This window comes from Calypte anna, chromosome Z (genome assembly GCF_003957555.1).
Source record: "Calypte anna isolate BGI_N300 chromosome Z, bCalAnn1_v1.p, whole genome shotgun sequence".
NCBI classification, from domain to species: domain Eukaryota; kingdom Metazoa; phylum Chordata; class Aves; order Apodiformes; family Trochilidae; genus Calypte; species Calypte anna.
This window is the reverse complement of record NC_044274.1, coordinates 34545052-34833409: the sequence shown is the minus strand read 5'-3', so window position 1 is coordinate 34833409 and position 288358 is coordinate 34545052. Positions and strand designations below refer to the sequence as shown.

At 39.0% G+C, this 288358-nt stretch overlaps 1 protein-coding gene across 4 annotated transcripts; it reads left to right on the top strand.

Moving 5' to 3' along the window:
* The first annotated feature begins 51858 nt into the window (after positions 1–51858).
* NTRK2 (neurotrophic receptor tyrosine kinase 2) lies at positions 51859–258604 on the top strand. Of its 4 annotated transcripts, XM_030466981.1 has the most exons (18): positions 51859–52291; positions 69256–69330; positions 69572–69643; positions 77672–77740; positions 81324–81478; positions 95136–95272; positions 98511–98643; positions 100182–100481; positions 105276–105308; positions 110021–110121; positions 111466–111565; positions 132103–132174; positions 171412–171600; positions 205955–206085; positions 213927–214099; positions 217671–217905; positions 257289–257447; positions 258301–258486. In XM_030466981.1, the coding sequence occupies exons 1-18, from the start codon at positions 52083–52085 to the stop codon at positions 258484–258486; spliced, it is 2529 nt and encodes an 842-aa protein (XP_030322841.1). In that variant the 5' UTR covers positions 51859–52082. The 4 variants fall into 4 exon arrangements, with proteins under 4 accessions (XP_030322841.1, XP_030322842.1, XP_030322845.1 ...); XM_030466982.1 differs by lacking the exon at positions 132103–132174 and having other exon boundaries at positions 258301–258604; XM_030466984.1 differs by lacking the exons at positions 105276–105308; positions 132103–132174 and having other exon boundaries at positions 52083–52291.
* Positions 258605–288358: the final 29754 nt, after the last annotated feature.

Genomic DNA, 288358 nt, shown 5'->3' with positions numbered 1-288358 from the left:
ATAATACTGAAAACAGACATTGACTTCCCTCACAGAGTCATCAATTTGCCATAAAATCAGTATAGCATGTAATACAAGGAGGTTATTTTAAAATGTAGTCTCACATGCTATAAAATTGTTTGTGAATTGCATAGGCTTTAGCTTCAGCTCTCAATTTCTTGAGCATGGGAACAGCATGGCCCCAATGCAGTCAATAGCAAAACAAATATGAATTTCACTGGCTTGCAAGTTTACCATTTAGAAAACAGAAAATACAATAGTTTGACTCTCAAAGAGAGTATATTGATGCAGCTCCTCTAGAGCTGTCAGGTGGGTGTGATTTGCAGCAGCTGCATGTCTGATCTGTACAATTCTGTAACAAGAGCGTTAGGTTGCAAGTGAGGAGAGCCTGTCAGTCAATAAAGAGAAGAGATTGAACTGTTCTTGCCTAGTGTCTGCTAATTGTCTTCTTCTAGCGCTTGAGGTCTGGAAATTGGAAGAGAAAGGCTTCTTTCTTACAGCTGAAGGAAAAACTAATACTTACCTAGAGTAAATCTTGTCTTTATAACTGACTGTACATTAAATGACTGCTTCCAATTAAGGGCTCCTCTGTGTTTTCTTTAAAAATTTCTAACAGTGAAAATTACAGGACAGCAATTTCCTCACAGAGTAAAGCTCTTTAAAAATAAAATCCACTCTTTTATAGCCAGAGGGAAACTAAGGCAGAAGGTTTGTTACTGTTCCTAACTAGCAAAAACAGTGGTACAACAATAATTTCAGTAGGAAATTGTTTTTGGGGTAAATACAGAGATGAATCAGCCAAAGAATTAATGAGCTTTCTGCAATGCATTTTTTTAACATATGGAAATAATATGTTGAAACGGCTGAAGCCAGCCAATTTCATTCTTGTATTTACAGTGATCACTCAGTCCCAGAACTCTCTTCCTTTAATACTGGTGTCTTTTTTTGTAGTCTTGTTGTTCATTTGGTTCTGGTGTGTGTAGAAGTGTGTGCACTGCCTACCCTGGGTGTAAGATATCCTCAGATTTTGAGTTCCATAGATTTTTCATTTAAAAGAAAAAATAGCCTGTTATCCTCAGGCTGCCTTCTCAGACATTTCCAATGGCATACATCAGCTGGTTCTATAACCAGTCCAACATAGGTCAGTGTGTAACATAATTAAAAATAAGCCCTCATTTGCATGTTTTACAGTAAGAACATTTTTCTGTCATTTTAGCAGGTGCACAACACAGTGACAGGTATGCAGCAGAACAAAATGAATATATATGCTGGTTAATCATAGCATGTATGGAGTGTATCAATCAGACGCACTAGGAAAAAGGAAGAAGGATTTGATTTAGTGTTGCTCTAGGAAGAATCACCATTAATATGCAAGTGGTAGGCTGAACCACTTCTTGACATGGACTGAACTTTGATTTTCTTCATGCTGATTAACAATTTTGGAGTATGACAAATGGAAACTAAACCTTTGAAAGCAGTCTGTGCACACAGTAGTCACACTCAGTTCTCTGACTGAGGGAAAACATGACAAAAATGTGGCATCTACAATCTGGCAACACACTAGAAAGCTAAAAATATATACACTGTACCTGGTAGACCTCTACACCAGTTGCTGTGTTGGGCTGTACAGGTTGAACTTGGCTTGGGAATGCCTCTGTGTTAGGTGTCACACTTTCATTTCCAGTACAAAATCAGAATCACAGAATGGTTTGGATTGGAAGGGACCTGAAAAATCGTCTAGATTCACACTCTCTGCCATGTGCTGGGACACTTCCCACTAGACCAAGATGCTCAAAGGCCCATCCAACCTGGCCTTGAACACTTCCAGGGAAGGAGCAGATGCAGCATCCCTGGGCAACCTGTTCCAATGTCTTACCACTCTCACACTGAAGAAATTCTACCTAATATCTCATCTAAATCAACCTTCTGTCAGCTTGAAACCTTTGCCCCTCATCCTATCACTACATGCCTTTGTAAAAAGTCCCTCCCCAGCTTTCCTGTAGGCCCTCTTCAGGTTCTAGAAGGTTTCTATAACATCTTCCTGGAGCCTCCTTTACTGTAGGCTGACCAATGCCAACTCAGCCTGGCTTCATAGGAGGGGTGCTTCCATCTTCTGATCAGCCTCATGGCCCTTCTCTGGACTTTCTCCAAGAGGTCCATGTGTTTCTTGTGTTGGAGACTACAGAACTGGACCCAGTTCTCCACAGTACTGCTGCCTCACCAGAGTGGAGGAGAGCAGGATAATCACCTCCCTTGACCTGATGGCCACATTTCTTTCAATGCAGCCCAGGATATGGTTGGCTTTCTGGGCTGTGAGCACACACTGGCTGGCTAATGTCCAGTTTTTCATCCACCAGTGCCCCCAAGTCCTTCTCCACAAGGGACATACCCCATACAGATGTATGTCCCATATAGCCATCTCCCATATAATACTCATGATCTAGCCAGATGTAACTGCACAGAAAATATTTGCCAGAGACCATTTGTGGTGCTTCCTCTTTTGCTTGCTTTTGGTTTTATTTTTCTTTTCAATGTGAGACTTGATGACCTTTGCGCCAAACAGCTTTTTTTTTTGATTCGGGATCAGAATGCTCTACACTGTCTTCTTGAGCCATCAGAAACTCCTTGCTAGACACCTTCTTTGCTGAAGCTGGCCTGAGTTGGGAATTTTCTCTGCTGCCACTTAGAGAGTGGAAACCTGTGGACAGCCTCACACCACATCACTTTCAATGGTCTGCACACAGTGCTTCAGTGTTAGGCAAAAAGATACTGCATTAATAAAGGATTAGGCAAACTAACACTGCACACAATGCTGCCTTCCACAGAGAATAAGGAGTCAGGGAATCAAGCTCAGTAGTTAGTCTGTTGCTCAACTATCACTTTTCTAAAGCACGAAGGCTTTTTATATGTGGTTTTTACAGTGCTTACTGCATCTGTTAGAATTATTCATATGATGAGGTATGAAGATACTGTCTTTACCAGCTGAAAACACTTGCCCAGCTTTTCACAGATGGAAATGAATTTTTATTTCAGAGCACTGTTACTTATCTTTGTTATTTGCACAGCCTTCCCGTTAGTCTTTCAGAATGTTCATGAATACTTTTGCTGACTCTGTAGCATCTTCTGGTAAGCACATAGCAATCAGAGACCATTTCATGCATATTGGTCAACTGTCTTTCTTTTTCAGACATGACGGGAATAGTATCTCCTTGCATGCTAGCCTTTGACTGGATGTCAGTGACCTCCACACACAAAACCTGCTCTTGGGGTGTTCCTGTCTTTATTCAAGTGCAACAAATCAATTCTCTTGCCCTACAAGGCCAGTTAAATTACCACAGACAACCTTGCTGAATCTGCAAGTTTCAGATTTGTATTGAATTAATGAAAGCCAAGGGGGATTCCTATATTACAGCATCTCTGTGGTAAGGGATATTAGCTAAGAGAGTGTGGAATAACATCTGATTTTACTAGTTGCTAATGCATAAGAGATGAAATAAACACATCACTATATAACACACTACAGTCTATACACAATGTATTAAGTGTAAAACTATTGCTTTCAGACTCCAGAGGAGAATCTGAAAGGGAACAAGTAGGATTTAGGAGGCCTGTTACCCTTAGATTTTTGATAGAAATAAAACTTCTGAGGTATGGAAGCTTGTTCAAAATTTAATTCCCACTGAAGATAGACGACAGCTACGTTTCTAAATACCATGTGGTGTGCAAATCTTTTTCTTTGACTGCAGAAGAAGTAGATAGGGTAGGGATAGGACCCCTTGTTTGATCACTGGTTTATCACGCTGATGAGAAGCAAGTCCCACATTGTGACCTCCTGCCTGAAAACTGAATGCAAACTGTGCTTTTTAAGTGGGGAAAGATTAAAAGTATCAAAGTTTATGGTTATTTGCAGTACATTTTTAGAATTACTGACTGCTGAGCCACCTGTAATTTGTATTGTTTGTTTAAAAATTAGCCACAAAATATAAGGACTGATTATCTTTCATCACTGACTTGTTTCATCCATGTCAGTTCTGCTTCTAGAGCATGTCTGAGTTATATTTGTACAGGGAAAAGCTCACATCACCTCATTAGTAGGTAAATACAAGTTCAGTTCCTAGTGCCAGCCATCCACTTTAATTCATATCCATGAAGTTTAACACAATGTTAATGCTGATCAAAATAGTGTGCTAAATAAACAGCAAAAGCTTTCACAGAATTTTCTCATTGATCATCTGTATTTCCAGCTTTCTTTCAATTTTATACTTTTCTGTCATCCTGAGGTACCTGGTGTGACTTCTCTTACACTATTTTATTTGTATTTTTTGCCTGACAAGATTTTTTTGTTTTGTTTTATTTTAATCTTTTCCTATGTGTTCTCCTTCTTTTTCTGTTCTCCTTCTTTTTCCGTTTCCATTTGTTTTGTAGCATTTGTAGCAACCACTATCTATAATAGAGGTCTCAGATTTCTCAAGGCTATTACTCTCTTATAGACAGGACACTTCATTGATTGTTCTGAACATAACATGTTTCAGTGGTAAGATTGATGGACATGAAATCCCAAGAAGACAAATTGACAAGGCTTTTAAACTAAGGGGCTGTACAGCTTTGTAATTTCCTTTTTTTTAAACAGAAAAAGACATGAGGATCAGTGGGGTGGGGTTGTATTTTTCTGTAGAAGAGACATCGTACCATAGAAACAAGGTAAATAAGAGGTTCTGTTCTAATCACATGATCAGTGGTGTAAATTAGATCAGGGCTTAAAATTATATCCTTTCTCTAGAAAAACTAGAGCTATTCAATTTTATGAGATAGTATAAGATTCCTAAATGATAAGTATTATTTTTTCAGGGGTGTATTTTATTTGGTCTATGAAATTCATAGTTACAGCATGTAATCAAGGACAATAGTTTAGCCAGTTTAAAAATAATACTAGATGGTTACAATCTCAAAATTTGGAGTTGTCATAATTATAGGTACATAGAAAGGGACTTGTTTGTTAAACAGAGGCTCTAGAATTTAAGATGAATTTTAACTATTAGAGTTTTAGGTGAGATATAACACGGAAATTCTTTCCTGTGAGGGTGGTAAAACTCTGGAACAGGCTGCCCAGTAAGTTGTGGCTGTGCCCTTCCTGGAAGTGTTCAAGGCCAGGTTGGATGGGGCTTTGAGCAACTTGATCTAGCGGGAGGTGTCCCCTCACATGGAAGTGGAACTAGATTATCTTTAATGTCCCTTACAACCCAAATCATTCTGTAATTCTATCATTCCATGGCTTCTTCTCTATTGTCACTCTTGCAGCATTCTTATATGTTCCTCTGAAGCATTCAGTGCTCTTCAGACTGAGAAATGGAAAGATAGATTGCAGTGACTAAAGATCTGTGTTAAACAATGCTTACGTTTCATGATTATATTCCAATTCTTCTCCCCCTTATAAATAGCCTAGTCTGTTATAACACAGCAATAATTTAGATTGTCTCCCTCTCACACTCTCTCTACCAGGTTTTTAGATTTAGAAGTGACTTTGTGTGCTGCTTGGTGAAATAAAAATGATTTAATTCTGAGTGAAGGTAGTTATTGCCTAGGAAACAAACTTCATATTATATTGTCCAATATATGGTGGATTGTGATTTGTCATACAACTACTACAAATGGAATTTTATGTTTTTGATGCCTGCAATAGAGTAACAGAAAGCAGACATTAAAAATGCTAAACAAGCCAGAGAGTTTGTTGTACCACAAAGGCAGTAGGTTTATCACTATGGTTTTGCATTTGCACTTACTTACTACATTACTTATTTGTAATGAGGAGACATGGGATAGAAAAATCTATTTTTTGGCCTATCATTGGCTACAAGTCAGAGAAAAGCTATTTAATAACATGAAACAAGAAAATGTATGTAAGCACGTGTCTGTACCTTGCTGGTCTCTGGAGCTTATGAGTTCATGCACAACAAAGCATTTACCATCTTTCAAGCTGGGCTGGGTTCAGCTGAATACACAGCTCTCCATGAGCATCAGCTAATATCCAAAATGGCAAAATTTTCCCTAAGCAGAACATGTAACAGCTAAAGGAAAGACACTGAAGCTATCGGAGCTAAAAATCTATCATAATAGTTTTTTCCTTCATGGCACCTACTATGTATCAGAGCTCTGTTATGTTTCAATGCATAATACAAAAGCATTTGAGCTTCCCTGGAGTTCACATGTTAAGAGGGGATGCTGTTGACTGAGGAGAAAGAGAGAGCTCTGTGTTGTTATGCAACCCTTATATGATCTGCTTGTGTGAATTATGGTTGCCTTCTGTCTAAGAACCCAGAAGTCCTTTTCTTCAGCACACATCCCTGTGTCAATATTTATACTTGGGGCCATACTAGATACTATGTGGAGGTTTCCGTTTAGTATGCTACCATGCATTAAAGGGGAGGTTTTTGTTTTAAAAGTGAAAAACAACACAGTGAGACTAAAGTGCCAGCTCTGTGAGATTAAGCTGGCAGATCTAAAATGCCTGAACCACATGCTGCACAAGATGTAAACTGACATTTTTATTTTTCTGGGGAGTCTTGAAAACTAAATGCTTAACAGCTGCAAAGTATCAAGGTGCCTGAACAACATATTCAGGTCACAGTCAAAGAGGTTTAAAGCTCTGCATTTCAGTGCATAGAAAGCCCATATTTGTGCCCATGTAAGGGGCTGGAACTAGGTTATCTTTAAAGTCCCTTCCAACCTTAACTTTTCTATGATTCTGTCATTTCTACAAGCAGTAAGGAGTTACTTAACATATAAGCATAGTCTTGCTTCTAACATAATGTTCCTTGTAATATGATTTCTTGTCTTCATTGAGAACATACTGAATGGGGCTCTGGAGATCAGGTGTATCTTCTCATAGCAGACAGAGCCTATGTCCTGCATACCACGTCTTACAGTAACCTATGAACTCTGGGTCAATGCAGACCCAAGTGCTGAAGTTTCATGATAGTCTTGATGACATACACTGTGTGTGAAGACACACATTCTTTTTATTCAGAACAGTCAAGATCAAGATCTGCACTCAAGATTCGTATGTGTGCTCTTTAGGTCTGGCTTTTGTACTTTCTTATTACAGGCTTTGTTTGTGGTCTCATGTGACCATGAGAATTTGGGCCTGATCCTCTCATGACTTCACTGATTTAATCATGGCTTAAGTGCAATGAAGCCAAAGGGAGGAATTTCTATTCCAGTATCTTTGCAATGGACAAGACATTATAAGAAAAGTTTGCTTCTGAGAGCTTGAAGTGTGAGGAGAGAATTCTTTGTTCTCTTTTCTGCTTATTACAGTTCTGAGAAAAGATTAAAAGAAAGGGAAGGAGGCTAGGGATTCAAAAGCATGTATTTTTTTTCTTGGAACTTTTCAAAATTACCAAGATTCTAAAAAATGAGATTAAAAATTTGTTTTCTTTTTGGTTTTGCATCTTAGACAAAACCAAAGCATGGTCTGGTTAGTATCTAAATCTAAAAAGACATTTCCAAGAAGTGTAGAGTCTGATTTTTAATGTCATGAAAATTAGAATCAGGAGGTGAGAACACAGGATAATTTTTGAAAGAGAAATGGATTTCTAGAAGATAGATGAACTGAGGATTGGGTTCCACTGGGTGTTCTGCTGGTGTTCGGTTGGTGTTCTATTCCTTTGGGTGTTCTCTTTCTGGTGTTCAGTGTAAAGATTGGGCTCATGGGCTTTCCGTGTTCTATACTGAATGCATATCATCTCTCTTGAGGAATTTTGGCCACCAAAATTCATGTGTTCAAGAGCAGCTCATAGGACAGTTGTACCTCCCTAATGCTGTGGGAAGAGGCTCCCAGATGCACTGTTGGGGGTGGTGGTCAAAACCCACCCCTGTCCTCTGGGACCTGATTTGAAGCTGATGACGGGTTTGAAGCTGCCCTTCTGCTCCTTGGCTGCTCTCCTGCTCCTTGGTTGGGATTGTGGGACCATCCCAGCTGCTTGCCCTGAGCTTCACCCCCAGGAAACCCTCATGGCCTCTGAACCCCAAGGAGCAGCCAGCAAGTGTCACTTCAAATGCCAGTGTTGTTGTGCTGCCTTTGCCCACCAAATCCCATAAAGGTACCAGCTAGAAGGGGCAAGCTTCCCTGCCAGCAGCAGTGCATGCGTCAGGCAGACCTCACCAGTGACCTGAATGATAAAGACCAATCCACTTCAGCAGCTTTCAACTTTACAGGCTGGAAGAAGGGCATCTTCCAGGCTAGCTGCAGTGAGAGGTCAGTTCATGAGGACAAAGACTCCCATTTGCAATTCTACAGGATGAAGCAAAACAAAATTAATACTCCAAGTTAACTCTCCAGTCTTAGATCACCTACTTCACAATGGGATTACTTTAACAACCTCCACATGGACTTAAGCTTGAAGATCCTATGAAAATTACAACTGGTGCAGAACACATCAACATACAAGGAAAAATGCTGTACAGAATCAAGTAGGAGTAAAATTCTAAACCAGCCCACAGGGTGATTTGTCTTGTTTAGATAAATGCTGTGGCTTTATGAAGAAGGAGGAAATGCAGAGTACCCTTGTGATACACTTGTGCTGCCAGCAATCCATAAAGGCCTGAAACCAAGCATTGCCAGGTGCTCAGGGGTTCACTAATCCGCTAGGTATTACTTTTGCATTCTGGGATTTTCGTAAGAGATGCTTCAGCTGAACCCTTTAAATGTCTCTTGAAGAGATGACATACTTCACAGATTGTCTCTCTCTCCAGACCAGGAGGAAATAACCCCCATGAGATGTCCTTACTCTAAATGTGTATAGGCTCAGGCTTAAACCCTTAGAATTTCTTAGGGATGGTGGAAGTGTCTGTGGCATTAGATGTTTTATTCCTCGTTGCTCTCAGGCCCTCCACACATGTACCTTTAGCTTAGATTTTATAAACAATGTCATAAGAAATTTATTCTCAGGTTTGCTTGCTGATATTCTGAGCAAACATTTATTTGGATGCTCCCAGATACCTGGAAAGTGTGATTTCCTGCCTGAGGTCCAGATATGAACTGGATAGGTAGTGAGAGAATCATAAATCCCTCTGGTAATCTAATGGCAAAAACTGTACTGCTCAAGCTTTTCCCCCTCAGATTTCAGGAGTAAATTCAGTCATGACATAATTTTTTCATAATTTTCCATGTAAACAGTATAGCTGCAGTTTCTTCTGCATCTTCTGGAGTATGTAAAGGTGGTATTATTTTGAACTGAGAAATTTCATTGTGATCTCATTCCCTCATGCATTGTAGACTATGCATTTGATGTCTGAACTGGAATAATCATCTGCTATTATCAGTCTGCCATAAGTCATTCCTGACTAATGAAAGTTTGTTTTGTCCTGAACTGTACTTCTGTAGTTGAAAGGCGAAGGCATTAGTAATCAGGAGTACTTTGTCCTGCATAAAACATCCCATCCTGCAAAATGATTACTCTGATTGATTGCCTAAATTGCAATACACTATTTCTCTTTTCTCTGTGGATGTTAACTAGGAAAGGACCTGAGGCATCTGAGTACATCCTGGTTCTATTAATGAGAGGCTATAGGGAGGCTATATTTTTTTTTTCTGTAAAAATCAGCAGAGAAATTGAGTAATTATGGCTGATAAATAAGCTTAGGAAAATGAGAAGACTTTACAGTAGTTCCTACTACTGTAGAAGGAAGAATATTTTTTGAATGTGAGATACTTTCCATGTCTGTATCTAGAGAAACTTCAAGTACTCTTCTTGAGGGACAAAGGAAGCTGTGATTTGGATAAAATATATGTTCTCTTTTGCAAGGAATTAACTGAATTTTGTTAATTAAGCTGAGAGTTAAGGTAAGTTCTTGCCCCTTCTGCCCAGGTGTTGACTGTGGGTTCCAGGGGAACATGGACTGGTGCATTTAGAAAGTACTATAGTGGAGAATAACAACAAAACAAGGTGATAATATGCCACCATTTTACCAGACCAAGATGCCTGTTTGTGCATAAACCACTGGAGTTTTTCTGTCAGGAAAACGAATGTACTCAAACCCTTTCAGTGTGAGAAGCTAATTAGGTGACAGCACTATGACAAGGTCAGCTTTCCAAGGTGACAATTTTAAGGTCTCCATACTCAAATATTAGGGAGATATTTTAATAAAAATTGAACATGATATAAAATGGAGACATCATGAACCACCAAGAAGCTGAAATAAAGTCACTCAGAAGTAGATGCAACTTCAGTTATTTATTCATAAGTTAAAATCCCTATAAGCAACACTGGAGTAATGACATTTTGGTCTTAAAAATGGGATTCAATATTTACTTTTGGCACAATTGTATTTACAGACTTTTTTTGTTTTTGGAAGAGCAAGGAACTTCAGCAGAATGTCCTGAGTAAGGTCAACTCCTTAGACCAGTTCTGAATTTAGTACTTTTGCCTTAAAGTCTTACCCACTGAAACAAAAAATATTTGAGTTGTTGAACACCAATATTTGGAAGTCATAGATATCTGTTATTCTACTACACATTACAGATCACTCCAAAATACACTAGGATACCACTATTCCCTTTCCAAAAAGTATTTACTTTATTAGCATTTATTATTAGCATCACTCAATGTGACACTGAAAAGAACATAGCCTGACTGAGAAAATAAGTGTGAAACCCTTAAACTAGTCTTTCTCTTATTGAATCTTTTGCTTTGGTTACTTATAAATTTTCCTACATGTAAACAAAACATGATTTATACATCTAACTTTACATCATTTCTGTATAGCTTCATTGTAATTATTTAGTACATAATTAAGTAAAAGAGCCAGTGCTCAATTCCATCAGTTTCCATGGGAGCGGACAAAAACACCCAAGTGTATATCTTCCTGATAAGGCACATGAAACTCTAAGCTTGCTTCAGAACATAAAACAGAGACTTGAAAAATGTATTATCTAAAGCCATATTAAAATATAGGAGGTAATTTTAAGCTTATAAAATAAGAATTTACTGAAAATCCACTTTGCGCTCTGAGTGGTAGGATGTGAAAATTCATGAATAAATTATAAGGAAGGTACACCCTCTGTTCAATATATTTTCCTCTATGTGCTTCAAAACTTACTACAGTAAAGTAAATCTTTTGGATCTGCAAGAGCAGCTGTATCCCTTTTCAAAGTTAGAAGCAGATCATGTGTCTCCTTCAAGTGATATGACTTCACAGCTAAATATTTCCATAACTTCTTGTTGATAAGAAAATGTTTTCCATTTAGGGAACACTGAGAACTTTAACAGACTTAGGAACTACTGAGGGCACAGGAGCTGTTTTCTCACTGGTTCTTGTTGACTTTGCCAGTTTATGACACTTTGAGAGACGTTAACTTCCTCAGAATGTCTTTGTTCATCTTGTTATCGCAGCATTTGCTTATTGTCCTAAACATCCAGATTACTCTGTTTTTAAGTGGTGAAACATCCACATTTTTCCTAGAAAATCTAGATGGAGAGTGTTTTTGTACAGGATTGGAGGGGGAATGAAATAAAAACTGTTATCAGTAAAAGTAACTGATAACATTAACTGCACTGAGAGGCTTGGAACTGCTTGATCTATCAAGTCTATCAAGTTGCTCATATGCCTGGTTGAAGGGGATGTAGTTGGCTCTGCTTGAATCTGTGGTAGAGCTGCTTGCTGTCCCTTGAGGTTTCCGAAAATAGCAGTCAAAGTGGTACAGTTTTGTGTTCACTGTTGGATGCAGAATCTTTAGCAAGGAGTCCAGTGTATATTTAGAAACTAGTTATCATTCTTGAATACAAACATTTCACTTGTCTAATTGTTTTAAAAGCTATATCTTTCCCCAGGGATTTCATCTCACAGATTTATTCACACATCATCACTGTATAGGACAGCAACACAGAAAAAAAATGTATAAGTGTATAGGAATTAGTTTAGAAGACAAAACCAGGGTTCATCCTGTCATAGCAGAGAATACTATATAACCATTATACTAAGCATAATACTTGCTTTTCATTTTGTCAAGGGAGCTGTGAAAAATCAAGGTAAGTAGAATAGAAATTCCATGTTATCAAATTTGGTATGATACTATTTCTCTCAGCAAGAATAAAGTAGCATTTTAAAGGCAGGTAATAGATGATACCATAGTTAAGTGTGTAACAACTAACACAAAAAGTAATATTAATAATTCCACTCACTTTTACTACCCTAAAACACCCATGGCTCTTGGTACACCTCAGAAAAAAATGAGTGGACAGCTCTCATTGTACTAATTTTTCAGTGTTTGTATTTTTTTCGCTTCCTTTGAACGGTTTTCCTCCTAGAGTGCATTGTTATCAGTAACTATGAAAAAATAATAATAAAGAAAAGATATGTTTTTCCATTAGATTACCTTACTTTTATATTTTGAGGCATTTTCAAATTCTGGGAAACACAGAACTGTAGACTTAGTTCTGCAAGTTTGTGTTCGCAGTGAAACTGTTTCCATTCCAAAGAATTTTTCAGGGATTAGATGAAATTCCCGAAACATGTCTGAGGAGCACTTGCATGCATGCAATGGAAATGCCACTGACAAATGATGAAAATGAAAGGAATGTGTTTTAGCAATGTTTATGATGTTATCAGCAAACAACAGATAACTGGGTGGAGTTTTTTTAGAAGGCTGTGGTTTTGATGTCAAAACCAGCTGGATAAAACAAGACACATTCTTGGCAGTTCTAGTTTTTAAAAAAACTATGGATACACCCATTAAGTTCTCCAGGCTTTGATGTATTTTTCTACACTAACCATTAACAAGGTAGATTTTCTTGAAAGCTTTTTTTTTAAATAAAGACCATTGGTGATGCAGTCTTGAGAAAGGTGAAATCTGAATTTGATTTTATTTGAAGACATTTAGATTAATTAATAAGTTCTGCTAGCACATTCAAGCAAGACTGATAAGAAGCAACAATACAATTTGGTGGCAGACACCTTATTAGACTATTCCTCAAAAATCATCCTGAGATCATATGGGGCTCTAAGGCTCTATTAATCAGAAGGCTCTTCATTTGAAGTGTAAAAAGCAAAATAAAAGATACTGATTATTAACTGCAGAATACAGAAGAAGATATTTCAGTCTAGTATAAATAGAATGTAAACTGAAACAGGAGTGTTCTTTAACAATTTTTCTTGGACACAGTATGGAAAGATAGTTTTGGCTTCAAACTAAAAATCAGTCACTAAGAATATTAAACAAGTTTTGTTTCAGTTGAACATTATAAGTATCTCATTCAACTCACAGGCATCAAGCTCTCATGTAGGTTTGGTGAGTTGTTTTATTTTTTTTAACTAAAAGGTTCAGGCTAATTGAGATTTTAATTCATGCGACTTCTGTAACATCAATGTGTTGACAAGAGATTCAATGTATAAACAGTTTATTCTTGAAACACCACAAAACCTAAATATTTCATTGAAAAGTCATGGAGGCATTACTAGGAAAGGTGGAGATAACTGTTGTGTGGATGTCATCTGCTTAAGCTGGAAATCTATGTAAGTGAATGAATGATAGCTACCTAAAACCCCTTTGACACTGAAGGCATGCCAAGAAATACCAATGTATCAACAATAAGACACTTGATTTTATGTTTAAATGCATTTAAGAGGCACTTAAAAGACACTGGCCTCTTTGTAAATTCACATACAGGAATTCACATTTCTGCTCTACATAGTTTTTAGTCACCTTAAGTAAGTGATGCCCTATGTTATTGTTATTATATCTGTCACATGCAGGAAAGCTATCGAGGCTGAAGTGGATGACTCTGCTAAAAGGCTGCTCCCCTGTCCTTAAGGAAGCATCTGCTGTCAGAGATGGTCAATTGTTTTTATTAAGAGCCAAGTATAGATCTTAAACTGCATGAAAGTGAATGTCTTGGCACCACTGCTATAATCAAATATCCTGGGGGTTCTTGCTTCTATAGCATAATATAAATAACAAACAACAAAAAAACCCAAACCCAAAACAAAAAACAAGCAAATGAAAAAACCCAAAACCCAAACAAAAAATTGAAAGAAAAACCAAACCAAACAAAAAACAACCAAAAAAACCCCAAAAAACCCAACCAACTCCCCCAAAACACAAAAAACCTTTGCAAATATTTCAAGCCAGGATGTCCACTAAGATGCTGTTAACTAGCAGTGCCAGGGAGGAGACATCTGGATCCCAGGGGGAATCAAGTTTCCAAGTCATGTTTTAGGAGGCATTTTTTTAAAACAACCACCAGTCTAGCTGGAACTGAGGCAAATGCTAGCCAGGATCCAGACCTTTGTGCAAACTGGCACAAGCTGAATTCATTTTCATTACCTGTCACATAAGGGACAAACTAAGACCTTTTTAACCTGTTATACTTCCTCCCAAGTTGTAGCTTCACTCCTTGTCCTGCTTCTGGATGCACGTCACCATTCACAACAGTAAGTCAATTCCCATCCTACTGTGCTGCCACCACCAGCCTCCCACCAGCAATGGTCCCTTACATGAAAAGCTGGATGTGTTCTGTATGTTCTTGACTGTTACAAGGATTCAGAAAACAGGAGTCTGCCCTTTCCCAGTATCTTTTTTCTAATTGAATAGTCAGATGTTAGACCAGTTCTCTGTTCCAGTTAGACACTGGGTTAATGTCAGCTGCTATTCCTCACTTCACCCTTGCAAGGCAATCAGGTAAATTATTTTGGTTGGCTTATGATACACCCGAACTGCAGAGGTGCCTTGTTAGTCTTTCAACTGCTAGCCAAGGAGGGCTACAATAAGGTCAGATATCTAGGAAAGCGTGTGTGAGTCTGAAAATACAATCTCAAATATCTAGGTGGGGGAAGTTTGGCAGCTTATTTTTACAGAGGGTGCATTACTGTTGTGATTCTTCTGGTATCAGAATTGCTAAAGAAATTATAAAAGCTCAGTATCAGGTCTTCACAAAAAGCTGTTGTTCTTGCTGCTGTTCTCAATCATGACCAGAAGAGTCTACCTCAGTCTGTGTGGAAGGAGGATTTCTGACACTACCCAATCAGCCACTTAATTTCTGATTAATATCTTTCTGCATTTTGAAGCAATTTGTTTCCTTCATTTGAAGGCTTATGATCAAATATATGTATGATTATGATAAATTACTTGATGTTAATATCTAATTAAAAGCTACATTTCCTATTTTCACAAAGCTGTCTCATTCTTAAATAGTACCAGTATGCCCTATAATGCTGGAAAAGCCTTTTTTTTTTTTTTAATAAATTGGGCAGTTCATATCACCAACAGCTGATTACATAAATTCATACTTTTGCTTACAACTGTGACTCTTTTTTGGAAATCTTTCATGAAGTTTAGATGAACACAGATAAATCTGTTCATTTTCTGGACTGTGCATAGTTTGCTATAGATGGGTTAATTCTTTAGGTTATCTACTTACAGAATTTGAACAGTTTCAATATACAATGAAGATTATTTCTTTCAGTTCTGAAAAAACATCAACCCTTCAGTTATCTTATCTGTTTTTTTATTTGTTTGTTTTGTTTTTGTTTTTGTTTTGTTTTGTTTTTTCGTCCTTTGAATTTTTCCTCAAGAAAATAAAAGTTAAGCATTAACATAAGTTTTGTGGCATGACATTAAAGAGAATGAGTTTAATTTGTTTGGAATTGCTTTAATGCTTGCCATTAGAACTTTTGCAGATACTTTCTGGACTCTGTGAGAATGTTTACGTTTCAGTTTGAACTTCTAAAATGCAGGAGTATTTGTAAAAATACTATCAGAAACATAAATTTAATGACTGCAAAGCCAGTTGCATACTTCAAAACCCAAAGGAATCCAGAAAGGATTATGTTGCTTTAAGGCCCTGAACTGCTCCTCATATAGAAGGAATTTTTCCATGGGGGATGCTGGCACCATGAGAGCCATCAGGGTGAAGGATGTTTCAACAGCCATCTCACAAACTGCTGTGGGAGTCTGGGCTAGTCTGTGGGACTACTTTTTATCAAAGTGAAAAAGAAAGGGCTGCTACGAGATAGAACACTTACCTTATCTTCCTTGTTCTCATCACATATCGTTTTACACTGCAGTTAAAACCTAATTCTAACTTTTGTAAATGCCTTATGAATTCTTCTACCTATCTTTCTGTCTTACCCTTTAGCTTTTTATTTTACTTTTAGATACAACTGCCAAAAAGTGTACCCATGTACCTTGCTAAATGCATAGGTTTTCCATATATAGGTCCTTGCATTAAACAGAAACATTTAAAGTAAGCACATTCTCAACTAGTAGTTTATACCTTCACAGTTGGCAAAATATGACATTGTCCCCTCTGCAATAAAGCTATCCAAAAGCAGAAAGTTAAAAAAAGGCCACAGAATAAAAGTAGCATGTGAGGATTTACAGTATAAGCACTATGCTTATATCAGCAGTGCTGCTGGAACAACAGAGCAATTAAATTAAAGCTGATCTCTGGGATGACTTTTTTCCTGCTGTAAGTTCAGTCCTATTTTACATTTGGATAGCCTCCTATAACGATTAACTGGGGGCAACTATAGGGCAAATGCTCTATTTCTGTGAAGTATGTGAAGTTATGTACACCCCAAGGTTGCATCTGCTCCATTCTTCCCACTATCATCTTAAAGTGTACTTTGATTTTCATTCATATTCTGTCCCACACTGGTGTTTTGGTAGAGGAAAAGCATCTGCTTCATCTTTGCTGTCACCTCAGTCAATCCCACAGCCTCTGAAGACTGATGTAAAGGTTGGTATTTATGCTTTGAAAACTGTTGTTCATTATGCAGTTTGTGTTACCTTGCTTAAGTTGGATAATGCATTTGCATATTGACAGATTTTATTGGGACAACAATTAGTACAGTTGGTATTACTAAACAGATTATATGCTTGTCCCATTGTACTAGTAAGGCTTTTGAAAATGCTTCTGGGACTCCCTTTCTGCAACGTAAGTAGAAATATTAGAAGCTGGTATAATTTGTAGACTCTCGAAGTAAATAGACATAATCCCTGAGACCATCTGGATCATCTGGATAATCACAGTCTAAGTAGATTGCAGCTGGATATTTAACTATGTAGCTGCAAATGTCTCATGTTCCTGTTCCTGAAAATCTTGAATCTTTTGTATTTATACTTTGAAACATCAGTTTTCATTTAATATTTTAGTATTATGGAATTTTCTTTTCTGGTCACAGTTTATCTCTGCACCTTGTGGCCTTCTTTCATCTAGAGTCTCAAATGACCAAAAGAAATAGCCAGAACGCTTTATAATAATAAGCTGACATAAATTGATCTAAACTAATATATTTTGCTACAAATAATATTTTCTCATCCTTCAGCACTGAAAATATGCAGCATCATTTGACATTAGGTTTTCACAAGCTCCCTAAATCCAACATATGTAGCTCTTGGAAAATAAATCTCCTATTCTTCCCAGACAGGGGTTTGGTTATTTGGAAATAGCATAAGCTAGCAAGAATGAATATATTTGTCAGCTGAATCTAAAGCAGTAAGTGATACCTGCTGCTCATCTTAAAAAAATTTTTATGTGTGGAAACCAAGAAGTGGTACCTTTTTTCATTTGTCATCCTGTTGAATTCAGTGACATGATACATGCTAAAAGAATCTCTATTCATTATAATTAAGAATGATACAATGCAAGCAAAAAAAATTTAGTCACATAAAACATCATGTTGAATTACTGAGCTCACTATTAAAAAAAAGGACATTGCTTTGAGAAGGCATTTCTTTTCTTACTTGTTCCTTTATCAGCAGTGTCTGCAGACTTTTTTCCAATTTATCTGTTTTGACACTCAATTACTTGCTATGCTACTCAGAAACTGGATTTTCTTCTGACTCCTTCCCTGACAAGGGACAACAAGGAAATATCACAATAAAAAGCAGTGTCAAGGCTCTCAAGGTCAAGGTTGCCTTTAATGGAGACCTTAAATGCGAAATGGTTTGCCAATTATCCAGAAGGTCACAGATAAAAAGAAATATTTATAAAGTGAGTTATTCACTAGTACAGGTTTCAAGGGGGATACATGGTTGTCTTAATAGACATTACCCTTATTTTCTTAATTTCATTCTGTAGTTAGATCACACCCTGGCCTGTAATGAGAGCAGTTTTGGACTAAGGTGACTTCTTTTGTGGTTCTTCCATACCATTTGGTATGGATAGATGGTGAAGATAAAAAAATCTTGATCCTTCCTCTGAAGGCTGAACATAACCTGGCCTGCTGTGCACTTCCAGACAGAACACAACCTGCTATGGACCCTCAGGTTTTAATGCAACTCGACTGTTCACTGGTCTCAGCATTAATTTCTGCATTTTATTTTGTCAGAAGGGAGGTGTTCAACTAGAGATGTGTTGCCTAGCTTTGCCATTCCTTATGGTTTAAGAGAGCAGAAAGGGAGAGAAGGTTTCTTAGTCTCCATGATGGCAAACTAAGATCTGAGAAAAACTGGAAGACCTTCTAAAAGCTCCTTTTTCAGATCAAAGGGCCAAAATTAAGAGCAAAGAAGGGAGAGTTGATTTAAATGTACTGCTGTTTTTTAGCTATCTCTTGCAGTAAATTTTCTTAGCTAGCAATGCCTGTCTTTGCTGAGGCTCACACATAGATCTTAAGAAATCAAGTTCATATTTTTTAAAACATATTTCAATATTCAGAAATATTGAATTCAAATATTTAAAAACCCTTTTCAGATTGTTGAACACAAGTTCTCTCTTTTGTGATGTTCTTTTATGGCCCATGCCTGTGACAACTAGTTTTGGTGACTTTTTTTTTTTGGGTTTTGTGACTTTAAGTTCTGAAATCAGGATAATTTTCTTCCTTTAATAAATGTTTCTGTATTTCCTTGAAACAGGAAGCAGAAATTGCATAAATGCTATTTATTAATTACAAATTTAATTTTAACTCACTTCCTCACTATTCATGTGCTTAACATTCTTATAGAGAAAAAGTAATTCATTAGAATAACTTTATTTAACAAATTAAGTTGTTTTTTTCTTAAAGAGGTCAGGGATCCCTTCTCCCTCCATCCTTTTTTGGGCTCACTTATGCACCTCTGAGATGTGAGGCTTATCTCAGCCTCAGGGAAAATGTTTTCCTTTGTCATCATATCACTGGCACTCTTGAAAAAGAGGGAGAATCTGAAGGGTAAAACTTCCCAGAATTCAGTAGGAAAGTTTTTCCTTCCATCCACCATCCACACTTGCACTGCTCGTGAGGTCTGTGGGGATTAAACACAGAGGTTATCCAGAATCTCTTCCAGCAGCATGAAGCCACTGGGAAAGTTCCATCCTGTTCTAAAGGAAAAAGAAGGGATAATCTCTGAAGTCACTCATCACTTTAGGACACACTTCAGAGGAACAGAGCTGTAGAATTTCTAATGAAAACCCTGGAATGCAAATGTAATAGCTGATGGATTAGTGAACTTCTGAGCATCTGGTTTTGATGGGGTTAGACTTTTTTGATTGCTGGGAGCACAACTGTGCAGTAAGAAATAACTGTGAATTTCCTCACTGCTCAAAATATGATGTCTCCAATACTTGCTGAAGAAAAGGTGCTTCATTTTACTGGTAGGCTGAAATGTGGAAGGATTTCAAAACCCTAAAGAACATACAAAGAGCACCACAAAGCAGTCTGATGGCTTTGCAATATGTTTCTGAAGCTTAAATACCTTATGGATTACCTCCTTCTGAGGTATACTGGTATATTATAATCTCCAAGTAGGAGATTGTGTCCCAAGACACAATGACACCAATCATTGGTGGAACATTCTCTTGTGTGGTGCAATGAGAAAAGAAAACTGGGTGAAGCCCTGACTGCTTTGCTTTAGCCACAGAATAAATCTCTCATATTCCAATGCTGTTGATTTCCTTCTCTTCCTAATTCTTACCTACTGTAAGAAACCCATGTTGTACCAAGCAGATGAGACAACAGGGGACTTAGCTGAAGCACAATGAGAGAGTGGCAACTTAGGTATATTATGAATAAGTGGAAGTTAAGTATGTATGTTCATGGAATTCTAGATGCATGTGAATATGGGGATGTAAACTCATATTGTGCATAAATTTGTAAATCATGAAAGCCTTGTATTTTGAGTACTTTAGGGTTTTACAGGGTATATTAGAATATTTCACAGTAAGTGATTTCTCAGTCAGAAGTGTTATAGGCCTTCTCTAAGGGAAGATCCAGCCTTGCTTTTTTGAATTAAATTAAATATACTAATGGAGAACTCCTTACAGTCACTTGTATAATACAGGCTTTCCATCAGTTTGATTATGATGTGTTACATAGTTTTGTGCTGTGATGAATGTGAGGTCGATTAAAAAAAAAATAGAAATAGCTAAACATCTGTTATGCATTTGCATTTCAGGTGTGAGTGTGAAAGCAAAGCTTCATTTCACCCTGTGTAGTGGGCGATGTATTCTCATACTCTTCTAAATAACATATTCTAGAACTGTAACTCCACTGTTTCTGCATACTTCAGGCATGATTCTAATCTCATGGTGCTCTAAATTAGGTGTTACTCTCATTAAAATGGAAGAACAAGATTCTGATATCACCGTGTGTCATCTGAAGGAAGTCTTTGTGGTTCAACATAGTTACTTTGTGTTTTCATAAGGTAACTGTAAACAGACACAACTCCAACTGCTTGTTTATTTAAAAAGTCATTATGAAGGAGATCAGAATCAAGACTGTGTTGTATGTTCTTTCTCTGGGAAATAAATGATAAATTTCTGTTTGCTTTTAAATATGATCAGTAATATTCTAATCACAGTCAGTCGTCCTGAGCAATTAGCTGAATGCTAAAGAATAATCATTGCTTGAAGTACTTCCCAGATTATATTTATATTTAATCCCTTCTTTTTCTTAGTTCAGATACCTTGTACTTCTTGTTTCCCTGGAGAAGTTCTGATGTGTGCTGGAACAGACATCAGTAAAATATTTAGGGGCCCTTAGGACAATCCTTCCATTTTAAGAGAAAATTAAGTCAGAATTTATGTGGCAATTAATGACAAATAAATAAATAAAATAATAGAATCATAGAATAGCCCAAGCTGGAAGGGACCTTGAGAGATCATCTGGTCTATGATTTGTGGGAACGGGAGCCTAGATGAGATTATCTAGCATCCTATTTTGTTTTATTTTGTTTTGTTTTTAACAGGCAGCAATTCATTGATCACTGGATTAGGTAGGAGTATGTCTCCTCAGCTGTGATTTATTTGGGCTCATATGTATTTTCATTTACTCAGAGGAACTACAAATGTTAAAACTTTATGGTTATGGTAACTACACAGTGAATTATAAATGACTGTTCATTGAGTAGTGTAATATAAAAGATTCCAGCAGTGTGACAATCAGAATACCACAGGCTCCATAGATGCTTTATATGATCTGCAGTCACAATTGTAATGGTTGGTTAAATTAAAACATTTCAATGTATGAAAAAGCAAACACCACATCAAGTTATTAATTGAGAATATGTGTTTAAAGGCAGATTTGAAAGTCTACAGTTGCAATGGTAATTGTAAGGGAGGAAAATGCAACAATCAAAAAGTTACCAAATACATCTTATATCTAAGATGGATGTCTCTATTAAAGTGAAAAAACAACAACCCTAAACCAAACAACACTCCAAGTTAATTTATGGGAAAAAATATTTTTCTGTAAATTACTACACAACATTTGTTTGTTAAATATATCTAACTAAAACATGATAAGTGTATTTCCCCCTTCATAACTAAAATTAACTGGAACTACTTTGAACTTTCACTCGGAAAATATTCAAGATACTTAAAATAAATTCCATTATCTTATCACTTTGCTGATGCTGGCAGTCATGTATCAAGGACACATAGCAAAACGATGAAAGGATAACATCATCCTTGAATGCATAAAGCAATGTTATTCAATTATCATTCATGTTTCTCTTAAAGGCTGGAGTAGGATTTTTATCTTCTAAATTTAACTATATAAACTAATGTATATGACTTACCTGGACTTGATAAAAACATTACTTGAGATACTATGTTACTTGGGACGAAGTCCCAGAATGCCGCTTCAGAGGTATTTCTCAGAGGTGTATTCACAGTTTGAAAAGACATTGTCATGACATGTCATAATTCCATTTGAAGAAGAAAAGGAATTTATAAGGCAAATCTAAAAAATCTGTCACAATGAAAATGGTATGTGCTTGAATTTTTTGTTTAGAGGGTGTGTGGAATACCTTTCCTTCACTGAGTTTTGCTGGGCTGTAGTTCATAAAATCCCTCAGTGAAATAAGAAAAGGACAGTGTGAAGAGCTGTCTTTCAAAATGCAGTATTTTTCTCAAACTCCAATGAGGTTACTAACAGCAATGTAGTAACGCAGGATTAATAACTACGAGAGTACTATCAGATCACAGAAAACCCATCTGCTGTTCAAGGCAGTGGCAGGACAAGAACTTTCATACTTTATGCTCATTCTGTTCCCAGCTATGAAATTTTCTTTGGTTTTTTGTTTGTTTTTTATTTGTTTTGTTTTTAAATGAGATATATATAGTAAATATGGAATGTGTTATGCATTTCCCTGGATTTCTTTATGTTCCAAAGGAGCTGAATTTTTTCAAACTTCATCTAAAGAAAAAGAAATATATCCCTGGAAAATTTCAGCCAGAAAATGTATGTCTGAGTAACAGAAAACATCCTTTATGTCTGGATTCCTGTGGGTTTGTCTTAGGCTTGATAGACTTTCCTTTCCTAGGAAGAGGAAGCCATTTTTCTGAACATATGCAATGTGTAATGTGGGTTTTGGGGCATGTATTAACATTTGAATGTATGTTAATCTCTTTTCCTCACTTGAAATGATAAAAAATTGTACCAGCTGTGGTTAAAAGCCACTTACTTAGTCTGACCATGAAATAATTTGTTTTTCCAGAACTTGAAAGAATGGTGACCCCACCATCAGTTTGACTGGAACTAGCTATCAGGTTCAAAAATGAAGGTTTATGGAAAAGAGTTCAGCAGATTGCTCATCACATTACCCATCAGATCAAAAGGGCATCACTGTATAACCCACATTTTTGCAGGAAAGTAGGAAACATGAAAGATAACAAGCAGTCTAAAATGATGGTGGTACTGCTTCTATGGTGGCTAGATTCTGTCCATCTTTTACAGTGGGTATAAGAAGACAGCTCCATTAACTTGGTGAAATTACTTGCATCTAATGCTACTGTAGGTGAGAGCAAAATCTAGAGCATAAGGTAGACCACAGTATTTATCTCTTACTATGAATGGAAGTGCATAAAAGAAATCCCTCTGCAGATTTTTATTACTTTTGTGTCATTTCAAAGATTGCTAATTCAGCAAAGTTGTCCATGATGACTTACTGAAAACACAGAATGAGAATACTGGTCAAATTTCAGTTATGTAAAGGTGAATGTACCTATACAAAAAGATGCAGTCATTTGAACATCGCTGAACTGTTGTGTAACACTATAATGCAAAAATAGCCAATATGTACTAATCATGGGGAAAGAGACAACCTATGGCATTAGGACTGTCTGTGGAATATTACCATTGAAAGTAGTAAATAAAATTCTTCTAATTTTCAGCCCTATGCTACGATTGGCTTAGATGTGTTATAAAAGTAGTAGTTAGAAGTTAGAACTGCATGAGAAGATTCTGGCAGAACCATGTACCAATGGATCTAAGTGATCTGTAAAAATTGTATTTTTTCCTGCTTTTGCTGAGGTTTCAGGGAGGATCTTCTGGAGGAATAGTGCAAACTGCTTGGACTTTTGGGGTAAAGATGTTTGAGGATTTCTTTTTATTTTATTTTATTTTATTTATTTTAAATATCTTTTCATATAAGCAATGTTACGGTGCAGTTAAAGAATTCCTCTGGCTGCTCACTTGTGAGGCTGTTGGTTCAAAATCTCACTGTGCTGAGTGTTTTTCTTTGACTTGCTTTTAATTAGGTACCTATTTGACTTTTAAAATTGGATTTTCCAGTTCACTAGCAGAATGATTTAGAGTTCTTGATGCTCATCTCAGTGGCAGAAGCTTTGATATATATATGTTCATCTATTGCAATTTACTATCAGCAATCAATGACATAGTATGTAAATGTATTATCAATCAATAGTGTAGCAGCAATCAATTGTACAGCAACAATCGATAACAACAACTAATTAGGTATATACTATTACTATTACAAGTTACTGTGATCTTTAAATTAGTAAAGTAACTTACCAACAAAATATCAGATATGACACATCATTCAGATGGATTTATAATACTAGTATCAAGCAAATTAGGCAGATTTCAGAAGGGGACAGAACTTCCCTTGGTTTTGTTCCCTTGTTTTTGTACTTACTTATGGTACCTCAAGATGTCTTCACTTTCTAAATACTCCAACTGTACTCCCAAGAGACCCACCTTTCCAAGGATATTTCTGGTTCACAGAGCTGGTTTCCAGGATCACAGCTCCCAGGCTAGCAGACATTTTCTGACAGTATTTTTCAGCAGAAATTTCTTCAGTTCAGTAATTTTCCTCTCTAAGTTGCCTTCCTGTCTGCTTATGTTAATGGGCTACCTAAGCACAAGTCTAGTTGCCAGTCTGATAGCAAATCTTAGAACTTCTCAGAGTTCTTTCTTTTTGGTCAGACATTTAGAATCATAAAATTGTTTGCTTTGCAAGGTACCTTTAAAGGTCTCCTAGTCTAACCTCACTGAAATGAGCAGGAATGAGCATCTTCAACTAGATCAGGGTTGCCAAGAGCTTCATCCAACCTGAATGTTTCTAGGGATGGGGCCTTTAGAGGTCTTTGGTTCTGATCTCTTTTAAATACAAACGAAAAATACCAGCTGTACTTCAGAGAAAAACTAGATTTTGTAAGACCAAGTTCATTAAAGTGTAATAAAGAAGTAAAAAAGAAGTTACATTGTTCTTGTAGGAAGAGGAATGACAATATCTGACTCTAAAGTTACTGTTAATTTATATGACATCAGAATGGCTGGAGCAGTTATGAACTCTTGGCCCTATGGAATTAATGACTGAACTCTTGTTTGCATTTAAGGAACTGGTTTTCAGCCCTGACAGATTCACTAGGAGAACCTAATATATTGTTCTCTTTTATATCCTTTAAGTAGTTTAAAGAGAGACTAATTATAGTTGTGTATCTCAGAATTCCTTAAGCTTGTACATATGAGGCTCATTGAAAGAAATTATGGGACAGATACTATAGGGCTGTCATTCCTTTAGGGCTGGTAGGAAACTGGAGAATTTAAAATACTGATATTTTTAAGCTGGTGAATATCAGAACCCGAAGAAACAATTTCTGTGTCTCTGAGTCACAACATTTAGATGGGAAACTTAGGTTGTAATTTTTCCAAATTTATGTATTTATTTAACTTGGGGTTAAGAAATTAAGTAGTGTAAGAGGAAATAGAAAAGTAGGACATTGGAGGGCTGTGTTTTTAAAGAGTAGGATTTTTCATGTTTAATGATTGATGATACTACTTTCACAGAATCATCAGAATTGGAAGAGACCTCTAGAGATCATCTGGTCCAATCCCTCTGCTAAAGCAAGATCACATTACACAGGATAGCACCCAGATGGGTTTTTAATGTCTCCAGAGCAGGAAATTCCACAACCTCTCTGGGCAGCCTGTTCCATCGCCTTGTCACCCTCACAGAAAGGAAATTATTCCTCATTTTTAGATGGAACCAGTTTCCCCTTGTCCCACTGCTGGGTGCTACTGAATAGAGTTTGGCTCCATCCTCGTTATGCTCACCTGTTAAATATTTATAGACATTGATCAGGTCTTCTCTCAGTCTTCTCATCTCCAGAGTGGTCAAGCATTATTTACTCATGGTGAATCCATGTTGAACACTCCCAACAACTTTCTCTTCTTCCACATGTTTAGAAATGACATTCAGAATTATTTGCTCCGTCATCCTTCCATTAACCTGTCTGTAGCTTCCTGGGTCATCCTTCTTGCCATTTCTGAAGTCTGGAGTGATATTTGCCTCCCTGCAGTCCTCAAGTACTTCTGCATTTCATGACCAGATAACGTAAAGTGGCCCAGCAATAATGTCCGCCAGTTCTCTTAGCATTTGTGGTTGCATCCCATCAGGGCCCATAGACTTACAGATGTCCAGTTTGGTCAGGTGTGCTCTAATGTGGTCCTCCTCTACCAAGGGAAAGTCACCCTAGCTACAGACCTTTTCCCTGACTTCCAGGGTCTTGGATTCACAAGGGCTGGCTGTATCATTGCAGACCAAAGCAAACAAGCCATTCAGTAACTTCACCTTCTCTGTGTCTCACACCACTAGGGCCCCCACCTCATCCATCAACAGACCTACATTTTTCCTGGTCTTCCTTTTTCTATTGATATACTGAAAAAAACATCTTCCTGTTTTCTTTAACCACAGTGGCCAAGTTGAGTTGTACTTGCTTTGTGGCCCTTCAGATTTCCCCCCTGCATAGCTTCACTACCTCAGAAGTTGCCAAGCCCTTTTTCCAAAGACCTTAAACTTTCTTTTTATTTCTGAGTTCCAGGCAAAACTCTCAAAGCTGGCCTTCCATGTCAACTGGTCATTCGGGACAGTAATATTAAATACAGGGATAATTGTGAAAAGCAAAAGATTTACATAGCACTTTTGTGTTCCTTTGAGAGTAACAAGATGATACAGAAGTTTCTGGTTTGGAGACACAAAAGGTCGCTCCTTTCTCTCCTTCCCTAGTCTCGAATTAAAAAAAACAGACTTGGTCCCCTTCTTTTCTCTACTATTACTCATTCAGCAGTTGTGCTCCATGTTTGTAAGTCTGATATGGCAGTAATCAGCAGACATCACACTCAATACATCACCAAAATATAGGTAATTTCCTTTGGTTCTGGAATTGGGACACTTGAAGTGCCTGTAGATGTTACTTTAGCAGCATGCAGGCATTCCCAGGGAGCAGCTCATGACTTGAGTTGGCTTGGCAGTCAGTAAGTTGATGTTTAGAAGCACAATTCACAGGTCATTGTCACTATACTGTCAAATCATTCAGCAATTTAAATATTATGTGGTACAGACATGAGCATATGACCATCTTTATTATACTTCTTTCATTTCACATTTTACAATTTTTGACACCATTTATAAAAAACCAAATCAGTCATGGAGAAATTCAAGATCACACATAGGATTAGGTTATATTTTAGTGCAAAGATTTTGATGGTGAAGCAGATAATAAGGAGAGAAACTCAGCCAGTGAGATTTAAACCTGAATATATTTGAGTGTTTTGGTAGGTAGGAGTCAATCAGATCTGTTGCTGTGAAGTCAAAGAACTTGTAAGAGAGTCATAGGGTTGACTGTGATGTGTAGAATCAGGAAGAGAGGAGCTGAGGCTGAGGAACGTTTGTGATTGGTTTTGTTGGCTCACAAAAAAGGTCACTTGATAGCATCAAAGAGCAGTGTCATCCTGTACTTTCAACATATCCAAATTATTTAATTGATTATCTAATTAGCCAATTTTGGGGTCAATATTCCATACCAGTCATATTAGAGAGAACATGCTTCTCTGGGATTCCTGGTGAGACTTTTTGCTCAGCATATCATGGACCAAGTGATTACAGAGCAGTCTGATAAGATTAGACCAATTTAAGAAAATATACTGAGATAACAAACAGAATTACTGGTGTACTTTAGCAGTGTGGAAGATGTTTGGAAAAGCCTTAAAAAGCACATGGTGGTGCTGACCTTTTAAGAAGATGATCCCAGTCATTTTGCTAGATCAGCAAACTGCCCACTGATGCCCACTCTAGGCAGAGAATAGTTATAGAGCTGCAAGAGACAGACTCTGAGAACTGAAAATGTGTTAGAAATGCACATATCTGTGCTTTAGTTTCTGGTCTTTGTGAAATGAAAGTGTTGCTGAACAGCCAGCATTGCCTCACTAGGCACATTACTACATGGCAAGAGTTTTGTGCATGGATGGAAGTGGCTGAAGCAAGACAAGGCATGCTGGCCTGTGGCACTTTAGAAGGGCAGATGTTCATAGAGAAAGCCCAAGGGCTGGGCTAGTTGTGTAAATTGCCCAAATAACACCACTGACATCTCTATGTCTATATCCAGCCATCCTTTTGCAACACTTTTCATTGAATCACACTCATGCATTTCAGACTTTTAAGACTTTCTAGGAACAAAATTACCACAAATATCCTGTCCTGTGGGAAGTGGAACAAAGTCCCCATAGTGATACTTGTATTAATGGCAATTGTTCAGCATCATATTTTCAATGAAATTCTGCTCTTTCAGGGAAGGAAATAAGGAATATATTGGTTTTGGAAGATAAAACAAAAAACAGAAACCCAGAAAATGAATGAGATACATGGGGTTGATTCATTAGTGGTTTATTGCTAATTTTTTGCTAAAATTGTTAAATTATAAAGTAGTCTACATACATTAGGAGCTATTTTAGTGAAATGGCAAAATAATTCTAATGTTAAGTCAAGCTTTATTATGGCAATGTGATTTTTTTTCTTCCCGTGATTCCAGATTACTTTCCAAGTCAATGATCCATATATACATTGATATGTGCTCTGTTATAGCTAGACAACCTCATTGCTGCAATGTTGTTTGGGTTTTGTTTTTTCTTTAAAGCTGTTAAAATTTCATAATGTTTCTTATCAATTTAGTGTTAATAAAAACTAAAAAGTGTGTAATAGCTTCTTATTATATTATACAGTTTTCAGTATTGTGTTCTAAAGTCTATCGATCATTACAAACATTACATTGTTGATGTGACTATAATAAAATCACAGTTACTGTGAACTTGTGGTCCTGAAATGTTAAACAGAATAATTTGTAATAAATTGTATAATATCTTGCTGACCTACATGATTAAATAACTGTTAATTTCCCTGCTGCCTCCAATCTGGAAAATTAATCTCTTTATTAACTTTCTAAAATTAACTTTCTATTACAGAAAGCTAGGTACTTTATTAGAAACATACCTTCTTGCACATACAATATTTAACTTTTCAGATTTCGTCTTAAGACTTTGACTTAATCAGTGTGTAACGTAACAAGATATGAAGGGTTCTCAATCTGAAAACTGGTGGATCGCATCACAAATGTTCAGGGAATGGGAAGAAGGGAAGTCCTATGAGTGAACCAGTGATCCTAGCATGCCAGAGCTGTAGTTTTGATGTGTTTTGTTTGTGAGAAAATGGGGACTAGCATGTATGGGACTTCATTTCCTTATATAGTGCCTCGTAGTCCCATTTGGAAAGATTTTTGAGGAAAAAAAGCATATTTCTATCATCACCTTATCTTCTTGTGGTAGCTGGAGGGCACAATCTAAATCAGGACCCAGCTGTGCTGAGCTGTGGAAATGTAGCAATGAAGTAATCTCATCTTTGATGTGCTGCAGCCCAAAAGAACTGAGAAATATATAAATGAGATGCAGCATGGAGAGGCAAGGAACAAAGAAATGTAAAGGGGTAAAGCCAATCTACTGGAAAGGTGAAGTTTTTTCATTATTTTACAACTTAGTAATTTCACTGACTTCCGGAAAAGATTTGTGCAGGGGAAGATGGCAAGTTCATTAACTTCCAGGGTTGTCTTGTGTATCTTCAGCCTTCTGTCATAATTTTTTTTCAACTGCAAGGTATTTGGTTGGGTTTTTTTAATGCAAAAAAATAGAAAGGCACCTAGAATCTATACAGAAACTATGTTTCAGTGCAAGTGTTTCCTGCAGTAAAGTTCAACCTACATCTTTTAGCTGCTGTAGTTTGTCCTGGATTTACTTGCAAAATTAAGAATAGAGAGAATGAGAAGAAAATAGCTCTTCAGGATTCTTGTATATACATAAAATACCAATTAAATAACTTTCTATGAAAACAATTTGGAATGTGCTATAATTAGGTGTAATTAATAAATGAGTACAGAGTAAAGATCACACTAGTTGTTCCTTTTTATATAATTATAAATGAAAGACATTACCAAGAAACATCAAAGGCTGTCTTATTCATTGAGTTCATGCTCTTTGAACCTTGTATATACATGTGCTTTGTGCTTAAAAAGATAGCTTCAGCCATATACTCTGCCGAAGAAAACACACTTTTCCTTACGTTTGTTTACATGCTTGTTATATAACTGTTACTGCATTGCTATCACATGCTTACAAATATTCTTCCCATGCCATTTTCAGTGTGTTTTCTGCCCAAACCCAAAAGCTCTACTCTTCTCCAATTTCAGCAATTAGGTTTAAATATAGCTTGTTTTATTTAGTAACTTTTTCTTTTTTTTCTCTCCTATTGCATTCTTGTGTTCTAAAATCTCTCCTGGAAATTCATATAGATGTAAGCTACAGATAAAGTCTCCAGTCTTTATGTAAATATGAAGACGTGCAACGCAGTACAAGAAATAATCAGCCTCTTATTTTTGCTTTTCATTTCACCGGAATAGTTCTATACATAAATGCCTCTTTTATCCCCTTCCCCTCCATAAATCTGACTTCTGAAAAGTGACAACACTGTGTACTATGTCCTGAAGTTCTCATCCTTAAATAGCAGCAGCTCTGGTTTAATCTCCAAGAGGTTTCACCTTCCTCCCTTTAAGACTAACAAACCCAATCTCAGGTATGAAAGCCCCCTCTAGAGAATTCTGCACCTGTCTCATCACAGGCTGTAAGTGTTTGACATTGAAAGTGAAAGGAAAGGATGACCCAGAAGAAGAGGTCCCTTTAACACCACCTTATACTTTTCAGATTTCCTTGGTTATCAGGAATGGTAAAAATACACACATAAACTATGTTTAACCCTACACAACCTAAAAAAAATAATAAAATATTTCTGTGATGTTGTACTAGTGTATTATTCCATGTTTCTGTTTTGTTCAAAGGGTGCTTGTTTTTCCTAAGTGTGTTGTGTAATTATCTGAACAGCCAAAATATTTCTGTATCTCTCAACAGCTATTTTCTCTGTCCTTGGATCCAGAAATAATGTGAGTTCTTCCATTTGATCCATTAAATTGCCTGGGACTGGCTCCCAGAGCTGACACTACCTGTCAGCGTCAGACTGTAAATCAAACTTGTCTGACATATGTGCAGGAGATCTGGAATACTTGCCAGACCCTGCCATTCCCTACTGAGTGAAGAAAGTGAAGGATCTGAGAGCACACAGAGACTGAGAAAACCCAAATGATCCCCAAAGAGAAGCTGAGGACAGAGATGTTCTGGAGACAAACCGCATTTGGAACCAACACAGAACTGAGGTTCCTTCTCTGGGAAGTTCGGTATACATTGCTGTAATCCCTTCACTGGTTTATAATGCCTCTCAGGGGTTTTGTCTCAGGCTTGGTTTCAAATTTAACTTACTTCCTAACAGAATCATGGAATCATAGAGTCATAGAAGGGTGGAAGCTGGAAGGGACCTATGGAGATCACGTAGTCCAACCCCCTGCCAAAGTAGGATGACCTAGGGCAGGTCACATAGAAATGTGACCATACAAATGGGTTTTGAAAGTCTCTAGGGAAGGAGACTCCACAGCCTTTCTCAGTGCTCTATTACCCTTATAGTAAAAATATTTTTCCTCATGTTGAGGTGGAACTTCCTGTGTTCCAGCTTGTGTCAATTCCCCCTCATCCTATGATAGGGCACCTCTGAAAAGAGACTGCCCACTTCTTCTCGACATCTACCCTTCAGATATTTATAAACAGTAATAAGATCTGCTCTCAGTCTTCTCTGGACTAAATATAAGAAATATAAGGATTGCAAGGCACAGCCTTTTACTCTCTTTTTTTCTTTTCTTTTCTTTTCTTTTTTTTTTTTTTTTGTGCAATTATAATAATAAGAGGTTATGTACAGCTAAGTATTTAGCAATTCTTGAGACAGCAGGAAGTAAAGCATCTGCCATTTAATCCATCAAAACTTGCTTTTAGTGTCTTACTGCCAGTGCTATCTGGCTGTAGAATTAGCAACTTTCAGTGCTATTTCAGTGAGGCAGTGGAGAAAGAAATCACAAATTGCTGTATATCATCTGAAGTGTCACTATTAGCAAACGTCATATATTGCTGTTCAGCATTTTATTTTCATAAACAGGATTTGTTAGGACCCTGCTTCTCCTTTCTATCTTCTTACCCACTGATCTGAAGAAAGCCTAGGATCTCTTTTCCTGTTCTCAGAAAATGTGCAAGTGTGAAACAAGGTATATGTGTTTTCTACAGTACTACTATTAAATGTGAATATGGTAGGCAGTGGGGTACTTAAGGTACTTAAGTGGTGGCCTTGCCTGTAAGGGCCCAGTCTTGTGTCCTGTGCCTAAACCCAGGTGCAGTACCAGGGGTTGTGGCAATGCAAAGTAATGCGAAGGGTGATTTCATTAGTATGATCTTTGCTTCCTCATGTTCAGTCCAGTGTTTAGACCATGGACTGTGCAACTAAGATGCAGATTGTGATGAAGCAGAAGGTAAGGTTGCTATAGAAAGTTCACTGGAGATAAAGAGCCTCTCTCCCCATCTAGGAAGGATGGAGAGGTCCTAAACATACTTGAGAAGAGGATTTTTTTTTCTGTATGTCGAGTGAGGTGCTTGGCTGATACCTGAGTTTTTTATCTTCCTTCAGATCATTAATTTGTAGTTAATGTTATTAGTCAAGAAAGTAGAGGAGGGAACAATTTCAAACTGTCCCTAATCTCAATATTTTTACTGTAAAACACAGCCCACTCTGGGTCAGCTGGGCACTGTCCAATAGTTTTATAAAAATGTGCTTAATTTTTATTGCTCTTTAGGATTTTTACAAGAGATGCAGATTATAAACGTGTGTTTATTAAATTGGTAACTATATGTATTCCACTTTGATGGGCCTGAGTCAGTTTGTTATTAAAAAGTAAGTAATTTCAACAGACGTCGGGAAAAAAATGTTGATTGTAAGAACTGCCTGAAGAGCATTCAGCCCAAAACTTGTTTAGCACTACTTGCATCTATAACTTGAGAAGTAAGAACTTCTGTAACTTAAGAAGTAATTTGGATCTCTGTTACTGAGATCCAGCTTCTTGTAGAAAGGGAAGTACTGATAGTTAAGCTTTATTTCCTGTAATTGCTAAAGCTAAATTTTGGTATTTGTAATAAGTTGCCTAGGTATTTGAGCATAACTGTCCTGTGAGTGTGCCTGAAAAACCTATGTTAGTGGCAAGAGAAGACAGGTCAAAGAGATCTGTACAAATCTGGACAAAGCAGAAACAATTATAGATGTAAAGATAGCTATCATCAACTCCTACATGCTTTAAAGTAATAGGTTTTAAAAGCTAGATGCCATTTTCAGCTATACAGAACTAAGTGCTATCAATAAAACAATTTTTCTTTAGAATGGATGTGAAGTTTCTAATTGTGTATCTGTGCAACTGCATACATATTCTTGAAGTAAGAATGTGTGGTATTGGCAAGGCTGGATGTCACAAAATGAGTAGTACAGGCAGTGGAAATACAGAAATAGTCACTGTATTCTATCCAAAACTAGTGTAGAATTTTCAGAAAGTTTTAGTATTTCATAATAGAGCACCTTTACCATAGCTAAGGAAGCTGGTGAGAGGGGGGGATACAGTATGTATTTCTAATACAACTGGCTCTAAAGTTATCTTTAAAAATTTTCACTTATGTCTTGACAGGAGTAAATTCAGCTCTATGGCCGTGCCTGAGGATGATACTGCTTGGGATGGGCTATATCAGGAAGGTGTAGTCCCTGCTGCACATTCTTGGACTAGCACAAGTCAAGCCTTGCTTCTGAAAACAGTCCTGCTTATGAAACTGACAAGGATTAACAAACACATCTTCTTTTTCCTCTACCATAATTCTCTGATAGAAAAAATATCTGCACATTTTAGATGCTATGGTTTGATCGTACACATTTAGCTGTTTCATCCTCATGTCTCAGTGTGAATTATGGCGACAATGACTGATTTTGGGAGTAAATCAAAGACCAAAGTGGCTTCTCCTTTAAAAAAACACACCAAACCAAAACCAAAGTCAAAACAACACAAAACCCCCTGTTACATAAACAAGATACTCAAGCTTCTTTTTTTTTTTAAGGGAAAAGTTAGAATCTTACATCAAAACTCCACTCCCCAGCTTGGCAGAAGAACCATCATAGTGGGCTGAGGTTGCTGTGATACTAAGCCTTCTTTAAAGCATCTGTTTTATTATTAATATACTTTTAATAGCATCTCTCTGACTGTTTTACAGACTGACTACAACTTAAGTTAATGCTGAGACATTGAAAGCTTTCCTTTTAAATTTTTAACAAGAATAAAAATGTTCACAGAGTATGGACTTTGTTGAACTATCTGAATCCAATGTGAAAACAAGCTAATAGTATTTCACACTTTGGTTTAAATATTTTATTGAGAGCCACAGATTTATATTTTTGTGGTCACTGTTCCCTAAGTACTCTAAATGGTAGGTAAGTAGTCTTTTGGAGATTTCAAAAAAGCTGAGACCAAATTTTAACCTAGGTTAAAATATATATTGAGAAAATGAAAGGTGGAAATGGATTTATTTATATTATTGTAAATTTCCACCTACCCACCCAACAACAAATCCCACTAAATGACATGGATGCAGAAGACAGAAAAATACAGAAAGTTGTCTCTGTAGCTTGAAATACTCTTTCCACTTTTGTCACACAGAAAGCTGTAATGAACTGGTAGACTAAAATCTGCAAGAAATTCTGGTTGGATTTTTGCAGTTTGAGATCTCTAGGCTTTTTTACCTGAACTCATCACTTATCTGCAACTTAAGTTAGGATTGGAAAGCAGATTACCTGATAATGTGAGTCTGACTTCTAGCTGTTGTATACTATGTTACAGTTGTGAAAAAAAAAATATTCTGTAGGGAATAAAACATTCTGCTTGTGTATTTATTCACAGTTTTATTTTTTTCAACTCTTCAACAATCCCATTAGTACAAGGAATTTGGCATGGCAGAACAGTAACTTCGACTCAATCATGGGAAACACAAGTCAAAGCCTCTTTTGAAATTGTAAAACTCTTAAAATATTGTACATACCAGCTGTACATTGTAATTTATGAAACATTCCTTTCCTGGTTTTTGTTCAAAAAGTGGTAATGATTTTATATAATTTTCTGTGTGCTTTATGCAACTTCTCTTTTTGTTTTTTTGACCACCAGTAGAAATCTAGAACTAGTTAAGAATATGATATCACATTGGTAATTTCTAATCTTGTCCTCCTTCCTTTTCAGTTCATTCTCCTCCTGAATTTTGGACCTCAGGAGAGAGATCTAACATCAGAGGCTGAAGGACTGTACCACGTCTGTCAAGATTTGACGGAAAAGGTTGACTGTCACTCCAGAACTCATGGATGAATCTGAAAGACCCCACCTGTTCAAATTTGGGAACTTCTGGGGCGAGCTGTGCCTTGGATTTCCATTGAAGATACCAGAGCTGCAAGGTGGGGAGGACACAGCTTGTGCTCTCCAGTACCTAGAGTGACAACAGAATAACTGGGAAGTGTGCCTTCAGCTCCTGACCAAGATATGGCTCAAGGGGTCTGGTGGGATGCACCAAAAGGCAGTGTGTGAGTCCTAACCTGTCAATCTGTACTGCAGATGTAGCAGTTATCCTTTACTAACATGCTGAAAAAAACCCTGCAAATTTATGCACTTATGACTTGCTCCTATGCACCTGTGGCTTTCTCCTATGATTACAGATACAAGACTATGGCATATCTTATATGCTAACAGAATTATTGGCTAGAGAGCAAAAGCTGTGCTTTAGCAATTAGATTTTTCTCTGCATGTTAGATAGAACATCCAGGTAGATCCAGGAAACCAACACAGCTCATTTAATGGGCTGCTTTACTAAAACTATGCCCTAACAACAACTAAAGAAATAGGTCTATTCCATTCAGAAATGAGATTCTCTATCCAGTGAGGAACACTGGATGATTTTTGAAAAAAAAGACACCTAAGTCTGGCAGAAAAGTAGCGCTGCTGACTACTGCAGGGAAAATACAATTATGAACAGAAGTGATCTTGCTTTCCTTTTCCTGCATCTTTGCAATTTTGCAGTAATGATCACTGTTCAGAGATCATGGATTGTTTTAGACTCCTGATGAGTCAAGCCAGAAGAAAATGAGAGCTTCTGAGATGGAACCTGCGGCAGCTTCCAGGAGTGAGTCATAATCATTGAGGTGTCTGCCTCTTCTGGGAATCAGAGAGTTGAGAAGGATGCTCACAGACATCAGCCCTACAAGAACGTCCTGATCTAAACCAAGAAATAACAGAGATCAGAGGCTGGTCAATGAACAGACAGATGAAGAATTAAGACTTTGGGCAGTAAACACTTGGCTAAGAAGAGATAGTATTTTTCACCCTATGCTATCACAGTTAAACAAAATGCCTAGAAATACAAAATAAATGAATGATTAAAAAACATGTCAGCTGTGCTCAGCCCCATCTTAGGAAATAAATGAATGAATATATTTTGCTTTTTTTAAAACATAAAATAATTTCTCAGGGAGGTGGTGGAGTTGCTGTTCCTGGGGGTAATTAAAAAATGGGTATATTTAGCTCATTGGGAGAAATGGTTAAGATGGTATAGAACTGATAATTGGACTTGATGATCTTGGAGGTCCTTTCCAACCATGATGATTCCACGATATGATATTACAGAAGAGTGGTGATGTGGCAGTAGCGCAAGTACTTAAGGGAACACAAGAAAAGCCTTCCTGTTTCTGGTGAGGGATTAGTGGCAGCTACTATCTCTTAGCACAGTCTGGTGCACTGGTGCAATCTGATGCAGTTCATATCTTGCCAACAGTAAGTTTATATCTTGCCACTATCAGGGCATTCTTGAAGGGATGAAAACATTGGAGTTTGGGTTTTGTTTTATTCTGTTTTGGTATTGCTTGTTTGTTTGTTTGTTTGTTTGTTTTTCCACTAGGCCAGGAATCCAGATAGCATTCTTTCACTTACCCTTAGTGAAGCGAGCTTGTATCTGTGCCAAGCAATTTGTGATACAATTTGTAGGAGTGGATGGTATCCAGAATGTTCTACAGCAATGCCACATCTCAACAATGCCAGTAGTACAGTGACTTCCTTTTAATTAATTATGATGTTAGCTTTGAGTAGGAGGCCAGCTTGCAGCATGTGAGCTGAATCTCCACTTTTCTGATCACTTCATGCAAGGGTAAGTAGAATCTGATATAGTTATGAAAAATTGCAAATGTTTGCTTTCTCAAGATAGAAACATGATCAACACTTACAGGAACTTTAATTTCTTAGCTTACAAGGTCTCATCTCCACAGGATAATAGGAATACTGTGCACACAAAACATGGCAATTTGTCATTAGAAAATGTATTCTGCTGAAGGAAATTTAAAGTGCTCCAAATGATTTCAAAGCATTGAAGGTAAATGGGGTGCAGGGATGGAGAAAAAATTTCACAGTTTTGGAGGTGATGTTCATTTCCTGTAGTTCAGATGCATCCTATAAGAAAGAAAAAAAATCATAAGTAGTGTCCATCTGTCACCCTGAAATTTGTGAGAGAATGTCACTGACTTTGCAGTAGTCCTATGTGACTGAAATTCAACTCTGATCCTAAAAAACTTGATGAAAAAGTATCATTTGTTCCAAAGCAGTCAGAATTTCCTTGACAGAGCACACTTAGTAATGTTGATTCTGTGGCTCTGTATGTTGCAACCCACAACACTCTTCAGTCTGCTGGACAGATTGAAGGATTGTAGGAATGTTTTCAGAGATAAATGCTTCATTCAAGGGACAAAATGATACTTTTAGAAAATACTTCTATTTGCAAAAAGGGGTAAAAATCAATAAAAAGCCCCAACCAAACCAACCAATGGAAAAAAAAAACAACAACAAAAACCCCAACAAAAAAACCCCCAAACCAGCTCATGCATCTGAGTACGGTGACCACAGGTTTCTGGGTTTATTACCTGCTTCTAAACTATGCTTTCCTGGGAAGTTATCTGTTAGTGCATTTGGATGCCTTGATGACTGCTCTGAATTTGGGAACTGGGACCTCTGAGCATCTGGGTTCAACTACAGAATGCTTATTATCTTGGCAACTCCTTCTTCTGACAGGAGCCATCCCATAGGCCCCACTGTTTTTGCTCTGGTCACCAACCATTAAGCACCATAACTGAAGGATACACAGGTGGAACCCTCAGGAATGCCTAAAACTCAATGCCTCAAATAATTGTCTTTCATTACAGGGACATCCCCATGTTGTCCAAAATTGGGTACATTTGGCCAGTGTACAGCCAATTCTGCAGCACAGAACCAAGGTATTAGCAATTTATTAGCAATTCTGTGTAAAAAGGATTGATAGGGGTATTTCCTCAAAGCCAGCACAAACAACATTGGAACAAAATTGGAACATCATTTATACACTGTAAATCAACATATTTAGCATGTTTTTGTTCACTAGAGTTTTACTGGTGCTTACAATTCCTTATCTTAAAGCTGATAGGTGTAAGGTATCCTCATCTTCATCTAGACGTGAAGTGCTTTTTAATTTTACTGCATAAGCTCAGTGAGTGAGAGTCTTTAAGTTGAAGTGGTTATCAACTTCTGGAAGTGTGGTTTTATCCTAGAATTAGTCAAGTTCACCTAGAGGGCACATTTTTATCTGATTCATGTGGCAGGGCCAAGCTGCTTGGGCAAACAGCCCACTTAAGTTTCTAGTAACTGGTTTTAGATCTGTTTGTTACTTCTATTGTCTTTTCAAGAGGTGATTTTCTCCATTTACTTCTTTTTGATTCTTAAGTTAACTAAGAATTACATTCATAACGATTATGACATCACCTACATTATTTTTTCAGCCTCACAAAAATATCATTAAATGGCTAACACTTTTGCCCAGTTTTATATCTGTCTTGGAACTCTCCCCGGTATGAAGTAACACACACTCAAGGTCTTTCAGGTGATGAAATGAATGATTACAAAGTCTAGGATTATTCCAAGGCATATATTGTACATTGATGCTTATCCTTGCCTATAGGCCCTTAAATGACATATAGCTTTCTTCTTCCAGCAATCCAGCAACAATACTTCTTTCTATTTTCAGATATAAGTTTTCTTCTGAAATTGCTTCTGAGACAGGAGCAAAAACTCTCCTGTCAAAATAATTTGCCTTCATACAGAATATATCTTCTTTTGCTTGTATGCTAAGAAAATATTTTGAAGATTATGTGCATTGGTAGTTCCTGATGACAACTGCCATAAAAACAATATTAAGATGGTAGGATATAATTCCTGTAGTCTGGTATGATGTTTATAATACAGTGTAGTTTAGAAAATACAATATGGAATATTGTCTGGTGCTCTGTTTCAGTAAAGTAACATGTTTTTTTTACAAAACTGAAATCTTTGCCTTGAGATGAGCTAGATGGGTACCTCTGTTTCCCCAGTTACTGCTAATTTCCTCTGATTGTTTTTAGAGGACATACCATGACAAAAAAGTAGGGTAATTTGTTGTTGAGTCAGGCACTTTGTCTTACTGTATCTATTGTGAAGAGCACAGTTTTCAGTGCTATTATTGCTAAACAGAGTGATAGAGACACTGTTGATAAAGATAGCTGTGAGGGTTCAGCACAGCCTGACTTACTCCAGTGCCCCAGGCCTCTATTAAGAACACTCCAGTGTTACTCTTGTGTTTGCAGCTGGCATACTACTATTATTATTTTCTTTGTTTTCCTTTAAGCAGGGATCAAAACACTGCTGTGTTTCCTTATTACTTTGCATTTCTCAATGCTGTCACACTTCATAGTCCAAAAGCACGCAAAACCTCAAAAGAATCCACCTCTTTGAACTGAGTTTGAGCTTAAAAATCAAATGGTCAATTAGGTTCCTACAACAGCCCATTGGGCAATTTTCTAGTTAGGTTCGTTCACTTTTGCAGTGTCTGAAAACCAGCAGGACCAAGGCATACCTCATAAGTAAAGAGCTAAGGGATGCTCTTGGAGATAAGAAATTGTTCTCTAGAGAGGGAAGACACCCAAGAAATGGCACAAAAAAAGGGAGTGGACTTTTCTCAGATATGACTTGCTCCTTCATTTTCTACCCCACTACTCCAGTAAGTCAGTAATTTTTTGTTTAAATACAGAAAAATTCTGAATATTTCTAGCTTAGCAAGATGGCAAACAACCCTAGACCCAACCATACATTAAAATAAACATGGAAATGGCTTGAAAAAGAAGTGTTAGGTCACACATTGAGAAATTAGAATGTTAGATATTATGAATTTGGGCATCAGTAGGGTAGAAGATCAGAATATTAGCATGAGAGTGAAAACCTGCTTCTTATGGTAGAGTTTCTAATGCTTTATTTAATGTGATTTTAGATTTGCTAAGTCCTCTTGTTTCCAGAAATTTTCTCTTGGGAAATGGTTCTACAGCCTAACAATCATCAAGGCAAATGCTCTCTTTGCTCTTCCTGGCCCTTGCCAACAGCATGCTATCTAGTAACACACTTGAGCCAGCTCTGTGTTCAGGTCTATTGATAGGCCCTCAGATATTCTTGATTTTGCAAACTCCCATTGTGCTTAGGCTCAAGTAGGAGGCATTTCCATTATTTTTCTCTTTCCCCATAAAATGCTCTACTCACAGTTTTCCAAGTTTTCAAGTGGCCATGGAACAGTATTCTCCATTTAAATGAGTCAACAGCACAGCTAATGATAAAGATGTGCAAATGATTGTATTAATGCATGTGGTGGCTTCACAAAACCATTGTATCTCAGCAAGCAGAAGAAATCCCATCTATTTTAATAAGGAACAGCCTGATTTTTACGCTTCTGTGAAAGTTTTTGATCAAGACATTTTTCTTCCTATGCCTCTGAGAATTCTCAGGAATCATCCCAGATATTCAAGAAAGGTAGCTTAATTCAAAAGCAAAAGCAATCAAAATACATTTTCATAGATACTGTTTTGCTTGCAAAAGCATGTGACTTCTGTTTTGTCAGCTTTCAAGTGTTTGCATTCTTGTGCTTATTGTCTGCATTTATATAACACACTCGGTGTTAGTGAGTTGATGTTAGATAATTTTTATAAAATACTAGGTAGACCAATGTCGTCTGTTACAGTGCTGCCACACTGATTCTCTTAATGTTATAAATATACCACATATGCTTCTTAGACTATCAAGTTTTATATGATTAGGAAGAATAATCTAATCGGTATATCGTATGGTAAACAAATGTGGTTTACATATTTATCATAACAATAACCTATCCACGATTGAATCAGAAACTCATTTTGTTATGTGACTGTTTATATATATCTGTGGTAACATGGTTTACATTTACTTCTTATGTATCTGACCTTTAAAATTAAATACAAACTTCAGAAATCCTAGTACAATTGAGGAAACAAGGCAAACAACTTCTTTTAGTTGTTTAAGTAAAACAAGAACAGCAAACATCAGCAGTCCTACAATATTTTAAGCCCTCATGCAATTTGCATATCATCTCAATGATGATATAAGCTTTGCCTGTCATCTTACTGATCATACTCTTAATATTTTCTTTCTTGCTTTTCAGAATGGTACTGCATTTTCCACATAGGGATAAATCTTCGAAGACAACTTCACTCCTGAAGCAGTATCTGAAGGTCAGAGGTTTAACAATAATGAAGAGTTTTCTTCACAATCAGCTATAACAAATGTGTTGTGCAAACTTATCCTTAGATTTTTGTTAGTTCTTTCACTGTATAGATGGTAACAGTGAAACTGCAGTGAACTTTCACATACCCAGATTTATCAAACCACAGTAACTGCCACCCATGTACTTCAGTTCTTTGATCCACAGTCTGTGGTCAATTAATAAATTGACAATCTGTTAAACTGTTTCACACTGAGATTGAGTAAGGATGACAAGGAGAGGGCCCTACATCAGTGGTTTCCCTTCAAAGTACACTTAAATACCATCAAAATCCACAATCAATGGAAACGCACACACATGTTTAACAAAGCTCTTAACCTTTTAACCATTAGGCCACCTACTTTTCAAGAAATACTGCTCCTCATTCAAACAGTAAAGAATGGAATTGTATACATCCTACAGGCTATTGTGACTGGAATGGGTAGGTCAGTGAATGCCTGAGAATCTTTTCAACTACCACACCCCCTCTCAGGTAAAAAAAAATAAATGTAGGGACTCCTATGCAACAACCATCCCATGAAACAGGCCCAGTCACGACATAGTCTAATAAATAATGATGGGAAGGAAGACTAAACAAAATGCAAGTAACTCCTTCTGAGCCTTCCTAGCAGAGCTTATATGGGCATATATGCAACATGAAGTAGGGCAAGAGACCCTTTCTTTAAAAGGGTTAGAAAAAAGCTTCTGCTGCTTTTGAACATAAGCACCCTAGCTTCCAAGCCTAGTCACACAAAGAGCAGCAGTAAAGCTACAGACACAATGTCCCAGGTTTGATACAAGCCTGTAGCTGCAGCTGGATCTAGGCTGGCCTAGCAACTGGGAATGCCAGAAGTGAAAGAGAGTACATCCAAGTGTGAGTAACCTGCATCTGCATTAAAGGGCAAAACCAGGACATTAATTGCATTTGGCCATCTGTGACCATGACTATAAAAAGTTATTCTTAGCTACAAAATACCTGGGGAATACCTGGCTGACATGACTGCACAAAACTGTGATGAGGCACTGTCATGTGCCAGGAAGAAAAATGCTGCATAGGAGGTGTCTCGTTCTGACTCAGGAGCTGTATGAAAATACTACTCTATAAAAATTATGGGATTTTGTACACCGGTGAGCACAGTAGAGGGGAAGAAAGGGTTACTGAAGTAGGTAAATGAATCAAACAGGAGTAGACTACAAGAATATGAGCTTTAGGACTAGATGGTGGACATGGATATAAAAATTGGCTTTGCTTCCTTATCAATGTCCCAGCCACTGATCAGGAGAGCGTGAAGGATTTCAGTAGCTGGGATTCAGCAGGAAAAATCCAAGCAATTAATGTCCCAAGTGCAGATAACAAAGGCAAAAACTGAGCTGGATTCAAGAGGGGTGTGCATCTTGAGCAACATCGTTGTTGTTGAACAGATTGGCAAAGTAGCTCCACTACATACAGGTGTATTGAAGAAAAAAATAATCTACTTGAATCAAGATGAAAACTAAGTGCTACTGGCCAACTAGTCAAGGTAATTAATATTGTAGATGTACAGATGTATTGGAATATGATACATTTGGAATTGCAGGGGATTTTGCTATTTTTTTTGGAAAAATGCTTTTCCAAGCTTTTTGTACTTCATTGGTGGAAATAAAAGATGGCCAGGGCCTGTGATTATGAAATTTCTTTTTGAGGGATAGAGTAATCAAGAAGTTAAGATAGCAAGGTAATTTTATCTATGGTGTTTGTAGCCTCTTAATATTTAAATGAATATCAACACATTTCTCCAGTGGACCATTTAAAGGCATAAATCTATCCAGATTCAGTATCCACTGAAATATACATAACTGGGATACAAAGTTTCAGATTTAGATAGTCACTTTGCAGTCAGCAGAGAAATGGGCACTTTCAGGACATGATGTTTCCCGCCTACTCAGTCATCACTGTAAGATGAGGTAGGTCAATTGTCCATTTCTTTCTATTAAATACAAAAGGAACTAGAGTGATGCTGTAAAAGTCTTAATGTAATCAGAAGATTCCTGTCACTAAAGCATGCCTTTGTTTCTAAGAAAATATATTTCCTTCAGAAGATGATCCTTCTTCAATAAAGGTCTTCAAAACCAGACTAAAGTGGGCATGGTGAAGAAATATTGCTCTTGATTCAAACAGTGAAGTAGGCACAAGGAAAGGCTGTGTTTGCTTGATATCAACAGGTTTAAAACCTCTGGCTTGTTTTCCTCTTCTTTTCTAGGTGCGTGACCAAATTTCTGACAAAATTAGAGAGTTCTTGCTGCAGAGTCAAGGCAAAGAGCAGTACCTAGTGGTACTTTGGAGGACTAAGTTAAGCCTGTGCAATGCTGACTTCACCTCATAGATGTGGGGAGAAATGCATTCATAGTAGGCTTTTCCAGGCCATTGGGTGCACTCATTTCTCTTTACTTAATCTGCTTGTTTCTTCAGATGGAGTGGACTGAAATCCCTGAAATAGCTGGAGAAATAAAAGATCTGAAAAACACCTAAGAGATGTGGATTATATGCTACTGGTATTGGCAGTTACTCCACCCATATATTCATATTTACCTAAATAATTTAGAAGACCTAGGATGTGAGTGAGGTGTGGTACCTGACAGTGGAAACCCAAGAGAAAGAGAAGCCATTAGGAGGTACTTCTCAAAGGAACATATCTCAAAGAGCATTGTCTATATAAATTACAAGTAAAAGCACAGGCATTTGAAGAAAGAAGATCCTCTTCAGGTATGATGAGTAATCAAACTGCACACGATGGAAGAAAAGCAAATTTAAATTCTTTATATTAGCACCCTCAAGAGAAGGTCCTGACTTTCTTCTGCAACTTACCACCAGTAAAAAGGTTACTAAAATCTGCATACTCCATTTGCAGTGACTGAAATAGCCAAAGATGCAGGTATCCAGCCAAAGAGCTGAAGCAGTTGAGTCACTAAGTGGAAAGCAATGCTTGGAAGGGCAATTGGAGCTGGCTTGTGTGAGGTTCTCAGAAATTGAGAGTTAAATCTGCTAGTGGGTAGAAAGCATCACTCTTGGCTATGTGAAATTACAGTCTGACTCAAAGACCAATGGACTGAGGGAGATATTGATGCTGGACAGATAGATATTTTGATCATTCCCTGAAAAAAAAGGAACACTGTTAACTGGAATGCATATTTTGAGTACAGTCTTTGAAACTGTGAGTCTAAAGTAGGGCAAAAGAAAGCAAACCTAAATCTTCAATTTATGTTGACAGAGATGAGTAAGGAAGACCATCCCTTTCCTTCCCTCTTTTTTGGCTCTCTAACTCTTGGATAAAATTTTCAAATGCAGATTATGTTCAGTGAATGTTCAGGCATCAATTTGTAATGTAAATTAAAAAAAAAAAAAAAAAAAAAGGATGATACAGGAAGAGAGCATAATCAAGTATTTTGGGCATGAACAGAGTATATGAATGAGAATTTTCATACCTCTAAAAAGATAATACCTTCAAAAACCCCAAGAAAATTGCACTGAAAGTAGGTATAAACTTTTGCTACATTATCAGTTCAGGCTAGCAGATGGAACATAAGGGCAAGGTAAAAAAGTACAACTTGAACAGAATTAAACTGCTGAGGACTAGGCTGTGCAGGATAGATAAGCTTCAGCTAAGGCAATAGGAATCTGACTTGAGATTTGGAAAGTAAGCTGAAAGGTGAATTCACCTGAAATGAATGTGAATACTGTTAATAGACACTGCTTCTTGCACTGCATCGTGTCATGTGCTTCATGCAATTAAGTGTGGTGCTTGGGTGTGATATTATCTAGATATATTGAAAAGATACAAAAAATACTAAGATTAGTTTATGCTAACACTTTCAAAACCCAAATGTTCTCAGATTGTAAACTTTTATGGTATTCTCTCTAAACAGGTTAACTATCAACTCTTTCTTTGATCCAGATGTTGTGAAGCCACAAGGCAATGTGAACTTCAGACATCAAATGGTGCTTCTGTCTTAGCTGGACATGTCAGTGTAAAGAACCAGTGTTATATGAATCTTCTAAATAGGATTAAGAACTGAGAGTGATGGTACAGCTTAAATTGTCTCTTGTTCCATGTGGTTGCTGTGGGAAACCAAGTGGAAGTACCATAGAAACCCACAGAATATCATGTAAGAGAATCCCTCATGCCTTGTGCCAAAATCTGGATGCTGACGGGAGGAAAAGAGTTTGGAGGAGATAGAAAAAGGATCATAGCAATTTGTTGACCAGGGAAGGCTGTGGGAGCCACAGAAAACAATGAGTGAGGGAGAGTGAGGGACAGTAGGAGACAGAAGGGGAAAAGAATGGAAAAAGTATTAGTCAAAGTGATCTGCATAACTTCCAGTCTAGGCTAGAGTCTGAAATTATACTTGTACAGGAAAGCCTCCAGATGACAGCACAGTGGTTAATCAGTAAACTTGTCAATATGTTTTCTCAAGTCAGGACAAAGGATGGCAAAGAATTTTGTCAGCATCAAGAGATGATTTCATAACCAAGGGACAAGACATATTTTCTGAGAGTGCTTTACTGTTCTGTAAAGAAGCAAGCAGGCCTTTTATAAAAATTCTCTTGTTTTCCTCTTGCTCAATCTTAAAAAGATATCTTTTATTGCATAAAAGCTTTCCAAGTGCTTGTAGAAAACATCAGTGGATACAGGCAGAAAAGGAAACAGGAACTGCTAACACATACTACATTTACATGGTATCATCTCTAGTATCAATATTTTTAACTCAACAAAAGGAAAAGGAAAAGAACACTCCCATATACATGATTTTCAGACGTAAGGAGATCAGATTTACCAAGTCATTCACAATGTATTAACCATAATACAAGTGGAAGAATTACGTCCACTTACAGCTGTTGTACCTACCACTAGAGCCTCTCAGTTCTAAGTCTATCAGTCAGAAACAATTTATTTCTGATCTTCTAGCTCTCTACTCATTTAGCTCCTTATCTCTGCTACCGGCTGTTAGCTATGCCATTGTGAGAAGAGGCATGCTTAGACATCATCAGTATGTTTTAAATAGAATTCCTGTGTCCCGCCTGTGCCATCAACAATGAATATAACTGTACAAGCAACATTTTTCTTTGGAGAATCAGACCATATAATGAAATTTGACCTCACTTAATATGGCTATGACAAGTATGTCTGCATCATAAAGTCCTTGATTTCACTCTTGGGCAATAAACCACAGAGCTTTCTATAAGGTCAGTGTATTGCACTGTACTGGCCTATTAGGATAAGGAGTCAAAGATCATGCTCACCTATCTGTTGAAATTATCTCAACACCACGATTATGAACAATGCACATTCATGGTACCTGGTCTGTGTGAATGGGGAACAATAAATGATTAGATAATGATGATCAGTAGATAATAAATGATCAGTAACTCACTAACTTCTGATGCCAACTGAAGTTGGCTTGCAATGTTCCAATAGCTAAGTTTTCAGATTATTTCTGTTTCTTTTTATTACTATAGTGCTTTTTTCCCACTTCTTTTCACTGTTTACTATAAAGGAGGATTCAGAATATGTTTGGTTCATCATGGCCAAAAAATCCTTACAGTTTGTACTTTTTTTAAATTGGGAGAAAACTGTCAACTGTCTACCAATTTTTATTATGTTGGCATTTTCCATTTGTTGTACACTTTCTATCAGGAAGATGAGCATGTCTTCCACAAAAAAAAAAAAAAATCTGTGTGCAAACAGGCATACAGTCATTTGTATTTTATGTAATATAAGATATTTCTATGAATTGAGCAATTCCATTTGCTACGAACTTAACTTGAACAAATACTATTTGATACAACCAGCTAAACAGAACAGAGCCGATCAGCTTCTGTGGAATTCCTTTTGCTGATGTCTTACTGGCAAACATACCATTTATTGCTGTCAAAAGGTGTCTGAAACGTGTTAAATAAGTGGCCATAAAATCAACAATCTGTCCTGTTTGACTGCTGAGAAATTCAGAAGAGTGGTGGATAAAATAGGCAGAAGTAAGTGCAGGAGTTTGCAGTGATACAGAGACAAGGTAATCAAGCAAGGGGTGGAGGAATTAATCCTTTTCAAGTCTTTGTTCTAGTTTTACCACCCTCAAGATGATGTTTGCTCTCACAGAAGACCTACTTGTGGAATTCTATCAGGCAGAAAAAAAGAGTGCTGCCTTAGACTCCAGCAGGAAAGGAAGATCCATGCTCCTCTGAGTCATTACTTCTTCTGACCACTCAAAGACCAGCTTTTTTTTATATGTACGAGGGGTCCTTCCCTCTATTCCACTATGTGATTGCTTACTGGTGAAAAGAAAATAGCACTCTTCTTGCTAGCAAACAAATGTGACAAAGGACAACCAGAGACTGTGATTAATACCTTGAGCCATCAGACAGACACAGGCTATGGGCCAAGAGGCTGGGTTAAGTGCCTTGCCATCATTAGGTCAAGGGGGAGGCCACAGCCTTGAAATTCTGTGGGGATATGATAAGTTACACTGTGGTGTGAAGAGTGTCCCCAGAAGAGCGATTGCACTTGTGAGGAGCTCCAAGGTAAACAATTTAGGCAATGGCAAAATGGATCAAACTATTAGACCCTCGATCCCTCACTTGCTTCCTTGCATATTAGAAACAACGTAGTTACATTTAAGTTTTCCTGCCCACAGTCCTCTTTCTTTCCTCCTTCCCAAAATAAAGAGGTGTGCTAATTTTTTTGAGCACAAGGTGGCAGGATTCAGCTTCGCTTTAATGTAAGCAAGAGCTCATCAGCGCACGAAACATTAAAAAAAATTCAGGAGTGCAATTTCAGCTATGATCAAGTAACTAGATAAATCTGCAAACAGGTGAAACAGTGGTAATACAAAACCAGCTAACTAGGCTAAGACACTCAGAGAGAGCCTTTTGTTTGGAAGAAATTTGGAAAAGGGCTGTGTGGAAGATGATTTTTGTCACTGGGGAAGATGTTGGAGCTCAAAGAAGAGAAGCAAGTACATGTCTGAATAGTTATTAGCCCAGCAGATGCTAGTGATTTGAGTTCATATGGTTGCTCTGGGTCACTGGGCAGCCATGTGTATTTGACCACAGTTCTAGTTTGAATGCAAGACAATCTTCATGTGGAAAATTTTGTGAAAATCAAGATAGTTCTCCAACAGACAAAAGGTTTCTGATAAAATCAGGAGTCCCCATGAGCTCTCCAAGCTCTCCCTCCTGTAACAGCTAAAAGTCCCTAAACAGTCAGCAAAAGGTAAGGAGTTTATCTCTATGCAGTTTTGCTAACACTGGTCTTTCTGTTTGCATCACATTGAACAGGATAGGAGACATCAGTACACACACAACTCACGCGACCCTTAACCTTTCACAGACTGTGGTATAATTTCTTATTCCTCCATGTAAATAACAGTACTCTCACAGTTGAGAGTTGTGAACAGTCACTCTCTTTGACTTTTCAACTCCTGACTCTTTTTCCAGAGACATGTGCACTTTTTCAGGTACTTACTATAACTCCTATGTTACGGTACAAAGAAACTTCCAAGCAGAAGTTTCAGGGTGATCAAATTGAATTTCAGGACAATAATATCTAGGAAACACTGAGTATTTCAGCTGCTACAGGTTTTGCTTCTGATCCATTAGATGAATGTGTTCTTATAACTTTAGCTATGGCAGTACAAAAAATTATGAAATACACATTTCTTTCTGTATTGCAAGAGAGAAGTATCTCTAGAAGGTTCTTAATTTGTTTTCACCTACTTAAGAAAAATCTGACTCTGTTTTAACTGCTCTAGAGAGATACTCACCTGCTCTAAGGCTCTATTGCTCAAGATTCCAGCATTCTCCAAGGTGATCTATTTGTTGTGCTTAAGTATTCTTTCCATTCAAGGTTTTCATAATGTCAAACATGAATCTTTCTCACTGTAAATTAAGTGCATTATTCCTTGTCCTATCCCACAGACAAGAAAAAAAAAGTTACCTGTCCTTTTCCATACCCTTTTACATATTCCAGGGGTGTTACTGCACTACCCTCCAGTCTTTCCTGCACTGAAGGAAGCCAGTTCTTTCCATCTTGACTCACATTTCCTATTTGCTATCCCTCTGATCACACTCCACAGCTTTGCTATATTTTCAAATCTTTGTTCTAGTTTTATGACATTCAGGGTGATGTTTGCTGCCAGAGCATTACCAGAAAGCTACTTTTCTCTAGGGGTTTAGTTGTAGTTCTCCTTTTAATAATGGTTCATAGGAAATTTTTTGAGCAGTTCTTTTCTACTTTCTTTAATACATGAGAAAAAACATAGAAGAATGATATTAGCTTTATAAATAAAACTAGTCTATGGTAGAAACAAAGTCACATCTTATCCAAGAAATTCCTTGTACAGGTAACCTTTTGTAAATCTAAAATTAAAAGACTAGAAGCACATAACTGTGCCTGTTTCCTCCAGCAGCCCAGCAATTTACTGTCTCGGTGAACCTCTTCCTAGCTGGCAATTTTGGTGGCCCTAGATACTACACTTTCAGATTACTATCCTTCTGCATTCTCCCCACAATATATTTTGATAAAATATTCACTTCTTAGCAAGAATACTTTCTTAGCAAGTGTTCTTGGAACGCATAAGCAGCCTGCCTGTCACTATGTCAGGCCTGCAAATGCACTCAGTATGAACTGCATTTTTCTGTATCCTGAGCAAAGGCAAAAAGAATTGATTGTGCTTTCAACTAACAAGTGCCACGTCACACTGATTTCTGAGTCCTTTCCAACAGTGTACTGACTACTTTATCTGTACCTCTGTAACTCTTCTTTCTTTAATTCCCCCTGATTTACTCATTTCAAAATACTCAGCTTGGGTAATTAGATAAGACTGTCATGTCACCATCTTTGTATATAGTGGTACAGAGGTAAGTGAACAGCTTGCCAAGGCAAAGCAAGGACTGCTTGTCATTTACCAGGACAGAAGGAACACAGCTTCAGACATGGCAAAGGAAGAACATCATTCTTAGTCCCAATTTCCCAGGCCAGCGGCTCATTGCACCTGCGAGTACGTGATATATATACATCCTGCCTAAGACAGACCTGCCTCGACAGTGATGCACGGAAATGGTGACGCTCCGTCTCTCGCCCGCCGCATGAAGCTGGCACTGTATCGGGCCTCAGGCCGGCCGGGGTCACTTAGCTCCCCACGTTAATTGCCGTGGCTTCCCACCGGGACGGTGGCGGACGGAGCGGAGCGGGGCGCGTTGCACGGCGGTGGCTGGACGCGCGGTGGCGCCGGCGGAGCGGGCAGCGGCCGGCACTGCGGCGGTCTGCCGCGCACCGGCACCGCTGAGGAAAATCCGCGCCCGCGGGGGCGGGGACGGAAGCGTGAAACATCTCCGACCGCCGAGCTGTTAATGGAACAAGGCGTTTTGGGGAAAAGAAAGAGGATTTTAGGGCGGCTCATCGGTCGCCTGCCGGGTCTCTTAGAACATCCCCATTTATGCCCCGATGGCGAGGTCCCTCCCTACTGGGAATGCCCGGTGTCTCTCGGCCAGTCCTCGCCGGCTGCGCCCGGCGGGGCGGACAGTCCGCACAGGCGGCGGGGCGCTCCCCTTTTCGCAGGGTGCGTGCCTGTGTGAATATGTGAGTGCATGTATGTGCCTCTGAAGGCTCAGGCGCAGACTGCCTATTGGTATCTCCTCTTCGGCACCCTCCACCCTCCTCTCTTTCCCCCTCCCCCCTCCTCCCTCTCTTGTTGCTTTTGTCTTTCTTTCTTTCTTTTTTTTTTTTTTTTTTTTTTTTTTTTTTTTTTTTTTTTTTTTTTTTTTTTTTCCCTCTGGATTTCAGGCTCATTTTGTGGAGTTTCTGCCCCTCTCTGCGTCAGCCCCACGTCACTTTGCCGGCAGCTTCCCGGCTTGGGCTGGAGCAGGAGCCGGGGCTGCTTTATTATCAGCTGGAGGGAGGAGGAGACGGTGCGTAAAGCGGAGAGAGCGGCGCCCCGAGCCCCGCCAGCACTGCCGCGGGCTGCGCCTCCCTCACCGTCCGCCCGCCTGCCCTCCGGCGGGCAGCGGCCGCCCGAGCCCCCTCAGGTAGGGGCGCAGCCTCCGCCACCTGCCCCCGCCGCTCCCCGCGTTTTGCAGCATCATCGGGAGCCGCCGCGGGGGCAGGCGGCGTTGCTGTCCGCCCGTCCGCGGGTCCGGGGTCAGGTGCCGCGTCGAGGCGGCGGGGCCGTTTGACTCTCTCAGCCCCAGTCCCGCCGCAGAGTCCACCTTGGGCTCCCGCCGCTCCGCCGAGTCCCCGGGCGGGCAGCGCCAAGGGTCTGCTGCTGCTGCGGCGCGCCCATGTGAGCCCCGGTCGCGGAGTGCCCGCCCGCGGCGCGGAAGACTGCAGACCCTCCGGGCTCGTGCCGCGGAAGCGGCGACAACGAGAAAGGGAGGAAGCCGTCGGGGCAGCGCTGGAGTGACCAGGGGCAGCATGGTGACCTGGCGGCGGAGGCCGGGGCCCAGCCTGGCTCGGCTGTGGGGCTTGTGCTGTCTGGTGCTGGGCTGCTGGCGGGGCGCGCTGGGCTGTCCGGCGTCCTGCCGCTGCAGTTCCTGGCGTATCTGGTGCGCGGAGCCGGCGCCGGGCATTGCCTCCTTCCCCGTGCCGCAGCGGAGCTCCGAGGGCGACAATGTCACCGAGATGTAAGTATGGCCCGGGCCCGGCTTGGCCCCAGTTCGGGCGGGGGCGGCGGGACGGAGCAGCCAGGGGACGGTGCGGGAGGGGGCGGCGGGCAACTTACCCGCGCCGCAAGGCACGTGCTCCGCAGGCAGATGCGGTGGCTGGAAGCCCAAAAGCCCGGTCTGATTTGTATGCAACTGCCCAGAGATATCGCTGCGAGCCCAGTTAGATGATGAATTCTAATTGCCCGCGATGCAGTTCCCGGGAAGCGGGGAGGGCGGCGCGGGGGACGCCGCCAGCTGCCGCAGGTCCACGGGGCAACCGGCGAGCGAGAGGACGGGCTGGGGTGCCGATCTGGACATGACCCCGGTTCCGGCCCCGTCCGGGGGGCGCGCGCCCCTGAGACCTCATCTCTGCGGCGGCAACGGATCTGGAAGAGGAGAATTACCGTATAATTTTTTTTTTTTTTTTTTTTTTTTTTTTACTTTCTCTCCCTCCGTTTATTACTATGAACCGAGAGTTTTGGTCGATCTTGTGTCATGTGTGTCCGTCCCTTCTCCCCCCCCCGCCAATCTCTCCTATACCATTTTTCCACTAGTCTCCCCTCCCCCCCCCCCCCCCAGCTCCCAAAACAATAAATAATAAAGAAAAACAAAACGAAACAATACAAAATCAAAAGTAAGGGATGCGGCAGGTTCTGTTGGAACGGTCAGCAAACTATTTTCCCTGCCCTGGCCATAGGCATGCGAGCCTTCTCAGTAAGGTGGCCGGAAGGAGAATATAGAAAATACTGAGCCTGCACAGGAATGAACATTGTGAGGTCCCTGAGTGACTGCTGGACAGTTAGGAAACCGTCATGACTAGTGAGAAAGGTGCAAGAAGTTTTTTTTTTCCTCTCTTAATCGTCCATTGCTTCCATACTCAATTGCTCACAGCTGGTATTCAGTGAGGGAGTTCTATAGCTTTTCGCATTCAATCCTGCATCGTTTCACAGCTCTGTCTCTGTGGTGTCCACATAGGTAGCATAAGAAAAGATGCAAAAGATGAGCAAAAAAAAATTGGGTACTTGAACTGTAGATGACAGATCTCGGGGGGAAAAAAACCTTCTAAAGGTGTTTTACCTTAATGTAAGGTTTTACCCTAGAGGTGTTTAAACACAATCTTCATATTTCACAATCCTTGTAATTTTTGGATTGTTTCCTATGGCATTTTTAATGTAAAGATACCAGAGTATTTTCTTCAAGACCTCTACAGATTTCTCTCTGTTTCCATTCTCCATCTTATTTTTTTTTTTTCTATTTCATTTAGAAATAATATAAAGATACTGTGAAATATTGAGCAACTTTAGATTAAATTCCTGCCTTTGGGCTACATTTCTACAGTTTGCTGAAGTCAACTGCATTTCCCTGCATGTGTTCAGGGAAAAAACTGGAGATGTTAATTTCTACTACTCATATGTGGCCTACCTTTTATTCATTTTTAGGACAATGGTAAAGAAACAGTCTTTCTGCCTTATAAGAACATTTATTGTTTCAAATGTTTGTTTAATATTCTGTGGATTGCTTCATTAAAGAAATAGCTTTGAGCTGTGCATCTCTGCTCATTTTCATAGCCCTCACTAGCCTTATTGTCCAATACTTCCAATTTGGAGGTAACAGAGCAATTTCCCCTTAGAATTTAAATTCCTTTTAAAAGGTCACAGGAGAAAATACATATGTAAATATATATTCTGGCCATGATCAGTTTAAAACATATCTAAAATGTCATTTTGCATTGGTGCTTTTTGTTGTAATTACCTTGTGTTTCTTGGCTATCACTGCTTTACAGTTCTTTTCAGTTTTTACTGTATCATTCTGTGACATTGCATGTTGTTGTGTTTGGTGATCTAAAAATAATCTTGAGTCATGGATTTCTCAGGAGATACTGCTGCACATATTTAAGATGGTCTTTTCATGCGTACTTTTAACATAAAACACAGAGGCCCTTTAATTAGCTTATAAGCATAAATTAAAAATTGGACTGCAGTAGCTGTCATGTTACTTCATTGTGGGAGCTCAGTAAACTGTAGATATGTAGAGAAGCGGTTCTCATATGGCAGATACAGATTGTGGAAGCATTTTTTAAGACCGCACATCTTGGCTTATTCTAGCTAAGAAGAAGGTTTGAGAGACTGGGGCATTGCATGTTACTTGGGAAGTTTCAGGTGTGATTTTTCTCTTATGTGCTCTGTAGATACAGAGGCACAATTCTCTTTGTTTCTGGTGGAATAACTCTTGGTCTAAATAAGAAAAAGTGCAAGGCAATTAATTTCTAGTAATACATTCCCATGCATTTTCTGAGCGTCTGTTAAAACCAGCCTTTCAGGTGTTGCTTATGCTCAGTCTTGATGGGAGTGGATCCTGCAGTCCTAGGCAAAAACTCCACAGGGACCCAAAGCTAGTCAAGATCCTCACCTGAGCCATGTGTGCTGGGTGTGTCAGAATACCTCCATGGTTAGGGTGGGAATCTGAAACCCGTGGTGGTAAAGAGAGCTTACTGGGGGCCAGGTGAATGGCACTGAGCAGGAAGGTCTCAGTGGGCAGTGAGGGTTTTCCCTTGGCTTGGAGCAACAGGAGGGAAAGCTTGGGTGGTGATGGCAGGAATAACAGAGCTGCTGTCCCATGCATCAGGCAGCCTCCACGATGTCATACATGGGTGCTTCAGCTCTGTTTTAGCCTTTTTACATTGCAGTTTAGAACTTAATAATGTCTCTTCTCCCACACCAGCTCTTTTGGTTCCTGCTTGGTTCTCCCCATCCAAATCTACTGAGAGTATCAGAAAGACACCCAGAGCACAGCGTCAGTCTTGTGAAGAGGGCCAGCTGATGAAACTTGGTGTGGGAGGGTGTAAGAATATTTTTGCCTGATGCTTTTCTTAGTCATCTTTCTCACTCTTTCCCTTTCTGTTTAGTTGTTTTTGCATATTTTTCTATTAAGGAGAATCAAAAACAGATTTTGAAAATTCTTTGAAAAGATTTTAGATTTGTCCAATTGGCTGGGGTGATGATGTAGGCTGGGCTTTATTTAGAAAGCATGTGCTAGCTCTAAAACGTTTTATCATAATAGAGGTTAATCATAATAATAATTTTGTGTTGGTTTTTTTATTATTAGAAGTAATTTGAATTCCAGAGTGAGATCCTACTTTAAAAATAATGATATCAGTCATTGAAGCTCACATTAAAAGCCAAGGACCACGAGCAAAATGAGTATGTAAGTATTGTTAAGTCTGTGCATTGTAGGCACAGTACTAAATAAGTAGTCCTTGGCAAGATCACTCAGAAATACTAATACGATGATCAATTTTTAAAGTGTTTGGGATTTCTTGTAAAAGGACTGGTCTAATATTTTCTCATTAAGTAAACTGTGTTGGTGTATTTCAGTATATGTGATATATGACTCTTCAAAGACTTTGATTTCGAAGTGTCATCTTGCAGTGCAAGTATACTCCTGGCCTAGTTTAACAGATCCAGTATAAACTCATTAGTATGTTGGCTTGTTATTCTGGTGAATGGGGGTTGAAATTAATTGCTGTATTTCAGGAAGAACTGCTTGCCAAAAAAATAGTAGGTGAACTTAAAGCTCGTGCCTATTAAGAGAGGTGATTGTGTATTGCGTAGATTTCTAAACCACAAAATAAATTTCTAATGGAGTTACATAAAGCACTCTAGAATTGTTAATAAATAAGACAGGATAAGTAATTTATGGAGTAAATTATTTAACAAGTCATGTGAGCCTGTGCTAAAAAAAGAGCATATTTAAATTCATCTGGAGCTCAGACCTGTTGGTATTTTGGGTCTCTTTCATTTTAGATTTCTAGGCTGTTTTAGATTTAACATAATATAAAAACTGTCCACAAGACTCCTCAGTCCCTAGCCCCTTCCTCCTTAAAACAACCTTTGGCTGTGCAGCATTCCATGGCTTAGCTGGATTGAAAAGTTATTTCTGGTGACTTGGAAGTGTACAAAAAACATATTTCATACAAATTATTAGAGGGGTTTTGGACAGTAGTGTTATAATAACTGCTTTTAGGAATTAATCTTTTTTTTTTTTTTTTTTTTTTTTAAATCTACATTTAAAGAACTGGGTGATTGGTTAAGGTGAATTGAGAGTAAGAATGATGCAAATCACTTTGCTAATTTCTAGGCTCTTAAAATACTCAAGATATCACAATGCATTGGGTTTCGTATATACTGGGATTTTTGTTTTTTTTTCTTCCAGGAAACCTTCTGTATGGCTTATTTTAGTCCTTGTCCTGCCAGTTGATGGGAACTGATGAGGCTCCTGGGGGTCTCCACCAGGACTGCCTGTGGCAGGCTGAGATCAAAGTGGGGCAGCATTCTTTGGGAAGGGCACAGGGTTGAGCAGCATTGGGCCGGCAGAACACAGCCTCTCCCTCTGTCTCTGGTCACTCAAGGGTTTTAAAAGAGGTCTGGCATTTTTATACTGAAGCGAAAGACCTTAGTGTGAATCCAAGGACTTGGTCTTGAATACGTTATTTTCAAGAAACTTCCACTCCTTTCCATACTAATGAGAGAAGAGAGGACCTGGCAGTCCAGCCTGTGATATCTTTAGGATGGCATTTTCCAGATTTCTCAGGTTCTATTTTTTTCTTTTTTATATTTATGCTGAAAGTGTAAGGAAGAAAGTAGCTTAGCAATATTCTAGATCCCAAATCACTGTAAAGAAGAAATTTTACATAACTAAACAAGGGCTTCATTTCTCCATTTTGGATTTCATTTTAAAGAGGAACCCCTCCTCCCCTTTTTTTTTGGATTGCAGTTCTCTCTCTCCCCTATTTGTCATGTCTCTGCAAGAGTGTCTAACAGTATGTCAATGAAGGTAGCCATCCAAGTATCCTTGTCCACACTGGGTAAGTATGGCAGGTAATGAAGAGCAATAAAATATAAAAATGGAGCAGAAAGCTCTAAAACCATCTCAGTGCTTTATTGATGTTAAATGTGTATTTAGCTGAAAACTGTCTGAAAAGCCTCTCTTTGAAAACTGTCTTTAAATAGTGAAGTACCAATTCAATAAATTCATTAATTTACTTGGCATTTCAGCTGAAGAAATAAATTCGTAGATGTCTGAAAGCCACATGCCTCCTAAGATATGAATATGCTCCGTTACTGCTAAGATCTTTTTATCCAAATCCATGTAGACATGTGTCTGTTTTTAAAATAAAATATAATCAGAATGCACCTTAATTCCTGTTTGATTGTGAGCCTCTATTTTCAGGAACTGCATAAAGCAAACCAAACTACTCTGGCTCCTGAAATATGCATATGGAGATCCTGTCTCTTAAATAACTACTATTAACCATAACATTGCACAATCATAATAGACATACAGGAGAGGAGCCACATCATGGAAATTCTGTTGTGAATATGCATTTTTTTATATTTTCCTGGAAGAAAATTACCTGCATTCAGTACTGATCATTGACAGAAATTACAGCTGAGATTTCAATGTATTTAATACCATTTATTTCTTGTTTCTGGCTCGTGTAGGATTGGTAGAATACATTTTCAAAGATCAAATTTCAGGCTGATATTCTTTGGTTCTTAGATGAGGCCTGAAGGAATTGGATTATTTTGCAGAAGAGAAGGTGGAAGAAGACAGGCTCAAGGCATTTTCAGAGGCAGTCTAAGAGATCAAATAGTCTCTGAATGGTGTGACTCGGAACCAGACTTTTGCTAAGCTTGCTAGTCCTGATCCAGCAAGGTACTAGATGTTTTTTAAATCAGGAGAAAGCTGAGGCTGAGATTCTGGCCCTGTTGAAGTCAGTAACAAAATTCGGTGGAGTGATCATTTCACCAGCCTAGAGTAGTTTAGTAGTGAAGGATGAAAATAACTTTGATTCAAATGGTTTTTTTTTGCCTCTTTTAAGTTTGGAAGAGAAGGGGCCTGTTGCTTTGTTATTTGATGTGTTTTTGACTTGCATCTTTTCACAGATCTCAAGCATTTTCCTCCTGTGTGAAGATGAAACGTATTGAGGCAAGAGCAAGTTGAGATTTGGTATTTTAGAAGGATCTTTTACAATGTTGTGGATAATTCTGTATTGAAATGAATGTGCATCTCCATGTGAAAATCAGTAGCAGCTGCAGTCCATACAGGAGCTTGTACTGGATCCATAATGGATATAGTTCACTGTATGCATTTTTCTGATGTATAAATGAAGCTAAACTGTGACAGAAGGGTAATAAATTAATCAAAGTTAGTCCATTGCTGAAACAGAAAAGCAGTAAAATTGGCAACACTTCCAGGTTCCTTATGCAAGAGTTCCAGTTTGGGCTGGGTAAATTACCTATTTTTCCTCTTGGTTTGACTGTTGAGCCAAAAGAAATCATCCAGTTTTAAATTGAATGAAATTATTTTTTGCCATTTTTATTTCTTAGTTATACATGTAAAAATAGTCTGGGCTGTATTCATCAGATATCCTGTGAAGCATGGATATCCTACATTGCACAATCAAATGCTGTATTCCATATGAAGAGAGTATAGGACGTGACTTTTCCCATTCTTTTGCAACAACTGTCTGATTTTCTGAATGCCAGATGGCACTGCAAGCATATGTGGATAAATCATGTGCACATCCTGGGCATGTCAGAGTTACCGGGCATGGACTGGGAGATTTTTCACATCATGTGCTGCGGGTGTCATGTGCTGGACTTGCAAATTGAATCTGGGACTGTCCCAGTCCTCAGCATTTAAAATCTGTCAGCTTCCTGCAAACTATGTAGAGAAGACACTAAACTCAGCTGGCCCCTCTCCTGCCAGCAATGGAGAGCCCACTTCTTTCAGAAACTGATCCAAAAGGCTAAATTAGGTTCCTGCTGCACATTACCCAATGGAAGCATCACCTTCTGCCTCCACTGAATGCAGTAAAACCTTGCAAACTTAGTTTGCTGGGCTGAATGGAGAAAGCAAGACTTTTCTTTCAGAGAGCAGGGTCACACTGTGGAGTAAGATGTTTGTGTGGTCCCCAGCAAACTACTTCATTGGCACATATGGGGAGCTGCACTGCCTGAAGCAAGAGATGAGTCTGAACCAAGGTCTTGCATGTCACCATCTCAACTACTTTCCTGTATGGTGTACAGATGTGGGGTTTCTTCAGTTCTCTCTGTATGAGTTGTCTTACTTGGTTTGGAGTATTTAAATGTGCATATTGGCCAGAGAGTGGGATAGTCTGTTTAGCTAAGCAACTGTGACTCTGATTTGCATAGGGAGACATTTGGGTCCTTCTTCCAGTCCACTCATTGTTCCACTACATCAGAAATTTGAGCAGCAGAAATGGGTAAGGTTGAGACTGCCCTCTTTGAGTTGCTTTAAAGTCTGGCAACACCTGAATCTGGGATCACATTCCATTAGGGAGAGGAAGGAACTGAATCTGATGCTCCTAGATACTACTGGAGAATTATTTCTAGCATTTCTTAAAAATCTGTAATCTACCTCACAAGACATGTCATTTTTCTTTCTTTTTTGTTAAACAAGTGACTTTGTGTGGTGAATGTGGGTCTAGTTCAGGAAGGTGAAACTCCTTTTTTTTAACTTTCCTCCTTCCTTTGTGGATGTGTAGTCTCTTGTGTATTCATCTCATACTCCTGGTCCCTCTCTTGTCTCTTTCTAATTGTTAGGAACAGTTTTTTTAACATGTTATGCATACTGTGATCCTCACCTGGTAAACACATACACTGTGCTCTCCTTCTGGGAGCAGTTCTGTTACCATCATGAAACTATGTAGTGTACGTAAGCATATGCTGAAGTATTTTACAGCTTAGAATGGTTAATGTAAGTATCTATTGAGGACTGTGTAATGCACACTATTTATACAAATGCACAACATTTTAAACTTTTTGTGTTAAATTAAAATTAGATTAAAAATACATTTTGAGTTGTCACGTAATCCACATGTGACATCAAGCTATCTAAATAGAAAAAATATTAATGCTGGATACTACTTCTATACCAGATATCATTCCAGATCCTGGACCATGTTTTTTGTGTGCAGTCAGTGTCTTGTTGCCTAGGGCCTGTATCATCTGGGGGATGTGGACTTTGGTGGTACAGCTGCAGAAATTAGATCTCCCTTGTCCTGGAGGTGGATGTGGGTGAATGAGCAACTCTGTTCATCTTCCCTGCCATTAATCTTTCTCTCAAACCTACGTGGCATTCCTGTCTGCATGGAGACAGGGTAGTTGTTCCTTCTATTTGGTTGGTTGCATACTTCTTGCCTGCTGTAGCATACTTACGCATATTCTTACAACTTTTAATGAACAGTTTATCTGGAAACAGTTTTGATCTCCACAGTGGGGACAGGGCTTCCCAGGGAAGCGGTTGTATCACCATCTCTGGGTGTGTTTAAAAATCATATAAATTGTTGTTCTTAGGACCATTGTTTATCATCAGGCTGATAGAGCTAGCTTATTAGTTAGGTTAAAATTTGGACTGAATGATCTTGCTGGTCCTTTCTAACCTGAAAAATTCTATGACTTTATGATTCTATACCTTTCTGAAATGAAAGGTAGAGATATAGGAGGGTAAAGTCCTAACAGTTGGAGTTAACGTGAAAATGCCTGCTCAGTCATGGATAATTGCAACTGACCACTTCATCAGGCATATCCGGGCAATGATGAAAAGGCAGGTTGGTTTGAGGAGTGCTGGCAGATGTGTGAAGGCATGTGGTGTGAGAGGCAGAAACAGGCTAGTGGGTTAGAGGTATACTACTCTACTCATAAGCAGTGGTAGGGGCAAAAGCTGGAAGGGTAAGTGAATAATGCAATGAAAGGAGCAGTGGGTAAGAACAAGGCAGTTTTGCAGAAATAGTGAAGATGTTTGAAGACAACTATAAGATGTTACCTTTTGAAAGAAATACATGCAGGGTGAGAGCTTAGTTTGAAGGGTAGATGTTAGAGAAGATGAACTGAAACTTGAAATTACACTAAAATGGAAAATGTGTGCTTCCAAAGAGTGTATTTTCCTGAAGAGTAGCAAGACATCCCTGAGTGGGTTTTTAGTAAAGTTGATTTCACTTTAAACAGGAAATACATACATGTCATGCAGCAGAACGAACAGAAATAAGAAGAGAAACCTGAAAGACATTTACAGAACATTTCTTTGTGTACCATTGCAAGGGAGAATTTCCCAAAAATCAAACTGGCGAAGTACAGGAACATGAAAAGTTAAGGAAACAGTGGCTGCAATGTGGTGGTCAGAACAAGTATGTGGAATACTTTGGATACTGTCAAATGCGCATAAAGTGTAATAAACATATTATTATGTTAATATATGCAGTGCAAATAGGAAACTGCTTATATTAGGTGAAGAACAGGATTCCTCAAGTGAAGAAAAAATGCTTTTTTTTTTTTTTAAGGAATGCTAATGGAAGAAGCTATAAATTCAAAAGATTAGCCAATTAAAATGAGGATAAATGGGCTGCACAAGACAGAGAACATAATGGAAATAAATGTGATAAAAGAAAGTGAAATAGTGGACTGTGAAGGTCACATAAATGTGGAATAATGAAGAGTGCTTCTGAAGGGCTTTAGCAAAGAAGCAAGTTGAATGCTGTTGAAATGCATTCTGAAAAATGTATTGCTTATATATATAAGTAGTAAGATTGGTGTTGACATACAGAAGGCGGCAACCAGTTCTGGGTCAGGAGAGTCAATATCATGGAAAGTAAAAAAGACAACCCATAACCCTTTTGGAATGCTTTGGTAACATAACGTGAAGCTTCCAGATAAGGCTTCAAGAAGACACAGATCTGTGTTCAGGGCATATACAAGAGGTTCCAAAGGACGAGAGAAAGAGACTAGGCAACCAGTTGTGAATCATGGCACCAGATGGTATCATTTGAAGAATGAAAAAACATCTACCAATTGGGTTCCCCATGTAATAATTGCAGTGAAAAAGAGTAGAGATTATAACCATATGTAGACTCAAGACTAAAACAAAAAGAAAGAAAGAAAATTTTGCTGGTGTACAGAATTATGAATATTGCTTGAGATGTCAGGAGTCAAATTATTGACCAAATTTAATACCTTAACAGAATAAAGAAGGATTTTTCTGGATAGATGGTTTCAAGTTTTGAAGTTTCAGTACTGTTGTTTGGTCTGTAATTGATATGAGGAGTATTGCATGCAGTAAATGAGATGGTGGACAGTGTAGCATGTGTGAGCATATGCCTTGATGATCTCCTGAATGTTAGAACAAATTTAACACAGTATTTGACATTACAAGAGCCAGTAATTTTAAAGTGTATAAAACCGAGTATTAATGTCAAACAGTCAAAAAAATATATGTGAAGGGGAAAAACTGACCTCAGAGGGAATTTCAGAGAGAATTCTTATGTTGAATCAGAAAGTCAGGGCGTACTGAAAATATCAAAATCTGGATATAGGAGAAGGACTTAAAATGCTGTGAAGCATATTGGTTTATGTCAACTAGTTCTTATCTAACCCTGAAAATTGTGCAGCTGGCTTAAGACATCCACAAAATCACTGCCTGAGTATGGATGCCTGGAAAGAAGAGGATTCAAATGTTTTGACATCAACTAAGATGCTTTAGGGTATTGATTCACTTGGGGCCCTAAAGAAATAGATGTAAAGAGTGGTTAGGAGCAGTCATACTGTGCTGTTACAGAACTGATGTTTTGCCCCTCTCATTTGCATCAAGATAAGTGACAGCAACAGAGGTGGTGTATACAAGTGCTGAAAAAGAGAGCAGTTGTGTTGCTAGTCTTTGAAGAGTTACTGTACTAGGTCATTTTATGGGAGAAAGGAATGCCACATATATATGTATAACTATTTTAGTTCTTTTAGATGCCCTTTGTTCCTTGTAGGCCAAATAATAATAATAATAAAAAGTCTTATGTCGCTTTCTGTCGGGAAATAATGAAATACCTCACTCACTGCTCTCTTTTTATGTTTTGTTCAATGTGAAATTTTTAGTGTATACATTGTAAAAGGAATGTACAAGAGTTTAAGAATTTTCCTAACAGTCTGCAGAGATTATTTCATACACGGTGGGTGAAATTTAATTTATAAGTAAGTGTAACACCAGTAAATAAGACATAGCTTTCTGAATAAAATCTATTGTCAGGTCAGCTGATACTTTTTTCTAACTATATCATGGAATACTAACATTTCCAAAACTATTTTGCTAAGGAAAAACTAGACTGCAGCTGTCAGACTCTGGAGAAGTGTTAGAAATTCATGTCTTGGTGAAAAACCAAATGTATGAACTTCATGGACCTCAAGGGGGAGGACAGGTCACCAGATGGAGAAAATAGTTAAATAAGCTTTCCATTTTTATTGTGGAAAGTAATTATGAAGGTAGAGCTTATCAAGGTGATGAATCTTAAAATCTGGAAAAATGCAGGAAGTATCTTGAGAGAGTTTTCTTGATTTGGTAGTCTGCTATTTGAAGACAACATAATGGACACCTTGAAGCCACACCAAAAACATAAGTAAGCCCAAGGTGTATTACATTTAATTTTCCCTGCCTCTAAATATAGCAACTGTTTCCTTAAAAATCTGCATTGCAGACATATTAATTTATTTTTACTTTTGCCTTTACATTCTCACACAACATAGAGAGAACTAATGCTGGCTGGCAAACCGTGGGCTTCCCTTTTCTCAGGGAACTGTAGTCATAAGCAAAAGTATGGATCTACTCCTGCAGTGCCAAAACAAGACTGGGATCTCCACTGAATTTCCATTTTCTCCTTCTCTAAGCTGCTGGGTTGACACTAATTGTTCAGGATGATGACCTGGTAGAAGCAATTTGTAATGACAGCTCCGTGCTTCTAGTAGGCTACTACTAATGGTATAGTCATAGGCAGAGAGCAGAGTGCCTGAGCCCCACTCTCCTGGCAGCTGATACAGCCACACATCAACAACAGAGAATGCTTGAAGGTAACTGTGATCTGTGACCTTGGCTGTGAGATGCTGCATTCCATCCCGATCAGCCAGAACAGCATGTTATCTGAACGTGGGATACGTATAGTGAAGGATTTGCTCAAAAAATAGGTGTGCCTGGGGCAATGAAGGAAGATCCCAGGGTTAATTATGTCAGGTTCAGAGCTTCTATGCTGGCACATGGAGAGCTGTCTCCTGCAGTTTTCTGTGACTCGTGGTTAAGTACTCTAAATGGAAGAAAAAAGAAAACCTAAAGGATAACTTAAAGAAACTGTGATGGTGGCAATCAGGTTTTCACTCTTTGTGAAATAGAGGGATTCACAGATTAAAAAAAAAAATTATCTCCACAGCATTTGCTCAGAATTTTTCAGGAGACACCAGACAGCCCAGGGTTTGAGCACCTGTTAAATTGCTGGATGCTATGGAAGGCCAAAGTGGACTAACTCAACTCTATCTCTTTCCCAAGTTATGGCATTCTGTTTTAGATGCGGAAGTTCTGTTCTTGAGGCTGATTTAACAAATTCTGGCACTGATGATATCAAATGTAGACAGTAAAATAGGCTAAAATAATTGGATTAAGCCTGTTTATCTGTCAAGGACTTGTGACTTGCAGTTGTCTATATCATGCTCATTCCTTTCTTTGAAGTTTCCTTCCTAGGAGGAGCTTGTTCCTAGGTTGAAAGATTTCTTGAGCTGAGTTTATATCAGTCCCTGCACCTGTCTGGAACCTGGAATTCCTGATTATGCAGTACAGTATAGCTCAATGCTTCATCCGCAAACTATGTGACTTCACAAACCTCAAGCATTATTTTCAATTTAAGAGGAGCTGCAAGCAAAACACATTTGAATCTGCCAAGTTTCATTAAGTGTTGTGTCAAGCTTATAAATTTTGATGCATAACCATAAATCAGCACAGGTGTGCTTAAAATGTCCCCGAGTTTTACCATAGCGTTTGGTGAACTTGATCTGACACTGGACTTTGTAAGAAAATACCGCACTAGGGAACTTTATAGTGATGATTTGTCAGTGTTACTATACAGCTCCCACAGTAGTGTAGACTAGGGACCAGAGAAGGGCTATGGAAATGATCGGGGGGCCTGGAACACCTCTCCTGTCAAGACAGGCTGAAGGAGCTGGAGTTGTTCAGCCTGGAGAAGAGAGGGTTCTGGGGAGACCTTATAGTTACCTTACAGTATCAGAAAGGGGCCAACAGGAAGGCTGAAGATGGACTGTGTGCAAGAGCCTATAGTGATAGGATGAGGGACAATGGTATTAATTTAGAAAAGACTAGATTTAGACTGGGTGTTAGGATGAAGCTCTTTACCATGAGGCTAGTGGAAAAACAGAACAGGTTGCTCAGAGAGGTGGTTGAGGCCTCATCCCTGGACATACTCAAGTTGAGGCTTGACAAGGCTCTGAGCAACCCTATCTAGTTGAGGATATCCCTACTTACTGCAGGGGGCTGGATTAGATGACCTCTAGAAGTACCTTCCAACCCAAATCATTCTGTGATTCTATAATTCTATGACTTACGTGACCTGTCATTAATTGATCTACTGACAGTTAAATGTCTGGAGAGTGCTTCCTTTTCACTAAAGATTTTGTGAAAAAATAACCCAGAGTAGAAAGTTTTCACAAAGTTCAGAACCATTTCACCAGGTAATGTTGCTTGATTTTAAAAACTTTTTCCCCAAATGTATGAACCAGAGCTAAATGTATAACTTAGTTGTTTTCTGCAGAATTAAGAAAATGTGTTTCCCCTAAAAGGACTTTTTTTGGCAATAGCAATACTCCTGGAGCAGAATTACAGTGTTACTTCCTTGTATCTATCTTGTTAAGACTGGCCTGATGTTGTTTTTCAGGATGTCCTTTAGCTCCAGATGAAGTAGTATAGATTAAGTATAGATTAAAGGACATTAATCCAGAGGAAATAGAGAAAATTAAATAAGGTGGCAAGGCACACTTCTGCTGACCATTTTTTTTCAGGTTATGAAGAATATTTGAATGTTATAGTGAAATTATTTTTTGAGCTATTGAGGCACAAAATAATCTAGACCATTTTATGGAGCAGAAACTGCTGTCTCTTCAGAGGTTTCTTCACTAATGTTTTACAGACTGTGTCCATAGTCTTTCACAAGTCTAATAAGTGGAAATGAAGATCACCCTTTGAAGGGAAAACTTGCTTGGAAGAGTTAAGTCTTTTATGATAGGATTTTAGAATACCGTTTGCAGTATGTTGCGTAAGTGTTGAAGTATGAGTGTGTGACATTCAATAGCTGTTGCAGTGTGCTGAGATGAACATGTCATTGTAGGTTGCAATGTGCAATCAGTAGGTGTTTGATTCTGAATGCCTTTATTATTATTAGTCAGTAGTTTACGAAGGACAGATGAAATTAAAGGTCTGAAAACAAATATTGTTTACTGATGACTCATTGAGAGGCGAATGTTATAGTATAATCAAGCAAATAGTATTGTAGGCAGCTGGCAGTTTGGTTTAGAGGTTGGGTGCTTTCCATCCAGGTTCTGGCGGTGGTACACTTTGCTGCAGAGTGCTTCCAAGCTCCTCACGTGACTGCAGTTAGCCATGAGTCAGGGTGTTTTTCTTCCATGCTACAATAAAAATATTCAGTTAAAGAGCAGGGTGGATATTCTTAAGGGCAGGCAAATTACATTTCTCAGTATCGCCCACTGCAAGTCAGAGCTTTTAGAGTATTAATGTTTGATGATAAGTAACATCAAGGTAGAGTAGTTGTGAAGAAGGTAAAAATAGACTTCAGTTAGGAAGAGGTTTTATTTCAAACCTCCCTCTAAATTAAACAGAAGAACAACTTCCCGTTAAAGTTTATAGCAGCAGTCATCATATTCCTTTCTTTTTCACTGCTATGAAATAGTTGAAAAGGCTTAGCTTAAAACAGCCTTGTTAAGTAAGTAAGGAAGTGTAAGAGGATGTGACCTGCTTATTGTAAACAATACCTGTCCACTCTTTCTTCAAGGATTTCCAGCTGCACGAAATTTACTTTTCTGTCCTATTACATATTGAGAGTGTTTTTACAAATGTATGAAATGTTTTCATGATTAATATTGCAATATAAGATTTGGATGGATGTTAAGTGCATTTAAGTGATGGATCGACATTCTGGCAGTGTAGGAGGTTTTTTGGTTGCTTAATCTTCTGCTAATACAACTGGTTGCTTGGATTCTTTTCTCTAGTCTTCCAAGTCTTCCTCTGTTTTTCCATCCATTTTCCTCAATTCTGTGTTTTCCCTATCTCTGTTGGATCTTGACAGGATTCTTACTGGTTGAACGCTGAGAACAGAATGAGGAATGTATATTCGATACCTCTTGCATAACTGTTTTAGCATTATGTGGTCCTAGCGACAGGGAAGGTGATACTTAATTAAGTAATAAGTACTTCTTCAAGGCAGGTTGGAAAAATTGTTATTTTATAAACTATTTAATTGCTTTCACTTGGTAAAATATGTAAATTTACCAACCAACAACAACAAAAAAAGATTAATAAAGCCCAACAGAGTAAATCCAGATTGCCTTAAAAAATCTACAGAAGGAAACACAAAATATGTAGGACTCTATTATCTTGTAATGGGTACACCATGTGCATCTTATTCTAAGAACTCTATTGGAACAGTCAGTATCAAATGATGCTGTAGTAATGTGTTTTGTCTGGTGTCATGCATTGCCTTTTTACTGCCCTTCCTTTTCTCAGGGTACAATGAATCCCATGAGAGGAAACTTTTTGCTTTTGTTGGCACTTGGCAAGACTGTAGCCAAAGTCAGCTTTGTATCTTTGCAGGAGATCCCAAGCCAACTTCTGAGATGCTTAAGCTTCTGTTGGGATGTGGGCACACTGTTTCTCTGACACACCAGTTGAGGTATATAGGTTGCCTTTGGAAAAGCAATACACCTTCTTACACAGAAATTCCCTTTACATGAAAAATAAGAAATGCTTAAAACAAGGGCAAGTTTTACTCCAGCAAAGAAACACTCCATTTTAGGAAAACCTGCAGCTTTGGTTAGTTCTAGATGCTCATGAAAATACAAAGAAATATCTTAAGTATTTCTGGGACTGGGATTATCTTTTGAAATACATGAACTCTTTAGCAAGGCATCTCTTAGATCAGGCTTACTTTTTTTGCCCATAATGTCAGCTGAATTGCAGTTTCCACTGATTTCTTCTTCCTAGACTGCAAGATTAGCACTGTGAAACTTTATTTTTTGCTGCAGAAGTGGCAACATTATATATCATCCCATGCATTATCTGTAAAACAGTTTAATTTTCAGTCTGTGGGATGTCACTGGTTATTCATAGATCTCACATGATGATAATACAAAAGACTGACTTGCATGCCCACATCCTTCTGGAGTTCAGGCAGATATTCATGGTATGTGAGTGAATACAATGATGTGGTCTACTGTGACAGTTTCTTTTCACTTCTCTTAATTTCCGCTTGTGTATGTAACGTCATGAAATGCAGCCTCTTTTTCCTCAGTTTTCTTATTGCTATACCCTGTAAATAGAATTGAAACTACTATGTGTCAGGAAGAAGATCAGTTTAACAGATGACAAAGTTAAAAAACATGAGAAAAAAGGCTAGAATAGCCTTATCCTCTCTCAGTATAAGTGGGGTAATTCCACTGCCACCATTAAAGTTGTCTCTTTTGCTGTTGTGAAAACCGTGAGTGGGGGAAGTGTGTCCTTGAAAACAGTGACACTGCATTGCAGCTGTATTAATTGTGCCTTTACATTGGCTTGCTTTCTTGATAAACAAGGCTTTATTTCCCCTGTGTAAAACTCAACTCTTTATCCTCCAACCCTGTCCCACAAAGTATCATTTAAATGCTAGGGAAGATGTTAAAGAACACTTTCACTCTGCAGATGCTCTAAATACATCTTAGTCTTAACTGGAATAGGTGAGCAACCACTGCTGACTTCAGTACATCAGTGCTTCATCAACAGTCAAAGCCGTGGAAGGATCCACTTTCATACTTCTTTCTGTCTTGCTTTTTCAACAGTTACATCGCAAACCAGCGAAAATTAGAAAGTATCAATGACAACGAAGTTGGATTTTATGTTGGACTTAGAAATCTGTGAGTATATGGAATGCGTATTTTATAAAGCTATTTTTTCTGTCTTTTTACTATAGAAGCATATAGAGAACTCATCAGATAGTAGACTTAACACACTTCGTGTGTTATAGATGACAGTGGAAGAACTTCTGGTTCAGCCTTATTGAGATTTCATCCACTCTCTTATTTTAAATGGTATTATCATTTTTCTTTCCATTGCTATTTAAACTAAATATTCTGACACTTTTATGTATTTTCTCAGGACTGTGGTGGATTCAGGCTTAAGATTTGTTTCCCGTCAGGCATTTGTGAACAATGTCAACCTACAATACATGTGAGTAAGGATAGCTCTACCTTCTAAGTCAAAACTGTCCAACTCATGCTAGTTTATTTTATATTATTTTATATTTAGTTTAGTTTATTTTATTGTTAATTTATTACTCTCCTTTACCATTTCCTTCTTATAAATGTTTTAACAAGACAGACTTCAAATGGTCTTCTGTCATTAACTGACCCTGATTAAGGTATCTATGGTGAAGAATGAGCAGATCATAAGAATGTAAGATACGATGGTGATAAGACCACCCAGCTCATTATCAGGTTTCTATCAAGAGACTCTGGCTGTATCTTTTGCAGTAAGTAGTGTATCAAAAAGTGGGCCTCTGAACCTAAACAAGCAAGGGCTATTCTTCTCCCTCAGGGTTTACTATCACTCTCCAAAAGTGGTGACTGGCCTGAATCTAAATGGCAAGAAGATATAGCCATAGTAGCACCTGATTTTCACAATCCACTCTCTGATAGAGTTCATGCCTCTGCACCATTTTGACTGAGTTTTTCTAGGTGACTTACCCTTTGTGAAAGAGTGAACTGATCAAAATTCTTTGTAAAAATATGGAGAAAAATAATCACCTAAAATGAAAGCTATTTTGTTACTTTCTGCTGTAACTACATGTCCCCAAAGGACTGTAGAGCTTTTTGGTGGAACAGACATGGAGTATCTTATTTTGCTACTTACATGGAAAACCGTGGATCTCATCCTACAAAATATTGGGATCGTTTGAGGTTGTCAGTTCCTCACAGGTGACCTGTTGTAGCCAAATATTCAAGTGTGTGATGCCATCCATGTATCTTTATTAGACATCTATTGTGTTTAACTTAAACCATTGCTTTTGTTAAGATTCTCATGAGATACGAAGGCATAGGACTTGCCTTGGTCTTGAAAAATACTTCCATGTAATATGGAGGAACCGTTGAACTGAGCAGAGGGCTGACAGCTTTGCCAATGAAATGGAATAATTTTCTGCACCTGTATTTTCCAAAGAATGGCAAAGAAATGGACATGAATGTCTACGTGTGTCTTAGCAGTAACTGCTGTCCTTAATGTGGAACAGTCACTGCAGGAGTGTGAACCAAATACTCTCTGCCTGTTGGGCCTACCTACTACTTAATTTAGCCACTAATTAAGCAAATAAGTTTTACTATGATCAGTTTGTGATACAAGGGAAGTGTCTTGTAGAATGAATTTGTGTGTTCATCTGTGTAACAATTGCTCAGTGAATCATGGCTGTAAAATATGAAATTTCTTAAAAAGCAAGGGGCATATACACTGGCTGTGAAAATGCACAAGAACTTGCTGTCTGAGAGGAACATTTGCAGAGAAAGATCTAGTGCTGTGCTGGGACAGAATCTTAGCTTAATGTGGCAGAACAAAGCAAATGCAGTCTGGGATCAAAAGGAATTTTGTGTTAGATTTTTACATCTTTTCCCTGCTGCTTTAGCTGCTGAGAAGGCATCTATTGGGATACTTTGTATAGATTAGGACACTTAATCTACCCATCTTAAAAGATACTACAGGGAATAGCAAGAGAGTTTTCTGGAGTTTGTATAAATAATAATTTAAGAGGACTCAGAGATTGAGTATGTTAGGTCCAATAAAGAGAAGACTGAAAAAGAACATGCACCTTCTTATCTTTAAAAGAAGAGCAATGATGATGAGGAGGCCAATAAAGTCTCTCCGTGACCATGAGTACAGTGTAAGTAGTAATGTGTTTAATTTAATAATGTGTTTAATGTGTTTTTTCAGTATGCAAAACATAACTGAGATAATTGGTGAGATTCTCTCGATAGGCCTTTTCCCCTTAGGGAAATGGGAGTCATGCAGTTACAAAGTGTCTCTGCTTCAACTTAACCTTGTACAGGTAAACAGGTTTTCTAAAAACTGACCATTGGACAGGACAGGAATACCTTACTAGAGGTCCCACTTACGGAAAAAGTGTCATTGTGCATACATGACCTGCTAGGCACAGAATCCATATAGGTTAGTTGGCTTTAAAATACTTTAGCTGAAGGAAAAGCTTCATCTGGAACTTGCAGTCAAAGGTGGTGAGCAGGCTTTACTAAATCTGTAGTTCATGAAGCTGATTGTAAGAAGCAATTCAGGCTCAGTGACATCTGTTTGGTGGAGGTACCTGAAATCCTGATCCAGAACACATGAAGCAAGAGCTTATCCATACTTTCACTGTGCGTTCTTTTTGTGGTGATTTAGTTTTAATATTTTAGTAATGTTAGCAGACACAGGAAAAGCCCAGATAAGGTGGAAAACATTAAGTGGCACCACTCATACTTGGTGCATGTGACAGAACAGTATGTGTGGAGACATTTTTTCCTGAGGTTGATCCATTTTTCCTTCAACAAGTGCATCTGTTTGTTTTGTCTGGGAATTCTTGATACAGAAACAGTGAAATGTCTCTGAAAGCCTCAGTGAATCTTTGAGAAGTCTCTCATTTTATTGTGAAACAACAATTTGTTACTTTCCAATAAAGAAAGCAAAAACTCACAACACTTTTCTGAGAACTCGTGTAATTGTATAAGCTTGAATTTAGGTAATGATACTATTACAGTTTTCTGTTTCTTCCATGAAAAATCTTTTGATGTAGTTAAGGAGCTTTATTATATGATAGCAATATTTATTCTATGAATTATATGAGAAGATCAGACTGTAAGGAACTTATCAACACACATTTTCATCTGCCCTTTTTTGCCATAACCTTATTTTCTTAGCCAAATTTCTGTAGCCCATGTATCTTGCTAGAGTTATGTACGATGAAATTTGAGTAATAACATAAACAACAGGAAAATAAATGCTGTAGTATGTATTACTTAAAAGTAATTCATAGTCTTACTCATCTAATTCTAGTATTCTCATTGACCTTACACTAAAATTAGTCAACAGTCACATTTAACAAGCTATTAAACAGTTCTAGTTTAGTAATGCTATAATTTACAAGTGTATGGGCTGCTGACACTAATTTTAATGGACCCTCATTGTAGTCATGCATGGTGAACTGCCAGTACCTTTAAACATAAAAATACATTTCACAGAAAGTGTGTATTTCCAAAAACATTAAAAATAGCTATTTTTATGTTTCAGGCTGAGCACAATTGCATCGCTGAATAATAGATTTGTGAGTGTAGTAAATATACAGTGCTAGTTACTAAGATCTGTTTGAATGTCTACACTGCTGGGATTTAGGTAAGGCAGCCAAATTAAACCATGTGAGACCTTGTTGCAGATTTTCACTTGATTGCACACAGCCATAGACAGAACAGACATTTGCCTGTGGAGGGAAACTGGGCATAGTATAGTGGCCATTTCTTCTCATTTTCCCGCCAATTTGTCTTAGGTCTGTTCCCTCCTCTTCCTTCTTGCTTTTCCTTGCACTGTAGACCTTAGAGCTGTGCCTAGCTGAACCTAAACAAGTAAAGGGCTATTCTTCTCTCTCAGGGTTTTACTATAACTCTCCAAAAGTGATGACTGTCCTGAGTCTAAATAGCAAGAAAATATAGCTATAGCAGCACCTAATTTTCACAATCCACTCTCTGATAGAGTTCATGGCTCTGAAGCAGGCTCAGTACCTCACTAAGAGTTGGGATGACTTGGATGATCATGAGTAAGATGAGCAAGGAAATGTGAGTAGCCAGAAGGAAATCTGGAGGATAGGTGGGACTTGAGTTCTGCCTGTGAGGTAGGTAGGCTGTTAAGTCCCTGCTGCCACCCACTCCCAGAGTCAGTCTTTATATTTTTGAGATACTCCTAAAAATTTTATTTCTGTATTTGTTGTTTTCTTAAAAGAACAAAACAGAGAAATACTATCTCAGGGTATGGCTGGGACTCTTACATAAGAGGTTAGTGGCTCATTTTAAGATATGTATTGTTATACTTTAATGTTAGAAGGTGGTGGTGGTAGAAGGCTTAAAAATCCTGGTGTGGTTCCAGAACTTGTGTCTGGCTCTCCCATTAGAGTGTCAGAGAAGACTGCACAAAATGAAGTGGCTTCAGATGAAGAGAGATTTCCCTGAGGAACTCATCATATAATGGTTAGGGATCCTCCTGATAAGAGAAAAACAGGCTCCTCTGTTTCATGGAAACCAGGTATCAAACCTGGTTGTCACGTGACCATCTACTTGTCCATCTACAAAAGGTCTGAAAGGAGGATCTGGGGAACGATAGGCCTGTCAGCCTGACCTTGATGCCTGGAAAAATTGTGGAGCAGTTCATCTTGAATGCACTCAGATGGCAAGTGCAGGACAGGCAAGGGTTAGGCCCAGCCAGCATGGGTTCAGAACAAGCAGATCGTGCTTGACCAGCCTGATCTTCTTCTATCAGATGACCAGCCTAGTGGATGAGGAAAAGGCTGTGAACATTGTCTACCTAGACTTTAATAAAGCCTTTGACACTCTCTTCCACAGCATTCTTCTCAAGAAGCAGGTGGCTCATGGCATAGACACATTTAGTCTTCACTGGGTTAAAAACCAGCTATATGGCTGGGCCCAGAGAGTTAGAGGCAATGGAGTTAAATGCAGTGGACTGTTGGTCACCAATGGTGTTCTCCAGGGCTCAGTTTTGGGGCCAGTCTTGTTCAATATCTTCATTAATGATATAGATGAGGAGATTTGAATTCTTTCTTAGTAAGTTTGAAGGTGACACCAAGTTGGGTGGGAGCACTGATTTTCTTGACAATAGGAGTGCTCTGCAAATGGACCTGGACAGGCTGGACCAGTGGGCCAAGGTCAATTAAAATGAGATTTAACAAAGCCAAGTGCTGGGTCCTGCACTTTGGTCACAACAACCCATGCAATGCTACAGTCTTGGGGCGAAGTGGCTGGAAAAAGTTGCCAGCCAGAAAAGGACCTGGAGGTGCTGGTTGAGAGCCAGCTGAATATGAGCCAGCAGTGTGCCCAGGTGACCAAGAAGGACAACAGCATCCTGGCTTATATCAGGAATAGTGTGGCCATCAGGAGAGGGGAAGTGATCGTGGCGCTGTACTCAGCACTGGTGAGACTGCACCTCAAGTACTGTGTTCAGTTCTGTGCCACTCACTACAAGAAAGACATTGAGGTGATGGAGTTCAGAAAAGGGTAACCAAGCTGGTGAAGGGTCTGGAGAGCAAGTCCTACAAGGATAGGCTGAAGCAACTGTGAGTGTTCAGTCTGGAGAAGAGGAGGCTGAGGGGAGACATTGTTGGCCCTCTCCGGCTACCTAATAGGACGTCGTAGGGAAGTGGGTGGTGGCGTCTTCTCTCAAGTGAACAATCATAGAACTAGAGGACATGGCCTGAAGTTGCACAAAGTGAAGCTTAGACTAGATACTAAGAAGAATTTCTTTACCAAGAGAGTTGTCAGACATTGGAATGGTCTACACAGGAATGTGGTGGAGTCACCATTCCTATGAGTATTGAAAAACTGTGTAGATGAGGCGCTTACTTCAGAACATAGAATCATAGAATCATAGAATTGGCTGGGTTGGAAGGGACCTCAGAGATCATCGAGTCCAACCCTTGAACCACCGTTGCGGTTGCTAGACTATGGCACTGAGTGCCACATCCAGTCTCTTTTTAAATATCTCCAGGGATGGAGAATCCACTACTTCCCTGCGTAGCCCATTCCAATGCTTGATCACTCTCTCCGTGAAGAAATTCTTTCTAATATCTAACCTAAACTTCCCCTGGTACAACTTGAGACCATGCCCTCTTGTCTTGTTGAAAGTCGTCTGTCAAAAGAGACCAACCCCTGCCTGGCTACAACCTCCTTTCAGGGAGTTGTAGAGAGCGATGAGGTCTCCCCTGAGCCGCTTCTTCTTTAGGCTGAACAGCCCCAGCTTCCTCAGCCTCTCCTCATAGGGTCTGTGCTTGAGTCCCTTCACCAGCCTGGTTGCCCTCCTTTGGACCTGCTCCAGGACCTCGATATCCTTCCTGAACTGAGGGGCCCAGAACTGGACACAGGACTCGAGGTGTGGCCTCACCAGCAATGAGTACAGGGGCAGAATCACTTCCTTGGACCTGCTGGTGACGCTGTTCCGGATACAGGCCAGGATGCCATTGACCTTCTTGGCCACCTGGGCACACTGCTGGCTCATGTTCAGCTTCCTGTCAATCCAGACTCCCAGGTCCCTTTCTGCCTGGCTGCTCTCAGCCACTCTGTCCCCAGCCTGTAGTGCTGCATGGGGTTGTTGTGGCCAAAGTGCAGGACCCAGCACTTGGCCGTGTTGAACCTCATCCCACTGAAATCAGCCCAACTCTCCAGTCTGTCCAGGTCCCTCTGCAGAGCTCTCCTGCCTTTCAGCTGATCGACACTCCCCCCCAGCTTAGTGTCGTCTGCTCTAGTGGATGATGCAGCTATTGATACATATATTTTATTCATGATGGAGTGTTGACAGTTCCACGCAGTGATCTTAAGAGGTCTTTTTCAATTGTGTCAGTTCTGTGATTCTGAGATTACGTTGCCTCCCACTAGAGTAGTGGGCATCTGTCTGCAGGTAGAGCCCGCTCACTGTGTATCTGGTTGTCTTTTGCAAAAGGTAGGATTTAGTTACTGTGCAGGTAAGAGAAGCGGGTGCTTGACTTTTTTGGTAATACCACAGGGACTTCTGCATGTGGCAATGTCAGAACTGGAGGGGTTCTAATGCATGGTGAATGAAGAGTTACTCATAGAATAATGGAGCTTTATGTGCTTCATGTTGCCTCAGTGCTAGAGAAAAAAACCAGAACAAGTCAGTATGAGGATTCAACTTCTTTCTTTCAGCTTCCCATCATATGGCCTATACATATTAGGGAAAAAAATCATAGTGGCAATTTTACTTAAACATGACTTATTTTCAACAATGCAAATTGTACTCTAGTTCTGATATATCTGATCAAAATCTGCGAAATGGTTTCACCAGCATCTGCCGTAGGGGCAGACAAGTTCACCTAATGAAATAGTAGCACATCTGTTTTGCTCTTGCACATTAGGACTTGTCAATTTGTAAACTTAGAGCTGTTGTTTGTCAGAAGGAATCAATAAGGAAGAGGAGCAGATAAAATCTCTTAAAGATTCTGTTGTAGAAAATCCAACCTGTAATTTCTCTGAAGATCATATTGTACAAAGTGATAAAGGACGATAAAGTTTGGAAGCAAACACTTTATTCCTTCGTCAGAGGGGGGAAAAAGAAAAGAGGTTTAATCCCTGGTTTTTAAGTGCAACGCAACTTTAATTATGGAGCCCCTATGGCGCCTTTATAATGCCACATAAAACATGTGGCATTTTGGCTTATAACACTGATTTGAACTGTAGTGCTGGCAGTAATACAGTTTACTGCTCTCGCTATATTTAATTGGTGTACTGATAGGACTGTAGAAAAACAGCATTATTTAGCTTCGGGGTGGAGAAAGCAGTTTTGTAAGCCTGGGAGCGGAGGAGTATTTCTGATTCAGATGAATATTATTTTGCACTGCACAATGGGAGAGGACTTTTCACTTAATTACCACTGGAAACCGTAAATGCTTAATTGACATAAAAAAAGCCCAATATAGGCATTTTACAGTTTTCCTTTTGATCTTCTATGTGGGTACATATTGTACATGCAATTTGAAAAGAATAACTAAAAGGCTCCGATGCGGATGTGTGCTAGCATGTGAGAAGGGCTTATGTGAGTACAGAGCTTGGTGCAGCATGAAAGAAAGGGATACACCCATCTCACTTATGAATAAATTGAGCATGTAATTAGCACCTGGACTTTACAAACACTTTTGAAACACAATTAAATGTACTGCTCTTCTGTGATGAACAGAAGTGCTAGAAATGAAAATATTGACCCCTGGTGAGTTTGCATTTGAATGTATTTTACTTAAGATGCATACTGGCTTAAAACTGTTGAAACTCATCAAATCACAAAGCAAGTCTGAGAAGCACTTCTTTACAACTAAGGTCAATAAGGGTTTTTTTTGAGCTGGTTTGAGTTCTAAATTTTTTAAGAGACACACACTGTATTTCCTCCATAAGAAGAAGCAATCCTAATTTATGCACTCTTTCTCTTTTCTCATAGTAATTTATCCAGAAACAAGCTCTCAAGTTTGTCCAAGAAGCCTTTTCGCCATCTGGGTTTGTCTGATCTGTAAGTTATCATTTATTAAAATAAGTTTATTTTTGGCTGAAATGGAAGAGCAAGTCTTGGAAGTTTGTTCAATTGAAGGTAGTGGTCTATCAATGATAAAGAAGAAAATTCTGCTTCAAAGAAAGCACAACACTAAAATAGAGACATTTCCATTCCAGGGCTCCAAGAAGGTCGGTGTATCTTTTAAAATAATGTGGAACTCAAAATAACCTCTTCCCTTCAGCTTTAAAATGTTCTATTGTGAAATTATTTCATGCTGAACTACTGGTGTTTGTATGAAATATTTGAGCTAGTTAAAATACAGCCTTCTACAGACCTTCAAATGAAGTTTCTCTGTCATATTCTTATGCTGTCCCCACAGCTGCTATGCTTATGGTTGGCTATTGAAGAATATTTTTATTTTCTCAAATTCTTGGAGTTGCACTGTGCTTTGTATAATTCTTTGCTAATTAAGCACCAATGAATGCATTGCTGATTGTTTCAGTGTTACATTTTTATCTTCTGTTCCTTGAAGCAGAATTTCTCTATTGGTATGCATTGCAAAATTCGGTCACCTTGTGTGTTCTTCCCTAATATGCGGGATTTCAGAGAGCCTGCAAGAGCTTTGGGAGGGCTGAGCTGCAGAGGATAGGGAGGTCAGTATGCTGGATGTCAGAGTAGTCAGAATTTGTACAAAATGCCAGTCCAGTAACTGCAACATGAGCCTTGCAATCCTAAACCTCTTCTGGTGAAGTTCAGCATGTGAGAAATGAAATAAGCAAATCCCAGTGCCACGAAAAGAGGCTATGCCCCTTAGGTATGTTTTGTTGATAATTAAATTCATATGATTTACACTTTTTTTACAGCCCAAGGAACATTGCTCAGTGGAGCTTTCTTTCATAACTTGGCGATTTCTTAGCACTCTGGTGGAGAGACTAGCTAGCTGCAGAGCACTCCCATTGCTGTGTGTGTTGCATAGGTCTCTTGGTTCTAAGTCTCTGTTTCTTCCTATGCAGTATCTAGTCCCAGCAAAAGAGCCATTGTTAGTCTGTACTTTGCTGAAGCTTCTATGTTTTGTAGTTGTCATGACCTCCAAATATAGATACAGAACTCAGGCACAGTGTGAAGCTTGAGCTTCTCATTTTTTTAAGCAGGGGAGAAATGGGGTCACCTTCGCCCTTCTCCCTTGGTTGCAGAAACATGAGTCGATATGCTGTGTCTTAGGAAGTATGCAAAGAAGGAAGAGACTACAATTTATAAGGCATTCCATGCTTCCAGTTTCTTGGAGTTTCTCTGCTGCCAGTAATAAGTTTATTCCAAAACAAAAATCAGGCCACTCTGGGATCTCAGGTGCACAGCTTCTTTCAGGCTGTGGCTGGATTGAGTGCTAACAAAGATTTTGAAGAACCGCATCAGTGGTGCTGATATTTTTGAAGAAGTTGGTTTGCTCCTGGGTAGAAAGAAGTTAAAAACAAATCTGTGACAGAGAGTGAGAGAATAAAATGCTATGAATATATGATAGGAATCAATGGAAATGAATTTGAATGAGGCAAGAAATAATACTTTGAGATAAAAAACTGGTCAACATGATTAGGAGTGAATATATTTGTGTTGTTAATACCAGGGTTGAACAACGGCCATTCAGTGTCATGATAATAAAAGCAGGGGATGGATACCCTGAGTCAGCCAGACATGGTAAAAATAGATGGTGAAAAGGTTAAAATGGAGTATTACTTGAGGTGTGAAGGCCATGTGTGATGTGGGACCAACTGCAAGAGAGAGAGGATACAAAATTAAGGTAGAGTGTTATAAAAACAGAGATTGTGATGAAGTGATATAAACCAGTCTGGGTAAAGTAAGGAAAAGAAAGTGGGGTCTATGGGGGAAAAGCAAAGCCTGAAGGGAGGGACAACAGCGATGAAATTAGTATCCATTGAACAGTTCTGTTGATAAGTGGCTAACACAGATTTAAAATCGGAAAGAGGAAAGAAAGAAGTGTGTTGGAAGGAGAACTTGAAAGGAGAATAATGCCATAAATAGTGCTCTTGTAAATCAAAACATAAAGGGTTGAAAAGTTCAGGATAAGGTGAAGTAGGAGATATTCATCACATATTGTAGAGAAGGAGATGCTGCTTTGAAAGGCTTCTTTTTTAGAATAAAGTGTAGCTGCAGCTGTAAGATTACAGTAAGATGAAGACACGTAATTTGCTTTTACTAGCTAAAATTCTTTCTTTCACACAAGTGTATGTGGAGGGTCATCATGTCTATCCAGCATTATGCTTGTGATGTGCGTAACTCCCTTTGTGAGTGCATAACTCCCTCCCTTTTATACAAAATAAAACAGTGGAAGAAAAGACTGCTCAGCCACTGGTCAAAGAAATTTCTTATTTACAAGGAGGTTATACAGTGAGAGAGAAGATTTGAACTAAATCTTGAAGGTTTTGAACTAAGGGATCCTGATGTTCAGACTTTGCCTTGCACAAGCAATTTTTGTCTATCCTGTGGTGGTGTTGATGTCCAGTAGATTACTTTCATGAGTATAAATTGTTCCTTCAGAAATTTCAGAGAATGAACCCTGCAGCTGTTATTCCTCTGTGAACCGTAAATGGCTTTTGAGGGAAGAGTTGCAGCTCTGATAAGCTGAGATTTTAATGGTTTGCACACTTCCTTTCCTCAAGAGGTGCTAATGACATAATGAAAACATGAGTTTGGCCGCTGTACATCAAAAATACCCATGAAATTTTGTTCAAACAATTGGTCTCCTTGTAACGAGATACCTTAGAACAGTCACTTGCAAATGCTTTATTGGATCTCCTCTATGCCTGTAGGAGAAAAAATAACACTGGGTCACTTTCTACATAAACAGTGGGATGTTTCTGTTCATATTTTACTTGGATGTTACTGCATTGCATTGTTGTGTAGTGGTATTAAACTTTAAAACTATAATTTGCCAAGTTTGTTAATGTGTAGTTTAAATTTGATGCAGCATACTGCATAGCTAAATTGTACATTTATGTTTCAGGGCTGTTTTTTCAGTTAGTTCAGTTTTCTTCATGACATTACCTAGGGTTTTACTGTCTGATTTTCCAGAGTGTTGTAGTGGATGAATTTTGAAGGCTAGGTAAAATCCTTTTTTATTATAAGACTTTGTTAGAGCTTGCCTATAATCCATACCTGTTTGACTCTGTAAAGAATTTACCACCTCACAGCAGTAAAACATTTCTGGAAATGATCTGAGGTAGCTGAGGAGAGTCAAGTGTAGAAGAGAGAAATCTGATCTCTACTTGACCTTTTATGAAATTAGATGGAACTTGATGGAAAGCCCAGATCTCCATGTACTCCTGATACACACCACTGAAATGGAGATAGTAGTTGAGCCCCTGTGTGATCTCTCCTATCTATGACATTCTGGATTCTCGGTGCTTTATTCTCCACATGCATTGTGCTGAGGTTACTAGGATTTAATTTCTTATCCTTCTTAAACAAAATATTCAGCTGTTTTCTTTCACCTGTCTGAGAGCTTGTAGTCCTCATCCCCCATTTTTACTATAAGTATGATACATTCTGCTTTTCAAAATAAATTGTTGGATTTATTTTTCTGTAGGATATTGGTGGACAATCCATTCAAGTGTTCCTGTGAAATTATGTGGATCAAGAAATTTCAAGAAACCAAGTTTTACACAGAAACTCAGGATCTATATTGTATAGATGACAACAACAAGAGGACAGCCTTGCTGGATATGAAAGTCCCAAACTGCGGTAATACATTTTCGGCGTTAAATTACTGCTAAATTTTTGTGAGAGAGGAAAAACAAACATGCTTTTATACAAGATACCTGTCAGGTTGACAACAATGCTGCTAAAGGAAAAAGTTTCAGATGTGGTGTTAACCACTCAGTGGTCTTTCACTGCACATGGAATAGTTCTGGGAGCTTCATATAAAGCTTTTTGTTCTTTCCTTAGACTGCTAAGAATGCACTGTTATTTAAGTGCAGGAAAACAGAACATTGATTATAGATGACAAACAAGAATTATGTAATATTCATGTGTCTTTGTAAACTAAATAGTAGTGCTTCGAAGCTCAATATACACAAAATTTTACCTCGAGATTTTTTGGTTTTTTTTTAACTATCTATGGGTAATTAATTATTTATTTCTTTAAAAAATGCAAACCCTAGTTCTAGGATCAGAGGAAGAAAATTCAGAACTGCCTGCTAATAGACACAGATTAGCAATATCACTGCTCTTCACAAAGAGAAAACTCTACTTTTACTAGTTTGCTAGTAAAAGCTACACAAACAAGTCACAACAAGCTCAGGTCTATTATTTTTCAGAGCATTGTTTTCAGCACGCTGGATCTGGAGATAGTGGGAAAATGATGTAACAGTAAGGCTTTTATTGTATAAAACTTTGCTGCTTACATGTGGTCCTTGACAGCTGGTGAAATGTTTAACCTGGTAGTTAAAGAGATTTGTCCTGCTCTCTGTGCAAGGGGAAGAGGTCAGGTGTTTCTGACATGAGCCCTTGTGTAGTCTGGAGAGCAGGGAACTGGCAAGCAAGAAGGAAGGGAGCAAGGATATCCTCATGGAGGACTGACTTAGACTGGAAAATCTGTAAGTGAAGGTGAATATCAGGGTAAACAAAAATGGAACCTTTTCTCCTTCCACCATTATCTACTGAGTGTACTTTTCTGCACTGCCTATGTGGAAGGTATGACACCCTCTGACAGCAGCTGACAGAGGGGACCTGCTGCAGACTCAGCATCTGCAACATTTAATGGCAGTAATGCGTTATAGCCATGTATCATTCTGTTGGTATTGTGTCCAACATGTTGCTGTGCCCAGATGTGGTGTTGTGTCCACAACAAAAGTAATTCTAGTGTCTGGTGTGATTAAAAAAAAAAAAAAAAAAAAAAAAGCAACCTATTTATGGTGGTGTTGTGAGCTTCACAGCTGTTCTTGTGGGCTCCAGGATCATCCACTCCATGGCAGGGAGGTTGCAGTAGATGATCTCTAAGGTCTCTTCCAACCTAAGCCATTCTATGATTCTATGATTTTATGATTTGATTTACCTGACATGGGGGATATTACTGACCTGAGCTAAGTAACTGGCAGCTCCATATAGGTGGACTAGAAGGTAGATTAATCTGCTGGGCATACAAAGGTCTCCTGGTGGACTGAGATCAGTTAGTATAAACCAGGAACTCCAGCATAGTATTCTGTAACATTTTTGGCTGACCCATCTAGAAGCTACCAGGAAGCTAGAATTTTCCTTTGAAAACTTTTCCTGACAAATATGCAGAATAAAACTTAGGAGAATTATTTCTTTCTTCTGAGTTCTTGACCATCTGCAGTCACAGCAGAGTTGTTTCTGACTTCTTGATGCTGTGTAGGTGCATCTTTGTGTATATACGTGCACATCCTGAGGGCATGTCTTGTCTAAAATACTTGCCATGACAAGGGAAGGTAGTGCTTCCAACTACAGAAGGAAGAGGAGGAGGAAGGGGTTATGTTCAGATTGGAATTCGCAGTGTGTGGAATTTGCGCATGTGTTTGGTGAAGATTTGTGGGTATTTCAGAGCAAGCCTGCAAATTACTTGTTAGTTTATGGAGTCCAAATATGATGAAACTTTTTATAACTGTGGTTTTTACTTTTTTTTATTTGTTTTAAGGGGTCTTTCCACTAATTTTTCCTTTTTCTGAATGAATCAGTTTAGGATATGGGTTTTTAACAGATGAGAACACAACCTAGGCTCATAGTAGAGAATCTCATATGAAGAGGATTTACTTACCATCTCAGTGTGCATGAGCTATGCTCTGGAACGTATCTGAAAAATTCAGTTTATGTATCTTGTTTTTGGTACCTCTGACAATATTCTTCTGTGTCAAAAATGAAAACTTTTAATTAAAAAAAAACAACATTGATGAAGCTAGTTTGTTTTACTAACAGAACTTTCTGAGAGGCTAGTGGGTAGAACTGAAACGGCAGAAGAATACAGCTTTTGGCATATGTAGATGTTTTTTCCTGTGAACTAGATGACCTTTTTAGCTGCTTTTGATGTCAAGAGAATTTTTTGGGCTTGCAGGTCTTTGAATTGTATTAATAAAACAATTTCTAATTTTCTCTGCTAATGGTTTCATCCCATCTCTGTGGTTTGTTAATTTATTGTTTTTTAAAAACTAAGCAAACATGCTCTCTTCCTTGTGTGCAGGTGTTATTAATTACTTAATAATATTGTAGCAATTGGCCTGTACAATATGTGGTAAATGTCTTGGTAACGGGATGCATCACTGCTGTGTGCTGTTAATAAATCCCTTGCTGGGAAGTTGAAAGAGGTCACTGTGGTTTCTTGATAATAAGGCTTTGGTTTGTAGATAATTGATGTGAAAATTAGCTAAGTTCTGTGGTACTTACTGTTTATATGGTGGAAGTGTTCATTAATATGCTGATTAAAGGGCCATTACAATTTAGATGCCATCATCTATCTGATTTCTTTTTTCAAGGTATAAAGTCAGGTACACTTACTATTTAAAAAGTCCTTTTCAGCTACACTATTAAAAGTGTCACTCACTTGTTACAGTGTTTGCAGAATTATTTTTTCAGCTACATTTGAAATGTATTTATGTATGATGACAAATTGTCAGATTCTTTTAAGTGTTAAATTCACACCGAATTACTGTGTCAAAGGTTTTTACATTGCATCTGCGACAGTAGTGCTAATAGAGCTTTCTGTGTAGAGGAATGGTAGTGTTTAGTTTTGCCTTTTTCACAGCGTTAGCTAGTTGACTATACAACATGGACAGCATCACCACTTAGGCCATCCTCGTTTTCCTTTTTATTTTTTTGTTGTTGTTTGTTGTTTTTTTTTCCCCACCTTATAGAGAGCATTAAAAAGTCTCAAAAGAGAACCTAAGTAAACAAGCACTTTGTACCTATTACTGCTTCTGTGAGGTTTGGCAGCAATTGCCACTAATGTATTTAGTCCTTAGAAGTGAGGCATGTCCTATTCCTGGGGAAAGGTGACTCAAAATCCACCAGTCAGAAGATCACCTGGAGCTCAGTGAATGCCAAGGAGACAAGACCATGTCTTTGGTACTGGTTATTAAGGTGCTGGCTTCCCCCTCTTTCATTCAAATACTCAGGTGCCCTTGTTGAGCTCAGTGGCAGCAAAAGAAGTCTACTATTTTTTGTGTTTTTGGAAGAGGCCTTGCTCTGCAGTCTTGTGTTTATTTTTTGTTGCTCTGGATTTTGTTCTGGTAATACCATTTTGCCTTATCTGGCTGATTTAGATTATCAGATTGTCTTATTTATGCTGGTTTGGTGCTTGATCTGGCTTTCTATTTTGCTTGGTGTCCCAGCTTTGTGTGCTTGTTAATCCTATATTGTTTCTGCAGTTGTTTTTGTTCTTGTCATTGGTGATGCACGCTAGCTATATTCTGCTGAACAAAGTGGGCAAATTAGTCTCATGTACTGATTTGTTGTACATACAACAAATGGATGTTCAGACTGGCTGTTTACACATGCAGTGAGAAAGCAGAAATAATGTCTTATCTGCGAACTATGGGATTTTGCTGCAAGTGTACGGGACTAGATCTGGCTTCATTTCAACCTCTTTCTGGTTATAGTTTCTTGTCCTAGAGGTAAATAAGTAAATGGTAATATCAGACTGAAAGCAGATTGTTATAAATGCTAAAGGGGAGAAAGGAAACAGAAGGATTGATGCACTTATTTCTCTGAATTTGCAGAAAATATTTGTAGTATTAGTGAATCAATAAATAAGCATTAGATCTTAGGTACAGTAATAAGTGCAGTCTAAAACCACAATCAAAGGCATAATCCAGTGGGTGTTGACATTTTTTTTCCATTATCAGCCATACTTCACAGATAAGGCTATCAAAAGGAGAACATTATAGGCAGAATGAAGTGAGATTAAAAAAAGCCTTAACCATTCTCCATGTTTACATTTCAGAATATTCATGGACTCTGTAGCCTGCACTGTTTATTTTGGCTCACAAACTTGGTGTTATGCATGATATATTGTGGCAAACTGTTCTTATTTTCTCTGTAAGAGTTTTAATTCTTATCTGTGATAATGGGTGCATGAAAAATGTTTTTTACAAAAGCTTTGGCAGTAATGGGTTTTCACTGTTGTGCCTGAATTGAGTTAGAAATTTCTAAATTTAATTAAAACAATTTTAATTATTCCAGCTTTTAAGTGAAAATAACTGATAGTGAATGGAGGTTTGAAAGGGCAACAGGAATCTAATTTTCAAAGACATGTACATAACTGTTGTGATCATGCACACTTGTATCTGATCATGAAGGAACCAGTAACTTTCATACAGATGTTTAGACACATGATATGTAAATCAGGGCTTGTAAATGATGAAAGTTAGTGTATGCAATGTAAGTGAATGTCTCATGTTTTAAAAAAATCAGAATTTTGTTTTATAACTGATTAAATTTTTGCTTTAACTTGAATGAAGCAGGCTTTTTAGACTAAGCAGGCTAGAAAAAGAGGTAAGGAACTAGCTAAGGGAAAGAAATGTGTCCTGATCACTCAGGTTGTTCTTGAACTCAGTTCATTGTGGAGGCTTGCAGAGGTACGTCCATGTAAGTGTGGAATACTCGTCAACCAGGGGAGAATAGATATATGACATTTGTCAGGCTCTACTTTTACTTAGCTTTTATTATGTGGCTAGATCAAGATTGACAACTAGATAACGGTATTCTGAAGTCTGAAGAAAGTACTTTTTTCACTTTAAAAGTAGAGACATTTCATGAAGGCATCCCTTCAGCCATATATTTGTTATATAGTATATTTGGTATTGAGTGAACCCCCTAATTTTACTTGTTTGTGTAGTTGTCTGATAATGTTCTTGTTTCAGGATTACATTTATCACATTGTAATATCCCATAGAATCACAGAATTGTGGTGATTGGAAAAGACCTCTAAGATCACTGTCACCTCTTAAGTCAAACCGTCAGCACAGAAAAAACCACCATGCACAGTAAAGCATGTCCTGCAGTGCCATGTCCACATGTTTTTTGAATACCTCCTGGGATGGTAACTCCACCACCTCCCTGGGTAGTCCATTCAAGTGCCTGCCTACTCTTTCAGCAAAGAAATTTTTCCTAATACCCAGTCTATTCCTTCTCTGGTGCAACTCCACACCATTTCCTCTAGTCCTATAATTACTTACTTGAGAGAAAAGGCCAACACCCCCCTCACTACAACCTCCTTTCAGGTAGCTGTAGAGAGCTATAATGTCTCCCCTCAGCCTCCTTTTCTCCAAACTAAACATTCCCAGTTCCCTCAGCCTCTCATCATAGGGCTTGTTCTCCAGACCCTTCACCAGCTTGATTGCCCTTCTCTGGACACACTCCACCCAACTTGGTGTCACCTTCAAACTTGCTGAGGAAGCACTCAAACCCCTCATCTAGACTGTTGATAAAGATATTGAACAAGACTGACCCCAAAACTGAGCCCTGGAGAACACCATTGGTGACCAGTTGTCAACTGTGTTTTACTCCATTGCCTATAACTCTCTGGACCCAGCTATATAGCTGGTTTTTAACCCAGTAAAGACTAAATGTGTCTATGCCATGAGCCACCTGCTTCTTCAGAAGAATGCTGTGGGAGATAGTGTCAAAGGCTTTAATAAAGTCCAGGTAGACAATGTTCACAACCTTTTCCTCATCCACTAGGCTTGTCATCTGATATACCTTTAGTTCCCCTGATCCTCCTTTGAGCCCTTTTTATAGGTGGTCATTGAACTGGCAAACATCCACTCATCTGGGACTTCCTCTGTTAACCAAGACTGTGGATAAATGATGGAGAGAGGCTTGGTGAGCTCCATCTGCCATCTGCCTCAATGCCCTCAAGTGGATCCAAAGCAGCCCCATAGCCTTGCGAGTAGCCAAGTATTGTAGCAGGCTGTGAACTGTTTCCTCCTGGATTATGGGGCTGTTGTGCTGCTCTCCATCCCTGTCTTTCACACTCAGGGGGCTGAATACCTGGAGGGTAGCTTGTCTGACTAATAAAGAGGCAAAGAAGCCATTCAATATCTCAGACCTTTCCTCACCCTTGTCTGAGATTCTGTCTCTCCTTTTACTGGTAGTGTGTTTGTAAATATTTTTTTGTTGTCAGTTACGACAGTGATCAAGTTGAGCTCCAGCTTGTCTTTTGCTTTTTTAATTTTTTCTCCACATGATCTAAGAAGATCCCTGTACTCATCCTGAGACGTTTGACCCTCTTCCAAAGGACATAAACTTTCCTTTTTTTCCCTGAGTCCCAGCAAAATCTCCCTGTTCAGCCCAGCCAGTCATCTTCCCTGCCAATTTTTTTTAAGGTGCATGGGGTAAACTTGCTCCTGCACCATTAGGATTTCCATCTTGAAGACCATCCAGCCTCCCTGGACCCTTTGTCCTTCAGGACTGTTTCCCAGGTGATTCTCTTAACAAGTGTCCTGAACAGGCCTAAGTCTGCTCTGGAAATCCATGGTGGAGGGTTTGCTGACACCCTTAATTTATTAAAGATTGAGCAGGGAGTGATGGAGTAGGGGTAAAGGCAAAGTAGGGGTGTGTTGGCTTTGGGAAAGCAGACTTTAAAGACTCATGATCTTCCAGTTGAGGTTGTACTGGTTTAATTATTTTCTTTAAAGGTTCCCAGGCAACAGTTGGATGGATTTCTTTTAATATTTTAAAAGATTTGAGTGGCTTAGTGAACTGCCACATCACTCATTCTGCTTCCTGATAGAAAGGTGTTCATTTGTAGACCAATGAGGTGGGTGTTGTATCAGATCTGGTGTGGTAAAAAAATGAGAGTTGAACTTCTGAGAAGAAGCAAGCACCCCTAGCAAGAAGAGGTCTGAAATGATCCTGTTCAGTGTGCTTGTGCCTTCCAACTGCTCACTGGGAAATTCTCAAGACACAGGGAAGTCCTAAACTCTAGTCTGAATGACTCTTCTCAGACCCCTGGCAAGAAGCATCTATGTTTGAACTCAGTCTTTCCAAATGGCTGGAATTTGTTCTTTTCCTTTCAAGAAGGCATAGCAGCAGCTGCTCCTTTTTTCTTATTTTTTTTTTTCTTTTTTCTTTGTCTTTCTATTAGATTAAAAAACAAAACAAAAAAAAAAAACAAAAAAAAAAAAAAAACAAAAGGAGAGATCTTTTCATCCTTCTCTGGAACAAGGTTCAGTTCAGGAGTCTTAATTTACAGCTTTGGAGGTAATGTCCTCGCCACCAACCTGTGGATTGTTTGAGACTGTTCTAGCTTAACCCTTTCAGACCTGTGGAAAATACCACGGTCACTGTGGAAAATATGACACATGTTTCTGTTCAGTGATTATTCAGTACTCTGTCCAGTGGCTGTACATTCTCCTAAAGAGTTGAAGAGGTCCTGATCTGGAACAGTTTCTTTAACACTTGGGCTCCAAAAAAAGCGAATATATAAGAGGTGAAAAATTTTTAAATGTTCTATGTTTCTGCTAGATCTGTATTTTTTTTTAATATGGTTGTGGTTGTCATCTTGGAATAACTTCTGTGAGATTTCTGCAATTATATCCATGTACTGAACATTTTGATTTTGTGATTTTGATGCAGGAGGAAATAGAAAAAAGCATTTATGTTTCTTCAGTTCATGTTTTCCATGTAAGCTTTTTGGTATCCTGTTTATAGTGCTCTAAAGATGGAGGCAGGCTGATTTTTGGCCATGTCATTCTGCAGATTTCAGTGGAAACAAGGCTACTTACCCTGTGGCTGAAATTTGGCTCAGGGCTTGTTGGCCACAGACAGTTTCTAAGTGAAGCACAGGAGGTGGATCATATATTCAACACCTCCTAGCTTTGCACCTAGAATTACTAGAAAGGTTTTTCTGTGTTTTTCAAACCTGTGAAAGGTTTGAAAAGCCAATAGGAATTTGTAATAGTCCTTTGGAATTTGTAAACATACGAATATTTTCAAACAAGGCAGAATTTTAATAGAATGATAGAGAAAATTATGTTTTTCTTCTGTCTTACATGGATGTAACCTGTTCAGTACCAGTAAGACCTCTGAAATTCTTAGATCTGTGTACAGTTCTTAACAAGTTATGCTGTCAGAGATTCTATTTTCAGGCTCCAGACAGTGAAAGCAATGGGTGTTACCAAGCTGTACAGTAGTAGTGCTATAATAAATTATATGCTTTCTCCCTAGATAGAAAAATCAAAACCAGTAGGAACCAATAACCTTGGACTGTACTGAAATCTTATGTGAGGCAAACAAACTTGGTTTGGGCCAGTGTAACTTCTGAATTACATAGGATATTTTGTAAAACAATGTTCCTGTAGTCTGCCTGTACATGGTTCAGTTTGATGGAGAGTTGTTAACTCACAGTTAATTTAATCATTTGGTGTCTGATATATTTATTTAAAAAATGATTAAGGATTTTAGGTAAGGATTAAAATGATCTTATTAAAATATAAATTCAGTTGGCTAGCTTTGAGAAATACAATTTCGTTTTTTTCTTAGTAATTTCTTGTTCTATCTCAGAATAGGTTGACTGCAAAAAATGTGCTGGGCAAAAATATGATGGGCCATATTGAAAAGCATTAGTGATACTGCCTCATGGCTAGACTCCTGGGAGTTTTTTCACAGGCCAATAAAAATCAGCGGCTTATTATGCAAAGGATGGCATAAATGAATACTGGATTTATGGTATTGTCATGGCTTAGCAGCTTGGGTGGACCACAAAACTAAGGATGGAATTACTCTCTATTCCCCTCCCACCACACACACACAAAGGGAAGATAAAAGGGGAATAAAGACCAGGGACTTGAAGCTGGAAACTGAAAAACACTACAAATATACACAATAGATATGGGCTCTGATGACCACATGGCGAGCTGGTTGTAAAGAAGCTCAGGGGAACAGCAGCGCAGCCAGGAGTGAGTGGAAAGAAAAGAGGGGGCTCTCCTGGCCTTTCCAATCTTTATAGAGTATGGGCAGGAAATGGGAGGGAATAGACCCCTCCCTTCATGTTTCATCCCTGTCAGAATCTAAAAGCCCTCCTTTAGTTCCCCATGTTCAAACTATGACAGGTATTCTCTCAGGTGCTCATTTCTTCATCGTATCTTAGGTATTAATGAGGTTATATGACCATATTGACATAATTTTTTGTAGAAGGTTTTTGAGCAGCTGAACAAACCCCAGAACTGAAGCTGAAGAAGTCAATATGCAAATAATTTTGTAAAAAAATTTGTAGCTGCAAAGATGGTTAACCAGTAAATCAACATCTTGGGTGTAATGGTGGTTTCCTTTCTCCCTATGTAATATCTTCATCTGCTAAAAGCTGCTGTAGTATACTGGCTTGCGCACTGACATGGTGCTGAATTACAGACTACAGAGTTTGTATTAATCCTCAGTTTTTAAATTATTTTATATCCTTTCTTTGACATATAGTGGCAGTTTGGCTCTACCAAGGACAATTACACTTTCTGTAGACAGTAATAAGCAGCAGCATGAAGACTTTGAAAGTGCTCTAGGAATTTAGTCACCTTTTTAAAAAAAAAAATTTCTGTTGACAGTTGTATAGTCAAATGCTGCAGTAACCTTTGAAAATTTTATCTCTAGCATTTGGTTTTGTGATTACTGATATCCCAGCTTTGCACAGTGAAGCTATGAATCGTTCCCTAGAGATGTTGTACTTTCTGACAGCCTTGGGCCATTGGTTTGCACTAGTGATGATCTGTGAAGGTAAATAGGTCCCTGTACTTTTAGGAGGATTTGTTCTTTCTAAAGAATGAAGTGATACTTGGAGAGACTCAGATGACATAAATGAGTTCCTTCTAATTGTCTCTGTTGTGTCCAGTTGTGCTGGAGTAGAGGGAAGTAACTGTCTATTCCAAATCAGAGCTTCCTGTTGCTGGGAATAAGGTGTTATCAATTTGAATATGAGAACAGATATTCTATATGTGATGAAATAATATATACATAATACAACATAATACATAATACAACACATGGATTTTAGTGTACACTTTCAGTTGTTGAGCTGCTTAATGGTGGACATAAGAGGTTACTGCTATTTTCAGTAGCAGGTTCTGTCTTCCCATTTTTGTAGTGATAGAAAAGCTTTGGATAGACTATTGAGAGGAAAGGGGCCTGGACAGTTTGCCTGTGAAACTCTTTGCTGCAGAAGTCTATTAAGGCTAAGAATGTAGCAAACGTAAAAAAGAAATCATATACTAGCAGGGTTACTCCTGATACCCAGAATTACTATAATTAATGTTATCAAAGTTTGAAGGAGATACTGTGTTTCAAGCTTTGGGACACAGGATAATCTCTGTTCAAAGATACCAAGAAGACACATGTGGACAGATAATATGTCTCACTTGCATGGGCTGTTACGCTGCACTCTAAACTTACTACCTTTGCAGTATACAAAAATATTTGTACCTGTTGTCTGATAGCTTTTATCATTTACTGTAAACAAAGTCATTTAAAATGCACATCTGTATTAACAGAAGTGATAGTAGTCTAAAACACTGTATTTAACCAAATTATGTCAGAAGTAAGTGCAGCACGGTTGGATATCTTCCTAATGGTACAGGTGTCAAAATGCTACTCACTCCTGTAAATGGTCTCATGCCACACTGAGTACACATGCTTAGCATATGTGTCTGCTAGGGTGAACTGTGGCTTTTTAGTGCAGTTATTTTTCAGCACAGGTTTTACTGCTTAGTCTCATAAATTTGTTGGTAAGTCCAGTGCATCACATTTTCTAGATATGAAATTTAACGCTTCTATCTGCTTTTTCCAAGCAGCCACTTTGCAGCTAGTGTATATCCTGCTATGGACCTGTCTGGGTGTCACTGGAAATGAAAGTCACAATGGCCTTTCAGTTAAAGTTCCCTAACTTAAAATACCCAACCAGAATAAATTAATCCCAAAACAATTCTGTTATGTGTTTCCCACACACCTACTTTAGGAATGGGAGTAAAAGAAAACACATACAATAATTTGGTGATTCTATTATTCTATTTTGTTGTGTTCTCTTCTAGTCATTTACACTTATATTTATACTTACACTTTTTGTAGTGATGTTTTCTGCTAGGATTTGCAGCTGATTTTTGTGTAACTTCAGAAATATAAAGAATAATAAGCAGTATTATTTTATAATCTTCTAGCAGAATACAAGCATAATAGAAAAAAGCCATGATGCCTAGAGCAGGAATTGTTTTACGACACTTCTAAAGCACTGGGAGATTTGCCTAATAATTGCCTGGAAAATTATTTGTCTTCACTTTGGTATTACTTCCTCTCATTTAGTTTGTATTGAACTAATTAAACTTAAGGATAGATTTCCAATACTTATAGCTTCTATTGAAGTTCTAGAAGCCTAGTTCACACTAATTTGAGGGATAATTGTTTTTATTGGACTTTTTACATAAGAAAACATTTCTACTCAACTTCTGTCCCTGCAAGGCCATCATCACACTACTGTATTCTTAACTAAAAAGCAAAATAAAGCAAAACAGGTAACTGTTTTTTCAGAAAAGGAAAACAGGGGAGGCACAGAGTGGCTGAGAGCAGCCAGGCAGAAAGGGACCTGGGAGTCTGGATTGACAGGAAGCTGAACATGAGCCAGCAGTGTACCCAGGTGTCCAAGAAGGTCAATGGCATCCTGGCCTGTATCCGGAACAGTGTGGCCAACAGGTCCAGGGAAGGGATTCTGCCCCTGTACTCAGCACTGGTGAGGCCACAGCTTGAGTCAAGTGTCCAGCCCTGGGCCCCTCAATTCAAGAAGGAGATTGAGATGCTGGAGCAGGTCCAGAGAAGAGCAAGGAGGCTGTGAAAGGATGCAGCACAAGTCCTGTGAGGAAGGGCTGAGGGAGCTGGGGGTGTTCAGTCTGGAGAAGAGGAGGCTCAGGGGAGACCTCATCACTCTCTACGACTCCCTGAAAGGAGGTGGGAGCCAGGTGGGGAGGGCAGGCTCTTCTCCTAGGCGACTATCAGTAAGACAAGAGGGCATGGACTTAAGCTCTGCCGGGGGAGGTTTAGGCTGGATATTAGGAAAAAAATTCTTTAAAGAGAGGGTGATCAGGCATTGGAATGGGCTGCCCAGGGGGATGGTGGATTCTCCATGCTTGGAGGTTTTTAAGAAGAGACTGATGTGGCACTCATTGCCATGGGCTGGGAACTGCAGCGGGAGTGGATCAAGGGTTGGACTTGATGATCTCAGAGGTCCTTTCCAACCTGGCTGATTCTGTGATTCTGTGATTCTATTGCGAAAGGTCATGTATACATATCCAGCACAGAGGATAATCTTAATTATATGAGATTATTGAGTTGCAAGTGAAGTTTGCCTGGAACACTTGGTGAGAAGGGACTTATAAATGATGCTAAGATTTTTTTATAGAGTTTAAGAGCTCCATATGATGGCTCCAGATATGATATTTCTGGAATGTTGCATAATTATTTGCTATGTAAATAGGTATGAAATGTGAGCTTCTCTGTGCCTGGAGTGTGTATACACAGAGTGACAATTCAACTGCTGATGTTATTTTTGAAGAGAATCAGCCTACAATTCCTTCTGGTTTTGTAAGCATTCGGCTTACATTTACTCTTCATGAAGCTGCCATTGCTTTGGGTTCAGAAGAATGAAATACAAAGTGATTTGTAGCTCTATGAGATGGTGGGGGAGTCTGGATTCTTGAAAAATCTGTGCTTATTTCTTGATGAGTGGCACCATCTCACTACTTTTCTGCTTTCCTGAGGGCAATAGCAAAATCTGCTGAGATGCCTTGGATAGCAGTTCTGCACAGTTGGCAACTCTTTTGTGTTTTCTCTCTGTTTTTGGTATATTTGGTGCTCTGTTTCCCTCACTTTGTAGTTATGATCTAGGTGTTGCCCTTCTCTCTCACATAGCTGTCTCTGTGTAAGAAGGGCTGCAATCACTTCTGTGATACTGGAGTTAGTAGGATTTACCTGTTAGTGTTGTGGAGAAGAATAACAATACCACAATATCTGTTCATTGAAAAGAAAGGGTGCTTTGCACCTGTTACAAAGAGATTAAATTGACTGTTTTAAAGAATAAGGGTAGAATTTTTTAAATTGAGGTTAAAAACTAAAGTTAGGACTTTGTCCAGTTGAAGCATTTCCTTATGTAACTAGCTTAATATATTTTCACATGCAGTAATGTTTTCTTAAGATGTGGAGGAGGTTCAGAAAACGGTTAAGTAGCTGCTTAGAGACTGTGTCATAAGTTGCCAAACATGCTGTTTGTACTCCCTCACTGAATAGCAGCTGACCACAGTGAATATCTGAGTTAGCAGTGTTTTTGCTTCCATTTATACAGCTTGCTTAGACTTGAGTGGTGTCTATTTCCCTCAAGTACCAATGCGTGTGGCTTTTTTTGTTATTGTTTCTATCATAGACTTGCCCTCAGCAAACTTAAGCAATTACAACATCACCGTGGTGGAAGGAAAGAGCGTCACCCTGTACTGTGATACTACTGGTGGGCCACCTCCCAATGTGTCCTGGGTGCTCACTAACCTTGTTTCAAACCATGAGGTAAGTTGCATATTCAATTACATGACAATTCAGAGACAGGAGATACCTTCTGAAGAATGGAGTGAAGATTCATATCCACCTTTAGCTAACTTTTTATTAAAAAGATTAAGTAGAAAACTAATATTGAGATTACATTTATTTTACTTTCAATCCAGAGTGACTGCTGCAGTGCTTTTGTTGAATTGCACGTGACCCAGATTTGAACTTTGGTTTCTGGATGTTCACATGTAAATGAGAGTACTGTAAATTTTTGTAGTAACATGGTGAATCAGGGCACTGAAACACAGGGGTTTTCTTATTGTCTCTGATAACTGCATACAGAGAATAAATCTAGTTTGCAGTAATAAAAAAAAGCTTTGCATCTGTAACTTTATTACATTTTCATGCCAAAAGCTTGGTGTGTTGAAATTTGGTTGTAAATATTTTGTGACTTGTTTTCATTTTCCTTTAACAAACAAAGCAACATCAGGAAGCCTTGGATATTAAAATGAAGGTTTTACCAAAAAGAATATGTTTGTTTGGGTTTTTTTGTTTTTTTATTTTTTTAAATTAAATATGAAGATGTTTCTTCAATAAAATAATCTAATCACGAGGTATTTTATTTTCTGATATCTTTGTATTCTTTGTCCCTACTTTTTACTGTGTGTACACTGGAAGTAGAATGATTATGTTCTTTTTGGTGGCAGTTTTGGTAAGGAAAGGCATATAAGTAGATCTCCAACATACAGCTGCAGACCTCTTGGACTGCAGTGAGCAAGGTCCTCTATAATTTACAGTTTTATGGTATTGCTTTCCTACATTCATATTGTTGCAGACTGCTTAAAACTTCCAGATCTGTACAAAATTCAGGATGTGTACTGTCCAAACTGTTCCTACAGTACCAAAAAGAGAGGACTTCTGAGGTCTTGTAATCCTTGTGCTTTCTTCCTTGAGGTCATTATATATCGGGCCTGTGTAGAATTTGACTAGCCTATCTTTGAGCTCTCAAGTAAGAAATCTGAAGAGCTCTAGTTTTGTTTCAAAAATTTTCCCCAACTTGTAAAACTACCCAAAGGCATCAGTTGTCATCAAGGACAAAGAAATTAAAACAGTTTGGGAAGCCTATACCAAGTTGTGCTATTTTTCAGTTTCTCTTTTTTTAATTTTTAAAATTTTTTTTCCCCAAGTTATGAGCCAAAACAAATGTGGAATGCTGTTCAAAAAGTGAGATCACCTTATTTTTTAACCCTCCTATCTTTGAAATGCCATGATCAGTTTGCTTCAAGCTTTCCAGAAATATTCTGTCCTGGCATAACTTCATCTTGAGATCTCAGAAGGCCTCATGGTATAGGCTAGCTACAGCCTTAGCTGTGGAGCACAGTAGTCTTTTCAGTAGCAGAAGAACGAGTGCTTTTTAAACCTCATTTGCCATTCACATCTACCCTTCCCTTTTTTGTGAGTGTTGTTTTTGGTTTCCTTTCTCTCACTGCCATATCTCAGTTTCTGCCTCCCTTTTCTTAGGCTTCTATGCTGCTTTTGCCTTTTTTCTCTCTCCTCATTTACAAAGATGTTAACCAAAGTTAAAACTAAACTGCAAAGATAACTGCTCTCAGCTTTTCTGCTGGTATACAATGCAATTGTCATTTGTTAGATTTTTATTGCTCTTTTTTATTTATAACCCTTAGTCTGCTTTCAGCCTAGCTTTGAGCACTGCTCGCTTCTAAGAGTTCCACATACATTTAACTTAAGTGGAGCTAAAGTGCCATCTCAATGCTCAAATACATCAGGACAAATACAGGACCATTGTGTGCAGGAGTGTGCCCGTTGACTGCCACAGAAAGTTACCATGGTTTTACAAATGCAGCATTTTCCTTTGTGTTCTGTGCAGTACTGAAGTGCATGTGTACCCTAGGTACCTCAAAAGCAGGTTTTAAAATTATCCTAATTATTGTCTATTTTTAAATGTGTTTTAGTTCCTTTTTCAGAAAATAGTATCACACTTTATGAAAAATTAAAACATGGAAATTGTAGTTGTCTGGAAACAATATGAAGTATATGATTCCAGGAAAAAAAAAAAGAGTTGGTAACAAATAGCTTTGCTAGGGTTTTTTTTGGTTGGTTGGTTGGTTGGGGTTTTGTAGCAGGAGGAGCCATTCTTGCTCCTGAAGCTCGACGAGCTGCTGGTCTCTTCCAGGACTCCAGCCACCACACAGCACTTCCAGGGTAGAAGTGTAGCGGGAAGAGCCTTTCTTGCTCCAGAGGCTCGACAAGCTGCTGGCCTCTCCATACCTCGCACCAGAGTGAGCTGAGCTTCCTCTGTGGGTGTGTGTCCCACCTTTATTTGCCCCCTGGTAATAGGGGGCCTGCCCTAACTGGGCACAGGTGGACTCACACCCACTCTTTGGTAACTCGAGGAACCTGGTTTATCTTGTTTCTCTACAGGGTTTTTTTGGGTTTTTTTTTGGGTTTTTTTGGGTTTTTTGGTTGTTTTTTTTGTGTATGTGTGTATGTGTGTGTGTAATTCATCCCTGACTGTGTATTCTGTCATTGAGCTTTCTGAGAATTGTAAGAATTCTAAATCTTACTTTAGTTAGAATGTCTTTAAACACATAAACCAATACTTTGGCAGTAGCTTTGTTAGTAGAAGGTGTGTAATTTCTTGTGTAAGGTTTCATGAGAAGAAGCTCTCAAGAGAAATTCAGCTAAGACAGAGGGAGGAGGCTTATTGTTGTCAAGGGTGCAGTAGAACTTGAAAGGCAGCTACGGAAGAGGTGTGAGATGTCAAACATAAATGTAATGGAAAGAGTCAAAGGGAATAATAAAACAAGTATTGAACATAGACAGGAAGAAAAAGTACAGGGGGAGCAGAGAGAGACCATAGAAATCGGTCATGAAATGGAATAAAGCAAGTAAGCAAGGCTGTCTGTAGAGGAAAAACAATTTGTGTAGAGAGGATGTGCTTAAAAAAAACAGTCAGAAACTGAAAGGACAGAGAAATGGAAAAATGGTTTAGTGCAGTGTTTGTAGCTTGACTTCTGGAGTTTTGACTCCACTGCCACTACTGTTACAATTGGTCCTGTAGGTGTTCAGTGCCTGTTTGGATAAGGCACTAAAGTAAGGCTTTGATTAATTGTTCACTTATACAGCTGAAAGAAAGGGAAACTGAAAAATGCTCTTCATCTGTGGCCAATTATTCCTTCCCTCTTGCTTGTTCTTTATGCTGTGGTTGACACATACACGTTTTTCTGATCGCTTGTAGAGTGACACAAGTAAGAACCCTGCCTCACTAACCATAAAGAACGTTTCATCTATGGACAGCGGAATGTGGATTTCTTGTGTAGCAGAGAACATTGTGGGAGAGGACCAAGCCTCTGCTGAGCTCACAGTATTCTGTACGTATGCAGGCCTTCATACAGCTCCTGAGGCCAAACTGCGTTGGCAGCAATTGTTTTGTGCATAAATATTTTTTGGGCATGCAGGCTGTTGAAAAAAAACCCTTAAGGCACGTAGACGTGTGAACTATCTACTGCAGTTAATGCTGGGCTTAGCTTAACCAGTAGTTATTGTATTTATCTTTCCCAGTCCCACACTGTGCCAAAAATGTATTTCTAAGTGCTTTGTTTTCCAATTAGGATGATCTGTAAATAAGGGTCTGAAACCCAGAAGACTCAGTGGCACTGTTTGCCTCTGAAAGGCAAACCACTGGAAAGCTTATAATGGTGTACATGTGTGTTCACACTGTTTTAGGAACTGAGAAGTGTGAACACGTCAAAAGGCTCATAGAATTAATTGCAAGAGACTACAAATGTTTAAATTCTTAATATCAGAAGCAGCAACTGCTTTGGTCAAAAAATAACACAGTTGCAACATTCTTACTGCCAGATACAAGTCTATTTGTCATAACTTTGGATAACATAGATATTTGTCCAGGCCCAGGAAGAGGGAAGGGAAATATAGTATAGAGATGCTGGCTTGTTATATCTAAGCTCCAGTCTGAATTAATTTGATGCAAAGTAGGCAGCATGTTTTCACAAGCTGCAATGCTCTGTTTCATTTAAGGTGGGAATGGAATGCACTGTAGATGGTAAATTTTACTCAGTGTTCTCATGATGGTAAACCTAGATGTAGGTTCATTGGTTGATATTGTATGTATAATAGTTATGGGAAGGGACATAAACTAGAAATACTTGCACAGCGTAAATGAGATTCTGAGGTTGGCACTATTATGAGTGATAAGAGGGAGCATAACTACATGAAATTGGATGCAGTGAAGAATAAATACCATGGAAAATGTCCCAATAGTGAAATAATATGCAAGGTGTTGGAATAATCTCCCGAGGGAAACAGAACAAGTCTGTAAACTGGAGGCATTTAGCAGGTTTGAACAAAGAATGAGAAACTGTACAGTAGAAAATAGTCTTTCTCTGATGTAAGAATCCAGGGCATTCTGGTGCTCTGAAGAAAATGATCTGAAAGTTTAGATTCCTATATGTGTATGTTTCCAGTACTACTTGCTTTTTGGCTAACTTTTAAATATTTTCAGTACTGTTGTGTTCCTTCAGCATTCCTCTGCACCATTTTTTCAGCAGAGTAAAGCTACAATGTCTCTTCCCCTTCTCAGTGATCCAGTAGCTGAAATTCCTATACCTTCCAGAGTTAAAGTGGTTTATCAGGAATTCAGTCTTTGCCTGAAACTAGTTTATTTCTTTCTGAAGGATGGCTTCATTTAAATTGTGAGCATAGTACCCTAGGCAAAGCAGGTGGGTTCCTGTGTGAGTATCCTCCAAGTAGGTATCATTTGTATACTAATAACATACTTTTATACTGATGAATGAGAAATACTTCCCTGATGACATTGTGGAGGGGGGAGGAAGGGAGGAAATGCATGTTCAGAATATTCTGATGTTTTTCACTCTTTTTTCCAATATAGTCGCACCAAATATCACATTTATTGAATCTCCAACCCCGGACCACCACTGGTGTATTCCATTCACTGTGAAAGGGAACCCTAAGCCCACATTACAGTGGTTCTATGAAGGGGCTGTACTGAATGAGTCTGAATACATCTGTACTAAGATACATGTTATCAATCAAAGTGAATACCACGGCTGCCTTCAGCTGGACAATCCTACCCACCTGAATAATGGTGCTTATACCTTACTGGCAAAGAATGAGTATGGAGAGGATGAGAGACGGGTTGATGCTCATTTCATGTCAGTGCCTGGAGATGGTGAGTATAATTACTTTTCTTTTTTTTTTAATGTTAGCAATTGAAAACTGAGTAAGTTGTGGAGACAGTACTCCTGGCCAGTCTAACTCTTTTGAAGAAGCTTTTTATAGGCTTTTTTTTGTTTGTTTTCTTTCTTCTCTGAATGAACGTAAGATTAGTTGTGAAGTAATGTTTCCCTTGAGCATTGTCTTCTTGTTTATTGCTTTTCAAGGAAGGATACTCTAATACTTTGTGTATTTTCCTTTTGAGTAACCATCCTCAGTGCCAGTTAAGGCTAGTAAAAGGTTTCTGTTTGTATTTTCCCAAACCTGTGTTCTGATCCTGGTAAGCTCTAGATGCCAGCTTAGACACTCACTTTATACTAATGGAACTGAGCAGAGTATCCAATGGTACGGGGGATTCCTATGTATCACCAAGTGCCTTGTTGAAAAAGCGTAGTGCAGTCCAGTGAGTTGATAGTATGTTGTTTAAGACACCAGAGGGAGCTGGAGAGAAAACAAGTAACACAGAGGCAGGATGGGCAAAGTTTCAGGTCCTCACAGTCATTTGCATGTCCAGTTCTCTTTCATTTCAATCTGGGCACCTATATGCCTAGAAGTATACATTTTCAACATCCTTGTCGTTAAATATATACATCTTCAGTTGCTCTGAAGGCTCCACCTCAACCCTCCCAAACGTTGAGATAGCAGGCTCAAGGTGGACTAAGTCATTGAACTACAGGGACTGCTGTTAAGTGATTGATGTTTACTGTGGTTTGAGCTTTTCCCATGTCTTCAAAACCATATGTGAAGTAAGAAGGCATACATGTAAGAATATTGATGTATGTGGAAAAAACTCTTGAGTGGACCTTGCAGAGCTGGAATGGAAATAAAGACATGGTTTTGTGCACAGTCATATCTGAAAATATGAGCACATGTGTACCTTTGGCTTTTAGCCATAGGATATAAATAGCCACCTTCTTTTTTGAAGTAGCAATGTTCAGTGCTAATGTTATTTGGCAGAAAAAAATGAATAATTAAATTTGCTCTCTCTTGCATTGCAGGCTACAGACAGTAAAGATATGGTGTGTATTTAGCATTTTTCCCGGTTAGCTCAGACTGATACAGGGAGCGAGATTGCAGGTCTGTTGTGTTCCCACCCTTAGAAGGAAAAAGTGAAGAGCTGATACAACCAAGTTTTATTTACTCCTGCTGTCCTTAGCGCTCCTCTTTTCTCTGGATTCTTTCCTTAAACTCATTACAGAAACATGCCATGGTTTTGGCTACTGTCATCCTGTAATAATGCATTATAGTGGTTTAGTTAAACAGTTCACCTCATAGATGTTCTGCGTAAAGTGGACATTCTCTTACATTCTGATTATTTAGTATGAACCTTTATTCATTTTCTTAACAGAATAACAGTTCCTTTAATACAGTTAGGTGAATGTATAATTTTTTGCTTTGATACAAGTCCCTTTTACTATTCCTTTTTCCTTTATGCTTCTCACTGTACAATGAAAGTTTTCCATTTGTGGCATGTAAAAGCAGTAAATAGAATTGTAGATGTCCCGCAAATTAGAAAGATAGCATTATTTATTTGTTCCATGATTTTGATACTCACAGAGAATATGCATTTCCCAATACTATCTGTGGTGTGTGCTGTAAGTTTCCCAAGCTCTGTGGTGGATTAAGCTTCACAGAAGGAGTATAGAGGTAACTGAACTATGTATAAAAAGGTTGCAACTGCTTTAGAAATCATTTCATGCATGGTGGATGGCACCAAAAATTAACAGCTGGGGAAATTGCTTATTTACCTAGCCTTCCCAATACTGTTTTTTTTTTAGTGGGGCTTTTTCCTATCTGAGCTTTTAGCTTTAGAAAATTTCACAGCATTGTTGTCTTCTCCACTGAAGATGGCAAGAAAGCAAGCATTAAGAAACTGGAATCCTCTGTGGATTGTATTACATTTTTTGTTTTAAACTATTTAAAGCACTATCAGGCTTTTTCAACTCTTAAAAGGCTTTTTCAGTGCTGTCGTTACTGTGTAGTTTCTTCTTTTGGCCCACATATTGTACAATGAAGCATAAAGATTAAGGCCCACGCCCTGGTATTATGTTCATTACCATGCCTTCATGACTGAATTAAATAACAGCTCTGATGTTTCATGGGGTGGGGTATATTCACTGAGCTTTAAACTGATTCTTTGGTTATTGCATCACTTATGGGCAAATGCTCTGAAGGTAAAAACAAAAGAAGATTTAAAAAAATCTCTTCACTTATAATCCACATGTCTATCTAAATTAATTACAAGTAAGTCAGAAGCACGTTCTATCATCAACAGTGTAATGCTTCACTTTCAGAGCTGCATCAAACATGATGAAGGCATGATTTATCTTAAGATGCTTTCAACTTCTAGCATGCTACTGGCAGAATGCTTTCATCGTCTGAGGACTGGGGCATGAAGGAGAGGAAAGTGTGTTCCACAGTGGGATTTGTACTGAGTTAAAGATATTACACAATGAAAGTTGTAAATTAAAACTTTGTTTTAAATACAAAGGCCTGGAAAAATGATTTTCATATTAGCTAGATTTTTAACAAGCTTTAATCTGCTGAAGTTCATGGATTCATGTGAAGCTATTCTCACTGAGGATGATTTGATTGTTTGTGACTATACTGCAGCAAACAGTAAGCAAGAAATGTTTGTGTTTTATTCTAGATGCTGTTCTCATAGTTGATCCAAAACAAATAATGAATTCAGGAGAGATTTTTACCAGTAATAAAAATTTTTAGTTAAGATTATTCATCTCTTCTCTGAAATACAGCTGGAGGGATCCAGGTCATGTAAAAGTAAAAGAATGTGTTAAATATACCTCAGAAGTACATCTGACTTGTGCAACATGGGAATGTTTTGCAGAACTGTTTTTGGATTGAGTCTTTTGCTGCCGCTTTATTTTGAAAATGTCAACTTTACAAAGAAAGAAGCAAACAAACCAAGTGTAGCTGATGCAGTTTATAAAGATGAGTTGCTAACATGTCTTAATAGTTTATTTACACAACAACATGTTCTAAAAGGGACCAAAACAACAATGCTCTTCTGTCTTTACCTTAAACGTTATTATATGTAAATGTACAAAATTACTTTGGTGAAGTATGATGTTAAAATAGCTTTAATAGATGTTCTTAGGATTGAGGAGTGGATATGTTTTAATGTAGGGAATACTAAATAGAAGTCTGGGGTTTGCCCACGGTCTTGATTTTTGCAGCTTTATTTGAAGTGAAGTATTTAGTCATATGAGAGGTATTTAAATAGAGTTGATGGCTTCCTAGCTTATATTCCTGGCAAGAGGTAGTTGTTAAAGTAATCTAATTTCTTTATCTCAGCTCTAGTAAAGAGTAAAAAAAAAACGTTGCCATTTAACTCTTTAATAGAGGACTGGGGTTTGGGTTGTTTGTGGTGTTTTGGGTTTTTTGCCTTCCTCATATTATAGAAGAGAAATTAGGAATACTGTCTTTCAGCAAATCAATGTTTTATACTGGAAAAACTGAATCCATGAATTTTACTGAACCAGAAAACCATGGTCAGAAGTTGCTTGAGGGCAGCTTCCTTCACTTGTTATGTATTTCTAGTGTCTATTAAACTATATGTCAGGATACTATAATATCTTCAAATGTATTTAAATATAAACCTAATTATCTGTTGCCTTTATGCAAATAGGTTGCAACTCTGTTTACTATTTTCAGTGGAGATTCTCACACTGTTGACATAGGTGGAAGCAATGATGGCCTTTATGTCAATGCAATGCTGCTGCTATGGCTTTGTTTTCTGCTCTTATAAAGCGAATGATGCTTTTTTAAAGTTTGGTTCAACTTTAGTTATTTTAACTATCTGTTAGTATTATTTCCAGTTCAACAAAGAGTAAAAATGTGGAAGAGATGATGAGGATCTGCCTACATAAACTGTGCTATAAATACACTATAAACCAGAATGAGCCAGTGTGCTGAAATGCAACACAAATATCTTTCCAAGTGTGAATAGTGTAATAGTACACTAATTTCAGAGGGCATTCTCTACAGTATACTCACATATGTACTCAGGCATACATATGTGAAGTAATTAGAAAAAGCTGGTAACTGGAACTGGTAACATTTAGAGAACATTTAGATATCCATTTGCTTGTGTAGAGGCTGGCTTCCAAGACGTCTGACTCTTGGTAATAGTTCTGTCTGGGTATCAGCTGTGCATCTGGCTTCTTGGAAGCAACCTTTTACAGAGCGTGTGAAATGCTACTGCATAAGTCATTGCTACCTCTAGCCCTTAACTTAGCAGCTCACAGCTAAACCGGTTTGCTTTCACAGCAACTTAATAGAAATGTTTTTGTTTGGGTGTAGGTCCGTGACTGTGGATTCTCATGGAAGTCTGCTACAACTTTGTGTAGGGCGAATTTTACCATTTGTTTTTTGACCAGAACAGTTACTGTTGGGCTTATTCCAGATACACATTACACCAGAAAACAGAATTTTTGAGTTGGGAAATGTGCCTTCCTTGTCAGAGATAGGGATTGCCATGTGCATTAGCTGTTTCACATGAAGCGAAATAGGAACCTTTGAGATAGCTCAAAATTAGTTGCAAAAGTATCCATCCTGCAATACACTGATGCTGCTCTGAATTTGTGTAGGTACTGATCATTGCTATAAAAATTAACGTGCCAAGTCTAAAAACGTTTCCTAAGGTCTTATTCTTTATTCTTCCAGCAACTGCAATATATTTACAAAGGCTTTTTTTTTTTCTCTTCTCTTTTCTCTTCTCCATGTACAGGAAGTGGCCCAATTGTGGATCCAGACGTTTACGGTATATATTACATTTCCTCTTTCTTTTCTTTAACTGATAAAAAGGAAGGAACTGAAACCATCAAAAGATTTAATGTTGGGCTCAGTTAAACTGAAATGGCAGGTATTATACACACAGTTCTTGAACGTACTTTTGGTTCTTCTCCTGCCTTATGTTATTTAAGACAAAAAAGGACAATATGATGTTGTGCTTGCTATGCTGCTTTTAATTCACATTAGCAAAGGCAAAAATCCACTGCTATGAATGGTTGCAGTTGATTCTGTAGGATGACCACTGGTGTAGCGCACAGATGTGAGATTCTATGAACCTTTTCGGGGCATTTTTTGGGGGGAAGAGAATGATTTTTTTCTTTACGTAACTTCATTTATTATTTCAGGAATTATTCCATACCTGTTTTGTCTCCAAAATTGTACCCCTAAGTCTCACCTAAAAATGAGGTTAGTACTAGTTAGTTGACACAGTATTCACATTAGGTTTTTAGTTAGCTGAAATGGTCTGAACCAAGTGAAAGTCGGTGTACGCTAGAATAAAAGCTGAAGATTGAAAAGCAACAGTCTAATTTTATGTGCCACTTTTGGTATACTTCTGGTAAGTAGGAAAGTCCATCCCAACCAAATAAAGATCCTTTAGCAGAAGCTGGATTGTGTTTGGAGCACTTTTTATTTAAATGAAATGGTCCATGACTCAAGTTTCTTTAAACTGATTTAAGTGTTATTGCTTTGATTCCATTCCATGTCATTAAGTAACTGAGTGAGTAACTGAGAGGAATTGAAGCATCAGTCTGGATTCAAGTGGTTAGGTATACTAAAGGATAACTTATCCTCTCTTTCCAAATGATTTTTGGGGAGGGGCTTTGGGAGTGGGAAGGTGTGTTGCACAATTTCTTACATGTGTTGTATTATATAAGCTGTATGCATGAAGATTTTGATTCAGCTGTTTATCAAGGTCTTGATGCCTACTCACACTTTAACCATGTGAGTGCAGTGCTTCGGTAGACCTGATCACGTTTGTGCTAACATGGCCTAGTGGCCATGGATCACAGCCTGCAAAATCTCATCCTGATGAAAACAGACTTCCTTTTTATTCCTGGCTTTTCTTTCTGTTGTTTGAAACTGCTTTCTTAGATCTTCATTTCAGTGACACAGTGCTTTCTTTGGCAAGCACTATGTAGTCCAGAGTGTTTCCCTAATTAGTTCAAATTCACAAGTCTAGTTAGTGAGATGAATTACTAAGTCTGGCTGGAAAATCCAGGATCTAATACACTTTTTTAGAGAAGCACTGCCTGCACGGCTAATGGTGGGAACCCACTACTGTCTTTGGGATTAGTACCCCCCAGAGAATGAGCAATTTAATGACTTTTTTTCAGACTGCTCTTAGGTCTGCAGTAACCTGCTTGCCCAAAACTTAGATTATTTTGAAGAGAAGTTTTAAAGCACACCCCATCCTCTTGCTCTTCCCTTTAAAATGTATTTTATAATGTGCCCAGTGTAACAGGTGGAGACAGCAGCTGAGGATTTCATCCTGCTGGGTGCTGGGACTTGCTGTGTGTCTGTCAGTCTGTTGGCTAAAGGTGAAGTTAACGGGAGCCTCCAGATATTTCTCTTGGGGCCATGCAGGGCTGGGCCTCCCCATGGGGGCCCATCAGGGCTGGGTCTGGCAGCCAGACCCATCCCACTGTCTCAGCCAGGGCAAGGGCTCAGGGACAGCCACAGCCCCAAGCATCAGGCACTGCCTTGGGGCCACGGCTGAGCCACAGCCCCTCAGGTGGGCCTGGTTCTGCAGTACTGATGGCAAGGTCAGTGACAGGCTGTGAGGACATGGGAACAGAGATGACAAGAGCATGAGACCCTGACCTTGAGTACTCCTGTGTGCAGAGATAAGCTGTCTGTAGCTGGGGTTTGGTCTGTCCCTCGGGAACTGACCTTCTCAGTCCTATGCTTCATGAGGTGATGTCCAAACATTTTCCCTTATATATATACACACATATATATATATATGTATGTGTATATATATATATGCATACAACAGGAAACAAAAAAAAAAAAAAAGATGAGAAAAAAGATGAGGTCTCAGCAGGCTGCATAACACTGTTTGTCGGGGGAGCCGACTCTGCTGCCAAGAATGGAGCAGTTGCTAGTGCCTCTGGCTTGCCCCATGGGAAAGGCAGAGAAGAGGGTCTGTACTGGCCCTGTGAGTAACTGAGAGGAATAAAGCCACTCATCAAGGGCTAAGCAGGAAATCCAATGCAAAGCCAGCTTCTTTGTCTCCAAGTTCATGTCTTTGTGCCTTGCTGCCTCTTCTAATGTGGTTGTGAACATGAGAGAAACAACAGTCTCACCCGGCTCTCCAGGGAACTGTGCGGAATAACACCCTGGTGCTGGAGTGACTGTGCTCTTGCCTGTATTCCCGCTGCCATGCACCTTGTTTGTAAAAGGGCTGTAAAACACTGCCCAGCCTCACTTGAGATTCACTGCTGCTGGGGTGGTCACAGGTGGCTGCATGAGGAATGTGGCGCTGAAGAACCTGGCCCTCGAGCAATACGAGTCCCTTGTGGCATGAGTCAAGAGGTGTGACCCTGTACCAGAGTGCTTGATGTCTGTGTCCAGATTTCATAGTGAAATGAACAGGAATTTGTTTAACTCGGAATCACCTGGTTTTGGCTGGATAGCTGTTGAGTTTACTTTCCTTGCCTGGCTCACCCATTTCAAGAGGCTTTGAAGATGTGGCATTAGTTCAGACATGAGTGCCCACTTCACAGTTATACAGCAGGGAATGGCAATGCAAAACCAACATACTGATGTGGCCTATGTTAGCTCTTGCCCATTTTAATATGAAAATGTATATACAGACACTCTGCATCATTCTCATTAGTCCTTCAGGGTGTGATTTCCAGTAGCTTAGTAAAGATGGAAACATAAGCAGAGCTGCAGATACTATCAGGCTTTGCCCACCACTATTTACAGCCAAGTATTTTCCTCTTGAAAGTTTGTATTACAGACACAGAGCAGCAGCCTCGTCTTAAAAAGCTACCATAAATACAGGACTGGGAAAAACTATCTGTGAAGATTTTCCCAGCTAATTGTAAAGGAAACCCAATCTTGTAGGCTGAGATACTTGTTCCAAAGCAGGCTCTGCCTGCCAGTGAAGGAAGCAGAGGTCGCCTTCTTTGCTGTGACAAAGCATGATCACATGCTGTGGCGGATGGTCTTCATGACACCTTATCCAGCTCTGCCCAAGCTGCCTGCTCAGCTCAGCACTTGAGGCAGGGTTTGTGCTGCCTGGAGTGCTGTTCCTTTGCCTGTTCTGACCTTTGTGCATAAGGAAGCTATAGGCATAGAGATGCAGTGCTAAGCTAGAGAATTTAAACACTAAAAGACCAGAAAAATAGATTTTATTTGTCATGAAAGTTCTGTATATTTAACACATATTTTGGCTTGATAGAGTCCTGTACTTCACATGCATGGTGTAGAACCAAAATAGACTACATGAGCTGTTAAGACAACCTGACTGGAATCACTGTAGTATTGATGCCAGAGGTAGCTGGGTAGCTTCATCTAGCAAGAAATCTGCAGCCTGACGAATGCTTTGCAGGAAGCACCTGTATTCATCCATGCATGAAGATCAAAAGCAGCTTGTTCCGAGCATTGACAGCTGAGGTCTCCAAAATGAGACGACAAAGCCAACGAAGATAAACTCTACTGAGGCACAGGCCGTCCCTGCCCTTGCACAGCAGCAGCTCTGCAGTTCCTGCTCTGTAGTTAGTGAAAGCTATGCCTCTACTCTCTGCTTTTTCAGATTCACAGTTAAAATTTCGTCTGTAGACTTATGCCAGTCATTTTAATTAAAATATGTAACGAAATACACAGTTAATCGCACATTGAAATTGCAGTGCTGGAGCTGCATTTAGTAATAGATGCAATTATTGCCCCTGTTTGTTTCTTTCCTCTGCAGACATTACAGTAATAAAATGAAATATTATATGTAATTTCAGATGTAATCATACAATATATGCAAATTTTATTCTGTTATAATGCACAATATCTTTGTTCACATGTGTATTATTTAAACCTTTTTATCTCATTTGAATAGTTTTGACAGGAAATCATGGGCAGTGAATACCTCTATTTCATTTTTTAAATAATTTTAAATAAATTATACCAGGTTTATGCCTTTTGATGTGCCTGGGTTCACCCCTGCAGACCTGTCAGTGGAATTACTTTGATGAGTCAAATTGCTTCTTACCAGCTCCAGCACTCAATTTTTTAAAGGTTTACCTGTATGACACTTTATGATGCTAGACTGTAACCTCTGTGCACAAAACAATATTTTAGTTATTTTTAAAATGAAGAAAACATTCTATTTCACATTAGATAGCAATGAACGAGATAAAAACCTGTCTGCCAAGTCTCTAAGCTAGTGTCTAAGAGTGTCCTATATTTTGCTGAATACAAGGCTGAAGAAGTTCAGTGTAGAGGACAATCTTTAATCTTTAATGGGAAATCAGAAGCACATAAAAATAGCTTTGTGGAGGGAGTTCTTATTGAGCTAGTTTTTCTAGTAGAGCATTATGGGGTTGGTCACTTCTCTTTTCCAATTTATCAGTCACAATGCATTTATCTGATTATCTGTGATAGGGAGAAGAAGTAATAAAGACAACCCTTTCCCTTCTAAGATTATGATATTACAAAAGTCACTTTTTTTTTCCTTCTAAGAGTATGAAACCACACCTAATGATCTTGGGGACACCACCAATAACAGTAATCAAATAACTTCTACAGATGTTTCCAACAAAGAGAATGAAGATAGCATCACTGTAAGTATATACATTGTTTCCCAATCTGTAAATTTAGGGGACTGTCTGGCTATACAACTCACAAAACTGCAGAGATTGTAATAGGACCCCCAGTTGCCAGAACACCAGACATATAAGTGTGTTGTGATTAAAACTCAGGAAACAAACAAAAAAACCCAACAAATCAAACAAAAAAACCCCCAAAACAACAGAAAACAAACAAACAAACCCAACAAAAAAACCTCAAAAAAACCCCAAAAAACCAAAACCAAACCCAGAAAACTAAATGTCCATGCTCCCTGCTCTTGTCCTCCCCTAATTTTTTGAGATAATCAGGTTTTATTCTAAATAAAATTTCTAGTTATTTTGTGTCATGCTTTCTGAATGACTCATTTTTTTTAGCTTTAGCTAGACTTCAGTTTAGAGGAGCAATTCTTTATTCACAAAACAAAGTAATCCAAAGTGACTTGAAGAATGTTTGGATTCCAGTCCTGGAATCAACTCCTTACAGAGAAGATGTGCTGCACTGTGAACTTTGAAATTCTAATTGTATGTTCTTAAATCATTACTTCATATTGTTTTTTATTTTTTTTTAATCTAATAATTTGCAGTAGATTTTAGAATAAATGACTGAATTGGTGGACCCCCTCATTTGCTTCCTTTCCTGTCCTGCTCTCCTGAATTGAATTGTTGGAAACAGGTAGTGAGTTGCCAGCGTCTCTGCAGCCTGTCTGCCTCAGTGACTCCATAAAGCAGCAGGCAGTATAGAGCATGTGTGTTTGTGAAACAGAGAGCAGACTCTGAGCTGGGATGCTGTGCTAAGTTTTGAAAGGATCAGACAGTTTTATCTCATCTGGTTAACAGAATGTTTGAACAACTGAGGTTAGAAGGGACCTCTGGTCCAACCCTCATCGCCTAAACTGGGGCCAGAGTGGTTGCTTGGTATTGTGTCCACTCTGGTCTTGATACCTCCCAGGGATGGATACCCCACTGCCACTCTGGGTAATCTGTACCAGTGTACATCCACCCACACAGTGAACATTTTTTGCCTATGTGCCTTATTTCTTTATTTTCATATGACATGCTGGAAGGGAAAGGGGTGATGTGCACTCACTTCCACCAGCCTTGGATGTGTAGGATGTTGAAAAACATGTTCTCAGAGGTGTCTGAATCTCTCTTCTATGCAGGACAGAGGAAACCTCAACAAGTGGTGGTTTTCTTTACTCTCTCATTAGGGTGCCGATGTTCCCCAGTTGAAGCGAATCAGTTTAACTAATTGGGTTAATCACAATGTATGCTGAATGTCTTTGGAAGGAGTTTATGAGAACAAAACAAGCAGATATTTTTTTGTCCTCTTTTTTTTAGGTGTATGTTGTGGTGGGAATTGCAGCACTGGTGTGCACTGGCTTAGTAATAATGCTCGTTATTCTGAAGTTTGGAAGACACTCTAAGTTTGGGATGAAAGGTAAGTGGGGTAGTTATTTATACTTCCCATAATTCGTGTGGATTGTATGAACTGATACTATCGGCTTCTGCACTGAGAGCAGTCAAAATAACTAATGCCATCACCTTTAGTGTTTCATTTATTCATCAGGTAAGTAAGGGCAGAGGCAGGTATTGACAGAGTGTAGAATTTTGGATCAAACTCTTTTTTTTTCTTACAAGTCATATTTCTCTCCCTTGTGCTGTGAAGCCTCCTGGGACATTTCCTGGAGTAAAGTATTAATTGAGTCAGTATTGGCAGGAGGAAGTTAAGAAGTGAAATTTATTCTGATATGAATTTAATTACAACAACTTGATGAGAATCTATGTTGTATGTAAGAGGTACTTCAGACTGTACTACAAATGTCACATTAAGGTGATAGATTCAAGGAGCAACAAGGGCAAGAGCAGAAGGTGCATTTGCAGCAGATTCCGTCATATTGGTGCTTTCAGACAGAAGCATTTTCTTGAGCTCTGTTTGTATCTTGGGAAGTAGCATCTGGAGAGAGAGGCAAGTGCTCATTTCCCTGTGGAAGGAGGCCATCTCAGGCCCTCCATTTATTAATTTATTTATTTTATAGCCAAATGGAGGTATGTGTAATATGGAAGTACCTACAGTACTTCCATTACTGTGTTATTTTACTGATACCACCAGTCTCTGTCTGCTGGCATGGGTTAAATTTTATAAAAAAAAAAAAAAAAAAAAAGGAAAGCAAAAAACATCTTGTTGGGAGGACTAGAAGGTGCTTTGCTCTGTGCTAAAGGAGATATACTTTTGTTCTTAAGAGATGTAGTTGAGAGTCTATGCAGAAAGTGGTAAGTAATCTTTTGGTAGGCTCCCATTACCTGCATATCCTCCCTCTCATCTGTTCTTACACTGCATGGATATGTATTTTGGTAACTCTTACTTGCTTTTCTTTCAGAAGTATCTACTGTCTATTTTGTGTTTCTGTATTTTGTTTACATAATAGAGAGTTACTGGAACAAATTAAATTTGAGCAGAGCAGAAGTGTAGTCACTGCAGATTATCTTGCTGGGGTGCTAACCTCCTTCTGCTATGACATAGTCTCTGTTCTTTGAGGTAGCATTAGAAAAGGCAGTCATCATGAAATATCTTGAATAGCAACATGGGGGCAGCAGGAAAGAGCTGCAGGCTTTTGGGAAAGACTACAAAAAACCTTTCTGCAGCTAAACTATAGGTCAGTGCAAAATTTATTTATGCCTGAAGCTTTCTGTATTGCATTTAGAGACCTGAAGCAGGTGGAAGCTAAATGGAAGCAACAATGAGGAATATCTGACCTTAGCTCTTTAAAGCTGAATTCTTGCTAGTTGTTTCATAATTTGCATTGAGTATTTCAACATGACATTGTTGGAGGAACAGGAAGTAAACTCTACACTGTAGGAGACTACACAGGGTTGTATTTTGTGTGACAAAATGTTACATGACCTTCTAGGAAGCTCCTTACATTGTGATTGGTTTTTAGTATCTCCAGATACATCTTTTCTCATGAAAATAATGCTCTTGCATAGTCTGTAAGTTTTACCTCAGTAATTTTTTGTTGCAGGATTGTCCATGTCCATTGATCTCATTTTAGTAAAAATGCACTTTGGGGGAAATTACTGTATAAAATTATGAAAAGGCAGCAACCCCATATATGGTGTTTATTTTATTCTTTAAATTTGACCAGTGATGGCTAGGAAGACTGATAAAATGAGTTCATAGTTTAGATACACACCTTCAAAAACTAATCACAGGTATGGTGTATGAGGTAATGGCAAAACATCCCTGTGAGCTACAAAAAACTCTTGAATTTTGCATTAGAAAGGAGCTACCTTCAGTTGTCCATGAAGTGAAACTCAAACTCTCTGAAGTTTACACTCATACTTGAATTATACAGTCTGGTCCAAAGTCCCAGAAACACTATATCCATTTATCATAATCAGTATTATTGAATTTATATTAAAGCAATATTTAAAGAACTGAGATTAGAACATGGTATCAATAAGTAATACATCAATAGTAAAATATTACCTACTCTAGAAAAGCTTGGAGAATTACTCTATACTGAGAATTCATAAATCATGATAAAATGGAGTGTTTGAGCATGAGAAAAATAAGGTAAAGGTTAAGAGAAGTTTCTTGCAGTCAGTATTGATCAGTAAAATACATTTAAAATGTGTACTGTGGAAATTCTGAATTAAGGATAAAGCCGTCTGCCTGTGAGCTCTTTGAGTCATTTGCCATTGAATTTAGTGGCAACAAACCTAATCTCATATGAATATTGTGTTAAAATTTCTGGTTTAATGAACAGTCCAAGTAGGGAAGTGGGAAGGAGTAAACACCATTGAAAATATTTATAAAAGATAACCCAATCTTATTTTCTAGTCTTCCACAAAATACTAATGAACATCATTCATAAGAAGGATCTTCTTAAATTAATGTATCAGGCAGAAATGCACAATAGATTGTGCTTGATTGTACTTGATGCCTTGTGAGAGAACAACACTGTCACCTCAGACACCCTGTCACTAAACATCTCTCCACTTTTCTTCCACAAGCAGTTTGGAAAAAAACAAAACAGTCTCTCAGTAAATGGAGTGGTCAGACTGGCCCTCAGAGGTATTTTTCATGTAACCATGTACTAAGAGAAAAAAACTTTTCCAGTGAAAATCAGGAGAAGTCATGTAAATAGGCAAAAAGCACTGTGTGCCCTGTAGGAAAGGTCTTTATGTAAAGTATGTTTTTTTAACCCCATTTGGGTTCACAGCAAGCATCTGCAGTTTCCTGAAGACATTATTTTATGCCTTATATTTTTAAATGCCATTTTATCCCATCTTTTGCACAAGCATCATCTTCCCACTTTTTATACTGTGTCCTTGCCAAGTCATTCTGTGCTTCAAGTGCTTAAAAATGGTTGTAGTGTGGGATGGACAGTGATGGCATCCCCAGGAAGAAATGTGCAGTGGGTGGTTCTGCCTGAACTTTGCTGCATCAGTGCTGCCCTGCCTGGAAGCACTGCACATGCTGAAGGGCCTCAGAGACTGCCACAGAACTCACAAGGCCCCGTTGTCTTCTTACCATTACTATACTGAGCAAAAATGAGTCCATTTGATGTGACAGGGAGCACCAGGTCCTCTGGAAGCTTTCAGTACTTCAGTAGTACTGATCAGTCTCTTAATAAGATGTGTTGAGGATCTGTATAAAAGCAACTAACCTTATCTTTTGGCTTTTGTCTTCCTTTTTTATATCTAAGGTGAGAGGACAAATTGGGATATATTTGTTTCACTCAGTTATATTTTCAGATTGTTCTGATAGGGTGTTTTGGCAGGTAAGGAGAATGAGCAAAGCACTCCTTCACCACCAGTAACACTTTATTTGTTACATTCTAGATTCTGGTTGAAGTTAGGTTCCACATAGAAGGCAAATGTTGTAATTCTTGCTTTGCTTCCTTTCATTCTGTCATTTCGAGCTAGGGAAAACAGCAGGTTCTAATGATTAACTTTAGGAACAGTGTTAATACAGTGATCTGTTCCAGAAATAGCCTTAGTATAAAAAAAATTGCTGTTCTTTCTGCTCTCTGGATAAACTCTAATGTTGTGCTAGTCTTCCAGACTTCCATAGCAAGATTCATTAGAGTAACTGGAGAATTATAATTCCATCTGTTTCTCTGTGTGTGTACATGTTAAACACCTTCTTATACAGGGTCTGTTGGTAACAGCTTTGTGTGAAAAGCTGCTTCTGGTGGCTTGAATCTGTAGGGGAGATTTTTACACCCTTGCAAGATGCTGCAGGATAAATGATGAAAGCTTCAGTTAATTTTTTTAATGTATTCATTAAAATTTGTGGGTTGCCTGCACAAAACACCTTGGCTTGCTTGCTTGTTTGCTGGAGGATGTGAAAGTGCTTATGGGAATTCACTGAAGGCTGCCAAGACAGCTTTTAAAATTTTGTGTGTATTCCTGACTCTGTCTAACCAGTTTATGAAACTGAAAAATCAGTTCTCTACTGTTCTGTCTGATCATGACCCTTTAATGAGGCTTTTGTATATTCTCTTGAATGCAAGCTTAGTGCCATCAGGAAAAATCTTTTGTCTAAGTGTCTGAGAAAATGGTCATTGTATTTTTAATACATGTTATTTGACTCCACATTGTTGTGGGAGGAGGTGAGATAGCAAAAAACTTCAAAACAAATCCTGCCTTATTCACATTGGTTGTTGAAAAGTTTAGATTTTGGAGAGCTTAAATAATTGTAAGAGAGTGGTTTGGACTATTATCCTATTATCCTATTATCCTGTTATCACATATTGTGCTTAAGCAAATGTGTTCTTTATAGGCTAGAAAAAGTATGAAATGCAGTTAGAATACAAGAGCTTTTACTCCTAATTCTAAATCAAGAGCAAAATATAAGCTTTCCATCACCAGCAAAGACCTGCAGTTTGACAGAGATGATTTAATGTTCAAATTGGCCTACAATAAAATTTGTAGTGAGGGCTTCCTGGACAATTTTACTACCTTTACCAGATAATTAAGATCAGTTTGTATGTAGGAACATGCTTACTGCTTGACCTTCATTAAGTAAGTGAAATCCTGAATTTTTTTAGTTTCCATTTGTGCCTATGGAATTGATTTTGTGCTGTGCTGTACCCCCTCAAATGCTCATTCTGTGGGTGTTGATCCCTTAGTGTCTTTAGACCATTTCATTATTTAGTCAATTAGTAGAATATGGGAGAGGAATTAATTCATGTAAGTCAGTGTCATAAGAAGTAGGAAAAAAATGCAGTATTTTTAGTAGGCAGACATGTAACGACAATTATAATTTTGCTCATCTGAACCATATGCAATAAACTATTTTTATTGTTTAACATTGAGATTCCAATCCCTGCAGTCATGGGCAGATCATACGAATTGTCTGTCTCAGGTGCATTACTGGTATAATGAGGGCAGTAATGTTTACTCACCACATGAACATTTGGAAGATAGAGTTCTTAATGCTTCTAAGAACCTTAATCTGAAAAATCAAATTGCTGTAACTACTTCAAAGAATGAAAGTTCTTATGATCTGTAAAAGTATTTTTGTGAAAAGGATTTTACAAAAATATTAAAATATTTAAGCCACCTTTCTCTTGACTTCCAATAAAGAAAAGAAATGTCTCTTAAAGCATTCTTCTGGGGCCATGCTACCCTATCAAAACATACTGTTAAGTATTTCTATCTTTCCATTATCATTATTTATACAAAATTTGGTCTCTAGGTCTCAGCTTTCTATTTCTGTCTGCTACTAGTTTTCCTGAGTCTGATCTTAAAGTTCAAGATTAAAGAGAGCAATGTAGCTCTGGTTCTGCAGCAGAACCAAGCTAGCAAATTACATGTCCCATATATAAGAAGTGATAAAAGGAGATACCAAATATGAAGCTGGGGAATTTTAATGATGAGCTGGAGCAGTTTAGTATTCTCTCCATTGGTTGCAAAATTCACACTCAGTTGTAATGATGGATACAGAAGAGGAGTTATTAACTTGGTGAGAGCTTCTCATGATTCAGACCTATTCTAGTGATTTTTAATGCAGAAAAATTATCTGCAACCTTGTGTCCATTACTTGTCAAAATTTATGGAAAATTCATGTAAACAAGTACCTGTTGTATTCCACTCCTCATCAAAAAGGGTCATACAAGCAGGTGGTGGGAGGATGAAGGACCACACATGAATGTCGTGTGCATGACGTGAAATGAATTGGAGAGCTAGGGAGGTGCTCACTAGAGGACATCTTAGAGACAAAATGGAAAGAGAAATGAGACTAGTAATGGATGCAGTGGAAATGAAGAGAGCTGAAGACCATAGTTGCCTGGAGCCTACCTTGATATGGGCTGATGCTCACAGGAATACCACAACTCCTAAATCAAAGTGGTGGCAGAGACAGTCTTAAAGGTGCAAGCTACAGAAATCCAACTCTATGTTCTGTGTACATTCATGTTTGCCTCTCATGTTTCTATTTTAGTTTCTTATGTTCAAAGAGTGAACACTAGCCTGCTTTTATACAAACTTTTGCCCATGCAGGTCATGACAATGTGTCAATCTGGACTTCTTTAATGCCTTCAGCATTCACAATGTCCTACTTGCCAAGTTGGAGAGTTACAGGTTTGATGGGTGGACTGTTCAGTGGATAAGGAATTGCATGGATGATGGTACCCAGAGGGTAGTGGTCAGTGGCTTGAAGTCCTGATGGAAACCAGTGACAAGGGGTGTCCCTCAGGGGTCTGTACTGGCTCCTGTACTCTTTCATATTTTTAGAAATGATATAGACAGCAGGATTGAGTGCACCACCAGCATGTTTGCAGATGACACCAAGCTGAGTAGTGCTGCTAATAATCCCAAGAGACAGGATGTCATCCAGAAGGACTTGAACAAACAGGAGAGGTGGGCCCAGGTGAACCACAGGAGGTTCAACAAGACCACGTGCAGGGTCCTGCACCTGGGTCAGAACAATCTGCACTATCAGGACAGGCTGGGACATGAGGTGTTAGAGAGCAGCCCTGCAGAAAAGGACTTGGGGATGCTGGTGGATGAAAAGCTGGATGGGAGCCAACAGTCTGCTCTTGCAAACCGAAGTCACATCCTGGGCTGCATCAGAAGCAGCGTGGCCAGCAGATTGATAGAGGTGATTCTGTCACTGTGCTCTGGTAAGATCTCACCCAGAGTACTACATCCAGGTCTGGAGTCCCCAGCACAGGAAGAACATGGATCTGATGGAGCGGGTCCTACAGAAAATGATCAGTAGGCTGGAACACCTGTCCTGTGAAGACAGGCTGAGGAAGCTGGGGCTGTTCAACCTGGAGAAGAGAAGGCTCCAGTGAGACCTAATAATAACCTTCCAGTACCTGAAAGAGGCCTACATGAATGCTGGAGATGGACATTTAGCAGGGGCCTGTAGTGGTAGGATAAGGGGCAATTGTTTTAAATTAGAGAAGAGTAGATTTAGGCTGGATGTTAGGAAAAAACTCTTTGCTGTGATGGTAGTGGAAAAATGGAACAGGTTGTTCAGAGAGGTGGTTGAGGCCTCATCCCTGGAGATATTCAAGGTGAGGTTGACAAGGTTCTGAGCAGCCTGATGTAGTTGAGGATGTACTGCAGGGGGATTGGACTAGATGACCTTTAGAGGTCTCTTCAAACACAAATTATTCTATGATACTATTCTGTTTTGTGAATACATTAGTTTGTAACAAGCAATTATGGTTAATCTCATATAGAATTTTAGAGACAAATGAGACCGGATGTAGGAGGAAATACAAGGATGAGAGGAATGGGAGAGAGGTGGGTCATAATAATGAAATGTTTTTCTGTACTTGGGGTTGAGATCAGTCCCAGAGGTTGGAAGAAGTATTCAGATGGGGGGAGTGAATGGGAAGAAAGAGCAAAGTATACCAAAGCCAGCCTATGTTATTGAATTTTTTGTTTATTTAATTGGTTATTCATTGTTGGCTCCAGTGCTCCATTTACTTCCAAATAGATACTTGCTTGGTTTTTCTTATCTTTGAAGAGATGTTGATCCTAGAAAATGATGCTAGATGTCAAAAAGCAAGCAAGTTTTGAACAACAGTAATAGATAAATAGATGGCATAGCTGGTAGGGATAAGGTCCTCTGTATGATCTCCAACTAGGAAAAAGGCTACTATGGAAGGGGCTATCAGCAGAGGTGCTGTTAGAGGTTGCTCCTGGAGGGTGATCCAACTTATATTGACTTGCCACAGAACACTGAGGCACTCTAAGAGTGTCTAGCCCAACCCCCCTTCTCAAACCAGGGTAGGTTGCTGAGGGCTGTGGTCAGATTGGATTGGTATCTCTGAGCAATGTGTGCCAGTGTTCTATCACCCTCACAGTATACTTGTTTTCCCTTATATTTAAATTGAATCAGTTTGTGCCCATTGCTGCTTGTTCTGTCACTAGACATGTTGACTCACTCTGCAGAGCAGCGAAAAGGGGTGCATAAAGGTGTCATATCGACAAAGACACTTTCTGAGCTGTCCTGCCTTGAATAATGGCTTAATTGTGAAGACAGAAATAATGAAAGGTTGCAGCAGACCACATGCTATTTACAGTTCATCAGAATCCTTTTCAGGGAAATTATTTGGCTCAAGCCTGTGAGTCCCAGTTGAATAATACCACTAGGGATTGAAAGTATATGTTGCTTAGGAGTTTGCTCCACTCCTTTTACAATACTTGTACAATTTTATGTGAGTTTCCTTCCATTTGCTTTCCTCAGCTTTCAAAGACTGACGGAGGATTCCTCCACTGATTGAGCTGCATTGATTTCTTTTAATGGCTGTGAAGTTTGACTTTTTCTTTCTTTCTTTCTTTCTTTTTTTTTCTTTCTTTTTTTTTTTTTTTTTTTTTTCTGATCTTGGGACAAACTGTGTGCTTGTCCTGAGTAGTAGATAATAAAATTACTCTGCCTCATAAAGTTGTTTTTAAATGCATGCCCATCTTAGCTACTTATCAATTCTGTTAGCAGATGCCAAGATCTCAGTACACTTGCAGTGCCCTTTTTTTGTTGTGTTCCTGTAAAAGCATTCAGTATTGAATTTTGCAAAATGGGGGAAGATTCACTGTGGGCTCAGAGCCTGGCTGGCACATAGCATGCTGCTCTAGCTCTCCTCACAGCTGTTGTAGTTCTGCTTTCTGCAACAGAGCCATGTTTTTTTAAGTAGTGTGGATAGACTAACAAAAAATGAAGATTCACATAAGTATGTATGTTTCAGGCAAATGTGTGTATCTAAAAAAGCACCACAGAGAGAATTTGCTCAGATATATAATATGATTTTAAAGTTTTCTGATACTTATGTGGACATTACCCAGTCAGGCAAACTGCTAGTTCTTTCTTGCACCATTTTGCAAAAACACAGGAGTAGCCTTTTATCAACGGATTTCCTTTAATGCACCTGAAGATGCCTTTGTTTTGTTTGTACAGTCTCATGGCATTACAGTCTTTGCATCTTAATGTTTAACAAAAAGCATCAAGAATAGGTTTGGTTTTTTTTTGCCAGGTTCATGGCATTTTTTCTTTCATAATGAAGAAGAAGTTCTGTAAAGCCACTTTTTTTAGCAATGCTGTTGCTGCTTAGGAAGATACGAGAAAGTACAAATATTCACAGGAATTAAAAAAACCCAAGGAAGCCAAGTGGCTTCAATTTCCAGTGAAAGGAACACTCTAGGTTTTGTTTCAGTTCTTGGCAAATAAGGTTGTTTTATTTGAATGAATGGGTCCTTCTTATATAGCTTTTTCACACACACACCCTGATGCATGTTTATCATCTCCTAGGATATCCACAACCTGGAAGTAGCTTTGCATGTTAGCTGTGGATTCAGTCCCACCACTGCAGCCTGTGAATTCCCCAAGATGTTTTCTTTATGAGTAGCTAGATACAACTTTTCTAAGTGACTCACAGATGGCCTCAGTTGTTCTGTTCCTGGAGCTACTGTACCCTTTGCCCTGTTTTGTTCCATTTAACACTGTTCACTCTGCGAGAACCAAAACCAAGAAGAATTTATGTCACTTCCAGTATGGAAATGAAAAAATCAGATCTAGCAAAATAAGATCAGTTATATTACTTTGAGCTTAAAAAAAATAAATAGACTGAGTTGGAAATCTTTCTCTTTTGTTACGATTTTTTGGAACTTCTTCGAAAAAGTGGAGGGAGGGGAATCATGTAAATGTCCTTTATAGTCAAGTAAAGTGGCCAAATATTTTAGTACTTATTTTTTATTCTAGGTCAGTTTTATTCTTGAGGTTAAAGGTGTTTCTTCAACTGTTCAGGGTAGCTGAATGCCCTGGAACACAAAGTGGAGTAATGCAAACATGCATGGAGTATTTCTAAAAAGGCTGTCATGTGTCCTTGATAGATGTCAAGGTGCTGGTTGTGAAGCTTCACTTATTCCTGGCAGTTTGGGCAGCCATTCTTGCTGTGGTTCTACTCACACTATCAGCCCCTTTCTTTTTTCCTCTCTCTGAGCACTGATGGTGTGATGATACAGAGCTGGCACATCTGAGAACTCAGACCTTTCCTCTCAGGTCCATATTGGGTTTTAAACACATCATTCTCATCGTGTAACAGGAGAGGGGAAGACAGCCTACAGTTGAAGCACTTTACCACAGCAGGGCACGAGCTCTGTGCTGCTACACCTACCCTACAGAGAACATATAGAAGCATAGAAGCATTTGCAGGTGGAGGTGTTGATTCATAACCCTTGTGAGGACTATCCTGTGGATTAGCCTCCACATTGGACAAAGCCACCCCCAGCAAGGAGACATGACCCATATGGCTTTGTAAAATAGAAGAAATTTTAACTTTGATTCTCTGTGAGTGATGTTTTGAGTAACTGAGACTTAGAGATAAACACTTCTTAAATATCAGCAAATTGAGTTACAATAACACTTTGTTTCATCTGGGATTGCTCAAGTGCAGAAGCTGGTAGCCAACAGCTGAGGTGTGTGTTACCCAAATTCTTCCAAGAAAGGTTTGTGGCCTTGTCTCTTTTGCCCCTTAAAAAAAATTGCCTTTTTGTGACGAGGCAGCAGCAGCAATGTGCCTCACTGAAATAATCTTTATTCCACAAGAGCATGTGAACCTGAATGTCTTGACATCCCTTAATTTTTTTGGAGAGGGCCATTGTAGTGTTTCATTCCATGACCTCTAGAGATGCATAGTATTCTGTCCTGTTTCTATAGTAAGTGGGAATATGTACTAAGAGCAGCTCATGTTTTGTTCTTCAGCTGGCTCTGATCCAGTGGCTCATTTGTTGAAGATCTCTCCAACTTGAGCTGCTTGAGGGTCAAATTAAAACCAGCAGTCAAATTCTGTGTTTCTGTAGAACAGTAGTGAAGTATTTATGCTCATTACCATTTTCTTGGAGTTTTTTTTCTGAGCTCTCACAGCCCTGAGTCACTTTGATGGTAGTGGTTAGCCTCTTCTGTTAAATATCTCTTTTTCTGTGCTACAGAGTGCCAGCTTGCCAGCTAGACAGGTTTCTCATGGAGCCTGAAGCTTGTGCTTTGCAGCTGCTCTTGCAAAGACCTCTCCCTGCAGGCTCCAGGCAAACGTTAATGCAGGCTATTCTGCTGCCATCAGAAGAAGTCATGCGACCTGTGAGTGGCACAGTAAACCCCAGGTGCCCTGTGGGTTCAGGTTATGAGCCAGGTGAATAGCACAGGGCCTATTCCTTGCCCAGAGGCTGTAGGTTATAGTGATACAGCTATTAAGCATGAAGGCATCATCTCTAGCACATGAAATCTTTGGGCTGCAAAGGTATTCTGGGTAAGTGTGACTGTTCTCTTCCTCTGTGCTTACATGATTCCTCAGGCAAATACTTTTGGTCCCTGTCAGAGGCAGGGCAATAGATACTGATTTTATTGGACCGACGTTGCTGTTCTTTTATTCTACACCTGCTGCACACTTGGAAGGTTGACAAGAGAGAAAAAGTCTTCTTTGTGGCTCTTGGGCACCCTATTGGTTTGGTAAAGAAGACTATAAAATAAGTACACATGGCGATATTTTGTCAAAGTAATAGTTTTGCATTTCTTATAGTTGATTTAGGCTGAAATCATTAATTCACCAGATAACCTAGCATGAGTGCACATGAACCAGAGCAATCATTCTTTTGCTCCCGTTCAAAGCAGACTGTACCTGAGTCTTGCATGTGACATATGCTACACAAACACAACAGAAGCATGATAACAAACCAACAGAGAAACTGAGGGCCATTTGCAGCATTTACGCTTTCAGGCTATTGGACTGTATTGTCCTGGGGCCACAGGGAAACCTGAATAGCTTGGACCCCTCCTTTTCCCTTTGCTGCACTTGGAGAGCAATGCAGTGCAATCTGGGTATTCCCCGCGGCAGCTATGGGCTGAGAATTGTGATGTCAAAGGCAGAGAAATTCCTACTGTGTGTTTGTAGTCTATGCAAGTGGCTGTGACACATCTGTGTGCTTTGAAAAATGTTCATACAATAGAGATTCACTATTAATCATCACCTAGTATTTCAACTCTTTTTTGCAGCTCATTTGCTGCAGTGATGGCAACTTTTGCAAACTTTATGTTGGTCCCAGCATTCAGGACAACATGTTTGCCAAGTACAAGCTATGCTTCTACAAATAAGTGCTTTCATTGCATACTGTATAAACCTGAGTACTCACTGAGTTCTCACTGACCATTACCTCTACTCACTACTACCTGTACAAAAAGGATCTTCATGTGCACTGTTGCATATACCAGCTGACCTTGGAATACTGATCTTTTTGGCACTTCCATACTCCATGTACAGAGCTCCGCTACTTTGTGTTCATTAAATCAGATCCTGTCATTTACTGCTAGCCTTTTAAGTACAAAGTGTAGAGCTTCTGAGAGTTTCCCAGTGCCTCTTCCAGCTGTCCTAACTTCCAGGTTTACTTACATTTTAATTATATACTTCAGAGTTAACTTGTTAGATACCCTGTCTTTTTTCAACTCGTTCCATTGCAGCTGCCTACTGGTAACATTTCGTCTCAGTTACAATCCTGAAAATGCATTCAGGACAGTAAACAATGTAATGAAAATGTTTCAATTTAAATGTTTTCTTCCATCTTAACAACTTTGTCACCAGTTTGGTTTGCTTCAGGGTGAGGCAGAAAAAAAAAAAGGAGATCTTCAGCTACAGCAGAGACTTCAGAATTCAGTGTTTATTACTTTTACCTAGTCTAACAGTTGTCTTGTTAATTTTTAAGACTGAAGTAGTGTCCTTGCTGAATGAGGAGATTTTGGAAAGGGGAGGAGGAAGTGGGCAGCATACAATGAGTGGATGGAATCTAAACATATTGGTATGCTGGTGGCATCCTTCATTATAAAAAAATGGTCAGGGAGCCTGACTCTTATTAACACAATGTCCCCCTTATACTATTCTGCCGGTAAATGAGTGTGGATCGGAATCGGACTCCTTTGGAGTCCATTTGGATGGATGAGGGTTAGTGTTTCTTTAGGGAGAGAAGTGCAGCAGGCAGAGGTCCTGTGGTTGGCTGTGTCAGCTTCCATGTGCATCTAGGAAATTATCTTTATAGTAACATGGGAAACTAAATCCTCCCAGAGAACAGGTGGAACTTAATCCTGGCCTTTAGCTCCTCAATTAACCTTGGCACTGTAAAACACTGGGCTTTGGATGAGGGAAATGTCTTATAGTGGTTTTTAAATAGGGGATGCAATATCAGTGTTTTAGTAGAGTGCTGCTTCCAGGCAACATTGGCAAGACTTAAAAAAAAAAAAGGTAACAGAAAAGAGCCCCAGCTAATAAGGTCTGAACTTGCTCTAGAGAAGATATTGACCAGGACCAATTCTTCTAGATAGGTGTTAGCTACAAAAAGGTTATTGGAGAAGGAGTGTAAGGAACTGAAATTTCAGAGTGTGCCTTTAGCTTCACTTCATATGTACCTGACTGTGTTGGCTGGTGAGTGTGGAAAGCACAAAAGGTACAACAAAAATATTATGCTGATGCTAGTAAGAAAACTGTCTATGCGTAGTGGTAGTTATGGACATGTGCTTTATGCTGAACTGATGAAACCTTTTCACACAGACTGAGGGAGGGGTTCATGTACATTCATGTTGATGTATGTTCATATGTTCCTGGTTTGGTATATAGCCTGTCAGCTACATGCAGAGAAGTACCTTTCCTAACTGTGAAAACAAAATAGTTTTCTACTTTGTTTAAAAAAAAAAAAAAAAAAAAAAAGATGTTTAATAGATTTTTTCCCAATATAGTCAGAGTTTGGTCACTTACAAAACAAATACATAGATTTAAAAAAAATATTTCATGGCCTCACTGCTTATGAGTCACCTTTTGAATTGTGACTGTAGCTCTGACACATTTCTGTTGTTTAATTTCACTAACAGGGGTGGCTAATAATGCAAAATAGGTCTGCAATCCTAAAGAAGGAAAAACAAGAAAAGTGAATTTTGATTGATTTTTTATGATTCCTGCATCCAGGCTCAGGAGATTTGGTTTTCCTTTCCTGCAAAATGTTTTGTGGTTATTTGTGTAGATTTTTGTCTATTTGAGCAGTACTACAGGTTGTTGGATATTCCTTATACTAGCATCACCTTGACTGTTACTTCATGAAGAAAATTACATTTTCTTCATTTAAAGATGGAATTCAAGGATCATTTTGTAAAGAAGTGAAGTATGTGGCACTTCGGATTGAACAAATTACCTCTCTAAACCATGAGTCATGCAAAACTCTTAGCACAGAAGGTGAATGCTATATTATGGGAAAGTAGTAGGAAATACAGTAATGTGCCAGGTCTGCAGTGATTAAGGTCTTGGGTGTGGATCAGGGAGACTGTAGCCAGAGGCCTGATAGACCAAGTGAACCTCTTGCAACTCATTCAGTGAGCCCAATGAGAAATAAAGGTAATAGTTTGAAATACGGAGGGGATTGCTTTTTATTAAAAAAAGGTAAGGTCAAAGACTGCCTTCATTGTTGGTGAAGGCTGGGCTAAGAGAGAAGTGATAGAGAAGAGCAAGGGAGGGGTGAAAAAAAGGGAAAAGAGAAACCAGGAGGAGAGATTTTCAGGTCCAAGTGAGAAGGCTAGAAGAGGTGAGCACATAGGCAATTTCTTAAAAAGAGATGAGGAAAAAGGAAAAAGTTGTGGTACAGGTAAAGAAAACATTGTCACATAACTGGAGGAAGCAAGCCAAAGAAGGCAAAAATCACACCTTTTTCCAGTTTTGTACTAGAAGGTTTGGTTCTGAGTAGTAAGAGAAAAGCAGGGTGGGACTAAGATAGGAATCCAGAGTTGTGGAGAAGCTGATGGGACTGAAGATGTGATATTTAATTATGATAAAAAAGCTTACTTCCCTCAGTTGGATGAATGGCAGAAACAGGGGTAGTGTGACTTCTTGTTCATCTGGGAGGGTGGGGGAAGCCCTAAGCTGGCTTTGAAAGTGTGTCTGCTGGCTGTGATGGAGGGGAGCAAAAAAGTCAGTGGGAAAATGAAGGAAGAAAAAATGAATTGGTAACTCTATCTGATGAAAGCAAGAGAAAAGATTAGGGGAGGACTGAGAGCTGTGGAGAGCTCTGATGAGCTCTGATGAAATGAGAGAAAGGTCAGATTGTGTGTCCAAGAGCTACAGCGTGAGAGTTTGTTCTATCTCAGTCCAGTATTTGGAATTAATCCTTTACAGGCATCCAAGTATCGTGCAAAGGTTTCCAGGCCTAGTTTAGTCACGATAACTGGGACCAGGAGCTCTCTGAGCTTGGAAAGCTAACTTTTCTCTCCTTTCTAACTGCTACTGACCTACAGTCAAGCTCTTGCAGTCAGTGAAACTTTATGATTGTCAGGCTGGTTTGTTAGTGTGGAATTAGGTATGTATGTTTCAAAATATGTTGTATGTTTCAAAATAATATGGGACTGGATAAAGAAATCTATGCTTCTCTTGCAAGAGATGTCCTGTTCCTTAGCTAAGTAACAATTTTGTGCAGTGACCACTCTTTTAAAGTTCCCCTCACTAAGTCCCCATGCTCTTAACTCCTGTGCACCTTTTTAAGAAAACAAAACAAAACAAAACAAACAATCAAACAAAGAAAATACTTGAACTTGTCATGAGGCAAAGCCAGACCAGTGACACTGAAAACTAAACAGCCAGGGCCAAGAAATGTGTTTCTTGTACATCAACCGCTACAGCATCAAAGGAAGAAAGATGGGAAAGCTACCTTTGCAAAGGTCTGTACAGAGGCACTCAGCTTGACCTCTGGTCAGGACATCTCTGTCCTGGAAAGAATCATAGAATTTTCAGGCTTGGAAGGACCTTTAAGATCACCTCATTCCAACCCCCTTACATGAGCAGGGATACCTCCCACTAGATCAGATTTCTCAGAGCCCTGTCCATCCTGGCCTTAAAAACTTATAGGGATGGGGCTTCCATCACCTCTCTGGGCAACCCGTTCCAGTGAATTTTATTTAATGGGACCTGTGCTCTTTACATGTGGTCACAAAACTGAATGTGAACACATCAAAGCATACAGTAACAAATAGAAGCAGCAGCCAGTCTTTCCCTGCGTATTTTAATTTCAGTGTGTGTGATATTTACAATTAAAATAATTAATTCAAGAGGAGGCCTCTCACACTGATCCTGTGCAAGTAATCAGAAGCAGCTGATCAGAACTGTGGATCATCTCTGTTAAATCAGATAGATGGCTGGTTGTGTCGTGATGATGATTACTGCAGAGTTCAGCCAGCAGTGAGACTAAATGTCTTTGCCCTAGCCTGGCTGCTGTCTCCTATTGTTTTTCAGCACTGACAGTACCCTTGATGGAAATATGAGCTACCAGCCAGTGCAGAATAAGCACTGTGGTAGACTCCACAGATACTTCATTTGTAGTATGCATAGAAGAAGAGAATTTTGCCCTTGGCCTGAAAGTTACAGACTTATGGGTAGGTTTGTATACAGCTCATTTAAAAAAAAAAAGATCACAGATCCTCTCTGATGTTAGGTGGCTTTAATAGTTACAGGCAAGACTGAAGACTTTTACTACAGAGGAACATTCCACTGCATTTTACTTTTCCTTGATTTTCTATAATATCTATGTAAAAGCCATAGGATTTAAGACAAGTTCATAAACAAAACTGGGAAAAATTTTATCTCTTTGAAATGTAAGTGTAATAAGATATTTCATTAGGGTCAGGGTTTTTTTGTTGTTGTTGGGTTTTTTTGTCAGAAAGAATTAATCTGTAGGTCTTTGAGTTCATTACCTGCTCATTACCTGTATCCTATGGAACTGACAGTGGTAGAGTGAAAATGTACCCTGAAAAATAGCATTATGAATGATTCTCCTCTTCCATTATGGTACCATGTAATTCCTGATGTGAAGCTGCCCATCACCAGATTCTTGCTAAACTTACTTTGCAGTAATTTGGCATTTTGGAACTAGCACTGAAGATGTATTGCTTTTTGGCTTATAGTGTAGGTTTGCATGTTGTCCTTCACATCCATTTCTCATCCACAGCTCATCCATTTCTCCCTTAAATAAATGAGTGTCCTTATAATTGCCTTGATTGCATGTTCCTTACCTGGTCTCTTTCAATCTTTTTTGGATGTTTTTTTTGACTGCCATACAAAAAGGTAAATTTCCAGGGTGAGCAAAGTTTAGGGCAAAAGGGATCATCTCATTAATTCAGTAATCATTAAGCACAGAAGCAGCACTGTTAGTCTAATGGGTATTTGTATCCCACTGCTACAGAAGGTATCTGAATTTAATTGCAAGAGTAGTAATTCTCACCTTTGTCAATGTTACTGTTCTTCTTGAAAAGGAGGGTATATCTTAGGAAGATTTCTAATCTCTAGACAGTGGAAAGCATTTAGTAATTAAATAGACAATTAGAGGGAATTTAAATGAATGGATATTTTGAAAATGGACAAATTCCTACATGTATGAATACACTGCCTTTGACAGCACTGACTACTCCTTTATGCATATACAGCCTATAGATTTCTGCCAGGGACAGAATTTGCTGCATTTATTTCTTCCTGTAGTGGAAGGTAAACAGAAAAATCTTTTCATATTTCCACTTTGTTGGTATATGAGTCTTTCTTTAACAGCATCTTTCTGAGAGAAAATGCTTACAGTCAGTGATCATGATGTGTAATCTCTGAGTTGTTGCCTAAATGTACTTCATATTGTCTTGGATGAATTTGCTGTTTCATTGCATGAATAGTTTGTAAATGTGCTGGTTTTGGGGAAGCCTGAAGAAAAATCCACTTTATGTCCAAGGAACTGGAGTCAGGAGCATGCTGTTGGAGCTCATTAATTATTCAGGATAGTTGGTGTCAGTTTCCCCTCTTTCCTTTCACAAGGCAAATCTGATCAATACTTTTGTTTCAAGGTCAGAACTGCTGCTTGGTCTCTGTCCTTCTCACAACCCTGGCCCAACCATAGGAGTGGTTTTAAGGAGTTATTTACTAGCTTAATCAACATTGCCATCAATAACTTTCAGCATAGTCAGACTTTATCAATAAGCTGTTTTATTTCAGGAGAGGGCTCTGCCCTAATTTAATAGAGGGGTGCTGAGCTTGTGAATGGCTTCATGTCAGTCATGAGAGGGCCTTTTTCCCTCCCTTCCTATCTCCAGTAGTTCTGTGGTTGCATTGTGGATTGGAAAGCTGTGGTGTAGCTGGTGTAGCATATCTGAGATATTTGATTTTGCAAGATTTGTAATATAAAGTTGAGTTTGAGAAAATTAAGTTTCTGTATTTGCAAGGGAAAGGATATTTCAACTGCTTGCGCAATGATACTTTTTAATGTGCTTTGGCAATTAGTGAAGTGAAAGGTATATTTTTTAAAAAATATTATTTTATTGTGTACTGTCCTTTATGAGATCTGTTCAGTGTAAGCTAAGTAAACTTGTTACAAACTCAGTAACTACCCTTACTTCCTGAAGTTAAATTTTAAATCCTAAAGGTAGTACCAGATTCAGTATTTTAATTTCAGGAGAGGAAAGTATTTCTTAAATAGGGGTAGGAACCTTTGTCCCCTTAAAATACTTTTCCTATTTTGAAAAATATCATAAGCAGTCACTCACAAATATAGAAGAATATCTTAATATCTTTTGTTTGGATCCTGTTAGAATATTCTTTCAGCCAACCATTTTCTTTCTGAGTAGGGTGCTTAAAATACAGGTTTGATGCTTTGTCGAAAGACAAGCAAGGCTGTCTATCCTTACTTAAGTACTTCAGTTTTCACATAGACATAATATTTTTGAACAGAGTCTATTTTTAAAATTTAAATTCTATAGTTTAAAAGTGATACTTGAGATCTGTTAACTTAAGTAGAATGGGCTGGATTTATTTATAGAAGCTAAAAGAGTTGGTCCAGTATAATTTTTATGTTGGCTGAAAAATAACAAATGAGATTTAGGTCATAATCTCTTACTTCTGCTTCTTAGGAGAATGGCAGGGTAAAGGTCTGAAGTCAGGACAGATTTTGAAGTTATCTTAATGATTTCAGGAGCAAGCTCTTGGATGTCAACTTTTCTTGTAGAACATTTAATCGTTCTTGAACACAATGGATCCTAACATGCTGGGATCTTTATCCCCAGTCAGTCAAACAGTGTCTACAATTAACTTTGTGCATTTTACTGACATCATATTTAGTATTAATCAAATCAGTTTTATATATGTTCTGTTGATTTTATGCTTTCATAAATGCTAGTAATAGAAAATCTATTTCTACTGCTTTTTTTGTGTATGGCACTAGTACTTTAATGTTAATGTAATTTCCAAGGCAAAAGCTTTCAGTCACTTTTGTGAAATATGTTCAAATATGTTGAAGAAAATTTGTAGATATGTGTATATAAATATGCAGCTACACAAAGTAGCCATGTATGTAGTAGTTGTATGCCATTCAAGTGGCATAATTTAAGTAGACAATTTAAATTGAACTGTCCAGATGGCTTCAGTTTTCTTTTACATTTTTTTAATTTTTAGATGCTTGTCCCTACACTGAATTCATAATGTATGTCCACATATCCATTGCCTTCACATGTGGAATAGATTTTTTTATGCTGCAAAGGATGTTTAGTTCTGACACTTGAAGACTCGAGGCAGAGTGGCTTGAACTTGCAAATCTTCTGTTTGTGTTCATTGCGTTGCCTTATGCTGAACTACCTTGGACTGGAACAGAAAGAGATGTGGAAAGTTACTCTGCTACATAGGTATCTCCTGCCTCAGAGGAAGCAGTGAGGAAATACCAGTGCCTTTGGCACAACAGATGGCAATCTGCAGAAGCTTTAGGCAGTGCAAGTTGGTTAGAAGTTAATTTCAGTACTAATAGTAACTAGTAGGACCAGATGCTGATTAACTTGTTTTCATGTTAGGTCTTCTGAGGATTCTTTAATGCAGTGAATTACTCACTAGGTGTTAATGTATTGAGGGTTTGGGGTTTTTTTTATGTGATCCCCAACAAAAGCAGAAGCCCCTGACAAAACCACAAACCACCAGCAAAAAATTGTTCCATGCGGTATGACCAAGTATTGACCCTTTACTTCAGTGGGGGCTATCTGTACACTAAGTTTGTCTTCACAAGACAAAGACATACACAAAGAACTATTTGGCCAGTGACTGTGGAATATGTCCTCACTGCTTATCATAAAGCATAATATTACATTTTTTTCCTAAATATTTTGAAGCCATGTATGTTTTTATAGCTATAAAAGACATGTACAAGCTGCCTCTGGTAGAGTCCAGTCCAAACAATATCAGTTAGTTGTGACAGCTCTCCTTATGGTATAGATTGTTAACTGAAAAATGTGAACTGGGAACAATCTAGAAGTATCCCAATGATGTTCTGTTCCTACAGAGTAGGATGGAAAAATTAAAGCAGTTGGTGAAAAATAAATATATCTTAAAAAAAACAAAACAAAACAAGCCAAACAAATGAAAATGTAGAACTGGCAGTTGCAAACCAAACCTTTGACAATTGCATTAATGGCAATGCATTCCATTCCAGTTCATGGTGAAGTAAAAGGAGCTGGTCTGGTAGATCAAATATGGCTTTCAATGCAAGACTACGACAATGAAGGTGAGATGATAAAGCTATTCAGACTCCTAACATATAAAAAGCAAATACTGTTTTGTTTCTTAATATATCTAGTGAATTTACAGAAATATTTGTTCCTAGAACAGATGTAATTATGAATTACTACATTTGTTTTCAGTTATATATCTAAGATGTATCTATTATGTATAAGCATATGTACTTGTATACCTGCTTTCTGGTCAAAAAATTATGTGTATGCAGTCAAAATTGTCAATAAGTAATGATGCATCATAGGCACTCATATGAATCTGGGAAATTGTTTTTGTAGAAATGTCGAGGCTTTGAACGGGGCTTGAAAAAGGATTTTGTTGTATTGCAATATTTGATAAATTGGGATAGACTGGATAATAATGTGAGAATGTAACTAGCAACCTTGATTTGCTCCTTAAACATTCATTGTGAAGCACTTGGTAAGAACCCATTTGATCTAAGTGAACCTAGCTGTATATCTAGGGAAAAGTCCCAAATATCATGTTTAGACTAGTGTTTTTAGATGAGTGGGTTTTCATTCTCCTTTTTTTATTTTATTTTATTTTATTTTATTTTATTTTATTTTATTTTATTTTTATTTATTTATTTATTTATTTTTAATTTCGCTAACGTGTTTTCAATCATCACCTTATTTTCCAGTCCAGACAAGAGTAAAATCACATGAGCTCTTAAGTACCTGTTAACACATTTTTCAGACAGAATGTCAAAAATTGCTTTCTCTTTCATCAATATTGACTCATGGCACCAAGCCTAAATAGTTAGAACTGGCCAAATACCAGGTTTTTGAGTCCCTCATTAAAAATAATAAAAAATAAAAGTAAAACAAAATATTTTGAAAATTATTTAACCAGTTGCAGTACTAGCATGCATTTTACATAACTGACTCATCTCTTCCATTGTACTTCAGATAATCAGAAATAACCCAGTTCTGTATTACCTGCTAAGCAGTCTCCCTAGAGAGTAAGCACAGTGTGTGGTTTGCATGTACTATACAATTTCCCTTGGTTCTGAGGCAAAACACAGCAGTATTTGAGACTACCACTATGCCATCAAACCAAATGGGTCTAGAGTACATCCTTTGGCCCACAGGGAAAGGCATAGATCATGTCCATAAGTTTTAAACTCTTTTCTCCCTCATCTCTTAAAGTCCTTATACATAAGGTAGCTTTATACATACTGTGTATTGCAAATAATTCCTGACCTATGCTCTCCTTTGAGCTGTACTGTCATATCGTCTGGGAGAGTGCTATTTATCTCCTGTGGATAAAATAATTATGGACAAAAAAAGAAGAAAACCCTTACTCAAGCCTGAGCTGTGGCCTTTTACTAATTTACTGACACAGATGTGTGCTGAGCTTCTTTGTCTTTGAAATCTTTAGTTTAATAGATGGGCCTGGAAGCAACCAGTCTTGCAAGTCAGTTTTCTTTGTGGAAGCAGGGGAGGATGAGATGGGAACCCTGTCTCATGACAGGGAAGTCAGGTGTTAAACTGATTATTTCTGCAGTGTCAACAGCACAAGTGGAGACCATGCTTTGGCTAACGGTGACACCATTGTGGCCAAAACATTGCTGTGTTCCAGGGACTCCTGACCTGCAATTGTTGCAGGCTGGGACCTATTTGGTTACTGGAGCCCAAAGGCAGTAAGTCATTCTGTTTGTCTGATCATGGAAGAGTTGAGCATGTTGGTTTGGCTACTTATTGATTGAAAATGCAAGGAAATTTGGCTGTGAAGACTAAGGACTCTGGACAGGGCCTTTAGGAGAAGTTGATATCAAGAAAAGCATCAATCTCTCTTCTTTCAGAAGACGTATCTCTTATTTCCAGTGCATTTCAAACATTTTGTTAGTGTGGCTACAGGACCATTATTTCTGTGGAAAGAAGGCAATGCTACAGAAGTAACTGTGCAATAACACCCTTCCTTTCCTGATTCTGTCCCTAGAGTGAGAGTGGTTTTCTTCAGGTGAAAAATAGGGGATGGGTTTGTTCCATGTACTCAGCACAGAACATGTACTTTTCTATGGCTTTTCACACAGCTTGGAAAATTATGTTTCTTGTGTATCAGTAGCAGCAGACCACTAAGATACAAATAGGATATTATAGCATGTATATAGCCTACCGGCTGCCAGACATGGATGAGAAACACAGTAGCACAAGTTGTAGGACCACAATTTCAAGTAACAGAACACTTTGTTTCGCTTACTAGCTGCACAGAGTAGTCACAGCAATATGCAACTAAACATTGTATCCATTATAGACTCATGACTAACATTTCATCTTAATTAAGTTTATAAATACATAGTATGGGTTACTAAAATTGTTTACTTTTTCCTGTAAAGTCAATGAATCTTCAGATGGAGCTTTTTGACATTAATTCAGGTGCAGTTTAGCCGAAAAATACAGTATATATTTTGTTCTGTCAAAAAGGTGGTGTAAGAGGTAGTAAAAGCAGATTGTGGAAAATTTCCTTTCTTCAAAAGACCATTTTCCTTCTTGATTCCTTTGTGTGTCTTATAAATAGTTCTCCATTGACTGGAGAACCATTTTGTGTCCATATAAAACTGAGAATAGAGTGAAGAAAATCATAGTCAACGTAGAATAAGCACACGTTTTACTTACTTTAGCTCCAGGCAGCTGTGATTCATAAGATTCAAACTGCTGCATTTAGTACTATGTTTGAAGAAGTTACCAACTAAGTTTGGCTGCCCAGGGAGGTGGTCTAGTCACCATGCCTGAGGTATTTAAGAAATGTTTAGATGTGGTGCTTCAGAATATGGTTTAGGGATTGTGATAGTTGTATTATCATTGGGCTCAATGATCTTGAAGGTCTTTTCCAGCCTTAATGATTCTTTGATTCTGTATTGTTCATTATTTTCCTTTAAAATATTGTCCATCTTCTGTGTTCGAGAGGAATCACAAGGCCATTCACAGCCATGCTGTGTCTTTGGTGTGATCCCAGCTTACAGCAGTATCTGGCGAGAAAGAAAAGCCCCCAGAGCCTTGGAAGAGGTGCGGAGTATGTGTGTATATATATGCATATATATACATACACATATATATATGAAGTATATATATATATACTTCAGGTTGTCTACAAAAGTGTGCCAGACTTTGAATTGGCTTTTCAGGAATGTAAATACAAACCATGAGGTTCATGAAGAAATATCTCTTGCCTTATATTCAAAGCTCATGTGTTACTGTGAAGAAGGACAAATGTAAACAAGATCCAGTGGAAGGCAAGTGTAAGATTGTCTCTTACCTGTGCTGTAACATTAGACCTTGGGGTAAGAGATAACTAGCAAGGCTTTTGGGTTATTTTGGGTTTTTTCTTATGGAGTTATATCTTAATTTTCATATCAGGAGAGAATTTATACAGTGAAATACTTGAGCCAACACTGTATCAAAATGGGGCAGTTATCTTTTGCCCTGACACTTTAGAAGTCTGCGCAGGATGGAGGAAGAACATATGCAGAGAAATGATGAAGTAATGTTCATGGAACAAAACAGTAACTGGGCTTGCTGGAATACGACCCGTGGATGCTTGCTGTGAGTCCATTATTCAGCACACACAGATCATGTTTTTAAGAGACATTGTTAATCACCATGTGGAAGTGTTTGGATAGTAGTGACTGTAAAGGAAGGTAGTTTAATCAAGTAAGAAAAAAGGAATAGTTTTACTAGAGACACTCTGCGTTTAGATTATGCATCTTGTAAGAAGCACTTGGACTACACAGGTAAAATGTCAGAGAAAGGAAGCTGGAGAATTGCTTGCTTAGTGCTAAAATACCTATGATGATCAAAGAGTTAATATTGTTGTAAAGTAATAGTAAGCAATATAATCCCATTATAAATGTACATATATATTATATAGTTCCATAGTTCTTACTGTACAGGAATGAAGAACCTTTTTTCCCTTATTTATATATGAAAACTAGTTTGCCAGTCCTTGTCAAAAGGCCATATACTGAAAATGTGAAATAACTATTGATTCTTGGAATTGTGCAAAGTAATGTGATGACAGAGTTGGCTTCAATATTCAGGTAGAGGCAGAATGGTTTCAAAGTTGAGACTGATTCTCTTTTTCAAAGGGGTAAGACATAATTATGCCGTGTCCTTCATGTGATTTGATCTTCTTTCTTGTGGCTGAAAAGTGACACTTACCAAAGTTTATCTGTATAGTAGCATTTCTCTATTTTACATGCATACCAATGAGTGTATTAAGCTAAAATACTAGGGATGTCATAAGGTAAACAGCCTTCTTTCTTAACAGTTTTGATTTATCAAGTACTTGCAGAAAGCTTTGAGAAAGCATTCCTTGATATATTATTGAATGCTCAGGCATTGTGTTTCCTGCAGATGAGGTGTAGAATAACCTGCAGATGTCACATGTTTTAAAATGTGTTTATAGACTGTAATTGCTACACATTTTCCTATGAATTAGATTTCTATAAATGTGTATTTTCTGTGCTTCTATGGGGAGCTATGGTTACTCTAGAGTTCTGTTTCTGGGTTTGAACTGTTGCTTATTTATGGTCTCTTTTTTTTTTCACTTTAAACTGTCCCTGAATTAGAAGCTGTGCAAAATATATGCACTGACTATCTCCAAGCACTATGCAAAATTTAAACTCTATCTCTGAGCACTAGTGGTTTGAGATTAAGCTTTTAATGTCTTTGAATCTCACTAATCAATAACAAGCAAGACAACTACAGCATCAGCATCAGTATTGTAAAAACAAACATCTGTTGGATGTTGTGCTGAAAGAAATGAGTGTAACAACTGTTCTTAAGAAAGATTCAGTATTTCCTCCTCAAGAGTGCTGAGCAAAAATATTTCATTTTCTGCTTCCAGCTTGGAAAATTAGTACCTCCTCCAATGTATCTTGCTGGGAAATAAAATAAAAGCTCCTTATCAGGCTAAGGAAAAACTGATTAAGATATTAAATGATCCTTGTTAGCAACATAGAGGACTGTTACCCCAAAATATTGTTGTCCTCTAAAAAGCTGAGTAGACAGGGCAAGTTATAGTGTCTCTTGGTTCTAACTTCTTTTACTCTGAGAACAGTTTAATAGGACTCTACACTAAAGTACATATAATTCTATTTGACCCTCTTTCTCATTTTATGAAGTTGTAGATCAATGAAACAAGCTACTAAACAGACTGACTGCTGCCTGCAACACTAATGTTAATGGCTCCAATTTTATTAAGCTCATTTTGAAATCTCATTCAGGTGGCAGCATCCATAAAATGGCAAACTCTTTCCTTATCTGTGGAGTATAAATCTAAACATTAGAGGAAGAGCTAGTGGAAAAGTGGAACTTTCTAAAACATTGCAATATTTTGAGGAATTGTAAAGGAGACCATAATTTTTGAGTTAATAAAACCAGTCTTGAGGTTAATACAATACCATATTGTGATCTGCCTTTCCATTGTTGTAAGCAACTGGAAAACAAAAGTGTCAAGACTCTTGACCCTCTAGATGTAAAACTTCATGGGGTAGCCTGTTGAATCTTTTCAGATATTAGTTTTTCCAATTACTAAGTAAACTAGGTAAACTAAGTTACTGGAAAATCTGATCTGAAAAGAGAGACTAACATGAAATTCAGATACAGAATTTTCTCAGAATTTTGCCAAGTGCCATGTGAGTATATTCATTACAGGAAACTTTTCTTGCCTCTGAAAGAGTTTAGGTCATGTTTGTAATGATCAAGAAAGTTTACCTGCAGACCTCCAATTTATGTACAGATCATCAGAATAAATTATTTAAAATCCTACTGAAGTAAAAATGATTTCACACGTTTTCAGACATGACAATACATTAGCTATTATCATGTCATTAACTGCTCAGTTCCGTGTTGTGCACTAGTTAAAGTAGGGAAAAAGTTGGCTTCTGAAAGATTCTTCTTGACTCTTGGTTACTTGCTTGTTTGGTATGTATAAATACATGAACTTTTTGCTATTATTCTTTCCTTTTTATGCTTTCTCCTCTAATTAATAGAAAATCTAAAAACAGTTGCTCTAAAAGGCATTTTATTCAGCTTCCAAAAAGAATAAACTCTTAGGAAGTTACAGAACATCTAGCAGTACCTGAGATACAGATCTGCAAAACCCATGAGATAGTCACCTTCCAGAAAGCCAGTTGAAGGATTAAAAATATCCTTACTATTGGCTCAGCTGGATCTGTATTGATAACATAATTTAAACTACAGTTTATGCAGCACATTCTCATTGGACAAGAGCCTCTAGACTTGGATTGATGTCCCCAAAATAGTGTATTGCAAAATCACTATAATGTTTTAAGACTAAAAGTGAGCACAGTGCTCAGTTCAAAACTCTGTGAATGAAAAGCTGATATGAGAAATAATGTAACAGCAGGCTTATTATCTTTTGCATCTGAGAGAGCCAGGTACATCATGTTCTCCTAAAGGATGAATGAAGTTCTGTAATTTGTTGTACAGGAAGGATGGATAGCTTTTTGTCTCTCCTCCAGTTTCGAGTATTTTATTTTTATTCTTCAGTGTACTTTTCTTTGCAAGTATGAGCGGCAGCTTACATAACAGCAGTGGATTTTTTTAAGCTAGTATTAAACTCAGAATCCAGTGCCCAGGCAGCAACTCAAGCCAAAATCAGCTTTTGCCTCAGCCTGCCCAGCTGACTCCTTTTGAGCTCTCAGAAGCCAGGTAATAGCTTGGCAGTTAGGACATGACAAATTGTCGTCTAAATACCCACTGTCCGTAATATTTTGCATCTATTAGTTTAATGACTCCAAATAGTCAGAGAGATCATGTACAAGTGAAGTCCATATATCTGCTGCTTAATGGGTTGTTAGTTTTTATACCTTCTCTGTAACTGTTGTGTTTTGTTTTGTTTTGTTTTTTTAAAAAGCACTCTGTTCAGTTTCTGCATCTTTATATTTCAGTCCATTTTTCTTCTTCCATTTTACCTGTGTCCCAGCCCACAACCTCCTGCAATTATCTCCATATTTCTACGTTCTTTTTTTTTTTCTGTGTAGTTTACATGGTTTCCTTCTATGTTTCAGTGACTAAAGTCAATAGACTGTCTTATTTTAAAACATTTTTCTTTCTTCTTTTTAAAATTCCTTTCCATTCATAATTTTTTCCTTTACAAGATGTATTTATAGTGATTAATTCTTGTGACTTCAATAGGACTTGTAGAACTCCTGCAGTTAATAATACATACGCAGATGCAAAAAGGAATATAAACAGATCTGTTGTCTACCTGTGTTTTGTGTAGTACTGTACACTTAATAATTGTTCATCAGTTAACTTCTCAAATGCAAATTCAGAAGTGAGTTTAAACACAACAATATAATCCACTGTGATTGCAGCAGACATGGAAAGGAACAAACTGCACGGTCAGAAATCTTTTGCTTGCAATTATTTGCTTTAGTGTTAAAAATGTGGTGTAGATATGTGTTTGTTGTAAATACATTGTACGTACACGTAAATACATTGACTTTGTGTCCGAGAATGTATGCAATCTCACAATTGTAAGAAAACAAAATCCCACAGAGGAGGTCTGAGTGGCCTAAGAAACTGAAGGGAAGGTAGCAACCATATACTCAACTCTATACTACCAAAACCCTGATAATGCTTCTCTCTTTCTGTCTGACCAGTGACTTCGAAACATCTTTCATGGATATTTGCATCCTCAGGGCGATAATGATTAACTACAGTGACTCAGTAAAAATGCTGCAGAAAGGCCTAGAAAAGCCTGCTACTCTCCTATTTGCAGAAACAGATCCTCAGCCTTCCTAGAACTCTCTTAGACAGAGTTTACAACAGGCACATGGTCATGAAGTTATATTTTACAGCTATGAGTTTTCCTTGACATTACAGTAGACTTTTAGGGCTGTGATGTTGATATGCTATGCAACTGAGCCCATGGTTTTGAATGCTTTCACTGAATATGTCATGGTATGGCAAAAGTGTATTAATTCACTTTAAGATACTTCTTATACGTGAGAGGAGACAGTAGAAGAAGCAAGGGCCTGAAAAATGTAGGCTTCAGTAAAATCACAGATTACAGCTGTAATGTAGTGTTGCTTAGAAGTTCTTGTGATATTCATCACCACAGTAAGAAACTCATCTTCTCAATGTGAGTCTAACCTAGAGCCTTTATCTTCAGGTAAAACAGAAGCCTGGCCAGCCATTCTGAAACTATGCACACTTTGATTGATACTATATTTGTATGTGTGAATTGGTCAGATCCCTGTTTCTATTTGATGCCTTACATGAAAACTTATAAATTGTTTCAGAGAAAAGGAATTTTGCCACACCCTTTTGGAAATGTACCATGGCTCAAAGCTAGAATGTTCATCTTCTTAATGTGCCATTACCTATTTTCAGGGCAGAAGTACTAAGAGTGCCTCAAGGTTATAAAAAGCAAGAAAATGTAATGCAAATGAATTAGTCATTGTTACTTAATTACTAACAGTAAAATTCAGCTTCTCTTGAAACTGATAGTTTAAGTCTGTTCATTTTGGCAGATCAGGATTTGGCTATGAATTATTTAAATTGCTGTGGACTACAGATAAACTTTTACTCTTTATAAACATTGAGAACTTACTAAAGCAAAGTAAAAAGAGCCCACAAAAGCATACAAGCAAAATCTACTAATAAAGTTTACATTTGTAGGATAGTAGTACAACTCTCATATGTTGTTTTTTTTTCAAATGTTATTAGAACAAGTAATGGTGACTGTCAACAATGACGTACATAATAACTCAACTGCATCAGATAACAACAGACTGGGTAAGACAATGCTGATCTAGGGTGTATTTATGCTATGGAGTTAAATAGTTGGATTTCACACAGGGCCAAACATAGGTTTTTTTAAAGTTCTTATCTGTACACATTCAGGTAGCATTTGGAGGATAGATGTTTCTACTTCATCTAAAATCAGAATACAACTGAGGACTTCATACTTGTGTTTCAATGTACTGTAATGTTAATTTTTAAGTTCCTCTTGATCTAGAAACAATTTAAAGATAATTAATTAATACTTCCCCCAGCTCCACTTTTTCCTGCCATTACAAAGTAATTTAATGACATTTAGGCTAGGAGTTTGTTTGGAGAGGAAGAAAGGGTGATGTGCACAGACCTAAGCTGTGAAACAAAGTTTACTGAGGATCCTGGTGTTGTACTTACAGCAGCTCTGCTCTGCTCTATAGTAAGGTTCCCTTCACTTGTACAGGAACAAAGACAGAGCACTTGATTGTACACCGAGGTTTGTTCACCACAGACCTTTGCACAAAGCAGCAAGGATTTTCTGACCCATGCATCATGCAAACCCTGGCTGGAAAAGTCTAGTTTCATCGTATTAGAATTAAATATGGATATTTTGATATACTAAAGACAAATAAGTAACATGCCTTATCCATTCTTAATTAATGAATAAAATCACAGCCCACAGGATAGAGCTTATGTAATTTTTATAAATTCACAAAGTTTTTATTTAAATTTATATGTATGCTTTAAATGTATTTTATCTTTATGTGTTTGATTGTCACCTATTCATTTGTATTTGAACTTTTGTATTAATTTTTGGTTTTTTCTTGGTTTTTTTGTTTTGTTTTTTTTTTTGTTTGTTTTTTTAAAGCATGATTTCTCATATTTAATTTTGTTTCTTTTAGGTTTTGTTTTATTTCATAAGATCCCACGGGATGGGTAAATGAAATAAGGAAAAGATGATAGAGGGGCTGTTGAGCTTATGGAAGCTGTATGCTGCATACTAGGGAGTGGACATTGCTCTTGCCAAGTGAAGTGCCACCTCCCATGGACTTCTCTTTTAGATGCTGGCTGTGTTTGGAGAACTCTAGAAATACATTCAAATCAGTAGCTGTTTTTGAAAGAACAGGGTGAACAAAGCCCTGAGGCAGCTATAAAACTCAAGAAAATCCATAAATAAGCTATCACACTTTTTACAATTGCCTTGTCCTCAGTACGTCTTCCAGAATGACATTGAGATGAAATTGCGCTATAGTGTTTCCTCTGTCAATCTTTTTCTGTTTTATCTTAACTGGAAAGAATGTTTTTATAGATAATATTTATCGAAGGTGAACTGCAAAGTTGCTTATATTTTATTGCAATAGTGGCTCTGCAAAACTTCTGTAAATGCTTGATTTGAGTGTGTGTGTAAACTCATTGATTTCAGTGGGAATGCTCACATCCTGAAGTTAAGTTCATGTATATTTTCAGGAAATGGACTAAAATCCTAAAGCACTAAATTGCAGAGCTGGCCCTACAAATCCTAGTTATGTATGTGGTTCCACTGACTTTGGCAGGAAGATGGGGAATGGGGGCTGTAAACCTAAAGGTGGCAGTACTGATAGTGTGTTTCGGTGTTGAAACAGTGTCATTTCTTACACATTTAGTTAGGTCATGCTTATTCAGGATAGCCCATAAGTTTTTGGGTAAGTGTACAAACCGTTAGTAGGTTGGAATGCTTATTTTGAGCCAAGTGCAAGATTAACAACACTATATGGTTGGTCCATCAGACTGTCCTATTTAACTGTTCATATTTAACTGTGAGGTATGCTTCAGAAGAGATCCTACTCTTTTCTGAGAAGAGTTTGTTATAACAAGTAAAGCTAGGTGAAGGCATCACCATTTTGCAAGAGAAGGGACAGCATTTAGATGTAGGGCTAGATGCTAATTTTCATGCTATTTACCTATCAAATCCTGAGTTCAGAATTTGATTTTTTCAGTCTAGGGAATAGTAAGAAAGATGAAGTTTCAGGGTTTTTAACCATGACTTAGCTACAAAGATTAGCAGCAAAACACTGAGATAGATGCTTACATTTCTATGCATTTTGATTACTTTTCTGAGTTGTTCTTGATTTTAACTCCTTAAAATTACATTTAGTAAAAAAAAAAAAAAAAAAAAAAAGATGTAATTGTTTGGTCTCTCCTGCATTTGCTTTTAATTGATTATGTATTTTAATTTCAGCCATTTTCACCTTACCATTCAAACACTGTTGTCTTTTCATTAGCTGCAGTCTTTTACAGTGTACACCATCCCATTCTGCAATGCTGTCTTGACTCCTTGTTCTATCTCTATCCTTACTCAATGTTTGCCTTTTAAGACTCTTTGTCCTCTGATGTTTTCTTTGTGTTCTCTTCAGTCTCTTGCATCCAAGTTCTTTATTTCTCCTGTGCTCAAGATTTGGAAATATCCTTATTAGACAAGAAATATATCCACAACTTGCATTATTCTAGGCTTATGCAGAGAGCTATTTTCTTTCTTTTGACACTGGCTAGGGAAGGTGAGTTGCAGTTCCTGAAGTGCTTTCTTCACTTCTCAAAAATCTGTCATAAAGATGTGTTCTTTGCTGCACATTAAAGAAGAGGGCAGAGCTGGAAGTCTACTGATGACCTGGGAATCGTGGTATCTTTGTTGCCCTGCACATAGAGTGGTGATCTGGGGAGGGATGGCAGCAATTAAGGGTATCTATCATAGTTCTTGTTTGAAATTAGATGTCAACAAGTGTTCTGCTGCTCCTCAGAAACAATATTAGGAATGTCTGCCTTTTTTCCTCCCTAAGTCTATGTGGACATGATCTTATTTATAGACATACTAACTTCCTTTCTGCTTACTGATTTTTTTAATTTCCTTTTACTTATATTCCTCTCAGACTTACTGCTTATCTATGAATCTCTCCTCATGTTGAAATCGTATCTGATGCTATTGAGCTGATATTAAATGAATGAAGAATCATTTAGGTCAGCAATATTTGAATTAAAGTCAGTGGAGTTACATCAAAATTGGATCATAAGCACAGTGTGATCCAGTAGCCCAGACTCTAGTCTAAATTTTGCTGGGACAAAGTGATCATATTTCTGTTATGTATTCACAATTCATTACCAAATAAATACAGTGAGAATTTAAGCTCTTTTCTTTTGGCAGAGAGAGGGCAAACTTGCAGAGCTGGAATTTGGCAGTTGATTTTCAAAATATTTAATTTTAATGGGTAGTTCTTTCTGATTCATAATATTTATATGCATAAATGTGCACAGTTATTGACTGGGGATCTTACATATTTTTTTTTTTTGTAATATATTTTGTAGCACTTTGCAGTTCATCTTTATAGTACAGGAGTAGGTTTGACCTTCAAATATGTACTGACATGGTATTTTGGATTTTACGTAATCATGGAGGTAACTTTAATAAACCACAACTGATTTATGCACCAGTGAAATATATATATCTATATATATATTAGAATATTCTTCTTATATATTTTGTATTATATCTTTTGTATTAGCTACTCAGTGCACTATTACTTGATGCAGATATTAACAGAACCTTATGGATTACAGCATGTGATTTTTTACTGGTAATCTCTTATTGCAGACGTTTAATGCTTGATGGAAAAAAACCTACATGTTTCTAAAATGTTTTCTTTTCCATGTGCGTATAGAGTCTCTTAAAGTTAAGGAAGCTAAATGGAAATTGTGGTACCCACTAGCTTCTTACTTTCAGGTTGATTCTAAATGATGTTGCTTGTAGAGATTTTGATCTGCCTAAATGGTGCTGGTTTATAACGGGCTCAGCTATTTAGGAATTCGTGACTTCCTTGCAATAAAGCGAGACTCAAACTAAGACTTAATGCAGGAACTATTAACATGGTAGAAGTTGCCGAGGATCCAGGATTTGACATTAAAGAGCTTTAATATTGTTTCATTGAGCAATAAAAAAGGCTATGAAATGTCTAAACGCAGAATTGTTTTTTTTTTTTCACTGTGCTAGACACAAAACTGAAATAAAAGCAAATTTCCAATGTTCTGCTAGAAGGCCTTTATTTATACTGGAATTTACTTCAAATTGACATCTAATGTACTCAGAGAAGTACTGAAATAAGCTATTGAGAATCTTGATGAGCAAATATATTGGGAGACTGGAGAGGAAGCACTGCTGTGATGCTTTGGTGTGAAGCGAGGCACATCACCTGATCTGTTAAATAGACCTGCTCAGGCTGAATGTGGTGGAAGTTTGAGTAGTGGCCAGCTCTGTGTTGCAAATAAGTGCATTGTTCCCTGGAAGAGCCCAGAGTCTCTGTTGTGCTTTCTCCATCTGCTTGTCATGCCAGGTGAGGTGGGCCTCTTGCAAAAGCTGTTCCTGCAGAAATGTATTAGGGGACTGTGTCTTTTTGTTGATGGGTGTGGGGGAACCTCACAGGCAAGAGCAGATGGAGGCTACTGTGACACATTAACATGGCAATATATGTGTGTCAGAGTACCCTAACTTGTGCAGAGTAGTCCCCAACATTTCTACTGGCTTTGACTAGCTGCTGGGTCTCTCCCATGCAGCAATGAAGGAAACCATTTGTTTCAGTGTCAGCAAGATCCTTGCTGGCAGCAGTCAGTGACAAGAAAACCTGTGGACATCTAGATGGAATTTGTTTTATTTCAGATGGTTCTTGCAGTAATGGCTCTTTTTTTAACTCATGGAAAAAGCATTAGTAACCTATGTCTTTCCTAAGGTGTAGCCAATCTGTAAGAACACCCTTTTCAAAAATTACAAAATTATGGAGTTTGCCATGTAGGAATGATCAGTACACTTCTACTGACTCTTTATACAACAGCATTGATACAGATGTCCAGTTTCTCAGTCCCTTTTCCTGGCCATCCATGATAATTTGACAATTAATCATACACAAGAAGTCTAGCACTTAGAAGCTGTCTGAATGCCTAAAACCTTGAAAATGATGTGCATGTTGGAAGCTTTCAGACAGCTAAAAAGGTATCCTTTCTGAGATCTTGATTCTTACTTCAGTGCTCCTTTTCTAGTTGTGTATTGAACATCTGAAATAATTAGAAAGTTATTAATGGATTGGGCAGCCTAAGTATTCTGCTCATACTTATTTAAAAGAAACCCCAGAAGCTTACCTGGAGGTTTTAGTATTTCCTTCTTCTTCTACTTCCTCATCATTCTTTATGGCTTTTTCTCTTCCTTCCAATTTTCAGGGGTTCTTCTGTTTTTCCTTCTTTGCTGTTCTTGTCAGAGGTCAACATCCTCCTTTGAGAGCTATGATATGCACTCTTCTCATTAGGTTAGAAATATCCTTTAATTACTCATGTGAAGAGCTGTGCTGTCATTATGTGATAGTGTGAAGTATTCCAGATTATAGTGCAGGCCCATGTTGTGCCAGATTTTTTCTTCTGCTCTCCACAGCAAGCATTCTTGGATGGCTGGAAGTACTGAGAAATAAAAATACAGCATTGGAGGGAGCACAGACTGTGTTGGTACTGTTTGTTTTGTATGTTTCACAGCCCATTTAGTTATCCTGCTTCCATTAGAATGTGTATTCCCCAAACCTTGGAAGGTGACTTCCACATGTTCTGTTTTTCTTTTGTATGTGCAAATTAAATCTGCTGTGCAAATAGAAAACAATGCATCAATTGGAAATAAATGCAGCTATTTAGTTCCACAAGCATGTAGACTGCATGATCAAACTTGTGGAATACAATACTGCCTTTGAGTCAAATGTTAAGTTTAACTGCTTAGCATACTTCCAGAAAAAAAGTATGCTCCTTCAGACAGACTGAAGGATCTCAGCTTGGATTGTGTATTGATATGGAAGTGCCTTATCTTTACGGTTTTAATAGCATCCTTCCCTGGTTAGATATATTTTTTCAGCTGCAAGGAGTGTGTTGAATAAACAAGTGTTCTGGCCTGGAGCAGGTAGTACAGACCCAAGTTCCTCTCATTTTGAAGAGTGCACTTCGCCCATTGCCCTTAGAGACAGCATCTCACAATGGTGCTGGTAAGCAGGTTACATCTTAACCCAGGAGAAAACTACCCTCATTGCATACACACTTTCACTGTAACTTGTTCCTATTAGCTGGAGAGGCAAGAGCAACCACACAGGATTTCAGGGAGCAGCCTGATGTTCAGGAAAGTAAAGGGTGAAGGCATAGCTTTCTTGTGATGACTTTGATTTTTCCTTGATGAAGCAGTGTAGTGCTTACTTCTCAGGCATGTCCAAAAAATGGGAAAAAATCCAATTCTTTGGCAAATACATTTGAAAAGTATTTCATTCCCATTAAAATCTCTGTATTCTTGTCTTAGATTTCAAGTTCAGCTTAAAAACTGTAAGACAGCCATTCTATTGGTATCAAAGTATAGAGCTAAGTTATTGCTTACTAAAACTTACTTTTCACATCGTGAAAAAAGTAGTACTCAAATGATAGCACAAAAATTTCATCTACTGTATCACATCATAAAAAAAAGTTTGCTATAATCCATCAGCAAGTTATGAATCCCTTCTCCACCCTTTATTTCTTCATGTTGTAACTGTTTTATATTTATTGTAGATAATAAACAATAATAGTTTTTATTTACAATTACAACCATAGAAGTTTGAAAAATCTATACTTAAAAAAGATATGTACTTGAGGAACTTACTTTTAACAGGCCAATAAAGTTTTATAATTCATTATCATTGTGTCTTTCATTCTGTAAATTGTTCACATATAGTATTTCATCAGTAATTGTTCAGTTTATTGGAAAATGTGTGGATCTTGGAGTGATCCTCATGTATTATCTGTTGTTATAAATGTGCTTATTGTTGTTTTTTGTTCTGATAAAAAGTATGACTTAACTCCTTAATTACATTTTTATAGCATCTTGAATGCCTGCCAAAAACCTGTTTGCAACAGTTTTATTTCTACTTAATTTAATTTAAACATATGTGTGTTTACCATACATTCCATCAGGTGGGTGTGTATTCAAATAAAATTTGACTGTGAGCCATAAAGGCCATGAGTTCATTAGTTGAATACTCAAATTGTGCTGGTATTCCAAACTATTTTGAGGAAACATCAGTTCTGTGATTTGAAGGGTATGTTTTGGTTTGGGGCTTTTTTAGCCTGGATCATATGAATTTCTTGATAGAAGGAATGAAATAGAGTCCACAAGAATACTGAAATGGTTATGTCACAGTTTGAGCCCAGTATTTTTCCATTTTTGCTTTTTTCTAGGGTGTATCATTTTCCTATTAATTTGATTGCTGTATTTTAATTAAAGCAGATGTGGGTGTTGCATTACATGTTCATTTTCTTGCTTCTGAAATGTTTGGTCATATTGTACTCTTCTGGGAGCTAAGGGCATCAGTGAGCACTGGTGGCAATTCTGCTTTGTATGCTAGTGGCAAATTTTAAGTTTTTTACCTATTAGAACAACCGTAATTTCTTAGATTCATAGAATCATGTCATGTAGTGTATTTTACATGTATGCCTTTTTTTCATCATCCACATAAGATATGCTTTTGGAAGTAATTTGATTCGAGATCACTGGAAGAGACAGGCTTCATATAAATGTCCACTATTTTCAAAGAGAATCTTTCAATAGGACTGTTATTACAGGTAAATTGTATTATTGATTAAGCTGGTGTAGACAATTATTTTAAAAAAACATTCCAACATTATAAATACTGTGTTAATGAAGATACTTTACCAAGAAGAAAAACATTGAAATTGTGATGCAGTGGATATTTTTTGAGAGGTAGCAAGCTTGCCATTGAAATACTGTATTATAGGTTTTGAAGCATCAACAGTGTAAAATGTTACTGTCTAGGGAGAACAATTAAAAAATGAAGCTAAGTAAAGGCAAAAATGAAAATAAACACTGGTGCTGCCCAGGAAATTACAAAGTCAACTGTATAAGAAGTAACATAAAGTCTTAATGTTCTTGATTACACAAATAGTGTAAAAATGAAAATTAGGGTTCAATTCTTAATGAACATGGACTGTAACTTTGCAGTATTCTTGTATAAGTAAAGTCGTGATGTTATCCATTTGAATGAGAAAAAAATACAAATGACATGTAAGGGATATTTGTTATCTTGAGATATTGTTATCTCTATCTAATTTCTCCATTAATATACTCTAAGAACAAAAAGTTAATTCATTGGTTGGTTATGTTACTATTTTAAAAGTAAAATTAATTTTTAAAATCACCTTTCAGATTGAATTGATATATCTTCTTATGTTTGTAAGCAGGCTATAAAGAAAAATAATAGAACATGTAAGATCTGTAGTCCTAACAATGACTGCAAAATGTGATAAAATCCTGTCTACTGATATTTAGATAATTCTGTTGAAAGACCTTTTTGACAATTTGTTTTACCTATAAAAAGCAAATATAATGTGCAGTTTTCTAAACTAAGTGTTTTCTAGCTAGTTTGTTAAAGGTGACAGATTTAAATGAGTGTTTTATTTGTCTTCTGAGTTGGTATCAATAGCTCTAGAACTTTAATAGGCAGAGCAGAGTTAACAACAAAAGATGTCATTAATGACTATAAACAGGGAATGGAGTTTCAACTAAAATAATCCCTTCAAAACAAAACAAAAAAAAAGCAGTTCATAGTGTCTGATGAAAAGCAAAAGTGGATGAAGAGAATCATAGAATGGTTTGGGTTAGAAAGGACCTTAAAGATCATCCATTTCCAACCCCTCTGCAAGGACAGAGACACCTCCCACTAGACCAGGCTGCTCAGGGCCCCATCCAGCCTGGCCTTGAACATTTCCAGGGAAGGGGCAGCCACAGCTTCCCTGGGCAACCTGTTCCAGAGTCTCATCACCCTCACACTAAAGAATTTCCTCCTGATATCTAACCTAAATCTACTCTCTTTCAGTTCAAAAGAATCATCCCTTCATCCTATCACTACATGCCTGAATAAAAAGACCATCCCCAGCTTTCTTGTAGGCCTCCTGCAGGTACAAGAAGGCTTCCATTAGGTCTCTCCAGAAGTTTCTCTTCTCCAGGCTGGCAAAGCCAGGCTCTCTCAGCCTGTCTTCATAGGAGAGGTGCTCCAGCTCTCTGATCATTTTTGTGATCCTTCTCAGGGCTCCCTCCAACAGCACCATGTCCTTCTTACATTGGGTGCTTCAGACCTGGGACACAGTACTCCAGGTGGGTTCTCACAAGAACAGAGTAGAGGGGGAGAATCAGCTCCCTCAACCTGCTGGCCACGCTTCTTTTGATGCCATGATGTCTTTCTGGGCTGCAAGCCCATATTGACAGCTCATGGTGAGCTTCTTATCAACCAACACACCCAAGTCCTTCTCCTCAAGGCTATTCTGCGACCATTCTCCACCCAAACCTTGCACGTGGACTTACTGAACTTCACGAGGTTGGCATGAGGCCACCTCTCAAGCCTGTCAATGGTGAAATTCCTTCCATGCAGTGCATTGACCACACCAGGCAACTTGGTGTTGTCAGCAAACTTGCTGAGGGTGTGCTCAACCCCACCATCTGTCACTGATAAAGACGTTAAACAACACCAGTTTCAGTACTGGCCACAAGCTCAGGTTTATGTTTCTGTTTCTCCAGTCAGTGGGAACTTCCCTGAACTGCCACAGTTTCTCAGATACGATGGATAGTGTTTAATCTACTAGTTCCCTCAGAACCCGTGGTGTATCTCATCAGTTCCCAGGGACTTGTGCACCATCAGCTTCCTCAGATGGCCTTGAACAGTCTTCTCCTACTGTGGCTGTTTCTTCATTCCCCAATAGGGACTATGTCTTTTGTGAGTTGGGCCATGTGACCTGAGCACTTCTTAGAGAAGAATAAGGCAAAAAAGTTACTGAGTATTTTGGCCTTCTCCATATCCTGGGCAACCTGTTTCCTTTCAAAGAGAGCCACATTTACCCTACTCTTCCTTTTATGACCCTCACAGATATAGATGCTTTTCTTGTTGCCCTTGGTGTCTCTTGCCAGATTTAATTCTGTCAGGGCTTTAATTTTCTAAGCTGATCCCTGGCTGCTTCATCAATTTCTCTGTATTCCTCTCCGGCTTCCTGTCCTTGCTTCCACCCTCTGTAGACTTGCTGTTTGTGCTTGAGTTTTTCCAGGAGCTCCTTATTCATCCAAACAGGCATCCTGGCTTTTTTGCCTGACATCCTCTTTGTTAGGATTCATCACTTCTGAGCTTGGAGGAGGTGATCTTTGAATATTAATCAGATTTCTTGGACTCTTTTTCTCTGCAGGGCCTTATGTGATGGTATTGTCTGCTCTCCTGAAGTCCAGGATAGCACCTCTTCAGTGCCCCAAAAATCTGGAGTCTTCTCTTCTCCAGGCTGAACAACCCCAGCTCCTCAGCCTGTCTTCATAGAACAGGTGTTCCAGCCTACTGATCATTTTTGTAGCCCTCATCTGGACCCACTCCATCAGGTCCATTTTCTTCCTGTGCGGGGACTCCAGACCTGGATGTAGTACTCTGGGTGAGATCTTACCAGAGCACAGTGACAGAATCACCTCTATCAATCTGCTGGCCACGCTGCTTCTGATGCAGCCCAGGATGTGACTTCGGTTTGCAAGAGCAGACTGTTGGCTCCCATCCAGCTTTTCATCCACCAGCATCCCCAAGTCCTTTTCTGCAGGGCTGCTCTCTAACACCTCATGTCCCAGCCTGTCCTGATAGTGCAGATTGTTCTGACCCAGGTGCAGGACCCTGCACGTGGTCTTGTTGAACCTCTTGTGGTTCACCTGGGCCCACCTCTCCTGTTTGTTCAGGTCCTTCTGGATGACATCCTGTCTCTTGGGATTATTAGCAGCACTACTCAGCTTGGTGTCATCTGCAAACATGCTGGTGGTGCACTCAGTCCTGCTGTCTATATCATTTCTAAAAATATGAAAGAGTACAGGAGCCAGTACAGACCCCTGAGGGACACCCCTTGTCACTGGTTTCCATCAGGACTTCGAGCCACTGACCACTACCCTCTGGGTGCCATCATCCATTCAATTTCTAATCCACTGAACAGTCCACCCATCAAACCTGTAACTCTCCAACTTGGCAAGTAGGATATTGTGAGGGACTGTGCTGAAGGCATTAAAGAAGTCCAGGCAGATCACAACTGATGTAGTTACCCTATCATAGAAAGCCACTAGATTTATTAGACAGGGTTTGCCCTTGGTGAAGCCACGGTGGCAGTCTTGGATCTCTTTCCTGTTCTCCACATGCCTTATCTTCTTCTAGAAGAATGTGCTCCATGATCTTCCCAGGCACAGAGGTGAGGCTGAGAGGCTAGTAGTTCGCAGGGTTCTCCTTACTACTCTTTAAAAATGGGTGTAATGTGTTCTTTCTTGTAGTCACCATGGACTTCACCTGACATAGCAAATATCATGGAGAGTGGTTTGGTGACTACATCCACCAATTTTTTCAGGACTCTGAGATGAAAGATATAGAAAAGTACTTTTGAAAGAAAGCTTAAAGTAAATTTGGATTAGACTTCTTGTCAGGTGCACAAGTTGATACAGCATTTAATATGAACAGCATGCTCTGGTAGTTGAAAAAATAATTTAACATTCACTTGTGTGTTTTATTTATGCAATTTGATTTTCTACAGTAGTTTCTAAACTGGTAGTTTATTCCCCTTAGGCCATTCTTATGATGACTGTTATGTTTCTTCATTTTTACACATAGCAAACGCCAGATATAATTCCTTATTGCATTGCACCAGTAATCAGTAAGATCTTGTAATAAGTTGGATTATTAATGTGGCAGTGTCTTTCATACCTTCATTCTCTCTTGCCACCTGTAAGTGCTGTGCTTCTTACACATGCTGAGGATGGAGAGAATTCAACTAGCTGTTTAGCCATGATGTTTTCCCAAGGGAGCTAGTATGCAAAAGGAAAATATAACAGTGTGTGTCTGGAACCACATATCAATTACACCACAGATCATATTTCCTTCATAACTCTCAATAACTAATATTAGTTATGAAAAATCACAGTGTTAGGGGTTGCAAGGGACCTTGAGAGATCATCAAGTCCAACTCCCCTCCCAGAGCAGGACCACCAAGTTAAAGACAAGAAAGTGGTGAAACTCTTTGTGGCCATATGGGTGTATATTATGTGGTTTCTTGATGACTAATGTGGTCCCACAGAATAATCATGACATTTTTCCCTGAAAGCATTTTAACACAAAGTCAGCATGGAATTCAATGATACCTCAGGAATGGATGTATCATCCCTGCCTCAGAGAATACAATCCAAGAAAATGTCTAGTTTTATATAAACCTTTGTTGGAATGCTGGGTAATGTTTCTTTTGGTTTGTTGTCAGTTCATGCCAAGTTTTTGTTACGTCTTTACTCCAGCAGAAGTTGCAGCATAGGCCCTGCCGCCTAAACCAGAGTTGCCCTTTCTTTTTCTTAAGATGCATGGCACGTAGCTGATTTCTATGCTTCTTCGTGAGACCTGGTGTAGTGCTGGGGTCAAAGATTGTAAGTTAGCTCACGCTTTCTTGCCCTCGATCGTTCCAGTGTTAAAGTCAGTAGATGTAACCATGTCAGCGATTCCTGAAGCACTTGCACCTAATAAATGCATGGTCATAAGAAGCTGGTTCACTTCTGTTAAATGACTTAAGACTCCTAGGAAAAAGCCAAGGCCTATGTGTAGCTGCATGGATTAACTATTAGAATTAAAACAGAACTTAAACTCTCAGTATGTCTGTGCTTTGTAGAAGAAAACATTTACATAAGACTGAGTTTTGCTGAGATTCAAAGCAGTGCATTTTGCCTTAAATATGAGAGACAAAAGTTTAAGTATGAAAGGATGCCAGTGCTGTCTTTCTTTTGTGAAGCCCTGCTCAGTTATTTTTTTATTAATGTCAGGTGATTAGATGAAAGACTTTTTGAAAGCTCTCCTATTTTTATCTTTTTTATCTTTTATAAGTAAACTTTTGGCAGTCTGAGGTACTACCTCTGTATTGTAATATAGCTTCAAGTAAAGTCTGTCCTCTGGATACCAAGTAGCCTAGAGATAGTTACTTCAGTTCCTGATGGGTCCGATGAAGGCTTCTGCTACACAAACAATAAAACTGTGTCACCACTAATTGCTCAGATGTCTCATTTTTCAGTACATGTAATAAACTCTGCATTTGTTTTCTTGTGAGAGTAGCAATCAAAACCAGCTAAGCTGGGTGAATTGCCTGAGCATTTCCTTATTCCAGTAACTGCCAGATATTTGAGGTATGACATTGAAGCAGAACATGCAGAGACCGGCTTTCTACTTGATGTGTGGTATAGCAGGTTACCTTTTCCCATACGTCAACACTGGTTTTCCCTTATGAGTTGGCATAAGCTCTTTCCAGGTAAAGAGCCACACTTTATCACTTTTTGTCATTGTGTTAAAAAAAAATCATGAAAGGCTACATGCCTGTTCAAGAGGAAGGCAAAGTTTTATCATAACTGTTTTTCCTTTCTAAAGCAGAGTCCCGAGTTTCCATTTCCTGCTGCTATTTCACATTTTGTTGGAATCCAAATGTGTATATAACCCTTTTGCTTTTGAACTCAACTACCCTGAGTTAAGTAAAGTTATTGCCTGTTGTTTGTTGGCGATGGCATTGCCTATGGGAGCAGTTGTTCCTAACTGGGCTAGGTTCTGGTCTGAACTTTGCCTGTGGTGGGAGCCACTGTAACCACTAGTGATTTGTAGATTGCCCACATGATAGCAATTTGATCAGTGATTGCCAGGGAACAGATAGTTGTGCCAGGAAAGGACATACTTTGAAAGATGAAGCATAGAGGCTGTGGAGAAACTGAATTATCCTGTCATCAGTCTAAGTACAAAGGGTTTATTTGTCTGCAGGAGAGGAGAGGAAATTCTGAAAAACATCTGATGGTCTTTTCCCATTTGGAGACAGGCCAGTCTTGCTATGGGTGCCATAAGTCAGGCTACTGTGAGATTTATTTATTTAAGCAGAATATAAATGTAATCTTAAATCACTTCATTCACTAGGAATCCATCTGCATGTTGCAGGATGCAAAGAGTCTGTGTAGATGCTTGCCGGGTTACACCAGAGCACTGGCTTTGCCATCAGATAGAGAATAACACTGTATTACCTTATAAAATAAATCAGAGGCTCTTATTCATGAGTTTCTTACCATCACTGCAGTTATAGACAGAAGTGATGCATGCATGTGTGGTCCTGGCTGAAGTCACATCCTTCTCTTGCTTAAGTAATTTTATCTGCTTCAGGATTCTAGGGAGACCTGTTAGTACCACATTAAATTGTCCCTGAATAATGTGTTACTGCTTTCTTTAGTATTCTGAAATGTTTTCTTGGTGGTACCTATCCATGGCAATTGCAACAGCTTGTGCAGCCTGATTCTCCTGTGTCGTTCCTTGCACTGTGTTTCTGTTTATACCCTGTGACTGTAAAATGCTAACAAATTGGTCTGTCCAGCCCTGAATATATCTGCATGGGATGCAAAGCTATGAGGAATTTAAAACAGTAGAGATTGAGAAAGGTATGAGTCAGATCTCTTAACCAATTCACATTAGCTAAGAGGCCAACTTAAATATTTGTTATTTGGACGTATTACTACTCCCTACCGTTTGGGAATGGTAAGTTTTAAAGCTTGAAATTCACAGTCTGTGAACAGTTGCAGTAGTAAACATCTCAGGTCTTACCAGACATTTAACATAAAAAGAAAATGTGAAAAAGATGAAGCAATGCAATTTTAATTCCAAATATATTTTTTGGTGATGTTTAATCCATAACAGCCAAATTTTGCATAAGACCTGTATTTATCTGCAGTTTTGGGTTTTGTCTACAAAATGATCTATGAAATTATGTAGATGTGAAATAGATCTGAATATTTCCGTTTTGGTCGTGTGTTACTAACAGAGTGAATAAAACAATCTCATTTTTTGTTCGTAGTATTGCATGAATTTATATATACTTTGAGACTTGCTCTAGAGTTTGTGTCAGTGAGCTTAATTCAACAGGGCTAACTTATTTTAAATTCAGAATCCCAAAGCCCTGTGCTGGTGTATCATAAGGATTACATTGATCTTTAGTTTAAGTTAAGTTTAGGTTTTAGTTTAGTTAAGTGTTAACTTGCAGTTAAGTGTGGTTAGTTAAGTGATGGTGGTCCTTACACAAGGACCATTATTTTTTCATTAGGCATTAGAAGTAGACCTGGGTGTTAATCTTTTAGCAATAACTGCTTGGCAATTTGAAATTAAATTGGTGCCAGATGGCATTGCTAGTGATAAAAAATCTCAGTAATCTGTTGCAATCATACATTTGAAAATGAAGTTCATTTTAAAATTAACATCTGTAGTGAGATCCCACATTATTTGTGCTTTCTCATAAAAATTTTAAGAGTTCATTTTGGTATAATTTTGCATTCTGGTTAGACAACTTAGTTGTTTCAAATTGTCTTATCTTAATTCCATATGTTTTTCTACCTCATCATGAAAACATGAAGAAATTGCATGGTAAAGTAAGGAAATCTGGTACTGTCTTAGAAAACCAAATTGTAATGCTTCTGGGAACTGTACTGTACAACAAAACCATCCCAGCCACTCAGTCAATGAACTGTGTATATTTTTAAAAATTTTCTCGATTGATCTAAGGTAACATGAACAAGTGAAGGGAGCAGCCAGCAAAACCTGAGGACCCCAAGGCAGTGCATCTCCCCCTCCCTGCAGAGCCAGGTAACCCCTAGGGATATCAGTGTCCCACCAGTTATTGGAGCAGTCCAGCCACTCCCAGCAGAAGTCCAATGAAGCTGCTACCTGTGTTTGCTGTTTCCTGCCATCTCTCTTCCCAGGTGCCTTATCTCTGAGGCACAGAGCCCAGTTTAACGCTTCCCAAAGAGGTGTGGACCCAGGCACCCTCTCAGGAAGAGCACTTACACTCCATGTGGCTTCAGTAGGTGTTTGTTATGATGAGTGTGCTCCACTGCGTAAAACTTGTTGCTGTTTGCTGCTTTCCTGCTTCTTGTTGGACCTTAAAGAGACAGAGGGAATAGAGACACTGCAGGAGGGATTAACTTCTGCTGGCTCCCAGCCCAGCATTAAGTGCTCTTCAGCAAACTGGTTTGTCAGCCTTGCATCCATCCCCCCCTCTGCAGGTCCATGAGACTGTATGACTGAGAGGTGAAAGACCAACATCTTGTTATTTTAATAATCCCTGCAGCCCCATAATGAAAACCTAGCTTCATAGCTTTTATTTTCTTGTAGCGTGCAGCAAATCATTGTGTCTTTAATCCTCTCCATGGCAAAACTCCCACTGACTTCAGTTGGATTTGTGTCTGAGCAGGACCAGAGTTGGAATTTCAGGTTTTGCTCTTGTATTGATTTCTCAGCAAGAAAGAGAAACAGATTTTATATTTTTTTATAGATTTTCATTTAAACATTAGAAAGACATGAAACTGTCATCACCATAATGTAATAGTACAAATATAGGCAATTACCTTTCTGGCATTGCCTCTTGGGAATAATACAGAACTATTACTTTAACCCATTTTTATCATAATGGAGCCACATATTATGGATGCATTTCGGAAATAAAACTAAGTGCCACTGTAGTACAAGGCTTCATTTGACAAAAAGGTTGTCATCCTTCTTAATACAAAGACAGCAGTCCTCATTCTGTTGTCATTCATAGGGATTTTGCAGCACTGTAAATTTAATTAGTACTCTTAGTTGATATTAAGATGGAAGGAATTAAACCACTGACGTTACTGTTTCACTTTTTCTGTTCATAGGATATCAAACTTAATATTTGGTTTTGCTCTTTCACCCTATCCTCAAATTAGTTTTTCTCTAAATTTTTGATGGACTAGCTAGTTGGATCTTAGCCTATTATTTTGGTTCTGAGGAAAAAAAAAAAAGGATTCTTTCTAAAGACTGTGGCATTGTTGCATGGAATTCTGCTTCTTGGTTGTTTAATACTGGTGTGCTTGAAGTGAAGGTGTGCATTTTTCATGCACACAGGGAGTTCTCTTGCCTTTCTTTTGCATCCTGGTTCTTCAAGACATCTATGTATGTGACTGTGACCATTGCAGACTCCAGTTTTGAAGCTAGGCCAGTGCAAGAGAGGATCATGGCTGTGCATGATTTGTTTTGTTTTGCAGTTTCTGAAGGCAAGATTGTTTTTGCAGATCAGCTCATAAATATGCTAATTAGGGAAGTATACATGATCGTCTACTTCAGTTGGTGCTAATATTCTACATGTTCTACATTTGGGCCCCTCAGTTTAAGAAGGATGTAGAGGTCCTGGAACAGGTCCAAAGGAGGGCAACCAGGCTGATGAAGGGACTCGAGCACAGGCCCTATGAGGAGAGGATGAGAGAGCTGGGGCTGTTCAGCCTGAAGAAGAGGAGGCTCAGGGGAGACCTCATTGCTGTCTACAACTACCTGAAAGGAGGCTGTAGCGAGGTGGGAAGTGGACTCTTTTCACAGACGACCTTCAACAAGACAAGAGGACACAGTTTTAAGTTGTGCCAGGGGAGGTTTAGGTTAGATATTAGAAAGAATTTCTTCACGGAGAGGGTGATTAGGCTATGGAATGGACTGCCTGGTGAGGTGGTAGATTCTCCGTCCCTGGAGACATTTAAAAAAAGACTGGATGTGGCACTCAGTGCCATGGTCTAGCAACTGCTCCGGTGGGTCAAGGGTTGGACTAGATGATCTCTGAGGTCCCTTCCAACCCGGCTAATTCTATGATTCTATGTGTTCAATAGTTTCATACAGAATTACAAAACCGTTTTATTATAATTTGTATCATTTGTTTCTAATGGTGGTCAGGAATAGGGTTATGTTACCAGCTTTCTCTAGCAGTTCCTTTTTGAGAGCATTTGAGTTCTGTGAAAATCTGTCGTGATAAATTTGTTGCTAAGAAACAGTCATGACTGACTTTTTGTAAAAGAGGAAGTTACACTGAGAATAAGTGAGTGTCACCTAAAATACTTGAGTCTCATCACAGGAGTCCATGTGGAAAATGAGGAACTGAATATTCCAATGTGACGGGAAGCAGCACAGTTAAGAAATCCAAGCAGATGTTAGAAAAAGAGGATAGGTGTGCCATGTGGTCAAGAGAGAACCAGTTAAAAACAGAAATACAGGAAGTAGTGAGCAAATAAGCAGAGGAGGCACATCAGAAAAAAGCTGTGGGAGTTACTTGGTAAAGTACTTGGTAGAAGAAGATTTATGAATAATATTATGTGCAGCACCCTGAGAAGAGAGAAACACTACTTTATTTAGACCCCTATAGAATAGAAACAGTGATGCTTCCAGTATTTTAGCAAAACATGACTGTGGTTTCGTGGACAGTTTTGTGAACAGTTCCTAAGTTAATGCGTCCATTTTCAAATCTGCTGTAGCAAAACTGTCAGAGCTTTTTTTGTAGTGTGGCCACTTCTGGAACAGTGTGGAGCTAGCTGGTATGGCACAAATAACTTTGAATGCGGGGCAGTGTCCTGCTTGCCATAGAAGAAATTTCAAGGCAGACTGGCAGCAGAGAGGTGACAGAAGGACTCTGCAGTTCATGAGACATCATGTGATAGGGAGGAGGAGGTGTCTTTAAAATGGCAATAAAGCATCAACATGTAGAGGCAAGTCTGTCAATTTGTGTACCTTGTCCCATAGTTCTTGTGAGTGATGCTGCTGGGACAGAAATCTGACATATTGCCTTTCTAGCCATGTGTGTTATTTGCTCCACAGATCAGATTTTCAGATGTGCAATTGAAGAGCTTTTTGAGTTTATAAGGCTTCACAGCCTTAGAAATTGTGCTTAGGGAAAGAAGGGCATTATTCAGAGGCTATTTTAGATCTTTGATCTGAAGCTGCACTGGCAGACACATTCGTCCAAGCAGTCTGTCCAACTTCCTCCCATTTCCACAGGTGAACTGTTTTTTAGACAATATGCCAAAAGATCTAGTTGAGCATAATCTACAAGTCAATAACTGTGGTAATTGAAAGTGATTAATGGAAAGTGATTGCTATTATTTTCTTTGTGATTTCTTAGAGATGAACAAAACCACCAGATGCTAGAGTGATTCCGTTGCTAAAGCTATTCCATGATGGAGAATATGTCAGGTGCATCACTCCAGTATCACAAGAATTTCTGGTCACATATTATTGCTGAGCACCAAAAGTCTTCCCAGAAGAAGGTTCTGGCTCTTGCCAGTCAGCAAGAGCTGACTTGCTGAGCAGGGGCTGTGATCTCTGTTTGAAGGCCACACAGGTATTGCTGAGTGCACTAAGGACAAGGGATGTAGAAAAAGCCACTGAAGTGGATGGTGTGCCAGATAGACAAAAGGAATCAGTTTCACTGATCAAGTATAAACTAGACAAAATGTCAGGCATTGGTGCTCAGGAAACATGGTAAACTATCTCTTGCTTTGTGCTCACTGACTGTCAGATCTGGACAGCCTGTCTTCTGTGCTGAAGCCCCCTGCCCTTCCAGCAGTCCCCTTCTACAGGCTGCAGTACTGCCTCCTGAACACATGCAAAATTCAAGCCATCAGGACCCAAAGTCTCTTCACCCAGGGAGTCAGTGAACTACTCTACAAGAAATACATGATGAAGTGTTAGTTCACCATCTTCACATTCTCTGCTCTTCAAGTGCTTGTAGGTCTTTGAATTGTATTTAGAAAACCTATTTTCAAGGACAGAGAATGTTTGGAGATGAAGGGAAGCCAGTCCAAAGCAGTGTAAATCCAAGAAAGCCTTAGTTGGGCTACAAGATCATCTCACTCATGAGATTATATTGTAATAAACATCAATGCTGCAGATGTTATTTACAATAACATGGAGCTTCATGCTTCTGAGCATGACTGAGCTGATTGTGTGTAATCATTTAGTTTTGCTTCTGCAGACTGTCACCTTTATGGTTAGCTAGTGTGGCTGTAACTGAAAGATTAATTGGGAGCCAACATGCTGTAATGCTTTTTGAGAAAAAAATTATATATATATTTCTATGCAGAAAAGTGTTGACATCATAATTCATGCAATTCTGGGGACCTGTAAGAATCTTCCATTCAAAAGAAGTGAGAGATGGTACAAGACCTGCTATAGTGTCATGTAGTTAAAACATCCACTAATGAAAACCATAGACGAACAATTAATAGGGAAAAACCCACTGAAAGAAACTGTATGTAAAGAATGCAATTAAAAAATGTGTGTTTTAGTAGAGTAATACACTGCAGACTGTGCATTTGTGCATAAGTAGTGTGCTTGTTATCTGACTAAACTTATCCTGATTCTGCTGCCTGGAAAAGTAACCTGCTAATCCATTGAAATTTATCTACTTTATTGATATATACTATGTATTTGTTGAGACATAGGCCTCATTCAGTTCTATTCAGAATTCATACATAAATCAACATTTGAAGCACCCAAAGTGTTTTACGTAAGACCAGAAAAAGTCTACCTTTTTGTCATTATGAAAATAAGGGCTGGGAGAGGAACTACGAGATTCTTCCCTATCCTAAGCCTGTATCAACTATACCTGTATCTTTTTCAGCTGATATTTTCTGGCTTCAAGATCTTCAGAAGTGGAGATTTCTGAGTCTTGTATGAGAAATTTCAGAGCCTCAGGATATTTTCCTAACATTTTAATTCAGTCTTTCTTGATGCACTTTTCTCATGCAGCTTTTCATTCCTATCCAGCATAGGCATTAAATAAAGATTGTTTCCTTCCACTGGAAGGCTGTTCTCATGTACATCCTCAGATGTCTGCTTAGGATAAAAGAAGTCCCAAGACTTCAGTTTTTCCTAAGGTCTAAGGACTCCTAAGGAGTATGTTTGTGTTTTTTGATACCATGTTTTCAGCTGATTTCCTTGGATGGGAGTACCCTGCAAACAGTATTTCTGTGCTCCCAAGAAATAAGCAGGGAAGATTTAAAAAAGGGGAAATGTTTCATAAGTAATGCTTTTTTTTCTCTTAAAAAAAAAAAAACAAACCTACAACACAAAAAAATGACAAACAAACAAACAAAAAACCCACAAGCAATTAATACAAGATTAATATCAGGGAGCCTTTCTCCACAATCTAGTGTATCTCCCATATCATCTTATCATGTCTAACTACGGAGAATTGGGAAAATTATTCAAATTGACTGCTGTGAATAGCTTTGCTTTCTGATAAAGACTGACTGCTGCAGCAGCATGAGGAAACTTGTGTTGTTCCTGTGTACATTACATTTATCTTCTACAAAATAGAGCACCTCATTCCCAGATGTAGGAATGGGAATGCCAACACTTAGATTGGTTATGAAAGGTGTGGAGTGAAGCAATTGTTAATTAAATGGTTTTAATGAAATGTAAGGCAACAAATATTCAATTTTGGGTGAATTACTCTTTTTTGCTTGATGCCAAGGACTGCATTCCAGCTGATCTTTTTTCTTATTGCAGTGATTTTTCACTGTAGTATTTTTGAAGGATTGTAATTTTACCCATGTTTCTGAGATATCCAAACCTGCCAGGTTGCTATAATAAATAGACTTGGTGATCTATATTAAAAAAGATAAATCATTTTATCTTTCATTTTTTTTCATATTTTCTGCTGCCTTGTATCCTTACTTCTCTGGCTCACATATTTATATTGATTAATACCCTATCCCAGCTAGGTATCTGTCTCAGATCTGTGTTTCATTTTACTACCAATAATGAGCAGCCATAAATTCCTTATTCTTTATGATAGGGCATATCGTCTGAGCTGCGGATACTGCAAATGTGCCCGCAAAGAAGTGGACAGCCGTATAGTCACCATTTATCCTACAGCTGAAGGGGGCCTATAACTTCTGAAGGGCTCCATGGTTCAACAGTGAGGGCTGGCAGTCCCTCCTGGGTCCTGGTCCTGATTTTGACAAAGATCTCACCTGCAGCTCTGGGCAAATCAACAAGCTCCTATTGCCTCCAAATTGGGAATAATATGTACTTCACTGAGGATGAACTGTGAGGATTTATTGGTTATGGTGCTTAAGAGTTTGAAGATGTATACCAGACTGCAGCTGTGGGGTCTGTAATAGAAATGCCTCCCATTCTGGCTGAAAGGAGAGAGAAATTGGCAATGTTTGTGCTGCAGGCTGAGGCTTTGCTGATGGCATCCCTGGGAAGAGGTGGCCCTGCAATGAGTCCAGGACAGAGGAGGATTGCACATCTTTCATTTTGCACAGACAGTATTAGCAAAACCAGTATGTATTAGAGACCTCATCCTTTTCATGCAGGGTTTATGGAGTGCTGTAAAGGAGGCTTCATGGTTCAACTGCCTTTCCAGTCTGTCCCAGGTCTAGACACTTGTGTATTTTTCCCTGTGTTCTGTAGATCACATGGTTTTCAGGAAGTGACTTGCCTTCTGAGAGGGTACCATAGTTTATGCTACTGTGTTCTTTGTAAACCCCATTGTAGAAACTATGACCTGTGGAATGCTATAGATGCATATGTAAATGAGTGCATACAGGTGAATATAGATGAGGTATAGAAGAAAGGCCGCTGAAAGGAATTGACTGGGGTTCTTTCACAATCAAGTTCCAGAATAAAATTGAAGCAAAAAAATATGCAGATCTGGCTCTTAGATTCAAAGCCACAACAAAAAGGCTTGATGAAATTGTTGAATAGCTAAAATGTGTGTGCAGCCATTTCAGTGGAAATTACCCAGGTTGTATGTTTGTTTCTCTCTAGAGGAGTGAGGCGTTTGGCAATTTTCCAAAAACAAAAATACATGTTTGGCAAACATGTATTTTAGGGAAAAGACACCCAAGTCAGTGTCACTGGCCTTTTGACAGCCAGCAACCCTGAAAATCTGGTTCTTTAAAGCTAAATAACGTACCTATTATTTCATTAGACTCAAAAGTCTGCATTACTTAAAATATTCTATGCAGGAAAAAATTGTAATGTGTTTGGTCTGTACAAAAGCTATACAGTGATAACAGTGCGATTTGGTCTTAGGAAATTGCAACAAATGAGGAAAGACAAAACATTGATTTTTGCATGTGAACAAAAGCAAACCGCTTTGGATTCTTGATCACCGAAGTGAAACATGGCATGAAAATAATGTGGCTTCATCATGATTTTAGAATACATATAGCCCCTTAGTTTTGCAGTGGTTTTAAGAGAACGGATTCCTACGGGCTGCTTCTTGAAATTAAACTTTTCTTTTCAGCCATTTACTCCTGCAGAAGTCTTCAATAGCCCCTTTCCTTCTATTGTAGCCCCTTCTGTTACTCAGAGGTTGCTAGAAGTGCACTCTGACAGGGAGCAGAGGCATTTGCCTGCTGGCTGTGGGCAGGTTCTCCAGCTCTCTGTTTTGGTTCCCCTGACTTCCTGGGAGCATGCTCTTTGGATGGGAACTTAATTTCTTGAGCCACGTCAGAAAGTTTTTCTCCCCTCATATATCAGGAAGCAACAGACTACAAGCTTAAACAAGCACTGCTAGGTGCAAATCAGTTAAACAGATTAATGATACCTGTCAGAAGATGTAAACTTATTTATCCTCTAAATACCCAAGCCTGGCATGTCTCAGCTTTCTGAGGCACAGACTTAATGTCTACAATGTGGTTATTGGCTCAGTGTGCTGTATCAGTGTAGAAGGACATGCGCTGAGTTGCAAAGATCACACTTCAGCTGTATGAATGTGGTTATAATTTTGCTTGTGGTGATTTTATTCATGTGGATTTTTTTCTACCATAAACAAAGAAGGATTGACTCCATAATACTCTTTTCACAACTGAGTGTGACAGTGACTACTGAGATGCATTCCTTGAGGCTAAGGACCAATGGCTGTTCTCTGGCTACCTGTCAGGAATGGGGATGTAAGACAACAATGGTCAGCTAGAAGGTGGGGAGAGACAAGAAATGCTACTACTCTGTACAACTAAGTTGCAGAGAATGCATAGAAACACGTTGCCTTGAGCTTTTTCTCATTATAAGCAGCTTCAAACCAAAGCTTAACCATAATTTTGATAATTCCACTCTAGATTTGCAGAAGAGTCTTAGTTTGAACATCTTCATCAAGCAAAGTGAGACTTAGCTGGTTTCTCTTGGAATCTTATTCAGCTGGCTTTTTTTCTTGTGGTCTATTTATGGCTTTTGATTGAATTCCCTGTATTCAGCATGCAGCATTTTAGGAGACCAATAATATAAAACAAAGTTTCTGTAATTTCATTACTTTCAATTATGCTGTACTCTCTTATCTAGTCTAATAGAATTGCATAAGCAGGATTTGATATCAGTTGTGTAGAGTTGTTGAACTTAGGAATGCAAAGAAATACTCAAGGTAATGCTTATGGCACCTTAGAAAAAGAAGTGTGCAACATTATGATTGATGAGTTGTCTTCCAGACACAGTGAAAGATAAGACAGTGACAGTGTTAAGCTAGAAAGATGACTCTTTTGTTAAAAAAGTTGGATCCTAGCTTGATAACAGAAAAAGTAGAAAATAAGCAATTGATGAAGCATAAAACTTACTTTTTAATCATTCAGAAAAGAAAAGCTTATAATCTACAGCAAATATGGGAGTCTCATGAGAAAAGAAATCTTTTTTAATTGCTTTTTCAGAAGAATGTATTTAATTAGCAAAAAAACCCACCTCTCCCAAAATAAAAAGAAGATTCAGTACGTCCTCAAAATTCAGCAAAGGTGGTGCTGAATGATGTGACATGCACTCACTATTCTGCTATTGACTTGATGATGTGCTATTACTGCATCTTGGCATAGACCAGTCCCTGTTCCCAGGGGAGGTAAGAGGAGACAGTGCTAGTGCAAGGTCAGCTGAGAAATCTTCCTAGCAGTCAGTGTCATTTTTCATGGAAGAAGCCATGGTCATTAAAGCACAAAATCATCTCTGTGAACAAACTCTGTCCTTGAGCTTCTTGGTAACGTGACTGGGCAGATGCATCCTTATAACTATGCAATTCTAACCACTAAGATAAAATTGGCTGGTTTTGAATAATTTTTGTTGTTCTTGTTTTCCTATGTGGCTGAGCCACTAGTAGTGACTTCAGGTATAACTGAAAAGATGTGTGATGCTCAGGAGGATGCAGGATATTGTAGCCTCCAAGAAATCTTATTAGAACTGAGACAACAAACATGCAGAATAGAAGGCTTGTATCATAGAGTCCTAAAATCCTACAATCATAGAATGGTTTGGGTTGGAAGGGACCTTATAGATCACCTAGTTCCAACCCTCCTGCATCGGGCAGAGGCATCTACCACGAGACCAGGTTGCAAGTTTTAAATTATTGCCCCCTGTCTTCTTGCTACACACCCTTGCAAAAAGTCCTACCCCATCTTTCTTGTAGACCCTCTTTAAGTATTGGAAAGCCACTATAAGATCACCTGGGAGCCTCCTCTTCTGAGGAGCTGGGCTGAACAACCCCAGCTTCCTCAGCCTGCCTTCATAGGGGAGGTCCTTCAGCCCTCTTGATCATATTGGTGGCTCTCCTCTGGACGTGTTCCAGGAGCTCTATGTCCTTCTTATGCTGGGAACTCCAGAACTGGACGCAGTACTCCATGTGGGGTCTCACAAGAGCAGAGTAAAGAGGGAGAATCACCTCCTTCAATTGTCTGTCTGTGCTTCTTTTGATGCAGCCCAGGACAAAGTTGGCTTTCTGGGCTGCAAGCACACATCTTTGACATGTTAGGTGCAGTGAGAAGTAGATGAATGCAGTGCTCATTAGTGACTTTCTGAACCAAAGCCTGAATATACATACTTGCAAGGCCGTGCCAGGTGCAAATAAAATCCATATGTTCTTTCTGATTCTGCATTTGAAAGCCTCTCATTTTTATTTTTTACCTAAGCCTGTTTAGCTGAGTCATACTAGTACTGACTTTGGGACTCTTTTTCTTCTTTGATACAGTGGAGAGATGTGTATTATTCCAGTGTCAGCCAGTAGTCAGATGTGTTACTACAGAAATCTACAATACTAGCAGAAGTCTGAAATAAAGCGAGGCCTCAATGTACTGTGTACATTTTTGGGCCCCTCACTTAAAGAAAGATATTGAGGTGCTGGAGTGGGTCCTGAGGGCAGCAATAAGGCTGGTGAAGGGACTAGGGTGAAAGTCTTATGAGGAGAGGCTGAGGAAACTGGGGTTGTTTAGCTTGGAGAAGAGACTTAGGGGAGGGACGTTATCTACACCTCCCTGAAGGGAGGCTGTAGTCAGGTGGGGGTCAGGCTCTTCTCCCAGGCAATGAGTGACAGGACGAGAGGGCAAGGCCTGAATCTGCACCAGGGGATATTTAGGTTGGATATCAGGAAGCAGTTCCTCATGGAGAGGGTGATCAGACGTTGGAATGAACTGCTCAGGGAAGTGGTAGAGTCATCATCCCTAGAGGTGTGTAAGGAAAGGCTGGATGTGGCACCTAGTGCCATGGTCTAGCCGCTGTGATGTTAGGTCATAGGCTGGACTTGATGATCTCAGAGGTCTTTCCAGCCTCAATAACTCTGTGATTCTGTGATTCTATAACCAAACCAATAATAGTTAAGATAGGTCTTGGTAGGGTGCATAGTAAATTGCATTAACTGAGAGCAGTTGTACCAAAGACTGTGTTTTATAATAATGAAACTCCTTCTTCTGGCCAAAAATAGCAGCACACCTTAAAAAAAAAAAGAGATTATTTTTTTTTAACTACATTTTATTTCTAAACCTAAAGGAACTCACATTGGACTTGTGCACAGCATTTGACACTGTCCTGCACAACATTGTGGTCTCTAAATTGGAAAGATATGGATTCAATGGATGGACCACTCAGTGGATAAGGAATTGCCTGGATGGTTGCACTCAGAGTTGTGGTCAACAGCTGAATGTCCAAAACGGAGACTCATGACAAGTAGCTTCCCTCAAGGATCAGTCACAGGATCGGTGCTGTTTAACATCTTTGTCACTAACATAGGTGGTGGGATTGAGATAACCCTCAGCAACTTTGTTGATAACACCAAGTTGCCTGGTGTGGTCATTGCACTGCATGGAAGGAATGCCACCCAGAGGGATGTTGACAGTCTTGAGAGGTGAGCCCATGCCACCCTCATGAAGTTCAGTAGGGCCAAGTGCAAGGTCCTTCACCTCGGCTGGGGCAATGGCAAGCCTAATTACAGGTTAGGTGGAGAATGGTCGCAGAATAGCCTTGAGGACAAGGACTTGGGTGTGTTGGTTGATGAGAAGCTCAACATGAGCTGGCAGTATGGCATCAAAAGAAGTGTGGCCAGCAGGTTGAGGGAGCTGATTCTCCCCCTCTACTCTGTTCTTGTGAGAACCCACCTGGAGTACTGTGTCCTAGGTCTGAAGCACCCAATGTAAGAAGGACATGGTGCTGTTGGAGGGAGCCCTGAGAAGGATCACAAAAATGATCAGAGCTGGAGCACCTCTCCTATGAAGACAGGCTGAGAGAGCCTGGCTTTGCCAGCCTGGAGAAGAGAAACTTCTGGAGAGACCTAATGGAAGCCTTTTAGTACCTGCAGAAGGACTACAAGAAAGCTGGGGATGGTCTTTTTATCCAGGCATGTAGTGATAGGATGAGGGGAAATTGTGTAAAGGTGGTTGATTTAGGTTAAATATTAGGATGAAATTCTTCTGTATGAGGTTGCCTAGGGAAGCTGTGGCTGCCCCCTGCCTGGAAGTGTTCAGTCCAGATTGGATGGGACTGGACCTGGGCTAGTGGGATCACTAAGAGGGAGAGCACAGTTTCCAGAGTTGATTTTTTCTTAAACTGTTTCATACTGCCAGGAATTGCTTCAGAAAACACCTAATTTTCTGGGGTTTCCTCAACTACATTAGAGAACTGAATATACTTGGAGTCTGCTTCATACCAGATGGAAGACTAGTTTTTACCAGTTACCTTAATTGAGTAAATAGATTTACAGAACAATTGCCTACTTTTCACTTGCAGCACTTTGAGGCTTACACCGATTGAAAAAAATATTTCTCTGTACAAAATAGGGTCTTGGAGTAGTGCAGAAATTATTTTATGAGCAGAGTGAATTTCTATTCATTATCCTATTTTAACGTCTAGAAATGTGTGATGATCACTTTTCCTTGCCATCACCGTATGTGTGGTGGCAGTAATGACAAAAGAGCCTCCTTCTATGCAGCGGAGAACAGCAGGGCTGAAAAAGAATTAGAGACATGCCTCTATTAAATTACTGAGCCAAGAGAATTCACCCGTTTGCTATATGAGAAAGAATTTGACCCTCATGCCTAAAGCTATGTTATTATAAAAGGACTTTATTAAAAAAAAAAAAAAAAAAAAAAAGTATTTTTCAGCCTGCTTTTTGGAGCTATTAGCTTGACATTCAGAAATTTTATAGATGTTAGGATGCTGTCTAGAAAATGCAGTTTTAAATGGGTTTGCACTAGTATGCCACTGCACATAACTCTCATGCACCTGAAAAATGTATTATGACTGCATCAAGTATCTTGTGTGCCATCTGAGGGACCCTTTCCCATATTTTGTTATGTTCTGCACTTTATTAGAGTAATCTTCATCAAGAACTCTTAATCCTGGCAGCTTTCCTAGTAGAATAAATCTTTTGAGGGTCTGAGTGATCAGTAATGACAAAACCAGCCTTGGTATTAGTATTTCGCTTGATAAATTGCAGAGATCTAGGCTTCACTTACATTTGTCAACAGTGACTTTCCAGTGAAATGCAAGGTATTTGAAAAATTACATCTAATGTTTCAGGCTAAGGGGGAGGTACTTTTTCAGACTGTGAGAGTGTTTCCCTCATGTACCATTAAACCATCTTGGGAGGAAGAATATCAGGGCAGAGGTGGGAGTAGACTCAAGTCTCTAAAGGGAGAATTGAATAGCCACATGCCAAATTATTTAGGTTTTATTCCTATGAACCATGCCATGCAATGATGAAATGTTTTTGTTAATGATACAGTGAGCCACAGAAGCGTTTCTTTTCTTTAAGGCTGCCCTTTCTCATCTGCCATAACTAGGACTGTCTTTCTCATCTCGTTCCTTAACTGTGTGTGTGCTATGGTGGATCCTGTCCATCTTCTGCCACGTCCTTAATATTTTATCTACAGAACATGCAGCTGGTCTCCATTCTCTCTGTCTCTCTTATGTCCCCATCTCTCCTACAGGCAGAGATGCCATTTATATCACAGGCTGCTCAGCCCTGTCTTGCCTCTGCGATTCTGTCCAACCTAAAACTCAGTCTGGGACTCCAACATATTTTAATGTGTCAACTCATGACTTGAAGTAAATCCAGCTTTTAGACTTCCACAAGGTCCTTTCTGTTGCCCCTTCTTTCAGGGAACATTCACGCCACCTGTCACTGCTGCCTATGGGTTAATCACAGGGGTCATCTGAGGATTCTGTTCCAGGATAGGCACTTCCAGGGAGTGATTTTTTCCACTTGTTTGTAGCATTATCTTTTGATTGTTACAATTAGAAGAATTGTGAATGGTGAACACCAACACAAAAACCTTAGTTAACATGGTTGGAGGATGAGATGATATGTGTCAGTTGTCATCTCTGCTGGCTCTTCAGTAGGGACATTAAGCAAAATGTTCTCACTACTAAATGATGATTCTGGTATTCTCTGCATGCAGGATGTATTGCAAGATGCAATGTGGAATTTAGATGGCAGAGTTAGATGGCAAGAGTTCAGATGTAACCTGCACTGATATCACTATTAGATCAAAGGCCCCTGCAGCTCACAGATGTGGGACACTGTGCTAAGAAGGATTTACTTTTAAACCATTTACAAGGTTTTATCTCTGTGATACTTTTTAAAAAATATAATACGTAGAGGTAAAACCAAACCAAACCTGTCCTTGAATAACTGATCCAAATTAACTTCCTTCTGGAAGGTAACTAGATGCATGTATGGAAAGGGGAGCCAGTGGGATGTTCCCCTGGGCTGGACAAGCCCTTTTTCAGTGATCCCAGATTTTGCAGTAGGGTAAGGTGTGTCTGCTCCACATCTCATCTGACTATGCAAATTGTCCCCCAGATTTTGGCTCTCACCTACATTGTGTTTCAGAAATTACTGCATCAGGATAAGTCCAGCTCCTCTATATCTTTTGTCTTGTTAAAATACCATCTCTAAGGGAGTGCAAGCATTGCCCAGATTTGTGGTAATTATTGCCGTGTGATCCAAGTAGGGTACAATGTAAAAAAGCTAATGTGTGTATTTCATAGATTATTTCTGAGAGTGACAGAATTTCAACAAATTTGGAGATATTTACAAGTGATAAATTATACTGAATCCTGACATATTTAGTCTAGATAACCTACCAGTAAAAAAATTAGCTTAATATTCAATTTCCATTGGAAGAAACCCACTGTTCTTCAGCTACAACCAAACATATAAAGTTCCAGAGGTAAGGTTAAAAAGGCCCACAAAGAGAGCTGTTGACTGGTGAGTGAGGACAAACCGGTCAAAAAAGGAAAGTGGAGTCATCTGAGGGAATGGAACTATGTGCTGAGTTACAGGAAAATCTTTGTTTCCAACTCTAGGTCCTTCTTCAGTTATCAGCAATGATGATGATTCAGCCAGTCCTCTCCACCACATCTCTAATGGCAGTAACACTCCATCTTCTTCTGAGGGGGGTCCTGACGCAGTCATCATTGGGATGACAAAGATTCCTGTCATTGAAAATCCCCAGTATTTTGGAATTACCAACAATCAGCTCAAGACAGACACCTGTAAGTACAAATACAACTCTATGTGTTTCAATCATTCATTTTACCTGTGCAAGTGCTGAGGCTCCTTGACAGAATTAGCAGAACAAAATGCTCTAAATTCCTGGGAATGGATGGGTGGGTTAAAAGGTATGGAATTTGTCAGAGGTATGTGGGATGAACTGCTTTACATCTGTCAAAGCCAAATTCAGCCCTTGTGATGAGTCAATGAAGTCAGCAGTGTTATGCTCAAAGCCTGATCCATATTCCATCAAAGTCACTGGTAGCCTTTCCATTGATTTCAGTGGTCTTTGGCCAGTTCTATGCACTGAATGTGTCCTTGAGAGAAAAGAAATCCTAGAAGCAGAAGTCACTAATGTTAGTATACATGCTGCTTTTAAATCAATCATAGGTTTGATTGGCAATGAACATAACCTAACTTTGAAATCTGAGTATTGTAAAATTATAACAATGATAAGTTTAAAACTTAAAATTTTAAAATTGCATTCTATAGTTCAAGCTCTACAGCCAGAAACGACGTAGAGTATTTAAAAGTAGCACAGAAGATTGCGTGGCTGGCAATAAATGTTACATGCATATTCTTTCATGTTCAGTGAGAAGCAGGTGAATGTGAAAAAATGTGAAGAGTTAAACATAATCAACTCAGTAGTTAAAGAGTACCTCTGACTTCAGGTGCTACTCCTCAAACCTAGTAACAGTTTTAGATTTGGACACATGAAATGTTGATTTTTGAAACAGTGATTAGCATTGCAGGAGGTTACTGAAAAAAATCCTAAAGGATATTATGATTAACAGTAACTGCATTGCTTACAATTTTCCATCAGTACATAAAGGTCTTGAAGTGTTTAAGTGCTTCAGAGAATGTTGCTCCTGCCTCTTTTCATTTCCTCTATTTTGTGTGTGTGTGTGTGTGTGTGTGTACGAATGTACCGGTATTTCTAAAGTGTTACTGGAAGTCAGAATTGTTAATTTTGTTCATCTGGAAAGTCACTTGAGATACCCAGTATAGGGGATGAGCACTGGGCTTGCAACTCAGGGACGCAACATCCTATCAGTATCCTAGCCTCAACTTCATAGCACAAACTCTGGTCCAGGGGCTTACTGCCAAAGAAAATTTTGCCTACAACTTTGCAAAGCTTAAGTGCCATAATAGGAATCTTTCCTGACCTATGCATGAGGGCATGTATGCATATGTGTGTACCTGGCTTCTAAGGATGCAATGACTGATGCTGAACTACCTAAGTCTCTTGTAAATATTAATGTTCATCTATATCTAGATTGTTGCACTAAGCGCAATCCACAGAAGCATGTCCCCGCAGTGCAAGAGAAGGTCTTTTTCTGCCTTTCTATTGTACATCCCTGGTGTTTGCTATTAATCATAGTTTTTTTCTGTGGCACTATTTTGTTATTAGAAATGCCCCAATATCTCTTCTACCAGAAGATATTTGAATAATCCAGCCTAGGATATGCAATGGGATGTGTAAGGTAATAACTGAATTGCTGATACTTGATCAGCACAAGGAAAATTTTATATGGATGCATTCTGATTAGAACATTAATTCCTGTGAAGAACAAGAGGCACTAGGGAATCAGAAATAGGCAGTGTGCCCTCTAGAGCACTCTAATGTTTTAGAAAAGGCCATACTTGTAAATATGAGGCTACATTACCTTTGTTCCCAGATGCCTTAGACAACATTATAATTGTTTAAGTAAACATAAGTGACCACAGAATGATTAACTTGCTGTGTTAATGTTCAAACAACATGCATGATGTTCTGTGGAAAAACCCAAACTCTACCAAAACACAGAATTCTCTCACATCTACTAAACTGCACATTAAGTACAGATACATAAATCACTGCTAACTAGTGCTAAGTAGATCCTAATCCTAAAACTATGTAAGTCTGTGTTTGGTTTGTGTGCTGCAGTGAAAACCAGTTGGTGTCAGGGAAATTAATCACAGTAAGTGAAGTTCCAATTGTTAATAAATTCCTGTAGAATACTGCTCAAGACTTTGCTGCAATGATCTAGAGAGGCTTGTGGGTCTGATGTTCTGTATTCTGCCACATTGCCATGGTGGTTCCAGTCTTTGTGGTTTTATTGCATTAGCAAAGAGAATTAGGTACACTGTGGCAGTGTATAAACCAAAGCAGACTTCTCCTACTACATTGCATTTGTTCAAAAAAACTGTAATTAAAATTGTCATGGACAAAATTGGTCTTTCCATAAGTAATTTCACATATGCTCTCTTTCTGTCTCTCTCACTCACTTATTATTACAGAGTTGCCCTTGCCCTTTCTTAACCTGCCAACCTCCTCCTAATGTGTATATCTGGTACTTATAAACTTTTAAGCTAAGCAGCTCTCATACTTTTTTCCTGATTACAATAATGGCAGCTCCAGATGTCACCTGGTTTCTCATCTCCAGAAGAATAATTAATATTTATATTTATTTCCTGTCTGTTATAATTTCCATCGGCTTCTATCAATAACCACAACAATCAGTGACAGTCATGCCGGAAGATTCTTATGTATTGAGTACATGTTGGTTTGTGGAAGGAGGCTGGATTTTGAGATGCATGAAACTGTACACAGATAGTAATACAGTTTTCACAGAAGCTGAAGTATATCTGATGTGAGTCAAAAGTGGAGTGTTACCTACTTAAGCTGTATTTTGACTGATCTACAGATGATCATTTCTGAACAAAGTGTGCCAAAGCCCATAGAAATGTATGTATTTTAAAGAAAATTGAAAAGTTGATTGCAATCAATTTAGTTTGAAATTCCATCAAGGTATCAGTAAACTGGTACATTCTCTACTGAATAACTAAATCCCAAGGAGCATCTAAGGACTCAATCTCATACCACTTTCCTTGTATTCAGAGACAGCTTTCAACGTGGGAAAAATAAACTAAAGACTAAAGACTCATTAATTTTTAGGGGTCAGTTTCCAGTTATCGCTCAGAAGGACAGATTTCTGTGCCAGGTTTCAGCACAAATGTTCAACTGTATCTTTAACTGACAAAACAGCAGAAAATCACTCTTCATTTTCTGGCTGGGGTTGGCTATTATTTCTGACTCCAGCTGCTTATCACTTTAGTTGCCCATTTTCCTTGCCAGCAAGTCCACTGATGCTTCATTATCACTTGACTGTCTGATACTCTATCCCAATACTTCTGGCTTTTCTTTCCCCTGCCATATACTGCTGGCTGGTGAACTCATCTGCTACTCCAGTATCTTCAGCATTTACATCTTACAAGTCTAGAGTCTGTGGTGCACAAGAATTTTTCATGGATATTTTTCACTAATTTCACTAATTTTTAATACATACCAGACTTCTTGTTCTCTACACAGAAACTAAAGTTGCTAAAGTTGCCAAACAGGCCTGTGGAAACAGGAAAGAAGAAACAAAGCGATTTTCCCCATGAATGGCTATGGACTTTCTTCATTCATAATTTAGTTTGCAGCCCAGGGCTTGGAAGATATCAACTTATTACTTTTACATTTCCATTATTAATGGTGGAAATGCAACCAGTAAGTAATATTGCTGTGTTGGTGTTAATGTGAAAAGCAAAATCTGAGGAAATGGAATGCATAAAACTTCACAGAAGTGCTCAGGTTGAGACTCTCAGGCCAGAACTTGCAGGTGTTTTTGCCAATAGGATTATGCTCTGACTCTCACTGTGGTAATCCACATCCCACAAAATCACCATGGTTGTTTCGGTGCAACTGAAAGGAATGATAGGGCCTTTCATGGAAGGTTTGTAAGCTCCAGGTTTCAGGGCCCCCAGGGCAGATAAATAGCAGCTTCCCTGACATCAATTTGCACTTTCCAGCTAATCAGAAGTAACCACTGACTGGATGTCACTCCTAAAACATATTATCAGTGGTGGAAAATAACCTGCTGGGCAGGCTTTTTGATTATCTGGGGTATGGTTTAGTGGAAAGAAGTTTTCAGTGTCTGGCCGTACTTCCAGTCATTGTGTATCAGATGATGTGGTGTGGATTGTAGCTTTCCGATGGGAAATTTGGGGATATTCATGAGATAATCTTATTATTTCATCTATATTTCTGCAGTTTGGGATTGTGTTCCTCTAAGTACAGAAGTATGGATGACCAGTTTAGGTAGCAATTACTGTGCTTTCAGTTTGCTTGTGTTAGGGAAAGTCTACAGCTGAATACAAGTAAAAATAATCATTGTTCATTAATTTTGATTTTTTTTTGCTGTTCTGAAAAAATGTTTATTTTGTTCTGAAAAAATGAATTTACAGTCCATAGCTTCAGTTCTATAGTGATACTTTTAGCTGCATGTGTGATGCTAATTTTATGGGTAGAAGTTTTTAGAGCAAACCTTTTCTGTCCCATTTTTAACACTGAAATTTTCAGTTAATGCTGAGGATTTTACATTTACATTTTAGGGATTGTCACACCATTTAGTTAAAGGGAATCTCAGCCTTTTTCTGACTTTCCCTGTTCCTTAACTATAGATTTCTTTTTAACAGATACATAGCTAAAACTGTTAGGCAGTTATGTTGAAGAAATGCTCTGCTTTAGTATACCACCTTCCTGAATGACTTCTAAGGAAGAAAAGAAATAGGGGTATTATTCTGGTAGTACAAAAGATGCAGGCAAAGAAGAAAATTCACCGAGAGAGCCTCTGTGCTGCAGAGATCTGCCAGGTGTGTGACAAAGAGCAGTTTTATTCAGTGTTCATCCTGCATACACAGTGTCCTCTAGAAAACAGGAGTGTGCACTGAGCAGACTGCTTGCAGTGGACAATCTCCATTTTACTTTTATTTCCCACAAACACATTATGGCATGTTCCAGGTTGCATCTGTCACCACTCTCCAAGGTTTTCAAGAATAGGGGTGAGTTTTTGACACATGTTACATGGTAAAAAATCAACTGAGTAGGTCCCTGTACACAGAAGTGTCTAGTGAGAGAAATACTCATCAGCTTTTACATGTCTTTTGAAAAGCTTTTGTATCCAGTGACCATAAAAGAATGACTGCTGTAGTGTTTTCTTACCAACTAAACCCTAAGCCTGGGGATTTTCCATCAACTCCTGAAGTTTACAGAGATGAAAAATTCTAATCTCATTTTCCTATAAAAACACCATGATCTCAACATCCGGAGCACAGGGAAGCAAGATTGATCTATCTTAGTGAAATCCATACTGAGAGGAAAAACTTTGGTGTCCAAGCTGCCAGTCTTCATATCCATTGGTAGCTGGGATTCAGAAGCTGAGAGTCTTAATTGAGGCCCTCACTTCAGGATCTTCAGATGCTGAAAACAAAATATCTCTAGATGCTGAAAGTCAAACATGAGTGAGGTTGAGATTACAAGGTGGGATATGTGTGTTATCTTTGGAACAGACTGCCCAAGGAGGTGGTAGAGTCACCATCCCTGAAGGTATTAAAAAAACCCATGTAGATGTGGCACTTCAAGACATGCGGTAGTGGGCATGGTGTTTTTTCTGTGCTGATGGTTGAATTCAGTGGTCTTACAGATCTTTCCCAATTGTGAGCAATCTGTGATTTTGTGAATAGCTGCATTTAACTTCTGTTAAAGGGGTGAGAGATTTCTCTCCTGGACTACAGCATATAGAGTTTCAGATATTTTTTCTGGTAATGTGGTAACATAGTTCCTTTTCCCAATGCTTAAAGTGTATCAGGGAATACATAAATTAATTAGAAATTACGTTTTTAAACTCCTGCTTCTCTTAACTCTGCAACTCAGCAATCAGATGGAAGAAATTCTCCTGAGGTCAGAAGCCTTCAAATTGAAAGTCATGGGTTTCTACCTCCTTAAATATTCAGAACTGGAAAGAAAGGAATAATTTCCATATAGCATAGAGGTGAACCTATAGAATCACTTTTGCCCCTAGAAGTTACTTGTGTTACAAAGTTGATCTGTCTATGAAGTCCATTTGTATCTGATAAAACAGGCAAGAAAATCATGCTCTCAGCAAAATACTTACATTTCATCACACTGAGTATTGTTTTGTGACCTGAATTGTTCATCAAACTATTTGCTTGGAAATAAAACTGCAAGTAAGAAAAGCTAAGACTCTGAATTGTAATTTGAGAATAGCATGAGTCATTTATCTCCTGGAAATAGAGCACTTGAAACATACTTCTGGCTAAATAGTGGATGTTAAAAGAAGAGAGACTACAAGGCAGGACAGAATGAAACATGCATTCTCAGGAAAATGTCCAGTGTCAATATTCAATATTCTTGTACCTTGTGTAAATTTTCCAGGTTACCTTCCAATAAGCGTGCTGGTCAGCAGAACACTGAAATGTACTGTCAACATGAGGTCCAACCATGGGCTTCGTGTGATGTGCCCATTAAGGACTTTATGAATGATAAAGTGAAATTAAACAAATGCACAAGCATTCTTTGTGATTAGGTTATTAGTCAAGATTAAAAAAATAAAAACCAACAAAAACCCATGATGCTTTTATAATAGGTGTAACCTCAGTACATTGCTACATTCAGATTGCCATTTGACAATACATCTATTTTGGAAATACTTACATTATTTCAGCACCAAAATATGTAGCTAAATCACTAATACCTAAATTATAAATAGCACCATTTATCTTGTAATTATTATATTGTGTCTTTCGGAATCTTTGCTGCATGCTGAATTCTATGGATGATGCTCTTATATGCAGTCACCTGCATATTATGTAAAAGCATAATAGGAAAAAAACATGGTGAAGATTAAATGGCTAGTACTTACATTTATGCTGACTGGGGAAAAAAAGAAATCCATCATGAAAACTTCCTTATTGTGATGCTAAGCACAGGAGGACAGGAGGTGGTAGCTGGGTAGGGGTTGGTCTCTTCTCCCAATTAACAAGTGAGAGAACTAGAGGAAATGGCCTCAAGTTGTGCCAGGACAAGTTTTGATTGGATATTAGGAAAGATTTCTTCAGCAAACTGGGTTAAATCACCATCCCTGCAGGTATTTAAAAGACATGTACATGTGGTTGCTTAGGGGCACAGTTTAGCTGTGGGCTTGTCAGTGTGTCCTGGTTTGGGCTAGGGTATAATCAATTTTCTTTCTTGTAATTTTACTTTCAGCTAAATCTTCTAAGTAGCTGCACTTGCTGAAATTAACAGCAAGTTTCTCAGTCAGTGTCTGCTTCTAGGACTGGTAACACTCAATGTTTATAGTTACAGCTAGAGAATGGTATGCAGAACCAAGGCCACTGCTCTGTTCTAAAAAACACCTTATGCTCTGGAATGAGGGGTCACATATTCAACTCTTTTTTAGGGAGGAGGGGAGCTCAAAGGTGACCAAAATTGACCACACAGAGTATTCCGTCCTACAAACGTCTTACTCGGTATAAATTTGAGGGATCTTGAGGGTCAAGTTCTTTTTCTTCGCCCGTGGTTGGCATCCTGAGAGGATCCCACCCATTCATCTGCCTTTGCTCCTGATCCATGCCCTCTTAAACCTGTGTTCCTGCCTCCAGCTCCCAACTGCTGCTGCCTCCAGGAGCCCAGCCTAGGACTTTTCCAGGGCTGCCTTGGTGGTGATGTGAGTGTTACTGGGGGAAGTGGGGGAGGAACATGGTATTGCTTTTGTGTATATTTTTATATGTTTAATAATTTTTTTTCTTCATCAGTACTGTTTCCCTAAAGCTGTGTAATTTAGTTTCCAATCCATCAGTCTTTCTCCCTTTTTCCCTCTCCTTTCTCTATCAGGGAGTGGAGGAGGATTAATAGAGAGCGTCTGTCATTCAGTTAATTACCCAGCGCTAAACTGTGACACAGTGCTAGGTTAACAGTAGGACCTGAAAACCTTAAAGCTCATTTACAACACAAAAAATTCTATGATCCTATGATTCTTATCTCCCAAGCCTTTTTTATTTGTTTTGTAGTTTATGCAGCTTCTGTCTTGAGAAAACGCGTCCAGCAAAAATGCCACTGAGGTTTGTAAGGTCCAAGTATGTTTGGTTTGGTTTTGAGAGGTTTCTGCTGGGGAGCTCCTTGTTTCAGGTTTAGTTGCATATGTGTTTTGGACATAGGACAGGCCAGCAGCCAGTGGAACTTTACAGCAGTTTAAAATATTGTCATAGATAAAAGTAACACTGTTGGCAATATCCTAAAATATTCTGTCATATTCCTAAAATAATTTTTTCAACATTAACTTGTTAATTAAACTTCTCAATAGGCTTCTCATTTTCCACAACAATACTTTTGGAAAAATAAGAAGGCTGTGCTTTTTGTCACTGAAGAGTGTTTAAATAACGTATGCATTTCAATGCTGTATAATGAAAACCTGAGCTTAGCATTTTTTTATCATTTAGAAAATACAATTATGCAGGTAGACAATACCAGGAACATGCTTCTGTTATTAATTAACATAAATAAAACCCCAACTGCCAAAACATATCTTTATGACTGGTTTTTAGAACTGTCCCTTTCTTAGTTGCCATTAAGGTAGTTTTGTTATGGTTTGTCCAACTGAAGCAAAAGTGCCTTTCAGTACCAGCTGCTCACTCTGCCAAAAGTGCCAAAAGGAGTTCAGCTTATTGAGTTTATGATTGTGGGGTGCAAGAGAAGACAGGCAGCCCCTGAGCTCAGCAGTTCCTGGGCTGTGAGGGTTGTTACGAATTTCTCAGCCTGTGGTTGAGCAGGACATTCCACAGAGAATGCGTTATCACTCTTCAAAGGCTAGTATATGGTTTAAGTCATGAGGCATACATCTAGAGATGAGGTGAACATTTTCTTGGTATTAGTTCTAGCCCATCAATACCTGAAAATTGAAGACTATTATTTGCAAATTGCAGGAGAATCACTGTTAGTGAAGTATAAAACCCCTATAAGAGAAAAAAGTGCCACATAACCAAAGTCAGTACCCTGAAATGAAGTCTGAAATTGTTAAAGTTCTGTTGATGAAAAGTTATGCAGTACCTCTGGCTAGCAACTTGCTCAGTAGCTTTTGGGGGCAATTGAACATTGAAATAGAAAACATATTGTATAGGGATATTTGCATTTAGAAAAAATATGTGGTGTATGCATACCAATTTTGCCTGTTTCTTTAAGTTTCAGCATATCTTTGTATAACTAATAATCTCTCCAGGGATATTTTTTTTTTTAATTCCTGTGTTTGAGTAATCTAAATTCCATTCTCAGATGTGAGCTACACACATGAAAGGAGAATCTCAAAAGCATTCATGTGCCAAATCAATGACTAACTGGTTTTCTAAAAAGTCCCTGAACAGCTTGGAAGTGTAAAGTCTGGTCAGTTGAAAACAGAGTGTTAGTCAGTTTAATACTTTGGACAATTCCAGTAAATCATTGCTTCCTCTTTAGCTACCTTTAGCTACCTAGCCTTTAAACACTGTTTGCTGGAAACTGTTGAAAGTCAGTAACTGTGCAGATCATGGGTGCAGAAAAGGGCTTTCAGTCTCCAAGAGAATCCCTTGAACAGTACTGGGTTGTACTGGTGTGTCAAAGTCAGAGTTAAGGACACCAGAAGCAATGCTGTCTTCACAGAGGCATTTCATTCCCCTTTTCTCCCTTCCTACCTTGTGCTTCCCACAGCACTAGAAAGAAAAAAAAAAAAGGAAAACGAGAATGAGGTGGTTGGCTATATCATGTGGTTATTTATTATAAAGATTGGACAGTGAGAAGCCAAATTTAACTTCAGACAATGTCCAATTTACATAGTTATGAAGGAAATACAGATTTCACAGTTTTCAAGTGTCTTTATGACAACTTCTTGAGCTACAGTTTCAGTCAGAAACTTTCTGAACTGAAGCCCACACATTTCCTGTCATTTCTGAGTACTGCTTTGGATTTGTTTAGATTTGGTTTCTTACTAAGGTCTTTCAAGGGCCTACTCTCATTTTTCTTGGTGCCCACAATTTGGAAGGCCTGTGGTTGCCTTAGCAAAAAAGGAAATAGCTGAAAACAATACCCATCAAGGGGAGCATGTCCCACACAAAGCAAGGAGGAATACAAAAGGAAAGAACAAATGGAAAAGAAATAAAAGAACCCCAGTTTTAGCCTTTGGCAGAGAACAATACATGACTAATTTTCTCCAACTACTTGTGCAGGAGAACATGATTTGTCTTGTCCTTGTTTTCTTCTCATCAATAGACAAGCAATTGTTTGCAGTGCTTGAAGTCTCCACTCAAGCGTCTGAGACTGGGATAGCAATGGAATTGCCTCCAGACAGAAGTGCATTGGCCAGCACTGTGTGGGAAAGCTTTAAAAGTTTCTTCTTGGCTGTTAAGGAGCAGGCCAAAGTTTATTCTTCATCCTCTGATTTAGAAATGGAAGTAACCTGTTACACACAATTGTTCTTTGCAGGGCTGTTCCTGTTGTCATGTGCTTGTGATGCTGTGGTTTGTGTAGGCAATTTACGCAACAGAGACTGCACAAAATTTCTGTATCATCAGATGAGAGTAAAGTGAATTGTATTGTCACTATTCATCAATGCTATTGCAGTCACTGATGATGGTAAATTCTCACCTCATTTTGCATACTCTATCTGTTCGGTTTGGGAATGGACAACTTTCTACAGTGGATCACAGTAGTAACTTTTTTGGTACCTAAAAATGGCTGGTACTGTGACTATTAGAAACCCTTCATCAGCTAAGTATCTAATAAACTTTAAGGAGTCTATTTCTTCCAGGTCTTCCAACACATAGAGATTGTTACGTTCTGTGACATAAAGATTTATGTTATTTTAGAAGTACTAGCCCTAGAATTATAGTATCAAAGAATAGTTTGGGTTGGAAGTGATCTTAAAAATCATAGTTCCAACCCTCTTGTCATGGGAAGGGACACCTCCCCGTAGACCAGGTTGTTCAAAACCTCATCCAGTCTGGCCTTGAACACTTCCAGGTTGGGGGCCTCCATAACTTCACTGGGCCTATGTCTTACCCTAATAAACCAGCAGATATTCCCTGTACAGTAGTTAGGAGCTTCCCTGACATAAACATCATCAACATAGTTATATCCTCCTGTGGCTGAAACCCTCAGGACCAAGAGAGCAGAGGAGAAGAAGGATTAGAAGCTGTGAAAAGGTCAAAGATTCAAAGTTCACTGGCACCCTCATCCATCGCACCACAGAACTGGCACTTACCTGTCCTGGCAAGTAATTACATGAAATAGTGTTAGCATCATCAAAGCTACACTAGTGTCCTGTACCCAGTGAAATGACCCAGGTGAGCCTCTGGTACTGCTTTGAGGGCACTGAACTGCTACTGCAGTCACATCATGCCTGGAGAAGGGACTGCTACCGACCTCTCTGTAGCAGGGGGAGGGCAGAGGCAAGTTTACTGTCCCTCAGCTCCTGCAGCCCATCGCTGACTACATGTGTAAACTGCCCTTGACTTCAAGTGTCATCAGTTCTCTGGCTACCACTGAGGAGGCTGGACCTCTTCAGCTGCCACAGCTGTCCTCAGCAGGCATTAGATATGAAGCCCAAAAGCTCTCTACTCAATTCAAACTTCTGGGAAGAGTCCTTTTCAGTCTTGTGCCTAATTTTGAGGGACATCAAGTGCATATTTTCTGTGAGGTTTGGTTTCAGACACAGTAAGTCACGGTTCTCATCCTGAAGATGTGGTATAAGAGCACAGACTAAAGCGTCAAGTTCAAACAGTACTTCTTGGAGAATGTATTTCCTTTTTGACTCAGCTTTTGCTTCTTGAGAGTAAAGCACAAACCTTTTCATAACATCATAAAATGGTTTGGGTTGGAAGGAACACTAAAGATCATCTAGTTCCAACCCCCCTGCATGAGCAGGGACATCTTCCACTAGATTAGGTTGCTCCAGGTCTTGTTCAATGTGGCCTTGAACTGCTCCAGAGTGGGGGAAGCCACAGCTTCCCTGTGCAACCTGGTCCAATGTCTCAGCACCCTCACAGTAAAGAAGTTTTTCCCTAATGTCTAACCTAAATCTCCCCTCTTCAAGTTTTAAACCATTGCCCCATGTCCCCTTGCTACACACCCATGTAAAAAGAACTACCCCAGCTTTCTTGTAGCCCCTCTTCAGATGTTGGAAAGTTGCTATAAGGTCACCTTGGAGCCTCCTTTTCTCCAGGCTGAACAACCCCAACTTCCTCAGCCTGTCTTCATGGGGGAGATCCTCCAGCCCTCTGATCATCTTGGTGTCTCTCCTCTGGACACGCTCAGGAAGCAATATGTCCTTCTTATGTTGGGGCTTCAGAAGTGGACACAGTATTCCATGTGGGGTCTAACCAGAACATAGTATAGGGGGAGAGTAACCTCCCTTGACCAGCTGTATATGCTTCTTTTGATGCAGCCCAGGACATGATTTGCTTTCTGGGCTGCAATCACATATTTACAGCACATGTTAAGCTTCTGGAGTACCACCCCTGAAGTCCTTTTCCTCAGGGCTGCCCTCAATCCCTTCTCCTTCCTACCTGTATTCATGCACATGGGATTGCCTTGACCCAGGTGCAGAACCTTGCACTTGGCCTTGTTGAACTTCATGCAGTTTGAACAAGCCCACTTCTCAAGCCTGTCAGAGTCCCTGGATGACATGCCTTCTCTCTAGAGTGTTGACTTCACCACTCAGTTTGGTGTCATCAGCAAACCTAACAAGGGTGCATTTGATTCTACTGTCCATGTCACCAACAAAGATGTTAAACAGCACTTGTCTGAGTACTGACCCTTGAGGAACATCACTCATAGAATCATAGAATCATAGAATCATAGAATCCTAGGGGTTAGAAGGGACCTCGAAAGATCATCTAGTCCAACCCCCCCATGCCAGAGCAGGGCCACCTAGACTACATCGTGCAGGAACGTGTCCAAGCGGGTTTTGAATGTCTCCAGTGAAGGAGACTCCATGACCCCCCTGGGCAGCCTGTTCCAGGGCTCTGTCACCCTTACAGTAAAAAAATTTTTTCGAATATTCAACTTGAACCTCCTGTGCTCCAATTTACACCCATTACCCCTTGTCCTATCACTGGTCACTACTGAGAAGAGCCTAACTCCATCTCCCTGACACTCACTCCTTACATATTTGAAAACATTGATGAGGTCACCCCTCAGTCTCCTTTTCTCCAAACTAAAGAGACCCAGCTCCCTCAGCCTTTCCTCATAAGGGAGATGTTCCACTCCCTTAATCATCTTAGTAGCTCTGCGCTGGACTCTTTCAAGCACTTCCCTGTCCTTCTTGAACTGAGGGGCCCAGAACTGGACACAATACTCCAGGTGCAGCCTCACCAATGCAGAATAGAGGGGGAGGAGAACCTCTCTTGACCTACTAACCACACCCTTTCTAATGCACCCCAGGATGCCATTGGCCTTCTTGGCCACAAGGGCACATTGCTGGCTCATGGTCATCCTCTTGTCTACCAGGACCCCCAGGTCTCTTTCACCTACACTGCTCTCCAGCAGGTCAGCCCCCAACCTATACTGGGACATTGTGTTGTTCTTCCCCAAATGCAAAACTCTACACTTCCCCTTGTTGAACTTCATCATGTTTCTCTCTGCCCAACTCTCCAGCCTGTCTAAGTCTCTCTGAATGGCAGCACGGCCTTCCGGTGTGTCAGCCACTCCTCCCAGCTTAGTGTCATCAGCAAACTTGCTGAGGGTACACTCTATACCCTCATCCAAGTCGTTGATGAAGATATTGAACAACACCGGTCCCAGTACCGACCCCTGAGGGACTCCACTAGTCACACACCTCCAACCAGATTCAGCCCCATTGACTACAACTCTCTGACTCCTTCCTTTCAACCAGTTCCTGATCCACCTCACTACCTGATCACCAAACCCATACTTGATCAACTTATCTACAAGGATGCTGTGAGAGACGGTGTCAAATGCTTTACTGAAATCAAGATAAACCACATCTACCGCTCTTCCATCATCTATCCACCTAGTAATTTCCTCATAGAAGGCTATGAGGTTAGTCAAACATGATTTACCCTTGATAAAACCATGCTGACTGCTCTTGATGACCCCCATGTCCTTGATATGCCTGGAGATAGTGACAAGAACAAGTTGTTCCATCACCTTTCCAGGGATGGAGGTGAGGCTGACCGGTCTATAGTTACCAGGGTCCTCCTTCTTGCCCTTCTTGTAGACTGGAGTGACATTTGCTATTCTCCAGTCCTCAGGCACCTCTCCTGTTACCCATGACTTACTGAAGATGATGGAGAGTGGCCTAGCAATGACCTCCGCCAGCTCCCTCAGCACCCTTGGATGCATTCCATTTGGACCCATCGACTTATGGATGTCCAGATTACTCAGCTGATCCCTAACCCAATCCTCATCTACTACGTCAAATTCCTTATCTATCTTGACTACTTCTGGGGCTAAATGAATCTGGGGCTCATGTGGAAACCCTGCAGGAGTAAAGACAGAGGCAAAGAAGGCGTTCAGCACCTCTGCCTTCTTTATATCCTCTGTCACCAGGGCTCCCATCTCATCCCTTAGTGGGCCAATATTGCCTCTAGCGTTAGTTTTACTAGCTATGTATTTGAAAAAAGCCCTTTCTATTATCCTTAACCTGACTTGCAAGGTTAAGTTCCAAGGAGGCCTTAGCTTTCCTAATTGCCTCCCTACATCCTCTGACGACAGTCCTGTATTCCTCCCAAGGAATACATATCTCCAGTTGGACACTGAGCCATTGATCACAACTCTTTGGACATGACCATCCAGCCAGCTCCTATCCATATGAGTGATCAATCCATCAAATCAATTTTGTTCCATTTTAGAGATAGGAATGTCATGTGGGACAGTGAATGTTTTGCACAAGTCCTTTTGCTCTCCATGAAAATGCAGTGAATCCTTCTGATAGTTCATCTGAATTCAGCTCTTTGCAGCAAACTTTATTTTACCAGAAAGTGACTATTTCCCAAGTTCTTGAAGGCTTTGCACTATGCATTCTGGTGCAGCACATTTCCTTTCTGGAATTGGTTTCACACATTTATGAAATGTGTGAAATGTATTTCATTTCATTTATGTAGTGCAATGCTGTATTGCTCTACAAGGTTACAAATTTTTGCCTCCTTTAATGGCAACATTTTAGAGAACCCTGAAGTTGTATTGCACTAGGGAATAAAGACAGTGCAAAATAAAGTCTATCTTCAACAAATGAGGAAGAAGAGAGAATTTTCCACTTCTCTTTACAGTAATGGCTTTCCCCTAGAGGCCCAATTCATAATTGATTTCACATCTTAATCAATGTGAGTATTATCAGCCTGTGTATCTTGAACTCAGCCTCAACATCTGGAACAGGACAATGGTAAATGGAAGCATTAAATAAACTGGAAATAGTTTATCTTGGACTGGTAAATTTTCTTGACTGCAGGATAGGATGGTTTCAAGATAGAACAAAATACATAGGTGGTTATTGCTCCCACAGCTTTGCCACATTAACTTTGCAGCTTGCGATTGTTGACAGAATATGTATGCAAAAACATGTAGAGCAATTTCTGTGGGAAAAGCAGAGAAAAGCATCGTATGCTTTTCTTAATAATGGAGAGAAAGCATACAAAGAAATTTTTGAATTGTATTTGTTTTGGTCTAGTCTTGGGGTGGACTCACTGCCTGAATGTGCAGAATTTATTTTTGATTGTATATAAAAAGCTGTGCCCACCCACAGTGAATTCTTGGCCTCACTAGGCTATTCATCCCATTCAAATGTCCATAAAATCTTTTAAGAAATATTTTGTTATGCTTTCTCTGACCTTTCTCTGTGGGTATACTGTGTATAAGTATACAAGTTAAAATCCACTGTATTTGTTAGCTAAAGCATCTCAAGAGCTGTCTTACTGAAACTTTGATTCTTCCACAGCTGCAGTCCAAGGCTGTGCTGTTAGATATCTAAATGGCTGAGAGACAAGTGTCTGCCCTATGATAAAAGAAATACAGCAGCAGACTGCAGAAAAAGTTGTCATAATAGTCCCCTGAATTTCTCTCCTCTTACAGAGGGAGATTTTAGGTATATGCCTCAGAAAGACAAGCAGAATTCATGGAACTGCTAAGAACAAAGCTTCAGCAGAGACATATCTCAATGCCATGAGTTTTGATTACTAAGAAAGAAAAGGGACATTATTTAAATGGAAATCCAGCGTAAAGAAAGACATCCATCCTGAGTTTAAATCTTTCCTTGATGTCCTTCTTATAATAAGAGAAAGAAATACTAATTTGCAGACTCAGGTATAAACTCCCTGTGCTCACAAGCTGCCTATCATTCCTGTGCTCCTTTCTACTGGCAGATCCTTAGAAAATGTGGCAGCACTCAACTTGGAGTATTGCACAGCATGATAACTCTTTGGGTGATCAGGCTAAGGGAGCTATATGTCAAAATCTACTTGAAGATATGCAAGTCAAAACCAGAAAAGGCTGTTCTCTGTGTATCTCAGATTCTGTGATGAAACAGTGTTATCTAGCCTTACCTGTGACAAATCTTGTTGTCACTGATAAGAGTGCATTTGTAATTAGCTTTTGGGTTGTTGCTTTTAAGTAAACTAAGGAGCCATTTAGTACTATGCAAGGTAAGCATTTCTGCATCCTAAGGTGCTTTGGTTACTGAGATTCTTATGTGTTAAGTTGTGGAAGCTGTAGAATGAAATAAAACCTCACTTTTGGGCATTTAACACTTAGTCAAAGCACTAGAAGCACTAAGAAGGTGATATTTTGATTCACAGGAGACAAACCTTCTCCCCTCTTCTTCAGCACAATGAAAGGTGGTGGAGCAAAGCATTAGGGAAAAATTGCATAAAGATTTATGAAATGCACACTGTACCCATGAGTGCAAAAATATGAAGTATCTGAATATATTCAGTCTCTGAGGTTGGGGTTGTCTCATAAAGTCAGTGCAGATTCTCCAACATTTTGTTTTTTAGCTTTAACAGGCATCTGCTCTGCTCTGTGAGGCCATAGTTCACTGTATATCCTCAGGCTTTGCTACAGGAATTACCTAGTGTGTTGCAAACATGGAGAAAACATTCTTACATCTAGGTATTGTTTAAGCCAGCACACGTACTGTTGAAAGTGCCACTGTTCTACACATAGCACCATAAATAAAAACTCAGAGACAAAATTACTAATAAAACTCATTAGAGGAGACAAAACCAAACACCACAAAGATGAAGCAGATGGATCATGCTCAGACAATAGGTACACTGCAGGGAAAACGCAAAAGTCTGGCAATAGCCAGAGAGGTCTCCTGTAAGAAGAGGACCCTGTGAGGCAGTGATCCTACAAACCTCCCTCTCTCAGACAAAGAGAAGGAAGGAGAGGACAGAGGAAAAAGGAAATTGAAGACAAGAAGGTAGACCTGTTGGTCCTTTAATCCAATTAAGGCAATATTTTGCAGCTGCACTGCTCCAAAGTTCAAGCAATTAAAGTCACTACCTAGGTTTTGCCCCCCCTCAGAGCTTAACTTCAGAATTTGGATTCAGAGAGCAAAAGGATTTGGGCAAGTAAATTTTGCTTTTAATACATTAACTGACTTGTTAAAAGCAGCTGTGTCTGATTAAGGATCTTTTTAATTGCTTTCCACTAGGCTTATAGGGTCACTGAGCTGTCTCATTCATTTTACCCTGACACCCAACTAATTGAATATCCAATTTGGGTTGGGAGGGGAATTTTATCCACACTCCTTGAGACCCAGCGAAGAGAACTGGAGGTCGGCATGACATGGCCTTGTTTTGTGGCTTCAACTGTTTTTAAACTTTGCTTTTAAACTGGTGTTTATTGTTTCTCTATATGTCCAGGGGGAAGTGCTTTTGAGTGCTTTTTTGAATTAAAAACATTCTTGTATCTTAGGGATGCGTAGAGTACAAAACAGCTGAAGCACAAAAAGCTCTTCTGGTTCTCCACTTATTTCTGTACCTGTTTATGCTCCACATCTCCAGACCCCAGCTTCTACTTGTGCTGCTGCATGTATGAGGAGAAATTTTATTAGGGTGCTGGGATAAAGGAGATGTAACAGTAGTGCTTATGATTATCAAATGGACAGGATATTTAAGAGTTATTGTGATAACAGTGGTTACTGAAAAGCAGAGGACCCATTCTGTGGATTTTCTTTCTATTAGGAGTATTAATATAACAGCACCAATCTTACTGAAGATGGGATGGCTCATTGTAGTCAAAATGGTTGTAGAACAAAAATACTGCTGAATAGAAAACTTTTGTTCTTCCAAAGGACTAGTACATTGTTGAGTATTTCCAGTAGCATAAGAATTAAATTACAGAATTCTCATTTGATTATTACAATTTTTTTCAATCTGCAAGATTTTCTGGACAACTACTTTTAACTCACAGTATTCAGGTCACACATAAATTTTGTCACATAAATTTTGTCTGAAGTCAGTTGTATTAAAATCCTGGGTTCTCAATAAAACTCTTATAACTTAATAAGAACTTGCTTAAAACTTTGCCATCCTTAAAACTGAGTTTTAACTTCTCTGCATCCTTTGCACTTGCATGTGATTTTTACTGAACAAGTTTCTTTGGAGTCAGATTTGGTATTCTCAGGATCAAAATGAGGATAATGACCAGTGGAGCAGTGTGCTGATGTTTAGGCATTCTGCAAAGGCTTCTGCAGAAGACTGGCATCCTGTTCTTCACCTGGTGATAGCCTTGAAAGAATGGTTCTTAACATAATGCAAAGTGAGAGAGGAAGGCCCTGCTATCTTTAGCATTTTGTGCAACCAGAATAATGCAGCCTTTACTGAATTATTCCATCAGAAGTTCAACTCCTCTCCCTCCAAAATTCCTGGGTAATAGCTGAGATTTTAAATGCACAAAATAAAGATCTTAAAAAATCGTTTTTCTCCTATGGGAGATTTCAGCATTTCAAAATTATTTCTGATTTAAAATCAGAATGTCAGTAAAATCAGAGGGCACTTGATTAAATTCTGTCTCAAATTTCAAATTGGAATGTTGAAATGAAAAAATGTGCATCTTTAGTAAAGTTGAAATAATTTGGTATTTAAAATAATGGGAAAACATTCTGGAGTTATCAATAAAATTATCTTCTATTGTTTTGTGGAAAATAAAAAAAACTTTTTTCCACTTTGGAACATTGAATTTGATTCTTTGTTTCAGGAAAAAGGTAACAGAAAAGCAACATTTTCCTGCTGCTGAATCTTTGAAATTTTATTTTACACCATTAATACTCTTCAGTCAGATTTTTCTACTGACATTATGCAGAAGTCAGTGCTGTTGGAATACCAATTTTTAATGTCTTGACCTGTGTTCAATTAGTAATTGGCACATTGTCTTTCCTTTCTACACCTGTTCCCACTAATATTCTTGTTGAACATATCTGGGAAGGGGAGGGACTCTAAAAGACAAAAGGGGTTGTATTTAACTACAAATGATAGCCAACAATTCTTGGATCCAATTAATTCTTGGATTAGAGGGTGAAACTCCACTGAAGTCAATGGAGCTTTAAATACTGGCACCAACAGGAGTGCAGTTGCATTGTCTCATCTTGGATGCTCTTCATTCTCATGACAGACATTACTAAAGGAGTCCTTATTCAAGCACTTATGCATTTATTATTTTCAAATTCCATTTCCTCAGAGAGGTCAAAAGCTCTTCTCATCACCATAGGGAGCCCATGAGCATTTTGGCATTCTGGAGTATTGCAGGTATCCAGCTGCATTAAAACACTAACAGCTTTTTTTTAACCATTCTTTTGTTTTGTCATAAATCAAAAGTAGCGGAATCTAATTAATTTTTGATTGGAAAGAAAAACATTCCAGCAGGAAAAATGTCACATTAAATTTGGATTACTTCCAACTAATCCATAACGAAATTCCCCTAGTGCAAAGGCATTTTCTCTGATAGCTTTCTATCACTAGTGCAATGCTATACCATTTTTTATACCTTATTTCTGGAAATGTTGTGGTACTATCTATTCAGAAAATAGATTGCAGATCTTCCCTAAAAGCCAAATGCTTTCTCCTGCTTGGCTGTACAGTAAAGCTGGAGTTTTCCCTCCTTGCCTATGTTGATATTTTCACTTAAGAACAGAGCAAAAAGCAATTTTTTTCTTACTATATTTATGCTTTATTTTAGAGCCACAAGGTCCAAACAAGACCTCTCTGTGAAAAGCACTGTGAGACTCCACAGCTGCAATTAACCCCTGCCTGAAGAGCTTTTGGGCTATAGCCCCACTTCTGTAACCTGCAGCTAGTTGATTGGCCAGTGGGTAGGTTATAGACTTGGGGCTTCATGCACAGAGTGAAAAATGGGGGGAGGATGCTTCATTGTCCTGCCTGTCCTACAAACAGGATTAACCCCAGGGATTAAATCCCTTGCCCCTGCTCACACAGGATATCTGTGGCTGACCTTGAGGTGCAAGCCAGATCTCCTGCGTGGCCCCCTCGGTTCCTGATCCATCCATCCTTCCTCCTTGGTGTCATGTTAGCCTCCAGAGCAGAAACTTCTACCCAAGGAATTTTCCATTGAGTTCTGCTGATGATGAGTTTCTTTCTCACCAATAGGTGGAAACTGACAGCCCGGTTTCTCAGGTGACACAAGGAACGGTTCTGCCATCCCAAATGAGGCAGGAAAAAACATCACGCAGAACAAGGAATTTTCCATAAGAAACTCTACCATAGCAACTGTAAAAGACGTTGAAGCACATTACATTTTCTCAGCTTGTTGCAACTTGTGCTTTGATGTAACAGGACATCAGAAAAATGAAGACTTGGGTTTTTTGTTTTTCTTTTCCTCATTTATTTCTTTGGCCAGGAGAGTTGTTGCTTTAACTGGTGCTGCTTGATCATAATGAATTTATTGCAAAATTGTGTAACCTTTCCACATCCATCTCCAAGGTCTGTGCCAGAGCTTGTGTTCTAGCCTGCACTGTCATGCTGTATAGCTGGGGAGGGTGAGAGAACTACATCTACAAACTTCCGTAAGAGATCACAGCTTTTGAAGTTATAGGATAACTAATCAAAATGGGGTGCACAAATATTTCCAGCAGGCTGATAGCTGTGCAATATGTGGCATTGAAATAAACTTGAGTCACTAAGAAGTAGTGATAAATAAGCTAGCAAAAGTTTCTGTCTTTTTTCCTAAGCATACCCCTAATATGCTTGCCTAGTGGAACAGAGAAAAATATCCCTGTGCAGAAGCAAGTGGCTAGAACATTGGTTTGCATATGGACAAAGTCTTGCTGTAGTAGGGATAGCATTTAATTAAGATGTTGTATAAAATATTTAAAGGCAGATGCTTAGCTTGTTCCCGAGCAGCTGTAACTGACTGTTTAGGATGAAGAAATCTAAATTAACAGGACCTAAAATGCCTTTGTGAGAAAACAGGAGAAAATCTGATTAGCACTACCAATCAATTGAGGTCTGGAAATGCCCTGTCTTTTGAACTGGAGCGGTTTAGTCATCTTCTTCTTCTTTTTTTTCAGAGTTCATATTGCAACCTGCCCACACTTAATCTCTACCTTATGTCCCTTGTCAAGCCCATCAGCAGTTCAGTCTTGTGCTTCTCACTGGAGACAATCAACTTCATGGTGTGATTGATCCTCCTCTGCTGTATACCTGCAGATATGATTTACTGGGTGGAAAGCTGCAGCGTATAGCACATTTTCTATGTATGTACTGTCTTTTCATTCAAACTCACAACCTGTCCATTTTACTGAGTTATTTCTGAGACAAGATGTACGTCTTTTCTGTAAGAATGCTTGTTTCAGTGACAAGCCTGTCACTGATTTGGGAAAGTCATATCAGACTCCTGAAGAGCTGGGTTTCAACTAAAAATGCTGTACTGGAGCAGGAGTCATCACTGCTGTCCTTAACTAGGGATTTCAACAACATCTATATGTGAAAGGACAGTACATTTTGTGAAGCAGCAGGGATAACGCAGGTTCTTGAACCACTTTCTCATACCTACTGTAACTAGCTTTCTATTAACTATGGGTTAATTATGGGCAAAAACACCTTTAAAAATAGTCTTGAGAAGAGATTTTTCTTATTGATGTTATTTGAATGCTTAGCTAGAATAGCTCTCATTACGATGCAATTTACCATTTTCCCCAATTTCCACAACAACTGGCATTTTGGTGCCTGCTTCACACACTATGAAAGATAATTATTCTAGTAGCTCCTGTGTAGAGATCTTTGTTTGTTAATATTTATGAAGGTGTGAAAAGAGCATGACATCAAATAGTTCTGAAGTGCTGGTTGGGGTATGTTAATCGCTGAGGGCCTGTTTATTTTAATAGGGGGTGTTACATAAACAATTATAAACTAACATACAGACAGGAGTAAGCAAAGAATCATGGCACTGAGCTAAACAGCAGACTTTACATTTTCTATTGTTTATGTCAAGTCTGTTTCCCTGATTTCCCTCCTCACCCCCCTTAAATTAGGAGGTGCTGTGGGTTTCTTAACTACTTCCTTCAGCAGCTTCTCTTTGTGACTGTTAATCTATAAGGACTCCACTGAGTTTCCCAGTTTACCTTTTGAGAGTAAGACTAGTTTCATGACATGCAAGGTAACACTGAAGGGAGTGCAGGACAGTGTTGTAAATTTTTTTTTCAGAATTTTTTTTCTTTCCAGTTGTGTTTGGTTTTGACTGTGTTATAATGCTCTTAAATTTAAGGAGGCCAGAATCCATAAAAATAAAAGAAAGTATTCATTGCAGCCAAATGCATATCTGAAGAGATTCCACTTAAGATTTTGACAAGAAGAAAGTGATGAAAGCAAGGGTTTAGGCCATTGTTTTCACATATACCAAGTAAGAATTTTGACAAATGCAAAGCTTACACATGATAGCTTTGTGACACTATCCAAATAGAAAATAATTAATATTTTCATAAATCCCACTAAGTTTGAAACAGGTAAGCATTTCTGGCTTTATTTCCTGGGTGGGGAAAACAAAAGGATTCACTCAACAGAGAGCTTCCAGGAGTATTAGTATCATAGCACTGATAAGAAATAGCTTTTCATCTCCATATATGTGTGTGTCTAGGTTTCAGAAGCAAACAATGTTGCTTCTGTAATTTCTCTTCAAGGAAAAATGAAAAGCAGAAATTGTTAGTTTTGCAGTTAGAGCCTGTTACATTCTTGGAACCTGAGGTGTAATTCCCATTCTCATATTGAAGAAAATGTTACAAGGGAAGAAGAAATATGACAAAAGCAATGGTGAAAGCAGCACATTAGTCTATAAGTTTAATGAAAGTATGGAATACACTGGAAAAACTACCTAGTAAATCTTGATACTGGTTTATAAATAGTTAAAATTGCTTCTGATCCTTCAATTTCTGCTTAAAATTCTGACTAGAAGAACAGGCTACAAACAGTCCTGGAAGTTTCTTGATTACAGTTTTGTGGATGGTGGGCTACCAAAAGGCAAAGTGGCCCCCCAACTCCCTAACTGGCTTCAGATCAGTCCCTCCTACAAGCAGGTCTGTACTTGCCCTCCTGCTGGTGGTGTTCTTACAGGAGGCAGCAGTTAGTCAACACTGCTTGTAAAGTGATCTGTTAATCTACCCTAGTGACATCTTGTATGTAGTGTTAACAATAATGCTTTTGTGTACCACAGTTAAGTGCAGACAACACGCATATTAATGCACAAAACCTTGTCTCCTTAGCTGTTCTGAGTGCCAGTTCTGAGCAACTTGAGACAAAAAAACAGTTGTTTCGCTGGTAACAGTAAAGATGATGGTAATTTTTAGTATTTTCTTTATTAATAAGCACATGGGGTATTCTGCCGTTACAGTTCAACAAAAGAATCCTACATTTGTTTTGGTTACTGCTGCTCAAAATGCTTTCAAAGTACAGGAACGTGCAAGCAGCTGGCATTTATTGCTCTGTGAAGGAAGAGGAAGTGGAGAAATAACCCACATTTTGCCTATCTTTGTTCTGTGTAGAGTGCAGTTGCTGTAAATACAGTGGTGTACAGTAGCTGAAACAGCTGAAACAAAATGGTTTTGTTTTTTTAAAAGCAACAGTATTATGGACAATGAAGCGAGAAGAGAATTTTTCTGGTCTGTGCATTTTTTGTTTTTTGCAGAGACTGATAGAATTACAGTTGCATTCACTTCACTCTTCAGAAAGTGTTATAGAAGATTCAACTGTAAGTACTTTCCAAATTGTCCTGGTTTAAAAGGACCAGGAGACAAAAAGAGATAAAAAAGAAGATAAATAAAGAGTACAGGGGAGAAAAGTGACTATAATTTATGGTGACATCTATTAAATTTCTACAGTATATCATACCTGTGTAATAGCTGTGACCATAAAATTAACTGGTACTAATTGGTCAGCACTGCCAACTCAGTCTATTTACAAGTGTAACATTCTTTTCATCATGTTCATCATATGTCAGTTCCTGAATAAAGTTCATTCAGACATTTCTGCTGGTTTTCTTCTTGCTTGCCCTGCTATATGTTTTATGCTATCAGTGAGAGTTCATGTCTTGGCAAAGGTGTGACTGTGTGCTTTGGGAAATACGTGTCATGGGAATCTGCCTAGTGGCTGCTTCTTCAGCGGTAATGGGGCTGTGGGAGGGCATCCTTTGATTCAGTTACACCTAGTAGTTTCCTTGTTCTTGGAAACTGGCTGGAACAAAATGTTCAAAGCTCTTTCTTCCTCTCTTTCCTTTTTTTTTTTTTTTCCTTTTTTTTTTTTTTTCTTCCCCCTCCCTCTTTCTGTCTTTCACTTCCATGCCTCAAAAGGCTGAAACTGGGTTAATTATTGTGTGCTAAATCAGCCAGTAAACTTCTATGCATTTTGCTCCATTTGGGCAGCTTCTGTTCCTTAGTGACAGTTGCTTGGCTCAGCACACTGTAATTATCAGCTCAAAACCAAGATGCTTTTAGGTGCTGAAAATGTATAGGCAAAGGCTAAACTTGTCCTCAATCTTGTCGTGGACCACAGCTTTAGAAGATCCCACTTAGTGGTTCATTATGTTGTCATTGTGGGTACTGGGGCTCTGACCATTATCACAGCAGACCCTGTGGGAAACAATTGTTACCCTAAATGAGGATAGGGCTTTGTTTTTTGTTAGCTGCTGACATATCGTATAGTTAACTTTTTATTAATGTATCTTTGTTAATTCTCTTTAAAAAATAGTTTTATTGATATTTGGGGAGGGGATTAATTCATGTTAATGAAAATTTATGAAGCCCTTATTTAAACAGATCACTGAAGGGAACTTTGCTGGTAAAGAGGCTTGTTTTTTTGCTGTCTGTAGTGAAACAGAGACATTCTTTGGTGTTACTTTAAGCCTATCTCTGTTTGTCATGCTGACTGAGCATCTGGTGCCTAGCTGCTGGCGGCCATCGGGACATACAGAGCATGGCATTGCCTTGTGATCCACTAAAGGGCAAGAGGCCCTGGGCTGTATGCTGTGCAGACCAGTTGTGAGGAGCTGTACGTAGCTGAGACTTTTGTTCCTTCACCAACCTTGTTTCAGCAAGGGAGAAATGCTCCTTATTGGTCTGAAATGGAGAGAAATATAAGTTCACCCGGCAGATAACACAGTCTACAGCTCCAGTGAGTGGAAGATTTTTCATGTCCTCTGGTAGATCTTTTAGCTAGGTGTGTTAGTTTTCATGTTACGTGGAAATAACATGCAGATGCAAGAGTGCAGAAGAGAAAATAGGTGACATCTTTTTCCAGAGAATTTATCTGGGCAAGTCCTGCTGTTCCTGTTGACAAACCACAGCTTTTCTGTTCTCATTGTATGCATGGGGCAGGTCAGGTTTTATATCAGGACAATTAGAACAGGCATGTATCACGCTGCTATTAAAAATGGTTTTGAACTGTTCTCAGATCTTGCTGTGCTGCAGTTTAATGAATTTAAAGAGCAGTTCCAAGTAGGAGCATCTCTGTTTGCTTAAGAAAAGCTCAGTGCAAGGGGCATGACACAGTCTCATTTGCATCCTTCTGTAGGATCTGGGGAGATTGTCAGACCCTGGAGAATAATGAGAAGTCACCCAGGCTGTAGAAATCTTCTGACATTTATGCATGCATAATTTGTATTGTACAACAAACATACACTTTCAGGTGCTTTCAGGTCTTTGGAGGATACAGGACGGAAGAACCAGGTCAGCAGAGAAGGTAATATGTGGTCTAACAGTAAGCAGATCTTTTTAAGCCTTAAATAGAAAGTGTGTGCTACATTCTTACGGAAGATAGGATACACACAGAGGAAGAATTTTTTCGATTGTGTGTGTAACAAGACAAAAGAAAGGTCATCTTTTCTTTGCAGTTGTTCATAATCTGATCACATGACCAGAACACCCTGATAAATCCTCAGCATGTTTGGACTTGCAAACCTTCATTACTTCATTTCCCTGACCTATAAAGTGAGAATCTGAGGGCTTTTGTTGAAGGTAGTACAATGTAATAATCTTTTGACTCTGTTATGACTGCTGTAGAGATTCTGGCACAGCTGAGCAGTAAAGATGAGTTTTCTGGGTGTACCTTGCACTTATACACTGCCAGTTAAAACTTTCTTGTTTCACATAACCACTGAGACTCTGAAACTGTAACAGAGGCTGAGGCAGAAATGCCCTGTGGGAACCTAAGCCTCTGTGGATGGCACATCCTAGCAAAAGAGATGCACCATCTTGTCAGTGAAACAAAAGCAGAGCAACAGATGCCTCACCATAATGACAACACATCTGTAAAAAAGAATAGCCTCTTTTTCAGGTCTGTTAACCTTATGATGGCTTTGCTCATCTCTCCTGTCACATGGTGGTTTGGGGCAGTGTAACAGTACCAATCCTTTCTGTGTCCCTAGAAGACAGAGGGCAGACAGAGGTCCTTTTCTTTTCAGTGTATAGGAAGACTCAAGAATTGTTTTCTGTCATTCATGCTGATTCTCTTTCTCAGTTCATAGTGTAGGGAGATGATCAAAGGGCAAGAAAGTTTTCTTGTCTTGTTTGCTGCAATGCCTGGTGTCTTCATGTGTCTTTTTTGTGACCTTGTCAGAGATAGCCGAACCTTTAACTTTTTCCTGTTTTTAAAGGTGACTCAGGGCAAAACCCAGCAAAGGGGATGGAATTCATAGTATTGTAAGAAAAAGTATCCATGTATCAGCCCAGCCTTCCTTAACTGCAGGAAGCAGGAAGGGACTGAACCTTCCTCTAGCGGAGGGGTTTACCTCCTTTGGCTTAAGAAAGCAAAATGTGGGCATGAATAAAAATCAGCTTTCCTCATGGAAAGCCACACAGTGTGCTGCAGCCTGATAGGACTGTAAGAGGTCCTCTGAAGCAGGACAAAAATTGTTAGGAAAAGCATAAATAATATGTTTAAAAGTAATTTATGTAAGACTGAATTCTGCCGTGCTCCTGTGATGCTTTCTTTATTGTTCCTTTTTCTTTCTGTGCACAATTAGCTTCAACAGAGCAGACCTATCCATCTAACGTGGTAGATCAGATGATAAGTTGTAGTAAAATACTTCAGCAAAAGGTAAGGATTAAGTATGTGCTTAGGTTTTATATAAAAGGATAAAATTTGGGAGCTAAGCATGTAGTTTATTCACAGGCCTGGGAGCTCCATTTACTTTCATACTTCCTTTTGAAAGGTCACCAGTAAAGCCCTTCTATCCTCATACTGAGGTACAAAATTATTTCTTTTTTTCTTTTAAAATGACAAGAGAAAAAGCAAAGCAGAGAAACCTACATCAAAAATAGGGTAATAGCCTTTGAATTTCACCTTTGTACCCACTTAGGCCAAGCGTGAATATGGCTTCAGTCTCTGAATGTATGATGTTTCTTTCAGGTCCTGCTTCTCATACTGGCATCCTGGGATGCTTTTCAGATTATGTCTGTTTCTGAAAAGAGAGATAGAAAAGAGTTATTGCTTTGAAGACAGTATGTTTATTAGCCCTTCTCCCTGCAAGCATCTAGTATATAAGATACCCTGCATGGTATTTCCTCATCCTTTACTGAGTGCTTCTGTTTCTGCAGCACAGAAGATCCCTAAAGATTATTGTCAGGCTGAAGGAAAGGATTTCCTACTCTGAGCTAAGAGAAGGCTGGTGGGGGTGGTCATTGACTCCAGTTAACATAAACATGGAAGATGAACCAAATTTGCCACAATAAAATAATACTAGCAGAGGTTTTGAACAGCAACTCATGCACAGTAGACTTGAAGTTCTACAATCATTAATCTTTTGGAAAAAGTGTACTTGGATTTGCTATTACAGATGAAGTGTATAAATATCTGCAAAGGCAATGTGTGGTCAAAATTCCATCAGTTTCCATTTGAAACTGAAAAGTTGTTAGTAGGCTGGAACCAGCATGGAAAGAGAAACACAGAGCAACTTGCTATTTATCCTGAAGTCAGAGCACCAAATTTAGCTTTCAGATGTTCTGATATGTCCCAATTGTTTTAGCATGTAGAAGATCAAAACCATAGTTAACATATATTTATAATTGAAATTAAAAAACATTTTCAGGTCACTAAGGCCTGAGGGCCTTTTGTACCTTAGTTTTCCTATGTAAGGGCAAATTCATGCTGTAAAACTGTCAACTTCATTATTCTTGTTCTCCTGAAGGATGAATTTAGCCCATAAAGCTCATGCCTTTAGAGCAATGATAAGATTGTTATTATAATTTATTATTAAGTAGTTCTTACTTAATCTTAAGGCTCTAATCAACTATGGCAATGTGCCTATCTATAGCCAAGCTGAAAGGATCTTGGCCAACTAAAACAAATCAATAACCTAACAAAAGAGTAAGATAAAACATCTTACCAGAAACCAAATATTAACCCCAAAAGACAAAAAATACTTGAGTTTCAGCCAGAGAAGGACAATGCCAACTATAGCAAAATGGATTTACAGTGGGCAAGAGTTGTGGTGCCCCTGCCGCTGCAGGCAGGTTAGAGAGGACTGGGCACCTTCCCACGAGCTGCAGCACTATATTGCAATGGGAAGCCTAATTCTCAGCCAACACAATAGAAATTCTGTACTTTAAAGTACTGATCTTGTGAGTATGTAAGCTGTAAACAAAGCAATAAAAGGTTAAGTTGTAGCAATCACAGATTTATTTGATTTATCATTAGGTGTAACACCTGACAGCTAAGAAGTCCTTAGGAGTTGTGCCATTCCTGTGAGTGCACACTGGTTTGCCTTTCATAAATATCACCAGTTCTTTTAGGAAGACCAATGCCTATTCGACTTGGCCACTGAATATCTGCTGAAGGACCACTTGGTGTCTGATCCCTGTGAAAGATCTGGCAAACAACTGATGGCCTCTCAGGCATAACTGTTTCACAACACTTGAATTGAACCATTCTTTTTCAAGAAAGCAAAACAAAATTCAAAATGATTCAGAAGCCATATTTGTGCAGTTAATGTCATAAGGCCCACGTGTCTTTCTGACCTAGGTCTTTGTGGATCCTCCATACTCAAGTTTATTTAGCCTATACCAGCTCCTTTCATTTAGAGGGGTGTACTTGAAGACTGGATTTTCTATTGGCATATTTTCCTTCTGTTAAAAAGGTGTGAATCTCAGGTGTGGACCGTATATATGAAAACATGCTGCTTGTTTGTTTGCACCTACAGCTAGGTGGTGGTCTTGCATGAGACTTTCTTACTACTGTATGGTAAAAATTAAACAACACAAAAATGTATAGAAAATAGTAAGTGATGTATGCCATATGGAATAAATACATTACATAATCAGAAATATACTTTCAGAACTGAACTGGTCTATTTCTGAATCCAGGGAATGCTGACAAGTTAAAAAAAGGAAAAAAGGAAAAGGTGGTTGTTATTGGCTTTTATTGTCCTACTAGACAGTAGGTATCTCAGTGTGCCAAAATTTCTATTCTGGCAATAGTGTGCAGAACTGTGGAGATGCTGGTACTTCAGTGGTACTTCAGAATCCAATGGCCCTCAAGGTAGACTTCCTGTCCATAGTCTGTAGTGATTTTGTATTTTCCTGTGGTGAGTTTCTCTCTGAAATTACACTCCTCCTTAATGACAAATGCTGTACAAATTTGGTATACTGTCTAAACTATCATGCAGCCATCTATTCTAGTTTTGTTTTTTTTTTCTTACAAGGCCTCAGAAATAGTTGAGTCTTCACAGTAGCAGGAAAAATTGTGGGAGGAGAAACTTGCAAAATGTCTTTCTGTGGCACCTCATGTCTCATCACAAGATGAGTCTTTTCTGTGGCTACTTTTTACTTAATGCAGCTGTAAATATGTTTACAGTATCACCTTGCCTGGTTATTTAACATCTTGAAGATCCTCATTCTCTTCTCAGAGTCCTGGCACATTTTATCAGAACTGTTGCACGTGTGTACAGCTAGCAAAATTTTGAACAGTATCCTAGAAAGCAGATTCAGAAGATGATAAAAATGGACATGCAACTCAACAGGATCTTCTAGTGTTGTATTTCAGTAAGCAGTGATGGACAATGGAGCCTGTCTGCTGTGGCCAGCAAGCAGTGAGTCTGTGTTGTAGCCTTTCTGTAAATTTGTCTTCTCTGCTGTTCTCATAAGGTATATGGGAACATATCTGAAACTTACAGGACTTGTGATATCGTAATTGGATGACATAATAAAGATGAGATCCACCCATATGTACCACGTAACTACGTAGTTTTCATGCTTTTTAGGAAACCCAGTCACAAAAGGGTGAGTGTAATCTTTGGACATACAGGGATACAAGGAACTGTTTTTGTGTTTTTATCACAGCCTTGTGGAGAGTAATACAAGAAGAGCTTCCTGTGGCTTCCTGCTGGCATAAACATCTGAAAACAGTCTTTTAAAAGGCTATTGAAAAATTTTACAGGGAAGAGCCATGAAAATTACTGCAGAACTGGAGAAAACATTTTCCTGGGAAGGAAAAATCCATTTAACTTATCAAGAAGAACAAGAGAGTTAATTATGTATGTTTAATACCAGACCTTAAAAGGCCGCTCAAGCTAGCAGCAAAGGTCTCCTAAAACCCAAGGGATGTAGATGTAAGCCAGACAAGCTAAAAATTAAGAGACAAAAAAATAGACATGCATTTTTATTGGCACAGTGCAAGTGAATGGCCCAGACTTTCAAATCAAGACTGGCACAGCTTCTTCTGGAGGCAATCTCCTGCCAAGCACAAGTCATTTAATTCAGTACTATGCTCTGTGTTGTGTAGAAGGTCAGCATAGGCAGTGTAATAGTCACATGTGATAGTAAAATATTCAGACCTCTTTTTGATGAGGGGGAAAACACTTTCAGTCCATCACAGCATTTCATTTTTAAATTACATGCAGAAATATCTTAATAATTTGCACCACTGAGTATCCTGCTGTCTGTAGCTGGAATCAATCACATCCAACCCAGTGAATTCAATAGGGTCAGGTCATTCCAAGTTGCCCATTTTGCTGGGACCCACTCCAGAATATCATATGACCCTGTCTGTTCAGCCTCTCCATACAAGGTAGGTTACATGGGTAGTGTTGTTCCATTCCTGCAGATAGTGTTTTCAACATAGGGCTTTGATTCATCCTTTTCAGTGCAATGTTCCTTGTATTAGTGAGTGAAATACCAAGAAGAAAGTTCAGCTCTGTTAGTGAGATGTTTCTGAAACCCCAAGGAGAGAGCCCTTTTCTGTAGCTGTGCTCCCCATTGCCAGCCAATTCCCTCATCTGTGGGAGCCCCCTACTTCTGTGGGCATGGTTGTGTGGTTATTATTTACACCACAGCCTCTTTTCAGCATTTACCCTTGTTTAGTTTCCTTGATCTTTCTTTCTATTTTGTTTCATTTTTCTCTTAAATCTTTCAACTTGACTTAGCTTTTAGTTTCGTATAATGAATTTTTTACAAAAATCAGACAGCATCTTTTAAACCAGGAGTCCTCTTCTTTTAAAAATACAAATGACATCTCAAAGACAACCACCATTTAGAGTCAAAAGAAGGAAAATACATAGCCAACCTTTTCATGTTTGTGTATCTTCGTATATGACACAAAGTTGAGACCAGTTCTCTGGAAATTCAGTTATGCCATTACTTTGGCCAAATTCTGCTTTGTTTCTTCAATGTAAATCCAGGATAATCTCTTGGACAAGCGGATTTTCATCTAAATTTTCCAGTGTATCTACTGCTGAAATCTCCTCCCATTGAAGACAGTGTCATGGCTGGGTCCTTGTGTGTGCAAAATATATGTTTTCCTTAGCTCTTAGCTTTCCATCATATCAGATGGGTTTGATTTACTTGCATTGTTCTTGTATTGAATCTCTGCCCACTTAATCACATTTACCATCATTTTTTAGAGTTACTCTGTGTGTCTCAGAAAGGTAACAAATAGAGAGAGCATGACAAGTTGCAAATGTGTTTTAACAATCTGGTTTATGAGACGGGTTGTTTATTCAAATGCTTGGTTTATGCACAAGCATTTAGCAGCAGCTGGAAATGTACTAAAGAGAAGTATTTGATATGTTTCTTATTTATTTCTACTCAACTGTGACATCCCCTAGGAACTTCAGAAAAAGTCTTTGTACTGCTAGGGCCAATACTGGGATAGTTGCTGGTTTCAAAAGGGGAGTGGACCACACAGAATTCATAAAATTGACTGTGTCTGTCAACAGGTCTTTTGCAGCTGTGGAGAGACCCAGGTGAAAAACTGCCTCTGCTGTAGTTTTGCTGCTGACACCAGTAGGACAGGATGTCAGCCCTCCTCTCTGTCTTGTGGGCTTTGTGGATGTTTTAGGATAGTGAAATTGGTAACATGAAGCTGAACTTGTCTCTTTAGGAAAGGAAGAGAGCTATCCTCCTGGTGTTACTGGTCAAGTAGAGGGAAAAAGAAGATGCCCTAAGAGAGCATTGAATGCTCTGGCAGGGAGTAAGGGGGAAATACAGATTTATTAGTAAAGGTATTTTAAAGCACAGGTAAGGAGGTGTGCCATACTCCCATGCTCAGGTGGCATGCTAGGTCTTCTCCTCAAATGCACTAACTGCCTGGCATTAGTATGTTGGTGTCTGCCAACATCTCTCGCTCTTCTGATTTGCTCCAGCACCACGCTCACCCCTGCATGCAAACATGGATGGAGACAAAATTCATTTATAGCCGTACACTCAGGCTACATCACCACAGGATCAGAATGTGTGACACATGTATTTTGTGTCTGTATTTTTGTGTAGACTGTGGGCCCTTTCTCCAAATACTGATGGCTCTGCCATTTTTTCCCACTGCTATTACCAGGACCACTCAAATTTTCCATCTTTTAGTAATGGAAGGCAAGATGGTTTCTGTGTAAGTTTTCATCCAGTTTGGAATAGACGTGTGGCTGAGCATGGAGGCAAGGATTGGTCTGCATCTGAATATATGCTAAGTTACTGACAGGGTTCAGTCCTGGTCATTGCATTTAAGCAGACAAGGTGAGATTCATGTCTTTGCAGAAGCTGGCCTGATTTACTTTGCTGTGTTTAAGGTATAAGTTGCAAATAGACTTTTACTAGTCAGAGTTTAATTTTAGTGTTTGCAAAATCAACTAAATGCACTGAGCTTAATTTCATTAGTAGATGCTGACTGTTTTGTACAATTTCAGTGACACAAGCTGTCAACTGTGTTGACCAGATAAACTGCCCTTACAGCTGCTTTATTTAGGTCAAACACTGCAAATAGCTAATGTATTCTGCAAAATTTGGTATGTTTTTTAAATATTAAATATTTTAATGGAAGTGTGTGCTGAAAGAAAAGTGTAAAATGAGTTGGAAAAAAAATGCTCAAGGACTTTAATGTCTGAATCAACTGATTCTAGGCAGCAATTCAACTAAAGCTCTATCCACTATGCTGTCTGAAATGTTTGTCCCTCTTTTATTTCTTTTACTTAAGGGCAATACTGTAAACCATGCTTATGAGGATGAAATTTCTATCTTACTGTACTTGTAGTATAGGATAGAGATGGAAAGTAGTTGAACAGGTAGTGAACAGAGAGTAAGTTGGATTTATTGAAAGAGGGTACATTTTGTTTTCTCGGAATAGTTTAATTTTAAGACTTTTTGGCTTTGGGTCAGAGAGTTGACCTGTAAGAGAGCTGCTGTTAGAGGTACCAAAATAGAAGTGGTATGAGAAAGTTTTGATTTGTTTTCTGATTCTTTGACTTAGTGGTTTAAAAAAAGTAGCACTGGCTGTTATGTATGTTCTGTAGCATTCATCCTAACACAATGATAAATGGCCTTTCCTCAGCTGACTTTTAATTCCATGTCTTCTTATCCAGCAGATCTGCTACTCTCCAGATATAATTATATTAACTCGATCTTTTTGGACAAAGACTAATGCATGACACAAGGGCACTTTGATTCCTTCCACAACATGTTCCCCATTATAAAGGCAGCCCAGTCTTTGTGTGGCTGTAAGCATGGACCCCATCCAGTCCTGGCCTTAAAGCTCACTGCTGACCTCTGTTTTGTCTTCTCTTCACAGTTGTGCAGCACATCAAGCGCCACAATATTGTTCTCAAAAGAGAACTGGGAGAAGGAGCCTTTGGGAAAGTCTTTCTGGCGGAATGCTATAACCTCAGTCCTGAGCAGGACAAGATCTTGGTGGCAGTGAAGGTAAAAGATTCTAGGGTTTCCATTATTAATGCATGGTTACAACTAATGCTATTTTATTTGTAAATGGCCATGTTTGCCTATTCTGTAGCCCAGTGTAACTGCTCTGATATATGTGGAAAGGTTCACAAGGCTAATGGAGTATTAAGAGAATGTGATATTTGATCTTCCTGTGAATTATAAAATAAGAGCTTAGTTTCAGGGGGGAAACAGAGTTGTGTCACAAAGAGTCAAAATATTTTATGATCTATCTAAAATATAATTAGTGAAAAATAATCTCTAGGTCATTAAAAATATATGTGACATATATGCATGTCTAAAAAAAAATCTATTACTACCTCAGTGAATAGGCTATGTATACAATTGCTAGTCAAAGAAGGCCTTTCTTTTTGAGGATTGTGCCATTCTTTTCATCAGCCACAGAAATTATCTGTAGATAATTGTCATTTATATGACTGCCAGGAATGGTATAGCAAACTTGTGAATATAGTGCCTTTAAACACCACTGTGTGGAAATCCAGAAGTCATGATATGTCAGACCTGGAGGAGTGGTTGTACAGTTCTAGTCAACTTTCCCAAAATACAGTCCAGAGGAGGAGGAAACTGCATGAAAACAGCCCTGACATTGAAGATTCAAATATACAGAATAGTTCTCACATTTCTGAAGGGAAAGAAGAAAAAAAAAAAAAACAAAGATAAAGGAAAAAAACCAACAAAAAACCAAAAAAAACCTCAGTTCTTTGAAAGAGCATAGGCTACATGGTTGGGAATGATGTAAACCTACCAAGAAGTAAGAAGATTTCCACCATATCAAGCTTTTTAATCCCTCAAACTGGATGGGGCTGAGGCTGGTTCTTGACATCAGCTATGGATGTACAGTAGAAGACACTGTCAGCGAAACTACACTCTAAGAGTTTGCAAAGTCTCCCTGGCAACAATCTCTCATCTCCATCTGTGTTCTGCGAAAAGCTGAGCAAGATGTTCACCATTTGAAGTATCTCATTAAGTGCAGGGGGAATACACATTTAGAATTTGGGCTGTTCCCAAATTAGAAAATAATTTTATCTGACTAGTCACAATTAGGCAACTACATGTACATTTTCCTCAAGCCATGCAGCAAAAGAAATTGAGTAGACCATCCCTATGGGTTTGGAAACAAGAACCAGATTTTTGGATCTGATTGCACGAGAACATGAAAGATGGATGGATTTTTAGAGTGCTTTCTTGCTCCGTCAAAAATAACACTTAAAAATTATTATTATTTGCCAAGGTTACAAGCTTTTTGATACTTGGGAGCTGTTAGTCATTGCCTGGTGAGAAAAAAATTAAGCCTGGAAAGTATATGTTGTAGAGAGGAGAAAGCAAGATATAGGAGATTACAGAACTAGATCTGAATGAATTTTCTATTATATTTTGGTCAGACTGGAGTGGAAATTGCCTTTCCTTTATCACTTCAGGGAATTGCTTGATAGCAGAATGAAAGTCCTTCCATTCACTTGCTTCCTTTGAAAGCCCTGACCAAATGGAGCCCAGCACTTCTGCAGTTGAATGCTAGGCTGGTCCTTCCTCACTCTCTGTAGCTCTTTCTAACAAGTAAGGGCATTTAACCTTCTAAAGGGAGACTTTTGTGCTTACTTTTATTTATTTTTTCTTTTTTAACCAAATCCATTCTTTTTAGTGTCCTTAGTAAGGACAGCTGTGGGAAGAATTACCTCTGGGTAAAAAATTGTTTGCTGGCAGAATGATTACACAGTATCAATTTGCTCTGTGTATCTTCGGATGGGTGTGGTTGTTTCCATGCTCTGTAGATGAATTTGGGATAGCAAATGTAGAATTTGGGTAGGCAGCCAGAAAAGAGCATCTTTAGCTAAAACAATGCCACTACTTTCGTGTTTCATCTTCCTATGTTCCCAATCTAGGTGTAGTTAAAATCCCGAGGTACAGAGCCCAGATATCAGTGTCTGTGAATAATTATTTTTTAACATTGGTAACCTGTTGTCTTTTTTTTATTATTTATCCCAGAGGTAATGCCCATTTTATGTTTCTTGCATTGCATCTTGAAACTGTGACTCTGGCTACTGTCAGGGAGTGATTTTTTTGTGAACTGTGGCATTAGATTGATCTCCTTATAACTGAGGGGTTCATTGCCTGGTGTTTCTTTCTTTCAGCATGGTCCCAACCATAGCTCACAGGTGTTCTTCAGTCACAGTGGAGGTCAAGGGGTGGAACCACATCAGTGTGCAGGGAGCTATCCAGAGGACTATGTTTGGGACCTGCTGGTAGGCACAGAGTTATGCAGTGAAAACGTGTGACTTTTTTTCAGTCTTAGAATAGCAGACCTGGATGCCAGCAGTGTAGGGTCAGCTCATCCTGGAAAACAGCAAGAAGTTTGGAGACCTTCAACTCCCTGAGCAAAACTACAAAACTTACACCTGTCTCTGTGTAATAGATACAGTGAGCCCAGTGGGAGTATGTACTTGGTGAGGTGTAGGATGGTGCCAGGGGGTTTTCAGCAGTGTGGAGACATGGTCTCACCTGCATAGGGTGGATCAGGATGGATGGTGGATGGATCTCAACAGCTGCCTGTGTTTGCTGGATGCTGGGCTACTGTGTGGTTCACACCTGGCCCTGAGCATCCCTGCCTGACTGAACATGCATCTATCTCCTCCTCTACCAGCTTGTATCCTTAGTACTGATGTTGCTGCAGCTACTTATTTAGAAGCTAAGAAGCCCAGAAAACCATGGGAATATATAAAATCATACCTGGCATAAACAACCCAAAATGTTTGAGGTTTTGCTCCTTGGAAGAGGAAAAAGACATTCTGTTTAAATTTGTTTCAACCACCAGGTTTTTTTTGGAGAGCACTGTGTGTTCAGAAATGCATTCTTTGGGTAAAAACCCTGTAAGCAGAGAGCTTAAGCACAGGTTCAGCTTTTTGCATAGACATTGTACTACCCTTCCACCTGGGTAAATTTTTACATCAGATCAACATACCATTTGCTGTAGGCACTTTTGGAGAACAGCGGGTGAAGGAAGGAAAAGTTGTATTCTCCTTGCAGATCATTTTGCCATGCCACAGTGCTTGTTCAGGCCTGGATCAGTACTGTGTCCTCATAGGTCTCAGGTTTAATCTTACGTTAGTTTAATCTGGCTGGAGTTGGAGGTGAGGATGACTGTCAGGGCACAGGTTAGCAGTTGCATGTGGCTCCCCTGGGAGGCTGCAGAACCTGTTCTGCCCTAGGGCTGTGCTCAGCTAGCAGACTTCTAAGTGCATGAGGTGAAGAACAATTCCAAGGCACCTGCAGAGGCAAACCAAAGCTTTCCCATTCTCTGGTGCTTCAGTTCAGAGAAGGGTGAAATACACCCCTTCATTTCTTGAGAAAATATACCACTCAGCTTTTGTATGGTGATGTGGAGCAATAGTAAGTATTTCACAGGGGAAGGCTGAAACAGTATGAAGGGCAGCTGTCACAAGAGTATCATTACCAAGGCACACTGCTGAGAGCCATACACCCCCGCACTGCTCTTACTCTGATTTGCCCATGAGCTCAGCTCTGTGGTGGATAAAGAGCTGCAGTTTGCAATTGCTTTGGAGCACAGATCAGGTATGCAGATACCTGGGCAAGGACTCTGGGGAGAATAAGCATGAGGTGGAAGTCCAGCTGTCACAAGGATGAATTCAGCAGATGTGGAGCTCCTGTAACAATTGGGGGATGTCTCTGTTGCTCAAGGGAATGTGTCCCTTCTCCTTAGATGCTGGCCTGAGTGGTTGGGAAGTATATGTAGGTATATCTCAGTTCCTATTCGGAAAAAAATCTTATGAGCTGGTGAGGGTGCTTTGTATGCAGAGGTTTGGTGTCCTTGTCAGTAATGACAGAAGTGATTATGTCTTTTTCCCCTTTTTTTCTTTTCTCTTTTTCCTTTTTTCTTTTTTTTTTTTCCTTTTTCCTATTTCCTCCTTTCTTTTTAATTTTTCTTTTTCCTTCTTTCTTTTCTTTTTTCTTTTTTTTCTTTTTCCTTTTTCCTTTTCTCTCTCTCCTTTTTCTTTATTTTTCCTTTTTCCTTTTTCCTTTTCATTTTTCCTTTTTTCCTTTTTCTTTTTCTTTTTGTTTTTTTCCCTTTTCCCTTTTTCCCTTTCCTCCTTTTCCCTTTTCCCTTTCCTCCTTTTTCCTTTTTCCTTTTCCCTTTTCCCTTTTCCTTTTTCCCTTTTCCCTTTTCCCTTTTTCCTTTCCCTTTTTCCTTTTCCTTTTTCCTCTTTCCTTTTTCCTTTTTTCTTTTCCCTTTTCCCTTTCTCCTTTTTCTTTTTTCCTTTCTCTTTTTTCCTTTTTCTTTTTTCTTGCTTCCTTTTTTCTTTTCTCTTTTTTCATTTTTCCTTTTTTCTTTCTTATTCTTTTTTTCTTGCTTTTGTTTTTTTTTTCCCTTAAAGTTTTATTTTGGTTTTGTTTTTTCTCTTACACTGGGAACAAACTAAATTCATTAGTCAATGTAATTTCTATGTAAATTCTATGTACTTACTACTTCTTTCAGTTTCCAGTCTCCTCCTTGCCTGACTATGTCACCTATCTCTCATGCATTGTGTATCTTTTGTGCACTGCATGAAATAATGAAAGTGGGATTTTGCAGTGGTGGGTGACTGAAACTCAAATAGCCCCTTGGTAGTAGAAGCCTGAATTTTACCTTGGTTTTAGACCTTCCTGAATTTTGCTGTTTGACAGAAAACATGTAATTGCCATGGCAACTACTTTGGCATATGATAATTTTGCTGTTTCTGTGAGATAAAATGCATGTTCCGAAATATGCAATATGCCATCTTCACAGAGCCAAGCTGTCAGCATTTTTATTGTCTTTCCAGGGAAAGAACCTACTTGAAAGAGTAACAGTCTATGCTTCTCACCAATTTTTTTCCACATTGGTATTTTTAAAAAGTGTTTAAATGTGATTTTTTTTTCTAATTCTGTGTTGAGAAGAATTTAAGTCCATTTGCTTTATAGATGGTGTATAGAATACACCAGAGGAAAGTCAAGTGACAGTAGAATTGTTCCCAGTGATTTCATTATTCAGCACACATAGACTGGACTGGGGGTTGGTGCCTATATCATGCTAAAGTATCATTTCAGAGCCAGGAAGTGTTGGCAGATATTTTGATTTCAGTGCTTGCGTGGTTCAGATGTGATTATGTGAGGACCACAGTGGGAAGCCAATTTGATATCCAGCTTAGATGATACAGCTGTGTATACTAATATATCATAGCTTGTGAAGCTTAAATGATGCAATGTTCTTGTTGCACCATTATTTGTAAAACCTGTGGAAGAAAAGGACACATGAGATTCATAAGCTGGTACCTCAGAGAAGGGGTATCTGTGGCATGAGTGATTTCTATTGCCTCTAGAATTCATAGAACTTGAAATCCACAGGGAAAAGCCTCTGAACTTGTTAGATGGCCATCTAGTCTGCTTTGCTTCTTGTCCCTCCTTGTCCCTGGACCTTACTATGGTCGCTGTTAATTTTTCAAGATGTGATTGCAGTTTTATGATTACAGCAAGTGTTTTCTCCAGTAATCATCTTTTAGTACTTCCTTTAGACCTTCATAGATATAATAATGGAAAAGTGGACAGAATTGTCTCTGTTAAAGAAAAACCTTGAACAAACCAGGACTATTGCAGCTAAAAAAGCGTTTTGCTGGCAGAATGATTACACATTGATTAGCATTGATTGGATTACACAATGATTGACTTTTCTGTGTATCTTTGGATGGGTTTCCATGCTCTGTAGATGAATTTGGGATAGCAAATGCGGAACTGGGGTTGGTGGCCAGGAAATAGTATCTGTAGTTAAAACAATGCCACTACTTCTGTTTTTCATCTTCCTGTATATTAAATCTAGGTGTAGTTAAAATCCAGAGGTACAGACCCCAGACATCAGTGTCTATGAATAATTATTTTTTAACATTGGTAACCTGCTGTCTTTTTCTCGCTGTTTTAAAAATAGTGTTTGAGTCACTGTAGTGCAAAAACTGCGCATTTTGAAGTCAGAGCCTAGTAGTGATTTATTGTCAATTACAATTATTTCTTGTTTAATTGGTGTCAAAATTTGGTGGGGGGGCTGGTGCTTTTTTTTGCCTTGCTCAGGAAATGTAGTTCTTAAAAAGAGATTCAAAATTGCCTAGTATGGCAGCTAAATTGGCATCATTGAATTATATAACATTTAAGCCTCCTATTTGATCCAGTGTTAATATAATACTTTCAAAATGAAAATACACAAGAGTTTAGAGTTGTTTTGGTTTAGGCCTAGCCTGCAACAAAGAACCATACAGCCACTTGCTCACTTTATCTTCACTGTGGGATGGAGAGGAGAAAATACAATGAAAAGCTCATGGATTGAGTAAAGGACAGGGAGGGCTTACTGGTTTTGGTCTCAGCCAAAAGAAACTAGACGTGGGGAAAAATCAGAGCAAGACAAAGATAAAACAAACCCAATTCTTAAAAAATAGATACCTTACCTCTCCTTTCTTCTTGGGCTCAAATGGGGTTTACTGTCAGTTCACCACACATCTCTACCACTCTCTTCTCATCAGGGAGAGGAGTCCTCACACTCTTCCCCTGTTCTAGCGTGGGGTCTCTCCCACAGGAGACAATCCTTCACAAACTACTACAGTGGGGAGTTACAAGAGGTGCAGTCCTCCAGGAATAGGCTGCTCCAGAATGGGCTTCCTACAGTCATAGCCTTCTTCAGCTCCAGCCACCTCCACTGGTGTAGGGTCCTCCACAGCTGCAGGTCCACATCTGCTCAACTGTGCTTCTCCATGGGCTGCAGGAGGCAGCTACCATCCCACCACAGGCTGGAGAAACCTCTGCTCAAGAATCTCCTCCCCCTTCCTCATTCATCTGGGTATCTGTGCTCAGGTGTCACTTTCATCTCTCCTCTGCCCTGCAGGACTTTTAGCAGGTTTTTTTTTGCCCTTCTTAAACTTGTTATCACAGAGGTAGTACCACTGCCACTGATGGTTGTGGCCTTGGCCAGTGGTAGATCTGGCTTTGGAGCCAGGGGAGCTTCCAGCAGCTTCTCATTAGAGCCACCTCTGTGCCCTCCCATGTAACAAAGCCGTGATACACAGACCCAACACAGCTGTATAAATAAAAGGGGGTGAGAAGAATTAACACCCTAAATAGAATTCTGATCTCTATCATCTTCCTCTCTGACTATAAATTAGGATTGATCCAGTTACTTTATATGTTTGCTTAATCTGATGCATGTAAAGCAGTTTTACTGAATTTCAGAGGAGTTTCTCGATGAAATCTCAGCTTGTAAGTTCTGGTCCAAGGGCATACCCTTGCATAAATCTATCTAATGTATAGCACACCAGAGGCACCAACATCACCACCAACAACATTAGTAATATGTAAGGAATGCATCTACAGTCCCCCTGAATATTTTAAGCAAGCAGAGTTTTATTTTCAAAAACTTACAAGAAGAGGTAAATACCAACAGGATACTAGGGTTTGCCTGAGTTAAATGCTAAGAGTATGAACTACTAGCTGTATACTAGTAATTCTTTTAATAAAATAAATATGTTCATTCTGTGTTTGGAGGACATTTAGCACAGTAAGATCATGAGTATTCCTACATCCTCTTACAATGACATGTGCCAGGAGAATGAAAATTGCACTGCCATTATTTAATTGCACTTAAACACCACGTCTGCATTTGTCAGAGTTATTAAGACAGGACTTCCTCCGTTCTTTATGCAATAAAGGGTCCTAATCATACAACTACAGTGCCCTCCCACATGTTCACTACCTTCTTTGAACTTCTCCCCTTCTTTATGCTTTCGTGTTTCCACCAGACACTGAAGGATGCCAGTGACAATGCTCGCAAGGACTTCCACCGCGAGGCAGAGCTGCTAACAAACCTGCAACACGAGCACATCGTCAAGTTCTATGGTGTCTGTGTTGAGGGTGATCCGCTCATCATGGTCTTTGAGTATATGAAGCACGGAGATCTTAACAAATTCCTCAGGTAAATCCATGAACAGATACTGTGCTGGAGAGCCAGAAGTGGGCAGAGAAGGTAGGTATTACTGGTACGTTGTGTCAAGTTAACTGCTACTGTTGGAAAGCGTCCACACCTGGGAGTGCAATATCTGTGCATCTCTTGTCTTCTGCACTGGGATCTAGGACTCGTTGTTTCATTGCCTATTTGGAAGTACCATTAGGTCAAGTATGCTTGTTTATCCTATTGCTCATGCTTGGTTCCTATTGCACCAAAGCAGTAGGAACAGAAGGCTGTTTTCAATATATTTCAGTGAATTCTGGAATGTTTGGTTATAAATCTTACAGTAGGAATCATTTTCTTGCAGGCATTCTGGTAGCACTTGGAAAGATCCCACTCAACACCTCTAGCTATCTGTAGGCGTCTAAGAACTTTTGAAATCTAACCCCTTTTCTCTCCCCTCCTCTCAGTATTTTGGAAAGACTGCCATTAATTTGAAGCAAGAAAACTGCAAGCCATGGAGACTTTAGTGCAATGGAAAAACGCTACATCTTGGGGTCTTGATTAGGTCTTTATTTCATAAAGATGATCAGGAAATGTGCATTCAAAATTGAAATTTGTCAGTAAAGGAGTCATAAATAAATAGATGATACCTAAGGTTCGCAGTAATAAGTAACTCATAAACCAGGAAGTTAAGAACAGTGGCCTTGTATATGTGACATTTCCACTAGCTTGCACTGGTTGACATTAAAAAAAGCAGTTAGGAGACAGTTTCCACTCTGACGTAAAAATGCCATTTATATTTGGGACTGTTCTTTCAAGGTCTTCTCTGTGGTTTTCATCAAAGAATATCACAAAGGCATTTCAATGTACTGATATGTCACCTGCAGAAGATAACTAGGAGTACCACCATTAGGAAAGATATGTGTGACAAAGCTGTAAAACAATCATAACTTAAGCCCCTTTAAATGGGTTCAGATATTCTGTCCAAATGAGCTGGCTAGTGACTGCTAGCACTGCCATTTATGCATTTTTTAATATTCCGTGTGAAATTATTTTGCTGTCTTTTTAATCTCTATTGAACAAATAACCACACTGCAAAAGCAAATTACATCAACTAGCATCCTCCCTAATGGGCAGGGCTGCCAGGTTTAGTAGCAAAACCAGGGTCTGAACTGGGGATGCAGAGCAAACACCAGTAGTTTTTCCAGTGTGATTGTGTCTCTGGCAGAGGATTTAAGGATATTGTTAGAGCCATGTTGGGGCATTTGTGTTGCCTGCTTGGACTTCTGCCACTGATCAAGAGAGAACTGCATTTTCCTAAGATGCCATTTCAGTACTTTATCAGAACACTGAATTTATGAAGAAGCCAGATTTGCATCTGTTAAGGGATAATTTCTTATTCCGCAAGATTCTTTTTCACTTTTCCCCACCTCCTAAATCTGATATTGAATTACTGTGCAGAAAAGGTAGTTTATCAGACAATATATTTCCTACTTTAGGTCTTTGGTTTTTAAAAATTATTTCTCAGTCCTTGACTTTATAATATGAAATGATTATGCTGGGGCAAGCCGTTAAACCTGAGCTTCGGTTTGTCATTCCTCTCACATTTGCTGCAGATTGTGCTGCGGGGCAGAGGGTATCTGTAAGCAGGCTGTACTCAACCTGTATTTCTTGCCCTGCAGCGCCACCAAAGGCTGTTGCGGAAAAATGAACGTGAAATTTAACCCAAATGAGCCGTGCTGGGTACATACAGACAAAAGCTGTTTAACATCTAGCACTAAAGGCTCAAAGTCATGCTGACCCTGTGCATGTTCTGTCTTGTGGAGGCTGATGTGGATCCGAAGAAATCTCTTTCAGTGTCCCTGGCTGTTGTAGACACTGAGGAGCACCTAACTTAGAGCCTGCACCAAGGGGACAAGAAAGGTGGATGGAGTGTTAAGAATAATCTAAATGTTTCAGTGCCTACCAACCATGTCATCAAAGAAGCTAGCAAAAGATGAAGAGTTCTCTAACTGAGTAACTTAGAGCTTCTTGTTTGAAAGCAGACATTAAAACAGTCCATGCAATGAAAAGATAAAATGCTTTTAAATAGGAATTTGCTTGTGAGACTCGGTGGGAGATTTCATATCCTCCCCTTTATTCTCCCAAAACCCAAACCAGTTGAATTGCTACCTGATTGTACCCTGTGGCAGCAAGCTTCTTTGCCTGGTACCAAATACAGTCTCAGAAATGCTACACACCCTCCTTCATTTTTTTCTCACATCTGTCACTTTACTCATGAAGTTCTTCCCTTGGGGCAATTTTAATATTGTATTTCTAATACAGAGTGTCAGACTTGATCTCACAGATTTTTATCAATTTGCAACTCTTCTCTAAACTCATGTGCCCTTCACCTAGGGAAAAATTAAGGCCTCACCTCTATTGATTACAAAACTGGTTCTTTGAAACTCCTCTTTGTAGGAAGGTAGGACTAGTTTTGAAATATTAAAAAAAAAAAAAAAAAAAAAAAAAAAAAAAAAAAAAAGGGGAAAAAAAACATGAGGAGGGAACATGAGAGGTGGTCTTGTGGAAAGCCTAGTCTGCAGGAAAAGGCTTATAAAGACTCCTGAAAACCCAGAGTAATGGAATGGATGGAAAGGGTTGTTCAGAATATATATCAAATAAGGAATGATTACCAGGTGGTCTCATTCATTGAATAAGGATTAGTTAGTGATGCTTACTGTAAAATTGTTTGTATGGGGATGTTTGTATCTTCAAGATACTAGGATGTTACACATGTATACCAGATCTAACATAGTTAATAAGATGTGCTTGAACTACTTTACTGGGCTTTCCAAATATGTCTCTCCTCCTGCTGGAGTGTATACAGGTTTCTCATCAATCAGTTGATTATTGCATCTTAGGGACTTGCTAGACCTTGAAAGCTGAGGTTGTTTAGTTGTTCCAGATAGTGTGGTTTTTCTGTTTTTTTTGTATTATCAAGAATTTGTACCTCAAGCAGGACTCAGCTTTGGTGATGAAATAAGCAAGAATGGTTCCCTGCTGTGCATTTGGGTAGGAAATTAGAGGTGTAAATCTGAAGCTGCTGCCGTTGTTTCTCAGATAGCATCTCAGAAGGAGGTTAGCTCTTTCTTCTTTAAGAAAAGACAGCTGCCTGCCTCTCTGTCGAAAACAAGGAATACTGGTCATAGGAAGTGATGTTATGCATGACACTTTCTATGGCCTTTTACTCTTACAGTTATCAAATAGCTACATTTGCCAGCCTTTCTCCAGAAAAGATTACTAGAATAGAACAGGAGAAGGGTGGTGGTTTCAGACAGAGGGATATTATTATGAACACATGTGCCTTTTTTCTATAAGTAATATATCACCTGTTGTGTAATGTTCTTCACACCACCTATCGTTCACACAGTGAGGGAAAACAGTAAATGAAAAAAAAGCCAAGATACAAATTTTCCCATAAATCACCAAAAAATCTATGACCCTGTTTGTTATATTTGAGTGAGTCAGTTTTGTGATTTTAGGCTCACTAATGCATTTCACCTCTCTGGCTTACAAATGTCCTATCACTTAATCCACTTGTATTTCGGTGCAGGGCACACGGGCCAGATGCAGTACTGATGGCAGAGGGCAACCGTCCTGCTGATCTGACCCAATCCCAAATGCTCCACATTGCCCAGCAGATTGCATCTGGTATGGTTTATCTGGCATCACAGCACTTCGTTCATCGGGACCTTGCTACACGGAATTGCCTGGTTGGTGAGAACCTACTGGTGAAGATTGGGGATTTTGGGATGTCTAGAGATGTGTACAGCACAGATTACTATAGGGTAAGTGAACTGCTGTATTTGGTAATAACCTACATTTTGTTCAGCCATCTTACTATATTGATGTGGCTGATTCTGCTTTTACATTCAATACCCTATCTGTCAGGTAATTTAGAGGCAGGAGTATGGAAAGCACAGTTTTGAGTTACAATGTTTTTGCAAAATTGGAGAATGTGCCTCCAACTAAGACTGGCACATCTTTTTTATATATGTTAGTGTTATATTCTAATAATCATAGAATTTCTCTGGACAGAAATTTTGTATGTTTCCTTGGCTTTAATGAAGAAGAAGCAGTAGAAGATAAAAAGGAGAAGTGGGTAATATAATTTGATCCAGCAGTTTAAAGTTATAAAATATATTCTTATGTGTTGCTAAGACAAATGGAAATAGTAAATATTGGAAACTGTGTATTGTTTAAGTTTCGTAGAGTGGGTGTATGTACTGGACAGCAGCACTGGACCAGTTATTTCACTTGGGAAGAGACTAGGTGAGAAATGGTTATATTCTCAGCACCTAAAAAGCTGTCAATAAGGCTTCCCTGCATTAAGTTTGGTCTTTACTCCTACTGCTTATGGTCAAAGGGTTGTTTTGTGGTGGGTAGGAGTAGCCCATTAATGGCACTTGTTTGTTATGGCTCAGGCTCTTGTCCTTGACTTGGTTGCTGTGAAATGAACTCCAAAGGCTCCAAAGGGTTTCTAGGATCTCTGGGATAAGCAGGCCTTTGTACATTAATTGCAGTTGCTTACATTGCCTTTGTACTATATGGCAAGTCATGTGGTTGACAGCAGTTGCTGATTGCTACCACATTTGTATTTTCATTATTAGAACTGAATCTACCATGCGTTTTTTGCTTGGGGCAGGAAGACTGTGACCTACCTGTTAGTTTATAAAACCTAGAGTTTATTCTGTTAGCTAAGCCATTAAACACATTTTCTGTATCTGCCCCTCACATGACTTGTTTCCAGTGAATTTCTTGTAGATATTGGCCTCTCTCTTAGCCTCTCAGTTTGTGCTGCTGTGTCCGTAATGGAGAGCATCACCTTAGCATCAGTGTTAATGGATGCCCAGAAAGGAATTGTCTTTGTCAGATGAGGCTGGACAATGCGAATGAAGTTACACACAAGAATTACCGTAGAGTGTTACTTCACTTAAAAGCTGAGAAGTAACAGTCTCTTCTGTTCTTTTTTTTTTTTTTTTTCTTTCAAAAGGCAAACCTAGTGTTTAGTAAATATATGAACCTGGTTCCTCTTAAATGTTATTTTGGAAACTCACTTCAAGTGATTTGGTCAATGTAAAGCAAGCTTGACTGTACTTCAAAACTTGGAGAAATATACAGGATGGTAATGGCTGCCTTTATTGGTGCTTGCAAGGACATCAGTGAAGAGCAAAGGCCAGGTTTTTTTGGTTTTGCATCTGAAGTATAAGCAGTATTTTTGGGACTGCAGGTGTGTCTCTGTTCTGTGCTTCGGTGACACTGAATTTGTTTACCATCTTCGTCGTTACACTGAAGAATGAATGTCTGTGCCTAACAGTGTTTGCAAAGACCTTGACAGTCAGAGGTAGCATTTTTGAGCAATAAGAGCTCTACTTATTTTTGGAAAAGAAAGGATAATTTCACGATATAGAAAAACTACCTGCAAAAAAGAATGGAATCTAACTAATCATGTAGGCTTCCTGGGCATGTCTGAGGCCTGGCACAGGCATGTGGTAGTTTATTGACCCTGGCATCATCTTGCCCACTCTTATCTCTGGCTTTAATCCTTAAGTCTTACACATGGGCACTCAGCAAAGCTTGTAACCAGTGAATCACAACTTTGGAGGAAGACCCATGACCTGGTGAAGCCATAATTCACCAGAGGAAACTCTGTGTAACCTGGATAGTCCTTGGGTGTATCTCAAAGGACCTGATTCAAGGGGTACACTGTATTTCTCACTGCCTTCTTTGAAGAATTACTCCTTTCTTTCTTCTCTGCCTCTTCATCACTTTTTTTGAGGTCAAGGGAGGATCTGTAGCTTCCAGGGTGTAACAAGAGGGAAGAAAGAGGGGCTAGTGTGAAAAGGGTGCAATCGTGAATGTGGATGTGAAGAGCAAATGAGGCAGGAAAGGTGAGTGTAGACATGTCTTTGTAAAAGACACACCTGTGAATTAAGGGAGAAGGAGGTAGACAAGTGTCTGGGGGTATGAATGATGATACAAAGTAGCATGGCTCCATACAAATTGATGGTGTAAGCCTGCAGTATAATGAGTGGGTATGAAACAAAGTTGGGTTGCTGCTTGTTCTGCGGAGAACTAAGGACCATTTTTCTTCCCCCTCATGTTCCATCTGGTTTCTTGATGGTGCAGAGGAGGGACAGAACCACAGCCTTCCATTACCATATTTCAGCGGTGAAACTTGGAAGTTAAAAGTTGAGCCAGTGAGATTTTAGTCTGGCCTGCTTGGGCCAGGTATGAGCTGCTGAGAATCTGGTCATGTGATGACTTTCCAGATGGCTGCCTGTCCATGGCAGGCTTAAGTAATAAAATTCTCAGAGATGACACTAGGGTGGCACTGACCTACCATATCTAATTGTTTATATCAGGCTAAGTCTTTTTAACTACTTAGGCTTCATCACACATGTAGAAACAGTTCTTCTACATCCTTGACACCTTTATCTGATGCTTGTTGGAAAGATATACACAGCTGCAAAAATCTCTGCAAGATATGGTTTAGCATTTTGTGTTTAGCAATGCACTGGAATTAGTTCTTTGGGATCCTTCCATCCTGTCAGGAAGTTGGATTTGCCCAGGACAGTTATTTATAAGTTGCTTTTGTAACATAAGGATGATCCCCAGTCCTTGTTCACTGTTAGATTGTTAATGATATTCTGCATTGAATCATCTCAGTTGTTAAGAGATGCTTCAGGGAAGAAGGCTTGAGAAATAACCCTTGGGCTGGGAATCCATGTGATGCCTGGTCCTGATTGCAAAAGCCTTTCTTTTTCTCCTCTGTTCTTTTCTCCATTTTTTTTCATCCAGTGAGAGTCTTGTGGGTGAGGGAAGCCCTGCTGTACATGCTACCATTCAGCGTAACATCAATAGTTTTCAACAGTCAGAGAAGATGAGCCTGGGGACATGAAGAAACTGCAGTGGCTTTTCTTACCCAGCACTGCTGTCCACCCCAGGCAAAACTAAAACAACTGCCAAATAATTAGTTTGGTCTGTGTGCCAAAATACTTCAGCAATACTCTGTTCCATTACAGTCCTTGTAGCACAGTGGATCATTTCACAAAGTTATTTACTTGCAGAGCTTGGGTCTCAGGTTCATTAGGGGATTTTATTTGCTTTGCTGGTGCCTGTATTTTGTTGTTAGGTCTTCCAACACCCACAGATCAGGGCTTCCCATCTTTCCCACTGGTACCGAATAGTATGACTCAGCAGCAGCTTTCAGTGGCTTAAAGTATTGATACTTGTAGCATGGGAACAACTACTTTGCTAATATTTGTTCTTGTGCTGCAAGAAAGTATATTAGGCCCTCCTTAGGTTTCTAGTTCAGGTTTGCAAGTGGTTGCTTAGTACTTGCTCTTAAATAATTTTTTGAGTTTCTTTATCATAAACAAAAAGCTTAAAAAAAAATAGTATGGTCATCCCAGTAGTTGTAAAAACTTATTAGAGATACGCTGCCTGGTCAGCCAACAGGCATAAGCCAGGATTTTGAATGAATCTGTGATCCCTCAAGAGTAAGCAAGAGCTTTGCCATTAACTTCATTAGGACCAGAATTTCATCCTGCCACATATTTATATTTGTCCAATGCAGGATAGAGCCTCTGTTTCTGGTTTAGATTTATGGAGTTCAGTTGTGTAATCTCTGTTTAGCTGTTGTATAACTTTCTTGCCTTTATATAACTGTGCAAGTAGCAGTGGAGAAAATAAGGACTCCTTTCCTCACTCGTACAAACTGTGTAAGAATCTGTCAAAAGATAGGGACTGTTAGTGAGGTTTCCATTTTCCTTTGGGCCCAACTCACCCCAAAGGTACTGAGAGGTTCCTAAGTGACAAATTACTTTCCTCCACTTCTGGTACAGATGGAGCAGAAGAACCCAACAGGATGTATTCCAGTATAAAGTCCAGTGACCTGGTTTCTTTTAGAATTCTTCTGTGTGTTTTGTACCATGCTTTGCTACTCAAAGAGAGCATAGCCTGTAGGATTGGAAGAAGCAACAGAGGTTACTGGGCCCAGGCCTTCCACTCTTGCAGGAAGCCACACAGTAGGTGTTAAGGGTAGGGGGAGCTACAAAAACTTTAGAAACTCCTCAAGCCACATGGAAACCTTCAACATTCATTATCATTTAGGCCCCTTCTGTATAAGGCAACAGCTTCCAGCCTACCATGAGAAAAATAGGACAATATACCAAGGATATCAGCAGTGTCCATAGGGCCTAAAGAGAAATTCTGTTTGGCAAATATTTTTGAGTGATGTTAGGAAGTCAATCGCACCTGACACAAAACAAGATGTGACAGCAATTTTTGTCAGTCTGTCTTGGTGCGAATTACCTTCTGAGTGGGTAAACTGTGTACTGCTATGAGTGCCTGAGCCAGCTTCAACAGCCTGTGGTATTAGTGGAGTTTGGTGATGCCCCTCAGAGCTCATCTGGACCTGTCGACTCTGCCTAGAGCCTCAGAACAGTGTGTGACCTGAAGCTGACAGAGAGCCAGATCATAAAGCAAGAGGAGAAACAAAAAATGCAGGCAACCAACACAAGTGCCAGAGAAAGTCTTCTGTTAAATAAATTAATATGGAGCAGACTGAAAGATTCTGACAAGCTTATTCTCAAATATCTCTCAAGTATGCCACAAAATTGGGTAACAAGAGTCTTGTGTCTCTGAACCCTGAATTTCTAACTCCTGGGTCTCTCCTGTCCTGTCACACAGCATCTTCCAACAAAATGGATGTGTCAGATAAGTAGTCAGGACTGATAAGACAGGACTGTCCATGCAGTCCTGCTGCATGGACTTTCCCCTGGAGGGTGCTTCACAACATCAGCCTTCTAATTGCAGTTTTTTATTATCAACGTCAATTAACTCATGACCAATGTAAACCTACTTGATGACATCATTGTCCCCCCTTCTTAGCCTTTACATATAAACCTTATTTAGAAAAAAGTACCTTTGTCCCCTCCCTGTTTTGGAGAGTTGAAGTAGGCACACTGGCAGGAAGAAGTGTTCTTCATTTTCCTTCTTCTTATAGTAACCTTCTTGCATGACTTTCAGTGTGTGAAACAGCTGTTTCAGCATCTCTTTCTGGTACAAACATCACTAGAACTGTGAACAGTATTTTACAAATGAGATTTTTGTCTTCCCTCGGATCAGAGTTACTTGCTACCCTCTAAAGAGGACATTCTCCACAGTACATTCTAGACTTGCATAGCCTGGATCATTGGCATTCAGTCTCTGTATTGTCAGACAGTGCCCTTGGCCACTCCCATCTTCCATATGAAGAACATCCCCCCCCCTTTTTTTTTTTTCATTAATGACTTTACAGTTCATGCTGACACATTTTGTACCTCTGCTGGTTGAGAAAGACTGTTGTCTCTCTTTTATTTTTAGCTTCTTTGGGGACTGCTGGTTTGACTGTTTTTATTTCTTTTTAATTAAAATTCATGTCTTTCTAATTTTGTGGTGGGTAAAGAACTAAAGAAACAGAATCATGGTACCAAAAAGTAAACAGCTGAGGGAGCAGGAAGGTTGTGTAGGGAAGTTTCCTACATTTTTGTGGCATTGCTTCTTAATTTGTTTCTTGATCAATTCTACTTAGTGTTAAAGTTACATGACTATTTTGGCAAAGGTTGTCTTTTTAAAACATGTTCCCATGTACTTTCAGTCAAGATGTGAGAAGGTTATTAAACTTCTTAGCGTCCCAGGAAGACTTCCAGAAAAGCTAATCATTACACAACTAGCTATTCCAAGCCAATTTTAAAAATACCCAGCTCTCAGACCTTTTCTCTACATAAAGACGTCAAAAACCCTTTCAAGAAATTATTTTGACACTTGGGAATATTAGTCCTCAGCAGGTGGTCCAGATTCTGATCTCCACTGCTCCTTAGCAAAGCCAAAACAGTGAAGACAGAGGAATAAAGTTCGTATTAAAGTAGTGAAATTGCAAAGAGCATCATGCTGGTTAGTCATAGACCTTTCTTCATGCCTGAGCCTGATATTGTAGAGGGCTGTATTTCTTTTGACTGTAGAATACACTTTTCTGGTGATTCTCTGTATGAAACATTTGCTAAAAGGTAACACTTGTACAATAATCACCAGGGAGTGATCTTGCTTAAGCTATTTCCAGTACCAAATGCCTATTTGCAAAGAGTATTAATACATGACAGCTAGGGGCTAAAAAAAGGAAAAGCTGGTTTATCATTATTTGGGCTGTAACTAGCCAGACAAGCACCATAATACAAATGTTTACAGTGAGGGACAAGTGTCTGTCTACTCCAAAAGGGCAATAGCAGCAAACACCTGCAGGTCTCAGCTGTCACTACAGAGACAAATACCTGTGTGGGGGAGTTTGGAGGAGGCTGCACTAAAGAAAACAAGAAAGAGTTACTGAGAAGTCAAGCAGCTTGTCAAGGCTTCCTCTTAGGTGTGTGTATTGAACTGTCAGAGTTTGAAGGAACAGTTTGAAGGCTTTTTATTAGCTGCTATTTTTGCATCCTTTGCTCAAAAGGAAATTATCTGCTTCTCTACATGGACTTCTCATCTTTCCTCCTCCGTCAGAGGCTCATTGCATCATGTGTGGTGCTGGGGAGGACAGAGGGTTCCAGCAGCCCTGGAGGCCATCCACAGATGATTTCATGCAACTGGAAACAATACAGGAAATAATGGGTCAGTTAAAGAGAGGTAAATCTGAACTAGCTGCCTTGAAGTCAGTGCAGAAGGTCTGAACTTAAAGTAACATAATTGTAAGTAGAATTAAGCCTAATGATTTTAGAGGGCTTTTTTTTAGGAGCTTCCTAAAAGTCATCTCGTGTCAGCCCTTAGAAATCTGCATAGACCAGTATGTGGTATTATCCTGATGCTAAAGGATTAACAACATGGCTTTATGCCTGATACTACCCCATTGCAGAGTATATTATGTTGTGTGCAGGAAGCATCCTCTTTCCCCAGCTCTTCCTTAGCACATCCCTGACTACTGGTGTTTTTTTCTGGAATCACAGTTTTCTAACCTGCTTAGTTCTGCACTGAGAAGCCAAATTTAGCTTTGTCTCGAGCAAGTACAGATCCATCTTTTTGAGCATGTCTATAGATGTAGCCACTTCCCAAGTGAAGTGTTCTCATAATCTTCACACCAGGATCGTTGGTCTTACTTGTAGTTCTGTTTCCATCTGTTTTCACCGACACAAGTCCTAAGAGGGGAGTCGAAGAAACTTTTCTATATTAGTGATAGGAGAATGAACATCGAATGTACAACACATGTAGTGCACTGCATTTAGTCATAGAATATTTTTGGTTGGAAGGGTCCTTAAAGATCAGCTAGTTCCAACTCCTCTGCCTGGGAAGGGACACCCCCCACTAAGCGAGGTTGCTCAGTGTCCTGTACAATCTGGCCTTGACAGTGAGTTCTTACTAAACTCTGTCTTGCACAGTTAATGACAAGATTGAAATATAGAAAATGAGATTATTACCTGGGAGGTTGTGACATACTTTGTTCTGCCAAATTTAACCTCCCTCCCCATGAAATGTGCAAATGGAAAGACAGCTCCCCTGCTTCTGGAGCACATTCTCATTCAGTCTGAGAGATCAAAGAGAGTAGAGAGGGCAGAAACAAAAAAACATGCCAACTAAATTGAAACTTAGAGCTGATTAAAAGACAAACTAGATCAGAGTGACCTTGCTTCTGCAACTTGATTAGCCATCAAATGTGGATATCTAATTATTCCTCTATTAATCCATCCACACCAGATTTGCACCAGCATGGTTCTCATGTGGGATGCCAAGAAATAGGCTCATCATGAGAGATTAAGTTCAACCAGGAAGCAGCACCTGGATGCGTATGCAGACATGCAGGCATGCAGACAGGCAGAAAGCCTGTTTACCACACTATAGCTAAAAGCTCTGAATACGTGTCCATCAAAACTTAATCAAAGTGTTTGGAAATTTTTAAATGGAAATTGCCCCTCTGTTTTCTTCTGCTAAAGACTTTGACAGTTTACTGTTTGGACCCATTTAGGTTACAAAACAAATATTACTGTTTTCAAATGGACGTGGCTTTTGGGTTTCACACCCCATTTTTAAAACATTTTAATGATGTGGTTTTCAGCAGGGTTACTCTGGCTGTATGCTGTTGGTAAGAGCTCTAGGATCCATATGCATGCCTACAGAACAAAAGGAAGTTTACAGAGTCAGCATCACTGGTGGCTGACACAAGCTTTTCTGTTGAGGAGCTCTTAGCACAGATGTTCATTAACTTAAAAAGTCCTTTAAAAATTATATATACAAAACTGAATCATTTGCAAAAATAACCACACATATGGATATAAATTGCAGGAAAGCAATGATTCATACATTGAAATTAGCTTTATGAACTGCAATTTGGAGAGCTTTGCAGAACTCTTTTTGAAATCGGCTCATTCCATTAAGTAGCAGCACAGCCCTACAAAGCCATTTTTGCAGGTGTTGAAATGATCTGACCATAGTTTAGATGTGTAGCAAAGAGAGGGCCATGTCCTCAATCCTGTCCACATACATGGTTTGCTGGATTGTAGTTGGAATATTGGTAGAGTCTTTTTCTGTTGACTTCACTACAGCTAATGTTTTGTCCAGGGCTTTGGAAAGTGGATAGTTTACAAGCAACATTTTCTAGAGACCTGGCATAGAATGGCAAGAGAAATTGTTAGGTGATTTCTGGAATTCTTCTTTCTAATCTCTGCTCAGACTATTAATGGTATTTAGTAATTTTGAGGAGGAATCAAGTGTAAATAACTGGAGAGAGAGCTACTGTACTGTAGTGCTACTGATTGTCACATCTGGCAGAAAATCTGCAAAGCAAAGGTAGAATTCCAAAGGCCAGCAGTTGAAGCTGTTGACTTTGTGATGTGATGTGCACTGTGTGAAGAAAAGATGATGTGGGAAATAAATGAGAAAAATATCCCTGTGAGCACTGTGAGCACAGTGAGAAACTGAAGTGACAGCTCCTGGCTGCTTGCAGAGCACTGGTGCACCTTAATGCGACTGCACCACTGCACCTACTGATGGTGGGGACAGCACAGAAAGGCCACTCAGAAGGAAGAAGACTAAACAGGAGTTCTCCTTTAAGGACTGGTCAGAGAATTAGCTCCCAGAAGAGTCTTTGCAGGCTTCCAGCTGGAAGGTTTACTTATGCAAATGGCCTCCCTCTGTGTTAATAAGGAAAGCAGTTGCTAGGTAGTTTTCCTAAATATGCTTTTTTTTCCTGGGTCCAAAGAACAATGGGTACTCTTTTGGCTTATAGAACTCAGGAAGCATTAGACAACTAGACTATGAAGAGCTACCGCCAATGAGTGGGAATGGGAAACAAGGGAAGTAGTGTGTGACACTGCAGGTCATTTAGATCTTTACTGCTCTCTGGGTCCTCCAGCTCTCTGCTGGGCCACCTGGCTGTGTGCATGTGTCCACTGCTGTACCAAGGGGAAGGGAAGTCCTTAGCAAAGACTTGAGTCATTCCGAGCCTGTTGGCATCCATGACAGATAACATGAACATTCTTTAGGCTACCTGTGTCGTTGTAACAGGTATGCTTTTGTGATGTCTTTTCAACATCAGAGATCAAGAACAGTACAGAAGTTTTTGACAAATTGTCAGGAATAGCTCTCCAAGCTTGACAAAAGGTGAGGACTACCAAAACTGAAGGATTTTGTAACTAGGCTTCAGAGATAGGTTGGCTCTGTGTTAATCTAGTATCACATAAATTGGAGAGAAAACACAAAAAGCTGTGGAGCTTCTAGCTGTGGCCTAGCTTTAGAAAGATATGAAGGCCTGATTTAAAGTGAGTGAGGGAATATGCGTATGTTATCAAGTACAGTATAAAAAAAAGAGAAAATAACAGTGACTTAAATGTGTCTTTCTTCATCAGACAGGTAAACAAATCTTTATGAAAAAAGCCACATAAATCGACAGTAACTTCATTCTTCCCAGTGTACTGAAACACTTTCAAGAAACATACCTAGGATAATAGTCTTGAATTTACTTTTGGAAGTTAGCTATTTGATTGTCCCTTAACAGTATCTTTGCAAAGCAGCTGTCCAGCCCTTGAGGATTTGAAGTACTTGCATTAAATTTGATATACACTCAATTCCTACCTCTGTTCTCCAGTTCACCTTAGCCAAGGCTTGACACTGTGATAGCAATGTCTTACGTCTTTCGTCTGGGAGAAGTCAGAACCATTGAAATGCTCAAGTAGAGGTAGCCACCCCAAAAGATGGTGAAACTGAAGTCTTGAAGCTATTCCCTTATTTAGTCTTATATCTTTGGGTTGTTCTCTTGTGGGACATAAAAGCCATCTTGTCTATTTTCAATCTGTACCCCAATGCATATTTATGTTTGTCAAAAATTTAACATACTGAATAGATGAGCCTCTGGAAGCATAACTTCTCTGAAGTTACATCTTCGTTTTTTGCTGGTCAATGTAGTTAGCTTTGAGATTGTATTTTGACTCTTGCATTGACCTGGAATAATCATGCTTTCTCTTTGCTGTGGCATTTTTTCCCCTTGTGAGAATTATGAGTAAAGGTTGTATGAGTTTCATTTTGTTACCTGAGTGACATTTCTATATGCATTATCTGACTAGGGACTCCTTAAAATTGGTTGAAACTGATACAGATGGGTAGCAAAATATGAAATCAGAATGCTCTTTGAGATTAATTTCACTTCTGAGTTTGCCTAAATCACCTTATTCAGAGTTGAGTCACGAAGAGCAGTGATGTGGTAGGTTTCAGGACAGAGAGACAACTAATGAATGGTTAGCAAGGGTTTTCAAGAATCCATATCCTTGCTTATACAGATGAGATCAAACAATTTGAAGCAGCATTACATAAAAAAACATGTGCTGCCATTTTTTTCATGCCAAGAATGGTGCAACATTGCTAGCTCTTCAATGAATTCAAATAAATTACTAGTTTACTCAGTTCTCTACCCACCAACTCATAACAGCTTAAATTCTTACACTTAAGCAAGCAAACAAATGCTATATTTTATAAAGTATTTTTTCCTTCATGGCCCTTTTGCTAAGGGCAAGAATTGTGAACAAGAAATATAATGGGGCAAGACATATGTAATCAGGAGGCCAAAAAGCTATTCAAGCACAACGTTATTACTATCTCAGAAACAAATGCATATGCACTGTCATGCCTTACAATTTGGTAAGTATAAGAAGTCTGAAAAAGCCCTTTCAATGGCAGCAACACAGGGCAAAAAGAAACCCAACTACTTTCAAAGTAGAGATGAATACAGTTTGGAAGAAGCTTAAATGATAGTCATCTGTAATACTTGGGGCTCATTAAACCCTATTTTAGTCCTCTGTTCCACGTAGCCTTGTTCAAGCTTTTCTTCACAACTGTCAGTCCTGGAATTGAATATTTTAAAATTAATGCCATTTCAATTATGCACACAGTCACATGGTCAGAAGCCAGGACCTTAAGGGAAAGCTATAGTGCAAGATTTTTGACACTGAAGTAAAAGATTGCAAATCTACTTCTACAAAAAATAATGAGCCTTCATAATAAAAGAGCCCATAGTGAAAATAAAATAAAAGCCATTTAGTGATGCAGGAATCGTGAGACTGTAATAATTTAAAGCACAAAATACTGGGTTTTTTCTGTTGCTGTTGAAAATGAGTGTGATCTAAGCAGACTGTTTTGTAGCTTGTATAATTTTTATGGAAGACAGAAGAACACTGGTACATTTTCAAAGAATGAAAACTTGTCTAGCTTCCAAACCAATGACCAAACTGGCATTGACAGCACTGGGGACAGGATTTTTGCCTTTGTTCTTATTAATTGCAAATTTGTAATGGCTTTACATCTGTTTTCACTTCTGTGTTCATTGCTATATCTAACAGTTGAAAAAAATATCAGCCTGTGATCCAGTCCTTGCATACCACACCATGAAGCAAACAAATGTTTTGCTGGAAATGTAAGCCGGGTTTTTTTTCTACTGATATGTAAAATACAGTCTGAGGTTCTCTTAGGAGACTATTTTTTAACATCATTTAGTGCATTCCAAGGTGTCTGTGCAAAGGGAGTCCTTCAAAGATTTTATGATCTGCAAGATATCTCTGTAAGTCTGGTTTTAATGGTGTACACAAAAAGGGAAAAGTCTTAGCAGGGCAAAGAAATCTCTCCTTTTTTCTTTTTTCTTTTGCTTTTCCTTTTCTTTTTCCTTTTCCTTTCCCTTTCTAATTTCCTTTTCGTTTTCCTTATCCCTAAATTTTAAGAATTTTAAGAAGATGAAGAACAGTTCATTAAATATATTTCCAGATATTCTTTCATAATACATCAATATTGCAATTGTTTCACTGCCACCATAAATATGAAGAGGGGAAAAAAAAGAGGCAAAGGACTGGCAGATAAGGTGATTACAAATAATTTGTCCTAATGTCTTTGTCATATACATTCCTCATATTTCCTGAACTCCATCCCACAAATTAAAAATGTGACGCTCTCTGGAGAATATAGATTTTTTTCCAGATTGATTTACCAGATGCCTGTCACCACCAAGACGCTTTGAAAGGCTGACTGATAGGCTGGGCTTTTGCAAGTTACTGTTCTACATGCAGTCCTTTTGCAGCTGATAGTGCTGCCAATGTTATTTTCTGACTGTGAGATTTAGTGCGGTATAGCTGGCTGGCAGTATCCCTGTAGGAGATTTTTCCTTGTTTGTGAGCTAAGTGAAGGGCAGGGTCCTGCATTCTTGGCAGCCTGTCATATGCATGAGCTGTTTGTTTTTTGTATTCAGCAAGCAGCGTTTTAAATCATTTTTAGCAAAACAAGACACAGAGAAAAAAGAGAGATCAAAATAGAGCTGAATATTTCATGTCATAATTTTGGCATCATGTCTTCTCTCGTCTTCTACATTGAAATCACAAATGAAAAGGGGAAATTCGGAGTCTTCAGTCGAGTAACTTTTCAATGCTCCTCACGTAACCTCACATATTCTCAGACTGGTATCTCATGCCCTATCAGCCATTTTTTAGAGAGCTGAAACTACTGCTGAGTGTGGGAAAAGCATAACCGCATTATAAACCTTCATGCCAATACATAGTGAATGGAATGTATCCCTCAGCACAGTCTTTAGATACTTCTTCAATCTATGAAATAAAGCTTGTCTATTGTTTAAGATATACAGGCCCAATATTGCCATTGCTGCAGAGGGGAATTCTGTTGAAAGTGATCAAATGATCCGTCCTACACAACTCCTACCTCTTTGCATAGACACACGCAGTTTTGATTTTTACATCAGCCATTCTTGTAAGAACATACAGTTTTGACCAACAAATGTTTGGAAAGGGACTAAATGGTGGGTTTGAAGCTGAGACAGCTTCTATATTGCTACATATTATGCAATATTAACCCTCTTATTTTTTGTCCTCCTTCAGCTCATAGAATAGAACCCTAAATAGAAAAGGAGGAAACTGAAGCCTATGGTGTACTGCACACAAAAAGAAGCCCTTCGAACACAGCTTTAAGCAGTTTAAAAGGCATAAATTAGGAAATACAAAGGAGTTTCACAGGGTGGTTTATACAGCTTTACTGCACAACGTGAGACTAAAGGTATGCATAGTCTGCAGGCATTGCTAGGTCTAAAACTGTGACATAAGCTTGATGCAGACTGAAAAGCTACTCAGAAGCAAGGTGAATTTTTCTGGGTCATACCCTTCTTTGCCTGTGCTACTCAAAGTCCAAGCTAGCTGCTGAAAAGGTTTATCTTCTTAGTCATGTCATTAGAGATATGGAAAATTGCATCATGTTAATTAATACAAACAGGAAAAAAATGCAAATAAGGCTTCTTTCCTAGTTATTCCTTTTAATTTGCCAGTATTTTGCAATATCTAGATTTCTTTAAGATAAAAGGCAGCAAGAATAGAGAACAAAAAAGGACCAGATCCGGATTTGTTTAGCCTTCAGGTTACATAAAGTAACCTGTACCTGAATAATTTTCTATTGCAAGCTCACAGGGTTAGTGATGGATTTTTAAACTGCCTGAGATTCTCAGAACTGGCTTTGGAATAATAGTGACCTCAAAATTCTGAGTATGCCTGTTTTTTTCCTCTGTACCTACTGCTGCTTCAGACAGTCAACTCTGAGAAATGGAGGAAACTATTTAGTAGGACCATAATAAGTATTGGGGAAGCAAGGATTTTCTTTAAATACAAGTGCAGAAGGTCATTGGAAATTGAGTGCCTAAATCTCAGGAGAAGATGGGGAGCAATAGGTTGCAGAACTACCTGTAATTTCACCTCATAAAGGACAATTGGAGTAAGCAGAAAACATACTAATGCACAATGCACAACGAGGTATACAGTGAAAAGGGACAGAAAGCAGTTGAGATTGACTTTGGAAAGAATATTAAAATAAACAAGATAAGGTTCACAGACTGTTTAAATGTAAAAAGAATGAGCAAGAAAAGGTTTCTGTTACAGACATGATTATGTGGGAAGAAGACTTGGTTTGGTCTGGAAGCAAAATTAATTTTTAACATCAGTTCCTGAAAGGAGAGTGATGAATAAGAAGATATATGTGAAGTGGCTAATGGGAATGAGAACATGTAAACCTGGAACAGGGACAGAAAAGAGATCCTTGAACAAAGTAGGACATCTACAGCCAGCTTTATGATGGGAAACAGATTCCAAAAAAGGCTTTAAGAAGCATAAGCCATCCCTGCAGTTAATTTCTGCATCATCCACTTTTCTGCACCAGCACGGGTTTTTCTGCAGCCACTGAACAAAATGCATTGATGAAACAATCCAGCTGGAAAAACAAGCATTTTTTTTCTAGTTCTAGGAAGGACAGAATACTTCTCCAAACCAAAGCGCAGTTCTAGGGCATTCCTGCTTAAGTTATTTGTTGGAGGGAAGTCTGGGAGAACTGTTCTATATGAGTTCATCAGAAGAGTAAATAAGCATCAGGGAAGGAAAAATACTATTTAAACTAAAGAATGATGTTTGCATAAGAACAAACGAGTACAAGGTGGCCATGGAAAAATTTAAGCAAAAGACTAGGAAATAGTGTCTAATCACTAAAGGAATGAGGTTCTTAGCCTGTGAACTGGGAACTGTCTCATTTTAAGGTGGCACTGTGCAGTTTATAAAGAAGTGATGTCATGTAGGCAAACTATGTGATAGAGTGAAAGAGGACCAGGGGACTCCGTATGCCTCTCACAATTCTTAGCTGGTACCTTGAAGCTCACAAAAACTAAAAATACCAATTGTGTCAGAAGTATTCGGTTCAATGGAATGTCAACATGAACAGCAATTAGAAGCATTCATTTTGTCCGGATCAGTTCACACAATCTTTAGATGCTACAGAATATTCAAAGTAGAATTACTACCATTTGTGAAAGACAGCTTAAAGTGGCTGTTTTTTCATGGCAAGAAAAAAGTTTTGAAAAGCAGTATTTCTTATTTATGAAAAATACCTGCTAGCTCTGGAACTCTTTCTTGCAAATTCTTAGCTTCTCTCATTGCTCGTGAAAGCACACACAGAGCAGAAAATCAGCCCTGACTTTTTATCCTCTCTGTGACTTTGGGAAAACCTATTCTTTAACTCCCCATGCAACCTCCCCTCCCTAGACTTTGATTAGGTTTAATTAGACTTTAACCCTCTGCATGCCAGGTGGGTTGGATTCTAGTTTTACAGATGCTCCTGTTTGACCAAAGGCAGAGCAAATATTGTTTTGACCTTGTTGTTTCCCAGTATTCTCCATTTGTTATCAGGTAAACTCAGAAGAAGATTTTAAAGGATGAAAACAGACAAATAGTTCTGCTCCATCTGTATCTCCCTTCTATGTTCTTCACATTTTTATTTTTTTCAAGAAGGGTGACAGTTTGAACTTTTCAGCCACTGGCCATGTTAAAGCTGAGAATGGTGGACATGGGGTTATGGACAAAGGCTAACTTTCCTGTCAGATATAATAGTGGAAAATGTAATAAAGAAAACTTGTATTATTCTCAAAAGGTGAATGGTATTTATGTCTCGCTTCACCTTTCCCTACAACATCTAGAAAAAAGAGTATTCTGTTAGAAAGAGACCTGTGGATGTTGCCCTTAAGTTCACTTTATAATTCAGCCTTTCTTCTGTTGCTGAGACTGGGACCAGGTTAAATATTATCAAGAGCAGTTGCTTGATTTCTGGCAGGTATTTGGGTGCATTGTTCTGGTCTTGCTCTTCATTGCACTGGGAACCTTGAGTAGCAGGAAACACTCATCAGCAGTGCATCTCGGGGATGCTTTTTGTCCATACTGAAACACCAGAAAGTATCTCTCTGCAGCTGTACTTTTAATTATATAGGATGAACCACCTCCTTTTACAGAGCAGCTACTCATAATTTAAAAGGTACCTCAGAATTCTGGGACAGGCAGGTTAAATTATAGCTATTACCAAGCAGCTATTTCAAGATTACTACCCTCCAAATAGCAAATCTCCCACCCCCATAAAACACAAACAAAACAAAAAGTTTACTTGTCCTTCCATAATTATTCTGGCATTCAACTCATAGCTTGCAATTTCCAGTCCTTCACCTCAACAGTTTCTTCTGCTCTTTATCATTATAGGTTCCAATATGTCAGACCAGGGTCCTGAAACTAAAAGACACAGAAGCTCATTTAGTTTCATTGCATTTTGATATGTATATGCTAAAATTAATTTGTTCTTTAAGTGCATGAAAGAGCAGGTAGCTGTACATACCTATATGTTGCTGCTGTTTTAAGGGTGTGGATTCCTAAACACTTCCAACATAGAAGTTCCTCATAGCCTTCTCCACTGTATTACTTAAGGCTAAGCTTACTCGACTGTCCAAGCAACTCAAGCACACTGGTTGAGAAACTCTTGGATTCCATCTCAGTAGCTGGAGAAACATGGGCTGTGCGTGGCTCCTGCCACAACTCTCCCTTTGTATTCCTATCAAAGCAGTGCATACCACTCCTGGGCATTCTGCAAGTGGGATGAGCATCTGTTTATTCTTCTGCAAAGAGGCAACAAGTTTGCTGTAACCACTGTTCCAAGGCTTGGTCTCAGTGCTGACCCATTCTACATTCTTTTAGGATATCAGTTCAGAGACAAAGTAGATGAGGGACCAGGTCTGTGCTGCAATTTGAACCTTCTGTGGTCAAATCCTATTGCTGACACATTGCAGGGAACTGTTATGTTTGCATAAAGCTAGATGTGGAAAGAGCTAGCCAGATGGTGGTGATGGAATTAAGAGTGATGAAATTAAGAAGAAATAGTTTACAGTTCCCTCATTTACTGAACACAGCCTACAACTGGACAGGATTAAAAACAGAGGTTCTGTGGGAAAACATTACTGGATCCAATGTAATTAAAAATGTTTTCCAGGATGCATATATAGATCGTTAGTGGCACTGGAGTCTTTCACTCTAGAATAAAAAATGCCACCCTTACATGTTTTATGTCTGATAGAAAAAGTCCTTCTGCAGAAATTATACAGGTGCAAACGTGATCAATTGCACTGCTGAAGTACATTCACAAATGTTCCTGCTGTTATTCACTACCCATAAGTATATTTGCCCACTCAGAACCTCAGCTCCCCCAAACTTGTAAAATGCAATAGGTCTTCTAATATTTCATTACATTTTAACATACAAGGGAGACTTTTTATTTCCCCATCAAGTGGAACATTTAACCCTCTCTTCATCATGTGAAATGCAAATGGTACATGACAATAAGCAATAAAGTGAGTTGTAAACTGGGCCCATCTTCAAAATCAGAGATCTCATAGATTCATGAGGCTCTCTGTTCTGGCCTAATTCTCTCTTGCAAGGCAGATGCTGTCCTGACTGTCCTGACCAAGCAAGCTCCACGTGGACATAACTCTCCAGCCTTTCTAAGAAATGACTGAGCCTTTCCTAAGAGTAAATCACATTTGTCTGTAAGCCATCTGCCCTATCTCTGGAGATTTTTTATGGGCGGTTTCTTACACTGTTCCAGAGTCTATAATATGTATGAGGGCTTTAAGTGTACATTCCTGCCAGTTCCCATTCCTAGCTGTTTATGAACCAGTTGTTCGTTAACTTCTCTAATCATAGATTCATAGCATTGTAGAATCACAGAATGGAAGGGGTTGGAGGGGTCCTCTGGAGATCATCGAGCCCATTCCCCTTGCCAAATTAGGATCCTGTAGAACAGGTCCCAGAATCACAGAATTATGAGAGTTGGAAGGGACCTCTAGAGATCTAGCCCAAGTCTTCCACTAATGCAGGATCACCTAGAGCACGCTACACAGGACTGCATCCAGGTGGGTTTTGAGTACCTACAGAGAAGGGAATTCCACTACCTCCCCGGGCAACCTCTTCCAGTGCCTTTGCACCCTCATAGTAAAAAGTTTTTTCTTATGTTTAAATGTAACTTCCTACATACCAGCTTGTGCCCTTTCCCCCTCGTCCTGTCACGGGGAACTGCTGACATGAGTCCAGCTCCATCTTCCTTGCACCCAAGCTTAAGGCACTTGTAGACATTGATAAGGTCTCCCCCCTGCCTCGTCTTTTCCGGGCTATAGAGTCCTGACTCTCTCAGTCTTTCCTCATAAGAGAGATGCTCCAATACCCCAGTCGTCTTTGTTGTCCTCCACTGGGCTCTCTCCAGTAGTTCCCTGTCTCTCTTGAACTGGGGAGCCCAGAACTGGATGCACTACACAAAAACTGGAACTGGATGCAGGCCACACAGAAACACATCCAAATGCATCTTGAAAGTCTCGAGAGAAGTAGACTACACAACCTCTCTGGGCAGCATGTTCCACTGTTCTGTCACCCTGATACTAAAAACATTTTTCCTTATATTAAGATAACTTCCTGTGTCCCAGTTTAGGTCAATTTCCCATGTTCTATCACAGGGTACCACTGAAAAGACACTGGCACCTTCTACTTGAAACCCCCCCTTCAGGTATTTATAAACATTAATAAGATCCCCCCTCAGTCTTCTCTTCTCTAGACTAAACACCCCCAGATCTCTTTCCTCAAATGACAGATGTTACAGTCCCCTGATCATCCTTGTGGCCTTCTGTTGGACTCTCTCTAGTATATCCCTGTCACTCTTGAACTGGGAAGCCCAGAACTGGACACAATATACCATATGTGGTCTCACTAGGGCAGAACCTCCTTCATCCTGCAGGACAAACTCTTCTTAATGCACCCCAAGATACCATTGGCCTTGGCCACAAAGGCACATTGCTGAACCATGGATAACTTATTGTCCACCAGGACTCCAAGGTCCTTCTCCTTGGAGCTGCTTTTGGGAAGGTCATCCCCAGCTGAAGGATTCTAAACTTATTCTTCTTGACTACTACTAGTTACCCCCTTTGCCCAGCTCTCCAGTCTGCCCAGATCTCACTGAATGGCTACACAGCCCTCTGGTGTATCAGCCAATCCCCCAAGTTTTGTATCATCATCCTACTTGCTGAGGATACAGTCTGTATCCTCATCTTCACTGATGAAAGTGTTGAATAAACCTAGACCCAGTACTGGCCCCTGGAGAACACCACTACTCACAGTTCTACAACTGGACTCAGCACTGTTGATCGTGGCCCTCTGAGCTCTATTGTTTAACCAGTTCTCAATCTATCTCACCGTCCACTCTTCTGACCCATACTTTCTGAGTTAGGGCATGAGGATGTTATGGGAGACAGTATCAAAAGACCTGTTAAAGTCCAGGTAGACAACATCCACTGCTCTCCCTGCATCTACCCATTCAGTCACACTGTCATAAAAAGCTATCCGTCAAACATGATTTATCCTTGGCAAATCCATGCTCGATATTTCTGATAACCTTCTTTTCTTCCATGTACTTAGAGACAACCTCCAGAATGAGCTGCTCCGTCACCTTTCCAGGGGTGGAGGTAAGGCTGAGTGGTCTGTAGTTTCCTGGATCTTCTTTCTTGCCCTTTTTGAATATTGGAATGACGTTGGCTTTCCTCCAGTCCTCAGGAATCTCTTCTGCTTTCCATGATCTTTTGGAAGTGACGGAGAGTGGTAGAGCAACAACATCTCTCTGTACTTGTGGGTGCATCCCATTGGGGCCCATGGATTTGTTTATGTTCAATCCTCACTGACCAGTGGAGAGTCTTCCTTTCTCAAGGTTTTTTCTCTTCCTTTCTCAAGGTTTTTTTTCTTCCTTTCAGGCTCTGGGATTTCCAAGACCTGGTCTTAGCAGTAAAGACAGAAGCAAAAAGGCATTCAGAAGCTCTTCCTTCTCTGCATCTTCCATTATCAAGGCAGCCATCTCATTCAGCATGATTCACATGATTCCTATTCTTCCTTTTACTGCTGATGTATTTAAAGAAACCTTTCTTGTTCTCCTTTACATCCTTTGCCAGATTTAATTCCTCCTTGTTGCTTTGCTACATATCCAAACAACATTCCTATAATTATTGCAAGTGACCTTTTTTCACATACTGTGAGCTTCTTTCTTCCATATGACTTCTTTTCAGTAGCTCCTTGCTCATCTATGCAGATCTTCCTACTCTACTCAATTATTTTACTTAATGGAATGCACCCATCTTGAGTTTGGGGGATGTGATGTTTTAACACTAACCAGCTCTTTTGTACCCCCATACCTTGTAGAGTCTTAGCCCATGGAGTTCCTCCAAGTACATCTTTGAAGAGGACAAAGTTAGACCTCCTGAAGTCCAGAGTTGCAATCCTTCTTATTTCCCTGTTTCTTCCTTTTGTGGTACTGCACTCTACCATTTCATGATCATGATCACTCAGGACATTCTCCTCCCAATATGTCTTCAACTAGACCTTTATGGATTATTATAGAGTCCAACAGTGCACCTTTCCTTGTTGGCTCTTCCACCACCTGCATCAGAAAGCTGTTGTCAGTACACTGCAAGAGCCTTCTGGACTGAGTATGCCCAGCTGTGTGGCCCTTCCAAAAATGACAGGGTGATTGAAATCACCTGTAGGCACTAGAACATGTGATCCTGAGGCTACTTCCAGCTCTCTGTAGAAGGCCTTGACGCCGCCTTCTTGGTTTGGTGGTAGACATGTAGTAGATATGCACAACAAATTTACCCATATTTGTGTGCCCTTTAATTCTTACCCGTAAGCTTTCAACACATTCTTCCTCCCACCCTGTATAGAGCTCAATGCATTCCAGTTGCTCTCTCACACAGAGAACAGCTCCACCACCTCAAGTTGCTGCTAAAAAGTACACAGCCATACATGAATATAGTCCTGTCATGTGAACTATCCCACCATGTCTCAGTAATTGCAATGAGATCACAGCCCTGTGAATGAAGCCTGGTTATGTCCCACTACCCCTTCAAATCTAGTTTGAAGCTCTGTCAATCATCCCCACAATCTCTTGCACAAAGACTGAGTCTCTTGCCCTTTTAAAAAGGTGTCTCCCATGAGGTGCCATCAAGCCTGGTGCTGTATAGGCATGCCATAATCCTTGTTTGCATCTTACACTGTTTACCTTCATAACTGTGGCAGCAAGTTGCATGAGACTAATACTCATTATATTTAAAAATACTTACTTTTATCTGTTCTGAACTTACCTCCTACTGATTTCACTGAGTGTCCTTGCTACAGTAATTCAGACTTTGCTTTTAGTAGTTCTTCAGCTGTTGCTGATTGACCTCACTTTATCCAACACATTAATGATTTTGTGAAGCTCTGCTTAAGCATTCAAGTTCTCTTTTCCTGTGCCTCTCCAATTGCATTACATGCTTCCTGAGCTGTGGAGACCAGAACTTCACATAGTACTATAGGCATGAGAGGGGTGAGGGCGAGGGACATGGATGTGTAAAATGATAGAATTATACTCTGTGCTGTTATGTTGTTAGTACTCATGCTGGTAATGCATCATGTCTTGGGTCTGACTTGGCCCTGAAGTAGATTGTCAGCACTCAGCTGGCTGTTCCAGAGGGTGGAACACATAATGAGAGCTGAAACATTTGTTAAGTCCTTTGCATGAGAAGATATGCCTGGGACATAACAAGCTCCATCTAGTCTCCTGTAAAGCGCTGACCCAGTCTAAAGTCTTCTGAATGCTTCACTGAAAGAACAGTGGGGATTTCTTTTCTTCCTTCTTTTGTTTGTTTGTTTGTTTGTTCGTTTATTTTGGGAGCATGCCAGTTTTATTGACCTTCTGAGGGCTCCCTGCATGAATAAATCATCATGGGGAATCATCCATAGAAAAAAACACCGAAGGAGATTCTGCACTGATAGTCTGAAAATTTGCAAAGAGACTGGGTACAAGTGATGGTGTCCTTTGACGGCTGAAATTTGAGTGCTAACTTATCTAACACTCGTCTTAATCCCATTACATGCCCAGAAAAGGGGACAGAAGTGCAATTCTCATTGCCACACAGCTTGAAGCAAGGTTCAGAATGTTTTTGGACACCGAGCTATAGCTGAATTAGATGCCCACCCATCTAAAAGGCATCAGTGAACACAGGCAGTGCCACAAAGGCTGTATTTCCATTCCGCTGCAGTTTTGTGGCTAGTCTGGGAAGGGGAGGCAGGCAGCACTGAATGATGAGGCATGGGATCACAGCCTTATTGCTTAGGCAGGGGCTTGTCCCCTGCCAGCATGTGCTGCGGAGGGCCTGAGGGCCCCTTGAAACTTCTGCTCACTGTAATCAGCACTTTTTCTGGCTACAAACAGTCCTTCGGATCTGTGAATCCTCTTTGGGATTGTCAAAACCCATTCGATGGAAAGCCCTACGGTATTTGATCCAGGCTGTAAGCAGATGCAAGGGAAGGGGCTGAAAGCTATTTAAAATATTTTGCAGAAAAATGTAGGTAATTAGAGGGTTAATCTGTTTTTCCCCCGAATGCCTGATTTCATGCGCCCATCTTGCATAATGCTTTGGCTGAACTGCACAGACCCACTCCTGCCACAGTCAGCACGATCCCATCCCACTCTTCTTCCTTAACACCATCTCAAGCATTCCCTTTTTTCCAGCATCAGCACCGGAATCTTCTCCAAGGAGTGGTACTGAAGGTTCAGGGCGTTTGGAGGTTCGGTTTCCATGGCAGCCAGGCTCCTGCCCCCAGACGGGAGCTCAGGAAGAAACAGGAGGGAGAGCAAGAGAAAGTCATTAAATGTGCCAATTAGTATGCAGCACCAGGGCTGCTGTGGCAGGCAGCATTTGCAAAGACGGGCAGCAGCAGGGGTGCCCTGAAACATGGCAGGCCAGGGGAAGATGGAGTCGCAGGCAGGAGCTGAAGTGCAGCTGCCCGTGGCTGGGGCACCAAGGAGAGTATCACACCAGACAACTACTTGTTCTCTTACTGATGAGCTCTCCAGCACCAGTCACACCCTGCAAACTAAATGCCCCAGAAACAGGGAGGCCTCTGATTTCCTGTTGGTTGTGAAAAGCACAAATATTACACACTCTCACGTTTGTGCAGTTGATAACCATTGATAATGGTAAAGGGGAAATAAGTTCAGTTGAACACATGATATTTTCTGCTACCACTTAGGCTGTAGTGCGTTGCAGAACATGAATTTTAGAAAAGATGCAGCTTAGAGACCAGGGTGCATTTTCATGGGAATGGATGATGGGGTTCTGCTGAATTCCAGTTGTGATGCCAAGCGATGTTGCTGCCCGCTCCCACAGAGCATCCAATTTCTGTTGCATGTAGTCTTTTTCTTAATTTCTTGGCCTAGGTTGTTGGTGGTTTCTTTTAGATTTCTCTGTTATGTTAATGATTGCAATATTTTTTCCTGGACTGACAACATTTCAGTCAGATCTACAAGTATGTTGTGCAACTGTACAGGAGCTATACATGTTTTGCTGTGCTTCTGAAAAAACAGTGCAGTGTGACAGTTGGAGATTGTTAGAGGGATTGATTCTGTTGTGATGTAGCCATGCTAAAATATCGAATATCTAAAAAGGGAGCACTCTAAATATCTTAATAGGACATTGGCTGGTGCTGTTTCAGATTTTGAGTTTCTTTTTAGACACTGCTGATCACTATCTTCCATCGATTCTATGGGAAGAATCTGCCTACGGAAATTTCAAAAGAACTTGCCTATTATCTAGTGATTTTTTTGTTGCTTGTTTTTGTTTAGGCTGTAATATAATACTTCTCAATGTATGTTTATTCACTATAGTATATCTTAGTGCTTCATCTGGGATATAGTTGTTTTAAGGCATAGTTTACTGATCTTGTGTGAAGCTTCATGTGTTCGTTTTTTTCAATAAATCTCTGTAAAATGTGCCATCCCTCAGTGCAGATTTATCTTGATTATCTGAGTTGAACATGAAAAAGTTTTGAGCAGGATAAGAATTCCTCCTGGAATTCCTCTTGGAAGTGATAATGGAAGTAATTTAGAGACTAATGAAATGGCATTGAGATGCTCCTCATCCCACTGCCAACCTCTATCTGTGCCAAACTGTCCAGGGCCTGAAATACACTGGAAATCCCCTGTATGTTGTGCTCTCTCATGTTCAAGGAGGTACCACTGTTTGCAGAAAGCTGCCCTCCAAAAGTATTATGTTCTCCTTCGCCTCCTGGCCCTCTGATAGCAGACATTATTGAGATTTTTCTTAAAACACCTATGTAGGTCTTTGCTTCACTTCAGAACCAATTAAGATGATGCACAATATCAAAAAACACGCATGGCCAGCAGGTCAAGGTAGGTCATTCTCCTATCATGGGACCCCACATGGAGTACCACGTCCAGTTTTGGAGCCCCCAGTATAACGACATGGAACTGTTGGGGCAAGTCCTGAGGAGGGCCACAAAGATGATCAGAAGGCTGGAGCAGCTCTTCTATAAACACAGGCTGAGAGAGCTGGGGTTGTTCAGCCTGAAGAAGGATAGGCTTCAGAGATACCTTCTAGCAGCCTTCCAGTACCTGAAGGGACCCTACAGGAAAGCTCAGGAGGAACTTTTTACAAGAGCATGTAGCAAGAGCACAAGGGACTTAAAAATGGAAGAGGGGGGATTTAGATTAGACATTAGGAAGAAATTCTTCACTGTGAGGCACTGCAAGGTGTTGCCTGGAGAAGATGTTCATGCCCCATCCATGGAAGTATTCAAGAACAGACTGAATGGGGCTTGGAGCAACCTGGTCTAGTGGGAGGTGTCCCTGCCCATGGCAGGGGATTTGGAACTAGATGGTGTTTATGATTTCTCCTAGACTGAACCATTCTAAGATTGTATGATTCTGTACTGTAGAATGTGTTGCGTAAATTGATTATCAGTCACATTTTATTTTTAATTACCTGAGTACATTTTGTGTAAAGTTTCCACTCAAACTGAAATACTGTGGGAGAACGTGTCTGTTTCTCATTTCTGGAAAACACCAACATTTTGAATGTCAAAATTTATTGCTCAAAATTATTTCAAATAGAATCACAGCATTATCTTGTTTGGAAAACCCTTAAAGATCGTCGAGTCCAGCCTTCAACCTAACACTGATAAGACCTTAGCTAAGCCATATCCTTAAGTACCATGTCTATACAACTCAAATACCTGCAGGGATGGTGACTCCACTGCTGCCCTAGGCAGCCTATTCCAATGTGTAGTAACCCTTACAATGAATAAATTCTTCCTAACATCCAATCTAAACCTCCCGTGGCACAACTTGAACCTGTTACCTCTTGTACTATCACATGTAGCTTCATTGAACAGACCAATCCTCACCTCTTTACAACTCCTTTAAGGCATTTATAGAAAGTGATAAGGTCTCCCCTCAGTCTCTTCCAGGTTAAACAACCCAAGCTCCCTTATACACTCCTCCTAAGACCTATGTTCCAAACACTTCATTAGCTTTTTTGCCCTTCTTTGGACACACTACAGCCAAAAGTTATTGTAATTCTTCTATCAGTCAGTCCTTAGACTAAATACAACTATCTCTTCCTTTACTGAGATAATGATTCTCTCTTCATTTTGGCAGCACAGAACAAAGAGGTCTAGGGCTCAGTTCCACATGGCCTGATTCTGATGCATAATATAAAAATATTACACATTTCTTGAACCCTTTTTTTTCTAAAACCTGCATCCTAGCTTATGCTTATATATGTAGCTCTGTCTTTCATATAAGTTAGTGCATCCTTCTCTTTCTTTGCATACGTATTACTTATTATTTCCATAAACAGTAACACCGGTTTTAACTATTCTGTAATATTAACATAAAATCTTAAATTTTAAATGTCTAAAAATATTAACAATGGTAACAAAAGTAAAGATAACAAGATTTTTCCATTATTATATTATGTTAAAATTAATTGTTTGGAAATGAATTTGTGACAAATACATTGTAGTGATTGACATCCATCCCAGTGTTAACATTCAGCAGAAAGTACATAGCAGTTTTTCCTTTGTCCTCCAGCTGATAGCATAATGAGTGGCTTGCATGGCATGGCCTTCACATGGCCCCAGAGAGGTTAATTTCATCCTTCGTGCTAAAGCATGATCACAGAATTTAAGCCTTGGAAAGAAATAATAAAGATATTTACATATGCTGAACTAGAATCTTTAGCCTGGGCTTCTCAGAGAGCAAGGACATTGATCGTAATGATAAAGGTTCTTTGACCGAGTGACATTGCAGAAGAAAATTCTACTGCAAGTGTGAAATAACCTAAAGCTGTACTATGGCTGCAAGACAGAATGCAAATATATTCACTTTGTGAAGGGAACAACTCCCTGTGGTGGCAGGCATAATCCCAAGACCCTTGAAATTTGATGTCAGACTGTGTGCTCTGTTTCTTTATCCAAAACTCTGCCTGAGTTTCACCTAAGGAGAGCCCAGAATCTTGTCCTGAGAGACTGTGCTCCCTGACTCAGGGGAAAACCCTATTTCTGGGTATGACAGCTGAAAAGCGTGATTCCATCAGAACTTTCTGACAGATGCTCAAAACCTGTGAAATTCCCCAGGAGCCAGTGGAAGTTGCCTTATATCCTGCCAGTAAGGGTGTGTGGGGTCCTGCCAGGTAATGGAAAATTGGAAAATGGAAAAATGGAAAGCTGTTTCTGTGTTCTCTTGGAGAAGGCCCCAGTTCTGCCTTATTGTATTTTATTCCCTGCCCCTCTCTTGCAGAGGAAAAACAAATGAGCAAGGTCACTGCAGTTTTTATGTTCTACCTGCTGGAGAGGTGAAATTATATTTATTATCCTCATTCTGAATATTGTATTTGTTTCAGCAGTATTCATTCTGAATATTACATTCCTTTTGCTGAAGTAGAAAAGCATAAAAGCTTCTTGTAACTTGACAGTGTTTTGACTGCAATAGCCTGTTGAATTGCTGCTTCCTTTGGTACTTGCTGCTTTATTAAATTGCTCCTGCTGAGCTTAAAGAGGCCTTGATTTGAGTAAGTGCCCATCAGGGGAAATAACCCATATTAAATTGTTTAACATGGAAAGTTCTCCCCTGCTTTTTCTCTATAGCCAAGACAGTTTTGTAGTCAACTTCCTTCTGTCCTAACTGTGTCAGTCCTGTCAGAGGATTATATGGACACTGGGAAGCTGTCTGATCTTAAAGAGTAAGAAGTGGGGTTCAGAAACTGTCAGACTTCACTCCTGTCAGAGAGAAGCATGGATAGAAGCATTGGCTCACATATGGCACTCATTGTTATCTCTTCAAAACCATCAGAAAAGTGTATGTAGCAATACTTTGGGGTTTCATACACTTCAGTGCAGTGCATTTACTGTCATGCTATAAACAGTGTCCTGTGTAACTAGATGCAAATAATGTGTCAAAATTTAGTGGCATACGTTTTGTGATGGAGTCTTCATGATCTTGCATTAATCCTGTTCCTTCGCTATCTAGCTCATGGATCTTGATAACAAAGGACCCTGTCACTCCTACAGGGATTATTATGCAAAGTGTTCAGAAAAAATTAAAAGCAAAGTCAAATGGATCAAATACACAGTACAGCAACTTGAAGGACATTAATTTAAAATCTCAGTAATGACATGAAATCACCATGCCAGAGGGCTCCCTCCTTTGTCAGAGTTAGCTGGTCAGTGATAAGCCAACTCCTATTTGGCAGAGAGGAAAGTCAAATGAAAAGGAGTTGCAGCCTAAGGACAGAGTCAAGGATAATGGGAACTTGAGAAACACCCCCTTCCTGAAGGCCATATTGAACCATAAAATGAAAATATTGTGATGGATACAAGATCCAGCCATGTTTTCAATGGAAATAGACACAGAGATCAGGATGCAGGGTTAGGTGAAGGTTACAGCCTAATACACAAAAAGAACAATAGATTTGCCTGGCAGGGAAACAAAGAAAACTATACACTAAGGCCTGAAGCACATAACATTTTAATAGGAACATCACTGAGTTTGTTTGATAATACTATGTGTGGATCATCCTAAACACTTCCAAAGAGCATTAAAAATTAGCATGACTTTAAAGGGAAACGAATGCTTTATGAACACTATTTTGTAAGTTTTCACTTGAAGCAAATTAAAAATACTCTAAAGTACAAAGGCTCATAAACAGTGTTAGGGCTATAGTAACCCACTGTCATACAACCAAGCTGAAGTGCAGTTGCTATGGTGAGCTCTCTTGTAATTTTAAATTACAAACGTTTAAAAGTAGCATTTTTTAAAAGTGTTACTATTAGGTATGAGATGTTCTGCAAGAGTGTATTGGAGCTCCATGTAGATCAGGCCTTCATTGAGCTAGGCATTATAAAAGTATAGGTAAAAAATTGCCAGCCTAATTTAAGTATGATATGTTTTAGTACCATATTTTTACAGAGATTGAGTTGGGAAACCTAGCCCAATGTACTGAACTGCCCAAAACACTGTGGTTGTAGGCAATCTCAGAAACCCCCCCCAAAATTGAGATTCATTATCTTAACAATGTGAGACATTAATTTCCTGCTGGGCTTACTTTGAATGTCTTCTTAACCTCCTTGAAATCTAAGAAAATCTGTAGTCTGAAAATGCTGCATTCAAGATATAGAGCTGATATTAATTTTTAAAAATGGAAATCTCAGAAAATTTAATTACTGTGCTAACTACTTGGGTGTAAAATTGCAGCCTGTTTTGTTTTGTTTTGTTTTTTTTAAACAGGGCATCTCACGTTTGAGTTCTCAGTTTTACTGCAGATCCTACTTCTCTTTGAGCAGTAAAAGGAAAATTACATTTATGCATTGATTTTTACTTAATTATGGTATTACATCAGTGCAGCAAGAAGAGAACTCAGTATTTATTAGGATTCTTCTTCATCCAGAGAGAAAGATGAGCAGACATGAGGAAAGAACTACCTCAGTGCTGCATGGTTAAAGGAGCTTGATCCTAGGAGAAGGTATAAGAATTTCCAAAATGTCCCCCTGGGGCTCTGCAAAAAGTGTGAGGGTTTTTTTCCACCTACCACTTCTCCTTTGTCCACATACCACTAGCATTTGGTGGAGGATGTGAGTAGCATGTTGCACAATCTGAGATGTGTGGAAGCCTGTATGTGTTAAATCTTCAGAGTCTTGCCTAAAATGCAATAACGCTGGTGCAGAGCCCTAAATTTTTTCAGAGGTCACTGTGATCTTCTCTGTTCCCTGTGATCACCTGGTAGTGAACTTAACAGGCTTTATGTCAGGAAGCCAAACTTCTACCCTGATGGCATGCTATCAGGGAATGTGTCTACCCGGGGAAATGCTAGGGGGGATTTCTTACTATGCTGACACCCTCTGCAAATATGTGCATGGGAAGAGATTGTCTAACCTTGTTTTAGCAGCAGAAAGATGCTCCAGCATCACAGGAAGAATTTACATCTCAGTGTTGCTTTTAAGCAAACACAGTCATGTGTATTCCAAGAGCTATTGTGTGCACAGTGCAATATAATGTTTCCCGAATGGAAAATGACAGTGCTGAGGATAGAGACAGACACTGAAAAGAGTTAAGAAATAAAAATCCAAAAAGCAAATGCAAAACCAAAACCCAAATCTGTGGCTCCAAGCCTTCTGTTGGTTTAAGTCCTCCCTTAACACCAGGGTAGAAATTTAGCCAAGAGCTATAAAATGATTTCATCACTGCCTGGGCTACACTTTGGCACTTGTGTCCAAGAACAGTATTTTTAGCCTGCCTTGAGGAATAATTCCACATACGAATTTGATAAGGGCAATTTAGAATTTTGCAAGCTCCATAGGAACGAGTGATTTTTTTTTTCCTGGTAATAGCAGTTACTGATATTTTTAGTGATCGTATTGCATGTTATGTGATGGATACCTCATTTCAAAGCAAATGCCTGTTTCAATTCACAGAGTAATGTCATAGTACAAGTGCAGACATAAAAACAAGAATTCATGGAAGGAAAATAAATATTTTTGTTCTGTTTAATGAAACTTTTCTCTTCTGTTTTCCAGTTTATGGAAACAAATTACAACCCAGAGAAAATGAGACGTAGAAAACATAATCAAGACTGCAGAGAAAAGGAAAGTGAACAGATTAGCATCTGGCTGAGGACCAGTGTAATTTAGCCTCTCACAGGTTCCTGCCAGTGTAATTGTCTATCTGGATAGACTTAGATTATCTTGTTGACACTGACAGTGTAGAGTATCACAGTGCAGGCACTGAAGACAGGTTGGGATTGTGGTTATCATTATACTTCTCCCTTGTTATTTTGACAAAAAGAGAGAAGTCTTCACAGAAAAGAGCAATTGCTAATTCTCTGAAATAGGATTATTACTGGTCTTTCAGTTCATAAGACCTTGCCCTGCCTTCTTGATGCTTCTTGCTGGAAAAAATGTATCTCTGAACTGCCTTCAGTAGTTGAAAAATTTGATCTGACGTGACTTGCCCAACATCATACAGGTAGTCTGTAAACAAGGCAAAATATCAGACATGAAATGGTTGACTTGCTTTTTGCATTGATAGTTCAAAACAACCTCTTGTGGGAAAGATGTGGGAGCTCATTAGGTTTGCCCATATTCTTAGGATTTGTGAAACTAAAGACTGCTAATTTTGTTGCCTCACATGTGTGGCAGTTTGTTAATATTGGCATTTGTAACCCATGTGATAAATTAACTATTCAGGAAAAGGACAGGAAACTATCTAATGAAAATGAAAGTACTGGAACATCTGAGACATTTTACTAAAAATTGCAGTTCTCCCATGCTGTTTAAGTTATAGAAGCACTTTGTCACTCACAAGTAAGAACTAAAGCTACAGATGAAACTCTGTTGCTCCTCTTGTCTCCTATAATGTAAGTTGATGTGTTCAATAGATAGGGTCAGGCTTGCTACATTAACCTATAGTAAATTAGGGAAAAAAAAAAAAAAAAGTGGTTTTGAGTAAAATGAATATGCAAATATATTATGATCTTCAGTATTTGAGAAATAGTTTTCAGCTTGACATCAGGCATAGAGATTTCCTAGTGAACACAAAGTGGTTAATGTGTTATGATACTAATTTCCAGTCTGCCCTTGAGTAACTGCTACTTGTTAATGTTGACGGTGCAGTTAAGCTAGCATCTCATCAGTAGTATTTCAACTAGGTAGAGACCATTTTCCCCATACATTATAAAGGTGATTTTTAAAACCTTTTCACCCTGGCTAAGTAGCCCAGATTGCTTGGGATTAATATAAAAATAGGATTTGATACTTCATAAACTGCTTTGGAAATCTGAAGGGCAGTGGCTGTAGTTGATTAAGATTGGTTTGCTGCTGACTTGGACACATTTGATGATCATCCCAGAGCCTGTGAGAATTTCAACATGAGTTGTTCCAGCAGCTTGTCTGCTGATACCTGATAGCTGTCTTCATTCGGTGGTACAACAGGCAGACACTGAGGTGTGGAAATACTTTTAGGATACAAGTGATACAGTGACAGCTTTTCATAAAGCAAAACACAGGGCTTTTCATGAGCTCAATATTTCCAATTTCAAGTTGTGCCACTGGAGTGATCAGTGATTATGTGATATGGCATAACTTGATATGGCAAGTTAGGAGGATACAAGGTGCTTTTGAAAGGAGAGGCTACCTGGTTCAAGGGGTCAAGACATCTCTATTTAGTAGTAATCCCAGTGCCCTGCTTTTAACCACAGTCCTGAATTCCTGTCTTTAGAAACTAATCTAAATGTCTACAGATTTCACTGTTCAAGTTCTCTTTCCTTTCAATTTATCACAGTATACCTCCCTTTCTCTTCACTTAGATTATCACTGATTGTTTAACACTAGAATTTTTCCCCATTTTAAACTAAAGGAAGTTATATTTTAAAGAAATAAAATATTCTTTTCTTTTTTTTTTTCACTCATGCACAGCTCATCCTGGGACACCAGCTGTAATCTGTTACTGTGCAGTGATGCAGATTTCTATTCAGTTAGCTTTCTTTCTGTCCCTCTGATAGGAGAAATTTCTTTTAATCAAGATATGTTAATCATGTTACCTTCTTCACAGTACTTGTCTGGTCTTACTTCCAGGGCACTTCATGTTCCTTAGTACAGAGTATGCGCTCTGTAATGCAGTAACTCCTGCGGTCTATTAATTATTGTGTGTATTTGGCTGACCCAATATGACATTGAATTGTGTAAAACACAGAAATAGGTAAATTTTATATTTCTTTTCAGCTTAGCTTTTAAAAATGTCTTTGGAAGATTCTGAATTGTGATAAACATTAATTCGTTCACATATATTAATTCCATGCAGTATTCCGTGCAGTGTCTTTCCTTCATTCCACCCTCTTGGCAGAATAATTTCTAGCTCTCCGTAAGCCTTACTGAGAAGTTTGGTAAGAACTGTATGTTGCAACATGTGGCCTATCTGCATATGACCACAGGAATAGCTTCTCCAGAGGCTACTCTGGACAAGGATCCTGTCACTATGAGTAACCACCAGTGCCTGCTGAATAGTACAAAAATAGGTTAAGTAAATAGTAACATTTCTTTCATGTACTCCCTTAGCCTCCAGCACTCTGCAGCTCAGACACTTCCTGGGACCAAGGTGGTATCTTTGTGGTTCATAGTCCTTTTCAGATTTGTCCTTCATGAGTGTGTTTAATCACTTTTTGATCTCAAGTAAGACAGTAGGTTTAGCAATATCTTGTGGCAATGTGCTCCACAAGCAATAGTACACTATGTGACAGGATGCCTCTTGTTTGTAACAAACCTGCCAGTTACCAATTTCTTTTGTTGTTTTCTGATTCTTGATTTGGTCTTTCTTACAGAGACTAATGGGAAGAATTTTATCTCCAGTGGCACAAAGTTAACACACAATATTGAACTCACATTGCACAACAAGAGAGAGAATTTACAGTGTTGTTCTAGAATGTTGTTATAGACATTGTTTCAGTTTTTCTGACAAAACTGAAATCAAGAACTTTAGATACAAGTCTCATTTGAATAGAGATGAAATGAAGAAGGGTTAAAAGTGAAAATGAAGATACATCTTCACCTACTGGCTAATAATCCACCTTATTTTATGATTCAGTTACCTAATGTGCTGGAGTAATATTCTTTGTGATTACTGAGAAAATAATACATTGTTTTTCTCCAACTGGACAGAGTAGGACTGATGATATTTTTAAGAGAGACATTAACTTTGTCTGCAAGGCCAGGGCATGGCAGAAATAAAAATAAAAATTATTGATTTTTTTTTTCTTGTACTGAGAGAAACATTTTCCAGCATTTTATGAGGGGGAAAGAGCAAATGTTCAGCAGCAGAAAAGAGGTATTCAGTTTTAGCAGTGACATGATAACTTTTTCTATGCAGTTATATCATCCTAAAATGCAGGAACAAGTCAGAAGACCAAAACATAAATAGCAAAAACTACCCTGAAATGCTATAAGCTCACAAGTATAAAGTATGCTTTCTTAGAAGGGGATGAACAAATTAATCAAAAGGTATAGCTTGGTTCCAATTTTATAAACTAAGATCTAGTTGCATTATGGAGACTTTTCACATGACAGTTAATTTAAGCATCTGCTGAACTGTGTGTTGCTGTTTTCAAGTCTACCACCTGGATCTGCAGACAGCCTGAGATCATCTTCAGGCTGCTCTGGGGAGATGCTGCACTCAAGCCAGACAGGGTATTGGGCAGTATCAGGGCTGTAAACCATGGGTTAGTCATTCGGGTTCATTGAGCTCACAAAGTAAAAAAATTACTTTTATCCTGTTGGCAGAAAAAGCATCACTAGTCTTCAGAGAATATACAGAGCACTGTGACACATTACTGCAATGCTACTCTGTGGGTATCGTGGGAGCCTGGGAACACTGAACGTAAATGAGGAAGCCCGATTTCCATGGCTATGCAATTGGCTGTTGTGCTTTTTACTGCTTGAATTCAGAGTATTCAATGCTTGAAGACAGAAACTGAAAAAAAAAATTAAAAATGGTTATGTAATACAATGCCTGTAGAAGCTGGGGGTTGGATTTAACGTTCTCTGCAGGAGTGCTCTCCAAATATGTCCACCAGCACTTAGTAGGAGGAGAGATTGCTCCCTGTTCTGAGTAGTCCCTGTCCTGGCTTTGGTCAGCCCCTGCAGCACCATACAGCATGGCTCTGGAGCCCCAAAGCCCTCTGTCATACCCTCAGCAGCACAGTCCCTGAGGCTGCTGTGGTGAGACCAGGTTACAAAAGTGTGGCCAGTCCATTCAGCCCTCCCTCTTCATGGTACAAATGACTAAGGCATAAACCTGGTGTGAATTGATAGACTGACTGGTCACCTTATTTCTAGTGCCTTGCCTAGCTCATGGCTCCCATCTGTGCAGCCCCACATAGAGCCCTATTCTTCTGTACCTCTGTGGCCTGGCTTCCCCTGGCTCCACTCACAAATTCCTGTTCCCAGCAGGAGCACAAGGTTTCATTTGTTTATTCTTTGTAAGAGAGCATGCCCGTTTGCTCACAAACCTTGGGCAACAGGACTTTTGGTTTCCATGGCATCTGGGCAGTAGAAGTTGAAACAGTGACAAGGGCAGGATATTGACAAATGCATTTTTGATTGACATAGGGAAGCTGCAGTGATGGCCTGCCTTTAGCTTGATACCTATCAGCTGAGAGCTCTTCTTGTAGCAGTAAAATTAATGTGTGACAAAGTTGGTTTTACATTGGCTGGCTGGCTGGCTGAATGGATGAATGTGTGCAGACCCTTGGGAAAGAAAAATCAGCTTCCAAGAATTTCGTACTACAGGCCTAATTTCCTTCTTAAAACCAAAACTTCGGCATTAGACAAGCCGCACCATTTCCTAGTGCCTATGAAGCAGGATATGGAACATAGGAAGTCAGAAAGAGAAGAAACTTTAGCAAACTCCTGATTAAGAAACCCTTCTTTAAAGGCTAAAACATGATGCTTTTGCAGCAGTCCTTGAAGCTTGATGTTTGCTAGACGAAAATTCTTGTTTGCTGGATGGTTGCTTGATGTTTGACAGATGAAAACAATGTTCAAGGTTAGCGTAATTTTCAAAGTACTAAATTTATTTAAAAGATGAGTGCTGAATGTGGTGACAAGTGGAATGACATTGTGTTGTTAAGAGTGCAAGATTTCATACATGGAATGGTTCAGCAGTTTCACCTTGGAACTGCTTTGGAGACCATCATAGTTCACTGATCTGGCATAGTAGTCTCCTCCCTGTGGATAGTTTGCACATTGCAGAAGGTAATTCAGGCTTTCAGAAGGAAAAGAAGGTCCCTGGAAGGGACTTCTGTAGAAGAACAATTTTAAATAAAAACTAACCAGTATAATGCAGGTGCTTCCAGGTAAGCATCAAGAAAATACACTCTAATTTGTATCAATAAAATGGGCATTTTTGCAGCATTTTTACACCCACAGTATGGAATTTAAAGTGATAGCATACTAAGTTAAAGTTATAATACTTTGAGACCGGTCATAACCTTGGCTAGACAGAATATAAAGGTGTTATTTAACTGCAAATGTAGTCTATTTAGCACATAACCAATTTAAAATTATGTGTGTCGAGCAGCACTGCAATTCTGTTGTGCATAATAGCAGGAACTTTATCCCGCATGTCCTGATGATAGCTGAGAGCTGCTTAATACTTGCATTTCTTATTAAAGCATACACAGAAGGCATCCCTTTGAAGCTCTCAGTACCTTTGAAGTTTGGTCAGTGTAATCATATTTCCTTCATTGATCCTTTTTGGAAAGGATCCTTATCCTTGCTGAGATTAGGCGACAACTGCAAAAAGGCACTCCACCTCTCTTCGCTACTGTTACGGTACAACTGAGTGCCTGCACTCAACAGTCTAGAGAAAATCAGAAAAAGCTCACATCTGACTGGCAATTTGTTTCATGCATCCTGCAAACAGTGGCATCAAATCCCAGGCTCCCACTGAAGAAAGCTCTGAAGCATGTGCTTCATTTTAAGTCTATGCCTAACATAGACCTTAATGCTTTTCTGAGCATAGTGAGTGTTGACTCAGTAACCATTGATCATTAATAGAGGAGGAAATGTGCATTTAGAGAAAGTGCCTTTGAACAGACCCTGACCTATGCTTCTGATGTGGCTGAACTGAAATCTGAGTTGAAAGCGAAGGTGCTCTTGGATCACAAGTAGGTAGATACTCAGTCTGCTACAGATTGTACTTAGTGTTGAAGAGATATTCTGTCTTCATTGCAATGCCATTTGTCATGAAAAGCACCCCTTATAATACATCTATTGATATTTTGCAAGACATCAAATATTATCTTTACAGATACGCTGAGATATTGGAAATAGTTTTGCCTAAAATGATTACTAGCCATGCAAAGATAGGGAGACCTCAGGACTTCTCACACAGCTCCAGGCAAGACAATGTACAAAAAATAAAAAAGAACCCCATGTCTCATGTTTATCTGTAAATCAAATTCTTGGTGTCAATAGTCATAAATCAGTCTTGCAAAGAGGCTTTGAAGAGAGGCAGCCAGGTCTGTGATGTTGCAGATCATCACAGAGTCATCATTTGGTGGCAGTTTATCATCATCCCTCTAGAGGTGGGGCATTCATTTTATTGAATGACATTGAAAGTTCTACCACAAATACACTGTAGCAAGGAACCATAGGAAAAGAAGATTTGGAGAATGTTTAGGTTTTGGGTTTTTTTTTTAAATTGCTTTCTCAAAATCTCTCTATGTAACACGTGACAAATGAGAAAAAAAACAGACAGATATTTCATGGTTTAAAGCTTCCAATAATTTTAAGGAATTGGTCAAAGAAATTACTGAAAAGAACCAGTAGCAGAGGGTATATGATGATCAGATGTAAGAGCAATTTAAATATTCTATGAGAACAAAAGCTTCTGCTCAGTAACAATCTCACAATGGCACTTGCCCTTTGTCTGCGGATATGTGACTGCATGTTTCTAAGGGACTAACTTTTCTGACTTTGCAGTGAAATACCTCTCAAGATGTGGTAAAAGTGGTGGTTTGAAGCTGTTTGGTTGCTATGTTATGATAATGTGAGAAACTGAAGCTTTGTTTGCATCTCAGTGTGCTTGTGTGTTACTTCAAATCTCCACATAATTTACTGACTTCTCAAAGATTATTAAAATACTGATGCACAAAGCCTGACTGCCAGTCTGCCTGTCAAAGGGGTAAAGACCTTTCTGTAATACAGAAATGAATGCACTGAATTGAGCAAAGCACTTTAAAAATCTGTATCTATTTTCTGTCATTGGTGTGGCCATGTGCATGTGTTCAAATTAGGCAGAAAACCACGGGAACTGGGTTCCCCTCAAAAGCTCTGGAGCCTGTGCAAAGCAACCTACATTGAGTCAGACGCATATCCACAAAGTTACCAGGGAACTGAGATTGGGAGCCCCACCTTTCATTCAGCATACCAACAAAAAATACTCTCTGTCACTCACATAATATCTCACTTTGGGGACGGAGAAGAAAAACTTTGTAGTAGGCCAAATATAGAAAGTTTTAACATTCTGTTTTTATGGCATCAGCACCAAGCATTGATTTGTGGCAATACATGGGACAGGGATGAATTCTCACTACCATAGCTGTGTTTTTGGTATGCTGAGCTAATACTGTCTTACTGAAAAACAGCTTGAAATGGGTTTTCTGTGTGATTTAGAAATAATGTGAACCCATTCTGGCTGAATTATTATTCTTTTTTTGTTCCATTTACTGTTTCAACTTACAACAAGGAAGACTATTTGTATTAACAAATACAAAATCTTTAAGGAGAATTATTTTGAATTAACAGAATTTTGAAAGTGCAGATGAAGTTTCATCACTAAATACATTTTCAGGCAGGAAAATGGGAGTTAAACAACAGGTGGATACCCGTGAAAAAGCTTTCCTTTTTTCTTTAACTACTTTGGAAATATTCACAGCTGTCTTGGTGCAAAAGTGGTCAGAAAATCCATATATCTCTATCACAGTATCTCAGCAGTTGCACTGTTTTAAAAGTACTTGAGAAGATTGAGTAGTATTAGTGTGATCCACTCGGAATGGGACATATCAGGAACACTAACTTGCTTAGACACTGAAATAAGAGATTTCTTATTGTTTATTTATTATTATTTTAAATTATGCTTAGGAAACCTAATTTTAAGTAAGTAATGCATTCTGGTGTAAATGAAAAATGTTCTAAGAGGTTTTCAGAAAGGCATTGATTCAGTGAAAGATCTTATCACTGTGAGCTGATTTGGGATGAAAGTCCGTGTCTTAAAAGTGTTTTATTATCAAAAAACCTGATTTTTTTTTTTAAACTTCTGTAGCAAAGGATAGGAAAAAAAATATTGAATGGGGCTAACTTTGGAAATTATGAAGAGAAAATAACATTTCTTTAATTCACTCAAAACTAGGATATTAAACTCTAAAGATCCTAATCCTACAGTGTAATGCAGTCAAACCACTGTGTCTTCATAGATTTCAGTTGGTAATACTGAGTTTTTAGGAGAATCATCAGTGAAGATTTCATTTCATTAATGTTTTTCAGTTTCCTGAGTGTTAAAATGGAGAGTAAAACTGTCCTAATTTAAAGTGGGTTAGTAGAATAAATTAATGAATCATTTTATAAAACTTCCTTTTCCTTGGATAAGGTGTAACAAGCAAATGTTAAAGATTAATTTATGCTTCCAAAATAGTCTTTGGAGATTCTGTTGAGACACCTGTCATGGTAGTAAGTTGAGAGGAGAGTTTAGACCACAAATGCCTAGTTCTTAGAAGCTCCTTGGAGTGTATGTATCAGACAGGGAAAAAAAAATCATGGATCTGCTTTATTCAATGTCTTTGTAATCTTCCTTGTAAGGGTCTGGAGGAATTATTTCTGATTCTTTCATTTGTTTTCCTCAGGTTGGAGGTCACACCATGCTGCCCATTCGTTGGATGCCTCCAGAGAGTATCATGTACAGGAAGTTCACCACAGAAAGTGATGTCTGGAGCTTGGGGGTTGTGTTATGGGAAATCTTTACCTATGGCAAACAGCCATGGTATCAGCTCTCAAACAATGAGGTACGTGTAACACATTCTCAAACTGCATATGGAACACTGGCACGTGGTGTAGCTTCCCTGGAGAAGGGGCAGCAACAAATTTCTTTAGTAAAGGCAAACACACTGATATCAGGTATTTGTGGTATTGAACATGAACTTCATGTTTGAATCTCTTCCTTTTACCCTTTTCTTCCCAGGTGGACAGAATTTGTCCAAGCAGAACTATATTGCTTGGAAATTAGCTTGTACTTTTGTATAGAGGCTGTTCTGGGTATTGAGAAAGACCACAAAGCAATGAAAATGAGCTTAACTGTCTCCTGAACTAGCTTCAGTGATGTCAATTCCATGTCATACATGTCATGGTTTCAGAGTGATTGTCCAAAACTGCTCATGAATATATTGAAGTAATCTGGAGATGTGATGATCTCCTGATTTCCAGGCAGTCACAATTAACCTCTTTCCGGTGATAGCCACAGTGATACTCATTAACTTTATGAAGGGAGGGAGGGAAAGGCACTGGTGCTCTGTGTGAGCAAGATGAAACTTTGCCTCCTTCTGAGTTGAGATTAGGTTGATAGATGAGTAGAGAGAGGAGGTGTGAGATTACTTTGGGGTTATGATTCACTCTTGAGCAGAAGGGGCAACGTAACTGAACTTAGTAAAGTTGTTGCTCCTTCACGATTTGCGTTGCAGTGACTTTTCCTGATGACATCGTGCTGCTCCCCTGTCTGCCTGGAGATACAGCCCTTGGCAGAGCTGGCTGGGTGACTGCCACCCATGAGGCTGGTGCGGCAACTAGCAATCAGCTCTTCCATAAATGAGCCCCACATAGTTGGCACAGCTGAGATGATCCTTTCCTTGTGATTTCTTCTAGGTGATTGAGTGCATCACTCAGGGCCGAGTCCTGCAGCGACCTCGCACATGCCCCAAGGAAGTGTATGACTTGATGCTGGGCTGTTGGCAACGGGAGCCTCACATGAGGCTTAACATCAAAGAAATCCATTCCCTCCTCCAGAACTTGGCCAAGGCATCTCCAGTCTACTTGGATATTTTAGGCTAAAGTCTCCTAGCATTTCTTCTTACGGGCTGCAGGAATGAATGTGTTCAACTGCCGCTGAACTCCATTGAAATGTGTTCTTAACTTTGACAGTATTAATGACAAAGTTGCAGACAAGCTTTCAAAGGGCAAGCAATGTGCACTTCTCCATCTGTAGACACAGTATTGACTTTTTAGACATTACGGAGGCGTATCTGCTCTCTCTCTCTCTCTCTCTCTTTCCATTTCTATCATTATTTTTCTCCTCTTCTGTCTTTCTAATCGATTTGGCTTCTGCATTATTGTAACTCTGCATAGACAAAGGCCTTAAAAACCTGATCTGTTATATCAGCAGACTCTTCAGTTTGCCCACCACAACTAACAATGCCTTGTTGTATTCATGCCTTTGATGTGGATGAAAAAAGGGAAATATATATTTGACTCGAACTTTGTGAATTCTGCTGTACAGCTACTGGGAATTCCTATGGATTCACCTCAATTTTTTTGCTTCGGCATGTGAGTGGAAAAAGAAGACTGGTGTTCTCTATATGAAGCATGTTCCTTGCAGAGATAAAGCCAGATGGATAGAAGACAGTCTTGTATGATAGACTTATCTGGAGTAATTAGGGGATCAGATGGCATCCAGCCCCCCCCCCAAAAAAAAACACTGAGATGATTCGATGAAAGGCAAGAGGAGGCTCAGCACTTTCCCTGAAGAGTCTTTCTGAGGACTAAAGGGATTGTTCAAGGAGGTGCTTTGCCAGCACCTTTCATTGCAAGATACAACTGAAAGGGAAAACGATGCTGCCTGCACTGCACACAATTATGTTACATGATAAGCTAAGCACCTCTTTGTTTTGTCTTCTGGTAGGATATTGTCATGACACTGGTATAGAAATGTTTTCTAGCTAGTCTTTTTTTACTAAAGGCTGAAGCTAGGCTTATTAGTGTACAGTATTAATTTCAGGATCCCATGTTGAAACTAAGAATTTTGATAAGATAGGACATGCTATAGGTGCTGGAGCAGGTGTATCTTATATCATGCTTGTCCAGCAGCATATTCCTTCTTCAATCCTTTTTCTTTATTTTTTTAACCATGCAAGCAAAACTATGCATGGTCTTTGTTGATTAATGCCCTTTGTGCAGAAACTACCATTCATCTTGTAGTATATCCTAGTAGGTGTAGCAAACTCATAACAATATAACTTATATTTCATTAGAAGGGGCTAATAGAGGCCATTAGCCATGCTAAAATGCCTTTACAATGTTACAGATACAATAGGCTGATATAACATGAATAATCTAAAGCTCGGAGATCACTGGTTATATTTGAGCCATGGCAGGGGATAAAGATCTCTAGAGAAAACATATTAAAACATATTACTCTGAGTTTATGGCAAATATGAGTGCAAAGACCCTAAGTTCAGCACCATGTTTGTATTGGTACTAGTGCTGTCATTACCAACATCTACTCATTCATAAATTATTTTTTTTTAATTGGCGTTGTATGTGTACACAACATTTGCATGGCCACAGTGTTGATGACAGACTCATGGGCATACCTGTTATTTTTCAATTCAGAAGTTGGAGATTTCAAATCTAGAGTTAGAATTATTTTTAATATGACTTCTTACAAATGAAAACCTACCTTACTTATTCCTCAAGATTTTTGCCTCCCTCTGTGAGGGGGCATTACTGCAAAAAAATTGATTTTCTTTCAATTTCCTCCTTTTGTTATTTCTTATTGAAGTGAGCCAGATTAAACTAGTACTTCATCTACGTGTTGGGGATATTTTATTTAATAAATTAAGCATTTTATTTTTCTAAGTGTTCCCATAGCACATTTAATATATAATTTGCTAGTATATATTATTTATTGAGGCACTTTAGGTTTTTCATTCAGAAGCTTTTAGAGCTAGGTCATAAAGATTCTGAACATTTTCAAAAGAAAACAGCTCACTGGACACTGATGAAGTTTTACCCTTCTCGATGTCTTTGAAAAGGCAGCATCACAAATAAACGTGACAGTGTAACTATAAAGCCATACTCAGTATTTATTTAATAAACTAGAAGTTATTTGTTAACTGCTACTGAACTGGAAACACACAAAAAGCCAGAGGAAGATTCCTACAAAATGGGCCTTAAGATATTATCTAGACTATCTTGAAAGTTCACACAGAAATCTAGATAAAGACTGAGCATCCGGTGAAACCCATTCTCTTGAGAATCTGAATGCTGTGTTTTGAAGGAATTTGAAGTTGATTTTCAAAATAACAATGGAGGAAAAGAAAAGGGTCAGAGTCCACTCTCCCTGTGCACTGGGAGGAGGCTGCAAGTGGTGGAGGGGGCTGCTTAGTTTCTACCTTCTGTATTCTTCTCTTAGTTTCATATGCGCTGAAAAAAAAGAAGGCATCTGAGATGCTGCTTCAATTGGAAAACAGGCTTCAGCCTGAAAGCAAACAGGTGTGTTTTGCAAGCACTGAAAGAATGTATACCAAAAATAACTATAAATCCCTGAAAATGTGCTTAGTGGCATCTTGTTTTTGATTTACTAGTGAGACTATTTGAGTCGTTTCGGAGAATAGTGTTCCAATGCATTGTGCAATAACATAGCAGTATGTTAAACTTCTAAAGGACCAAATGTTCTACAGAGCCACCAATACAGATAACCTTAACCTATACCATTATTGTTCTTGGTAGTGTATAAGATGTATAATCACAATAGACAAGTTATAAACTGTAGCTGTACATAGTTTGTGTTTGTTCATGAAAAGGTGGGGTAGGTGTAGCTGAATGAGCAGAGAAGAGGAATATGTTCAAATCACAATTAAGGGTGAGTATATGTGCATATTCATCATGATTGCACTGTCAGTTAAATCGTGTACATTATGACAATCAGGCTCATTTAAAAGTCTTTCTGCACTGTGCTATGAACTGGTCATATATATTATATTATATTATATATTATATATGTGTGTTTGTATATGACATATATATATATACACACATAGCATATACATGTATGCCTATGTCTGTTGTATTTTATTTATATATGTGCAGACATGCATGCACATTATGTATGGGCTGTGTGTATATGTATAAATTTACATACACCTATGTTATTACAGATGATGATCAGAGTGCTATTAATAAATTGATAAAGTCTGCTGAGAAACCAAAATATTTTTTTTCTTTTGATATTTCTTTTTCCATGTTTGTAAGATTCAACTTCTTAACAGGTGTGCAGCAGAGGCAGTGCTAGAATGCCAGAGATTTAACAACAAGCATTTTTCTTCCCCAGATGATTGCATAAAAACATTTCTTTCATTTCCATATCACTCGTTGATTTCTCGCAATGAACTGGACAGAGAAGCTTCCAAGTTCAAAAAACAAGAGTTTGTTTTACTGTCATTTTTGAGTTTGTGCTATTGTTGTTTTACTATCCTAGAGTAACAGTGCAGTTCCATTAGCATCTTATACTCATCTGCAGTAAGGAAATTATTCCAAGAATGAGCTGGACTATTCAGTCTGCAACACAACTTGTAGAACAATGAGAATGCCAAAATTCAGCAGTAATAATAGCAGCATTCTCCACACTCCGTCACTCTCAATAGGTCTGCAGAACTCAGAACTGGTGTGGAGAACAGATACTTGTAAGGCAACAGCACCCCATGATGCACGATGGAATGTACCCTTCTTAAAAGGACTTCATTCATTTTGATTTGTAAAACCATATATCTGTATATTGTCTACAATTTAATACTTAGCTGCCTATTTTTTCTTTTTCTTCCTTTTTGTCCTTCCTTGCTACTTCTTTATCATTTTCTTGCCTTCTCTTTTTCTTTCTTTCCTCCTTTCCTTCTTATTTTCCTTTCTTTCCCTTTCTCTTTCTCTCTCTACCCCTCCCCACCTTTCTGAAGAATTGTTTTTGTTGTGGTTGATGTAGACTTAGAAAAAAACCTTTTAAAAGAAAATAAATAACCCAATAAAATGATTAGGTCACTGGATGACTAAGGTACAATGCATATGTGCTAGAACAAGTCTGTGTCTGGATTGTTGCAGCCTGTAACTGAATTTCAAACACTGTTATAAAATGTGAGGGAGAGGAATGGGGAGGGAGGGACTGAGGAACAGATTGGGGTTTCTAACCGAAGATGAAGGTTTTGATAGCACAGGAAGTTGTATTTTCATGTTGTGAGGACTGGGATGAACTACTGCTGCTTTGAATCAAGAGGTCCTTCAGAGCCTTAGTTAAAAGACCTATCTTTGGGTGGGGCGGGGGATGTGCTATGTTCATCACAAAAATGAAGTAAATATAAATAAATAAAAATAGTCTACATGTTGCAGGGAAAACACTGTGAATTTCACAATAGCAACCAAGTGACAGTTTTGCCATCTTTTAAACATGCGTCTCAGGAGAAGACATGAGAAATGATGGGGGTGTTATTTTACTGTCTATGCATTCTAGACCAGGTCTATGGGGGTTTTTTGTTTGCTTGTAGAAGGTTCTGAGTGATGACCAGCTGGTATTTTATAAACACTGAATACTTCGGGCAAGGATAATAGAAGCTGCTAGCAGTGAGGCCACTTGATTGGAAATGTGTAAGAAAACAGAGATAAATAAAATCTTTCCAGAGGCCTGTATCTTGCAGCTTATATGTATCTTTCTGTAACTTAAAGAAAAGCAGCTAAGAATGTTTTATATATGAGTAATTAATTGAACATTGATGTTTAATTGAATCACCAATAATTAATTAATTATGAAATTATTGTCCCAGCCCTGCTTTCCACCTATACTTTATGTATATAACATATTTCTAGATACCATTCTCTTTGTCATTTAAGATAAAGAGGAAGATATCTACATATAAATATAAATCTCTATATTGTCACCAGACTGTGACCTGGTGTGTAGTTATCTTTCTTTTTGCTTTTTCTTTTGTTTTTTTAATGTGGTGTCTCTGTGGATATATTTAGTGGTTCTTGTTTTGCAGTTTGTTATAACAAGTCATTGCTTTAAAACTTCCATTGCATCTTGGCTGATTTCAAAGTGATGCCTAGGTATCAGTGTTAAAAGTTTTCTTTGTGAATCATGTGACCAGCTTCTCTTGACATGACATGAAAAGTCTCTTGTATTACAGTGTATTTAATAAAAATGATGTCTTACAATAAACAATGTCATCCAAAAGAAAGATAAAATTATTACTTTAAAAAAACTAAAATGTCATTAAGTGTTCTGTGCTATTTTGTTTTAATGTTTTTGTTTTCCTCCATTATTTTTGAAAAGAATGAAATTAAGGAACAGTGTTTGGTATGCTTGCAAACATGGCATATGTGCATTTTAAAACCCTGAGCAAAAAACCAGGTCACTGAACTTGTAGTTGATGAAAGGGGAAACACATAGTACTAGAGAAGAGGAATGTCCAACCTGAATGTGATGACAGACTCAGTTTTTATTGTTTGTTTTTCAAATTAATACCCTGTCTGAGTACTTGTTCATTTGGGAACCTGACTTAGCAAATGCCTCTTTATCTAGTAGCAAAAACAGTCCTTCAGATATTTTCTGGCTTCTTGCTGTAAGTATCTCTCAAACCACAATTCTGTTAAAAATGCAGTTTGTTCTTTTTAACTTATGTCAGTCTAGAATGAATAAATTGTGAAAAAATAAAGCATTAAATGCAAGTCCTTCAAGAACATAATTAAGATTCAGAACTAAGAGTGCTTAGACATCCAAAGGAAAGTTCAGCAACATGATTAAAGATGCCTCCAGAAGTTATCGATCTAAGGCAATGCCTTCAAGGTTAGAGTAAAGCAATATGAGAGCCACTTTATGACTGTTTCTGCTTCCCTCTGCCAGGAGACCTCTCAGATTAGATGAGCTGTCTACAAGCATTCAAAAGGTCAGAGGGAATAATCCACTGTGAAGAAGACTCAGAATGTAGTTTTCCAAAGCTGTGAAAATATCCTTGAGGCACACTAAAAAATATATGTTGGCAGTTCATGTTCATGGTAAAATTCAGGTGCCTTCCAGACTCTGTGGGTTGTGGTGCCATCCCAAGGTGAAACATCTTGCTGCAGACAACTGGTTGCGGCATTTAGCAGCAGTGGGAGCTGCAGGAACTCCCTGTGCCAATATAAGCCTATATAAGCATCTCCCTGCAGTTCCAGTAGCACATCCATGACACCCCTCACCATTACCTTTCCCCAGGGATTTTTAAGGCCAGGGGCATGTAGCAGCAGCAGGACTGGGCACTGCAACTCATGGCCATGAGACATGAAGCCAGGTGAGGCAGCACAGCCCATGGACAGCCTCAGCTATGCACTCAGTATTCTTTCAGAACTGCAATATGCAGGTTGGTTGTTCCGTCTGTGCAGACCATGATCCCTCAACATTACAGTCTGAGCTTCCTTTTCCCAGCAGCACTCTTGCCTACCCACAGTGTCCTGTAGCTCCTTACCAGCTCATCCCACCCTTCCCAGATGGACTTTTGGGCATGCAGGAAGTGTTGATATATTGATACGCTTGCTCATCTCTGGTTGAGGGAGAATGAGTTTTGAGTGTCTTCCTCTTCCCTACCTGTCTGCACATGGCCCAGAAGCATCTGCCACAGAGCTGAGGCTCAACTTAAGTGATGACTGGTATATTTTTTACTTCCTTCTGTTCTCTGTAAGGGTAAAGGTATTATTAGTTCAGGCTGCACAAGGGGCTTGCAGAAGACACTTTAATGAGGCTGACGACTTTCCTCATGCTGCAAATCATGTCTGACTTGGTAGCTTGTTTAAGGGCACTGGTTTCTGCTGTAAGGTGCCCAGCCAGCTGAGCACCATCCCATTTGCTTCTTGGAGACAGCCTTGCATAGTCTTGCTGCAGCCAAAGACTCATTAGCTTGCCCTGTGCCTACCTTTTGCATGACATCCACAGAGTTGTGAAATTCCTAACAGGTCAGGAGAGGATATGCAACACAAGTCCTTTGTATGGTAAGTAAGCTCAACAAACTTCCACAATTGATTTCATGATGAAGAAGTCTTTGTCCTAATGCTTCATATAACTGGAAAATCAATCATCTCGATATTATTGTAAAAGTGATTTATACTGTGAATCTGTGAGAAGGTATGTTTCAAACAAGAATGATGGCCCTAAAAAGGCAAAAAAAATATTTTACATGTCATTAGGACAGGGTCATGCAAACTCTACTAAACCAGATCACAGGTTAGCTTTCCAAAGCAGTTTATTGATACTTATTATATTTCTAAACCATAGGTTCTGACAGGCAAGACCTAATTCAAGAAAGAAAAAGATTTAAATAAGCATGTGAAGAATCACCCAACTCTTTGCATGCAGAGAGCCCTGTTCAACTTCTTTAGGATTATTACATCTGCACATCATGCACAGTGTTCCTCCTCCTGTCTTGAGAGCTGAAGATTTTAGAGCTTGGTTTTATCTATGATGCAATGAAGAATAATAGTAAAGACCATATGCAAAACAAGATAGGTAGAGGAAAATAGTTGCTTTACTTTGTTGAGTTGATAGTCACATTGTGCAAAAATATTTACTATCATAGATTAACACAGTTTGAACAAAAATTTACCCTAAACTAGGGATCAATAAGGGTGCTCAGAAGAGAAGAGATAGTGTACTTTCTGACTAGATTCTCTATTAAATTGCCAGGATACCAGGACAGAAGAGATGAATGAGAGTAAGTGAGCAAACCCTTGCTTAAAATGTGATGTATATATTGGGCATGTACTTTTGCTGTCACAGTGTCTGATGTTGAAGATGAGTAAAACAGATACTTGACAAATTATTGACATATATTTTGAGAATTTCCAACACAGAATATTCTTCTAGGCCTAACAGTTCTTTGTTATGATACAATGACTGCTAGCATCATTGAAGATGCAGGTCTGCCACTATTATCCTTATTTTAGATGTTGGGGTTTTGGTTTTCTTTTGTTGTTTTGTTGTTGTTGTTGTTTTTCATTTTTTCCTGAAACAGTGTTTAAGTACACAAAAACTGATACTGCTCTTCCGTGTGTCATACAATGAGCAGAGCCAACACCAGGGTTAATTAATCTGAGTTTGCCAGCAAGCCCCATTAGAAACCATTAGGAATGAAAATGTCATTTATTGGTGGCTATCAGAGAACGGGCATATTGACATAGGTAACTTCTAGGGCTGGTTCCTGCTCTGGGTAACCCAAACCTTTTTGTGGAAGGTTTAAGCTGCAACAGACAAGACATTTAGCACTTTCTGGTTCACAGTCGGAAACAAATTTACAACTGCTTTGTGATAGCTGATTGAAGTGAAAAAATCCCCTCTGTAGAGCAGCTTTATATGCTTCTAGCCAGTGCTACCAGCACTTGTCCTGACTAACATTTAAATTTAAACTTTTTTCTTCCCTGGCATTACCAGGGCAAAGTCTTCAAATTTGGCAGAGATAATCAACTTGACCATTGAAGCAGATGGTTCCTTACCAGTTGGTTTTTGCACCTGTAAATGTCCTTTAATTCTCATGCCCTGATACTGCAGAGACAACAGCTGCTCCCAGAATGTGAGAGTAGGCAAACTGTATCTATTGTCCGTGCCATAAAGAGGAAAAAAAAACTTTCAAGCAGGAGCCAGCACAGCTTGCAAAGCTGACAGAAACTGAACTTTTGGTTTCCATCACCAGAGTAGTGCTGAGAGGTCAGCAATATCTAGAAGGAGAAACATGGGAAGGCTAGCATGCTTATGTCTTACACACCAAACAGAAATGTTGCCCTCTCTGCTCATACCCCTCAGATCAGGAGGGACAGATGAGCCACAGCATGAGTGTCCCGATGGAGGAGAGCACAGCCTTAGACCTTAGGCTCACATGGCCTTTGCAGAGAGTCTTGGCAACCAAGAATTTTGTGCTGCCAAGAGCCTGCAGTGACACCACTTCTGCACATCGCTTCCTCATAGAGGTGATGGGCACAATTACCCTTTCTGGAAAACAATGGGTCTAATGCTGACAGCAAGCATCCTGTACGTCTTCAGTGAGTTGGTGCAGTCCCACAGGATGCTTGTGGAGGTGGTGTGGCTTGGCCAATCTCCAGAGTGAGCAGGTGCTCATGGTTGCAGACAGCCTGCAGCCTGCAATCCTTCTTGACTCTTTTCTGCAGCCTCTGGAGCATCCCATTGCCAACACTGGGGAGGAGGAGTGAGTTAGCCTGCTTTAACTCAGGCAGGCAAGGCAAGCAAAGGGATGAGAGTGCTACAATCTTGGTCTTAGGCAAGTGGGAAAAGGTATTAATCACTCAGAAGGGAAATGTCTGTCATCCTGTTCATCAGAAACACCTTGTACACAGCTGCTCCCACACCCATCTTCACCTGCTGATGTGGCATCAGATCATTTAGCCAGCAAGCAGCATGCCTGCAAGAATTGCAGAGCTGCCCATCTTGGGACAGCCTAGGGTTTGTGACTGTGGTGCATATCCCTGGGAGCAAACCTTCCATTTTGGGTGGACCATGCCCTGGGGGATGTCATTTATTGCCACTTGAGCAGCCTGACATTGTTTTCCATGCAGGGGGCTGGCATCTGGGCTTGGTCCCATACCTTGTTCTTAGCCATTTTTGGGTGCCTTGTGCAGCTGCTTGCCTCACCCCCAGCCAGGGGTTTGATAGCAGAGAATCATCTGTGTCCAAGCCCTGTGCCAGGAGAGGAGCAGCTCCCTGGCCCCAGCCACTCACCTTCTCTCTGCAAGACACTGCCTAGCATGTGGCAGCTGATAATCACCCAGTGGCATATCTTTAATGATCCTGATATTAAAACACCAGAATAACTGTCCTGCACCTAATAAGTCTGCTCACAAAGGGAGGACTGATATGACTTGTCCCAGGGATTTTTAAACAGTTGTTGGAGGTGTATGCAGTCACATCAGTTTTCACTGATTTGCCTCATCCAGGTGACTCCTCACATGGTAGAAGCACTCTTTGCACCTCTGTGACCCAGCAGTCCCTTTGGGTACACCCTCCTTGGCCCCATGCATTCCCACAACTCCTGCTGAGGTGGGTTTTGGGAGCCAGCAGAGAGGGAGGCACATGGATAGACCCCGTGCCAGGCACTCTGGGCAGCACAGGGCAGGGTGGGTGGAGCAGTAGGCCTGCACCTCTCTGCTGTGTTGCACTTCTGCTGCAGCTGATTGCTATTTCTAAAACTGGCTTTTCATTTATAGGAGATTTGTTTTGCAGCACTTAAATTAGTCTATTAAGAATGTTGCTGATATCTTTAGCTCCTATAATTAACATTTCAAGAAAAAACATGGCCAGGAATAGTAAGTCTTTAGGAGACAAAGTAAGACAGGACCTTTGGAACTCGTATCACCTGCTACTCTCTCCCACCTTCTCCCTGACACAAGGTTTTCAGCTCCAAGTCTGTCTTCCATTTCCTCCAGACTGTTACACAAGGAAAAAAGTCTCTGCAAACAATCAATTTTAAACTTGACTCATCTCTTCTGGCTTATGGGTTTTTTTTGCATCTCTTTGGGATTTGGAGAATTAACAAATATCATTAGCACTGGTTGCTTTCTGCAACATAGAATCTAAAGAGTCTTGGATGAGAGAATGCAAATGGAAAGTCAACAAGATGCCTCCCGTACCACAGTGGCCACAAAATAAACATGCACTTTGGTTGGTTAAAATAACACCTATTGACAGTAAATGCTGTTGGGCTTTTTAGCAGTGGGGGACTAATCACTCTGGCAAGAGATGCACGCTTTGCAAGCTGTTGCAGTTCTATTTGGCTTGCATTGCACTGTACAGCCTCACTGACTCCTGTTCCAGGCAACCTGGTGGGGATCCATGAAGTCTACAATAGTGACCTCAGGTAACACTGCTTTCCCAAGGTGTGCAAAATCCTATGTCACTGTCATATATGCTGTTTAGCAGTTATTTTCAGACTAGGTTTGCTGCTGAACACCTACTTGTAAATGTGACTCAGGGCAGGATTCAAAGATGGTTTTCCCAAGACAGAATGGTACATTAGGCTAATTGGGCTGCCAACTGTTTTTGGACAAATTCAATGTTTGTTTGATTTCTTTTCTAGAAACTCAGAAATACAACCAATGGACATAAAAATTATTGATTTCAAGTCTGTGGCACCAACATGTCCAGCCTGGGGCTGACCACAATTTGCAGCATACAGTTGATCTGGTGGCAGAAGGGGCTGTAAAATGCAAAGCAGCAGAATGTGAGTGGCAGCATGAGTGATGGGGATGTCTCCAGGAACCTTCCTCAGGGTCCAAACCCTATGGTTCTTCCTTTCAGATGTCAAAACTTGGGGTGCTCAGGGGTGTGGGTTTGCTGAGAAAGTGTTTTGGACGGGATTAGATAATCTCATGCCAGACTGAGAAATCAAACCAGAGCCAGTGCTCAAACCCCTAAAGTTTAGAGTCTGTAGCAATACTGTGAAATGGTAGCAAAGCTGCTACACTCAAAGTGAGAACAACGGTAGGACTGAAAGGCAGCAAAGTGTGGTCAGTGTTACGTTCATCTTGCCAGATGCTTGGTTACTTGCCCTATTCCATGCGGCACTGAGTAACACTCTCTGATCAAGGTAAACCTATCATACTTTTGTTTTCTCTTTAATAATATGTCAGTGATTAAATCTATGTTTGCTGTTGATATCTTGGAAACTAAAAAAGCACAGATTTTTTTGTGTTTTACCTTAAAAAGACACTGCTGGCTTCTGCCTTGCCTCTGTACTCACCCTGTGATTGGCATTCTATTATGAATGGGACACCTGGCAGGAGATGGACACACCAGCTTGTTTTCTAGTGATGCTTTGGTGAGTATAATGGTAACAGCCTTCATCTCACTGGGTACCCAAAGTTCAGTTTCTGTGTCTTCCACTTCTTCTCTGACATAAAGCCTTTGTAAAGAGACCCAAGTTACCATGGCAGCACCTCTAAAATAGAACAAATCCAACACACATCAATACCTGTAGAATAAATAGCATATAGTACTACTTATAATGCATTATTCTGCATTCACTGGGTACTAATTTGTGCAAAGGGCTGCAACTAACTCTTTTTCATTTAATTATGGGAAAGCAATTCTTCAAACAGGAAATACTCTGTGTTTGGGAAGGAACAGAGCAGAACCTCTGCCTGATTAAAAAGACAGAGCTCCCATTGCTAAATTAGAACCACTAATGAGGTTGCTCTTCATGAAGAATCTGATCTATCTCCCACTGATCATTCTGTGTGTTTGATCTGCTCTGTAAGCTCAAAGAAAAGCAGGTTTTTAAGTAGTTGTTATAAGGATGTGTTTTATTTTACAGGAGTTTGTGGTTTGTATTCCACTTTGCTGTAGGCCAGGACACAGATCTCAGCAAGTCATATGGTTGTAAGCCAGGCAGAGGAAGATCAGCCGGGTTCCCTTCCTTGAGATGTGAATTTTTCAAAGGTAACTAGAAAAACAGCTATTTTTAGGAAAGCTTGAAACCAGGGCTGTCACATGATGTGTTTTCCCACCAAGGTGAGGGTCTTCCTTGTTTGGGCTGCATGTGCCACTGCTGTGCCAGGCTACCAGGAAAAGCTCACAGAAAATGTGACATCTTTGGATGTCTTGTAGAGCAAGAGCGTAGCTGTTCTGTATGGGTGCCTCAGGCTGGAGTGGATTGTCCAACCTACTGGGGTCTTTCAGCTTCCTTATTCAGTGATGGGAAGCCCTTGCTTCCCAAGCCATCACCTTCAACACCCTGAGGCTTTCACATTACAAGTGGTCTTTGAAGGCCAGTCCAGAGCAAGCTGCTATACTGCTTTTCCTTGTTAATCACTATATATATATATATATATATATATATAATTTAAAGAGGACTTGATGTATCATGCTTTGGCACTTTTAGAAATCCTGAAAAACTGGTTTCCTCATTCAGTGGTTTGCTGCTGTAGTTGACTGTGAGCAGTTGAAGTTGTATAGTGAATACCTGTGGGTAAAACTTTTCTCACCTTCCAGAAATAAGTGATAAAACTTTCTTTGATTCATTAGCTGACACTTGCAAAAGGTGAATTTATGTTTAGATGCTTTGAATTATTTGGTTGAACAAGCGTGGTTGTCCAAAATGTTTTCTATTAATTTCCTCATTTAAGTAACTGTTGCACTGATGCCAGCACGCCCATATAAAATTGTGATCCTCAAGAGAGGTCAATTTTCCAGTCAGGACTTCTGAACCCAAGTGTTTTGTGCTTTTTTCGTTTTCATATTTACAGTGGACAGCATTTATAATTGTGTAATGTGCCACCAAATGAGGTTTGCGAGGACCTCTGCCTCTTGGATCTTTACTGTTGCCTGCCACAGGAGTACAATCAGCAAAAAATCATCCTCTCATGTGCTTATTCCTCACATCATTATAACAGTTCATGCAGTTAGGACTGTAGTTTAGTAGTTACATTTCTGAGCTTCTGCAACACAGTCATTATATTCAGTAAAAAGACATGATATGTTATTAAAGGGATTTAAAGCAAATTAATATGTTGAAAAAAGGATCAGAGATGTTAAATTTCATCTCAACATCAAGATAGGACTGTATTTTAATTGCTTTCTCTTTTCAGAATAAATCAAGTTGCTTCCAAGCAGGAACAGCCAAAATGGGGTACAAGAAAACTCAAATGATTTGTTTCAACTGTTTGCAGAAAAAAGTGTAGATGGAGGAGTCTATGTTGCCTTCATGACATTTCATAATGCGATTTGAACTTACAGAAGTGACAGACTCTTTCTTGTTCTTTATTACAAAGCACCCAGCTCTTTAGAGCAATTACTTATTTTTTTTTAACAATCAAAATATGTTCCTGGTAAAAATTTTTGTACAAGAAACCAGTCATAGTCCAGAAGAAAAGCAGATGTTCATTAGCATTTCTTTGTTGAGATACAGACATTCTTCAGAACTAATATTCCTAAAAATATATGTATATATCCACAACAAATCTCTTTTAAAAAATTGTTACCTTAATTTCTCTCTAGGTCTGTATAAAAGCATATATAAACATGCATAATTGCTTTCTTTTTAAGTTGTCTTTCTTTTCTTTCTTTTCTGTACTTTTTGAAATCTTCCTGAATTCTTGAAAACCTCTGATAGTGGAGGTAGGAAGGGATGAGAGAAACCTCTAAGTGGCACACTTAGAACCACTCTAAGTGGGCACTGGGAGGACTACAGATAAATCTGAAAGGGGAATCATCCAGTACTTCTATGGAAAAATAAAAAACCAAGGCCAGGGAAATATGGAAGAGAACAAAAGGAAGGTGGAAAGATGAAATACATGGAAAGTATAACTGAGTGAAAACATTACACTTCAAGAATTATTAAAAAAAAAAAAAGAATTTTGAGGTATCTCGGTCTTAAAAGAAGAAAAGCAACATAGAAATGTTTAGTTTTTCCCATTAGTTTGGCCATTTGCTTTCTGAAGACGGTACAGGATGGGAGATACTCTGGTATTCCAGATTGATAACTCCCTGCGTAGCTGCATAGTTTTGCCATAGTTGTTTTTATTTTAACTGTGAAAGCTTAAAGTTTGCCCATAGTCTTCAACAAAAGTAAGTCGTCCACTAGTGTTCTCTTGTTGTTTAATGTTGGTCTGGCAGTGCCTTTAGGCTTGGCACAGCTTTCATTTAAGTCAGTAGAAATCTTCTTGTCATTTCCAGAGAGCTCTCAATCTGACTACTGTGAATATAAACCTTATGCCTGCAACAAGCTCCCAATATATACAAAGGTCCTGCCAAAAATAAATACAGAGACACTCTGGACAAAGAAGTATGACACTTTCTAAATCTGAGATAATGATAATTTTGTTTCTCATTTCATCAACTATGCTAACTCCTGCACAGGTAGGAATTAATATGAAAAGACTAGAGATAGAACAGAAAATATAACAGTATGCTTGAGTAAATCTTTGCTTCTTAAATACTACATGTATCTTAAACAGTATTATAGAACTAGAGATTGAATTATCTGATTGAATTATCCTATTAAAGAAGGACCACAGATACGTTCCAGGTTATGGAAATAGCTATCATGCAAGTAATGCTTTTTTAGCATCATAAATACAGTCCTAAGTCTTCAAACTTGCAGAGGTTGTAAAAAATTGTAAAATCATGAGTAGCACAGCAAAGGTGAGTATGGTGTGATTTTTATTTTTTTTCCAGGTCACAAGTGCTGAAAACTTGTAGGAGGGTAGGAGGGTGTTCTGGAGGCAACAAGAGAAGATACACTTCCACATTTGCAGTTTAGGTGTGTATGGAGCTCAAAGCTTCTTGCTGGCTCCAGGAATGAAAATGGATGCAAAGGTAGCTGGACAAATTAACTGGAAGTAAATTTACCAAAATCCTTAAATAAGACATCGTCTTTGGCTAGGGAGGTTCCATAGCATTTTACCAGGAGGCTGATAAAAGATTCTGGTTACAAGTCTGTGTTTCTTGTGTCCTGGCATCCTTTCCCAGGCACCTGCCACAAGCAGCTTCTGGGATGGGGAAACCTTTGAACTATCAAGGTACAACCACTATCACCTGATTATTTCTCAGAAGGAAGGGTGGGATGAGGATGACTGTAGACATGGCTTTCAACAGTACAATTTCTGGCTCCAGGAGTTTCACATGAATCACAAAGTATTAGTTACAATACTGCATCACTGGTATGTGATGATATTGTTTCTAAAGGGGAATTAGACATGTATTTTTTAAAAACATGTATTTTTGGAAATGAACCAAGAAGAACTGACAGTTCAGGTTTAATTATTAGAAATCAATGCCTCTGTATTCAAGTAAACTCAATTTTAAATGAGATGTCCTCAGACATGGTAAGTATGCAACCTTATTAAAATGTATTAAAATTCTACTTCTCTCTCTTGCTCATGAGCATTCCTTTAATTTTCAGTCATTTTTATATAACTGCTTTCCTGTTTTCGGTTTGTTTTTCTCATGTGAAAAGTGCTTAGAAATGTCTGGAATATGTAGTGAAAGTGACTGCAGCAATATGCAAATTACCTACAAGTATACATGAAGGAAACAAAGTGAGAGAGAAAAAAAATTGTGCTCATACACTTTTCAGTAATCAACTAGTCATTTTCTCTGAGATTACACAGGCACTCAGCTCTTATCCCCTAGGTGGCTTTAAAAAAAATCTCAGCCTGATATTTGCTGTACCAATAGCAGGTTGAAGTGTAGCTTTAACGTTTAGCTTCTAAGTAAAATGGAGTCTGATGCTTATGTGGCCTAATATTTGTTTCTTTTCAGAAAGACAGCTAAGCAAGACCACTGCTTATTTTTGATGCTTTTGTGGCCTTCTCTTCTTCTAATGTTCCCTTTTGTTCACTCATGTTGAGGTCTGAAGTTGAGCGCATAAATACCCAAAAAAACGTGTAAGAATGCATGAAGATTTACAACTAGAGGATGTAGATGCAGAGGGCTGCAGATGGGAAAGTCCCATAACCAGGCAGATAGGGTGAATCACACAGAAAGGATGAGAAATCTTAGCAGTCGGATTAAAAACTACCAGTAATGTCAGAAATCAGGTTGAAATTCTTACAATCTTAAGTGACTGGGAAGTTGCAGGGTGTTTCACACTGTGCAGGTCACTTGTGTTCAAGGCAGCAAGGGATCAAGAGTATTTCTAGCTACATAGAATTAGCAGAGGCCATCTGACACAGGCATACAACAATGCATTGATATATCCCCTGTTTTGAAAAGCCAGCTTTGAAAAGCTATTCATACAGTAATATTTCTATGAATGGGAAGATAACTGCACTGTTTCCTTATGCTATGTGATATATACATTATATGCCACCTAGATTGTATGTTGCAGACAACTAGTTCATTCTGGTTTGAGCAGAAGAAGCTCTAATTCATCCCAAACCTGTGAGTGCTGACTCCTTTTCCCCTAGGCAGAGCACCACACAGAAATGCTGTGGGACAGGATATTGGCTGTAACAACCACTAACATGTAAGCAGCCCATAATCTTCAGAGACCATCCCTAGAAACTTTAATAGTTGTACTGTGCCTTTTTAGTACAGTGAGATGGTAAAGCAGTTCAGGACTGCACTGCCATTACAAACTGAAGAATATCAAGATTCCTTTGTCAGTAGCCCTTTGTACTGTATTGCAAGAGTGCTTAAGCAAAATTACAAATAACAGGAACTAACAGCTTTTCTAAATTCTCTGTCTACAGTATCTACAGTACTTAAATTACAGTACTTGAAATAGAAAAGTGGTGACATACCTCTGAAACTCTGAGTGGGACAGCTCACCATTACCTTCACGTTTGATACAATAATTTAAACTAAAGCTTCCTGTAAACCCTTTTCCCTGTGTTTTGTATGCTACCATTTGTTCTGTTGTATGTGTTGATCCATGTCTCCAAACTAGTGCCAGAAAATAATGACAGATTTATGTAGAGACAGAATGACACCAGTAGGAGCAAAGAAACACAGCTATCATGCAGCTGCACACCCATTCTTAGAAAGTAATACAATGCAAGTATTCGGAACCAGTTAGCACATTGACTCCCAAATCATACTGCATCTTATGGAGCATCTTTTGTTAAAGTTATTGACAAAGGTGTCTACAGTCTTTCCTGACAGTTTCATCTTTTGCCCAGCCCAGCAGTAGCCGAGGGTTTCAAACACTGTTTAGCCCAGGTTAATGGGGAGAAGGGAAGTGAAAGACATGAAGAAGAACAAAAACAACCACATTTTAAAATATTTTAGTGCTAACTAAATTTTCTTAGATGTTATTCATCTCCCATCAAAATAATAGTTTGGGACATTACTAGAAATTTTTGCAGAAAAAAAATTAAATAAAGACTGAGTTGGGGAAAAAACAATAACTGGAGCTGAACAAGTGAAAATTTCCTACTGAAAATTTCATACACTGAGAAAACCCTGCACTTACCAAAGTATTAACTGTGTTTTAATCTTGATCTGTTAGCTCCCTCTAATTAACAACAAGGCTATAACAGTCTGTAAAATCCCTTTCAGGAGGACAATGGTCCTCATTCAAATCTCGGTGCTTTGGTGACAAAATATGAAAAAAATCTCACAAAAAAGACAAAGGTTAATACTGGATTATCAGAAGCAACAAGGTTTGATTGGTAATCCTGGGATGGTTTTCATAGACATATTGCATAAATCAAGAGATTAATTTTGTTTTAAGACAGTTTGGAATATCTTTTTTCTCTGTTTCTGTATTTTGCTTTCGTTCACTCCTTGGGATGTAGAAGCAGCTTATTGAGTTCACCTGCTGTATTTCAGAGTTACATGTATATGGAGCAGAAGGAAAATATGGAGCTAATGGAAAATACTAATTTAAGAAAAATTTGTATTACAGATTTAATTACTCTTTTAAATTGTTTATTTTCAAATATTGGGGTGGAATTATGCTCAGAATAATTTTGCTGTTTTTCAGACTGAATGAATTTCCAACTGTTTGTGTATCATTCACTTCAACTGGCTGAATAACAAATTTTGCAGAGTGGTATAATTTTTCCAGAAGCAAAATTCATAACCAGAAAAGTTTCTTCCTTGCTTAGATTTTCCCCCAATATTTCAGCCTGATTGAAAACAGGACAAGTATAATGGTAATCCAATTTATTTCACCTACTTTTGCCCAAGAATGAGACTCCGTACACATGGATCCAAGTGCAGGATTATGGTTTTCAAAAGGATGTGAACAGTAATTCAGATCACACAGAGTTTGTGAAACCTGATGCAGTTACCTGATCTGATTTTTAAAAACTGTACTTTGTTATTGGCAAAGGATACATTAAGGAAGTTTCTCTTTCGTCTAGCAAAAAAGCTCAATGACATTTTTATGTTGCAATACAATTGCTACTGCAAAGCATTCAAAAGTGGCCCCCAAAATTGGGAAACAAGTAGCACCATCTTACTTTCCTTCATAAAGGCTTTCACAGTAGAGAGATGAAAGATGAAGAAAACTAGACTTAAGTGTGCTGTATCATTCTGGTATTACACAATGCATGTGCCAAAGTTCAAAACCTTTCTTTCTTGTTTCTAAAGAGTGTTAATTTGTCCAAATCCCAAGGAAGTCCATAGGAGAATTTTCAATTAGCTGACTGTCTGGAAGTCAAGCCTCAAATCAAATGAGAAATTAGTAATCAAAAAGATATTTAAGGATGTTTTTGTGGTTACATGTTGTACATGTCAGTATTTTGGAACTGTGGTAAAACACATAAATTTACAACTAAATATTGTTCCAGTCATTTATGAAGCCAATTACCATTATTTTACTTTTGCTTAATTTTCATACTTTAATTTTTAAATTTCATCAAATTCTGGCAATTGTAAAAAAATAAATTGCATGTTATATCAGCACAGAAAATCACACACTCATGTGCACATACACACGCTGCATTCAGAATATATTTAATGTAGTGGTACATTAAGTGTAAAGTGCCCAATTAGGTATTTTTACAGTGAAAGATAATTTATCAACTATTTTAAGTGAACAAGTGTCTGTAAGTATGTATTCTCCACATACAAATACAACAAGCTAGCAGTGACTCTTGTGGTGAGTAGACTTAATCAGGCTTATTTTCAGTATAACTAAGTCGCCTACTTATACAGAGAGCAAGAAAGGATAATTGTGTTAAATAATTAATTAACAAGATGAAAATGTAACAAATATATCTGAATGACAGGGCAGAATTTCAAGGTCTCATCTGGAAATAAACTGTACTAGTGCTTTTGCTGATTACATCTAGATATAATTTCCAATATATTAGAGAATTTACTATGCCCTTCAAGATCTGGGAAAGCATCAATTCAAGGCGCTCAGTTTTGGAAGTATTTTAAATATTACCAAGGAGACAATTTTCTTCCTGTCTGATGATGTCCTTTTGGCTCCAGTATCAAAATCATTATATTTTTTTTTTCTAACCATAACGCCATATCACAATGCCTTAACCTTCACAAATGCAAGTTAAACTTCACTTGTGATTAAATTTGAATGAAAGGAGATCGCAAATTTCCAACAAACTTGATGGATGTCTGTCTTTGTTGTAATGCCTACAGAAATTGAATCTCCTAACAAGTCAATCAGCTCTACAGAGAAACGCTAATATATGGGAGAGCTTGGCAGGATGAAGAAAAAAACATATTCTTCATGCACAAAGCCCCTGAAGCAAGAAGGAGACACAAATGAAAAAAAGTATGAGATTGTTTTTCAAATGAGACAAACGGCCTTCAGGCAGTTTTCTCTACCTAAAATCTTGAAGACCAGCTCCAGGAACAAACACTTAAAACTGAAAGACAAGCCCTATGCACTGCTGCTCTGAGCTGCTCCTGACATGCCAGGTGTGAATGCATTCTTTTCACCAACCTGCATAGCTCCTGGCCCTGAAATTGTCCTGGATGCTGCCATCACAGTGAAACTGGAGCAAGAAACCAGAGTCAACTCTGATCCAAACAGGGGGCTAGCTCATTAAGGCAGCATTTGAGGAACAATTTATGAAGGCCAGAATGGACCATTAGATCATCTAGGTTGACCTTCTGCACATCACAGGCCATTACATTTCATATAGTTATGGCTGTACTGTGTTCCATTAACTTTGTTTTATTTATGTGTCCTTTCCTTTCCTGTAAGGCAGCTAGACTTGAAGTTAGAACAGGGAGAGATAGATGCTTGCCCATTCCTTTAAAGGTGTGTTGATCAACTAAGGGAAGGTGTGTCCTCAGTTTTCAACTAAATACATAAGGCCTTACTCCACATGCTGGTTTTATTGTGCTTTTCTATGCTAAATTAAAGAACTTGTGAGCACTATTTTCCTCCTGTTATCAGATTATTTCTTGTTTATTCACTTCAGTGGTTTTCTGATAAGATAAGCCAAATTTATTACATTTCTGTCTGGAAAATGTTCTGCTTGTTTCAGCCCTAATTTTGTGTTTCTTAGGTTCTTTTCAACATCATTTTACAATTGTGCAGAATTCTCTTAGTCATCAGCTTTGTACTGTACAGAGAGGTAAAATTACCTTAATCTCCTCTCCTATTCACTTCTTTTTCATACAGTCAATGTTCTTATTAACTTTGTTATCACATCAGTGGAATTTCTCATGTGGAATTGCTTTTTGCATTGTGTCCCCTAATGCACATTCAGGGCCATTGAGCCCGAGGATATGTTACTACATACTCTCAGGACTGTCTGTCTTCTTTGCTCCCAAGCATACAATCTAGCACTTACAATATATTTTGTTTAATAGCCCCAGGGCCCTGCTGTATGGATTTTTTTTTTTAATGACTTCACTACTTTACATGGTGAACAAATTATCAAACTCTATGGCACCCTCCCATAAATGGCTTCTTTCAGCCTTATGCCACTTGATGATCATATTAGAAATCAAAGTGCTAATGTACCACAAAGTAACTGAGTTCCCTTAATTTAAGGCAGATTTGTGTGCTTGGTCTTGGCGACCTCAAACATTTGCAGCTAAAAAGCTTTAGATTGGCCACAAAATTTGAGACTTTTTGTATTATTGATTAATTGCTTATTGCAATTGGAATATAAGATCTTAAAAATGAAAGTACTACTCTATTGAACTGGAGACCTCTATGAACTCACAGAAGTCAGCAGGAAGGCAAAAAGTTACAGTAAAGTTGCTTTCTCTGAAAACCTACCATTTTCTCAAGTGCATTTAGAAAGACAGACACAGCAAACAAGCAGTTAACTGGAGATAGGCACTGTAGGATTTCTTTGTTCATGTTGGTTTGTCCATCATGAACTCAAGGTCAATGCCATGTTACTTCTTTCTATGACTACAGCACTCTCCCATGAAAACAAAGAAATGTTGTGGTTTGCATTTATAATGGTCACTAAGTCAAATTAGCAAACTCAGTTGACATCATGTCCCATTGCTATGAAGCTGATCTCATTTAAATGCTTTTGTATATCCCCACTTGTTTACTTGTTTCACAGAGGTGTACGTCAGCTTTTAAATGCTTTGTTGAAAAACTAGAGACAATATACACTGAATCTGGAAAAATCCCATGCTTCATAAATCAAAGGGAAAATCTGGCCTTCATTATGGAAAACTCAGAGTGAATTCCTGGATCCATTGGAGTCAGTAGAAAAACTCCCATTAACTTCACGGTGGTCATGGTTTTCATTTTGTTGTTTATTGTGAGTGTTGGAGAAATTAGTCTGCCCCTCGTGTTCCCAGGCTGTAGGCTTACAAGGTTTCAGTGTGCAAAGAAATAAATTAATTGAGACACACCTGAATAATTGTCATCTTCTTGCAATCTTCAGTGTCTCTTAGGGCTAGTTACAAGCTGCACTCCCATCCTTGGTAATAAATCCTGATGTTTAGCTAACAGACTGCAGGGCAGCATTTCCTGAAATCTTTCAGTTTTCTTTCTCAAGAGGTATCTCATTTCCTCACTCCCACCAAGCTTCTGTTTCACCTTTCTAGATGATGGTCCTGGGATAGAGGGTGCAGGCGCAGGAGCAGCTTGCTTTGTACCCTGAAGTGAAAGGCAATGGTGAAGCAGCAGAAGCAGAACAGCTTTACTCTGTGATGGATGGATGGATTCTTTCCACAGCTTATTGCTCCCAGGACACATGACCAGAGAAACTCATGATGCCAAATGGATGGACTAAGAATGACAGGATGATGTACTGTCAGTTGAGTAGCTATTTCCATGTACTTCAGGTTAAAAACCACTTCTACCAATGCTGGTTACAGTGAATACCCTTGTAGTTATGCACACCTACTGCAGACAGAGTGTTCTCTCAAGGTTTTCTCATAAAAAAAAATAAATACCAAAATACATATATGTGGAAGAAGAAAACCTTTGCCTCCCACCCATAACAGTGATATGTCTGGTGATCAACTTTAAAAAAAGTGTTGTGACAAGGAACAACATCTGGATAGTGCACATGAGAGCTGGTACCATCTCATTGCCTGCCACAGAGAAGTGAATATTATTTCTTGGCAGCTTGTTTTTACACATTCCTACAGGTGCCTGTTTAAGTGAAAGCATACCTGAATAATTAATTATCCTTCCAGACCATCCTGCTTGTTCTCTTTGAGTTATCAAAAAAAAAAAAAAATAAATCCCAGAACCAAAACTGGAGAGGGCAGAGAAGTCCTGTCGGCTGGCGGAAGAGGTAATTACTCTTGTGTTTCAGCTGCCGCCTACAAGGGCAGTGAAGATTAAATAGCATGCTTGGATCCAGGAGACTTGGCCTGATGTCCAGTCTCAACAACATTCAGAGCTTGAACCTGAGACAAGCACAAAGACTGTAAAATCCTCACTGCATGCCTCATTTTCCTGTACTTTTTAAGTCCAAACACAAATCAAAGAATTTTTATCCTTCCAGAAAAATTTCTTTGTTTTCTTCTTCTTCAGCCAGTCATGACTATCATCATGGCTTGGCTTCATGGGTGAAGCCTTAAGAAGAGCTCTCCTCACGCTTGCTGCAGGCACACTGATGGCTGATAAGGCCAATGTGGGACAGGCAGTGCAGCTGCAAAAGTCACAGCAGAAAGTGTCCTGTGAGGGGACAGCCAAGGCACGGTTCTTTCTGCGCTGTCTTTTCCTCGAGACTGATTCTACTGTGTTCCCAAAGGAGGTAGCAATGTTATGGATGATGTCTCCATGTCTCCTGACTGGAGGCCAGAGTGGAGCACTGATGGCAGTCAATATGGCCAAAGCTGAGGGATTGTTTCAGGGAGTCCTTGTTTCTCCTCTTCGGGGCTCCTCTGTTGCAGCAGCTGGTGGCAAGTTCACCACAGAACACAGTCTTAGGGAAGTGGTGATCCTCTATCCTGGAGATGTGCCCTGCCCAGCACAGCTGCATCCTCACTGGCTTTCGGGTAGAACTTCCTCTGCTATAGCAGGTATTAATTTGTTCAAAAGTGTTCTTGTATGGATTTTTCCAGCAATGGAGAGCAGAGTTATACCTCAATAGTTGGAGCAGTTTGACTTTTTCCTTTCTTCTTGCACAGGGTGATCATGACTGCATCACAGAAATCTGGTAGTAATTTGCCTTGTTCCGAACAACTCACAAGGAGCTTGTGAATTTAGCGTGGAGTGCTAGGCTCCATGCTTCCATACGTCAGATGGGATTCCATCAACCCCAGCTGCCTTGCCAGTTTTCAGCTGCTGTATGGCCTTAAGAGTCTCTCCCTATGTCCAATTTGGTTTTCACCAGTTGTTATGCAATGTGCTGAATTGCTGAGCCTTGGACTACATAGCTGGCACTGAAGAGAGTCTGAAAATATTCAGACCATTGGTTCAGGATGGAGGTTTTATCTGCCAGAAGCATTTGGCCATCTGCGCTGAGTAGGGGGCTTTGGAGCTGGCGTGTGGGTCCATACACTGTTTTCAGCACTTCACAGAGCCCTCTGTAGTCACCCGTAACTGCACACAGTTCAGTCTTTCCTGCTAGGCTGATCCACCACTTGTTCTGGATGTCTTGAAGTTTCTCTTGGGGCTTACTACATGCAAGACTACAGGCTGCTTTTCTTACATGGCAAGATGGCTGAGAGAGGTGTGCTCGGTGAGTGGTTCTTTTCTTTGTCAACATTTCTTGGATCTCTTGGTTGTTTTCATCAAACCAATCTTTGTTTTTCTTTGAGGAGAACCCTAGGGATTCCTCAGGGGACTGCAGGATGCTATTTTTAATGTGTTGCCAAAGCACTTCAGGAGAGGAATCTATGGGATGATCTAAAAGTCTAAGTTAAAGGTTTACCTGGCAGCTGTTTCTCACTGTATCTTTTTGAAGATCATTAACTTTGAGCTTCCTCCTTGGGATGGCACTCCTCTTAGGTCTGAGGTTAAAGTAGAGGGTAAGTTTGCATTGTCATTACAGTTTCTAACACACCATGCTTGCCTAGTACTCCTGGAGTACTACTGGCCTTCAGCCAGTACTGCTTAACAAAATAGACCTAACTTCACAAATCACCTTGGCTGATCCAAAAGTTAATCTTTTTCAGTGTTATGTGAATCAGAGCAGAGGCCAAATCTCCAGTTGTTATCAGTCCCTGAACCTTTATTTAAATCATTAACCAATGTGAGTACACATCAGTTTTATGGTCTTGTTCCTGCTCTTTTCCTGGTCATATTTACAAATTCCAACTGAGTACCAAAAGGCAAAGCAAACACACTCCCAGACTTACTTTTCTGTGGGTAGTTAACTTTGTGCAGCAAAATGCAGGCACAGATTTTGCTACTGTCATCCAAAAGTGGACCACAAGCCCATTTTCCTGGCTATACTTAAATGTTAAGAGGACAGAGATGAATCCTAAATTGATCCAACTTGTGCACATCTTATTGCAGCTGTCACGGTCCTCTGGGATTCTCCAGTAGTCCTAATCCACACAAGTCCAGATCCATGCTGCTTACAGGAAAGTTTCACTTACGCTTACAAAGGGTTGCTCGAAGTTCAACCATTTATAATGATTTGGATGAGATGAGAGATGAGATGAGAGATGAACACAAAGATGCTCCTTATGACTGGGAATAGTTAACTCGCATTGTGAGGAATGCTGACTGTCTATGTTATGCCTCCTCTGACACCAGTAGTGTGGTTGTACAAGGCTGGAGAGTGATGAAGGCAGGAAGACAAAGAAGGACCTGGAGCTGCCATGTATCATGTATGCAGTCAGAGTGACAAAGGCAGTTTGAAGTAGGGGGATGCCTCCCCAACTTCCCATCTCTCCTCTCTGGAGTCTCTAGATACCACAAGTGAGTACAAGAAAATCTGGCCCCAAGCCTTTGTGAATCTTTGTTTATAATCAGGAGCCCATTAGCAGTAGAATTATTAATGTTTTCATAGGCATTTAGAGAATAAACCACAAACCATACAATAACAGCCAGTAGGGAAAAATAAAGCATTAAAAGGTGGTCTGTCTGCCAGACCCCAGAGTGAAACCACAGCTGCAGGGCTCAACAAAAGAGCTGTGATCCCTGCACACCCCTGGGTCCCCAGAAGGGCCAAGGTTAGAAAGTGAAATGTGACCTGCAGGGAAGACTTTTTCTTGCAAATGGCTCCAGGTCATTTGGCTGCAGGGGCATTCTGGGAGCCAGCCTGGTTAGGTTTGCAAAAGAGACCTTCAGAAAGATTCACTGGTGGGTACGAGTCTGAGTCAACCTTTATTAGGCTGCTGAGAGCCTGCCACTGATGCATAGGATGTAAATTCATTAGCTTTTACTTTGATGTGACATTCACCATAGTAGAATAACCCAGGGTATGGCTCTTTTGAGGACCACAGTAAGACCTGTTCAACAAATTTCCCATTAGCAAATGAATTCATATACCACCTACACTGGATTTTTCTGTTTGTTTTCTTTTAAATATTATTCACTGATTCTATTGAAGCATCATGTGGTCACTTGGCAACTACCTGGTAAAGCAGAAATTAGCATGTATCATCACTAAGATATTGGTGTCCTCATCCTATCTGTTTGAAGTCTCTGTCTTTGGGTGGCTTGACTTCCCTTCCCCATTGTACCATATAGCAAAGCAAAAGATATTACCTCTAGTCCTAGCCATACAGCAGTGGAAAAACTGTGAATAATTCAAAAGAGGCCAAATCTCACAATCCATCAAGTTGAAAATATTGGTGAGTTCCTCCGGTTTCAAAAGAACTGGCAAAAGATGAGCTTTTGTACTTCATTTGTAATGCCGGATGTCTTCTCATATCTTTGTCTTTGATAGTGGGAGAGGTCACACAGATTGACCCCCTGCCAGTACTACTTAGGAGGATGAATATTTTCATAGGGTCAAGAGGAAATCAGAAGTCACTGATTCTTGCTTAACTCACGGTACCTTAGTGTTTTCCCACTGGTGGTGTTAATTTCAGCTCCAAGCAGGATTCAGTCCTTCTTGTTGAATCTATACGTCTTCATAAATCAGTGGTTGGGTCTTAAGGATCAAGGGACAAAGGACATGCACACCCCAGTCAAGACATAGATGCACTCTGATATGCACCAGAAAGCAATTGCATGGGGCAGCTACACTAACTAACAGGGACTGCAAAATCTGTTCGAATACCAAGGCAAACAGTCAGACCGTGTTCTGTACTCATCTCGGTCTTACATCTGCCACAAAGATTTCCAGACAATCCAAACTAGAGAAATGAGGTTAGTGTAGAATCATTGAGGGTATAGATGGAAGCATGTAAGTACTGTTCAAAAGAAATAAAAACTGATTCTGAATGAAAACTGAGGGCATTACTGATTTGGAGGAAATAACTACCTTCTGTCACCTTAAACTGTGATCTGTACACAAGACCACATGCACACAGCAACTGATTAGGTTCCTATCTTTCTTGTTGAACATGAAAAGACTGCATAAGCAGAGAGGGTAACAAACTAATTATCCAAACCACTGGTATCCAAGATACAGTCTATGAAGATTAATGTTTGCATTTTCCCTTGGAGTAAGAGGTTGTGGTCTAAAATAGATTGAACTGAATTGCAGTAATAGACAATGAGCATAAATCAGTTTCCTATTTCATTTCCAGCCTTATTATATAATCTCCAGCTATCTGAGGTGATTTCCACAGCTGGTAGAATACAGTGATTACCCCTGGCTATGTGCTGAAATTGGTAATCTCTTCCACACAGCAGTAAAGGCTACTACAGAATGATGCAGAATGATGGCTTCTTCCCTGGGAACCCCAGCCCTCCTTTTCCACAGCAAACCCAGCACTAGCAGCTGTGGGGGATGAAGCAGCAGTTCTTGAAAACATCCACCTGCCTTTCACATGCCCTTTTTTGATGCCCAGAGACAACGTGTTTGCTCTAATGGTGGGTGATGGGAGCTTAAAGATTGATGGTGGGAAGGAGGGAAGGTTTCCTTGGTAGCTTGGCACATATGAATGCTGCCCCATCCTGGCTAATTCCCACCTGCTCTCAGCTGAGAGGGTCAGACTTGCATAGAGTCTGACATCAGTATGAGGTGACAAAACTACTGTGTGCCTGAGGCAAATAAGCAAGAATTAAAATCCTAAGGGTCTGCCCACCACTAGCAATGCTCACTGCTTGATAGCTGTCTTGCCAGTGTATGAAGCTTCTATGCAGGCAAATGCTGGAGAAGGTAATAAGGCCTAAAACTAGCAAAGAATTATGTCAAAAGAAAATTAAAAGAAAAAAACCAAAAAAATTAAAAATAAGACAAAGGTTGGCCTTGTTGTAACAAATAGTCACAAGGATAACTTGCAGCTGTATTTTCATAATGTCTCTACTAAGGTCCGTGCATCCAAATCATTTTTATGTTTTGGGGTTTTTTGTGTGAGTGTTCTTGAAAACACAGATAAGACACAAGTCTACCCATATTGCCCTAATGTTAAGAATATCCTGGATAGTGGAAATCTTGTAAATATAACTAACTTGTAAATGTTACATAGCAGACTCCTCAGCAGCTAGGAAGGACAGTGAACTAGAGCTGGGTAGCACAGATCTTCCCCATCATTCCCAGCTAAGATGTGGGGGTGGCATGCACTACATATGTGGGCAACCTGATCTAGGGGAAGGGAACACAAAAGATGTGAGCTATGACAAGCAAAATTCAGTGGAGACTGAGTCCGGGCATGGGAGGCATGAGACAAAGTGTTAAAGCACTGAAATCATATGCCAAAGTGTGTGTAAGGCAATGTCTCCATATAATTGCCTATAGAGAGTGCAGCCTGAAATGAAATGTCTTTGAAGCTAAATTGCTGTTTGGAAAAGTGCTTCAACAGTCTGTTTTCAAATTGGAAATTGCATCTAGCACATTATCTGTAGTTATTGACTATCTTAGTGTTGCCCAAGAGGTTGCTTGAATGAGTAGGACTGGGAGAGCTGACGCTAACAGAAATATATAGTTGTATTTTTGCCAGTCTGGACAGGAAAAAAGAGTACAAGTGGCACATTACAGCTGAAACTGGGGTTATGATGCAGTTATGGTTTAGTTTAAATAGTTTTGGAAATGGTCTGTGTCGGGTCTTTGTCTTGGTACTATGTAATTGGGGGGGACGGTTGGGTTTTTTTGGGGTGTGTGGTTTTTTGTATCTCTTTCTTGAATCTTCAGTGATTTTGAGCTTTTTCCTTCTTAAGGAAGTGAACCAGTGAAGTGAAACCCATAGTACTGATCCTTAATGTAGCCTGAAATGCAATGCTTCAGTATGTTGTACAGATGATAAGAGCTTCAAGGCAAGTGGAATTTTGCAGTCTCAAGTCAGAAACCTCAACACACATCATTCAAAGCTGAACATCACTACCTTCATATGGTTGTATCTTATTTCATGTAGCTTGTATCTTATTTCATGTAAACCCTATATATTTAATTTTTTTGTTTGGGACTTTTAAAGGGGTGTGTGGGAATACAACTCTGTGTGTGAATGTATTTATATACACACCCTCACATACCAAGATCAGTCTGAGTTATTTTGCAGGCACACATTGTCTAGCATACTGGATATCATAGAGACTTGTTAATTTTATTAGCAGAGCCAGCCGAATTTTTATAAAAATCCAAATAATCTGAGTTGTCCTGTACAGATCCATTACTCCACCATATGAAAGAGATTATATGTGTGTTGGAATTTGTTGGCCTTGGACCTCTGAGACCTCTGTACGCTGTGTGGAAAGCATGACAAAGAATGAATAAGAGATGTTTATTCAGGAAGTTACACACATTGGCTGGCAGTTTTTATTGTTTGTCTTTAGGGCTAATTTAGTGGCACTACTTTGTGAGACAGTAAGGAAATTTTTCATTTAGTCAGAAAAATTTACAATTGTTTGCAAGCTGTAAAAAGAATGAAAATAACAAAAAATCATTCAGTCAGTATTGCTTTGGGGTTTTTTTTCACTGAAAGAACTTTGACCATAATTGTCAAGATAATTAAGAAATTATTAATTAAGAAATATTATTATGGTGCATACTA

What these genes read in the sequence shown, in the direction of transcription:
- NTRK2 (XM_030466981.1), top strand. Translation starts at nt 52,083, where the DNA reads ATGGTGACCTGGCGGCGGAGGCCGGGGCCCAGCCTGGCTCGGCTGTGG. An exon ending in CATGTCAGTGCCTGGAGATG is followed by an intron (nt 100,482 to 105,275) that starts GTGAGTATAATT and finishes CTCCATGTACAG; the next exon opens with GAAGTGGCCCAATTGTGGAT. An exon ending in CTCTAAGTTTGGGATGAAAG is followed by an intron (nt 111,566 to 132,102) that starts GTAAGTGGGGTA and finishes ATTCCATTCCAG; the next exon opens with TTCATGGTGAAGTAAAAGGA.